The sequence below is a fragment of the Buteo buteo genome, chromosome 21 (assembly GCF_964188355.1).
Source record: "Buteo buteo chromosome 21, bButBut1.hap1.1, whole genome shotgun sequence".
Classification (NCBI taxonomy): domain Eukaryota; kingdom Metazoa; phylum Chordata; class Aves; order Accipitriformes; family Accipitridae; genus Buteo; species Buteo buteo.
The window spans coordinates 25,098,773-25,324,913 of NC_134191.1; the positions used below are offsets into that span (position 1 = coordinate 25,098,773).

The 226,141-nt window shown below is 42.9% G+C and overlaps 2 protein-coding genes and 1 long non-coding RNA gene across 10 annotated transcripts; all 3 read right to left on the reverse strand.

The window, feature by feature from the left end:
* Positions 1-28,747: 28,747 nt before the first annotated feature.
* Positions 28,748-116,186, reverse strand: PHF2 (PHD finger protein 2). 3 transcript variants are annotated; one of them, XM_075053365.1, is made up of 22 exons: positions 115,975-116,186; positions 71,783-71,868; positions 66,574-66,688; positions 63,457-63,617; positions 61,039-61,180; positions 58,275-58,461; positions 57,542-57,704; positions 55,983-56,070; positions 55,275-55,381; positions 54,012-54,103; positions 52,619-52,708; positions 50,933-51,304; positions 49,873-49,992; positions 48,487-48,605; positions 47,660-47,838; positions 47,380-47,453; positions 45,458-45,615; positions 36,982-37,259; positions 35,145-35,240; positions 34,117-34,226; positions 32,633-32,894; positions 28,748-29,959 (listed from the first exon to the last, which is right to left on the reverse strand). In XM_075053365.1, exons 1-22 carry the CDS (start codon positions 116,070-116,072, stop codon positions 29,871-29,873), a joined length of 3,186 nt encoding a protein of 1,061 aa, XP_074909466.1. In that variant the 5' UTR covers positions 116,073-116,186; the 3' UTR covers positions 28,748-29,870. The 3 variants fall into 3 exon arrangements, with proteins under 3 accessions (XP_074909466.1, XP_074909467.1, XP_074909469.1); XM_075053366.1 differs by lacking the exon at positions 115,975-116,186 and adding an exon at positions 96,810-97,937; XM_075053368.1 differs by lacking the exon at positions 32,633-32,894.
* Positions 116,187-123,201: 7,015 nt separating this feature from the next.
* On the reverse strand, positions 123,202-126,483 carry LOC142042587 (uncharacterized). The gene is made up of 3 exons (XR_012653807.1): positions 126,399-126,483; positions 125,023-125,296; positions 123,202-124,234 (listed from the first exon to the last, which is right to left on the reverse strand). It is a non-coding gene; the product is annotated as an uncharacterized LOC142042587 (long non-coding RNA).
* Positions 126,484-129,648: 3,165 nt separating this feature from the next.
* On the reverse strand, positions 129,649-185,770 carry FAM120A (family with sequence similarity 120 member A). Of its 6 annotated transcripts, none has more exons than XM_075052795.1 (18): positions 184,917-185,770; positions 178,857-179,103; positions 173,760-173,842; positions 164,729-164,857; positions 164,145-164,241; positions 162,969-163,066; positions 162,391-162,674; positions 160,879-160,966; positions 157,333-157,557; positions 153,736-153,910; positions 147,791-148,040; positions 146,346-146,460; positions 142,279-142,488; positions 140,926-141,111; positions 139,829-139,973; positions 138,169-138,310; positions 134,319-134,415; positions 129,649-131,547 (listed from the first exon to the last, which is right to left on the reverse strand). In XM_075052795.1, the coding sequence occupies exons 1-18, from the start codon at positions 185,388-185,390 to the stop codon at positions 131,236-131,238; spliced, it is 3,357 nt and encodes a 1,118-aa protein (XP_074908896.1). In that variant the 5' UTR covers positions 185,391-185,770; the 3' UTR covers positions 129,649-131,235. The 6 variants fall into 6 exon arrangements, with proteins under 6 accessions (XP_074908896.1, XP_074908895.1, XP_074908898.1 ...); XM_075052794.1 differs by having other exon boundaries at positions 162,969-163,069; positions 184,917-185,769; XM_075052797.1 differs by having other exon boundaries at positions 139,829-139,966; positions 140,928-141,111; positions 184,917-185,767.
* Positions 185,771-226,141: the final 40,371 nt, after the last annotated feature.

Here is a 226,141-nt window from a genome sequence, read left to right on the forward strand (position 1 = left end):
AATTTTGGGTGAAAGCCTGGCACAGATGAATGATGACTCAGTGCTGCTGCTGATGGGCTGAAGTGCAGCAGGCAGTGGGTTTTCGGTTCCCCTGCCTGCTTTGTAGCTGGGTTGATACCCAAAACATAGAATTTTGTCTGCTAAGAATTATGGTTCAAAGTTGCACCCACAAAGAAATTGCAGGTGTGTTTTCATTTCAAACCATTGGAAATACCCTGATCAGCTGTAACGAAAGACTGAGGTCTCTTCCCAGGACAGTGAACGCAAGTAATTCAATAGATTCATCGCCATGAGCTTGAGTGAGGACATAATATTAAAGAAATTCCTTTCATTATAAAATCTTTCTAGTCCATTAGGATTTATTCAGGCATTCAACTTTCAACACTGTCTATGGTTTCTGAAATTTCATTCTTGGATTTTGTGTCAGCTGCTCTTGAAGAACCCCTGGACAGGGGAAGGAAGGCTACGAGGAGGCATCTTTTAGCCTGTTGAAGTTTTTTTCTCCTTTTAAAGAAAGAGAGAATTGCCATTGTGTAATATGCCTGAATGAGGAAGGCTGGGGGCTCGGGACAAGCCGGTTCAGCCAGTTAACAACAGATTGCTTTCATTGCTTTGGCATGTCAGTGATTACTCTAATGCTGAGCTCTGGTGGGGGCTGGATGATGATGGTGAGTGCCTGAAAACTGGCCCCCAATTCATTATTCTCCGCAAGCGTAAAGGTCAAGCGCCCGCGCCCCGGTGATTGGGCACCTTACGCAAAGTGCACGTCCTGGGAGGAGCCCCTGACATCTTTGATTTTTCCCACACACAAACTGTTGGTACAAGATGTAATCTGGGAATGAAAGGGCTGTGGACAGGATGATTGGGGACAGCTGCTCCCCAGAGGCCTCCAACTGCAGAGTCCCCGCACTAAATACCCTCCGCTTTCCATGGCCTCGGGACAGGAGAGGTGTCAGGCTACAAAGAGGCACAGATGGAAGTGAATAGGATTAAGCAGTGCTGATTAACTATAAGTATTTTTTCAGTAATGTAATGGCACTTAAAAAAAAACTAGGAAAGGAGGTGGGATAAACGAAGGAGGATATGCCCTCACCAGCTTCTTCCATCCATCATCTGGGGATGACGAAGGTTGTGCCTGAGATGGGTCACCCGTGTCTGCGGGCTCATCCCTGCTGACACATCACTTGGCTTCAAAGAAAATGAGTCTCAAAGCAACCGTCACTGCCATGCCTCTGAGAGAAGAAGACATGGTCCTTTGTACAGATAGATCTCAAACCCACTTGAGCTAGCCGCAGTGACTCTAGTAGGTTTTGGATCAAGTCTATGCAGTGCAAGAGTTTCTCCATTTTTTTAACTAAAGCACATGGGCATTTTTTTCATTTCTTCTGCAGGTAGAGGTGATTCCAGCAGGTGTTCCTTGCTTCCCTGCTAGCTCTCCTCTGGTAGTAAAGGCCATGTATGGGTAAATCTTGCTGACCTCTAAGTGGAAAGACTCTTTGTTGACCACACAGATTTCTCCCAATTTAATTTCTTTTATCAAATCTTAGATATAATAAAGATAGATGAAGAATAAACATAGTTTTTGCTTGATTCCCTTCTGATGTAAATGGACGACATTCAATTTTTTTATAATCAGTTACTTAACACTGTAATAACAGGTCTTAAATCTGAGGAGGCAGAAAGGTGTGTTTGAAAGAACGATATGAAGAATCCATAATGTTGTGATCAGAGATCTACGGAAGAGGTTCCTGATGTGCAGAATGACTGAGCTGGTTTCTGATGTTTTGATTAATCTGTGTCACATAATGGACTTTGGCTCAGAAGACCAACCGTTAATTTTAATTAATCTAGAATGTGTGTTTTCTGTTGGCAGATCTATGTTATTTGTCTCTCCTCTCAACAGCTTTGTCTGTGCTTATGAGGTTCTGCAATGCTCTGGCTGTCAGCAAAATCTGATATTGAAGTGGTGATGCCATATGTTGTTAAATTTCTATTGTTTATATCAATTCTCCCCACCCCCTTAAAAAACCAGTTAGATCAGAATCAGCCTACAAGCCTTTTAATTTTCCTCTCAGTTTACAAAAGCACCAGTACAGGGAGGTCTTGCGCTTTCGCACCTGGAGCAACTGGGAGCAGTGAGGAGCTCCTGGATCAGGCCCCTACATTGCAGATCAGTTATACGCTACCCAGTTGCTTCTGCTGCTATCAAAACCTTCCTTGCACTTCACCATATACTTAAAGGTTGCATAAAGAAGGCTGAGCTAATCCAAAAGACGAGGAACTTCCAACTCCATTAACTTTACTGTAACTTGAGAAAACTCCTTCCAGACTGTTTGTGGGCAAATTGCTCTTGCTAATGGCCAGAGCGGAGCTGGCAATATTGCCTTTCCTACTGCTGCCAACCCCCCACCTATTCACAGGCAGCCCTTGCTTTCTAATTGTATGATAAAAAGGAGCCAAAGTAGTGTTGCTAGTGAGATATTTAAACTTCTGCAAGAAATGGGTTGGCTTTAACCAGAGCTTTCTGTTTAATTTCTCCTATGAATGGAGCGTTTCTGTGCCCCGGACAGTGAAGATCTACTTAGCAATAGGATACTTGTAGTTTGATAAAATGTGGTTTGGTGAAAAAAATAATACCAAAACACTGCAAATACACAGATACTAATACTGGTGAACTACTGTCTCGGCCATTTTTCCAACACTCCCTACTTGTGCTCATGATTTTGGGGATGAAGTATCTAGTTAATGGGAATTAGATTATGAGTACATTTATCCTTCATTCACTGCAAATAGACATCAACCAATGTCTAATGACAGCCCATCTGTTCTCCTCTGTGCAAGAGCATGGGACCCACCGAGGCGCATTCCCCAGCTACACGCTGGATGCTGGCGAGGCACAGGCGGACAGGATCCTTCTGTGGCTCTTTTCTGATCACAGCTTAGTTTGTCTGCCTCATGGTCAGAGCAGGTGGGACTTACTTATTGCTTTCCTTTTTTTTTTTTTTTAAATTATTAATTTTGTATTGACAAGGAAAGTACAATATTGTAATCAGGTAATTAACCTTTTTTTTTTTTTTTTTGGTGTAGATAGAAATAGCTAATCAAGTAAAACTATAGTATTTTAACTGAGCAAATACAAATTCATTTGTATCCTACAATTCCACTGCCAGTGACGTGGTGCTGGCTCTCTGTGAAGGATGACAGTGGTGTGAATCCCCAGCCTCTATTTCCCAAAGTAATATCCTAGCATGGGTGACATTTCATTATACTCATGACACAGTAATGTTATCGTTTTCCAATAAAATGCTTACAGAGAAAACAAGTTGCTTCCTAGGGGATGTGAATGTATGATGACAGAAACTTTCAAAAGGAGGAGTGCCGTTTTCATGAACTCAAGTGCTGCACTTGCTACTGTGTAAGAGTGGCTGGTTTGATTATGCATTTTTACATGAAGATGAAAAGGGAGCAGAGCTTTCACCCTAAAACTGTTCAGCCACCACGGGAACTTGGCTTCCTCCAAGTTCTGCTTTGTTAAGTGCTACGAAGCAACAGTCTGCTCCTGTAATGCTGAAAAACAAGCACAGAAAATCTCAGTTGGCATAATTATCATCAAAGCCCTGGGTATCTGGCTTTGCTGCATTCCAGCTGGAGGGAAATAAAAATGGGGAGTTTTGTTTAAAATACACGTCATGGATGTAGCATGGAGGGAACGTGCCTGAACAGAAACTTGGAGGAAAATCAACTCACGCACACATCTTCTGGGGAGGCTGGGTGATGGTTTCAGACTCAAAGTCAGTAACTTTGATCCCATTCCATAAATAAACATGACAAACCCAGCGAGGCATCAAGATTACAGACCAAAGACCATTGCAGATACAGGGGGACTTACTTTTAAAGTCATATAAATGTGGAGGCAGGACCACTGTCACCAAGTGCGCTGTTGCCCAAAGCAACGTAGGATTTCCAAATGGTTGTGGTATCAAAGCTGTAGGAAAAATGCAAGATCTCCATAAAAATCTGGGACTAAAGTACATTCCCCAGTGGGTAATGGAAAAAATTCCAATTTCTGGTTAAGCCAGGATGAGTTTGTATTTTATTTCTTTGTACATTCATAAATTCAGTACAGGAAGAATCCCCAAATTACTATGCTATTCCCCAGGAAGTCGCAGCCACTCCACTTGGGAAAAAAAAAAAACAAAAACATTTTGGTTGGATTCGATTTCCATCTGGAATTGGGATCACTTTGTCTTTATTATAAGAGGCCCAATGATAATTTGCCCCTTACTTGAGAGGAGAAAAAGGCCAGTAATTTCCATAGCTCTAACTCTCAAAGTATCTTTCACTTTACCCCCTTATTGGAAATGCCATTCCCCAATCCAGCAGACGATTTTAATGTAGGCTGGATTTTGAAAGGCAACAGTCCAATCACTGGATCCACACAGCATCTGGGCAAGTGGAGGACTAGAGCAGAGTAATTTAATAGGCTTAATAGCATGCTTATTTTTATATCATATTACATAATGCTTATTTATTTATAGACAATTTAAGATCATGAAGTCATGTTTAATACAAAATCTGCTACTTCAGCTCTACAAAAATACATCTTTTGTTTATGTATGGTGGACACATGGATGCTTTGCTCCAGGGAAAGGAAACCTCCCACTGTGTCTAATTTGTGATAAAGCATTCAACAGTTCATTAACATGTTTAATTCTGCAGTTTAGAAAACAAAATGTCCCTAATCAGACAGGTCAGGGACTGTTTGGAGTACAATATTGTAACAATCAAAGTTATTTCTCTTGTGGATACTGTAAGACCAGTGGTTAAAGACACTTGGAAAACATTGCTTAGCAGTGAATTTCAGTGAAGTATCAGTTTATCTGCCTACAAGGACTCTCCAAATTTTGGCTTCCCTTTGCTGAAAGACAAATCAATGTATCATGGACATTGTAGACAGATCATGGAAGTATAACTGCCAAGTTTTGGACAAGTCCAAGGTGTGAGTAAGCCTTCAGAAATTTGAGGACTTTTTTTACACCATCTTCAAGCCTGTTAAAGCTGAAAGGTTTTCTTGAACAAGTATTTTTATAACATATTAGCAATTATGTAGATAAAAATCATCATGAAGAAGTATTTAATAAATCAGCATTTAATTTGGCTGCATCCTTGCTTTTGGTGGAATTTTTAGATAAAGCTGGATTTAAAATAGTCTTCATCATCTTTTTTGATAGTTACACCTGCAGAAAAAAATCTGTTTGAATCTCAAAATCTGCCATGGCTGTGAATATTTGCTAATTCTTTAGACTTTTATAGACTATAGTGGACAAGTGTTGCCTGCCCAACATTAAGTCCTGACCTAGCTTCTGCATGCTGTGCTGTGACTTTGCACACCCTGTGTACAAGATGTGTAAAGGAATTCAGAAGTGGTACAATATGGAGTATTTCCATATCTTGTCCTCTTGGATTATGTCAGTGAGGAACAGGGAGGTTTGATTTAGTTCCTTCAGTAGCTTTAACTTCTACCTGCAAATGAACAGAAAGACTTGCTTGGAAGTAAGTGTTTATTAAGAGGAGCCTGAGTAACATCTATACACCCACAGTACCTTCAGCTTGGATAACTGCAGTAAAATCTGGTCCCCAAATCGCCATGCTGAAAACAAGAAGTTGGATAGCATCGCCATGTGCCTGTTCTGTCCTCGAGCTGCGAGCAGAGCCTGCTTGGGGGGCTGGTTTGGGCTGTGCTAACAGGACTGCTGTTGCCTAAGTATATAGCAGGGAAAGATGTTAAAAATAGCAAAGCTTTATCCACTGTCAAATATTAATATAGGAAAGCTTACTCTCTTTTGACAGAAAAAATGTCTTTCTCCTGCCAGTAGTTGCCTCTGCTCTGCATAAATTCATCCCAGCATCACTGAAATGCCACTGGCAGTCAACGTAGACACACAAATTGCATGTAGGTCAGGCCATAAGCTAGGCTAAAAGTAAAAGACAAAACTTTTTTATACTATATAATTCAGCACATTACATGTAGAAAATGGAGGGGGAAAAAAAAAAAAGGATTATCTCTGAAGTCATCAGGACCCAGAAAGACCCCTATGGTGTCCCACCTTTGCACAATGCAACAATGAAATACAAGTTGACAAAGTCTCCTAAAGGTGAATCCTAATGCATCAGCCATGAGGAATCTGGCATTATGTCTCAAAAAGGGCTTTTACTTTGCAGGTGGGTCCCGCGCATTTCTCCGTAGGTCATGGTGGAGATTACGTTTCAGGTCAGCAGCGTAACGAGGAGTCAGCCTGCCAGGTGAAGGAATGCCAGATGGCCTTTTTTCCCTACTTAACACATTATGAAAGCTAAAAGAAACAGCATTTGGAGCTGTCTTGGATTGTTGAGAGTTCGTGGGGTAAACTGGAATAAACGTGCGATGCAGTTTGTGAACAAATGCTAGCAAAATTAATTTTGTACCAGGCAATATTGCTTTTCTGGTCTTTTAACAGGTTCTGACAGTTATTGTTTAGCATAGCTTGGCAGCATATAAAAAGATTTGTTCTCTAAACAAGACCCCACTTAATTGTTTACCAGCATCTCCTTTTCTGTTTAATATAAGTAGAGGCAGCTTCCACATTTGTCCTGCCAAAGGAAGAAGGCATTGAAATAAGTCTAATGGGTAGGTTGACCTCCCAGATACTTCCAGGGAAATCAGTCACTCACATATTGGATGTTCTTTGCCCTGTAAATATATTGTGATCAAAGGGCTACAAATCTGGTGCACAGGTGCTGCACATTGTGGCTGCAGGAAGAACTACCTAAAGTTTGAAAGTGAGGAGCAAACCGTCTGGGGAGAATCAGGGATGTATTTCTGAGACTGCCTTGAGTTCAGCTGGCAAATACCTGACAAAAATAATAACATCCAAAAGACTTAAAAATTTAGACATTATTATCTAAAAAAAAATTTGCCAAAGCTTTTTTGGGGCTCATTCTGTCTGTCTGAGAGCCTGCCTGTTTGTTTCCCTCACTTTGTCTTTTTGAGTGGGGGGTTGAGAAGTTGGCGAGGGGATAGACTCCAGATGTCAAGGAAAAAAAAAGAAGGAAGAAAAAAAAAAAACCAACCCAGAACTGATCCCAACAGAGAAAGTTCTGAATCAATGGCCTCCATAGTCTAACAGTCCATGGACCTCAGCTCCATTTAACAAAGGCATTATCTGTGCCAGGAGCGATGCTGCCTCCTGACTGTATTTGTACTACAAGCTTATTCATATTCAGAGGAAGTGCCCTGGGTCGGTGAGTGTTCAGCTAGGTAACCCCAAGGTCAGGTTTAATTGCTCTAAAAGGTGGCACATGGCAATGAATGAGCTCTAATGATTTAGATAGTATCTATTTCACATCAAGAAGTTTCCACTCCGAGCAGACCTAATCGAAAGTAATCTGAAAATTAGGGAAAATAAAAACCATGTCCACAATGACCTAAATACCTATTTCCTTGAATTTTATGCCCTAAACAACCTCATTCCTGGGAAGTTTAATTTTTCCCTTCTGCTAAATATACAATTGCCTGGGAGAAATGATTGGTCATAATCAAGCTTTTTAAAGCTGCAACTGTTAAAATATTATTGTTCCACTAAGAATTTTGGAGGGGAAAGCAGCCAGCATGGAGGGAGGGAGTGAATATCCCCAGGCTGTCAGAGCGAATGTCCATGGGCACTCTACTCATGCAGTACTGCTTTCACATTTTTATATATGTGTATGTTTATATATTTGTATATTTTTATATATATGTATATGTGTCTATATACACACGTGGTGTGTATATACAGGTATGCAGAGCGTGTGTGTGTATGTGTATACATGTATTTAGGTATGAGACATTTATTTCATTTCCTCAGTTTCACCTCCTGCTTTCACAAATAAATAACGGTTTACCTTTTCAGAGATAAGTGTGATTCCTTCTCAGCCTCGCTTAAAGAGGAAGAGTGAAAAAGCGAAGGAGAAGCCAACATACACGTGCTGCTGGGCTGCAGTGTGACCAGGGCTGGCCCAATGTCCCCGGCAGGAGCGACGTGCTCATATCCACCCAGCTCCACGCCAGCATCGTCCTGCCATACATGTCTCATGCTTGTGCTTTATACTCCCTCCCCGGCCTCTGCATCCTTGCATCTTTCGGCAAAACACAGACTGCATGAACTATGTGGTCAGGAGAAGGCTGTCGTATGTCCGCAGCCAGGTGGGAAATGTTTGCTGAGGAGGTGCTGAAGACTTCACGGACGTGTTCAGGGAACCCTGGCAGGTTAGTCATCTCTGACCCAGACATGTGCCAGCAGGGTCAGGACAGCCGCGGGGTTTGCCCAGTGCTTTGTCGCACGTCAGTTGCAAACCCGTAGAAAGCAGAGGTTTTGCTGTGTCTCTGCCCTGTGCAGTTGTCCTACTCTGTACATTTGGTCAGGTATTTCCAGGTAAACGTGTGATGCGCCGACGTTCGACCAAGCCATGTAGTCTGATACTTTTGGACTTACTGTGCCCTGAGGAATTGTGTGGTGCCTACATTTGTGCTGGGAAATCCCAGGCAGAAGCATGTTAACCCTCTAGTCAGGCATACAAATCTATACACATAACCAAAGAGGTTGTGGGATTTGGTTTGCTAGCAATTAACATATTGAAGTATTTGTTTTGAAAAGCTAGTGATTTCTTTATGACCTTGAGCCATCAAAGACTAAGTATGCAATTAGTTTTAGCTGCAGTGAGGCATTTAAAGTCAAGCATGTGTTTTAGTGCTTTGATAAATCAGGGCATAGCAGAAACAAATTTGAAAATAAAAAATATACAGAAGTTAAGGGAAAAACCATTTCAGCTTGCAATCATGCCATTTTTACAGGACACTCACGTTACACAGCTCTTTTGCTTGATGACAATATTGTGCACTCCGGTGATGTGATTGCCTGTGTGTGGATAAAGCTAAATATGCTCTGCTGTACTGCAACACTGGCAGAGTCCAAGTTGCACTAACCCTTGTTGTGCTCAGCCCAGAGCTATGTAATTCAGTGTAGGGGAAGCTGAAGGGCTTTGAAGAAGCAGAAACCTGATCTTGTATTGCCTTCAGGTACAGAGGGAACTCTACCTAGTTTAAATTTTAATATCAGTTTCAGCAGAGGAAAATTATAACCGTGAAGATGGCTATAACCATATAACCATTATAATCATAAAGATGGTTATAACCATCTAACCATTATAACCATAAATGGCCTTAGGGGTACTAATAGTACCTTAGAACTTTCCTAAGAGAATTTCATGGCTATTCATCTACAAATTAATGGGATTTAGACTTTCAACAATTTGCCTGGAAGGCCCAGCTGTGGGGAAGAAGGTGGTAAATGCTTCTGTGCTAAACTAAAAAGACCTTGCAAGTCTCCATGGGGACACTAAAGATCAAGAAATGGAAAACGCATACAGTGTTTTGGCTGGCTTCTGGGGGGAAGCAAAAGGGAAGGACACAGTAATTGACCCTGTGCACAGAAATGTGCGACGTGCACAATGGGAAACCAAGACAATCCACTTATTTCAGTGGTAATTAATAATTTTCTCACCGTCTTTTGTCAGGTTGAATTTTATGCTACTTGCTACTTCTTCTCACCTGTGTACTGTCTTGATGCTGTTGTTTATTTCTTTATGGTGTTCCTAATATAAAGTCTCCCAGTTCCTAATACAAAGTCTCTCCTTCCTTCCACTCATTCTGGGGCGGTGATGGAGGTGCAGCCAGGGAGCGGGTCAGGATCCAGCATGGCATGGCTGTGGGCTGTGGGCGGCAGCAGCCACTGAATTCAAACCTGTTACAGCCTCCCACTGCTTTAGGGAAAGAAAAATGCAAGAAAAATCAACAGAAAGCCAACAGGTGGAAGACATTGTCTTTTCTTTACAAAACGAAAGAGAGATTTAGGGGAAAGTTTAGGGGATAGAGAGGCAAATGCCCTTGTCTGTCTGAAATGACACTCCTGTGCCTGGATGTCTCCCCTGCAGCCTGCGGACCAGGGGTCCTGCGGTGTGGCGGATGTTGCTGGTGTGCTGCTGGATGTTGGTGGTTCTTTCTTCCTCTGTTCCCATCTAGGCATCTTCTTGCAAAACATAGACATTTTAAACTATAATTTGCCTTTGCTGAGCTATTGATCCTGATTGTGCCTGAGATTTGGGAGTTTCCCAAATACAATAAGTGTGTTTACATGCAGTAGTCGGAGAGGAAATTACATGTGAAAGCACTCAATAAGGAGATGGTATTCTGTTGCAATTACACATAAGCCTTGTGTTTACATGGGGTTTTTAAGGCGAATTCAAAGCATATCTCCTTTTTGTGATGCATCAACAAGCATATCAAATGATTGTTCAAAAAGCTTGTGCTTTTTGCAAAAATAGAAACCAAATGGCTGAGTAATTTCCAACAGAAAAAAAACTGCTATAGCAATTCCATGGTCTATTTAAAACTCCTTTATAAAACCTTTTAAATAATAAAACTCTACACTCCCAATTAAAAAAACCTACCAGCTCTGTTGGTTTCATGTTTCTAAACATTAGACATCGTAGGGCCATTATATGAACTGCATATTTTTCCCCCTCCAAAGTTCGCATGTTCCACTTCTCCACGTCTGCAGCCGCTCCTGTGGCCTGACCCCTTCCCCGAGGGGGTTACAGTCCCCTGGGGCACCCCGCGTCCTGCGCCCTTGGCGCTGCTTCGGAAGCGACCGAGTGTCTTTGAAGCAGTTTTCTTTCCCTGCACGTGGGCTGTGCAGTGTCGAGGACACACGGTCTGCCGCCGGCCAAATCTCCTGCCCTCAGTTGAGCTGGTGCCTCTCGTAGATGGGAGCGCTCCTTCTGAACCCAAAACGCAATTGCTGGAAACTCTGACCAGCTTCGACTGTCTGCTGCAGGAGATGTCACTGAACCTGATGGGACCCTTCACAGAAATGACCACCCAACACACAGGTGGTGAAAAAGGGGAAGGGAAGGGAAGGGAAGGGAAGGGAAGGGAAGGGAAGGGAAGGGAAGGGAAGGGAAGGGAAGGGAAGGGAAGGGAAGGGAAGGGAAGGGAAGGGAAGGGAAGGGAAGGGAAGGGAAGGGAAGGGAAGGGAAGGGAAGGGAAGGGAAGGGAAGGGAAGGGAAGGGAAGGGAAGGGAAGGGAAGGGAAGGGAAGGGAAGGGAAGGGAAGGGAAGGGAAGGGAAGGGAAGGGAAGGGAAGGGAAGGGAAGGGAAGGGAAGGGAAGGGAAGGGAAGGGAAGGGAAGGAAAGGAAAGGAAAGGAAAGGAAAGGAAAGGAAAGGAAAGGAAAGGAAAGGAAAGGAAAGGAAAGGAAAGGAAAGGAAAGGAAAGGAAAGGAAAGGAAAGGAAAGGAAAGGAAAGGAAAGGAAAGGAAAGGAAAGGAAAGGAAAGGAAAGGAAAGGAAAGGAAAGGAAAGGAAAGGAAAGGGAAGGGAAGGGAAGGAAAGGAAAGACATGAAGGTTGTAAACCTTCAGCTAAGCAGGAAAGGTCTCCGTAGCGAAGGGGTGATTGCAAAATGGAGGCTGATGCCAAAGCCATTCAGAGGATTTTTTTTTTTTTTGCTTTATATTTCTTTCATGGAGAAATACAAGCTTCCGCAGCCATGGGGTCCCGCAGCACTGCTGCCGTTTCCCTGACTGTATCCCTTGGCGGTGCTGCCTGGGCAGCCTGAAACTGAAGCTTGTCTGTACAGCCCAAGCCAGGAGCGCCAAGTGCGGCGCTGTTCCTGCCGTACAAGAGCAGAGACCGTGGTGCACGGAGCACGTGTTTGTCTGTGAGCGATGTAATGAATTAATATCTTTTAATTAAAATCTCCTTTATCATATTAACTGCCTTTTTGGTGGCCACTACAAATTCTCTTTCAAGCATCACACTCGAATCTCAGCTAGTCACAGGCTGTGTTCAAAGGACACGTCTAACCTTTGGGTTCATGTTACAGAGGCCCCTGAAAAACAGTTCCCTTTTTTCCTAACAGAAAGGTCTGGTAATTTAGCCTCAAAACAAACAAGTTAAACACATTACAAACTAAACCCATGATCTTTGCACTCCCATTACAGCAGCAGGCCAGCTAACATCGTGCATAAACAGGCAGATTGGCTAATTCTCTTGAACTGTAAACAGGATACGTTGCGTTGTGCAGCGGCATGGCACCTCTGCTTTTGAATCAGCCCAGCTCAGCAGGCCAGGACGGGGGGGGGGGGGGGGGGTGGCATCGGCTCACTGAGTGTAAACAGACAGGATTAGACGCAGTTTAATCACTTACGTGGGGTTAAGTGGATTGCCAGGTTTGTAGCCATGCATGCACAAGCCGGGCTTTGACTGCGGCTGCCTGTGCAGCGGTGGGTTTGCCCGCGCTCCCTCCTGCGTCCACGCGTGGCTGCCGAGCTCGGGAAGGACACACGTGCCCGGCACCTCTCCATGCCCAGCTGGCTGCTTCGCACATCGCTCCGTCTCCTTGGCCTGAAACGTTGCTCACCTCCTCACCTCCTCCTAGGAACTGACACAGGGCGGCAAGCTGCTCAGTCTCGGGGTCTGTTCCTGCTGGAGGCTTGGACGTGGCCCATGGGTAGTAGATCATGTTGAATTGGAGCTGTCTGGGGGCAGAAAAGGTGATGAAAGCTTCTGTGGGCAACCAGCCAGCAGGACAGCCTGGGCTTGAGCTCCTGCCCCCCCCTTGCAGCTGCCAGGCTTTTGCCAGGCTCAGGGGATGGGAGCACCTTTGGGAATGAAAGTGCCCGTACGACACCCATCTGACCATGACAGGCAGCCCAGGACGCTCTTCTGGCCCCCTGAGCTTCGCAAGCATTTTTCTTCCCTTCCAAGTGCTTTTCTAAAACCAGCCTGAGTCCAGACATATGTACAAACAATCAGCATCAGGCTGAGAGAAAATCCAAGGTGTGCTTACCTGTGTAGGTGCACATTTATTACAAAAAAATAGTTTATATCTTCAGCATGAAGACATAAATCAGTTTATATCTTCACCAGATCTTGCATTGACAGCTGCTTCAAGCAAACAAGGTCAAACAAGGTCTCACTCTTACAGGTCTTGTGGTTTTCCCCCGTGATGTCTCCTAGTGACTTGGCACTAATTAATTTCTACTTGAACAGTGAAGATCCACAATACTCAGTCGTCAGTCTTCAAATTTCCAGCCCACCTCTCTTTTTTAACCTCACCTCTTTGCTTGGAGGTACCAGTGTTGCACGCGATCAAGCCAAGCAAGGTACCATTCTGTATAGCCAGTGCTCGTAGTAATCAGAGGAAACTTTTGTGATTTAAGTCTGACATATGTTTCTATGTTTAATGCTGTTTAATGAAAGCTGCTTTTCTTATGTGCATGTGTACACACACATTTTTAACCATGTTTTTCCAATTACTTTCACACAGCAGATCTCATTCAAATGGGACTCTCAGTCTGGACTGATGGTAGCTGAAAGCACACGGACTTTTTGCACGCACTTGCAATATGCTAAAATCTTTTCATTATTAACAAAGCCACTTTGTTGATAATTTTCTTTTGCAAGGGAATATTTAGAGGCCATTCTAAACATTTTCTAAACATTTTAGATGTTTAGAAAGAGGAACTCCCATGTAGTCCCAGACTCAAAACCATAATATTTCCTTTGCTGTGTATCAGGTAATTTCTCCTGGATGGTGCAGTGGTCTGCCTCAGTATTAATGAACGCTAATACCTCTACCTCTACTTGACTGAGACACAGCTGATAGTGCAAGCCAAGACCTGGAGTGCACTTTCCAGACAAGACAGAGGAGGCACAGTGCCATCTACCATCTCATTTGAAACTCATAGGAAAGTGCAAGTCACCCGGGTAGTCTTGGAGTGCCAGGCATTTGCTAGGGTGGAGCAGTGCTCTTGTTTCTGGAGTCACTTTAGGAACCCTGAGCTTCTGAGAAAGTACCTGATGGAGATGTCTATCCATATCCAAGTGCCTGCACAAGATGGCAAAGCAGTGATTCAGGATGCCTGGTGGAAGTAGCAGCTATCTGTGGGTGAAGATAACATGTTCTTTTCCAGAGCCATTATTTTTCCTTTCCTCCCTTCCCTCTTTCCTTTTTCTCAGCAGATCCCCAAGTTGTGGAGTCTTGTCTCCAGCTCAGTATGTTACCCACTATGTATTTGATTCTGCTTTTCCTAGCCATCTCTAGACTCCCTTTCATTCACTCAATGTAGAGGTACAGTGTATAGGAGACATACTGGGATGGGGCTGACAAGCATGACCTCATCCATTCTACCCCAACCTGTCAGCCAAGCAGCGTTCGAATGCTGAGTGCCTGCATGTCTTTGACCCTGAGATGAACAGAAATGCGTTTGTATTCAAAAGAGCTGGGCATCTCAAAGGGAGAAACATTTTTCTGATTAGTTTCAGGTTTATAACTTTCAAATTCAATCAAAGAAAGCATTTCTGCTTCTTAAAACCAGACTTTTCTGATCATCCTCTTCCTCCAGTCATGGTCATTTCCAACCCACCAGAAGCATGCTGACGAGTGCTGCTGCGGAGGAGGAGAAAGGGGCTTAGAAAGTACTTGGCAATGTGGTCTCTAGAAGAACCTCATGCCAATAGCTTCCACTTTTAATTTTTGTTACCTTAAAGCATCCTTTCCCTGGCAGTCCTTAGAAATATGTCAGCTTGCCCAGGGACAGATGCTACCCAATGCTGGTGGGCCGGGCCAGGGAAGGTGGCTGCACACTGGAAAGGCACTAAAAGCTCTCTCCTCTGACAAAAGCCTGGCCGAGCTGCGGTCTGGTGTCCAGGTTCTGGGTTTTGGCTCAAGGACCATGCGGGGCACACCCCCACCACTCTCCTCCTGTACCTCATGGAGAAAATGACTGAAGTGTGGTTTCTTGTACAGCAGACAGAAGGACTGGTCTTTTCTGCTGGGGTTTTCATGCTCTGGTTGCAGCTGAGACACTCTCATACCCTGGATAGCTGCAAAGTGCTCTTCTGAGCAGGCTGGAGCAGCTGGGGAGCCAGCACTAGGGCTCTGAAATAACACTGCCCACAGCAGCACTCGCAGCCCGCGGGTCTGCCAGTGGCACTTAGCTTCATAAATTCTTCTTTCCCAACCTCCAGCCTCCAAAAAAGCACAGGCACGATGTGGCCCAGCCTTCCACATTCCCCAGCCTCCCCAAAACGGAGCGCCATGTGCCAGGCTTGGGCTAATACCCCGATTTTCCATGCTGTTAAAGCTCTGGGAGCGTCGTTCTGACGGTCAAAGCAAGCTGCTCAGCCCATGCCATGTTTGTCTGCAAGGAAATGAGATGTTTATGTTTATTCAAATTGATACTGATGGATTACACTTTTGTTCCATTTAGCAGCTGTTTGGACCGTTTTATACCACAAAAGGAGATTAAGATCCAAAGTACTGTAGGGCTGTGTTATGAATAACAGCCGTTTAATAGCAATAACAATGAATAACAATTTGAAGTACGGCTTTTAGCTATTATTATGTCTAAGGTTAGTTTGTTTTTCATGTATATAAATACATATATATATATATATAAAATATATATATATATAAAAGTAATATACCTAAGGGCAAAATGATGTCTTTCCAGATAAAAACCCCCAGCTATTCTAGATTTCTCATCTTACTCATTCGTTATGGAAAATAATGTTTAAGAAGCAGTGTAATATGGCTTGTGAATCTGTAGGTAGGTCTGAGGTCAGGACTCCCATCGTGGAGCTGTGCAGAAGGGCTGCAGCCAAATCACACGTGGGTCCATCAGGCACAAGCCCATTGGCTCATAGCAAAACTAAGCACATTTTTCCAAGAGGAATGCCTCTTAAATACTGTGTCCTGCCAGTCTGCCTTTGGCACACGGAATTAGCTGCTTGTTCATGGGACACTGGCAATAACAAAGCTCTAAGAAACAACAAACCTTTAACTAGCAGCAGCAATGACGCTTCTCTCCATTGGAATCACCGCATAGACAACAAATTATTTCTGTCTCTGCTCACCTCTTAGGGCTGCACCCAGGGACATGTAGGCTGTGGGAGATGCTGCTGGGGTTTCTGTGCTTCTTGCTCCAATCTGGTGCCTAAACCAGGGTCTGCCTTGGGATAGGGACCTGAGCCAAGATTTATCTCACCCAGCACAATGTGTAAATAGGGAAAGACACATGTATGTGAGGACTGAAGACACAGAGTGGTCTATTTATTTATGCCTATGCAAATCTATACTGTGCATATGATTAATGTGACTTCCCAGGACAGATGTGTATGCATGAAGTGTCTTGCCTGGCCAAGCAGTTATTGACCATTTAGGGCAAGAGTGGAGACACTTTTCAGAAAGAAATGTCCCTTGACCGCTGCATAAAAATAAATTGCTGCTGACAAGAAATAACTATAATAGAGTCTGGTTCCTTGTCATTATTGACTATGCAATGAAGAAGATAATAGTTGAAACTACAGCTTTAAATGTGCGGCACCCATTTATTTTGTACAAATACTCTAAAATTAGACCATATAGAGAACACTAAAACATATGACTATTACACTTTCAATGAGTGGTTAAATCCAAGGAAAAAAATCCTGGGTTCTTATCCTGTCTGACAGGTGGCTTACTTCTGATCCCACCTCTTAATCTTCGAAGTCATGTTTTCTTTCAAACTCAGTTATTCTGTTTTTTAAGGAGATTGCATTATGTAGGACAATGTATTATGAAGCACAGAGCACACTGCTGGCAAATAAAATATTTAAAAAAAAAAGAAATCCAGGATCAATTTGTTGACCTGGTGACACTGCAAGACATACCCATTTCAGAGGTTTGCGAGGTTGTGGTTGGATAGTTTTCGTTTATTTGCGGTATTTAACATGCATGGAATTGTGCACAAGTAATGAGGTACAAGAGGATCTGTTGATAACATCCCAAATATCTCTCTTACCGCTTTCTCTGCGGTGGCGTGCCCAGTAGCATGTGTCACACCCTGCAGGGACATTGCGCTCCGGGTGAATGTGACTGCGAATGCTGCTGGAGTGGGCTGGCCTGCAGCATGGTAACGAATGAAGATGATGGCTGGGTGGGAAGTTCCCGGAAAGCATCGTGCCAATCGTACAGAGTGAGGTCCTGAAGGTCGGGCTGAAGCTCTGCTCCCTACACAGCCCTTTACCTGACCATTTAGTATTGTATTTATCGTGTTCCTCCTTGCACGCACAGAGCAGCATGACCATCTGAGAGGGCATTGTTGTGTGACCTTCCCTTGTGCCGGTGGGTACCCGCCATTTCATGGCAACGTAGGAATATGTGGCCTCCATTTAACAGGGTTAAATAGCAAACAACAAGAAATTATTCTGAGATAGCTTTTGTGGGCTTCTTCCTTCTTGATGTGCAGTTATACTGAACCCCCTCCCAGTCCCTTCTCCCCTCAACTGCTGGAAAATGCTGTTGCAAAAGAGCACTTGCTATCGAGGTACCCTTTCAGGGGAGGCACAGCGGTAGGAAAGTGGTGGTGGTGGTGTGATGTGGCCAGAAGTCCACCTCCAGCAGCGGCTCTGACAGTAGCAATAGCAGTGCCACGCTCTGTCCTTACCAGGACAAAAAGCTCTGCCAAGAAGAACTGGAAGCAGATGCTCTTAGGCTCATAGTCAGTCCTCCGAAACCCAAGGATATCCATTTGCAGACAGAAAGAGGCATGCTATCAGTTCACCAGCCTTTTTGTCTAGTGCAAGGTAAGCACGAATCAAAAAACCACTTGCTGCCCAAATTTTACAGATTTATTTCTCCCCTTGCTCCTCATTTAGCAAACCAAGATTGCCAAAACTCAGGAAAATATTTTATGGGGCTCTTGTTGGGTACTGATTGAGTTGGTGTTGCTTTTGAATAAAAATTATAGACGAGGGAGGTCAGAAATGGCCTAGGAAGGGTACAGCTGTTTTGCCATCTAGTTTTGTGAGTTACAGGTTATCCAACCTTGCCAAAGCAGAGGGGATGGTGGAGATTAACTGTGGTCTTTGTCAACAGTCATCTGGTTATTGATGTTCCTTAATGTATTGCTGAGAGACTAGTGGAAGGTTTTGCAGTGAGCACTGTACAGAACTACAGTATCAACAGCACTACACAAACAGTGAGTTTCTTTTGACACTAAAAGCAAAATCTGTAGAAACAAAAGAATCTGCTCTTTTTAACTCTGGGCACCAAAATAATGAGGACTTTTGGTTTACTTGCTCATTTACTTTTATTGTAGGTGACTTGATATTCTGCATAAGGAACATGCTCAGAGGAACAAGCCATATTTTCAGATATGGAAGAATTATTTGGATAAAGGTCATGCTTCTTCCTGTCTCTCTGGTATCCTCCAGGTTCATAGCTCAATAACTCTGGCCTGCCAGAAGAACTGACGAAGGCACCCAACTCTTTGTCAGACTTTGCAGTGTGCCAACACCCTCCATTCCCAGTAATTTCACTATATGTAGCAGGATAATTTACCTTTGACGACCTGAAAACCTATGCGCTTCCTCACATACCCAGTCTTACCCCATAACTAACCCAGCCTCTCACCTTGTGGTCCCATTCTGCAAAAGACAACTGTGAATATCCTTTTCTTTGCTTTTCCCAGGTAATCATCTTTGCTTTTTTTTCTTCTTCTTTTTTTTTCTTTCTTGCAAGCTCCTCTCTGTACATGGAGTAACATTGCTGTGACAGTCACAGGGGTGGCTATGCCCCTCCCTCTGAAAGGTCTGTTTTGACGTTCTCAGCATATCGGGCTTTTCATGATAGAAACGGTAGGAAAGACTTTTGTGGGCTTTTTGTAAATGATGCATTAAAACAGGCAGCACACCATATATTACATGTGAGATTTGTCAGTACAAGATTTTTAGGTGCTTGCTTTGTATCTCTCCCCTCTCCTTATATATATGGTAGAAGGTTAGCCACCTGCGGTAATGGCACTGGACCCTTACAATGCATGCAGGCAGTCTCCAGAGAGGTCTGGGTGTTGTGGGAAGGCCTGTAACTAATAATAATAAGTTTTCTGTTGCAAGGATGAATTAGGTCAGTGTGGGTCGCTATAGGTGGCATTAGCACTGTGGTACCAGCTGGATAACTCCTGAGATTCTCCCTGTTCTGTGGGGAGATGCATGGTGAACCTCTGGAGAGCAAGAAGCCACTGGCTGGCAGCTTCCTTGCTCCAAAGCCCATTGAGGTTGATGGAAAGCCTCAGCACTGTCACTCTGGCAACGTGGTGTCAATAGTTCACAACACTGAGAGTTTGGAGAGTACTTTGGGGGGAAAGCCCGCTTGGCTTGAATGTGAAGGGTGACTCTGACAGTGGAGCTTCTCCTGTCGTTTCTATGGATTTAGACAGTTGGTGAGAGGGCAGCCCATACCACCAACAGACACACGAGCAATCATCAGAACTGTATACCACAACAGCATCTCCAGGAGACATATTTTATTACTTGTGTTCATATCACGTCCTATGAAGAGTCAGTTTGGGGGTCTGACACTCTGCAGGTACAGTAATTGTACCTCCTCTCCTTTTCATCTAAAGAGCAATGAGTCAGGTCACTTTTATCAAGAGGAGAGCACTAAATGCAGAGCCAGGACAGCTCTAGAACCTGAAGGGTGCTTGGGCTGCACCAAGTGAACACTTTCACGGCTTTTTCACATGGGAAGTACACTTGGAAAGTGCACAGAAACTGGTCGGAAGGAGAACTCATCACGCTGTGTGTGCTACTGCTGATGTGAAGGGTGAGTGTTCATCCAGCGTGGCACAATCAGGACATCTGCTCTGGCCAGTAACAACACATGCAACACAGGATCCTACTGCCTGGCCTCCAGGTCTGTGTGTGCTATCTAAACAGTTGAGATCTGTAGGAATCCAGCTAACCACATTGTTAGTCCTACCTGAAAAATGCTCAGCAGGGCTCTGGAAGGAATAAAAGTGCAAAGTGATAATCGGGAGCTCAATGGAAATACAACTGCAATGGGGGAAGTAAGCCACAGTGTTTTGAGAAACATTGGACATGAGGACTGAGTCATTTTCATGAGATAAACCACCATATAAACAGGTCCCATCTGATGTTGTTTCCTCTTCATATGCTACTGTACCCAGCTAAAACATGCTGAAAACAAATAGCAGAGTTTCTTAATTGAAGTTAATCACTTTGGCTGGATGTATTTAATTTCCTGTCCACTTTTAAACATTGGACAAACAAACTCTAGTATTAATAGTTTCCTTTTTTTTAATAGCAAATGCTCCTTTCTGTTCCTCAAATCATATTTGTGACATTGTGCAGAAAATGTAGAATCACAACGTTCTTGGTGATTTACAGGGGTTTTTCCCATTGCACATAGTTCAGAAGATTATGAAAAGCTGTGACTCTTAAGGACACACATTACAAAGCAGAGTTACTATCTCTTTGGACATTTGTGGCTAGTGCAGGCTTTCACCAGTGCTGGAAGCTGGTGGCCTAAGTACCAACCAGAACCTTCCTGAAACAGCCCTGGATCAGGCAGAAGATTGTAGCTAGAGATTAAAAAAAGCATTAATGAGCATCATGGATTAAATTTCCCTGGATGTTAAAGGGGCAAAAAGTCAATTTACAGTGGTTTTCAAATGGCGCTCTGATAGACAAGCTATGATGAAAGTGTCTGGCAGTGAAACAGTGTCCTGGAGAAACTGAGGTGTGTAGCTAGAGAAAAAGAAAAGTTTCCTTTGTCTCAAGAGCAGAAAAGTCACCTAATGTGATGAAGGTTTAATCCCTGCAGATAGTCTGAAGCCACAGCATCTTTATTCTCTTCTCACTAGCATCTGTCGAAAAGTTGTCATCGCTGCTTATGCCAAATGCCGGACAGGGAACAATTTGTGTAAAACCTGCTCAAGATAACAAGCTTGTTAATAGCTTATATTCTCTGTAAGGGCCAAGGTACACTTAGCTATGACAGTTTTCTTTCAGTGGGCTGGGGAGCTGTTATCAGCTGTGACAGGGCAGAACGGGTGGAATGTGGGGAACAAAAGCCCCACACAAAGGGAGCACTTTAGGTCTGGAGCGTGTCTGGCTTCCTCTGGCTTCCTAGAGGCCACACAGTGATGGGGCATATGGTGAGATTCTTTACTCTAATTAATATTTCATTCTCAGAGCAAGTTTCAAGTTATCCCCTGAGAGAAGTTAAAGGTTTGCACATTTTGAGGCAAAGTAACGAGGCTGGTGAGCTTGAATTAAGAAAGTATGTTGAAAGGAGCTGTTACAGTCTTTAACCTTGGGCAAGGGACATGTAAACCATATGGTATTAGTGCACTTTTTTATTGTATAACTTGTTCTATGTCCTATTTTATGGTCTGCTCCAATAAATTTATACATAAATGCTGCTAGGAAACATTCACCCCTTCTTCCCTTTCTACCTCCTCTGGACTGGGGCATCTGATATTCCATATTCTGTGGAGGTGTTTGTTTTCCAAACCAACCCACCAAATATGTTTTATGACAGCAATAAAATAAAGTGGCTATGTGGCTGGAACTGCTGAGTTCAGCAAAGAAAGTGAAAAAAATGGGCAGTGGAGGAGAGTTTCTGGTGCCAGCAAGTGCACGGGGTCTAGATAAAGCAGGCTGGTGGTCATCCAGCCTTCCTGGCGAAGAGCTGTGTGACACATGGGTGTAGGGCTGTACAGACGCCCAGAACCACACCAGTCATTACCAGCAAGATTATAACCACCTAAGCAGCTAAAGGATGCAACTGTGTCACTCATCATGGGCCTCATCTTTAGGGTTCTCTATCTGAGGAAATGGGAAGAAGAAAGGCTACTTACTGGCAGAACAGGCAGAAGTGATTTCTCTGAGCTTCCACAGCAAGTCACTGGCCGACCTGGGAATATCATCCAGCTTTCAGCCTGCCAGCCTGGGTCGAGCCCACGCCGCCCAAGCCAGGCAGCCCAGCAGCACGCTCCCACCCTTGGCCTTGCGTCGGGCTCACCGGAGCCCGCTTGAGGCTGGCCAAGGGGACGAGCACCGGCTGGGGGGAGATTCTCCCAGAGCTGGGCAAGAGAGGGTGCCCCTGCAAGCCTGGGTTGGTTGGAGCCATCGGATGGCTACAGCGCTGTGTCAAAGCTGGGCAGCTTCGTCCAGCGTTTCCTCATTCTCTTCGCCACAGGTTATTGTTAGGCAGCGGTCTCCTGATCCAGCTGTAATTCCTCAGGATACAGCTTGCCCGAGAGAGCAAAGTAATTACAGATCTCAGACTTGTAAACTGGAGGTACAGTAAGAAAAATGATGCCACTATGTGTTGAGTGGTTTACCTATGAGCTTATCAGGTGCAATTTGAAGAAAGCCCTCTCTGGCTGTGCACAGAAAGAGAGAGAGGCACTTAATCCATCTAATGGCTCCCATGACATTGATATAGCAGCTCTTTCATTGCTGTGTTAAGGACCTCTCCAGCATTCTGCTCATGAATCACTGGATGACGTTATCCCGACCTGTTATGGCCACTGGCACACCTACCTTACAAAGGATGTGGTGATGTCCCAGGGGAAACCAGTTAAATTATTATTGTCCATTCATGAAGGCGAAGCCTGGACCCTGTAGAAACTCCCTTGTGTGAGGAGCCATGCTCACGTTATTTGCCCAGTGGTGCACCTCACTTGTACGAAGTGTCTCAGCTTCACATGCTGTGTAGCGCTGCACCTTCTGCTTTGAGAAGTTCTGTGTAGAAACATCTCCAAGATGTTCCTACACAGCAGCATCTTCTTTGTTTAGCCTGCCAGCAAATGAGGGGGGGGTATCGGTCTGCCTGGAGCTGGAGGTACATTGTGGTGCTAAAAAAGAAAGAGAAAGGGCAGAGAGGAAAGGAAGGAAAGGAATTTTGGGGGCTGGGGACTTCTCAGTAGGTCTGTGAGTAGCACCACATTAAAAGAGGGATCCAGCTCTGGGAAAGGGCCATTTGTTTCACACCACAAATGCAGGGAAAATAAATCCTCTCTGAGATAGGTGGTCTCTGTAGTGTAAAAAGGACCAAGAATGAAGGTGTGTGGGAGGGACTACACAAATGGCCTTGTGCTAAAAGTCCTCCGCTTGCATTGAAGAAAGCAGCACACAGATTTAGTGCTACCTTCCTGACTGAACCATTGCCTTTAACAGGCCCTGCACACCCACGTGGTCCTCACAGACCTCTGCGGCACAAGTGCAGGGTCTCTGTGAAGTGACGGCAGGTTTTGTGTAACCATCAAGCAATATCTGCAAAAGAGCTGTGGTCACAGCAGGGGTCTGGCCCATGATGCCCACTGCCCTCTCCCAGTGGTGAGAAATGACTGATGAACACCGTTATGGTATGGGCACGAGCCTCGTGTGCAGGCTGGCGTGAAGAGCTGAACCACAGATGCGCTGGTGACCTCAGGAAGAAAGGGTGCATCGTGTTTTCCTTGGGCTGCCAAAGAAAGCTTTTTAAACAGTAAATGAAGGAGTAGTGTAAACACAAAGCCTTTTAAGATGTCTTTCCTTGTCACTTAAGTGACTGCTAATTATTAATTTGATGGAGTTGAAGGTGAGAGGAAGACTCATGGTCTGCACATGGTCTGCAAACGCCTACCCGTGTGCAATGGGGCGAGCTGAGCCCTGCCTGGCAGCTATGGGCTGTTATGTGCCTTTCTCCAAGAAGCAGGCCATGGAGCTAAATGTTTAGTAAATACAGTTAGCTGGGGGAAAGAAGTATGTAAAGTTTGACAGAAGAGTGACCTAAAAATGGGCCTCAAAGTGTGTCTTCCCAGCAGACTGGAAACAGAAGGAAACCTAATTAATTATAATTATTACACTTTTAAAAGAAGAGGAGAAGCAGACTTTCTCTCATGATATACAGAGAACAACTTCAAAACTGTTTACACAAATGCTGTGAATTCTATGGAGTGGGTACTACAAATCCATGTCAGATGTTAATGGAAAGAACAGTGTTTGTAGTGCAGGATGGCAGCGTGCCACTGTTTTAAGTAACAAACATGGTCTCTGCAGTGTAGTCAGAGTCTGCCCTGATCAGAGATGAAAGATGAACATAGGGTCTGTGAGATTAACGTGGGGCTGTGGCAATGTCCATTTTTGAATGATTCTTGTCAGTTTAAAGACAGAAACAGTAGAAACCCAAATGTTATTAGTTATCATTTACCAGGAGCAGCCAACAGCCTCTCTGCATACACATGTACAGAAAATACCTCCCTGGCAATTTGTATATTGAGCAGAAGATTTATGAATTTCCAGTTGCCAGTCACTGGAAAAGCAAAATGTAAGGTGCACTTATTGTCCCTCCTGCAGGTAGGTCCACACTGGCAAAAAAAAAACCCAAGTAAGAAGTATTTCACCTGAGTCTGCAAAAGCGCCCAATACAGCACCCATTAAGCATAGAGAGACTACCCGAGGGTGTTGGATGTCCTCGGCCAACTTAGCAGGAGGAAATGTGGAACACTCTATGGCCTCTTCAAATGCCTGTGGGGAACACAAAGCGTACCCTTGCTGAGTGTGGAGCTGGGCAGGCGGAAGGCAGCAGGATCTCCGCCAGCTGATCTCGGGGAGGAAGTTCAGGGCAGCATTCACCAAGCACAGCGGTAAGGCAGAGGGGCTAGGACAGTCCAGGGGCTGCTAGAGGTATCGCACGTCACTGCGATTGTACGGGCCGTGTTTTCAGTGCGAGATATTGCAAGGAAAAAAAAAAGTTACTTTTCTGTCTCACTGGCACCCAAACAGCTTTCACTCGTGCTTGCTCGGAGGCCTGCTGGAGAGCCCTGCTGAGGAGCTGGAGAGAGACTGGACCTGTGCCAGGCATCCTTTGTCTCTGTTGTCAGCATGAGGCTGCTGTGCTGATGGGATGCCCCCCCCCCCGCCATTTTCCTGCCTATGCTCTAGTTTTTATATTACATTTCTGTAGGATAAGAACTTGTCAAATGCAGAGCCCTCTGGAGTTTGTCCAAGAAGGGGTGGAGGAGTTGCCTGGAAATGGTGTTAATTGCACAGGGTCAGCAGCCCGTCTGTAGAGACAAAGACACTATTACACTTCTACCAACCATGTGTAGTGAATGTCAGGATTGAGCTACACAGCCCGTCAGTTGGTGTATAAGCATATGACTGAAAGACACGGGCTGTTTGGGGGCACAGAGGAAGGGCAAAAACTGTGCAGGCAAAGGAAGCAATAACAATTCAGGAAATAGGCAAGAGATTTGAAATGACTGGACAGAATCACAGACTGAGGAATGACTTGTAACAAGCCCCTACATGTTCTTCCTAGGGAGAAGACTGAAAAAGCCAAGATAAACCAGGAGTAAAATGGCAAGAAGCCCCTAGCAACCCAAGAGGCCAGCAAGGCAGTCCTTTCTGAAATGCCATCATGGAAATACCCAAGAAGCAGCGTGTGAAGGATGTTTGCGGCACTTGCCTCTAACCTTGCTACTGGCTATGTATAAGGAAGGGTAAGAAATCCTTTGGAAAGTGTAATGACACTATTCAAACTTCTGATGGCCATGCTGCATGTATCGGAAACCACATTGTCCACCAATTAAAGTTGCCCATCTTGCTGCCATTTGGAAGTGTGTCTGGCACCCCAGGCCAGGAGGGGGGACAGGCTGCCCAGCGTCCTTCAGCAGGAAGCACAGGGGCTGTGTTGCCTGTGGACAGCCCTGGGCTGGAAATGCCTCTGTGTGTGTAAATGAGACCAGCCTGAGTTGTTGGTTAAGACGAAGCATTTGGGTTCTCCTGCCCGTGCTTTCTAAAGGTGTCCAAGGGGAACTTCGCAAAAGCTAGGATGCTCCCGGCTGAACCCAGGGACGTGGGCAGTCAGGAACCACACTGCATCATCCCATGTCAGCCCTGGGCTACTGCAAAGGGGAGCTGGAGCAGCAACTGTTACCTCTTGTCACTGGATGAGAGCTGCAGCTCTGTACCGGTTTGCCAGTGCACCGTCTTCCTTGGACTGTAGTGGCTATGCCCTGTCACTGCTTATTTCTGAGGGTCTTTTCTGCACGGACTGAACCAGAGCCTTGCAGTGGCCTCCTCGGGCTGCTGGTAGGCGTACACTGCAATGAGTCACAGGGCATCCTCAACTGCACTGCAAGAAACCTGGTAAACAAAGGCTGTACGTGTCACCAAGCCTTAAGAGGTGCTAGGCATTTTATTACAACAGGTCCTCTTTTATAGGCTGTGGTTGTTTCTGAACTGTGAACTCCCCCAGCTGGTGAATGTCTGCTATTACCACCAGCCACCTTTACCCCCCGTCCAAAAATGTCTCTGTGAGGACATACTGCAAGACCAACCCAAAACTCACCAGCAGCCGGGGATGTCCAGTCAGTCGGAAGCCGCAGGGGAAATCTGAGCGATGCATATCTGCAGGACAACGCTGATGTAGCCTACCAAAAGCGATCGGTGCAGTAGCACGACTGTTGCATCTGCCCTTTGTGAAGGGGAACAAGGTCAGCGTGTGTTTACAGATGTCATATGCTTGGCGGGGTTTGTCTCTACACTCACGAAGTCTGAGCACTGTGAGGTGCTGGACGGCAATGTGGGAAGAGCCAAACCCCCAGGAGCTGCGGGCACAGCAGTGTCTCTATCAATGCTCTATCAATATCCATGAGGGAACATCCCACTGGGACAGCTTTGAAGTGTGACTTCAAGAGAACACAGCCACAAAACCTGGCCCATGCCACAGCTTTCAGGTTGCTTGCACATTCTTTTGGGCTCTGTATGTAAGAGCATACAGAACGGATCACTGATCATCCCTGATGGAGCTTAAAGCCTTATCCCTAACACATAAAAGCATCAGGAACACTGCTGCATGGCATAAAGGGGAAGGCAGCATGTTTCAAAGAAACTGCTGTTTGGCTGCTTAGCAGCACACACCCTCACATGGCCTTAAAGATGCTGGTCATGCTGCTGCAGTTCTGCCAGTGCCCAAGCCAAGGTAGGAGTTTGCAGCCAGCAAACGTCGTACTCCTGATCCACTCCATGTTCATGTGGGCACTCACCTGCTCTAGCACTTGTTGGAGGCGGAGGTTGCCAGGAGCCAAAACACCTTTCCAACAGGAAAATGAAACACTTTCTTTTTTGGCTCTGGGTGAGCTTCTCATGAGGTCAGTGAGCCAATGCAAGATGCTTGGTGGGAAAACACAGGCAGGAGTGGGAAGGTGTGGGGATGCAGGCAGGGCACATCCCTGCTGGCAGTCGTTTCCCAGCTCTTGCAGGGAGTTCCCACCTGAGTAAAGGTGGGAACTAGATGTGATTGGGAGCTCATGTAGTGGGAAGCTCTGTCTATCCAAGCACTACTGTTTTGGCCTGTGACTTTGCAAGGAGCTATCGGCCAACATTTGATAAGTTCTTTGCTGGAAGGCAACGAGAGAGGATCAAACTGCTGCCTCTTTTGGTACATCCACCCCAATGCCCTGTTCCCCACAGGAACATTCCCTTGGCCCCTGTGTACACTTGTAATGCTGTCCTTGGCCAAAAGCTTACCCTTGGCTGAAAGTAACTTCCCAGCCTTCCTTCAGACTCCTCAGTCCAAATGGGTTGTCAGAGCCTTCCCCTGGGGAACACTGTCTTCATCCGCTGACCACGTGTCACCACTGGCTGCCTGCTTTGAAAGCTGACAACATCTAGCTGGGATGAGTTTTGCAATGCCTCGTACTGCACATAGTATCAGGCAACCTCCTGCACACACATGGCCTGCTGTGCATCATCAGAGACCCAGGACAGACACACGGTGTTGTAGGCATCTCAGAGGCAAAGCCTCCCAGAAAGGAAACAATCCCTCAACAGCACACCTGGCCTTCTGTCTTTCTTAAAGAATTACTTACAATGACACTTCATCAAAAGGCAACCTGTTTGAAGAGATGTGGCCAGTGAAAAGCTCCATATTATCCCATCCCATTGTCATCTAGTAAGCAAATACGACATGATTGGGGTTTGAGGCCTCATCATGCTTACCTCTAGGTAGAGGACTCTGCAACGCTAACCTTGAGCCTGCTGGGGCCGTCAGAAGGGCTAACGGGTAACTCTGTGCAGGCTGTGGTTGGCTCGTGTCACTGCCAGCATAATGTGGCCAAGTGCTAGGCAGCAGCCTAGGTGTGGGACATGTGAACAGCCTTGAGTTAGGAAAGAGAACTGCAGGAGCAGCAGCGGTTGCGCATGTCTACGGGTATCATGTTCAGTCCCGCTTGTGATAACCAAGGAGTATCTGGAAAACGGCCCCAGGGACAGGAGGGTCAATCTGGAGAAACGGCTCAAAGTAAATCGTGAGATACCTGACGTTTCAGCGGGTGAAAAGAATGGGAGAGCCTGTAGCACCTGGTGACCTCCAAGATGGAGGGGGGAAACAGAGGGAAACCAGTGTGTGTGCTTGTCCAAGGGAGGTGGATGATGAGAGCAGAGCTGGGCGGTGGGTGGACATGTCTAGGCGGACCATGGGGTATCTTACCAGGACACTCAAGGCCATGCCAAATTAGCCGGGGCTTCTCGTCGTGCTACAGTAAGCAGAGGTCTTGGTAGGGGTTTCGGGTAGCAGATGGGGCACAGGCTTAGCACCCAGTGGTGTGCCTGCAAAGGGGCAGCGGAGCCCCCCATCTGCCTGCTCCTGCTGCGGGAGCGGGCTGAGGAGGGCAGAGCGCCATGCCAGGCTGTCTGCCCTCCTCCACCTGCGGCGGGTCCCTGCCCGCTCCTCCCACCCACCCGCAGGGACCCCGGCGGCTGCCTCTGCTCCCCCACCGAGCCCACGCACTGCCCCTCGCCGACCCCACAAAAAGGCCAGGCCCAGGCGGTTGTGTACAAAACCTGAAATAGTTTACTTTGCTTTCTTTTTTTTTTTCCTTTTTTTTTCTTTTTTTAAACTTTGCTCTAGGTTTACTTAGATTTCGTGAACTCGATACAAGAGCATTTGATATGAATCGGTAAATAAAACACCGTCATAGATAGATAGCCACGATAAACTTTGTTAGAAATGTACATGTCGCGAAAAAATAATAATACTACTAATAATAATCATAATAAAAAAAGCCAGCGCGACGCCCAGGCCGGCGCGGCCCTCGCGGCCCTCGCCCACGGCCGCGGGTGGCTCTGGTTCCCCGCGGGCGCCGCGCCCCGGTAATGTGTGTATATAAACAAAGCCCATAAGAAATGTACAAATATAAAAAGCTACAAACATTAATAAATTACATCGTCACAAAACACGGAAACACTCCACAAGGTGCTAGTAAAATAACTGTCTCCCTCCTCGTACAAGAAGTTACGCAAAGAGCTGGTACCGGCGGGCGGCGCCCCGGAGAGACTTTCCCCTTATAAAAAACCGGCGGTGGTTATTCCAAAAGCTATGTACAAGCTACATTCTAGGAAAAGGATGCCTCGGGAAACGCAGCTACACAGGGCGACGGGGGGTTGCCTGAGAAACGCGCCCAACGCCTCACGGCCCAACAACGCCTCACGGCCCAACGGCCGCCGCCGCCGCCCCGCGGCCCCCGCCTCGCCCCAACGGCCCCGGCCCCGGCCCCCGCGGCCCCCGCCGGCCCCCGCCGGCCCCGGCCCGCTCCGAGCGCCCGGCAGCGCCGCCCGACACGGGCCGCTGCCGCCCCCTCGCCGGGCGGGGAGAGGCGCGGCCCGGCCCGGCGCCTTCCCGCCTCGCCGCTGCTGCGCCGGCGGCTGCGCTCGAGGGCCGGGGCCGGGGCCGGGGCAGCGGCACGCTCCTCCGCGGCCGGGGTTAGTATTAACTTTTTGCGGCTAGTCACTCTCAGCACTCTGAGAAAGGACATCTATATTAAAAAATATTTATAGCAGGATTCTGTACACTCCGACCGCTGAAAGTTAAAGGGATTACTGTCGTGGTGGCCGAGAGTCGAGCGGCAGCGTCCCCGGGGCGCGGCGCCTCCGGGCTGCCCGCCGGCCCCGCCGCTAGAGCAGCAGCTTCCCGTTCCGGTGGATCTTCAGGATCTTGCCGAGCCGCTGCTTGGCCGTGGCCATCCCCTTCTTCGTGCGCTTTCCTGGAAGGAGAGCGGGGGGGACCGGGGTGAGGGCCCGCTCCCGCCCCGCAGCCGTGACCCCTCGGGCCCCGCACCGCCTGCCTCCTTCCCCCGGCGCCCCTCCGGGCTGCCCCGCCGCCAGCCCTGCCTTCCCCTCCCACCCCCGCCCAGCACCTCCAAGGCCACGACCACCCCTCAAGCGTGGGGGCTCCCCCCCCCAGCCAGCCATCAGACAGGGCTCGGCGGGGGGGCACGGCCTCCGGAGAACCCGCACCGCCGCGGCCGGGGCCGCATCCCTCTGAGCACACCCCGCTCGGGGGGGGGAAGGCTCGTCTCATCCCTTCTCTGCTGGGGCTCCTCGGGCCTCCACAGTGCCAGCCCTGCCACCCTGTGCCCTCACCCGGCCTGGCTAACTGCTCACGGGTGACCTCTTTGCCCGCAGGGTGACAGTCCGAACGCAGCCACGCCAGCGCCGTCCCGCTCCGCGATGCCTCACGGGAGAGGCTGCGCACACACGCAGGCACCCCACACTCCCCAGGGATCTCTGGGCACCTCTCTGCCATCCTCTAAGGGAAACCTGTGGCACAGGGATGCTGAGCTCGCGTGCCACCTTCAGTCCTGGGCCAAGCACTGCCCCCGGGATGCCTGGTCCCTTGCCCACCGCACTGAGACCGACACGTGTACCACAGCTGCTCCGCATTTCTTCTTGCCCTCTCTTCCCCTAGCACTAGAAAGACCACCTGCACCCAGCCTCGCCAGGACACTGAAAATTTGCACGCGCACACACACACACACGCACACACCCCTCCTTCCTACAGATTCAAGCTAGCAGCAAGGCACTACAACACACCCGAAGTGGACAATGTTCCCTGTCCCCATACCGATGAGAGGACACCACCACGAGCCCAGGCCCTTGCTCGTGAGCTGTGTGGTTCAGTGAGGTCTGCGCTCCCCGCATACTGGTCCTGGGACTGGTGCACCTACCACAGCTGCTCGCTGCCCCACCGCTCGCCCAGCTACCACTTTATGGCCAGAAACTCCCCCGGTCACCAAGGCACCTGGGACTGCTGGGCACAACACAAACCCACGCAGCCTTTTCTCTTCCCATCATGCCGCCATTGGTGCACTCGTGTGTGATACCTGCAGAGACTCAGCTCCTCTCCACTTTTCCCATCTGCCCCAGCCTTATAGACCACGACAGTGTGGGTGACACTTTCCATAGGAAGTTTCCTCATTTCTCATCCTTTCGCCTCACTCTTTTAAGACTGAGAGACCTTCCCTGAGGAAGTCCTGGAGCTCCCTAGTTCTGCTTCATCCCACCATCTCCTTCCACAGTTCCTTCATTCCCAGTGATGCCCAGTCTGGTAGTCCCCAGGCTCAGGACTCTCCTGTGCTCCATGCAGCAAGACACCCTGAAGTCCCCTTGGTGCCCCCAGCTGTCCCAAAACCCTGCACAGGAGGTCCTGAAAGTGCTCCGCTCCCTGAAAGGTCAGCCACTCGCTTTCTTGGCACATAGCTCCTTCCCTCCTTTGAGGACTGAGCTACACCACGGACAAGGTGTGATCCACGTGCCTGGTCAGGCTCCCTTCACGATGCCCTGACTGGGCCGCCCACCTCACTGGCCAGACTGGGGTTCAGCTCCATTCAGCACTCCTCTTCCCATTACATCTTCCACTGGCTCGGACCTGTTTCACTAATGCAACCATTTCACCACAGACACAATTCCAGGCAAAAACGTTCATTCCACTCTGGTTCTGCAGACAGCCACAGGTATTACCAGCTCCTGGCAGGACCCTAGCACCTACCATGGGCTATGCACGCCCTCCTGTATGGCCCATTCAAGCTGCCTTGATGTTCTACCGTTTGCCACGACACTGCACTACCTCTAATTTGCCCCACTACAAACATAGGGGAATGCGGGAAACATCTGCCACGTTGCCTCACTTTTTATCTCGGGGCCACTCCCAGTGGGGCCGCTCACTTAATCTTCACACTGCGCTGTGCCTGTCCCATACACCTGCCTCTGTCACACTTCCTGAGCAAAGTTCAAGCAGAGATGAGGAGGTCCTAGCCCAGACTCCAGGACAGCCTCAGCTTTGTAATGCTTTCCCTACAGCAGAAAACAAGCGACCTCTTCCTCCCTCTTGGCTTTGGTTATGTAGCTGTGTTACTCCCAAGGTTTGATATTCCTCTGCTCCCTTGTGGCAACTCTCAAGACAGGTTTGCAGATTTGCACTGCTCTACACCCGCTGGGTAGGATGTCCTCACGTACATGTCAGCACTGGTATTGCTGTGCAAACACCACCCAGACACAGCAGTGCCTGACCTAGCCCTGGGCAGAACAGCCTTCACGGATGCATCTTCCCCCGGACAAGGCTTCACCAGACAGGCTGGACTGTGATGTGACCACTGCAGGTGTTCCTCAGGAGCCTTGGGGCATGCTCAGGAGTACTTCCTAGCATGGGATGCTTCACACCCTGCAGCAATCAGCCCAGCAGCAAAACGCATATTTGGGCCCCCAGTGCCAGGACAGCCAAGGCCATGGTCCCTATCTCCGACCAGATCTGACCTGCCGAAGCACTTCTACATTCCCACAGCAGACACAACATGTGAGGGCCCTGCAAAAGGCACGGATTACATGACCAATTCACCCTTCCCCATTCCTACACCATAACCCCAGGCGTTTCCTGGTACCTTTGGCGGAGGCATTGTTCTGCGAGGATGATGAGGGTCTCCTCTGTGTGAGGAAAACACCGGGTGCCATCGGCTGCGATCCCCTGTTAGGCTGGGTGACCCCAAAGGTGCTGGCCCCTGCGGTGTACTCGTGATCTGTGAGGCTGCTGGCATGTGACTCCAGCTTCGGCTCTGGCGAGCTGCCTTCCTGAGCCGGTTTGTTCGCGTTGTTGGTTGACAGCTTCTTTTTGGTATTTTTTTTCTTCTTGCCTTTTTGTTCCTCCTTTAAAATGACAAACATGAAGCTCAGATTAATCCCCGGAAGACCTTTAGCTACGGCAAGGGCCAGCGGCGTTGCTTAGGGTCCTGATACAACGAAAACCCACGAAGTTTGCCATGTACAAACTGCTCAGGGTCTGTTCGGATACCATCTCGCTCACAGCTCTCTCTGCTGCACACACATGTCTGCCTTTCTTGCATCTACGTATGCGCTTTGTGCAGAGCTTCCTTGTTTGTTAACTCTGCATACACTGCGGCGAGCAGGAGCCAGCCAGGACCAAAATGACCCTGCCTTGGGAGACCAGCGTGGTTTTGCATGAACAAATCTTTCGATGTTCCACAAAAACTGGCACCTCCTATCTTCAGGTATCTTCATACACTTTCACAATAGCATGGAGGATATTAAACATCCCACTGCTTCACAGACTCTGCTTCCTGCTAGGACACACACATTATCTCTCAACCTGTAACCGCACTTATACATACATACCGTGAGAACAGTGGTCTGTCACCATCCTGTTTCCCTTGCCTACCTTCAGTCCGCTTCTTGATGAAACCCTGCTACCATTCTTAGAGCTCTTCTACTCAACAGTACACATCACAGAAGCCCAATGCCACCAAAACCTGCATCTCCAGCAACTTGCCAAGGTGTCTCACCAACCTTGCTCCAGCAGACCTTGTCACCTTCACACCTCACGATGTCACATTTGTGGGGCCTATGTGCATGAGGTGCTTAGCATCTATCTGACCTCTTCAGTGACACAACACTTATCAACACCCGAAGTGCCTCAGTATCTTTGCTAAACTGACCCATAGCTACCCATGGTTCACCAAATCTTTGGAAGTAAATCCTTATGCTTCTCAGCAGCCGATTTCCACAGACAAGTCAGTCACACCAGTCAGACTCTCAAATACACATCGATATGCGGTTCATGCACGCTCCTTTCGGGCAGCCTCCTTCTGTCTTAGCCTGGTAGCTACGCTCGCTCACTCATACTTCTCTACACTTCCAATACATCGCCTGCTCTGTGCTGCGGTGTTGTCCCATACTTTGTGACACCATTGGACTTTCATTCCATTTATCTCCCCTGAGACTGCTGAGCCTTGTGTCACTGGCACGAATAAACACTGAGGAGGATGGGCACTGCACTGCTATTTGGGCATGACTGCTGCTGGGGGAGAGGGCTTTCATTTCCTGACAGCTACTACTTCTCAAGCAACCTCACCTGCTGTGACAACTTCGCGGCAGCAGCGGCAAGTCCAGTTTCAATGGAGGCAACTCTTGTGCCCTCTCGCACCGGTCTGTCTTGTCGAGGCACTGAGGGGCCAACTCGTGCTACAAGGAAAGCAGATGCAAGTGAGATGTGCAGAAGGTGCCCGTGTGAGCAGCATAACCACACACTGGGCAGCGAGGCTCTGCCCTCCTGAGCAGAGAGGGCCAGGGATGCCACAGCCTCTGCCCTTTCTTCCCCACGATGCGCGCGAAGGCAGGAGGTGCCAACAGCCTCCAGGCACAGTGGCTTGGGGAGAAGCTGCCAATAAAGACGTAACACAGCTGAGCAACTTCACTGGCAGCTGCAGCTACCTGAAGCCAAAGCCACGGGAGGTTTCTGCCTACACTGCAGATATGAGAGACTACAGCATCATTTCCAAATGGACAGTGTTCACTGCCCCATCAGCTGGGGGTGCACATGCAGTGCTGATGAGACACGGGCTGCTTGTCACACACACAGCAAGCTGTGGAGACTCCCGTTAGTGGGCCACATCAAAGGGGTCTAAGGACACCCTGGCCTGTCACTGCCTCTCATGAGTCGCAACAAAACCAACCTTCCAGACCACCAGCTTTGGCTGAACCTGGAGGAGACTATTCCCACACTCTCTCTCATTACTCTTTGCACAGTCAACACCTAAAAGCCATGGCTACTCAGCTGTCTGGGGTTTCACCGTTATACCACTGCTAAGGTGGCCACCAATTGTTCTATCACCTGGAACGTGAAGAAAAATAAACCAAAAACCCACGGAGGAATTACTTTTGCCTGCCAACTGATTGACAGAGGAAGGCTTAACACTGCTCAGCATGAGTCCCAGCGCATGATACCACCTTCCACTGTGCTGGAAAGGATTAATCCTTCATGTGGTAAAGAAATTGCTACTTTTGGTCTTAAAATTTCCACACTCCTTGTAAAATGGCTAGTTTCTTAGGGACCTGCAGGACTTGGCCTGAGTCTGGGCAGCAGAGACCATATGGACTTACCCGTTGGACTGTAAGGGGCATCATCTGAACTTTTCCTTTTCTTTGATCGGGATTTGAATACTGGATTATCTTCATCTGATTCAAGAGAAGGGTAAACTACAGTAGGAAACAAAGGCAATAGTTTCAGTGTAGGAAACAGCTCTACCCTGCATAGAGGCACACTTGTTCTGTACAGGTGTGGTGACTATAGGCATCACAGCTGGAATAGCAAGGTCCCCCAGAAGTACCAGTGAGTTGTGACACAGCTGCAACACTCAGGGGACTTTCTCCTGCTCTCATTCACACGCTACACTTGGAAGCTGCTGTCATTAAACTGTGACAGGTACTTTTAGGACACACAGATGAACTTCTCAGACAGGAAAAATCAGTCTTCCTCTTGTCTGTGGAGTGGCAGCACAGCTAGAAGAGACATGAACAGGTTTTCTTATCTCAAGCTAGACTGCTACTGAAGACACGTCAGTCAACCACTTCATTCAGCACCACACCTTCCTGGCCCATATGACTCCTGCACAGTTAGGCAGAGACAAATGAGACAGAATGGGAGTATCCAAAAGACAAACGTGAACCATTCTACCAGAGGACCCTTCACAGGCCTCTGGGATAAACACCAACTTACCTGTCTCAACTTTGTCCCAGCCTGTATTATGAAGTTTCTGTATTTTTTTTTCACATGCATTTGATTTTCTTGCCAGTTGCCATTTGTTACATCACGAGTGATTTTGGCATTACTGTGGCATTTGGCCATTGACACTAGAAGTCTGCTGATCAGATGTGGCACAGAGCCTCTGGAAACCAAGCCTGCTCACAACAAAGACTCTCCATTCACTGGCAGCACAGACCCATAATGAGAAAATCCACTCCTCAGTAGAGCAGAGCCTTGTTCATGCGTGGCATCTGTCTGTAAACCACACCCCTGTCCAACAGCTTCATGGAGCTGCCCTTTCCCACAGCACCTTCCAGCACTACCACTGCATCTCAGCACATGCAGTGTACTCTAAATGGCCAGGCAGCCTTCTGCAACACATCACAGCATCTCCATTTTGCCTCGGCATCTCTGTTAATTATGTGAAAAGGCACACTCCACTTTTCCAATCGTAACAAATGATTTCTGATGGCCATGCTTGCCTGGGAGACTTAAACACACACACAGACTCTCCCGTTACACAGCATACACCTCTACCAACTTCTTGCCGTCTTTGGGACTTCAGGCATTCCAGTCCCCGTCAGTCTTCACATTATTACTTCTCGTCATTTCCTCACTTCTTATACTCAAAAATGCTCCTGCAGATTATTATGGCAGAACCGATATAACTGGTGCAAACTGGCTTTGTGCCCATTTCTGCTTCAGGTGCTTGCATTCCCTGCCAACACTGAAAATAGCATTGGATCCTTTTTCCAAGTACAAATTCAACTTCTCGCTCACCTTAGCTCGATATTTTATTGTCATTGTGCAGACAAGGACGTTTCTGTCATAAGTACCAGTACCTGACACACATGGATGGGACAGTTTCCTGTTTCTTGGCTGACTGCTGCGGTTTCAGTGGGCTTCCACGCTTCTTAAGATCTTCTGATTGTGACGTGCCTCAAATACAGTCTACCTGGATGCCTGTATCACCACCGGCTGTGTAGTCAGTATACCTATCATACAGTGTTTGCTTAATTTTGCTGTGCAGACCTCTTGTTGTTTGCACTCCTCCTTACCAAAATACCCAGTCGATTTCAATGTGACAGAAAGTGAGCAAATGTATCATGAGAAACATGGGGGGTATTTGCAAACGTGCACAAATACGTACATGCATACCCAGGCGCATACTCAGACTGCTTTGTTTGTACTTACCGTAATCTGAATCTTTAAAACAGGCATCTAAGTGGTCCTGGTCTTCATCATAATCTTCAATGTCAATACTGTTCTTTGTGCTTTTCTTTAGTAACCGCTTGCCGGCATTTTTGTTGCTGCCACCACCTGTTTTTTTAGAGTTTTGTGTGGAGATGGAATTATTTTTCGCCTGATTGGTACCCCATGACGTCTGGAGGCAGGACTCTGACGACTGGAGGTTTGCCATCGATAGCATGCCCTGGATTGCTTCTTGCGTGCTGGGTGAGGCAGGTGGCTGACTGCGGGAAAACATTGAGAAATACAAGAGCTATTAGTGATCGCAGAAAAACACGAACCCCTCACAAACAGTTGACTCCTTTCACTGCACGGTGTTGCTAGAAGAGATTTCCTGATTACTGCCCTTTGAGCAGCTGGGCACGCCACAAGTGACACCAGCTATTTTTATGCTAACAGCAATATCACAGACAGCACGTTAGATTTGGAGTTGCTGCCCCGGAAGCCAGGAAGCAGTGTGCTGCACAGCTGGGCATGTGATGGGCAGCTCCCTGGGGGCTGCTGTCGCTGGTGGGGGAGGACAGGGGTCAGGTAACTTGTGAAAGCCCGTAACAGCATTCCCAACAACACAGTGTCTCTCTACTACCAACTCTGAGGGCTTATGGGTCAGCACTGGAGGGGGATGTCATGGTGGGCTTCTGCTACATACTGCCAAGCAAGTAGAGGAAGAATTTGAACAACTGGAAGGAAGCTCATGATCACGGGCCACAGTTCACACTGGGGGCTGTCACCACTCCAGGATCTGCTGGAAGAGCAACATGGTAGGGCACAAGCAACTCAAGAGATTTCTGCAATGCATTGGGAGGGTTTTCTGATGTGGATGTGGGACGGATTGATTACAGGAGATGCTGGAGAGATACGGACTGGATGGGTGGACTACAGGGTGGGTGGAAACTTGAACTTGCTTTTTGGTATTTTATTGTCAGTTGTCAACAGGCATGGCACATCTACTACAGAAAGAACTACATTCTTACAGAGTAGGCTGAGGTCAAATGATGTGTAATTCTGACTGGCATGTACACTTAGCAAGGTGGGAAAGCACCCTCCCCACAATATAGAAGAATGTAGAAGAATGATAATCCCGTCAGAGAACACCAGACATTAATTTTGCATCAGGCAGAACACATCATCAAATATTTCCAGAACTCTAGAGTTTTGGCAAATCGTGGAATGCAAAAAAACTTGCTGTGGTAATGATATTTTTTACAGTTATGCAATAGAAGCCACTAACATACAGCATTTCCCAAGTAAATTAGCAGTACCACATCACTTTCTCTTACTTGATCTTAATTTAATCCACTTTAAACCATTACAGGGCTCCAGATAGAGTAACATACAAGACATAATGGGAGTTTCTGGGCACTAATTGCATTTATAAATAATCCTCAAAATGAACTAAGACTGGTGCTAGCAGCTAGCAACTCAACGAACAGAAGAACAACGAAAAACTTATTTAGGAAAGAGACATTTTAATCCCTTCATTATCGTGCCAGATGCCTTAGCCTTCTTTCTCCCTGTCAAAGGCACATTTTGCACCATCTATAAGAAATGAACATATTTTCTTTCAATTTTTTCCCCCAACTGTTTCTTGCAAACACCGGACTCTCAAAACACTGCAAACAGACCATCAAGCACTGACCACTAAACGGGCAAATTAGAGAGGAACTGCCTTAAGCAACACAAGCTTCAACAAATAAATTGTAGAATATGATCAAAAACAGTGGTTCTGGGAGTCAAACCACAACCTGAATGTGTGGGTGAAATGTCTCATAAAGACAGAGCTGCACACAGGACAAAGTGTTTCTCATTAGGGCATGTGCTTGTGTGTACTTTCATTAGAAGCATTTCAGCTTTCTAAGCCAAAAAAAATTCAAGAAGAATCAGGAAGCAATTTTTAAGCTCTGGAAGGCCATATCCCCTTTCTGTAGCTTCACCAATGATTTAAAAAAAAACATTTATGAAAGTAAACTATCTGTGAGTCACAACCATGACTTAAAACACATTTAAATGAGTGTGGGAGCAGGAGCAAAGCAGCCAGAGTGCTTCTGCCCCCATGCTCCCTTCCTAGCAGCCGGCTGGCAAGGGCCCTTCAGACACACAGTGAGGTGGCACTTGGCGATAGCACAGACCCTGCCACTGCTCTGCAAATCCTAGCAGCCTTGCTTTCCTTTCCTCTCGCTAAAAAATGATGTTCTGGATGAACGGAGAAAAAGACACTTTAACAAACTGACTGGTAGCAGTTTGTGCCTTTTGCAGGGGGCTCCACTTCAGCATTTTGCACAGCCTCCCTTTTCAGGATTTTATTGTCTCCTTTTACTCTTCTAAAGACAAGGACACATGATTGAGAGATTAGTTTACTGCAATAACCGTTTGCTGCCTAGCAAGCATCTGGTGATTTTCAGCTGCGTATAGTGCAGGAACTGAAAGAGGTCCACACTGGGAACTGCCAGTTCCCCTGCAACACCCAGCACTGCGCAGTAAACCCCAATGCAGCTGCTGCACGGTCCACAGGCAAAAGCACCACTCAGATGGCCAAAAAGGCACGGCTAAAGCAGCACGGTGGCTGCCTGGATGACCCACAGGGCTGGGCTGTGGAGGACGAGTCCGAGGTATGCCAGGCCCAGCTCCCACCCACAGCCCACGCTGAGCTGGTACAGAGCCGGACAGGCCAAGCTTGCACCCACACGGAGCAGCCTGAGCTCAGAAGCCTGCTAATGAGCCACGTGCATCGTCATCATCAGCAACTGCCTTTCTGCTGCTGCTCCCAAGAGTTGAAACTGGCAGCACGTTTTCACGTTATTAACACAGAGAAGCACCGTAACAGAAGGGAAAATCTGCTGTTAAAACTCATCCCCAATAAAATCTCCCCAAGGCTGACCAGCCTGAAGTGCTGGTTAGGGCAGTGTGATGAGGAGCAGGGAAGGGCAACTCATCTCGGTGGGAACCTGAGGAAGAAGACATTGGTCTGTATGGCACAGATGGCTTTGCGCCCTACACACAGTGTTCTCTGCAACTATTTGTTGTGTTGTATTTAAGCCTCAGGGCCTCAGTGTCCCAGAACAGCTTGCCGTTGCTAGCGGTTATCTTCATCAAGGAGGAGAGCATAAAGCATCCCTTCAGGCTACGTTTTGGGGCTTTTACTTTACCGCCTAGACTTGGCAAGAGCATCCTTTCCCTGACAGCATGTTCCAGAGCAGGTGGCAATAGGCAAACAGCTGTGATTGTGACAAGAATACACACAATTCAGCACAGACAGACTAAGGTTTTACCTCCCTAGTTGAGGCTGGCCCCTGTGCTGTCTGGGCACAGGAACGATCCCAACACCCTGAAGCTAGGAGAGGATATCATGCAGGCAGCCGGTGCCTCACTTTTCACAACCAATTCTACTACTGCCATCTCTGTCTGAGGGTTCAACATCTCTAGGCAGATCATCTCCTTCCTTTCATAAGCAATTACTGAGGCTTTCACCTATATCCCCATATTTAGAAATTGAATTTATTAATTTCAGCAGAATATTACTCATTGAAGGGTGGCTTCTTCCCCATTCTCCATGTTGCCTACACAGATGGCTGGAGGCACTGAAGGGCAAGGCAGAGATGAGAGACAATAAGCTCACTAATGTCTTACCTTGTCTCTGAATAACTATTGCCCAGTCTCATCTTATCATTAGGGGAAAAAATAGATAAGGGCGAAGGAAAGTCACAGGAACCAATGAACATTTTCTAAATGGAAATAAGAACTAACCTGAAACAAGAACTATCTCATGGGGTTACAGAGAAGACCGAGCCAGACCCTTCTCGGTGGTGCACAGCAACAGGATGAAAGGCGGTGGTCGCAAGCTGCAGCAGGGGAAATCCCAACCCAACACAGGAAGAAAAAGTCCTTGCTGAGGGTGGCCAAGCAGCTCACACAGAGAGTCTACAGAATGCCTATCCCTGAATATATTTAAAACCTATCAGGGCAATGCCCTGAACGACCAGGCCAAACCTTGCAGCTGGCTGTGCTGTGAGCAGGCAGCTGCACTAGGTGACTTCCCGAGGACCCTTCCAACTGCCATTACTCTGGAATGCTTCGAATAAGAACCACTGAAAAACAGTTGTGCATGTAAGGGGAAGGCAATAAATCACCATCCTCTCTCTGTGATAGTATTTCCCTGTCATTTCTGCATTTCCCCTCACCCTGGGGCCAAAAGCAAATGAACTACAATGAAGAAGTGGAGCCAAGACAGTAATGACTTATCAGTATTTTGGAGAAGTCACAGTTGTATAAAACTATGGAACTCAAATGATTTCAAGTACAAAACCAGTATTTCCTTCCATACTTGAATCACACCTGGAAACAACAAATAATTTTGAACAGTTCAAGATCACATGACTACCAGTCCCTCCAACCTTTTTTCCATATTCCATTTCAGTTCTTTCAGACTGTCTCTACATTTATAGCAGACCTTCTGCAGGACCTCTGTCATCATGTCTCCCCATCTTGCTACCACTGACACAAGTACAGGAGATGCAGCTCTCTAGAGCAATCTAGGTAATGCCATCAGGGCATTTGGTTTGGTCAGCTGCAAATGACAGTCCAATATCTTACAGAATAAAGTTTCACACAATTCAGATAAGGTCATTACCACAAAAAAGCCCTGACCTGCTCCCTAAGTTACTGCTGGGGTTCAGCAGTGCCAGGACTGGTCTGACAGGGCTCCATGTTTCCCACTTGAGAGCTGGCTCCCATCTGCACAGACCACTGTGTGAGCAAAGGAGATTCCACATAGGCCTACCTGCACTACTGCTACGTGAAGTATCCAGAACATACATTCATATATATATGTACATATATAAATGCATACATATGCCTACCCTTTACCTGCCTTACAAGTAGAGAAAGATGGAAATTGTTCCTGAGAGTCAGACATGACCACATTGGCATTATGTTGCGACACAGTATGTTTGCATATCATGTTTCTTCCATTTTTTTAAAAAAATCATGTTACGGCCATTTAAAAAGCCTAGCATAATTATGAAATGAAACATAGTAATTTCATTTATCGGGAGCTTTTTTCAATCAAGCTCCAACGCACACTGCCAAAGCCTAATTGTTTATACAAGAGCCAAAATTGATATGACACATTCCCACTGAACTACCACACACAGTGTAGTAATTCATGCAGAGTTTAGTTACGTGACTGCATTTGCAACTTTGATTTCAGAAACCACAAAGTCTACAAATACACTGTGTACAGAGCCCAGGCTGAAAGGAGGAAAAATGAAAGGCCAGAGTCCTACTCCATTACTGAGCAGCAGTTTTAACCCATTGCAGATGGCAAAAGACACCTCCCAAGCAAGGAAGAGAATCTTTGAGGACCATTTCTTTAACCTGGTTTTTCCGCTTACCCCTGAATTTGTGCACATTGTAAGCAGGCAGCGAACCATGTTATACATGGAATGGCTAGTAGTGTACACATGGCCAAGGCAGATTTCTTTTAATTCTTACAATGGTTGATAAATTTTCTTATTTTATACCAAACTTCAAGCATGGGAGTCATATTACACTGGCAACTTTATTCCCAGAGTTAGATAACACCTAACTACCTGCCGACATGTCTAATTACCTGCCAAATGTGAGTGTAAATTCAACACAAACACTAGTTCCATTATGCACCATAACACAGAAAGGAAAAGGAATTCACAGGAACAGTCAAACAGACAACAAATGCCAATGTGATTATTTCTTTTGAAGAGCACATGCAGAGTTGGGGCCAAATCTCAAAACATGAGGAAAATCTAGAACCACTGACCCACTTGAACTCAGACCACAAAAAATATTCTATTTCCTGGGAGCTGCAGACACATGGGTACCTCTCCCCATACCCTCTGCTATCACAGGAGGTGGTTGGCTGTTTTGATCAACCACTCCTTGTTAGGGGGAAGGCAGTAATGGAGGAAAAACAGGACTAAACTGAGATTGTATCTCTTCCCTAGAAATAGCAGCCTTGTCAAGATAAGCCTTCTAAGGTTATGTAGTGACTATGTTACTTGACTTTAAAATCATTGGCTTTTTTCACCCCCATTAGGAATGAAAAGAGAACTCTTACAGTAGACTCTGCATGCACACCTCAGTTCAACACAGAGATGAGGATCCCTGTCACTGTGCTGCAACAAGTAATAAATTCTAAATGTTGATGCACAAAGGCAGGACTGTCTCTCACAGAGCTGCTTGGTACTTCCCAACAGTCAATATAATATGCTTTAATCTCTTGCAACCATCTAAGCTGTGAAAGAGACAATTGGCTAATAAATTGAGAAGGTTGAACCAGAAAATGTTTCTGGTTCAGCAAGACTCCCTCCTTTAGATTTCTCTGTAGCTCTGTCACCACACTGCAACCTTAAAAAATTCCATCTTCTGTCTTAACATCAAAAAATCTATCTTTTTTTTTTAAACTGCTTTTAAAATTTGCTTGTATGTTTTCCCTTGGTAACTTATTCCATATGTTCCCCTTTGACCATGAGGCATATCTTTTTGAATTCTCAGTTATGGCTTTTAACTTCCAATCTTTCCCAGGTTTAGATAATATCTTCCTCTCTGAGGGGACCTTCTCATTCCATTTTAACAGATTCCTTCAAATTTGCAAGCTGCACTTTTCCTGGGTCACGCACACCCAACACCCAGCAAGGGCACAGCACGGGTGAGAAGGACAGCACCAGTCTCTCTTTGTCCAGTCTGTTCTCAACTCTCAGACCACTCCTACAGCTGCTTCTCTCTCCTCCACAGGTTCTGTGGCTTTGTATAACCAAAGCAGACCTAGAGAAAGCAGGGAGGAAAAAAGATGCTGTTGGGGCACCCCAGCAACCACTGAATGTTGTATTTGGCTTTACTACTCAAAGCAGATGATTGGTTTTGCTGCTTTGCACATATAAAATGGTGCAACACACCTCTTGCTTCCATGCAACATCTGCTATATGAATCATGAGTAGGATAAATGCTGCTTCAAGCAGCCAGCCTGAAGAACCAACATGTCCTGCCTGCCTGGTGAAGGTGGTTTTCAAATGAAGGTAGAGTGGAGATGGTAACTGGCTTACTAAAATGCCAAACAAGAATAGCCCTACTGCATGTTGCAGATCATTTCCCACATCAACACCTAGCCTGTCATTCTCACCTTTCAGAGGATAATTCCTTCGTTTGCACAACGGGCATATTTAGAGGCTAGAAACTTGTGCCAGCCATTTACCAAGAGCCCACAGCTTCCAAAAGTACCAAGGCTGTACTTCCCGTGGTGCAGTTGAAAGTGCTTAGGTGAATACCTCTGGTTTTCTACAGACGGGGGACAAATCATTCAGCTAAGACTGCAGCAGCAAAGATCTACTTAATCAGCAGACTACTAGGGAGCACAGGGCATAAGACATAGCAGTTCATGTCTACAGTGCCATTCTGTGCATGGAAGCCATAAAGTCAGTTGATGCTCCCCAAACCCCTTCCCAGGGATTTCTTCCTAAAGTTTGAGTTAAGCAAGATATTTCCATATGTGAAAAGTCCTGCTAGCTTCTTTCAAAATGACATACGTGCTTCTATTACCTAATTCTCTATCAGTAGTTCAAGATCAGACTTGGCCTGTGAAGAGTGGAGGTAGTGAACCCATACAATTGTTTTGAGATGGGCCCAAAAAAACCCCCTTGTTCCAGACAGTCCTGAACTGCAGGATTTGAGTCTATAAACCATATTTTTCAATTTTGCTTTTCTTTTCACTGCTCACTGTTTGGATTACTAGAAGATCTAGTGCTGTGCCTTAATAACCATATTCCAGAACATCCAGTGTCAACTTCAACATCCACCTACAGTGGTCCCATTTGAAACACAACCAAGCCCAGGCAAGCACTTCCATTTCAGGTATACAAGTACCCACAAAAGAGTGTATTTTTCCAAGCCATGTACTTTGGTGGGGAGAAGAATGATGACCGGGGTGTGAGGGAGGGTACACGGTTTCCTATTTTCTTCTTTCAAACATTCGACATTCGGGGAACTGCATGGCACCTCACAATGCCTTATGGAAGGAATGCTGGTCATTTAGATCACTTTATTACATTATTACTACATTAAAAAAACATTATTCATGCCCTCAAGCTGCATTCACTGAGCTGTCTCTTCCTTCTGAATGATTCATCTATTATAGTATTATTGCTAAAATGGATGTTCAGCATTTACAAATGTGAAATGCCTCTATTTGTTTAAATTATACCACCAAAATCTTTCCCACACACTTTCCCACCTCTCCCTCCAGATCACAGGATAAAGGAAGAATTTGCTTACTGGAGAAAAAGCAGTTACTGAGCTGCAAAATTCATTCTCTCTCTCTCACACACATGCACAAAATCACAAGAGAGCAATTTTTGTTTATGGGTAAGAGGAAAAAACATCCCTTGGTGCATACCTGTTGGTGTTATACTCTAAACCCCCAACTTCCTTGCTTGCCTGCAAAAGATCAAGAATTCCTGCTGAACTTCCACTCTCTTTCTTTACTTTGGAATTGCGCCCTGGCTTTGCCTCTGTGTCAATGTGAAGCAAATCTTCATCTGACGAGTCATCGCTCTGCAAAAACAAGGAAAAGGCTCAAAAAAGCGGAAACTCACTGAATTAGTCAACAAGAACAGCACAATAACTTCTGCAGCCTGCTGGTCCTCCAAAGACACAGGGCTAGCATTCGTAATTTGCTTTCATTAAAGAAAAACAAACAAACAAACAAACAAAACCAGGTACACAGTAAAAATCAGTCTCCTTGCAGCCTGTAGGCATGGTAGGTTTTTCTTTGCCCTTCCAACCCTGGAGAACCAGCTCTGAGATCTGATACCGTGCATGGGATCAAACCACTGTAACTGTGGTGTTTCCAGGTGCTGTGTTCCCTTCTCAGCCCGTGTTCCTGCTCTTGAGACCATGACCCATGTAGCAAAAGAAGTGAATGTGTGGCCGTATCTCCGTCAGCCCAGATATGCATCAGGGCATGGGTCTGTATCTTGCAAGACTATTAACACAGCCAATTCAGACACAGGGACAGACCCACTTCTGCCATCCCTACTGCAAGAGAACAGGAAGATGTGACAGAGAAATGGGATAGACACATATAAACAGTGGCATCTGAGGCCACTGAAGGAAGCTACCTGCATCTAACTCTTTCTGGGGCTGATATCTCTATGCACTGTAGTCGAGAGTGTAATAGAACAACTTTTCTCCCTCATTCCTGCCCTGCTTTCAGGCCCCTAAAGTCCCAGCCCTTATTGCTTAAGACTGCCAATCACTGTTCTCTGCAGGAACTGGCCTCACTCCTTATGCTTCCGCACAGTGAGATACCAGCATGTTTTCCCCTGTTCTCTGTGCACCGGCCTCCAGATGTCAACTACTGACTCAGGCAAGGAGGTCTGCACTTGCTCTTGAATATCTCTGAGCCAAACCAGGATGAAAAGGATTCCTTAGCTCTTAGGGCCAAACATTTCAGTCAACTACAGATCTGTGTTAACAAGCTATTTTGCTTCTTCTGACTTATTCAGATATTATAATATGAATTTGTATTAACCACAGTTGGGCAAAACATTTAATTTTAATGTCATTTAATTTCCAGGATTGAGCTTCAATGCTAACACAGAGCAAACTTAACACCTGTGCTGTTCAGCTTCCTGAAAGTAAGCTACCAACAGGCACATTGACACTGCCTCAAGTTAGGGACATGCTAAAGTATCATGCTGAGTCAAGCGCATTCTAGATGTAAGCCGGTAAGGGCAGAGGCAGACTCTGCTAAGTGATAGCAAACAAAACCTTTAATTGTTTCATAATAGGTGTTAAGGGCTTCACATAACGTGAAACGCCAAATGACATCAGTTCAATTGTAGTAGCATTACTCTGAGTTTCATCTGTCAAACATGAACATGGGAATTTAATGACCAGTGTTCAACGCACATGGAGACAGGAGGGCAGACACAGGTTGGGAGCTGGACAGACCCCTGTGCCTGTCAGCAATGTAAACATCAAGCCAGGTATGACAGAAAACTCCTTCTGACCCTTCCCATTCCTTCTTATGGCTTGCTCCTGTTCTTGTGTTGTGATACAACTGTCACGGTCCCCACACGCTTCCCATCAGGCCTGATCATGTACAAGCAGTTGAAGCCACAGTACCAAATTGTGCTTAGTGCTGGCAATGTCTGAATGCTACCTATTCTGGGCAGACTGTAACTGCAGAATGAAGGAGAGGATGTGACAACAGCCTGTGAGAAGGCTTTGCTGCTGCCATTACAGTACTGCCCCACATACTGTTAGAGACATACAATGGGTGCTTGCTTGTGACAGGTACAATAATAACCATACCTTGTATGATACTGACTCCACCTTTGGCTTCTTAACAGGAGTGTGCTGCAGAGTGTCTTTTTTATCGGATAAAACTAAATTAAAAAAAAAAAGAAAAGAAAAACAAAGTCATGGTTCTTTTCCCTTCAAAAAACAGCACTCGTAATCCACTTATATTTGACTGACAGTTAAGATATGGCTTTCTTTATTATAAATCACATAAATTTTAAAGACTAGTTTTGGACAATCAACAGCTAAGACTTTGTTGTGCAGTTACAGACAAAATAAGAAATATTCTTACAAGGCAGTTCTCTTTTTGTAGTGTTTTTCTTCCTTCTGATTGGAAACTCATCAATTTTTAGTTCACCATCATCTGACACATATTCATATTCATCTCGTACAGGTTTTGCTTTGTCTTCTTTAAAATTCTGCAGTGATCCAAACACACTAGTATTCAGCTGGGTTTTGACTCCCTTTGAACTGAAAAAAAAATTACAAATCAGTAACAACACTTGGAATGGAAAGCATTTTGTGAATTGACAGAGAGGAAGACAATGAGTATCTTTATGCAGAAATCTCAGTCAACTTGAATACTTTCAGAGGTGCCACAGCAATTCAAATAATTTTACAAACACATTTCTGAACCTACAATTTGTATCTCAAAATATGATGCTGACTAGAGTAGCCTTGGTTGGCTTCAAATGAGCATTGTATTATTTAAAGCTGTCTCAAAGTGTATCATGATATGCATAATGCACACACAGCATGGAATTTTGGTATGCAGAGTTCATTTAACAGTTTGTTAAAAATGTACCCTGAATAGCATCTGCCCAAAATCCACCTAAAATAACTTAATTATTAAGAAAGTGCCAAAACATGAGGCACTGCCTGAATACTGAAGACACTACTCTCAAGCAAACTACCAGCCTCAAAGATAGGTCTTTGTTGTTATGGCAAATTAAGCTGGGTTCTAGGTAAAATCAAGTTCTAGAGCAAAGAACTTTTTCCATAAGTGTATATTCTACATTGACCAGAAAGGCAGATTTTCACCTTCTTGTATAAAAAGCCATAAATAATGACTTTAATCTGTTTTTTTAGTTGATATGTATTGTCATATTTTTTGCTTACCCAAGTAACTTCTTATTAGAGAAAGAGAATGTAAATTTGTTGTCCTTATTTCCTGATAAAGGTGTCTTTTCTGATTTGTGTTCCTCTTCCATTTTTAGAAGTGAATCAGGTTTACTGTTCTGAAAGGCCAAAGACCCAAAACAATGAAATCAGTTAAATGAGTTGTTGATATTTCAGATTCCTAGGTAACCTCAGAGAATCCATCGATCCATATGCAGAGAAAAATATGTTCCCTCAAATGTGGTAAGTAATAGAGGATTATACTCTTCCATAGACTAATATGGGTTTTAGTCAGGGACTTGCCCCATTCAAGAAGCACTTCAGCACCAGTTTAAGCAGTGCCTGCCACAAATACGATGGCAAATTTAAATATTGCTCTCTTAAATTAGTATGGACTGAGGTAAAATACTAAACACACATTTTGTGAATCAGAGCACAGGCTAAGCACACTGCTCATCAGCATCATGACTGTGTGGCTAAGGACAGAATCTTGCACAGTGCCTGTAACCTCGCAAACACAACTGCATTTTATTCCCAGGCTCCACTTGCTTCCTTCACACCTTCAGAAGAGCTTGAATTATGAATTTAATAATTTAATATCAAAGTCATCCAGTGCAATGGAAGCCTTTGATTATGTTTTAAGCATCACCTTAATACTTTCCTAAGCTGTACTGTCTGTGGAATTAATCGGTACATATTGATCTAATCACATTAACCATGACTTTCTGTAACACAAAAAATTTAGATGTCTCTAATGTTAATGATTCATAATTCTTAGTAGTTTCCCTGCAGCAAAAAACAGGTACTTTGGTTTTGTTTTGGGGAATTTGTTCACCTTTGTCATTAGATGTTCACAACGCAGGCAAAATGCAGACAGCTATTTCTGTGAGAAAGCCTAGTGTCACCTTGTTTTAAATGGGACCTGGAGAAAAAATGTATTATTCTATGAATGAATTTTACTCACCCTACATTAGCCCTCCAGGAAGGCGAGCTTTTAATTCATGTGGCATAATTCAGATTTCATTAACTCTACTTTTATGCCATCATTAGTTATTGATTTCTCTGGAACTACTCCAGACTTATAGTACAACTATGTTAAAGTAAGAATTACAAAAGAGATTAGCACTGAAAAATCTCGCTATTAACAGGGTTCCCACTTGCTTCACTAAGGATGAAGATGGACTATTCAGCATATACTTTTGAAGAACCTGGCCCCCCCCTCCTTTATCAGTGATTACTTGATCATTTTCTGCACAAAATTTTTTCTCTGGGAACTGAAAATTGGTGCCTCGTACTCTCTGCTTAGGTAGACCTATGAACATTTCTCCACCCTTGATTTATCACTATGTGGCAGAATCATCAGCAGAATTTAACAGGAGACATTACCTTATATTTCCATTTGGCTTCTGTTTTGCTTTTATTTTGCTCTCGAACTTCAAACTTCTCCACCTCATTCTGCTTACTAGCAGTTTCCTTATTGGGAACACTTAAAACATTCTTTGCAGCCTGGGGAAAAAGTCAGCATGTACTCTTAATGAGGACGGAGTTCTGGCATGTTACAGAAACTCATTTTTTGTCTGGAATATAACATGATACATTTTTGAAAACTTCTCTTCTGATTCATTCTTTTTGAATCCAAATGTGAGATTCAATCAAATATTGCTGCTTCAGAGAATGCAGAAGACTAGCTGCATTTCTCCTTGATATACCAACATACAAGAGTAGTCTAAAAACATACTAATCTCCCTGCCTATTGCTCCACAGACAGGTTTCACAAACTGCATACAAACTACTAGGAAATTCAGAAGCATTTTAGAAAAGACTTAAGGATACTTCTAACAAACAGCGTACAATACATTACTCTGTCAGTGCCTCAATGAAATCCTGGCCCCTACTGAAGTCAGCAGCAAAATTCACATCAAATTAAAGGACATCAAAATGAAACTTGTCCTACATGGGCAAAAATGGAAGCAAACTATTGTTTTATCTTCAATCACTCATTCTAGAGCAAAATCTCATGTAAATAAGATGCTTTAGAAACTAGTTCCTTCATCTTTGATAACTGATAACGGAAATGCACACGAGTGCTAATAACACTTGAAATAAGAATATAATAGTTCTAGGGGCAAAAAAAAAGCCATTAAAAAATGTCTTTTAATTTTCATCTCACCTCTGTTTGGGCAGGCAACTGGCAGCAGTTTGCCAGACTCAGCCTGAATCAATAGGTTTCTTGGAGGCTTCATATCAAATGAATAACCAAGCAGTCAAATCAAATCGAACACTCAGGTAAAAAAGGGCGATAAGCTAGCAGTTAAAAAAATTTCACTTATTTCAGTGGAGATAGGGTTTCATACTGTGTTGCTTACATTATTTTTTTCATGAGACCTAAGGGTCATTTTATGCCTATTATGCTGAGAGAACAGGAAGAGGTTAAAATATGACCCACCTTCCCCTTCTTTGGCGTCTCAATCTTTGTCAAAGCCTCCTTTGTGTGTGCCTCCAGCAAGTCGAGATTCGGGATGGCTGGTGGTGGACTTTCTTTTGCCTTCTTTCCTTTCTTTTTTCCTTCTCCCTTAACTTTTGGTGTTTTGGGAGGCTTAGGGGGTTTGGGTGGCTTGGGAGGTTTGGGGGGTTTGGATGGCTTGAGTTGTTTGGGGGTCTTCACAGTTTTGGGAATCTTTTTTTTAGGGAGCTTTTCTACAGGTGGGGGTGGAGGCGTCACTTGGACGGGTGATGGTGCCTCCTCCTTCTCCACAGGACAGATCTCCTCGGCATTTGTGTTGGCACTCGTGTCTGCTTTGCTGGCTTTCGAAGCATTCTGTAGTTTAGCACAAAATGAGAAGGCATTCAAACCCACCTGTCTCACATTAGATATTCACCTGCACCCTCCCTTCCTTGGGGAAACAAACCGCAAAGATCCTCCCTTCAGTAAAGAGGTGACTGCATTCACTGATCAGGCTGGCCAGGACATGAAGACCACACCACATGCCACCGTAACGCTCTGCTCACCACTAATTCCCGCCCCCACATTGCTCCAGCACAAGTTTGGCCTGGAGAAACTCCAGTGGCTTCGTAAGGAATGTAACTCTCACCAGGTTTTATCATCAGGTAAGACTGTTAAATGGACTGCCCATACAAACAAGTGTATAAAATTAATGGTCTTTTGTTTAAAATGCTAATCAGCTTGAGCACAAACCATTTCCATTTAATTCAGATGTGATAAATGTAGCAGAATCATGTTTCATGCCCTCAGGAAAAATAAGCAGTAAATAGCTGCCCAATTAAAATTAACACTGTCTGACTAATTAAAAAGAAATTATTTTCTGCTTAACTTGTCATTTTGACAATCAGAAAACTTATATACTACATCAAAGAGGATAAAAGGACAAGATAGATTTCAATTTTGAGGCCTTTGGATATAGTTAGAAAGGGGGTGGAATGTAACACAGTATCTTCTTAAAACAACTGAACTAGCTATTGTCACCTTGCATTGTCACACATCCCCACTAAGTGGAATATGATACCAGACTAAATGGATGATACGTCCATGCAACCTCCTTTCTTGTTTTTTTGGGGGGTTGGGGTTTTTTTTTGGGGGGGGGGGGTGTTATAATTATTATCGCATCTGCTGTAGTAACTCTGCCTAGAAGCTGGCCAAAAACAAGGCCTCCTATCAGGACAATGCACAGAATAATAGTCCCAAGCTCAGACAAAGTCATAGACAAGACCAATGAACATAAGGAAGAGGGGATACTACATAGGGAGCAAGACCATGGGGATGGCAACAGTGTTCTTTGAGTTCTACCATATTTTTGGGTAGGGAGTAGGTAAAGTGAAAGAGAAAAAAAAGGATGGGGGAGTGTGGCCAGTCTAGATAAGAGAAGGTAGAGGGGGAAGGATTTAGGGAAGGCAGACACAGCGTAAAGCTGAGGAGAAAGCAAACAGGAGCCCAGAACATGTGGCAAGTCAGCCACAGACAAGAGTCCTGAGCAGACCCCCTATTGCGAAACCTCACATGAATTCTTTTAATGAAGAGAGGGGGAAATAAAGATTCATTTATTTCAATTCATCCATTTTATAGCCTAGACTATTAAAAGACCCATATAGTTAATATTACGAAGAGAGCACAAACCTCACTTAATCTTATTTCTTTGGCAAGGTCCTTGATAAGTTGTGCTGGTTTGAAGTTTTCTGGTAGTTCATCTTCATGCTCTGCTAAAGCCTAAAACACAACAAAGCCAGACTGCTGTTTCTGTGCATGTTTTTTGCAAAAATATAAAAAAACCTCATTAAGTGACACATCCATATTTTTCCTATGTACTGAATTCAATACTGACTGCATCAGTAGTCCAAATAAGGTAAAAATATATTTTTCCCCCTTCTAGATGTTATTGTAAACAGTTGTCCTGAGAGAACAACAGTGTCAATAGCCTTTTTCAGATATTACTGCATTTTCACAACTGTAACATCACTTTGCTCACCCCCTTATATAAGATTCTGTGAGAAATTCCTTTTCTACATCTACAAGGAGAGATTGTCTTAGGCTGGTGTCTTCAGTGAGTATAATAGGCATATACCTTGTCAGCAGAGTGGTCTAGGAGCTCCCTGACAGGACTAACAATATTTGCATTCACATGTCATGTTACGATATTCAAAGTTCAACTTTACGCAAATGCCAAAACAGTCTGACTTCCTTTGACTCACTACTTCTCATCTGCATGCAAGTGGAAAAAATAAGCAGAGTGACATGGAGAAGAGAGCTTCCACACCAGTCAGTCCTTCTACAGGAAACCAGGGAGCAATTCTGAATTCAGGCTCAAGCACTGTCTTTTTGCAGTAAGGAGCAGCCAAGTCCCTGACTACATTTAAATCTGGGACAGCCACCTAACTGACCTAACTGAGTATGTTGTGTACTCAGCTGCTCATCTCTTCTTAAAATGTCTGAAAATGCTAAAGCTGCTAGCTCCCCTGTTCACGTTTTATGATTGAATGGCCTCTCTCCTGCAGCTAATTCCCCAAAACTTTAGGAGCAACACATGCAAGAATAACACTTCTGAAATGACTGCAGCAGGAAATTCAGGCTGCAAATCCCTTTAAGCCTTCTCTCCAACCAATATGTATTTCCTGGCTCAATTAATGTGTTGATTTGCAGGAACTGGGCACCTTGTGCACACAAAAATGGACGCATTGTTCTAGGCCTCACTTGCATACACAACCTCTGCTTAATTGATTTGGCACATTGAAATGCTCTGTCAGGGAGAACATTCATTCAGCATCCTTTTGGCTGTGTGCAGAACTGACTTTTTTAAAACTCTGGTGGTACCTTTTTTTCTGCTGACTCCTCATGTGGCACTATGAAATCCCAGCTATCGCCCTCCTTCCATGTTCTCCCAGTCCCTTCTCTTTAAGATTTTAGAATTAGCTGTTTTGCTATGGCGATATTATTTGTTCTAGCATTCGCTCTGTGTTCCAGTGACTGACAAACCTGACAAACACACAGTATTAAAACACGCTTCTTCTCCTACCTGTTTTTTAGTCCATGACCTGAAAGCACCATTGAGAATTTTTGCTCCTTGGAGTAAATGAGCAGGAGGTTGTTGCCCAGCTTTATGCAAACCTAAGTAGAGGAAAAAACCAATGCCATTCAAACACTGATAGCTAAAGTTGTTTTACATAAAGTCTTTACTTTGAAAAAGTTAAACTGTACAAGTTAACCCTTTGAAAGTTGGTCACCACAAACAAATCCCTATTATAACTTGATGATAATAAGGAGTATATTTACTGTGTCACAAATCCAACTCAGCCTTCCTATACTGTGGTCCTGCAAGTTATATCTACACTGGCAATCCTTCTGGTTCCTTTCTTGGTCCCATACTCAAGCTAGCTTCCATTTTCATACATCCTAGGCTGTGGGAATAAAAAGGCACCATCAGCGGTTCTTTTATTCTGATTGAAAAAGCAAGTACCAATAATGGAAACAAAGGTTATATTGGGCAAAGCATTTCACTTCTGCATGAGTACAAGCTTTCCTAAACTTTTCCCCTCATTACAGTTTTTGTTGAGTTGGTCACAAGGCATTCCCTTCCAGGCGACACTCAGAGGGACCCCTCACCTTGCTTATTAATTAGACACATTTTTCTTGTTATAAAAGGATCTGGTGGATATCTGTAGACGTGTTCTGTAGCAAGAGAAAAAGAGGCGAAGAGCTAAGCGAGCCCAAATCTGTATAGAACACACGCACATGGATGTTTGGATCAACTCTGAAGGAATCTGATTTGGAAGATTTTGAATTTCACAGAAACCTTTGCTTTAATTCTCAGTGCTCCTGCTGGCCACATGTCTGATGTTCCTGTGGCCCTGTATATATGTGACCTGTCCATGTACTTCAACCGGGATCAGCAGAATGGTGGGAGAAGGAAGTGCTACTCTGTGTCTCAGGCTGACAGAGCATGTAGTCCATTAGGTTAAAACAAGAAATGAAGCCAGACTTGACAGGCAACTAAAAACTAAAAAATTGTTACAACATTCTTTGCCTCTGAGGCAACTTAAATACATTTTATAAAGTAGATGAAACTTTCCCTTAGGCATAGGTAAGAGGGACAGTTAAGGTCCTTCCTACAGCAACATGGCAGGATATTAAGGGGAGAGCTGGACCAGACCAGCATGTTCTGCTGGTAAGTAGTTTTCAAATACTAACAAGACTGATTTTGGCCATCTGTCCATCTTCTATGTGGCACATCAGCCCCCAAGGCTAAGCAATTAAGGCAGGCAAAGAAATGCAGTTTTACCTTTGAAAGTCTCTAGTAGATGCTTTCCCATATACCAACATGCAGTTTCGAAGTTTGGAAACTGGGTCAGACTGACAATTTTCAATCGTCTTTCTACTTCATATGCCCTGTAATACAAAGCCACATGAACTTAAAGCATAGCAGGTCACAAGTGTGTCGCAGAGTGACAAGCACTGCTCATAGATGCCCGAGGTTCATTCTGCAGTGTTTCATTTCTTTGTGCTGCTACCACGTATTCTGGCATCAGACCAAAACCAAAACAAAAATAGCACTAGTAAGAAACTGTGCGATACAGATGTAAGTTTTATTGCATTATTTGTCCAGCATCAGTAAATAACTACTTGTATTGTCTTACACTGGGCAAAGAGCCCAGCTGAACAGGTGGGGGCTTATCCAGAAGGCGAACGGCATGTTCTAGGGTAAAACTCCTGACAGTTTTTAAGACTTCTTCCTTCAGGATTTGGCCACATCAATCCAAGCACCTTACATATCCTTTCCATGTGCTACGCAATAGGTATAAAGACAGCTTAGAATAACTCAGCATGGGAGAACACAGTCGAAGGAGACAAACATGGGTACACTTTCCAAAATCGCCCAATAGAGTTACATCAACATTACTGCAAACGTAGGCTAATTAATAGGAGAGAGGATGGCCAATTTATTAAAAACTGAGCCTCTATCTAACTTTAGATTTTAAAGACAGATTACCTCATCTGCATTTCAACACTTAGACTATGTAGAAAATGTCCTGCAAAGGCCAGGCAGTCTACAGGTGTTAGAGTTGCATATATCCAACCTAAAAGAGAAAAAGAGTCCTGAGGATAAAAACTGGAATGACAGTAGCAAAGACTTTATTCACGATATGATATTTATACTTCACTTAGCAACTTGCTTCCTAGGTACCAATGCAGCTCTTCAGTCCAAGTCAGCACTAGAACCACATACTTTTGAACAAAGTTGCATCTGGCCCCTTATTTGTTTTGCACGATAAAGGTCCAGCCCAGGAAGGTGTTACACACCTTTGGCTCCCAGTCCCAGGACTGCCTTCAACAGTGGCAGACAGTGAAAGGAGACATACTGCTCACACTGACATTACTTTCTTGTTACTGTGAAAAGCAGCAACAGCTACATAACAGTAGTTGCTTTCACATCACCATAAAAATCTCTGACAGCTCCTGACACTGACTTTATTGTAGTGTCAGGAACAGGTGTTTTCCAAACATGTATTTTCATACAAAAATGTACTCAAATTAGTGAATCTCTATAAATTGCTCAGTGTTTATTCCACCATCTGCTTCACATATGGTCATGAGAGAAATACCTACTTTCCACTTTTTACAGTCAAAGTAAAATTCAAGCGTGTAAACATTCTGTGCAAGAATATACTCACACTCAGAAAAACGGTGCACTGGATGCTGCCTCCAAAACACAAGTACCTGTGCTGTTACTTACTCACAGCACCTGGAAGCCTCAACTCAGACTATAGATTGAGTGGGCAGCGCATCGTTTAAAGGTACATAGAGGGAGAGAAAACCCCTGCCCCAAATCAATTACAGTTTCAACAGGTAACAGGGAGTGCTGGAAACAGCAATGCAAATGAGGAAATAATTGTTCATGGTGAGAGAAAGGTGAGGGACAGGGGCAGGAGTAGAACTGAGTTCACTTAAAACTCTGGACTATCTTCTGATCAACTCCCTATCCTTATGAAGATCCTCCCAGGAACTGAGAAATGCAAAATCTGCCATCCCTAACCTGCAATAAAAGCCCAAGTTTATCAAGTAGCCCATAAAAATCTGTGACACCCAGGTCTTCAGCCTCATGTGAAACCATAAATGCACACCCGCACTCGTGAAGGCACCTACAGTTCCTTAGTGTCACGGGGAATCAATGACCTTGAAAAGGATTTTGTGGGGAGTCAGGGTCAGAAAGCAATTCAATGCAAATTCTCTGTTAGATGACAAAAAGCACGAATGTCATGGTTGGATATATGGAGAGAACTCATGAGTTACTGCAACCCAGACAGACCAAGAGTGGAACACTCTACCTACTAGTTGTATTTTTAAAAGGCTGCTAAAATATTGATAGGAAGCAATAAAAGTTCTGATTTTTTTTTTGGCAAGCATATGAAATTATACTTCTACTGAGAATTAGACTTCATACTTTGTCAGAGAAAATTGTCAAATCACACCCCTCTAGCATTTTGGACATGCTATTTCAGCAGCAGCTCTAAAATGAGCAGGAAACCTCACCTGCAACAGCCTGCTCACCTGATGGAATGAAGAGTGTCTGTCCTTGTTTAACTGTGCATTTGTAACATTTATCTACTTGGTCTGCAAAAAACATCTCACTGTGGTTTGCTGCCGATTGCCAGCGTTCATAAAGAGAAATATTTGCAGAAGCTGGTTTGATGAGATAAAATATCTTTTCTCCCTGAATTAGAAAATATAAAATTAGGAACAAGCAGCCAAACCAAACAACATTGCACTGGCACAGATACACACACACAGACAAATATTTATCTAAATATATACATAACATCATGTATTTTAACACTATTTAAATAAGATTTACTAGTCAGCTTTGTATAGAACAGCTAAAATAATTAAATCACTAGTTAACCACATGTGCTCAGATTTGTGGGACTGATGGTGCAAAAAGTTTACAGCGTCAGGTTCCATTAACCTGCAAAAGCAGGACGTAGTATCTTTCAGGCCTTAGGTGACATATGTGCAGAAGGCACTAAACAAATATTAAAATCCTAATACACTGAAAACACACAGACAACTTCCACACTCCAACTGGCTTCCTCACTCAGTAGACCCTGGCACTGCTGAGAGCATACCTATTTACAGCAGTTAGGGCTCTGTGTATTACTTATGGATCCAACAGGACCATGTAGAAAAAAACCCGAGACCTGAATCTTTGAGAGAATTTTAGGATTGTCTTCGCATATAAAATTTAGTTCATTACTAGATACACTGCAAAAACATGACCCCTCACCTTCAGCACATGGTACCATGCAGAAGCTCCTCCCGAGTCTATGTGGAAATCTGTGTAGCTGTCCTTCACACAGATCAGGCAGTACTTGGTAACTTTTGGTTTAGCCAGAAGAGCATCATCAGGCCAATAGTTTTCCACCCAGGACAACTTCTTAACTATATCTGGAGGCTCTACAAAACTGGACATCCTTTACAGAGAGAATTGAAAACAAACATGCATCTTTTTAAAAAAGAGTACAAGGACCCTGACACAACAAAAAGCGGAGTGTGACTCTAATACTTGCATGGCAATCTGAAGCAGCTCCTTATGTGTCAGTGGAACTGCTCTTCATACAGAAAATTTGTGAAAACTGTTTACAGACAGAGTTTTAAGACTTTTTTAGTATGATGACTTAGAAATGATCTTTTGACTTCTTTCAGTAGCAGTATTTATGATCAAGTATACGGTGTTTGTATTTTTCCAGTCCCTGCCTCTTGCTATGCAGGCTCAGTTATCAATAGCGCTGTTATCACAGTCACTTTTCCAGCCCGCTTCAGAAGAGAAAGTGAAATGTGTACACTCTTACATAAATGGCCTGGTAAATCTTAAAAATTTGCAAGTTAAGCTCAATATTAAAAATGCTAACAACAATAACATTGATACTTAAGTACTAAATAAGCCTTGATCTGATGCTGAAAATCACAGTAATCTTTTTATTTAAACTAAGTTACATTAAAAGCTCAGAAGAAGGAAAAAGTCTAATTTGGGTTCATAATGTGAATATATTTAAATTATTACATATAATATTTATTTATTTATTTTCTACAAATTAATATATATTGAACATATATTTATATTGTATATATTTATTTATATAATTCATATATTATGTTTATATTAAATATATAATATATACTATAAATCACAGCTAAGATGACATAGTGGCATGATAAACAGGTCTTAGAAGTGTTTCATCCCAGAATGTGCTAAATTTTATATTTAAGTAGTCCAAAATTTGGACTAATATTTGTAGGGGGTGGAGGTTCACTGTTGGACACTCTAAAATATCACGTCAGTAAGAGTATCTGCACTTCAAACTAAAATTAAATGCTCCCACGTGTCATTTATGCTCACTGTCAAACACTGATAACAATAGCTCCATTTAAAATGGCAGGGAAAGATGGAGCAGTGCATTCAATTAAAGTGTCACCATCTATGTTAAGAAATAAAATATTTGCTAGTTAATGTCTAAATTAGCAGCATATGAGTGACAGCTCCAGCAGTCCTTCAGAACAAAAGACCTCCTGTTATTCTGGGATAATGACAGAAAGCTAAAAAAATCTCAAGTGAAGATACTGGTAATCTTTGAAGCCTGTAATTACTAGAGATGCTTTCTGCAGAAATGGGTGTGCACTACTAAACACTAACTACAGGGCTAAAGGTAATGGCTTTAAAAAAATGAGCTTGTAATTATTCATCAGCCTTCTTTTTTAAGGCTACTTTAAGTCTTCTTGCTAAAAGGGAATGCTCCCCAAAACAACCATTCTTTATTTTTATGTTGACACTCATCATCTTCTGTGTAGCATTTGTATATAAAGGAATCTTTTCGTTCTCTGATGCTTCCGTTCTAGGAGTACTAGCTACCCAGAAGGACTACAAGAACTGTAAAAATGATCTGCACAGTTGCATGAAGTTCAATACACTATAGATGCATCTGCCTACTTCTGGAAAAAAAGCACAGCTCAGGCGATGCATACAGCTATATAAAGCACAAAGCAAGAACGTGAACTTTTAGGCATTTACATCAGCTAATTATCCTATACATAAAACATAGAATATAAAACATGAGGAGAATAGTAGGCTTCCTGTCACTGAGGACTAGTGATATTCACAGAGCCAGCACCATTACCTCTGGCTCACTGCGTCACTAAAGCACCTCAGCCTCAAGTTCAGAGTTGATCTGTACCATCACATCCCCCAACTTTCCATCGAGAAGTCAGTATCACTCTAGTTTTGAACTGCTGTCATACAGATTACAGGTTAACTAACCAAAGCACTGAAACTAAAACTGTAACACATGGTATAAGATTACAAAACAATAATAATTTCAAACTTATTCTCATTCAAGGCCATCCAGTGACATGTTACGCTATTCCTAAAGCCACACCTCTTCTATTTACTCACTCTCCACTACTTTAAATGGAAGATTTCTGTACATACAGTGTTATCATACCTCTGTGGTCATCTCTGTCCTCCTTTCTTTGGTCTTATCGGTATTTATCAAGTTGCATCTAAGTACCTAAGATCATGCTAGGAACACGCTACGTTATCATTCACTACCAGGATGAGGCAGAGAATTTGCTCCTGGAGCATCAAGTTATGTTCTAGTATATAGTTGCACTGAATTAACTATACCTACATTACTGAACTTAAAATAAAACTGAAAGGTACCCAAATGTTCTGTTCTGATATGTGAATGCTGATGGCACATGAACGCTGATGCTATGCAGGCATGAATTACCATGACAAATGCTGGCCTACTTAGTCCGCTATGTACCATTCTCCTCATACAGCAAATAGCACTTTCATTTCCATGCCTTGCCTGAACTGGCTGTATATGGACAATGCAGTGGAGAGTCAGAGCAACAAGAAGCTGCTATCCCAAGGTTAAACAGCACTTCCTAAAGAGGGAACCACCGGAGAAGGGAGAGGCTGTTCAAACTCCCCCAGCTGAACCCCACCACGTATCCCAGACCCTGCGCAGTGCAGCAGGCTGAACTCTCACCTCGTGTCCGAGAACTCCAGGTTGGTCACATTGAGGACCCTTTTCCTGTTTGTGCTGTAGTAGTAATCCACAAATTCCTTGAGCTTCATCTTGCAGTCTTTCTGCTTGGTGACATCAGTGACATCAACACTCCTTTCTGGTCCTACAAATTAATTCAATGAAAAAGAGAGACTGAAGGGCAGCCTGACTTGCCCCATTTGTATGCTTGGGGGTGAGTTAACATTTCTCGAAATGTCTCAAGCTTTTGATTTCCTGGTCTTCTTAGCCTTTGTATCCTCCCTGGTGTTTATGTATGTATACACATATACACATATGTATAAAAGATACGTATATACATAAAATGTATATGCATAAAATGGTGCTTTTTTATTCATGCTCCTGACATAATTATTTCTGTAGTTTTTATCTTTAAAGGATTAATGTTATTTTGAATCTATTAATTTCATTATGGATTTTATTTGCTTGGTGAAAATTATATGCAAATACCTGTATATCCACAGAGTAAGCCCTACCCACCAGGCTGTAAAAGTCTTGTGATTGTAGACAAGAGTGTAATACTGGACAGGATATCTTGCCAAACTGATTTTCCAAAATTGTAAGTTCTCTTATGCTCTACTTTAAATTTTTGCTTTTGAAATCTACAATCGAGAAGGAGTTTTGCAGGAAAATTCTGATTTTTTAACATGATATTTCAGGTATGCCACAAAAAAAATTACTTTTTGTTATTTACCCAAAATTACACCTATCAAAAATCCATCCCCTCTGTATTAGACTACAGAGAATAATCTCCTAGTACTTACACATTTCCTTTGACAGACCCTGTTGGATACAAATATCCAGTGTTAATACTGACAGTATTAGTCAATTAGTGGAATTTTATGCTCAGCAAACCAAAGAACACATGGAGAAAGTCAGAGCTTTATAAAGAGTGCCCATTGCTAAGCACACTCTCTTATCCCTTCTGCAAGAAAAGCATCTCTCCAGTCTTTCTTCCCTTCAGTTTTAATTGGCCGTATTTTTCCTCTCTCAGCGTTTCATTCATAGCTTTTTTCACATTAGGAGGGGGAAAAAAATCAATTTGTTTTTTCATGAAATGCCAGAACAGTAATGATGTATTTGGCAGTCTTGTTTGTGGTGGTTTGTCCTCTGCTACTTATTTTAGGTTGTTTCTAAAAGACATTCTAGGCCCAATGTAATAAACTACAAAACAGCGAGATAAATCCCTGCCTGGGAAATCCCGTTCAAGTGAACTAACCCCATGGAGGTTAGACCAGCACATATTTGTGCTGTTCACTTTCAAATCTGGTGCCAGCTTCAAATTAAACAACCCATGTTCTTCCCTCCAGCTTTTCACTAACAGTTCTGTTGGTAGGGTGGATTATTTCAGCTAGAGGCTGAGAGAAAGCCTGCAGATGCATAAGGAGCACCCAGGTCATACAAGAAAATCTGCAAAGTGCAGCAGATGGGCAAGGAAAATATGTTTCCTCCAGAAGCAATGGGATAGAGATAACAATAAAATCAGGGGTCTTGAATTCTCCTTTATTCATCTATTGCAAAAGGAATAGATAAAGTCAAGAACAGCAATGGCTGGTGATAGCACCCTCCAGTTTGGGGAACAGGCCAATGGCCTGGTAAGGAGAGCGCAGGACGAGGGGTTAGTTAGCAGACTGTGTAAGGAGATAAAGAGACCATGAAACGCAGACAGATACATTGGAGCTGGAGTCGTGGCTCCAAAAGGATCACGCCTTGCCAGAAGACTGGAAGGAGAGAGAATCAGACAGAAAGTAACACAGAGGAAGGACAGAGCGAGAGGGGAAAAGAGACAAGATCACACATGCTAAAGGAAGAAGGATGCGGAGACAAGACAAGCGACTTCAGAGCACTTCCATGGCTCCTGGCCAAGGTATGTCTTCCAAGGTGGGATGACTTGATGACTTGTGAGAAGATGCAGTACAATACCCAGGTTAGAGACAGAAGGATGCCGAATGAATCCAAATGACCAGCAGCAATCAAAATAACTCTCACTGATACCAGCGTTAAAAAATGGACTGCCTTTGTAGAGTGGGAGTCTCAGTCTAGTAATTCCTTTAATACAAAGCGAGATGGCAGTAATCAATTAAGACCTGGCCTGAAGAAATTATTTCTTGGTACTACTATGACTGTTTCTTTTAACACAGTGCTATGGAGTACAGCACGGTCTGGCTCAGACTCACTGTCAAGTTGGTACAGGAAATAAGAGAGAATTAATTGCTAATCGCAAGCTACCACTATAAACAAATATTGAAGTCAGCATAGCTCAAGACATAGACAATATTTTAAAATATATTTTACAGTTTTTTATACAAACAATGTATATATTTTTAGAAAAAGCAGCTGAGCTCCAAACAGTACAATGCCACCTGCTTGCCAGACACCCACCAACATAGTTTTCAACATCGCTGACGTAGAAGGTGGGTGCAGGTACAGACAATCCCAGGCCATCCTTCTTTGGGACAAGGATGGGCTCTGCAAAGCCATTTTCTTCCAAATACTCTGTTGTTAGTTGGCTGCCTGGCACTTTCACGACTATATCTTCAGCACTGAAAAAGTAAACACAGATTCAATGGTGAAGTGCTTCCACGCAGAGTTTGGTATATTCTGCATTTCACTACTGAAAGGAAAAAGTTATGAATTAGCAATTATATGCAAATTAAGTGCATAAAACAAAAGCCAAAAAGCCATTTATTGCAAAGAACACAGGGCACACTAAAATCATCCGGAACCGATTCGCTTGAGCCTCATGCACCAACTACTGGAAACTCCTAAAATAACAGCTTACAGTGTAAGACCATTTTCCTCAACTGTAGGGATCTGTTGAATTACCGTTGATCAATGTTAAAGAAATTAGTGTGAAATGTTCCACTCTAAAGAAGGCAAGACTAAAAACGTTACACAATCTCAAATAAATTGCCCAGGAAATACTTTGCAAATCATTTTTAAGTAGTCAAATAAATTGCTCGGGAAACATTCTGCAAATCATTTTCAAGTCGCTGGGAGGTCTTCAAAGGGACTAAGGAAAGGGCAGCTTCATCATAGCACCAGCTATGTGCACCGACAACTCTCAAGGGAAACTCAAGTCTGATTTCTACATCTTTTGAAGAGTAAAACACTGAATTCGGTGTGCAAAGTGACAGTATAGGAAGGACCATCTGTCCCAAAAGCGCCCTGCCACCGTGTGTTGTTTGTCACCTGGGCTCCAAAAACCATCCGGCAGGCCCAGGCCACAGCTGCTGGCGGGGAGGGGGGGACAGCAAAACTTTGAGTGTTCACCCCAAAAAGCCCAACCTCCCCGAGCAGGTAAGGCTAATACATGACTGCCCTCTCCCGCATCAGTTCTGAACTACAGCTCACATCTTCCTACGGCACCAAACGCTGGCGGGAAAGGCGACGAGGCGGCGAGCCCCACCATGGCAGCCAGCGTGCTCCAGCCTTGCCGCCTTCGCCGTCCCGTGAAGCCCAGCCTGTGGCAGAGCCCCCGACACCCTTTAGCTGTGGGCTCTCGCCCCGACATCCCTTAGCTGTGGGGTCTCCCCCCGACACCCTTTAGCTTTGGGGGCTCCCCCTGACACCCCACCACGCAGGGGGAACCCCTCAGCCTGGGCCTGCTCAGGCCGCCCTGGTGGGGTTTGAACCCCGGAGAACAAGATGGCCGGACGCAAACAGGGATAAGCTGTAGAAAGCCAGCTGATTTCGGGATCACCCCAGCCTCAGTGAATCAGCAATGGCTGATCAGGAGGCAAAATCCATTAATAATTAATTAAAAGGAGCATTCCTCATTTATGTCAGCACTGGTACCATACGCCAGCAACGTGCAAAGAACAAAGCTGGAGATTTTAAGGAGCAAGAAGCAAACCACGATTTACCACTAAACCTCTGCACTTACTTTACAGGGCCCACATTCATCTTGCGTACCTGTTCAAGTCTGATTTGCTTCTAAATGTGACACTGAAACTTACACATAGTCATAAAGAGAGATCAGTACCAGAGCATCTAGTAATGATCGTGCCAAAATGAAGAGTCTGGCACCTACACTGAAGAACATGAACCATCAATTTAATTGTTATTACTACTACTATTACTGCTCTAATGCTATTTTGGTATTAAACATTCAAGAGCGGAACGACATGAATTATATTTTTTGCCTTTTTGCTCTCTTCACTGTTCCTTTTGATCCGAGCCTCACCAAGGGACTAACCGTGGGTTATAATTTACTGTCGTGTGCTGTGATTCAGCAGTGATGTTTCTGTCTCTGAACGCAGACCCCCTTTTTCTGTTCATCACATTCTGACTGATGAGTGTTGGGGTTTGTTCTGTGAACATCTGCAGATTTCATTCATTTTCTTCAGAAGAGAAAATTTCTCAACAAGACTTTGCTTTACTAATGGTGCAAGTGTAGATGTCAGAGGCCTGAATCTTGCAGGCACTCCATTGGGCTACAGACCCTTCTTTCCCAGAAACTTTAACTTGGCAGCAGGATTTTCTTATGTGCACATTTATGTGACAAACAAACAAAAAAAATGGCGGTCCATTTTTCTTTACAATTTGGGAGTGACTTAGAGATACTGCATATGTGAGTGCAGTCTCTGAGGTTACTGAAATCATTCTGCCTAGGCCTTAAACCTCTTTTAAGAAATTAGCTTTGCAACCTGTGAAATTGCTCTGTATACAAAAAAGAACCCCCAAAACCTAAGACAAAACTCTAGCAGGTCCAAATAAAAATAGCCAAGCAACTAAAAATACTGGATCACGAGTTCAGTGAAACACATCTGCAGGCACTGCAAACACTTGGCAGAGGTATTTTCAGCGTTTTCCTTAATCAGCCTAAGACCAGTATCTGAAATTAAACGTGAAATTAAATTCTCCATAAAAAGGAAGAAGTTTTGTGTTTACTAAGTACACTGTACCAGTGTCCAAGGATTCTTCTAAAAGAATTAGTCATTAATAATTAAGGATTTATTTGGCTAAGGCCTACATTAAAGAACCAGAAGAAAATCATCACTCTTACAAATGGCTGTGAAGCAGCCTAATAAAGTGTAGAACATGTCACCTAACAATTAGCACTATTCATTACCCCAAACAAGAGAGCCTTTGTCACTGTAGCAACTGAGGATGTCATTGTTCTTCTTTTCAAGATGGAGACAGACTTCAGCAAAACCATTAGTATTTTTGAGAACTGGATAATTCTATGCAATAAATTGGTTTGTTTCTTATGCAAGCGAATGTAGCAGGGGCCAAACACGTTCTTGTTCTTGTCTTTACAAATACTAGCTTCTATGGAAATCCACAGGAACTGGGGTCAATCAAGAGTAGATTTGGATATGGCTGCACAAATATAAAAAAGGGAAGAGCCTGGGACAAATGCAATAAAACAGTGCTCATTTAAACTTCATCGTTCTGTACTATGTAATGCCAAGGACCATCATCAGCTTCATACGAAACTGGTTATACATGCTTTACCTCAATAGCCCTGTCCACGCATGCAGCTGAACAACCTACCTTGGAAAAGTACGACTTCGAAGTTCTTTTATAAAGACTTGGCTCCCGTTCTGTACAGGTTTGACCTCTGTTGTCTGTCCGGTATCGTGTTTATGCCAATTTCTTTTCTTTTTCACTGAAAAAGAATGAATTGCATAGTACCATATGTTAAGCAGAAGATAATTATTAAGACATTTGAAGGAAGGACAAGTCTTCATTTCATTTCTTACATGAGCAGAAAAGAGGGAACCCCCACTATGCTGCACTGCAAATTTTAATATTGCTCTCAGTTCACCATTAGACAACTACACTGTAGCCTGAAGATCTATTACATACTGAACAGTGTTCGTTTTGTAACATAAGGGCAACCAGACGGATAATTACTGAGCTGCACAGCTACCACAGGCTTTATGCAAACACAGGCTCTGGACATTTTGTACTTGCCAGACTACACACTTACTCCTTATCATAAAGCTCTTGAAAAGCCACTTTTCTGCCTTCTCAATATGCAGTATAGATCTTTATGAACATATTTGTCATGAATTACCTTAGTCTAAAGGTCTGTCCAGCAGTGGCAGATTTTACATCAATTTTGATGGGCTTTGAATTACGCCCTGCACACAGCGTGCACATAAAAGGAAAAACAAAAGAAAAAAAGAAGATGCAAGGGCACCACAAATGCAATTTTTAGAACTCCTCTTATTCCTAGGTTTTGAAAGGCAAGCCAGGCTTAGGCCTTAAGGTGATGACAGCAGACTGAAGGCCCCTCAACTGTATTCCCAGTGCGTGACAGACATACAGGCAAGTTCATCATGGAAAAAGGGTCAGCTGGAATAAGCACAAATAAGTAAGTAAGTCAAATGTCGATGTAGTTCTGCCTTGCCTCTTTGACAGCCAGATAACGCAGAGCAAGAAAAACTGGTCCAGCTTTTTCTCTTAGTCAGCACTCTCTCAGCTGTTCCTATTTCCACAGTCTGTCTGGATATGCTCATTTTGGTAGTAAATTGTTTTTTGTCCCAAGTGTGTATTTGTATCATTTCAAGCCTCTGTTAGTAGAATTTTCATATGTCACAACTTTTATTTTTCACCCTTGTTTTACATCATGAAACTCAGTATTTTACCACAAAATCAAGGTCTCTTATGCTTTTCTTGCTGTTCAAAACAGCTAGGGAAGGAACCAGACTCCTCAGTAACCATGCAGGGATGGCACTCTTTCCTCACTCTTTACACATGCACATACACACACACACACACACACACAGATCCACACACTTTTTCATTAAGAAAGGAATTTGGAGGCTGCAGCTACAAGATGTGAGGTTCAGGAAAAGCTAACTTTGTTTTCCTGACCACAGCCCTGGAATAACTCAAGTAAAGACGTCTCCCAGTGAATCCATCCCAGGTTTTGCACAAAGCATGTTGGTTTTATTGGTTCCATGCAGCTCTCCAGCCTAGCTGGATATATTCATTAAAGCTGCTAGTTCTTTATCTTAATGACTCTCAGGCTTAGTGTATTAATTCAGTGCTCCTCGTAACAAAGGAAACAAGCTCTACATGAATGCCAACCCTTCCTCCTCGCCTTCTCTTTCTAATGACTGCCTCCTCCCCCTTTCAGCATATCTGAACCAATACTAGGACTCTTAGCACAAGTCCCAGTGAAACAGGTGTCACTTGCCACAGTGAAAACTAAAGAGCTTATCATATTAGCGTGTTCTTTTATTACACTTCAGATAGCATGGAGCGTTGAGAAATAAAAGCAGCAAATCAGTGCTGAATTAAGAAATTCATGGCAATTCTTCAAAAAGCACTGGGGAGCTATTTCCCTCGGCACTGAGTGCCGGCAGGCATCCACCTCTCACATCCACCTCTCATGCAGAGGCAACAAAGATGCCTCTGCCACCCGAATGCTCCCCAGGAGGTGCTATCACCTGGACAGCAGCAAGCCGGCTGCTGTAGTCCATTATATTACATCAAACAATCGACATTTGGCCCATTTTCAGCCATTCTCTTTATGTTTCATCTTTACCATGAACACCACAGTAAGGATTAAAGACCCACCAACATGTGCAACAAATACTAGCTTTAGCCAGAAAGGCCACTTTTTCTTAAATGATTACAGATTTCTTTTTCTGCAGAACTTTCTGATCCAAATTTGACCTTTGGAAAGTATAACCCTGCTCCTTCTACAGAAAACCCTCCAGAGGAAAAAGGGAATATATTTTTATGAAAACTGTATCTCAAAATTAATAATTCTAGACTTCAAAAGTATACTTACATTATTTCAAGTGTATTTATGAAGAAGGGATACCTAGAAGCACCCTGTTAGTTCTCTACTGATTTATATTAAAAGTTGTAACTAAAAACCAGTTTCAGCCTGACTTTGGTTTGCTTGCATCTATGTAACTTCACTGATTCCAAAGAATTTCTCCTGATTTTCACTGCTGCAAATGAGACAGCAATCAAACCGAACATTTTAGATTGTGTTATGAAAATGAGTCAAGTCTGCCTAAACAAAGCACTTACATTTTATTTAAATGATGTCAGAAAATTTTGTATGAATGTGTATAATTTTTCCCAAAGAGGAGTCCCTACAAATCTCATTAAACCACAATGGCTTCAAATGTCATATGACAGGAAGCAATCTTCTGAAAGAGTAGCCACGAAGCCACATTGGTAAAGTGGAAAAATGTAAGAAGAGGAAAATGATTTTAAAATGTGACATCTGGAAAACATATATTGCGGAATGCATGCTCCAGAAATACACATATATTTTTAAATCCAGACGAGTTGCATAACAGACAATTGGTGTCTGTGTTTCCCTTTGCTAATCTTGCAATAATTAAATGCTACCAGTGAACTACTGGCTCTGGAACAACTCTTACTCGTTTATTACAAAACTGATAGTGGTAGATAACTAGTTGAAACATATATTGTAACAGTTAATAAACAAATGAAAGTGATCATCTCCCAGAAGTCCCAGCAGAGCCCAAGTGCCGTGTAGCAGGACGCCCTGCATACAAATGCCTGACAGAATGAATGCATTAAGCCAAGCTGTTCCTGCCTTCATTTAATCAGTCTTTCCTGGCCTACTGCACTCCGCAAGGAGGGGCTACAGGATAACAGCCTCATTTTTCAACAAGATCCATGATTCTACAAGTTCATGGTGAAAATGGCTATGCAGCTTGAGAACCTGTGATCTTGCACTTCACCAAAACTCAAGATGAGGTTATCAATAACTAATGTTCAAATGCTCCTGAAATTTTTACACTCAACTACTTTGATGATTGGTCTTGTACGTCATTGAACTTTCTGCAATGCATCTGAAGAGAGAAAACAAAGTCATATTGCTGTACTGCAGAATGATATAATGTTCTGTATTCCTACCACACTGATAACCTCATACATTGATAAGACTATGACTAGTGACAGCGCTCCAGCAGCACTTTCTGCTGTGCTGCACAATGCAGACTAAAGGACGTACTGCCAAGTCAGATTTTTATTTGGATAAAAAGAATTGGATAGCCAAAAACCTTCTTAAAGCATCAAAAGATTGTTGTCATTTCACCTCTCCTCATCTTAACGAGTATATTAAACTTGTTATCTTTTAATCGAAACTGCCTTTTCTTGAATTCTAAGATTATGCACCACAGTTTTTATAGTATTGATACTTAATTCCTGATTATAGCCTTCTGCTGCTTCTGATTTTTTTTCCCCTCGCACTGAAAAGTAGGTGCCTTTCATCATTCACAATTCAACGCAAAATGAAAGAAACCAAAGCATCAGACACATCTCAGTGTTATACAAAACTCACAGAGGCTAGAAATCCTGTGCTGCTGCTGCTGCTTCTATACCGGGTCAGCAACAGCCTGGGAGTATCTGCAGTCATGCCCCCCTTTTCAACACAACACATTCTAATACCAAATTGTTCACTTGAAGATGATTTGTGGTTATTCGTTTGACCAATTTCCAGTATGTTTGTCAGAAATCTTCCAAGAAAACCTTAGAAAGCCTGACTCTTTTAAATAAAAACATTCTGTGGGGACATATTGATTTTGTTAAGTCTTTCAGAACAAGCCTCCCAAGGGGTTTTTTTGCCAGCTTGCCCAAATTGTGGGTGCTCTGCTTGCGCCAAAGTTGTTAGCAGACCATCTGGGAGACAGGAACAGCTGCAGGTCATTCAGGTTTCCAGTTCACACTTGATTTTGAAAAAGTCAAAGTGGAAAAATGATTCCCATTTTTGCCCCCAAAACCAACATTTCAGACTCCTCCCCTTTCGCCCTAGAAATCTTTTAAACTTTAACTTTTAAGGCAGTGCAGAAATAATTGCTTGGGTTTAAAATTACTGAATTCTAACACAACAGAAGTCAGTTTCCAGCCATCCCTTATTTCGCACTAAAAAAGGAACATTATGATTCGTTCGGCTCCTGGCAGATGAGCACTGTGCTCTTCCTCTGTGCGTTGCTGTTAAGGTTGCAAAGCAGTGAGAACCTCCGCATCACTGTTGCTTATTTACAATAAATGGCTTTCAAGTAAAGCATTTCGTCTTTTCAGGGATTGGTTTCTTTTCTTTTTTTTTCCCCCATTGTATAATAGAAAGAATTTGTGAATTAATCTGACCAAGGCAAACACATCCTACAGTTCTTTCCCAGACAAAACTCCCACTGAGATCAACTGTCACTTTTACTCAGGAGAACTTTTTCCTGTGAAAGAACTGCAAGAATTGGCACCCTCAGTACATCCTACAATTTTGACTGCCACTGAAATTGCTACAGTTTTATATCCAGGCCAAGCATAACATACTGTTTCTTACTCTTCTCATCCAAACACAAAAAACACCATGCAGTTTCCAAAATTCACTGTATTAGAACTAGCTGTCTCTGTAGGATTTTTCTAGCCCACAGTACTAACTACCTTCATAACTCTTAATTCCGTGCAAGGAAGGAAGCATCATTTCATTGCCAGGACTGGGGACTGGAGCTCCAGGTAAGGTGCCTTGCATTAGCTCATACACACTGCCTGAGGTCAGGCAGGGAGCTGCACTCAAAGCTCCATAATCCAACCCATGGTTTTCTCCCCACAACATCTTTTTTCACCTCATGGTTTGAATTCTAATATTTATGACACATGATATTTAGGTGTGTCTTTTTGTAATGAAAAAAAAAAAGCTTCTTTTGTTTAAACATACAGAATCTGCTGTGTATCTGAGGACCAGCTGTGCAAGTATACTTACAAGTAGACTTTCCGTGGGTTTTCTCACAATTTGGACAATGATAGATGTCTATATCTGGTGCCTCTTCTTCTTCAACACCCACGCAGCTGCAATATATGAAGGCAAATATTACATTAGCTTGATTCCATCTCCAAACATGCAAGCATGCAATTAATAATGAAAAAAACCAAACCCCAATAAGCTGTGCATTTACTATGCTGACTGCTTTTGCAGCCTACATTCCTGATGTGGTGCTAAAAAGGTGTCAGTCAGAAGCCCACTACCAGCTCACCAGGGACCTCCTAATGGCAGAGAGTCCTAAAGGATTTTTTTTCCCAGGGAGACCATTTTGTATCTACATGGAGTTCTCCAAGCACCATCCCACGTAAATCTAATTAACAAAACACATCTTCTTTACCAAGCATGTATGGACAGCTGCTAGGTACCAGAGTAGTCTTGGCAAGGTATACCATATGCAAAATTTATATAGGTTACATCTCTGTTACAATATACGAAGATGAGGAGGAAAAGAAGACACATAGCTCACAGCACTTCTGGCTGCCAAGAAGATGGGTTGTATCATGGCAGCTGTTTAGAACACCCACCGAGATTATTTTGGATGGCACAACATATGCAACAATACAGCGCAGCCTGTGGGCACGCCGCGTGAATGCAATCCAATGGCAGAACACAGCGCTGCGGCAAAACAAAACTAAACTGCAAAGGAATGAAGTACCCAAGATAAGAAGATGTTGTGCAGTCAAAGCCGAGCAGCCAGCCAAATAATCAAACTCTAGAATGGCACTGTTCCTTCCGACGGAGGAAAAGCAAACAGGATCCTGCTCCTGCTTGCTTGGTCTGAAGTAGCCCAGGCTGCAAGGCACATTTGCAGCACAGAAAAAAGAGTTTCAGTTGGGTGCTGTGAGATATGGCCCTCACGTCACGGCTCCATGAGAGCTCAGCTAGGCAAGAGGAACCACAAGAGGCAACAAAGGTAGCTTCACCTTAACCACCAGCACAAACAAGGCTAGATCACACCGCGATAAAAGCACTCCTGGAGTTTCTCTGCTTCACCGCCTGAAATGCCTTTTCAGTGCTCTTCAGTGAGCAGAAGACACTCATTCATCTCTTCTGCCAGAGAAAGGGTTTGGGCACGGGTCATGGCAACGCCATCCCCATGCATATGGTAGCGTTCAGGCTCCTTGCATCCTGCTGGCAGTTCAAAGTGGTGATCAGTGCAGGAAGATGAATTCAGAGTTTTTAGCTGCTGGTTCTGACCCACAGCAAGCAGAGGAGAGGATGTTTGCTCCTCTCCCACAGGCAAGGCAACAGGGTGGGTCAGTTGTCCAGCGATGTACAGGATACCATTCTCACTGTGTTCAAGCTCTTTAAGACAACACCAAAGTGTCCAAAATTACAAACAAGTTAAATAACTACAGAAATTAATGTAGGTTGGATACACCAGCAATTACTAAATATGATGGTCTAGATGTAGGAAGGCCCTAAACTCCTGGTTACTGGCAGACAGGAAGGTGCACAGATAAAGGAAGGATAATGCGTGATCATGCATGCCCACCTCTTCTATGCTTTTTTAAGCCTTGCAAGTCTCTGCTGTTGTGAACCAGCTACCTGGCTCGACGGAGCTCAGAGCTCTTTTGATGCCTTTGGTGGGGGGTGTGCACATGTGTGCATGCACATGGTGTACGCGAGCACACACACAAACACGTGCATGCTCGGGACAGGAGGATTAAGTGTTAAAATGCACTATGACCCTCTCTGCTTACAAAGGTGGGTTTGAAACCATTTTTGAATCCAAGGCACACAGTGATGTGCAACTGTACGTATCATGATTACAAACACAGATCTACTTGCTTTTAGAAAAAAGAATCAACAAAACCAATATTCAGTCTGCAACCAAGCTGGAAAAAGCCAAACTAGCTAGATATGGAAACAAATCTTTCTGTAACCATTGTAAATGTTTTGTCAAAATAAGATTCTGCCAGAAACCTCTGTGGATATTTTCATCCTGTTGCAGCTGCCAGTGTGCGTATGGGACCCAGCTCCCTCCAAACCAAAGAGTACAGGGTGAGAGAAACTCTCATTTTTGTGAGTTCAGCCTGTGAACAGCCTGGTAAACAGGACATTATTTCAGAATTGTCTAAAAGCAACTTCAGATTTGGCTGATTTTTTTTTTTTAATTAAACAGTTACTTGAAAAAATACAAAATTATTGGGTCTCCGTGGGCAGACAGCATGGAAAACTGAAGAGTAAGTTTGCAGACAGGAAAAATCATCACAACAATCCAGTCCTCAGAGTCAAGTACATACAGGCAGTAAAATACCAGATTAAGCAGCAGAAAAATTAAACAAACCCTGGCAGATTAGAGCAAGCATAAGAGAATGCGGAGGATTCTTCTACCCATAAAGCTGCGTCAGCTGCTTATGCCACTGGATTCAGCTTGTTAAGCTTAGTAAAGGTATGGATTAGGCTCTATACAAGGGCTTGAAAAGTCTATATTTAGCTAAACTAAGGAGATGAGACCCTTGGACGCTGCATGGACTGCTATAGGAGGAGGTATGAAAAGCTACTGCATTGGGCAAAGGCTTCAGTGTGGTGGGAGCTATTGTTCTGAGAGCAAGTAAAAATATTTAACTAGAACAAAAAGGAAAAGTAAAAATAACTGACCTCAAACTCAAATGGTCCTCTAAAAGATGCAGTCAACTTTTCCAACTACAACATGGCTTTTGAATAAGGTTTGGCCATTTACAGCTACTCGTAGGCAGAAGCCACTATCCTCACTGTACATGAAGTTGCAAGTACAAACTGTCCAAGAGATCACCCTATCGAAATCCCTCAGGTGATCTTTAACCAAAATATGACCCAGTTCAGTCTGTGCCCCTTTTCTCAATGAACAGAGCTTGACTCCCCAGGTTATTTCCACCAGCAGAACTGTTTGTGGGCTTCCACATGAATATAGGCATACAAAATTGAATTGCCACAGTTAAAGACAGACTAAGAGAGACAACCGCTCAACAACACTCCTGCCAGAAGAGGAACAAGGATTTCTTGCTGGGTGTATGGGTTTTATGTGGCAAGGTTTTGGCAGTGGAGGGGCTGTCAGCTCTGCAGCAGTGACCTACCCTTGCGCTGGTCTCCAGAGCATTTGCACCTGTGAATGAGAACCACAAGGAGATTGCCAGCCTTGGCAGAAGTCAGCGCAGAGTCCTGAAGAGGTCTCCTGCCTAATTTACAAATGTATTTTTTCTCAGAGCGGTTAATCAACAATATAACAGAATCAAAGCATTTCTCCAGCTGAAGAAAACCAAGTCATCTATAGCAGCTGAACAGTGCTGTCCTTCCCCTCAGTCCCCAAATTTGAGCACAAATGGTGCTTTGTGTTTTGCATCTATTTTTTTTTCATGAGAACACTCTACTTTGGTCCCTCCAGTTTCTTTTTTCAGCCCCATTTGCCTGAGAGAAACACAAACATAAAAAAGACTCGAGCCAAGCGTTTGACCCCCTACAACGATCAAACGGGTTCAGAGTCAGACAGTGCAGGATCACAGGCGGCGTGCTTGGGAGCAGCCTCCAGCAACAGGCCCTGCTGCAGCCAGCCCCACATTAATCTGTCAATATGAGCCCTGGATGCGTTACCATCGACAGAGGAGAACTGGAAAAAGCTCTCAGCAGCACTTTTGTGTGATTATTCAGATCCGCTGATGAGATAAAAATGGACGTAAGAGGTTCAGCAAAGGTACTGCAAGGCAGTGTGCAAGGCAGAGCTTGCAAAAGGACGGGCAGGGAGCAGAGGGCCAAGCGGCAGGAGGCAGAGCTGCAAGCAGCCTTGCGAACAACAGCAGGAGCAGATTTATTTGCCTCATTTGTAGCAGCAGTCCAAGAATCCGTTTCAAAAAGCCCACAGACACCTCAAAACAGTGTGCTGACACCCCAGCAAGACCCCACTCTGCTGCAAGAACTCACAAATCAAGCGGTGCAGCATTTACGCCACGGCAGCCTGTGAAAGAGATCGCTGAACGCGTCCTCCTGTTTGCACGGCAGCGGTACCTCACGGGCACCGGCGATTTCATACTCAGAGGTGTGCGCAGGTACAAAGTGGGTGTCCTCCAACAACGTATTTAGGTGTGGATGTCTCTAACTGTCTAACTGTGAATTATCTCCAGCTGCTGCTTTTTAACTGTGTGATAATTAAGGCATTTGGCAGGACCAAACACATTCTTGGTGAAAGCATCAGCTTCCCAAAGCAGATCAGAAGGAGAAAACTTTTACTTGGTGAAGGATAAGGAAGCAAGGAAAGAAAACTGTCCCCAGACATCCTGCAAAGCCTCACGCTCGCTGTCCCATCAGCGTTAACGCGTGAGAGGTTGCAGCCGTGACGTGCCAGCTGGGAACCAGGGATGCAGCTGGTGTGGAGGGTAAGGATGCAGGACGCAGGAGCACCAGCCTCGTGGCAGCAGCCAGCACACACCGCTCAACTGTCATGCTCATCCAGAGAAACCCTGTTCCACCTTTTTGCCCAAGTGCAGGAAAGATGGAATAAGAGATTAGTTATTGTGCATCCAAAAATATCTTGTTGGAACAATTTAAAACAACTTAATGGTTGATTTTTAAATGGTATTTAAGTGATTTAACTCAGGTTGAGGCAGTGTAAAACTAATTTGATAATGAGATAAAAGTGAAACATTATTACTGATGCATTTGAATTTTACCAAAACGGTTATAAGAAAAAAATAATAATAATGAAAAGTAAAGCCTTTGATATTGCAGCTGTTTAAGCTGATATATCATACATTTTACAGTGACTTAATGAGAATTAGCACAAACAGAAGCATTTGCAGTCAGAGGCTACAAATTACATTTTTATTAGAAACTCTGCCCTTTGCCACTTTAAAATGAAATTGCTTCTGTGTTCACAATGAAGAGACGTTCAAATTTCAGTATTCTGACAAAGTTAACGACAATTTTTTCATGCAGGCAACAATAATAAAAGGTGCCTAAGTTGGAAACTGGCTTTATAGCATGAATGTTTATGAGAACATTGATTTGTCATCTTCAGTGAGATGACATTTTAAGTAATTTTAGGGGAAAAATTAACCCACATAGTATCTGTTCTACCACAACCATGTAATCTCCATTATCAACCAGAAGACAAGTATAGAAAAATATAAAAAAATAAAACAACCAAACAAAAGGCTACTTGATGGGAAAGAAAATAAAATCTAGTAATACATAAATAGAACAGAAGGAAAAAATAAGCTAACATCTTAATTCTGAAAACAAACCAAAGCCAGACATTTTATCCGCTCCTGAGAAGCACTCTTCAAACATAGCACAAACATGAAATATAAGGTGTTCAAATAGACAATTGGGTTTGTAAGAAAGGTTGCAAGCCAGCACAGATGGGAGTGACGGCGGCTCCCCAGGATGCTTGGCACCTGCATGCTCTTGGGGGGGTGATGCTGTATCCTCTGCTCTTTGCTGAACAGCCATGGACCACACTCACTTCCGATGGGAAGGGGCACCCTCACTCCCACCTCACCCCCCTAATTACAGGTCCTGATTTCTGGAAGAGAAAAATGGGGAAGAGCCCACCTCTCCCTACGTTGCACACTTTATCTACCAAGAAGGTCAGTACAATTGTACCTTTTTGCAGATGAGGAATTTGTCACAGGCGGGATTGGAAGGGTTTGCTCAGGTTACCAGCAGGTCAACAGCACAGCCCAACACAGGGCACAGGTCTTCAGCGCTCACAGCTGAGTACAGCAGTGCCTGCTACATCCATGGTCAAACATGTTGTTCAGAATTTGTAACTAGCAAATAAATCACTAGACTAGCTGTTATATTCTGTGTATTTTAACTTAAATTCTGTTTTCAACCTTTACCACTTTACCAGAAGCATGCTGAAAGCTTAGGGAATTTTAACACTGGTGAAAAATGACACTTCAACTCTTATTTCACACAACCACATATCTGCTTCTCCTTCTCTCCCTCAATCAGTCCAAATCCAAATAGCTTTTATAACCAGCCACAAACCTGGGATACCAGCATCGCATTAAGTCTTGGAAAGTGGTAACCGATTTCACACTCCTCCTTCCCTTCTCTTGCAACCTGGAGGTAGATGGTCAATGGTCTACAACCCAGGAGAGCAGAGGGTTGTGCTGATGGGCCCATCTTCCAGCATGCTCGGGGTCTGGTAGGGGTACAGGCAGCAGGGGTGCTCAGGGCCAGCTGCTGGCTCTCCAGCAGCAAGCGGCTGCTCCACCCCAGCCCATGAGGATAAAGCATCAAAGCCCCAGGTGGGGCAGCTGCCACAGTGCAGAAGAGGTACTCACGGCATTTTTATAAGTAATAAAGGTCATAATTAGTAATTAAGCTGAGCTCATCCCTACCCCTTAACAACTGGTATAGTTTCTTGATGTGTCATTTATCACGTGTTGCACAATAATGCTCTTCCTTAACGTGTCATTTGTAAGGAAGATACCCATCCAGTTTCTGAAGCCTCCACCAGCTGAAAAAAACTATAGGTACTGTGGGAAACTCAGGGCTTCCCAGCAGCAGACAGACTCACGCTTCACAGTCTGATGCTGGGCCATTGTTAAGTGACAGCAGTTTCTTGGGTCCTCATCACAGCACCCAGACATGCAACGGCCAACATTGCGGACACAAGAGATGTTAAGAAAAGACCAAAAAAAGGGAAAGAAAGAAGCCATTCCAAGAGCAGTGAAATGAGCTGTTCCTCGGATTTGCATCTTGTGTGCTGTTTTTCTGGTGGCTGTCACTGCGTGAAGTCTGACCAGGGCTCTTCCATGTATGCTCTCCGGTGTCTAAGGAGCACACACACAAGCCTTTTCCTAAGCAGAAGGATTTGTCTCATCTAATCAGCCACGTATTTTCAGAAAATGTGCAGGAATCTTTGAGACCTCAAGCCTGCTGTCAGTTGCAGTTACAGCTAAACAGCAAGTTCAAAAGTCATTTGGGAGAACAGAAAGACACATCAGTGTCACTTCAGTAGGAGACCCAAGAGCAAGCAATGGTAGGAGGAAACCCATGTGTGCTGGCTTGGGCACACGTGCAGGTGTCCAATATGTGGGACTTGTTGAATTAGGGCGTAGATAAGAGATAACCCTAGCTACACCAGATAGCTAGCATTTCACGTCACCTTACATATGCTCACCCTCGGTGCATTACAAACATAAATTTAGAGGGAAAGACCTCCTTTCCAAACCAAACTGTATCTGTGCTGTTCCCATTAGAAGCACAGCAGCTTCAGCAACATGCAAACATAAAGGCAAGGAAAATCTGCGCTATTCATCAGGTTGTTATGACTGTCTTTAATCCCAAGAAAATTACATAACTTCTTTGACTCAATTTCTCCACCTATAAAGCAGTAATATTAATACCTGCCTGATAGCCTCAAAGGCTGCTGTAGTATAATAAACAAATATTTGCTCAGTGCTTTGAAGATGACAATCTCTGTGCAAGCGCTGGGTTATGCTACCTACACATAGAGCTTTTGCTTTAGAGGTCTGTCTCTACTGCCTGTAAATTCTCCTGTGTGAATTTACAAATAAATGTTTTCCTTGTGACATTAGCCCTTCCTGGGCTTCACAACTCCACGCATTTTCACGGTTACTTTTTTAAGCTAAAATTTACATTTGGGTTTCCGCAATTCTGGGCCCAACGCTGGAGCTTGTTTAAAGCAAAATCACCGTGTATTTGAAACAGGAAGAATTAGCCTCCTCCAGCTTATAAAAATCTTGAAGGGGCTTCTTTTCTGTTCTACACAATTTTGACCATGTTCCTGCTATCTAAAGAGGTTGGAGGAAAAACCAGGAGAAGGTGCAGGCGCTATAGCCCGCACAGACTGATTCTGTGTGATTTCATACTGTCTAAGGGATGCTAGCTATGGACAAGCAACCTTAGACTGGTCCTTAGCAGGGAAATGTCCACACAACTATTGCCACCAGACTACAAACGAGTACATACAGCGAATACAAGGAATACTGTGCTAACACAGGACATGTATTCAAGTTAGTCAAACATCACCCGTGCTTCTGAGCACTTGCCATGCCCATAAAAGCCACAAAATCATTCAAGTACTTGGGGGCTGGAGGCATGACATTAAAAAAGTTTTATTCCAGCGAACAGGCACAACACTACCAGTCCTGCAGCTTCCTCCTGGCTGTGTGTTGGTAAAAGCAGGCGCACGGGGTAAGGGTGGTGCAATACACTCCAGCCCCCCAGATCAGGAGGGCATTGGGGGGCACCAGCCCTGGCCGGCCCCGGGTATCCAGGCAGGATGTGAGGTCAGTGCCAGCACCCCAGAATCAGCCTTTCCCAAGAACCATGTCCAAACTCTGATGAGGAAAAGGGCATGAACGGGACTGCTGCTGAAATTAGGATGACTGCAAGTGATGCTCTCCTTACTTTTCAATTATGCTCCTCCTTTGATATGAAAAGCCTGGTCCCACCATCCCTTCCAGCACCCAGAGGGAGGCCGTGCTGTCTCAGGGGCACAGGGTGGGATGTATCACCATTTTTACCTTATTTATTATTCGGGAGTTCTTTGGAGCATGGGGATGTTGCCCGCTCTTTTTGATGTTTGCAATTGCACAATTAGTTGCTTGCTTATAAAGTAGGTGCCCTTTCCTTTTAGAAGGAGGAACAGAGTAAATCTGTTTGTTACAGTCCGGTTGAAAAATGCCAACAGGATTGAATTACAGCAAGGAGCTGCTTTCTCTGCTTCTTCGTCCTTGCACTTCAGCCAGTTGTACATTTTGCTGTCTTGGATAAACTTTGCTCTTTAGTTGACTGAACCACATTTTGCAATTTTTTTTCAAACTTGTTTGCAGTTGTGGTATGCAGCAGAGAATTAGCCCTTTGGGAGAAAGCATGAAATACTTGACCTCTATAAAACTATTTGTAAAAGTGAGTGAAATCAGGACCTCCCTGAAAAACAAATGTTACAGCCAACTAAGCCAGCTGTAGAATATTTTTTTAATTGCAAATGGCTGAGGAACTTCAGGGATGTTACTGGCCAGTGCAGGTGCTTGGCACCTCCCTGATTAAGAGATAATCTGCCCTATCTCTGCAGTATATAGGTATTCAAGTGTACGGTCCACCAACATGTTTATCAAAGAGCTCTTTCTGCAAAGGGCTCAACATAAATCGCAAACCCCAATGATGTGAAATGTTCAGCTGCTTGGCATAGGGGCTTGCTGCTCTTCCTGAAAGTGGCAACCCACACCGAGCTCTCCAGAGAGCAAAATTCACAGGCAGAGTTTTAAAAACACGGACTCAACATTTTTCAGAAGGTGCACCCCGAATTGCAAGGAAAGCTAAAATAAAAGTAAGCCTAGAAACAAAATGCAGACATTGAGAACTTAAATTACATTCAGAGAATTACAGATTTTATGTAATCAACAATATCCAGATTGTTCAAGCCTGAGTCATAAAACAAGTTTAAAAACACCAGAAATGAATCATATTTAGCAACTGAAGCTATTATTATAGGATATATTTCCCTAAAGTATAATAGTTTTGTCTCTATTACACTGAACACTATTAATGATAATCCGTCCTCAGTTGCTATTTTTGTAAGCAGGTTAGTTGTTGTGGAAAAAGATATCCTGTTTTTTGAAGGCATTATATGTGATCCACTCGCTGAAGTCTCCAGTGATTTCTGTAATCTCAACACATTACAAAGGAAACAAAAGTTTAGATCACTCTGCAGAGAGTTACTATTTTTACATGGTTGCATTGCTGTTATTCATAGGCATAAAATGCTAAACTACTCCAGTGGCTTGGATGCATAAAACCCACTTTCAGCCCCTACCTACATTCAAAATACCATAAGGAAGATTCTTCTAAGTTGATGGTAAGATGAGTCCTTAAAATACATTGCACGCTACACCACTACTCCACCTTAGGAAGGAACGTGTTAGAAGAAAAATTGGAATTTTTCACCCCAACAGAAGCAGTAAAAAACAATATGGGGAAAAAAGGGAAAAGGGTTTTTTGTCTTGAAGCAAATAGCTGAATGAAGCTCAAGAAAGGGGTGTGATTCTTAAAAGCATCCCTGAAGCCACTTGGAAGCCCAGGTCTGATTTTAGTTAGTGGTATTCACACTCAGAAGCCTCTAAGCCATATGTTAGTTACTACATATTCTTATTAGTGAAGGAACTGTGTGAAGCATTTGATGCTTTCTAAATCGCTGGTCCCAGTTCCATGGAGGGACAGTGACCTCTGCCATCCAGCCATCCGACCATGACTCTCCATCCCTCGGTCTCACTCCCAACCCCTTCCAGGCTCTGCAGAGCCAAGTACCTCACAAAGCAGCACAAATTTGGCTGCACTTTTCTTTCATTCAATTCTGCAGTTGTAGTTCAACTATGAGCCAGATTCTGGATGCTGTTCCAGTCTTTCTGGGCTGCTCTTGGGGCACAAAGGACCAAAAAATTGCCCTAAGTGCTCAGCTGGGAATTCCTCCAGCACAGGGGAATGCCTGGGTGCCACAGAACCAGCCTGCATGACCTCATTTCATACCAGGTAAGAAAAGTGCTCAATAACATATCAAACACAAGACTAATTTTGTTTTCCTTTCTTAAAAACATAGAGTTCTCCTGCTTGGAGTAATGCAAAGAACCATGATCTTAACATAGAGAAAGAGGACTGGAGTCCCAGTGAGCTGTTACAAAAACACTCTTTATCTCTTTTAATATCATGTTTAGCTAACGTAATTACTTAAAAGTGGTTTCCCAACCTTTGCTGGTCTGTGGAGTCCTGCATGTTTTCCTGACATCCTCCATAGAGCAAATCTAAGCCTACTGACATCAGGCTTGCTTTTCTTAGATCAAAAGTCTGTTAAAAACGGACAATGATTTCAAGGGGTCCCTGGAACATGCTGAATTAGAAGGCTCTCTTTTCTGACACCTGGAGAAACTAAAAAAGATCTGAAACAGTCTAGGTTTTGGCCAGCCAATCTTACAAGAAAGCAGGAGCAACTCAAAAGCTGTTTTAATTTAAAAGAGCCATCAGTGATTCAACGATACTGGCACATTCCTTAAGGCACAAACACAGCCACACAGAGATGTTGGTGCTTGAACCCAACAGTGCCAATATGCCCTCAACTACTCAGTCTGGATACTCACAGTGGTGCTAACATGACCCCACTGTAGAATAAAATTTACCTGTCCAAATGAATACTTAGTAATCATCAACAATGTGTCCCATTTACTTGACAACAACTTGATGGTTGTCAACAACTTGATGGTATTACAATTTGACATGGTAATACCATTTTTCCCTTAACAAACTATCCAGATTTGAAGTTAGTAACTTTGCTGTATTAGTTTTATTGCAACGTGTTTTCCTGGTGCACCCAAGACTCTTTCTTTATTGCAGCAGCTGCCTGTGATTTGAACACAAGTCAACATGAAGTCCACACCTTCCTTCTGGCCTTGCTATCACTCCTTTGCATGCCAAATTCCTCCCTGTTGCAAGAGCCAGCCAACATTACCGTTGTCACCCAGCTATCAAGAAAGCCTCCAGGAAGAGCTGGAAGAGTATTTACAAACATCAACTTGCATAGGAATTCAGTTTTCCAGGTTCTGTATTTAAATCCCCCACTGTGCTTAGGAACCACAAATCTTTACATGAGGTGTTTAGTGTCAGGGAAGCTCACAGAAAAAGCAGATTCTAGATTTATGTTTGAGACTATCACCAGAACAGGCATTTTTAACTTGTAAACTAGAGGTTTTGCTCAACCTGAATCTAAGACATTTGTGTACACTTAGGAGTTATACTTGTGCAATCATAATATACACACACACATACAGACTTTGTGACCTGCAGAGTGTCGTTGTGCTGTAGTTACCAGGTGAAGTTACCTGCAGGTCTTCCTGACCTCCTCTGTGGACACTGGATTTCAAGACAAGAGCTTCAACTATTGCTTCTCCGCAGAGGCTGGAATCAAATGACTCTATTGGGTCTGTTTACAGGGTGCCACGCAGCTTGTTCAAATGCAAGAACAATACAGCTCTGCTAGCAAATGCTCTGCCCAGGCCCATATAACCTCCTCCACTGGACCCACCACACCAGGGGAGCGCTGCATCCAGGGGCAAACTCTGCCCTAACGTTCACGCTCTTGGGCAGCCAGAGCAGCCAGATGGTTGTCACTGCACCGTGAAGCAAGGGTGGAAGAAGGGGGGAAACCGCAGCCTGCTTATCTCTTAGTAAAACTGCACCTGGCACTTCTGCAGCTGCACCACGTGCGGTACCCAAGCTAGTGTGAGAGCCTGGCACCGCACGCAGCCCCGGCGCTTTGGCAGCACTGCCCTGTGAGCCATAATTAGTTCAGCTAGCCTCATGCAAGCTCAGACCTGAAACTCTGTTCCCTCCAGGAGCAATGACAAACTGTAAGCAGTGGCAAAATAACCTCCTGAAAGTAAGTACTGTTTATTTACAATAAACCTCCCTCCAAACTGACTGTATACCTATCTTTCCCCTAACTGTTCCTACCCTAGAGTAGTCTCCAAGAAACTTTCTCCCTGTGTAACTTGAAAGCCATCGCCATTCTGCTCTTAAGAAGGTGTTTCAATGGGTTTAAAGTTCTTTTGATCTCTAAGTCCTCGGCTGGCAAAACATGGCCTGAGAGAATAGAAGGATCCTTTGGGCAAACAGCTTGCCTCTTATTTTTCAAGGGTGCATTGGGGCATGCCAGGGTGTCCTGCATTACTCTTCCACAGCCTTCTCTGAAGGTAAATTAGTACAGCTGTTGAAAAATTCTGATAATCCAATAACTTCTCACTTATTCTTACAATTATTAAAAGTAATTATTAATAAATCAATGCAGGTCCACTTCTCATCTGTCACAGTTTGGTCAAACCAACCAGTATACATTTAACTTTGAATTTTGAACATGTTCAACATAACTGTTCAAAATCCACCAGTCTCTGAAGTTATTCTGGAAAGTAAGGAGCTCAAAGAATCACTAGGTATTCACTGAAAAGGTTAAGCTCAGCTTTTGCAGCTCTGACAGTAACAGAGGCTATGACTCCATTGCAAGTGGGGACCAAGTCAATCTAGGACCCTACACAGGGCTCCAGGCTGCCGTGAAGCCTGTGCTACTTGCTACTCACATTGGTACTCAAACCGACTAACCTAAAACTGCTGCTGAGCGGTGAGCTCATATAAGCTTCAGCCCGGCTGTAGTGCAGATGGACTAAAGCCACTCCTGAAGGCCCATGCTCCAAAAATCTTGTACTCTTGGAGACACAGATAAGTTTCCAGATTTCCAACGGCTAACCTATTTCCTTCCTCATAGTACCCAAGAACCCCAGTATTTCATCAGGAAAATAACATCTTTTTAAAGACGGATGTTCACTAAGTTGCAGGCAGGAATATAAACCCTGTGGATGCCCTTCCAGAGAAACAACAATCTTTATCATGAGCAGCATGAAAAGCCATCTATCGAATATAAAGCTCAACATCCTGTCACAGGTGTCTTCATGCTCATTTCAACATGCTACAGGTCACTATATTATTGCTTTAATTTTCAAAACATTCCCTTAAAAAAGGCAAGAAAGTCACCAAGGAATCGGTGGTGGTCTTTGCTTAGGTGTGCATGCCAATAAATCGTTTTGCTCCGCAGCCTGTGCTGACTCTGAAGCCCCAACTCAGTTTGGATTCAGGTAACTTTTTCAATGCCACTGGCTTTGATATTAGGAATGGGTGGCAAGGAACCAAGTCACAACCTTGGCTGTCATCCCCTGCCACTGAATACCTGAGCAGTTCCTTAGTTTTGCACTCCATGAGAAGCTAAGAGGCAGAGAGACACAATTCTGCTTTTCTGAAGCAACAGTAAATAGGTCATGCGACAAGCAGAGATGTAATCTCGCTCTCACTCTTGCTTTAAGCAAAACATGTAAATTTACAAAATGAAAACAGTACCAAAGAGACAGGAAGCCCATGTAGAAGACAAAATATTAACATAAATAAACTGTGAAACATCCTTACTGCATGTTTCCTGATCCAGTAACGTAAACAGCGATTGGTATGAAGAATTTGAGATGTGCATTCCCTATTGTGCAGTCTTCTAGAGGCTGACACCAGTGTCATGGTACCATAGAAACAACACATTTCCAATTACCAAAAATGTGTTAAGTTAAAATGCCTTGCAAAATGTAAACTCACACAAAAATTTTAATCATCTGAGCCAATTTCTGCTCTCAGAGTCCATCCTCTTCTATGTGTGTGGGAGCTGAATTTGGATCTGCTTATGTCTTATTAATAGAAAGAAACCTAAATATGAAAAATGAAATAAAAAAGGGAAAACCACCTGTATGGAGACAAGGTAAAAGCATGCCAGTAATCCTACGGCTGTTTTCAAATATACACAGATCTACCCCACGTCTTCTCATGACTGGATGTTTTATTCTGTGTCAAATACCCTTTTCCTGGGTTTCAGAGGAAGTTCTATCTTACAGTCCCTTTGTCATAGTAATATTCAAACCAACTTTTGCCTTCAGTTTAGCTTCTGATTAAGTTGTATCTTTTTTTTTCCTTGTTTGTTTGTTTTTTTTTAATTTCCTACAAGGCACTTCAGTTTCCAGAATAAAACTCTATAAACTTGGATCCTCTGACATCAATAGTGGAACTTGTCAAATTTATCACCTATCCTCTCAGAATTAAAAACAAAACAAACAAACAAACAAATCACTTCTATATCTATCTATCCACACTGGACACACAGATACATTCATACATGTATAAACCTACATAGACAGGCACAAAGAACATTTTCATGTAACCACAGTCTTGACCCTAAATAGACTCCATGAAGTCCACCAGAGAATTACTATTGATTTTATCTGGGAGATGCTCAGAGGCTACTGTATTTGAAAGGAACCTAGGAGTCTAAGATTATACATGTAGATAACAAACATTAAACTGTTTGCTGTGACCCATCTAGGGACAGGACTACTCGCATTCACCCCAACATGTACTGAGTTGTACCGCTGACAAGACTTGGAGGCAGAAGATAAAAGATCAATGTACTAGCCTCTCATTTTTAGTCAGCAAGATTTTAAGTATTAGCAACACACAGTGTGCATCCCTTAACATTAATGCTAGCTGCAGTCTAGGTGTAGAGATCGACACAGCAGAAGTGGCAGACAGAGGAGATCTAAGAATAAAGCATCAGATACGTCAGTTATTGACAAACTCAGTCCCGGAGTCAAGCAGTCCTTCAAGCACGTACTCAGCACTGATTTCAAAGAGACAGAAGTTGAAACGCAGTTCTGTAAGAAAATTTTGCACAATCTGGGCCTTTAATTACAGCGTTTTTCTACTGAGTAGCACTTGTACGAGGCGTAACTCTCCCAGTGGCAATGCTTATGTCTTTGTTTAAAGCTCAGCTGTGCTCCATCACCCCTTAAATAACTGTACAGTGGGATTTGGATAAGGATGATGAAAGTTCTCCTCACTGTGCTCAGTAAGAAGGGGCTAAATGTTGCAGATCACCATCATATTTAAGGAGAAAAATGAGTCTGCAATACAGTAATTCAACCAGGCTGGACCAGATGGAAAGCTTTGCCACTGTGGTGTCAACACACCCTATTAAAGCCCATACGGTGATTTGGCTGTGATGACTACCACACCCTAAGCCTCCTGTAAGAGGATGATCTGTGAGGATCGCAGGGTCCGTGTAGGTCTACACTATCCCTTTGTTAACATAATGTACCCTTAGGTCTCTTTGGCTCATAAATAACTGTCGTTGCCATCACTTGAATTCCTATAACTTCACTGAAACAGAGTTCAGGATGACAAAAGTTTTTAAGGAGTGAGTGGACCATCCACCTTCTGTGTGTGTTGAAATCAATGCCTGTGGAGAAAATTTGACAGCTAGTGTCTTAAAATCAGGCAGTTCTGATATCAGCATGCAATTAAATGTTAAAAGCAAGAGATGTGCATCATCGACACTTTTCCAGATCCACCAAGAAAACAATGATGTCTTCCTTCAGTCCTTAATTCTGGGCCTTGATGAACCACTGTGGTCATTTCTGGAGTTGATTAGAGGAGGTCTGGTCTTGATCCAGACAACTGAGATCAAAACAAAGCCAAGGGTCCACCTGCAAGATTGGAACCTTGGATGGAAAGTTCCTCAAAGCAAGCTATGCTTCAGCAAGGGTGATGCCCGTGGGCAGGTCCCTGCCAGCCACCTGCCAGGCAGGCATCTACTAAGGGCCCCTGATCCAGTTACAAAAATGTACGGCTGGTGATTTTGTGCTTTGCCTTGTTATAAATAATAAGGTTACGTTTTCTTCACAGATCTTTTGATTTTTTTTCCTTTGGGAGACTCGCGGGTGTTAATGGCATTAATTCCTATTTGCCAACCTTGTCCGTATAAATGAGGATGTTCATTAAATTAATGTTAAGCAATGAGCACTATAATTAGGACACACTTAAAATGCAGCACGTCTAAATCAAAGACTGTCCAAGATGTTCTCTTTTTTATTAAGATATAATTCAAAGGAGGCTTAGTGTTTAGTTTAAAATGAATGGTATTTTCCAACAACCTCTTCTCACTACGGTGATGTACAGACCAAGGAAATACACCACGGACTGGCTCTTTCCAGTTGACATTTTTTCATACACTCTGGGGTAGGAAGTCTTTAATTAGCTATTATATTAATACTGAGTTTACTGTGTAATTTTTTGCCACTGATAGCAGTAAAGAAAGAAAGGAAAACAAAGAAACACGGAATAGTAGGCTGCATACAACTAATACAGTTGTGACTTTGGGAAGCAGTGTAACATCACGATTTTGATGAGAAGTTGACCAGGTTACAGCACTTGTAGGTTTTTTTATTTCTCTAGGAACAGAGACTCATTGAGGACACATTACTCACACAAGCCACCCTTGAGGAGGTATCAGCTAAGGTAAAGGTAAGTGCACCAGAGATGTTATAACTCCAAGCCAAGGGCCATTTCATTCCTAGAGCATCCTTTGTGTTGTCCCGTGGAGATAACTCAGCCATTGATGTTTGCCATTTTAGGCCAGACTGTCCACAGTTGCAGACTAGTTGAGTTTTAGTCTTTGAATACAAGAGTCACTCAGTGGGGCTCACTGAGTCATGCAGAAAATCCGTGGCAGACTTAAGAAGCAAGTTCAGCTCTCCCAATTCCTATTGCTGAAAGACAACACTCTCATACAAACAGACCAACCACAAACAAATTTAGGCTGAAAAAACATTTCTAAATAGGGGGGGAGGTGAAAGTGCCAGATGAGACTCTTTTCCCCCTTGTTATTTTATATCAAATCAAAATTCTGTTTCATCTCACTGTCATATAATTTAAAATAATTAAAGGCTTAGAGATTGACCCCGATATTTAGTCACACAATTCCAGCTGACTGCAATGTCTGTCATCTGGGTGACATCAAAGGCAACACCTTGGAGAGGTCACCTTTACCAAAGACAACATGGGGAGAACGGCTTATGCAATTTTTTGCACAGCAACATATTCCCATCTATATCCAAAATTCATCATCTTCCCATGACAACTGGATAATCAGAGCCTGACTGTGTTCTCAGCGACACCAGGCTGCCATGTAGGACCATGCTAGTGGAAATCAAGGGACTCATACAAATACAGCTGGGATTAAAATTTAGATCTTACTATTTCACAGTTTCTTTCCCAAATCCGTGCCCTAGTTACGAAGTTTGTCCATGAGTTTCTTTGCTTGACTGTTGCCATCTTGCCTCGTCTTCTGGCAGCGCCAGCCTGGGTCGAATCCTCCACCCTCTGCCACATGCCGTACTCGCACTCGGTGCAGGACATCTGCAGAGATAACCTGTTACTGTGCCAAGGATTCACTACTGAAAACGGGGCTCTGCCAAACGCAGCCTGTTTGGCAGACAAGCTGCTCGGCCCTGTGTGATTACAGCTGTTCTGATTCTTGTTCTGCCCCTTCTCCTTACTGGATTTCCCAAAAGCAGATGGGAAATAAGCCAAGAGGAAAGGAACCAAAGAGGCGGTGGTAAAAAGCAGGAACAAAACAAAACCCAAGGAAAAAATTGCAAAGCTAGAGCAAACTAAAACCAAAAGGTCAAGAAGTACATTAAACAAATAACACACAAATAACACTCCTCTCAAAATCATCCTCTTATTCAATTTATTCCTTGTGTAACTCGGCTGAAAGAAGTGGCACCAGTCCACAAAAGAATCTGGCCACACACAGTAATAAAACTTGCTTTTTTTTCCAGGCTACATGGACATAAGGAAATTGCAGGGAGCCTAGAAGTGCTCATCACGACCTGGTAGCCGGGGAAGGTTACAAAGCCCATCGCGCTGGCTGGCAGACCGCACCATTACGCAAGCGTTCAAAAGCACTGCATTGTATCTGAGCTCTGCAACAAAAGATGTTGATGAGGGCAATGAAGCTCCCCGCTTTAAGGTGTAAACTGATAGCCTGCAGGTGTGAAAAAAGAATTGGTTTGCACACGTTTTTCCTCTGTTGCTTGCTTTCTCTCTCCTGCTCCTTTCGCCAGTTGCCTTCTGTTCTTTACATACGATTTTCCATTTCATCTTCAACTGATGTGCCAGGTGCTAGCTAATGACCGCAAAACAGACACCAGCCGAGACAGTTGTCTGACTCAGTGTGACAGCATCTAAGTTCCTCCGCTACAAAATATGAAGGAGATACACCTGAACAGACCATTTTTGGCACTCCGCAGAAGAATTTGAAAGTAAATCAGCATGAGTGGGGCTGCACACCTCCTACCTCCCTTTGCACACACACTCCAGCGATACCCAGGTGCAGTGCAGCGTCCCTTCCCCAAAACTCATCTCTCCATCCTGGTGGCACTCAGCTCTGTAACCAACACAGCATTCCCTCCACCCAGGGACCCATATAGGTCTCTTGACCCAGTAGTCAAGAGACAGATGCAATAACCTCAGATGCAATAACCTCAATAACAGCAACGTGACAAGAACCAGTAAGGAAAATCTGAACTACCTTTTAAATAAGCAAAAACGGCCTGATCCAAACTCTGTTAGATCAGTAGGAATTTTCCACTAAAGTAAATAGGTCATTATTACCTGAAGTTTAGATAACAGGCCCATAGATCAGCAACAGAATGAATGCCTAACGTGACGGCTCTTCATAAGTGTTCTCAGATGCAACTTTTCACATCTTTTAAAATTTATGTTAAGCAATACAGATGAATAGAGCATGAAAGCCCCACACATACTTGTACCTCTAACAGTGGAAAAAGGCTGAAATCTCTGCAAATGTATTTGTTCTCTCGGTGAGCTTCTGAGTGTTAAAGACAGAAATAGTAGTGAAATGTAATCTTTATTAATCAAACTTGCATTCACAATCACTAAATCAGCTTCCAAAACCATAGCATAAGGATGGGTCTTCCCCACTTAAATTTGTCCCTTCGAGTCCTGATCAAGATCTTACAGAGGAGGCCACCAAGCACTGCGAGACCTAGGATTAAAGGAGTAAGAAACTTGATTCTCATGTGTGTCTGCAGCACATTTCAGTTTGTTCAGGTAAAAAACCTTAATGCTTGCCCAGGAGCATCCCATGGGATGGAAACGTTCTCCCGGCCTGGAATCTCTGAAAGCACCAAAGTGTTTCTGTTTATTTCTGCAGGCACCAGCCATGTCTCCTGTGTCAACACAAATAAATTTTCTTCTCAATAGGCCTAGACTACTTGTTTACACACGTGCTGGCACACACTGTTTGAATCTAGGTTTTGTCAGCTCTGCATATATAAAACCAAACCATCTTTGCCTTTGTCTCCTACACACGGACCAAGCGGTTCTTGTTGGCAGTGGTGATGCACGTACTCTTCCAGCAAACATGGAAAGAGGAGAAGAACACTATGAAAGAGAAAAATGGTCTTATCGCAACAAAATGGCCAGGTACTCTGGAGACCTGCATTAATGTGTGTAAGTCATTTTCATAAAATGACATTAAAATCTTCTATTTCGGTTCTATCTTACAGATTATAAGCACTGTTGAGGAGAGACTTTCTTCTAGTCTCAAACAACATTTAGCACAAAATACCTCAACCTCAGGTGAGGACTAGATGCAAGACTGCAAAAAGCAAATACTACACATATTTGTAGGGTCTCATAAAGTTCCATTTCAGTACAGATTCCTGATTTCTGAACTACAATCAGCAGAAACCATGGACCTTTGCAATGCAAGACTTTAAACTGTATCCTGCTTGCACATTGAGTTTGAGCAGAAACAACTCAGCTCCCAAGAATGATAGAGCAGAAAGGAGCACAGGAAGTCACTCGAGAAAATATTTTTAAGAGAGTAAATATGCTTGAGGTAGAGCATTTGGCCCTGGAATCTGAAGAGCATTTCTGTTGTGTATGGAGAAGGAGAGGCTTGGCCTCTTTCAAGGACAGGCCATTTCATGCAGTGGCAGACATTGCAAATGACAGTCAACCCCCTTCTGCTTTGTCCTAAGGAAAGCAGCAGCTTCACACTCTTTAATGAACTACATAGTTTTGGTGGTTGTTACCAGTTTACTGCATGGACTAGCCTGACGTTCATCTTACAGGCATGATGCCATCATCATGTCATCCTCACAGGATACTCCAAATAAAAGGCTCTTGTCAGCAGAATAACTCCTCACACTAAGTTTTTTGATGGCTGAAATCTAAAAAACAAATGGGGTAAATATTGAAGTTTTCCCACTGAAGTCACTGAGAACTTTACATAAGTAAAGCTGAGTACTGGTCCTAGGGCTCAGTCTAGATTCAAACTCTTTGTCATTTGAGTGGCAATAAATCAAAAAGTAGACTTGAATAAAATTGTCCTTACCCTTCTTCCCTCTGGCTTGCAGCTCACTACCAGGCTACGCAGCCAACTCTCCAGATAGCTACAAATCCCCTGTCTATCTCCACAGACACTTCAAAACTTCTACATGAAATTAGGTGCTGGGTTGATCAAAACAAGTCATTATTTATCAGCTGCAAATAATCAAGTAATGAAGTGCATTCTCTAATAGATCCTGAGAGTCAAGTGAACAGTAAACAAAAAAAAATAGCAATGTACTCATTTTCACATACATGTTGGAAACCATAGGCTAAATTCTGCCCAGTGCAGAAGGGGGTAGGAAAGGGAATTGTCTTGAGGAAAAAAATACATCCTTGCTTTAGTGTATGATCAACAAAATTCCGTGATATTAGTGTCTCAGCACTTCTTCCTTACTCAGTGTGTCACCTCTGCTATTTACCACTGCTCCATAAAAAGCAGCCCATATGAAAGTTACTGTCAAAATAGTCTTGTATTACAGCCACGTTACAAAACCAGCATAAACTCTTCACAAAGAAGCACTGCGATTTAGCCTTCATTTGTTTTCATTAATAGCACACCTTCTGTGTGAGTACAGGTCAAAACTGCTTTAGAAAAGTGTCTATTATTAGCAAGTGCCTTTTGTTTCTCAGCAAAAACAAACTGGTATTGTTGTATAAATGAAATATTACTTATCTTGGAAAAAAGGAAATCAATCAAACAGAAATAAATAAGTTTCTAGATCACAGCAATCTAAAGTTACTGCACAGTCAAAATCTCTGCCAGCATCATACTGCTAAGTGGCCTACCTAGAACTCCTGCATGCCAGCAACAAATATATTTTTCAAAGCTGAAAGTCAGAACCTGAAAAATCAGCAATATCACACTGTTTGGCTTTTTGAGACCCCACAGACCAAGGTCACAGTCTCAAGGTTTAATGTAACACATCACGCATCCACAATGGACAAGGAGGATGGACACTTCCAGCTATCTAGCCACGACGTATGCAAGACCCCACAGACTTCCACAGCCAACTCCAGTGGAAGACCGATCTGAGTGAGACCTGGAAGTCACCAGCCCACCACGGCAGCAGACAGCATTGGGAACGATGCTTGATTCCACCCTCAGGTGTCCTTCTCTGTCCCAAGGATTCGAAGATGAAAAGCATCTCTACCAGGGATGCCACCTCACAAGTCACCAGGTAGGCAGGCCACCTTCCTGGGAGAGTCCCGAGGCTGCCCTCAAGGACATGAGGCAGAAGGGACACCAAAAGCTGGGCTAAAAGCAAGAACCAAGGAGTAGGAGCTGGGTTCAGCTGAGCCAGCTGAACTAATTCCCTTCCCCTGTAATGCAGCTCTGCAACATAAACCAATTTAAGTACCACCTTGTAAAACGTATTCTTTAATTCTTGACCTCTGTGACTCTAGGAATTAACTTTTAAAAATAAGTACATACACATCAGGAAATAAACCATTATGTAAAAACCTTACACATCAGCCGCAGTCTTGCTATGACCCTGTCATTTCGTTTCTCCATCCAACAGGAACGTTACCGCAAACAATACTGAAACTGTGCCCTGTTCCCACAGTAAGACCAGCCATGCAATAGCCACAACTTGCTGAAATGTCTGTAACACTGGCCTATTATAAGCTCACACCTGCAATCCAGGGGATTCCTCAGTAATTTTTCATTTTGTAACTTGTCCTCCAAAAGCCATAGTACTCAGAGCAACACCGTTCCCTCTTACTGTGGCCGTACCAGCACTAAAGCTGACCATGACACGGCTCAGCTGGATGAGAACAAGAGGGATATCGCACAGAATGTTGTTGGTGATGCCCGTTTCACTGCTCATGCGGTTAGCAGTTACTCTTCCTTTCGGCTGACACGCTGCCAGTGTCTCAGGATAGGCAGGCATTAGATCTTAGCGGGATATGGGCAATCAGGATGGCTGGAAGGTTTCCATTAGTACTCTGCGATGCATCTCAAAGTAACTTGCTAGCTTTGGTAAACAGCAGGAAAATTTCCAGTTGATCAGCTCTGCCTAGTGATTAAGAGACCAACGTGAATTTAAAGGCAAACCCCAGATAGCTGAAAACAAAATTAGAAAAATATACATTAAGACACTTGGCCAGCCGAAACACTGAACCATAGTGCAGTGCTATTTATTTATAAAAACAATGTACCTTATGCAAGCCAAGTATGGTAGAATTATTAACAAGATTATTACTGTGTGCGAAAGCTATGTTACATTCCTGTGTTTCCAGCAGCAAGCAAGAGACTTGTGCTTAAATTGCTCAGTCCCCTCCCTTTTGTGCATCTGCGCTGTCAGCCCTCTGATATGACTGCTTGAGAGCAAGTAATTTTGCAGCCTGAAGACCAAGAGAACTTAACAGAAAGTTTAGACAAGCAAATCCAACAGCTTGCAGTGAAAAACTTGTGTTCTCTCTCTTCTCTAAACACTTGTTTCCTTTGAAAGACACATGGATCACACCTTCAGCTAATGTAAACTGGCTCAGCTGCACAAAAGTCAGCTGTAGCAATCTGCATCCATTAAAAACCAAGTCCATACCTTCTTCCTTCCACTTGTTTCATTTCCTATCCCCAATCCCCACCATACGCACACAGACCTCTCCAGCATCCTTCCCCTGGCTGCAAAGGGGCCAGCCACGGCTCCTGTGCCTTGGCTTGGCAAGGAGATGCTCTCTGCAACGCCGGCCGCTGTCTCGCGCAGCCAGTCCACATGGAGAGCCACAATTGAACCTCTGGTTGCCTACAGAAAGCACCGTTACCAAATCTTAAATACAACTTACTTGTTCCAGATTGCAAGCTGTGGGTGTTCAAGAGGAGGAGGGAGGAAAGGACCTGCCCAGGTGGCTACAGGCATTTGTACGTACTTGCTCCCTGGGCACAGCTAAAAAATGTCCAACAAACCTTTAAGAAAAACTGCTGTGCTTGTGTATGATTTTCAACACCTATAGTTTCAGTAGCGGAAAGCTGTGCCTCAGGCTGATCTTTCTCACTCTCGTTTTCTTTTGGGGAATAATTTTCAGTTTCTGTGGATAGTTTAAGAGAAAACCTCCGTGCTGCTTGAATCGAGAATCACAGAAGAAACAGGGCTTTCTCCCACTCAGATAATTTTCCTGTGAACAGGTAACAAAATGGGTTGGATTTCAACCTGGATAGGCACTTACATTTACACTGGTAAAGGTAGGTTTGCAAATAATCAAGCTCTGAAGAGGGGAAATATGTTTGAATCAGATGTTTTTAAGCTTACTGAAATTAAATAATGTCTTTGCCTTTCTGTACACCAATTTGAGGGCTCATTTATACAGAGCACTGTATGAGTAATTTTACTGCTGAAGTTACACTGGTACACAATCTTGTGGATTAAACACCTACACGGGAGGTCCACCGAGTCTAAGTTTTAGTACTTCAGTTACTGAGGCTACATAAGTACTTTAAAATAAAACAACTGATGACTGTCATAGCTGCTCTGCTCTCTGAAGAAACTATTCAAAAGGCTCAGAAAACACTTCTTCCTCACTGAGACAAAAGGACTGTTTTCACAAGCATTTGTCCACAAATACAATCCCAGAAAAGGGACCACTTTACTTTGCCAACCCCATTACCAAGCCAGCCACTCTTTAAACAACCAAACAAATGCTCATTTCTCCAGCAGCCGCCGTGCACTGTAATATGCAGAGAAAACCACTATTTTAGGAAGGCAGAGTTTGCCATATTCCTTCTAACCACCCATCCACGACATCAAGGATCTGGTCATTCTGGGTATCACATACAAAGTCATACGTACTGCAAGAGCACACTGGAGATGTGCGATATACATGTAAGACTAAATTACAGATAAATGCAAATGAACACGTTACAAATAAACTGAACAGCAACAAAGCCCCAGGCAACACCATTAACTTTGTACAACAATAACCACTTGTACCAAAATATACATAAATACAATTTTGAGTACTGCATGTGTTTGATTTGCTTTAATTGCAATGTCCATTTATGTAATTTATTTTTAAATCTGAGGTAACTTGTAATTTGCATAGGCATTGTTATGCTAAGATCTCACTGAAAATACACATCAACCTTTGGTTGGTTCTCATTTTCATTCACAGTACCACATTTTCTTTTTATATATATATATATATTTATAAACAAACAGCAGTCCTAATAGTACACTGACATTACCTTTTCATGCTCTATTTTGCATGGCAAACAATCTGAGCCAACTGTAATGCTCACAGGGGAAGCTCCAACAATGAACCGATGGTATAACAAGGAGAGAAGAAAGAGAGGGAATGAATTTCAGGGATAAATACTATTTAAGAATGACAAATTATTAACAGAACCCCCCAAACCATTCTTGACTATTTCTGTTGCTGAGTTGTATAACCTGCTCTTGTATCTTCACTTCATTAGCTTTCAGCACTTCAAATACATTTTTCAAAAGATTAACACCAAATTTCAAATCATCTACTTACAGCTTTATCACGTTTTATTCCTATTTCAAGATGGTAAATTGGCTTTATATGCATACGTGTACATCTGTGCTGCGCTCTGAATGTCTTTCCCGTGCAGTTCTCTGCAACTCTGGCTGACTCACCTCAACAATAATTAACCAGTATGACAATATGTGATCCTTCTGCCCACACAATGCTCTGCATTGTCTCATTGCTGAAGATAGCCATCATGGAGATGGTACACCTTCTCCTTTGATACAGCAAATAGCATATATGTCTCAGAATGATGGATAACATACGTGACAGAGGGGAAAAAAGCAAACCTGCATGTTTAGAAAGAAAAGCACAGTAGTAATATTTACACTATCCAGAGGCAGAAACCACATAGGTTTCCTAGGATCAGGCATTCAGACTAATCATCGGGCTGGTATAAAATGAAGTAGTGTCCTTTATGTCCATGGACTCATAATGATTTCCTTCACCTGGTAATTCAATCCTGAATGTACACACTTCACGGGCTAACTGATACTACTGGTCTCCCTCCTGGTCTGCAAAAGGATCAATTTCACTTTTACAAGCTGTATGACATAATAGGTTGATGATAATGGATCAGTCAACGGGGCTTGATTCTGGGGCCCCTTTTCTCCCTCTTGACTTCAGCAGAACCTCTATTTACTGAAACAGATCCCAAGGCACCACAGCTGAGCAGATTCCTTCTGCATACTGTATTGTTTGGGGTTTATCGTTGCTCATCAGCAATTCTAGAGCACATACCTACACACCATATGAACAGACATTGCAGTAAGTTGTTCATTACAGATTTCACAACAGCATCTCATCCAAAGACATCATGCCTTGCAAAAACCAGTAGCCCATTAGGCACTGTAGCAGCACAAGCTCTCAGGGATTTCATAAGCAATTCCCAGAAAATGAATTCACTATAAATTAACATTACATTTTACAAAACTGTTCTTTTAAGCCCTATTTTGGGATGAAGTCTTAGAGCCTGACTCAGCGAACACACAGCGTTACTCTCATGACACGGTGGTGAACTGGAGTTTACTCATGTGAGAAACATGGCTTGACTGCAGATGTGACTGCAGTGATGGGGATTTCGATTTCCCAAGGAGGGAAGAGAGGTTCACACTCATTTTAACCTAGGAAGACATGTGGTGGGATTTACAAAACTGTTTAGCATGCAAAGGTCTAACCAAAAGCCAGAAGGAATTGCTGGTCTCATAGCTGTTCGTATGGAAGCAGAGTGATACTGAACACTTGTGAAAGCCACGCATATCTTGTAAAGCTGAAGTTTAAACAAACTTCCAGAGTAACACACAAATAATCTGTAAAATAAGTTTGCCTAAACTGAAATGTAAGCTAAACCAAGAAACAGTAGGAAGCAGATAGGGGTTTTCAAGGTTCTGGGCAAGACACCTGACAGACTCAGACCTCCTCTGAACACATGGAAGAAAGAATTCATAAACTCACTAAGTATCAGAAATTAATTTGACCAGGCATTTTAAATGGAACCATGTTCCCAGCTCCTTTTCTGGGAAACATGTGGCATCCTGCCCGGGATGGCAAACACGGCCCTGGGCAGCAGCAGCCCTGCCTAGCAGCCAAGACCACCACTCCCAGCACTGGCTGCTACCAGCACTTCCCTAGTTAGATCTTTAATATTTCCCTATTTTAAAAAACCAACAAACTCCACCAACTTTAATTCAGCCAAAATGCACAAACAAAATAGTATCTCAATGAAGCTCTAAGCAACTCTTAAAATAGAAACTTCCTACTCCTCATTTCCCAGTGTGCCAATTTACTCTTATGTCTTTTTTTTTTTTTTTTTTTTTTTTTTTTTAATCTCTTTGTTTGCTACCCTTTTCACATTGTTGCAAAAGCCTGTCTTGGCCACCCAGAACAGATACAATCTTGTAATACTTTCCGTAGTCTGAGTGGAAAGCAAAAGACAAGCTTTGAAAGTGGCTATTAGGTTGCATTCTTGGGCCATAAGGGTCTTATTCTGGCAGTCAAACTAGATGCATTTAAGACGACGCTTTTATTCTCTCTCCTTATCAAGTTTTTCATGTGGGTTTGTGTCTTTTCAAAGCACAAAACATTTAGAAGTTTAAAAAGTAAATCTGAAATCAAATATAAGCAGCAACATTCAAAGTAACCTGTCTAAAAGTGATTTCTTTAAGTTTCATATGATGTCATTACTGCTGAATAACAACGGTGACATTCATTTGTTTCCAACAGGAAATGCGTGTCGCAGTGTCCTGTAAATTTTAGTCTATTTTCAAATTACTCCAAATGTGTTAGGAACTGCTAACTTCACGTTTTTGCAACTAATTTGGTCCAAACTGACATGGGAACCACGAAATATTTCTTAATAACACATTATTTTTGAACTGCAGAGGAGCAGTACAGGACCTAAAATACACAGCAACATTCAGTGTCATTAGTAACAGAAAGTGCTCTCCAGATTGCACATTGTTATGGGTGTAATGTTATGCTGTCGTAAATTGCTATTTGCTTCAGCTGATTCAGACGTCTGCAAATCGACAAACACTTACTGCACACAATTTATGAAGCAGATTTCCATTTACCAAAGAACTGTAAAAAAATGTAATCACGTTACTTTTTGAGATGTGGATTAAATGTCTCCATAAACACTGTGAATGGCTTTGATTGTTCATACACCTGGAGCCTTAGCACATGGTATTGAGATTCGGCTATGCTTCTGCAAAGTCTTAGATGAAGTATTGTTTTCATTCTGATACATATTCCTAAGCACAATTAACATTATATTTATGTTTAGCATTATGCTTTAAAATTATAATTTTAAAATTATAATTTAAAAATTATGTCGCACATATCAAGACAGTACATTTACTGGAACTCATATATAAAAAGAGTAGGAAGATGCAAACTGTTACCGACGGCACTTATTTCCAAAGCTACGTAAGTTATTATATGGGAAGTAATAGATTTTCTCTTTTCCTCCAGACAGTTTTTATGCCTTTTTACAAAGATGACATAAAGTGTTAGGATTGTTTCCCTGCTTGTGTCTTATCAACACAAAATTAGAGTTCAGCCTTGTCTCCTCAAAGGGAAAACCTTACCTGTAAGAGTGAACACTTCCAGTTCACGCAGGCTGGCTTTTCCCTAAGATACTCCATTGTTCCTTAAATGACTGTGACATTTTCTGTGAAATTTCTGTCCCGTTGAAGACCTGGGACAGAGCCTGCCGTTCTCGAAGGCATTTTGCCACGGGCTTTGGTGGGAAGGCAGCAGGCCAGTCCAGCTGAACCTCCCCTGCAGCAAGCCCTGCCAGCCATGGTTTCCCTTTAAAGCAAACAGTTCTGCTTTGAGTGGAATTTCAGAGCTCCGAGAATGCAGAGAAACACAAAATTCAGAAAGAACAAAGAAAAAGCAGCAGCAGCCAGCAGGTTTAGACTGTGACCATCAGCAGTCAGATGGGCTCTGAAAACATAACACGTTCCCGCTTGCTGCTAAATTCAGTTTAAGTGCTGTTCAGAAACACCTCCTTGAAGCCTGCTTTTCTTCCTAACACCATTCACCAACTCTCCCACCATGAAAAGGAAGAAAATATTATTCTGAATAGCATTTGTAGCAAGTACTTAGTACCTGTGAAAAACTTCCTTTTACCAAAGCATAAAATGATGACTCTGCTTGTTCTACCTCCTGAAAAAAACCCACCAAGCAAACAAAAAAAACAACCAAACAAAAAAAATTGTCAGCCCCTCCCTGAGGAAAGCCTCCCAGGAAAAAGCACAGGCTTCATGAACTAAAAAGTTCCAGGTCTTGGCTTGTCATTTCTTTAACATAATGGGTAAAAGCACCTCTGATTACAACTGATATGCTGAATTGATCATTTCCTACTATCCTTTATTTTGGAAGCATAAGGGAACAACTCCAACTAGTGCTTATTCCAGCCCTTTGAGTATTTTTCAAATAGTATTGAAGCAATTTAATTTCAGCAATGACTTAATTTCGGCATTTTTAAAATGGAAAAATCTAGCAGTATTGTAAAAAGTGATATAAATTGTATTTGGGACTTAAGTAGTTGGAGAGTCAGCGAGCGGCCTGGTAGTTATCTTGCAGGTGAGTTATACACACAGTGTAACAGCTTTATTTCTCCCTCCAGGCTGCTTGTTCGCTACACTACCCCTCCTGCCCACCGTGGATCGCTGGTGCTCACCCGTGGGAAGCGGCTGCTCAGCGCAGGGCCAGTGGTGGACGCTGGCTGCGCAACGAGAGCGTCTCACCCCCGAGGACCACTCCAGGGCACCTCCAGCGAAGCGCGCACAGCTACAACGTCCCAGTGCTCGGGCCATCCTTGACTGGTGTGGGCAGCTGATGGGAGTTAAAAGCAGCCCCAGTTTGTAAGTGGGACCAGAGCACACTGCCAGTAACAAACTCAGTGCAGGGCTGAGCTTTACACCATTTCCTCATTGCTGTTCTGCACATTTTAACTCATGGTTTCTCTGGATGTCTACCATAGCCACCCTACAGACACCGATTTCTTACCTACTCCCCACATGATACAGCTTGCAAACATGAAAAGTGAATCTGTACCCAATAAGGACAATGGACTGCATTCAGCTTGAAAATCGAAAGAATAAAATCTTGTCACCTGAGAACCAGCTCACGTATTTTATCTCAGTTACAACAAGCAGTGAACATGCAGGAGAAAAACACAGCTGATCGAAACCAAAACTTTGAGTTATGTAAGAAGTAAAAATTAGGTAACTTTTGCTGAGAAAAAATGAAACCCAAAATAAAATCCAAAAAACCATTACTCTCCTTTCTGGTAGCAGCATTCCAGAAACCGCAATGTGTACACAGATTTGTTGATTCAAATAGCACATATAACCAAAGCTAAATATTCTGACACACACTCAGAAAAATCACAGTGGATTGTCACTTAATCTGCTATGCCGTATCACTGCCAAGCTTCAAAGGAGCGCAGTATGTTCAAGACACACATTCTGCCTTAAAGAAATAATCTTCTTAAGATACCAAATAACAGAGGAAGACTCCATGCAATTACAAGTTTGCTGGGCTTCTACAAAATAGAAATACTGCAAAGGCCGTTGATACATATTTGCCACACAGTGTGTCAGCGGCAGGCAGAAGGGGAGCTAAGGGGATGCCTGTAATAGCAAACTCAGATTCGGAGGCAACTCCAGCTGTCAGCCAGCCATCAGGCTGGGAAGTCCAGCAAACACAGACGACGGCACTGCTACCAGACCTTCCTGATCCTCCTCTGACTCCGTCTTCCAGAACGACTTTCACTCCCCTTCCTCTTCCAAAGATAAACTATTAATTTTCTTCATTATATTACGTATTACATTTAAAATATTAATGCATTAATTAATGCATGCACGAGAGTTAAATCAAACCCAACCACAGAGAAGTTAACTGATTTGAGAAAAACTCAGGAGGAAAGGAGCAAAGCCAGTAATGAAACCTTGTAGTCCCATCTCCCTGTCCTCTGCATTAATCTCTGTGTTTAACCAGTAAGTCTGAAAATATAAATGTCAAGTATTTAACACAGAGTTCTGACTATAACAATTTACATAGCAACTTTAAATCCAGGGTATCTTTACGCTCCACCATTCTACAAAATGCACAGAGACAGTTGCAGCAAATCAGCGTAGAGCTGCATCATACCATGCATTTCAACCAGAACACCAGGCATGCTGCAACAATTGAAAATGCTGAGGAACCCAGGAAAGCAGAAAGACATGTGTAACTTTTCTCCCAAATAAATTTTTAGGCTATTGCATTGAACAGAACTTATTATTACAAAATCCGGTTGAGTCAAATCACCACAAAGCACTCTTCTAATGACTGCTGTGGCCACACCACCAGCCTCCTGCTCACCGTGGTGGATACCTGCTCAACAGCACAGCTCCTTCTAGCATGACGCTGGGTAATTGGTTCCATACTCACTCCAAAGGCAGCATGTTATTTACTGAATCCGCATTACTGGTTTTACCAACACGGTGGGCCTCTCATCCAAGCACTGCTCAGCTTTCATTACTTCGTCCCCAAGATCTCTGAAGATGATAGCTATAGGTACCCTGGAAGGAATAGGTACATTTCGATGAATACAGTCATGTCATTAGTAATCTTGGATTGCTTGAAGATGTGGGAGTAAAACTGCAGGGGACGATGAATAATACCGCAGGGTGAAATGCAGCTGTGGATGAAAAAACGTTACTATTTCTGATACTGTTTATAAAGCGTAAACTGGAAGACAAAGTCAGTGCAGAAGGCAGGGTAGGTCAGGACACACACTCTGTGCTGAATGAAGAAAGAAGGTTCTAAAGAAGTTAAATACCTTATTTCTCTTAATTCTTTGGAAACCTAGAGAATTGCTTACACAGGACTCTTACAAATTAAGCAAGTATTTCAGAGACATTTCACCTTCACCGCTCCAGCGTGCCTTTTGCAGGGCTCAGGAAGGATTATTCTCCCACAGCACTGTTTAATGCCCTGCTGTATTTTGAAGTTTTATCATCATCAAGTTTTACCCTCTCTTAAACATAAGACCAGACTGACTAGAGAACATGAGCCCTTGTAGCAGTAAGTAATTTTCCCCAGCTACCACAGTATTTTACACCAGAAAAAGGCAGACAGCTGGTTATGGCTTTAGAGCCGCAATACCTACTCCGCCTGACTGAGAAATACCAAGTTTTCCTGCAGAACTGATGATGCGCTGTTCCCACAGCCGACGACCGCTGAGAGCTATTGGGTTGTAGCTCTGCTACAATGACACCATGGTTGTGACTAAATCCAACACGAGCCCAGACTGTCAAGTGATTTCACTTCTCTTAAATAGTCATACTTTGACTTATCAGTGCAAGTTCACCCTATTGGAGGGGGGTGGGGTGGGTTCTTTCTATGAAGTCAGAGCACAGTCTTCTGCCATTATTCATGAGCTAATTCAAAAGGTAGAAAACCAATTTCAGAACTAAGTTGCTTAAAAAATAACTAGTAAACCCATATTTGGCTTCTCTGTAAATTTAATGCAGGTATCAAACATTTGCTGGTTATGCCTGATAAGTTACCGCAAATATAGACAAAGCAAAAGGGAAACATTAATGTTGAGTGGAAGATATGGGAAAAAACATTCACTGAAATACAGTCAAAAATTATAAGGTCTCTGTATGAAACTAGAAAATTAAGCTTATTTCTTGGACTGTAGAAGAAATGCTCAACTACTTTCTCAGCAGAACTCAAATGAACAATTATATTATCTCACAATTAAAGAAAATTACTCTTAGCAAAAGGACATCAAAATGTTGATACAAAAATCTGTCTAAGAAAGAGGGCTTTTCAACCCAACTTATGAAATAATAAGATGTAACACCTAGAAACTGAAAATAAGCAACCTTCTATTGGAAATGCAGGTGATTTTTCCAACAATGAAACAATAAACCATTAGGATGACTCATTACTGGATTTCTTGACTTTTCCTCAAGAGTAGATGTGCTTCCATTTGGCTGATATGTTTGTTCTGATGCAAAAAAGTTGGTTGATAATCTGTGTAAGAGTTCAGAATAGTGTCAAGCACCCCTTTGGCATTAAAAACTGTGAATTCATAGGATCTTCTCAGAACAAGCCTGAACATTTTGAGATCTCCTCCACCATCTAAGCAAGAGTAAGCTCAGCCATTTGAGAACAGAATTCCCGTGTTTGGCTGTAAGGAAATGGCATCCTCATCTTTTTCAGACCTTCTCCAATGCTCTCTACCATCTTTATGCCTTTCAATAGTAAAGCTTAACTGAGAGGCCTGGTCTGGAGACCAGGAATTAGTCAAGTCTTTAGAATGATTAATCCCTAGTCAGCAACTAAATGTAGAGTAGAAGCTTTAGTGTTTCACACACAGGGATGAGCGAGTTGAGACTGCCGAGAGGTTGCCTATGGACTTCTTTTCTAGCTAGGTTATGCACAGTGGGAGAGCAGCCTTACGTTATTTGGTCATCCTGTGGGTCTTGCTGCTTCTGATGGTACTTCTGTGACTTGGATTTCTGAAGTGACCGTGGAAAAAAATATTTAATAGCCCTACAAGTTTTACCATTCTTTGCTCAATTAGTATTCATTCAGGTATCCAGCAGGATTCCTCACCATGATAGCACTTGTTAATTCCACAAGAAATATTTCTGGGATAGGAGGAGTTCATATGCTATACCTACAGCAGTCTGTAAGGAGCTAGATGTTCAAATGGTCCTGCTCCCAATTAATTCCAGTCAATAAACTACACATTTTAGCTAAAAAAATTAAAAGTACACTAGATACACTCTAATTTTACATTCCTTAGCAACTGCTGCAATTGTATTTAAGGGTATTTAGTGATCACGAATGGAGAGAAAGAAAATCACAAATGGATAGCACGGTGATCCAGGAGACACTCTCCTTGTTCAGGCACAGGCCAAACAGCAACAGAAGTCCAAGCCCTTTCGCTTCCCCCTCCTGCCCGATCCAGAGACTTTGGTGACACGTTCAATAGAAGGGATTAAATATTGCTTATGTTCTGGCTATGGGGATTGTATTCCTGAATAATGATCACTGCCTATTTCATGTGTTCCCATGTTATTCTGCGTTCATCTAAAAACATAATGAAAACCATTTGCAGTCTTTGTTGTACCTGGCATCAGAAGGCAGAGGGCTGCCCAGTGCTAGGCATGTACAATGAGATACTGTTCTGCACCGCAGCAGTAACAATACAGATCCCAGCTGAAAGGGTAAATCACAACCACATGGCTCACATTTAATGAGTGTATTTTTATACACACGAACAATCACAAATGCATGCTATAATCATTCGTATTCCATGTGCAAATCCCACAAAAACCAAAGATATCATCTGGTCAACCAAGATCACTCTGCTGTCCACACATAGTGTAGAGATGGTGTCATTATTTTTTTAAAGTAATGAGCATGCATTAACTACGGGGTTTTTTAAATCATTATAATTTGGCCGTATCAAATCCAGCTTTTCCAGACCAACAAATAGCACATATGACATAGGAACAGTGTTCCTGCCAATTTTCACATTTCCATCACCTTCCATTGAGATGTTAACAGCAAAAAAGGAGGTTTAACAAAAAAATCACAACTAATGACTCCTAGCAGAAACATCTCACTTCTTTTCTTCACTTGTTACACCCTTTCAGTCTGCCAGATGAAAACTTCAAGGAAAAATGCTCTCCCTGAGAGTAAATGTACTGTATTTTTTGCTAAAAGAGGAAAATGCAATGAAATCCGTAAGCGAGTCAATAAAAACAAAAAGGCAACTGCACCTCCAACTGCTCTCACATAGTTCCAAATTATCAGATTAACAATTGCAAATAGGAAATTTAAAAAATTTTTGTTTTACAATTCTGATTTATTTTGTCCTGTCAAAAACTATCGCTTAACTTTCTGCTTGTCTCAACTACTTGCTAAAGCTAATGGATGAAATACTAAAAATTGCTGAATATCCATTAGAGGCCTACACCAGTTAGCTGTGTAACTTTAAGCACATCGACACCGCAGTGAAACTCTGTGTCCTCACATCTGCTCAGGTTTGTAAGTACATTACTAAGCCACGGCCTCATCTGAAGAAGTAGCGCCCAATGTTTTTGGCATTTTTTGCCTGGGAGGAAGCACAGAGAGGCACTCCGCAGCGGACTGCTGGCCAGCTATCCTTCACACACTGTCAGCCTCTCCCCAGAGCTCTACCCAAGGGCCAGGAGAGCTCAACAAGCAGGGGTTTGCCCCCTCCAAGACCAGGAGAAAACCATCTCCCAGTGCCCCGGACGCACCCCAGGCTGGGATCCCAGCTCTGGAGAGCACCAAGCACCGGAGCAAAGCAGGAGATGTTGCAGTCTGATCACACCACGCTACCAGAGACCATGGTCATGGAGTGACCACGACACTGTCCCTTGTAGAATGTTCTTCAGAACATTGAGGTTGGGGCAACTCAACATTGGGGTTGAGCAACTCAGTCATGACAGGGAGTGGGGGACAAACCCCTCGGGAAGGAGTCCACGTGAGAGACTTTGTGAAAGTTGCTAAGAACCTTGTTATTGCCAATATTTTCTATATGGAAGGTATTTAGATGTAACAAACAGCTAGGTAACATCCTAAAATAGATGGTGTATAATGCCCTAAAATAGACTGTGCACAGGCTTATTGTTTTCAGATAAAAATCTAGAAAGGAATTACCATTCATATCACTCAGCAAGTGTAAGATTTTCTAATATACACCCACATTATGGTGTTCTCAGCCACAGATAAGATGCATAAAATGGTTACTATGAAAAATCCAGCTGATTTCAAGGAGTTAGCCCACCTGTATCACAAAAAAGCCTCTAGCGCTGCTACAGTGCACCTCTGTATGATACTTTCCATGTCACAAATCACGTTTTAATAAAATGTTTTGAGGAACTGTAAAGTATTTTAGATATACAAATTTCTGACAAATAGGAAAAGAAGTCATTACAATGAGAAAGTTACTGCCCTTTAGCTGATGGAGTTTTGCTCATCGGAACACTACGGTACTAAGAGTGTAACACTAGTAGTGGGATTTTGTATTTGCTGTGACCTAGCATTCGAATGTATTTTTGAAGTGTAATAAAATTTTGCTAATGAAGCTGTGAGCAAAAAGATCATTTGCTTTTGACAGTGAAAGGATGTTCTGTTCACACCGGACAAAAGGCTGGTGGCCTCAGCAGACCGCTCACGCACAGAGCACGACTCAGCGCAGCCTCTGCACATGCCCACACTGCAATCCAAAAGTGTGACCCAAATTCATGACAGCAGACCAAAGCTGACTTTAAACTCATGGCGGCTGCACAGCTCCAGGCACCAAGTATTTACTGAGAGTCCTTGTGCAATTGTACAAATTGTCCCTCAGCTGAAGCCCACTCTTGCATTATTACAGGCTGCCATATAGGAGATGGCTATCCAGGCCAGAAAAGCACCCTTCATTTTTGGTGTAGATATACGACACTACTACTATAAAATGTATATCTCTCAGAAAGAAGAAAATATATTAAGGTAATATTAAAGAAGATGGGGTTTAGAAAGCCTTATAGTGATTCTAGAACACTTTTTCTCTTCACCAGTTTCTCCCCATACGTAGTTATGCTGCGTTGATCATTTTTTTCAAGACATTTTTATCCATTTCCCTCATTATAGAACTATTCAGCAGCAAGGAAAAAGCACTGGGTAACCATGTCCCACTTTGCTTGCAGAAGTGATTTTTTTTGTTCTGACATTGCTTTAACTGTTCTGATTAAAAGCCAGCACCTGGTAAGGGTGCAGTCCTGCTACTACTGAACTTAACAGGTACCTGGGTGCTTGCAGGACTGCTCACAAAACACAGTCAACCTAAAGGTTTGGGTTGCTGAAGAGCACTTGTTAATTCACAGTCTTTCAAATTTTTCTTTTTTTAATTAAACATGAATTGTGCTTAATATGCATAACATTTTATCCTTTCAGAGGTAAAATCTGGGTAAAACCTTCTGAAATTAAAAGAATCTTTACATACAACACCCTTCTGTGATCTATACTTACTCTCAGGTACCAGTGTACCAGAAAATGTACTTGCAGGCCAGCTCTTCCCATGTTACTGTCCACACTTAGTGTTACTTAGACTTTGATTTTCTAAAGCATACTTTAATTGGAGAATAATGCCGTCATTTCTGAGGTGACACACCAAAACCTCGATGTTCAGGCCAGCTAAGCACTCATGATACCTAAATTCCTATTTGGATAAACTGGAGTAATTAGTTCTTTTCACAACCAGACTTGATGTCTCAGTTAAACACTTTTTCAAACTGAAACCTCAGGGTCTCCTAACGAGCAAGTCTAAATACAAGACACCCAGGCACTGTAAACCTAGAGGTGTCCAAGAGTGATGCTCAGTCCTACAGCAAAGGACTGATCAAAAGGGACACGTCCGTTCTGCTTTAAAGCCAGCTTTGAAGACCTAGATGTTGCACGGGCATTCACAGAAAACCTGGCCTAAGTAAGGCAGTGGTCCAGAAGGCTCAGAAATGGGGAAGCTGATGCACCTTTCCATGTCTAAACACGGAGCCTATCCTACTGTTTAGCAATAGAGTGCTGTGCCAAGTGCTTTTCCTGGGGATGTCAGCATTACAATACCACCATGGAAAAGTTAAGGGTGAACCCCAATTTCCATGCAAACTTCTTTTTTTGAGTAAGAATTCAACCTCTTTAATTTACACCAAATACAGGTTTTCAACCCTCTAGCATGTATTATCTGCCAGATAAAACTTCAGATAAAACTCGTATTCGGAAATCTGCTACACAAATTGAGACTTACTTTTAACAAATACTTGCAAAGTATTCTTGCAGCTGTGATTGATACTGCAACGGCCCAAGAGACTCTCTGAGGTCAACTGAAAGTTTTAATGGCATACTAAAACTATGACATATTTTCCACTCTGAATCTCAGGCTCTTTCTCAGAGCACAAATGGATGTGAAATGGTAAGACAAGAAGTTTATTTAGCCATGCCAAAGGACCAAGAACACAACACTGACTGACAACAGGCAAAACCAACTCGCTTTACCATCTGGCCAGACTCCTGATGCTCTGGAAGTTGGCGTCAATCATCGCTGTGTGACCACACATTAGTACAAGGCAACAAAATCGGCATCAGTACTGGGACAAGCGTGCCACGTGTTTCTACCTCTATGCAGCCTTGGACATTTAAAAAGAATTTTAAAAAAAGATATAAAATGGATTTGAAATGAAAAAAAGCTTAAGTTCTCTGAACAGCTTTCGGCTTACAGAATAAATAATGCTATGTTACTGAAAGGAAGATGAAAATGACGGCAATTTCAATATGAAGACAAGAAAGGTCTAAACAGTTTTATCTTAAGTTCAAATCTTCTTCTTCACATTCCATACTGACAACTCATATTTTTTTTTTTAAAAAGTAGGTGTTTTGGGTTGTTTGGGTTGTTTTCCTTCTAAGGCAAACAATACCCACCAAAGTGTCCATGTGGACACTTCATCCAGAATAATTAGCATGCTTTGTGGGCTCTGTAAAATCATTTTTAAACAACCTGGTTTTCTTTTTTTTTTTTTTTTTTTTTTTTTTCTGGAATAGAGCATAAGGGAAAGCATTCTGGTATAGGTATTAGCATGGCTTATTCACGATAGCTGCTCTGGTCAATCTCCCAGCATAATGGAGGCTGTAATGTTGACTAACTCTTCAGGAAAACTTGAAATAATCTTAAATATTTAGTTACTGGAAAAACTTACATACGTTGTTCCTATCTGAACTTCACACACCAAAGGAAATCATTCTGTGCACAGTACAATTAACCTTAGTAACTCCCTCTGCTGTGATAATACTAAGGCAAACCACACTGTATTTTGAGGATTATCCTCATCTTAAAATTTTACCCAAATTTCCAAAGTTGGCCACAGCTAGTGATAAGCTTATGTAAAAGAGAGGAACTAGGTGCTGCCATGCTAAACTAGACCTATTTTTAAAAGGGACAATGCTGAATGCTCCAGTAGGAGAATAAAATCTCCCCACATACAGGGTTTTTAGTTTTGCAATGTAACAGACAGGTGCTTTCCTTAACCCGGCTGGAGTTCATTCTGTGCATCGAGACACCTTGATTAACACCCATCATAATTTTATGCTACTATGGTAACTGTGTGAACTACTTTTAGACAACTAAATTTTTTGTAATTTTACGAAGTTATTTACTTCAGCTACAGCTGGGGCAATAAGTTTCAAAGTTTAAAAATAAATACAAAAATACTTGTTATTTTATTTAGCAAGTGATTGTATGATCCTGTCCTACAACACCAGGTGCACCTTATAAAAACTGGTAACAAAATATCCACTGCAGAGGAAATAAATAATTTACCTTCCTTCACCTACAGCTGTAATAAATAACCCAGTACAGATTTCTAGTTGAACAAATTCGTACAAAGGACTTGCCTTGCCTTGAATATTAGGTTCTGTAATGCTCCCATAATAGATGAGATACTTAGAGACCTGTCATTAAATATGACTTCTTCCAACCCTCAGCGGTTTACATTCACAGCTTGCCAGCAAACCTACCCTTGCTGCTTTCAGCTGCAGCAAAGGTGCTTAGGAACCGAGGGTGTCCCTGAAGCAGGCAGCTCCTAAACCACACACAGCTTCATCGATCATGACCAGCATCACCACCTAGAAGGAGGGAAGGCAGTGCTCTTCACGCAGCACAGGTGTAACACGCTTTGGCCAAACCGCTCCACCGAGCCGGTGAACCACCTTGCAAGCTTGCACAGTACACGGCACAGAAAACATCTCCTTCAGCCTGCAGCACCACCTGCACAAAGCCATTGGTCTGGCCAGGCCTGCAGACGAGGTACCAGGGGGACTACCTGGGCACCTGCTGATTCTCAGCTTCTCATCCATCAGCACACGATGCAACTCCCTCCTCCTCCTCTCCTGGCTTTCTCCGAGTACAAAGAGCTGTCTCCCGTACCAACAGGCTTTACAGCAGGGGGCTACGTACAAGCCCCGCTATCGCTCCTGCCTGCAGTCCTGCTGCTGGGGAACACGCGGAACAACGCCAGGAACTCCTCATCAGGAAGGGACCCGAGGTGTGAGGACATGGCACAGACGTACTACGACAGAACGATGGAGGAGCCGGGAAAGCACGGAGCACTGAGGTTCGCTTTTTACAGCAAAGGACGCGAAGCAGCTGAGGTGTGTGGGATTTCATTAGACCAAACAGCCACATCAAAGAATGTACGGTCTTCACAAAAAGAGAAGTCAAACAACCCCACTGTCTACTTTAGTGTTATTTTCCTTTTGCCTATAAGATAATCTCCATCCTCTCCAGACAGAGCTTGAAGCTGCTTGTCTTTTGCTGCTCAGGCAAATGGAAAGCGGGGAAATGACTGAAACTCAGTCTAACAAGAAGTCACAAACAGCGTTCTGTGAACATACCAGTGGCTCCATTGCCCAACATACTTCCTAAACAGTGTCCAAGGGTCTCCAATGATGGGTAGCATATGGAGTCGTAACAGAGGGGCTCAGAAAGCTTTCAGAAAGAAAGGAACAGAGCTAACGATGACAAGTTCTTTACTCTTTCTTCCTACAGACCAGCAACATCACACAGGCAAGCCTACCAAAGGCTACCAACCCACGAAATCAACGCGGATGCCTAATCTTTGTGGATCAGAAGAAACCTATCAGGCATATGTATCAGTTCAGCCATACAGTCTAAGGCAGCAACTTCACCATGTGCAGGCCTAAGACGGCAATGACAGGCGCCCAGGCAAGAGCAGCGAGTGCCCCGAGGTGCCGCCGTCCCCCCCATGCAGGGGCTCAGATCCAGCAGTGAGGGACCACCTGGATGTTTCTCAGGATTAAGTAATGATTTCTACGGAAAGATCTAACACGGCTTCACAAGAGAAATCCTCCCTGAAAAAGATAATAAAAATGACCAGCGACATCCAAAAGCCCCGGAGAACCCTGAATCCATCCCTCTGGCACTTGTATCGGGAAGTGACACTGAGCAGTGATTTCCAAACAGTAGTCAATGGCACGTCAGCAAACTGCCGAGTACTTGGCAGTGGTCTGGAGAGCGCTTGTCCGACATGTGGAGATGGCTCCATCTCCCCGTTTCCAATTTCTAAACTGCATTAAGTAAGTTTAACATACATTTGATATTTTTGTAATACAAATTTACCATGAGAACTGCTGAAGCCGCTGCAGAGATGCTACCCGACCACCGATGCGAGGGAGACTATGACTGCTATGTGAATAAAACCATGAAAAACATTTCTTTAAGTATTTGGAAACTACCATCAGAAAGGAAGCATGAAAACACCTGATCTGCTTCTACAAAAGCAAAACAAAAATGACATATTTTTTTCCCCAAAATGCACACTGTATGTCATGTTAAAAAGAGACCTAAGTATGATTAAATGACTAAAAAACTGGGCAAGCCTCCTTGATGGTATGCAGCTTTGCACACTTGCTTATTTTTGGTTGCAGTACGGTGTCTGTATAAACATTAATACTACAAGTGCTTTGAGTGTCTAGGAGAGAGAGAGGACAATTTTATACAACTAAATCCTGACTTTTATATTTCTTTGTTGAATATTTATTTGTTCATGTAATACCAAGAAAAGCAAACAGGGACATATATAAGCTGTTTTCTACTACATCACCCAATGAACTTCTCCAATACAATTATCTTCGGTTTGGACACAGTGACAAGTCTCCTCCTCTTCAGTTTTCTTTACTTTAAAATCCATCTCTGGATGCTACTGTGAGCTAAGCAAAAAGGGTGCAACGCCCCTGCAACAGAGCTACTGTTCGATTTTGTCCCTTTATACCACAAAAGGTGCACACCTTTGTGTGTGCACGAGATGTTGCCCCTGAGCTGCCTGCGAAATGATTGTTTTCTTCATCAGTTACAACTAATCACTTTTCATCAGTTTTAATCAAAATTCACCACTGCATGTAGGCAGCTTAACTCCTTTTGCTGTTTATCTTTTCACTCTATTACCGCTTTGCATGAAAATCTTAATTTTTTCGTGTTCTTAAGTTTTCCGAGTTTCAAGCACACAACACTTGCAGCTTCCCTCCAGCCTCTAGATCAGCCTCACCTTGTCATCTGTACCTAAGTCTTAATCAGCACAGTCCAGTGCGCACCCTTTAAGCCTCACATCCAGAACCACACGTGTAGAGCACGCTACCGTCAACACTGACACTAGAACTATTTATTTCAGTATTTTGCTTCGTGTTACTATACAGCTTTTTAAATAAACGGCAGAACGTCACCCCTAATGCCACGGCGAAGTTTCTGTAACAGTTTTCTGTGCGCACGGGTGGTTTTGGGGACGATCTGCAGTTGACCCCGGGCCTACTCGGGCATCTGTGAACCGCAACGGCAGCAGGCAGTTCGCCTCCTCCATCAACTATTTTGAGGCAATGATTGGAGCTGGTTAAGATGAAAGAGTTACAGTTTAACCTTACCGAATGCCCGTCACAAAAAGCGCTCACCCAGGTGGTTCACCAGGTTTTAATTTCACTTTTTACACTTCTACCACTCATGGAGAATTGCTGCAAAGCCAGGAGCGCTCCATCCTCCTCCTCCTCCTCCGTAACACCCGCCGCAAGGAAAACCTGCCGGCACCGCGGCTGCTGCCCTCCTCTGCCCCCTTCCCCTCCGCCACCGGTACCCTCCGGTACCGCCCGGCCCACAGCCCCGGCCAGCCGAGGGTCTCGCAGGGGCGGTACGCGCCTGGTCGCTTATTCTGGGAACCTCCTGGGGCCGACGGCCCCCCGGAGACCCCCGCTCCTCCACCCTCTCCCCGTTCTCGGCTCGAGGGCAGCCCCCGCCGAGCCGATCGGGACGCGGCACCTTCCCCTTCGCCCCCGCTGCGGCCGGCCGGGACCCGGCCGCCCGCCCGCGGGACGGTGCCGAAGCCGCTTCCCGGGCGCTTCGGTGAATTTGAACGTTCTCGGCTTTCCCGTCACCAACTTCCCCGTTCTTCACAGAGGAAGAAAAATAACAATACGTGCTCCTGAAGTTGCGCCCGGCCGCCCTAACTCCGGCGCGGCCGCCCGCCCATTGTCTGCCGCACCGCCGCTCCGTGAGGACGGGCTCGGGGAGAAACGAACCGAAACGAGGAGTCCTCCGCCCCGGCCCGCCCCGCTCCGGCTCCGGCTCCGGCTCCGGCTCCCCCTCCCCCGCCGCCGCCGCCGCTTCCCCCCGCCCGGCGGCTGCCGCCGCTACGGCAGGCCCCGGCCTCGGGCGCTTCGGCGGCGGCGGTCGTCGGGGCAGCCGCCCCCCCCCCCCCGCCCCGTACCGCCGCGGGGCGGGGGTGCCCCCGCACCGGGCTCAGGGGCGGGCTCTGGCAGAGCGGGGTCTTCCCCGCCCGGCCCTCCCCGCCTCAGGGCAAGGCGCGCTCCCGCCCCGCCCGGCTCCCGCCGCCGAGGGGCTTCCCCCCTCGCCCGCCGCCCCTCCGCCAGGGCCGGGCGCGGAGCCTGGGCCCCGCCGCGCTCCCCTCGGCCCTCGGCCCGCCAAGGGTTAAACCGCAGGGCTGTTGCGCGGCGACGGTAGCCCTGTCAGCCGGGAAACACCCCGGCTGCCCCCCCCCCCCCCCCCCCCGCTCCCGCCGCCCCGGGGAGCCGCGGAGGACCGGGGAGGGAGCGGGGGGGGGTGCCCGGAATTCTCCCCGGCCGGGAGGCCGGCCCGGCCCGGCGCGCCAGGCGCCGGAGCCCGCTGACAGGGGCGGCGGAGCTCCGTCTTCCGCCGCCGCGGCCCCCCGCTCCCCCTGCCCGCCCCGGGCGTGCCGCGGCCGGGTCCCGTGTCCGTCCCCGTCCCCCCCCTCGGCCGCCCCGGGCCCCGTCTCCGTGAGGGAAGCGGTGCGGAGCCGAGGGGAGGGCGGCGCGGGACGCACGACATCCCGGCCGTAAGAGCCCGCCGCCGCGCCGCCCGGCCATCGCCCAGCCGGCCGGCGGGAACGATCCCCTCCCCGAGGAAAGCACAATGGCCCCCCCCACCACCACACACCACACACACACCCCGGTGACACCGGAGCCCCGGGGATGGGGGGGGAGCTTTGTGCGGGGAACCCAGCGAAATTTACAAAACAAAACACACACACACACACAAAAATACAACGGGGAGAGAGCGAGCGAGAGACGGGGGCAGAGTGGCTCCTCCTCCTCCTCCTCTCCAAAAAGGCCTGTTGGAAAACTGCACACGGCGGCGGCTCCGGCAGCGCCTCTGCCCGCGCTGCCCGGCGGAGAAAAGGCGGCGAAAGGCGGCGGGACCGCGGCGAAAGGGGGGGAAAGGCCCGATCTCTTTGTGTTACCTGCCGTGAAACCAGTCCTTGCAGGCATCGCACTCGATCATGAAGCGGGTTACGTCGTAGGGCAGCCTACAGATGCAATAGACGGGCACCGTCGCCATGTTAGCTCCCTTCAAAACAAGGCTGGACGCCCGGAGGAGCGGAGCGAGCGGGGCTGGCGGCGGCTCCTGCCGCGGGGTCGCTTCGGCTGCTGCTCCTGCCGAAACGCCGGCGAATTTGCAATGTCGAGGAGACGGGGTGGGGGAGAAGGGAGAAAAGAAAAAAAAAAGGGGGGGGGGGAGGAGGGGAGGAAAAAAAAAAAGAAAAAAATCAGATAATGCAATTACGGCTCCTCAAGGGCGGGCGAGCAATGTCAGAAAAATAATAAAGGGCTTCCCAAAGTTTGGCTGCATGGTTCCTTCGGCTCTGCGAGCGCTGACCGGACTGGGGCTTTTTTTTGTTGTTGTTGTTGTTAAATGATTATTATTCAAAATGTTTGGCGAAATGCATTCTATTGCGTGCCCCCTGGTGACAGTACAGTACCGAGGCTTTTCATAAACACTCCGAAATGTAGCCCTTTCCTTGTAATGTCCTTACGTCAGCTTGCAACATTGCAATATTTCCTCTGCCGGGGCTGGGGCCGGGGCCGGGGCCGGGGCTCGGCGGAGCGGCCGGCGGGGAGGGTGAGCGCTGGCGGCGGCGGGCGCGGGGGGCTTTTGGGGGGCTGGGGGGGGGTTGTACCCCCTGCCTGCCAGGAGGGGGGTTTTAAGGAAAGCGGCCCGGGCGCGGCTCTGTGTCCCGTGTGTGTGTGTCCCCCAGCCTCGGGGAAGGGGGTCTGGCAGCGGCCGGGGGGGACCCCACGCCGGTGCGCGGGGGTCGCGGTGCTTGCGCTCCCCCCCCCCCCCCCTCCGCACAGATACAGCGCGGGGTGATGCTAAATGTGTGTCGGCAAGAGGGAAGCACAAAAGCCCTCTTTTCACACCGAGCCATCGCGGAGCGGGCACGCGTAAAAGTACCTGTAAGTACCGTGCCGCAGAAATAACGCCCTGATGGTCTGGTGTCGGGGTGGTGATGGCGGGGAAGGGCCCGTAGACATGCACGGGGGGTGATGTACGTTAAGAAAGAAAAAAAATGACCTTCTTTTTAGTTGGTAGAACTGTATTGCTGCTTTTGAAGTTACCCACCTCTGCCCTTTCACCGTTGCGAGTAGGGCTGCTACACCAAAGAGGTGAAAACAAATCCATCATGCCCATGAAGGACCAAATCGAAGCGGGAGGGTGCTGGGTACGTGCTGGGGAGGGCCACTTTTGACACATAACGTCTGCGTAGCCCAAGACTGCACATCCCCACAGACACCGGCTTCCTCTCAGACGGAGATGGGTCAGCGGCGGCGGCGAAGGCGAAAGAGGAACCCTCGAGCTTGAACCGAGATTGAGGACGCAGAACCTCACTCCCCCTCAGTGCCGAGACTCTGAAGGTGGTTAAAATGATCGTACTGTGGGGCATTTTGGGGGGATCTGTGTCCTGAGAGTGTTCGATAGCCGCCGGCGTGCTTCCCTGAGAAGCGCGAGAGCTTCCTATAAAGTACTCACAAAGGGAATCCCAACTGAGGTGGGATTTTTAATTCTGGATATGGTGGATTCAGCATCTTGAATCCATCTCATTTGAGAGGGGGGAAAAAAAAATCTTCTATTTGTCTTAGAGCAAAAAGAAAAAAGGGACATTTCTCTGCCTTTTTTCATCAGTCTGCAAAAATCCTCAGAAATCACCTGTGGAGGACAAGGGCAATTCAAGGCGCCAAATGACTTCAGTTCTAGGTTTTTCTACAGAGATATACATTGTTGGTATAGGCAGAGCCTGCCTAGGACAACTGAAGAGGGACTGTCAAAATTACTTGCCCGAATTTACATGCCACAGAAATGACTTTCAGCTGGTGTTCGTGCAGAGGTGCCTTTGAACTAGCCTCAGAAATGGCACGTTCTGGTCCACCATGGGTGTTTGTGAGATTGAAATTAAATTTCTGACATAGCTCAAGGTGTGGTAATGTGGGGGGGAAGATTATAGGCCTGCATTTTAAATCATGACTCAGTTGTTTTGAATGACATGTTTTGAATGTCTCGAGACGCACAAAGGGGCCTATTTTCTTCGTCGCACTGAGTGGCATAAGTATCTGCCCTCTAAAAATCAGACCTCTTTTAAGTTTAAATTGATCTATCATGATTTTAATCGCTCGGAGCTTCAACCAGAAAGTAGAAGAACAAGTCTAGGGAGTAAGGCAGCGTGAGAAGGAAAGGTTTGGGAACCATTGTGAGAGATGCACCTACCTTTACAGAGTCCGTTCGCTGCTCGGCAATGCCAAGTGCATCTACCAGCACCTCTCAGCTCAGGGTTTAAGCAGAGCATTCTGCGATTTTGATGCCCTTTGGTACTGGACAGTCGTGGGGAAATTGGGCTTCGTGCCTCTGCACACCCAAAATGCATGCTGGAGTGCCTTCTTCCTTTCGTAAAACCAGTATTTTAATTTTTAAGGAGCACAGAAGCACTTGCAAGTGTAGCAGCTCATCACACCATGTTCTGTGCTCGTCTCCCTTTCCCAGTTGTTTTATGGGCTTTGCTCATGCCAAGCCCGCACAACCTGTGAAAAATTACATCCTCGCTGCCTTTCCTTAAGTCCCGTGAGCATCTCCATGAAAACAGCCCCATTTCCAAAGCACCACCCGAAATTCTAGTGTCAGCATGTCTCCACTGCAGCCACTGGTGAGCTAAACCCTCGTAATGCCACGGGGATTTTGGTGACCACAACAAAGGGCAGCTGGGATGTACAAGGGTGCACCCAGACACTCCTCTGCAAAAGGGGCTGGAGCAGTTTAAGGCTCCTCAGCTGTCCTGCGCTGCTCCTCGGGTGATGGTTATATCCAGCAGCAGAGCTGTGCTCACAGCGTCAGTATCTTTACTCCTTTTCTCTGGAAAGTCAGCTGGATTATCTTAAGTTGTACTGGAAGATGCTTAGAGCCAACATTGCTGATGCTGCACAGAATCGAATTATGGGAGACTCGACAGCTCTGTTCTGGTAACTCGGGCATCTTACTAATTGTTTTGCCAGGGATTAGCAGATAAAGAAACTAATTGGTGAGGTTGTCTCATTGTCCTGACTTATTCATGAGTATTTCAATCTAGAAGCCATGCAGGGAAGGTGCTTGACTGCTCTGGGGCAGGGAGGAGTGAGTGGTGGAGCTATGCTGAGGTGCCTCAGCAAAACATAATTTCATCATTGAATAAACTTTTTTGAAATTTTGAAGCGAGTTTTTAATATGCACTTTTAAACCGATAGGAAAAAAAAATAATCAGCAGCATAGGGCCAAACAGATACCCAGAAAATATCTGTGTGGTGGTCGCAGACCTTGTGGGCAGTAAGCAGTTGGATGCTAGGAGTCCAGGGGCTGCATCACATGAAGAGATCTGCTGCTATCTTGGAGCTCATGGGAGAGGATGGGATTTTTCAGGAGTCTTTAAATGACCAAGGAGCAGAAATCTCACCAACGGTGACATTCTGAGGCAGGCACTTTGGATGAGCCTCCATCTGCTCCTTCAGTCTGAACAGTGATGGCTCACAATGCTGAGCCCTCTGGTCCCACATCTGGCGTGGTGCTCAGAAAGGGCTCAGGCTTGGTCATCAGCACAGAGGGAAGGATTGCTATTGTTTTTTGACCTTCCCAGTTTTTCTTACCATTTTGTAGTGTTCTTCCTATAGATGTCCTCTGTGGTGGTATATACAAGGTCCTTCCATTTTATGATGCCCTGTAGCTTTAGACACGTCGTCCCCATAGTTATTTCCATGCTACTGTAGAGAAGTAAACCAAATTACCTTTCTTCCGCTTGACCATATCTATCTACTCTTTAAGTAAATGGTTGCAAAGAAGCTATCTATGAAACCAACCTTGAAACAACAGGGATCCCTGAGCTGCTGCAGCAAGAGAGGGGTGAGCAGGTGACAGCGTACGTCCCTTCCAGTTTTCCCCTCTGACACCAGATTTCCCAATTGCAGTAGCTGATTCGATCTCACACCACACCGTACCGTCCTATTTTGGTCCTGTTTCAATTGGCATGAACGGGCAGGCAGCACCCATCAGCCCATGGCTGTCCTACAGGGAACGCTACAGTAAATACACGGAACTGGTAGTTCAAATGCTGTAACGAAATACCCAAATCAGGAGGAATAATGAGACGTGCAGTTTGAAGCAAGGCATTCAAAGATGTAAACAGCATTTTTAATTTCAAATGGTTAAAGTCATAAAAGGAGACTGGTTTAAAAGGGCCTTTCATATAGCAAATAAGTTTAAAGACCTAGTTAAAGAATTTATTTTGTATTCATAACTCTTAATGCAGTTTGCATTTATCAGGCCATATATGCACTTTCTCACTTAAACACTTCTTTCTTGCCTTATATTTTGGCATGCAAGCTAATGTCACGCACCATCTCCACATGGAGAAGTTACTTCATTGGGTGTCAGTGTCATACTGACATTAAAATTTTGTATTTATTGTTGGTCACCACAATCTGTAAAGGGTACACAGACAAAAATCTGAACTTTGGCCATCCTATCAGGTGCCAAAAAAAATGTATCGGTCTCTCTTGTAAGAGTTTAAATTTTCAGATATTATATTATATTATATTATATTATATTATATTATATTATATTATGGGTTTTTTAGGGAAAACAATTGTAGTAACTCAGAAAATTCACAGTAACCCCTCCGTACTGCTGTGCCGTAGCCTCAGGGACACATGTGGCGAGAAGGCATGGGAAGAGGCAGGAGCAGAGGGTGGGAGCCTGCCCTTGGGAAGCAGCCAGCAGCGCAGTAGAAAGCAGCGTCGGTAACTCCACCTGAGCACCAGTTCTGCCTGGTGGATATCAGGCAGGGTAACTGTTTGAGGTAAGCAAGCAGGCCAGAAGTCCTCCTCTCTGCTTGTGGACTCATTGTTTCTTTATGGTACATCTTTGTCATTATATTTCTGTATTTATTTGGGGGACAAGAGGACAAAGAACAACATGTCTGCACTTCTTCGTGTTATGGCAGTGGAAAAAACACTTCCTCACGGTGCGTGGATGAGCCCAGAGATGCTCCTCACTCCTAGTCCACTGCACCTGAGCAAGCAATTAAAGGAAGAGCGCAAATGGGTCCGAGTTGAAAACATTACTGTCACATTTAATATTGAAAACATGTGATGCATTATTTGTTCCACAGCTGTGTGGGCAATTAAACAGTCCTGTATTAAAGTCTTAGGAGGCCTCGCAGCATCTCCCAGACCGTGCCCTGCAGCCTTTTGGGTCGGCGGCAGCAGCATCGGCAGGTGCTTTGTGCAGGAAGCCCTGGCTGAGCAAAGCCAGCCTGCTTTACGGCCGAGCACTGCGGCTGGGCGTGATATTGCCAAGGCCTGGCAACCAAAGCCTCCCACAATTTAATGAACATTGGGTACGGAAATATTTTTGAAGTGTTTTTCGTCGGTAGTTTACAGCAGGGTGTAAAGCAGTGAAGCGACTGTCACATTTTACCAAGCTCAGTAACAGGAGCAAATACTTGTTTCAGCAGCAGAAATATTTCCATTAAATGTGGTCCTGAAGTTCAAAGCTCACATGGTAGGAAGTATCGTGCTGGCTATGTCTTTTCACTCACCATTCGTGTTATGCCTGCCGTTCTTCACTGAATGTAACCTTCAGGGGAATAACTTAAATAAAATATTTTTAAAAATGGACCCAAGGGGTGCCCCATGCCCTTCGTGCTGGGGAAAAAAGCCAAACCTCCGTACGCCTCCCAGCTGCACCCAAGGAGTTAAAAGGGCAGGAAGAGCAAAAATAAGGCAGGAGTAGGACAGCAGGAGGTTTGAACAATGCTGAAGCAAGCAGCAGGGAGCAGAAGCCATGGGCTGGCAGAGGGGGGGACGGGGCACGCCTGGGGGCCGGCAGCCCGGCTCAGCCCCTGGCGAGGCCACGGCCACCTGCAGCCTCGGGGTCTGCAGGGCTGCTCGCCCCGGGTGCCCCATGGCTCTGCTGGGATCGCTCCTGGTTTGCATCGTGGCCCGTGGTTAGGGAGCGCTGAGTGGTTTGATGGGACCGCTGCTATTTTTGGGGTCATCCCTGCGCGACCATCACCGCGTCAGACTGGTGTGGAGGGAGCTCTACAGAGACCCTCAGCCTCGCTGGTGGGGTCCAGCCCTTGCTCTCTTTAACCTGCGTCAGCCCGAGTCGCCTGCATTGGGTGGCATCAAAGGGGGGACCGCTCGCACCCTGAGAATCACTCGTAATCGCAGAAACCAGCACCCATGTGGCACCCACGGCTGCAGCGCTCGGAGCCTTTCGGTGCAAGGACGTTATCGAATCAGCGTGACTTCGAACAAGGTGCTCCTGAGTTTGCATATGTGCTCCAAGAGTTACGCTGTTTCCCAGCACGTATTATACGATCCTCATCGTTTGCTCAGCATCTGAGTTTCATACACACTAGAAGATCTCCGGTGCTTAGGAATTGTTTTGATAGAAGTTGTGGGGGAAAAAAAAAAAAAAAAAAGGGAAGATGTACACATGTTCCGCTCTCCTGACTTCATTGCTGCCCATCACCACCAGCTCCTCCCCATCAAGCGCAATCGGGTTAGGCTTGGCAGCCCTCTTCAGGCTTTGCGAGCAAATGTAGCACCGGTATTCACATTCATTTACATAAAAAAAATAACCCCCCCAAGACGTGATATTCCAGCACATCCCTCTCATGCCATCCCCAGTTATTGCCTCTTTCTTAAGTCCTGGTTAAACTCTTCTGTTTTTTATAGCAACAGCCAAGTTAGGCAGCACACAGCAGTGGTAAATCCGAATTAGCAGATACAATAACCCCCCGGCAAACCACAATACCCTCCGCCACCAGTGGGACCAGGCTCGCAGGCAGCGAGAGGGGCTGTAGCGTTTCCCCAGGCAGCAGGAGCTATGTGGAGGTGGCAGCAGCACCAACAAGGAGATCTCCCTCAAAACTCATCTGCTAGGGGAGAGCAGCAGCGATCCCCTCCACTCCTTCCCTGCAGAGGCCTCGCTTCATCTGCTGTGTGGTACGTCTGAGCCCCCAAACCACACCTGAGCCCCCCCAACCACGCCTGAGTCCCCCAGGAGCAACAGCCCGAACACACCAGCACTGATGCAAAGTTAAAACCAGAGCAAAGTCCCCAGGCAGTGCTGCAGAGAAAAAGAATTGAAAGGCAGAAAGAAGAGAAAAATATGTTGATATTTATTAAAATGTGGTTTAGTAATCCTTTCTCTTACGGCTGGTTCTTGGAGTGAGGCCAGCCAGACTGCTCATCACTGCCATCACAAGACCAGGAGTCACCGACTGGGTATGAGGGCTGAGATGCAGCAAGTAGAAAAACAATTAGAAGAGATTCAGCTGCAATCTCTGGAAATCAGTACCTGGTTGCCACATTTGGTGGGAAAAAGGCATGTTCTTGGGGGGGCAAATACCAGGCTCCTCTCAGGCTTGCTCCACAGCTCTGGGCACAGGAGCATCGTTGCTGGCTTGGCTGCCATGGCTCTCCCCAGCCTATGCAGTCTGCCAACCTGGGCAACAGCTTTCAAAAAATGCTATTTAAAAAAGGATTTTGGCCACAGTTACTCAAGTTATGCGGCCACTGTGGAGCCTCATGCAAAATGTTTTTTTATAAACATTTAAACCATTTATAAACAAGGTTTCATAACTTGGCAGTCAGACTCGATTTTTATTATTTTTCACCCAGAGCACACTGCCATGCTGGGAGCTTCCTTCTGTCTCCATCTCTGACACAGCATAGTCCGAGCGCAACCATAAGCATTTTCTAGTCTGAAACTTCATAAAGGAGGAAGATGCACATGAGCCCATCTCTGTCATCAGCCTAATTCACATTTATTTCGCCTCTCCCCACTGTGTTTTATTAGGGATCAGGAAGCTCATTTTCTACAAAGCCAAAGAAGCCAGAAGTTTACCAAGTAAAAGAGAGTTTCAAAGTGTTTATAACTTTTCTCTTTGGATTTGCTGAGAGCCTGTTAGAAGACAGAGTATAAATAAAGTAGAATTAAATGTTAGATGGACGTGACTGACAGACACAAAGCAAAAGGACGTTTGCATTGACGAGGTTTACTGGAAATGACACTTGGGGACACGCTGCTTGGAGCTTTGCGGGAAGGTGCTGCCCAGCCTGAAACGACTGGCAAAATCCGCTGCTGACTGCAGACCCTCTGAGACTTCACGCCGAGACGCAACCTCGATGCATCACCTGAAAAGGCAGATGACAACCGAGCACGATCTGCGTACCTCCAGGCCGGCAGCAGCAAGCGAGCTTGCCCAGCCTGACCCATGGGCCGGGGTTTCTGTCCTTGTCCTCGCCCTCATCCCCTCTGGGAGGCTCCAGGCACCCACGGGTGCTGTGCCTTTGGGCTGGCTCCCCCGGGAGCTGCCTGGCTCCAACGACAGCCGCCACTCGGCACCCTGCCAGCCGGTCCTCTGCTCCTGCCCCGTCCCGGCAGCGGCAGTCGCACAGGTCCTCGTTCCTCTCCACCCCCAGTCCCCCCCGGTTTAGCTCTTCGCCCACATCCTTCATCCTTTGTGCTCACCAGCTGCACCCAGCAGATATTTAATACATCTGATAGCAAGTCACTAAATGCTATGTTTTATTACAAATACTGTATCAGGAGCACTATGAATTAAGCTGAACGTTGTCAGTACTTCATGACGTTCCTGCTTTCTGTAGGACCTTGCCCAACTTTTACTTAATATTTTTGTTTTCATCCTTTACTTGTGTTTTAATTTTAAATTGCTGTATTAGTTCGCATAGTCATGTACGAACAGTTGCAATTTCAACCAGAAACCAGGGCACACCTTCAGTCATTTATCTCACAAAATATACTGATGAGCCCCCAGACCTAAATGCCAAATGTAGGACAGATTACAATCCCATAGTACTTTCAGAAATACACCTCTTCCTGCCCAAACCCCTGAATTCCCCATCGCATTAGCATCCTTTACTTGGGTATTAAATGAAAAAAACCCAGTATTTGCTCTTACCTGCTGCTTTGCCATCAGAAAGCAAAGCCCCCGGAGAAGGGCTCTGGAGCTTCTTGCTCTCCTCTGCCTGGTCCAAGGAGAGGTGTCTCAGGGCAAAACTCAGGACGGGGCCTCTGGGCTGATGCAGGGGCCATGGGTTTGCCCTCAGCTGGGCTGCGCTGACGCATGCTGCGTCCTCCACGCGCTGCTGCCGCCGCATCCCCTCCTGCCATGGGGCGCTGGAACAGGACATGGCAGGTTGAGCAGAGCATGGGCTCGTGGTTCAGGTCGAGGTCTAGGACGAGGCACAAGTGAGGATCAGGCAGCAGCCGAGCGCTGGGGGAGAGACTCACAGCCCCTCCAGGTTTGGAGGGCGCGATTGCAGGAGCAGCCACAGGCACCCACACTGGCCAGAGAAATGGAGGGTCTTGCCCCCATAACGCATCAGATAAGGAGGAAAAACGGGTCACAAAGAAACCCCCTGGGCTTGGGGCAGTGCCCAGAGGGGAGCAGAGCAAAACCTGCTGTAACCACAGGCAGGACGGAATTACACACTTGCTCTGCGTGGATACTGCCACTGGGTTCATTGAAGTTATCTGTAGCAGATTTAAACAACAGTCTTTCAGGTAACGATTAGTGCAAAACTACCTTTCTTTTTATTAATTTGTAGTAGTTACAGTTAGAGATGAGGGCTACTAAATCCTGCAAAACTCACCCTGAGGGTTCAGGTGGCCGTGGGGGTGCCTCCCCGCGGCTGGCGCGGCCCTGGCCCTTCACACCGCCCCCGGGAGAGCTGCTGCTCTTAAGGCACAGGTGGGTTGGATGTCTCGGGGACAGGGGACACCAGTGGGACATTGAGAACCGTCCTACTCCAACCCACGGCGCGGCCCTGCCAGCTCCCTGGGGACAGCGGTACCCGGCGGGGACTGCGCTTCCCCAGGAGAGGGGAGCGGACGCCGGAGATCTCACCTCGCCCCAGGACCGCGCACCCGCCGGCACGCTCTTACCCCGCGGCTACGCGTGACCGGACTCGGCTTTGGTTCTTTTATGGGCTTTTGGCACAATAAAAAGGATTATACAGACTTTCACTGAGGGAGCCGTAATCTGCCTCAGGTCTGGATAATTACGCTCTTAAGCACTGAGTGCATTGAAAAACGTGCCCACGGTCTCGCTTTTCATCTCTTCACAGCACAGGAGCGGTGGCTGTGCTATCCCATTCCCCGTCATCGCTGCGACCGGGCGCTGGGGCTCCATCCTGCGCGCTGGTGTGAGGGACCCTGCTCACAGAGGGCTCATCAGAACCTTTTACTGACGGGCGTAGGAACAGCCCCTGGAGCTGCCTGCTGCTGCAAGGACCCTCCTGGTCGCAGGGCTTTCCACAACTCCGAAAAACTCACCCCTTCAAGACTTTTTGACGAGGATCAGGAACATAGCGCAGCTGCTGCTGCCCTCTCAGGCAGGCTTACGCCCCCCCGGCCCATGACGCAGCCATCCAGCGACGCCACCGCTGCCTTAAATAGCACAACCGTGAGCACAGGATATAAAATGGTCGCAGCGCTTCCTCACCCGCGCTGCTCGCCATCCCCGGCGGGAGGGGGCTCTTTGGCCACTCGCCGTCTAGCAGATCGCTTAAATCTCATTTTCCTCTGTCCGTAACGCCAACGTCGCACTTAACGTGCAAGAGCCGAGAATGAAAAACGCTCTGGGGTGCCTGCGCTGGGCTCCCCCTGCACGGACAACCCCCGGCCTCTGGATCGTCTCCACTGTCAGTAACTACCCACCTGCCTGCGTTTAAGGACTCGCTGAAGACTGGATGTAAAAAATGCACTAAAAGTGATTGACTGTGGCACCCACAGATCATTATTGGTCCTTAACAACACAGCTAAACAATTAGCGAGGCTAGCCCAGGGAGGAGCGTAGATGTTTTAGTTGCTTGTTGCTTGCAAGTGAGCAGTGAGCAGGGCTCTGCCCTCAGCTGACAGCCAAGCCCATTGACCTGGGATGGATGGTGACCACACACCCCCTCCCAAACGGCCGATTCTCCCAGTTTAACTCTTGTCTTGGAGATGGATAATGAGATATTGGTCACACAGGAAGCATTTCTTTACCGAGAAGGTGGTCAAACCCTGGAACAAGCTTCCTGGAGAGGTGGTCGATGCCCCAAGCCTGTCAGTGTCTAAGACACATTTGAACAACACCCTTAATAATTTAATTTTTGGTCAGCCAAAAAGTGAAGTGGTCAGGCAGTTGGACTAAATGATCGTTGTAGGTCCCTTCCAACTGAAATAGTCTATTCTAGTGCATTCCATCCTATTCTATTCCATGCCAAGAGGTCCAAGAGCCATCATCTTTATTCATATCAGTTTCCACTTTATAAATAAAAAGGCTCACTTCTCATAGAGACCTTTGGCCTTTATATATAACAAGCCCCTCCACCCTTGGGCACCTCTTCCAGACACTTGCTTAGATGCAAAGACCTGCTGCACGGCAAGGAGCTGGCTTCAGCCTCCACCCTCGGTGCTGGAGAGCTTCTTCCGGCTCACTAACAGGAAACCTCCAGGCAACGCACAAAAAGCTGAACACCCCATTCCCCACCTACAGCAGACATGCCGCAGCCCCCGTGCTTCCCGATCCCAGCGTGGACTGGCAGCGGAGATGGACACAGCTGGAGGGGAGCACCAGGAAAGTACGAGTCAGCAGCATCAACACCTCCACGCGCCGGGCTGAGCTGCTGTCCAACAGCAGTCCGCAGTATTCTTACAGGAGAGGCAGGCAACCTGTCTACACGTAGGCATTAGATTGTTAATTATTTTAATTAGCACATTAAAAAGGTCCACGTAACAGAGTGCGTAACAGAACGTATTTCCTGATGTATAAACTCACGTGTGCAAGGTGTTCAGGAGCAAGCCCAGGCAACGCTGGTCCTTCCGCAGGATCACCCATTACAGAGTCAGCTTAAGTCTTTGGAAGAGACTAAATGAATTTGAAATGCATCTTATTTCCTGCAGGAAGCTACTCAGGACAGGAAGGAAGACAGGCGGCCCCACACTTGCCTCTGAGGGATGCAGATTCACAGAGTATCGCCCAGTTCCCCCCGGCCCACCAGTCCCTGCCCAGCCCCTGAGCACCCACCGCTGCACCTCCCGCACCCTCAGTTGCTGAACTGCACGAACCCATTGCAGGGGGCAAAAAATAAACCCAGCACTGGTTCTGGGCTTGACACTGAAGTTCCCTGACTGGGAACCAGGGAGCTCTGGTACCTGTAAGACGTTCCTGCCACTACTTCCACTAGCATCTACCAACAGCCGAAGGCTCGTCCTCCTGCCCGAGCGCAGTTTCTGCCCAAGGAGCAGCTTTCAGCCTCGCTGGGGCAACGGCAGGTGTTTAAATGGGCCACAAAGAAAATAAGTGCTCCAGGTCAAGCAGACGTAAGTCACGCAAGCCAAAGTTTTTCACCATAATTTCTGAAAAAAGTAAATGCAGCACCTTACATTTGAGCCAGTGGACTAGTTAATTTTCTGTACTTCCACATCCTAATTTTAGTCACACTTGTGCGGATAGCTTGTCGCACTATGGCTGCCCATGAAGAAACTCTGCCTGCACAGTTACATTGAGGAAAGGAATAAAGTCATTACACTTGCAGTAGGTGGCACATTGGTGAAATCTCCCATACATGTTTATTTTTGTTAATATTATTTCTGTTGATATTGTTTATTCGATGCCAGTGACCAGGTTATGCTGGGAAAGACAGCAGTTGGTGCCTTGAACCTTCACCAGAGCAAGAGGTTGGACAGTATTTCCGTAACAGGCAAGCTCTAACATGGGGCGAGCAGCACTGCATCACTGCAGGGTGGGAAGGGACACGATCCCGCCCGAGTTCAGCTGCAGGATCCTCTGACAGCTGCTGTGACACCAGCACAACCGCTCCTCTCCAGCTTGTTGGACTTCAGGAGGAGAGAGGAAGGCCGACTGCCGTTATTTGCACAAAACACAGCTGTGCAGCTATAAACTGCATCTACACCCAGAGCGCAGAGCTGTTACCACCACTCACGTAGACACAACACAAGATCAGAAACGCTCAGGGCGAGCCTGTTTTTAACAATGTGTGTCAGGCAGTTAACAGATGAACATTCAGATAGAGACAGCAGACAATAAGGGCGTGCCCAGACAAAAAAGCTCTCCTGATATCAACCAAGGTATAAATTTATAACTCCTCATGTATGTCAGTATGATCCATGATGTAGAGAACTCCCGCATAATGGAATAATTTATTCTCAGCTACGAGGAGCTGAGATACAGGCATTGTCGATCACCTTGCATTTCAAGCCCTGCGAGCACCCAGGGTTGGTCTTTTTCTTCTTTAAACAACTGCCCCTGTTATTTCTGTCCTATTTGCATCTTATTAACCATCTCACATTTAAATGTGGACATCTGAAGTAGCTGCATAAAATAAAAAGGACAAAGCATTACTTCGATCGAGTGCGATATCACCCAACAGCAGCAGCGTGTAAAGGCTGTGTTTTCCTTCTCCGTCTTTTGGGAGGACATCATGTAGTCTGCTAACTCAATCACTTTATTTGGGCATAGGAAAACTTTTATTTACAACATGTTAATTAAAAAAATATTTGACAAAAAAGGCATACAGTATTTTATACTAAAAGAATAAAGATTTTTATTAAGCACTGTAAGTTGCATTCAATAGCCTTCAAATACACCACACCACAATCCATCTACAACCAATCAAACCCAACAGTAGTTCATTCTTGCACAATCCATGAGTTGGGGCAGAACTCCCTTCAACTTACATTAAGATACCTACTTAGCTCTTGCGGGCAGGGAATGGGGAATTACACCTCATTTCTGATCACTAATGTGTGATGAAGAGCATCAGGAGAATTATATGAAAACGAATATAAAGAAATGATTCTGATTTTGAAGTACATTAAGTTTGGAAACACTAACAAAAACATCAAAATGATACAGGTATATTTGCTTATACTAAATTCTTGATGGGAAAGTTCTCAAGAACAAGCCATTTGTTTCCTGCTACAGAAGGGGGGTACTTTTTTTTTTTGAAGATCAAAGCTTTTTTTTTTGTTTTTCACAGAATTTCATATTTGCTAATATGAAGGCATAAAACAGCAACAGAGAACAATAATGCATACAGCAATGAGTACACCAGGGTAACGTTGATATTCAAAACGGCTAGATAATTTTTTTTTTTTAAGTTTTAGAATAAATGCAACAGAGGTCAATAATCACAAAATTTTAAGGTTAGAGCAAGATCAGTCAATGACTAAACATAGTTAACATCTTTTATAGGACTATTACTGATTATTAGCTTTTTGTTTTGCAAATGGGCACAGTACTTGTAAGAATGGAAGAAAGAGGACAATAACATGCATAATATTAACTACACACTTTAAAAATTATGAACCATGCAGAAGTTTAGCTCAAATAGTAGTACTAATGGTCTACGTCTGATTCAAAACCACATAGTTCATTGATCACGGATGCATGGTATTAGTCACAAAAAGTTTCAGAACACATTGTGTTTATTTTGAAAGGTCATTTGCATCTTCTATGATTTCAAGTTTATCTCCATTTAACTTGCTTGTAAAGTATGTATGATGTATATTTAAAAATCAGCAGAACTGCAATATTACTCTATAATTTTTAGTTTCGATAGTTTGCACATTTTAACACAAAAGAACCACATCAACGGTGATGAAATTTAAGAAAGAAAAAACTGTGGTTGTGCCTTTTTCCCCCCATAATCATGAAATCAAAGCCTTAAAGAAAGCTTTATTGTGACACAGTAATGCAAAATCAAATATAATGGCATACATATGGTGCCAAGTACTAAAAATTATATTTTAAGCTATATATACTTAAAGACTGCCAAAATTTGTTTTCTTTATATTTCAAAAAACAAAACTACAAGCTTTTGTCATAACCAGTTTAAACTTTATGTATACTTCATTTTAAGTGCGGGAGTCAAATGCTCTTCATTCTCTTTCTTTTTTGTTTTATTGTAGCATTTTGACTACAACTGGTTAAAACTAAAAATGTGTTGTTTAAATCTCTGACATCAAAGAGGGATCCGAATTTCCAAAGTCCTCATTTTTCTCTTACGGAAAGGAAAAAATGTACGTAACTGTAGGCTCTCTTTCTTTCCAGATATTCCTAATCCTGACCCTTCCCAACATCCTTCACCCTCTATAAAAAATAAGTTTACTCTTCTTTTTTTAAGACAGTGGCCTCAAGAGTATCATCTTTATGGCAAACACTGTCTGCATTTAGTGCATTTAAGTGAGGATTTGTATTGCACATTTTAGAGTCATTACTCAAGGCACTTTCAGACTGATTGGAAGCCCTGATGTCTCCTGTATTCCCATTCATCTGGGAAGCTGGTTTTTCCTCATTCACAACTCCATTTTCAGCCAGGGATCCATCTGAAGACACAATTGAGGATTTAGATTCCTCTGATTTTGACTTAAGTTCTTTGGCTACTTCTTCTGCTGAAGCAGCATAAGGAGGTTTGCCCTATTTTTTAAAAAAAGAAGAAAATTACTGAAGAACCACTGCTATATATTTACAATCTGTTACAATAACACTGTTAATAGGCAGCATGCAGTGTGCAGAAGTATCACAAGCGAATACTGAGTATTATGTACTGCTGAAATAAGAAGTGGCATACAAAATAAACAGCACAGCACAGATGAGAAAGAATTTTCAGTATTTCTGAGTGCCTTCTAGCCATGCCTTCTGATGTTCTTGTGGTAAAATGCCCTTTCTAACTTTGATGCTTCAGTTATTTCACAATGTAAGAGCTACATAAATATCTGGAAACACCAAAACTGAGAATCAATATACAGCTTAACTCTGCTTCTTGGTTCATATACATTATAATTTAATGATATGATTACACGTTATTCAAATACAAACCAAAACTTTTTTCAGACAATTTTTAAAGAAGTGCAAAAGTACCATGCAGTATTATCTACACTAGTCTATATGCTTCTGAGATTAGGCAAGTGACTTCATACAAAAAGCATATAGTAGAATCTTACAAGACTGAGTATAGCAATAAAAACCAGATTTGTGCAGCATTAGAATGTATATTCAGTTTTTAAGTATCTGCAACAATGAATCTTAGTGTTCCAGAAACATAATAGGCTTTAAAGAACAAAACAAAGTAAGTAGGTTGGGTTGCTAAGAAGCAATGTACTTTTCTATCATGCTGTTAACAAAGTCAAGTACTGAGAAATGACTTAAGATACGGACATCTTATACACTTCAAACAACAGCAAACAGTTTCATATTGTAATAATCTGAATTTTTACATACTAGAAACTGTGGTTAGTACTTTTCTGAATTGCTGAAAGATCTTGCAGTTGAGTAAGAACTCTTGTTCTCTAGCATCAGTATCACAAAACTTATTCAGAAAACCATAAAAAAATCTGCAGTAACATTGCATAGGTACATGACTGGCATATGAGGACAATGAATATTTAGCACATGTGTGTAAATGTACTTCTTTACAGGCTTTACTAAGTGTTAAGTTTTAAATTAAACACATGCTTTTGTTTCTTTCCAGATCAAGAGTGAAAGGTCTCATCTTGTGAAAAAATAGGCACGTCTTTTATGTTTAATAAATACAAATTGTTTATTTCAGTCAGATTCTCCAACCTTTCTTCATATCATCTCATAATGACTATCAATAAAGCCACTGCAGGGAAGATCTTACTTGATGTAAATACCCATATCTGAATCTGGCCCTGAATGGGCACTCTTTCCTTAACTGCCCAGGTTTGTAAGACAGGGAAGTACACTGTTGCCAGTTAGTCTTAACTGGGTATCAAAATCTGCTTGTTATGCATTAAGTTTTCCAAGTTCTCCCTGTCACATGCATTTTAATTCACCTTTTTTCTTTTCCTGTAAAAGGAACATATACTAGGGTATAGTGACTTCATGACCGTAAAATCCAATGAACTCAGGACCAGTGAATAGAAAATGCCATTTATCTTTCTTCTCCCTATCATAGGCACAATTTTAGACCCAAATCCTTGTGATCACAAGTATTTACCATCCAAATTACATACAACCAATAAAAATGTGAATACCCAAACTTGCTGACTGTCTATCAAGACTATCTACCATCCCCCTACAGGTGCTATCTGAACTACATTTACAGATGTAAACCTGTAGTAAACCCGGAATATTTGGGAGCTCCTTTTCAGGGCTTCCTTTATTTCATAGGTTAAGGTACTTGGAAATTAGATACTACATAATTAATTAACATAGTGGTTTCTCTTCTATTTAAAGTAAAAGATGTAAAGCTTCAAATACATAGGTAGATTTGTAGACATATATCATCTGTGGACACAGAAATTTAAGGAGAAAGAGAAGTATTTGGATTTTTACACCTAGAAAACAGCAAGCTTTACTGGAAATTAATAGTTGCTTCATTATCCACTGGAGAACATTCCTTCTCTTACTGTCTGATACCTGCAAACACCCCCCTACTCTTACATACTAATGTCTCCATGACAAATTGCACATCCATATGATGTATTTATTGTGAAAGCTTTCCACCTATTTACTACCCACTCATCCATTACCACTGGGACTTGCATCAACATTCAAAACTGCATAGCAGCAAGAACAATGGAAAAGGGAGGAAAACATAACTCCAAAGCAATTGGCATTTAATATGAAACAGCAGTTTGCTTCAGCTATATTTAAAGGATCCATGGAAAAGACAAAAGCCATGATCCACAGACGCTTCATATGTTGTCACCAAAAATGAAACTGTGTGCTCGTGGGGGTGAAGACTGGTCTGTTACTTCCTAAAAGTTTAGAGTAAGTTCTTACATTTGGAGCCATGCAGCAGCAAAGATCCTTATACTGCTAATTTTTCTTCATGAGGTCAGACTGTGGTCCCAGAAAAGAAACTGGGAAGAGTGGGGGCAGGAACAGAACAGCTAATTTGTTTCAGCTTTGTATTTCTCCCATTTTCCTAATTTTTCTTCTGCTCCCACGGCTGGTTAGAGCTGTGTAGGCACAGCCTTCACATTAAAATACATTTTTCCACGTCTGTCTTTATAACCAAAGTTTGCTTACAATTGCGATGCAACACTAGCCTGTCATCCACCAGTGGTTGTGCAGCTTACAGCTTCAACACATAGGAAAGATCATTGTAAGAAGCACTCATCTTTTAAAGTTGTGCGTGTCAGTGTTAGCTGGTCTGGAAGTCCATACCATACTAGTCTGTAAACTAAAGTGTTTTGAAGTCAGGCACATGGCTTTATTACCTGAATTGCTCCCTGGCTTTTATAACCTCTCCCATAGTACCTTCCGCCTCTTCCAAAAGTTCTTATCACTGGAGTGGAAATAACTCCTCTAGGACGCCTGTAAGTTTTAAGGAAAAGGAAGAAAGAAAAATACTTATCAGCTTTGTTTAAAACTGCTTTAAATTTTGTTTTGCTGGAAGATTTTTTTTCCTACCTTTACTGTCTAGTGACTAAAATTTACGTTTCTTTAAAGAAGCAATATGACTAACTAATTCAGAATTACAGGGTTCTACTGCTTGCAAGTGTATGAAACCTAACAAACCATTTGTTTTCGTAGCAATAAAATGACTATATCTGTATTTCACTTCTAGAGAAACAATAAATGAGTACTTTCAAGCTTTGCAGAAACATTTTCAAAGTGTCAAATTATCCTTACAGTGCTTTAAAAACAGAGCTCAAAATACTTTCACCTTAAAAAATTATGCAAGCAATTTGAACCATTTATAAGGCCATTTCTTCCATTTAATAACACTTCCCATGTATAAACATTCTAGACAGACAAAATCAGATAAAGGAAAGGAAGGCAAAATACAAAATTACTTCAGTTTTGATGGGAGAATACAAAATTATCTAAGAACCTGAGGGAAAAAAGGAGGCTTCACTCATATCTGATGTGTAGCAATTTATCAAATTTGGATGCTTTCAAATGGAGGCTTCCAACTAGGACACATCAGGTGGTGTTTTTTTTATTTGATTCAATAAAGATTAGATCAGATCAAAACAAACTTTCACTCAGCTAAAACTATTTTAATGCCACCAACTGCAGAAACTCAAATTCCTAATCATTATGTCAAGGACTACTTCTCACCTAAGAATTCTTTTTGTTTTCTCTACTAGAAATACGTGACTGCTCTACCTTTCCTCCAAATCCACTGCCCCAATACCAGGAGGTCCCAGCATGAAGACTGACCCCTCTACAGCTGGCACAGAGCAGCCAAGTGCTGCTTAGGTCCAGGCCTGCATCCAGCCCAGTTTCTAAGCTGCATGGACTGCAATTGCCCAGTTTGCCATTCTGGCAACAAATGACAGCTGCCATTTAACTGAATCTCATATTCCATATACCTGACAATTCCCACATGCCAGCAAGGTCTCCGTGAGGTGTACAAAAAACCACCTGAAGAGGAGGTAAGCTTTTCTGTAGTGCTCCTGCTTCCTCTGCTGTAAAAACTGAGTTATGCTGAACTGACTCAGTGGAGAAACACTGATCTGTGCCATGCAAGGTCCTTTCACACACACTGCAAATTCCCACATTGAGCAATAAGAAATTAAATACTGGGATTTAAAAGCAACAGCAAAGAGTTGTGTTTTATATTTGAGTAACTATCACTGCATTCTTTCCAAAGATTTCAACAGGCCTTACCTATCCCATTTGCTCTTTTTTTTACAAGGTCAAAGTGTACCCAAGTAAGATTTTTCCTACCCAGAAAAATCACACTAGATATATTGAGGGATTGAAGCCAATAAAAAGCAGGTAGTATAATTTTACAAAATAAGAACAACATCCAAGTTCGGCGTTGCACAAAGACACGAGACAATGGTGTAAACAAGCCTGACATGATCCCCTCTGCTGTAACAGATAAAAAAAATGAAATAGAAGTGTGCAGGACTAGGTGATAAATTGCAGACAATGTACTGTGCAGTTTCCTAGGAGTCGTCTTTAGTAAGAAACAGCATTTGCCAACAAGGACCCCAATCTTTAAAATGCCTGTCTTTAGACAGAACACTAGTATTACTGTGTTTTCCTACTAGGTTTTATTTTTAGTACCAACTGACACGCTGCCTGCAGTAGTTTTGCCCTCTTTGACCAATTCTATTAACTCTACAGGTAAAGAATTTAACATCATTTGTGATCTGATGGAGAGAGGAAGATCTGGCATTGACAGTTTTCCTGTTGTTTTGAGGTGACAACTTGCACCCAAACCTAACTGCCCAAAGATAGTACCTCCCACAAAGAAAATGTACAGCTATTTTATCCCCTAATGCAAAAGCTATTACTGGAGATTAGCATTTCTCTGTTGTAAAGGTACTTACAGGACCAATAACACCCTTTCAGTGATTTGACCGCTTCCCAGTTAAGGAGGACTCTCAATTTAGGACTTGCCAGTGTTAGTTCCTGGCTACTGATGCTTTGCATAAATTCATGTATTTGCTTCTTCAGAAAATGGAGGAACTCCTATCCTGTCAAGGCAGCCAATGGTATGTGTAAATGTAAGCCAGATCTGAGCCTGAAGGTGTCTCCAGATCATCACTCCAGGTGCCTCAGACAGCAGTCTTTGTGTATGACAATATAAATTACCTGGACGCTTTCTGCAAACAGTACTGCAGTCAGTGCATTTAACTGAAGAAAAGTAACAAGGTCTGTAGTAAGCCAGATTCTTCTGTTCATGGATCCTCATGAAAAACAGAACTTAAGACCACACACTAACCTCAATTAAATGGTGAAAAATGTTATTTCATCCACTGAAACTGAGGAGTAAGATTAAAATACCCAAAGGAGCCTAGTGCCTCATCGCACACCTTAGCTTACGCCCCTGGTCTCCAGCTGCTATTCTGGAAGAGCACAGGTGTCCCACAGACCCCGCTAGCCTGCACAATTAGCTGACAGTTGTCTGAAGCATCTAAAACAACACTAGATGCTTATGTGTTGGCAACTGAATCTCATTCTAGAGAATAAAATGTTCCTACCTAAATTTGGTCCCCTCAAAGTGTCAGCTCTGCTCTTCCACCAATGCTGTTTTCTTCTGCTGAACTTTTTAATCTTTGTTTCTGCTGTTCTTACCTCTCCCTGTCCCCACACCGGCAGCCTCTTTGCTTCTCCCCCTGCTCCCATTCTCCCAGGGCTTCAGATCCAACTGTTTCCTCACTCAGTCCAACAAGACAGGCATTCCAACAGCTCTTGCTGACTTTAGCACTATGCTTTATAGTGCACATTTGATTAAATTAATGGATAGAGAGGAATTCATGCAGTTCAGACTTATGCTTTCAGATGGCTGCTTCCTAGCTCGGGATGGCATAAACACACCTACTTTACTTCATACCTTTAATATAGTTAAAGACAGACATAATATATATATCACATTACCTTGGGATTGTCTCCTATAATAGATACAATCTTAATTAAAGATAAGACAGTTCTGTAAGGGACAGAACAATTAAGCCTATGGAAAAAATATAATCTTAAAAGTACTAGGTATTTTTGTAACAAAGTATCTCTTTTTCAGAAATGTTGTGGACCTGTAATTTCAGCTGTAGTGAAATGAAGTGGAAGAGCTGAAGAAATTAATATTCTTTTAAGCACATCTCCCATCATGACTGTAGCAGAGAACTATTAAACCTAGAAACATCCTTCAGGTGTTTTCTGCTTCACAGAAGAATTACATAATGGAGTTGTTAAAAATTTTACCATACTTTTAAATAAATGTTCTATTATGACAAAGAAAGTAATTAAGTGCTGTGATAGTTTTGATCGGGTATAATGTATTTATTGATTTCATGTAACAGAAAGCCCCCAAGTCATTTCTTCATGCAAAACAATCCAGTGTGTGTGTGTGTGTGTGTGTGTGTGTGTGTATCTCTATCAGATTGAGAGTATGAATTTTAGCTGCACATAAAAATGCTTATGCTCATCTGAACAACTGATTAAAAACATCTTAAAATGAATGTAAATGCTTTTCTTGAATAATCAGTGGGTATAATTTACCTAATGTGTCCTAAAATCTGTTGTATGCAATTTCTAACTTTTCCCTGTTTTGCTTTTTTCCCCAATCATTAAAATACATATGAAAAGTATGTTCCACAAGATTGCACTCACCCTCTTGCTGGTCCTCCCACAGAAACAACCTGCAGAGGAAATGGCCCTCTACCCCCTCGTCCACGTCTGCTTCCAGCCCAATGGCCGACTACAGTGCCGGCAATTTCAAGTTTCCCTCCCTGAGAAGGAATAGGTTGGACTCCTGCACATAAAAGCAAAACCAAACCTTGATCTTCACAATCATAACATTAAAGTTACGAATGAATGGAAAACTGGTTTGCCCAGATTTTATCACATATAGAGTTTCCTGTTTTGATACTGGGAGATTATTTCTCATTTTGCGGTCTTTCAGAAGTGCTATAAATCCAAGAGTCTTTCTTTCCCCCCCTTTTTTAAAAATAGATATGAATTCTGAAAAGAAAAATGATCTTACATGAGTACTTCAGTTTCAGTAATTAAAAATATACTTTAGATAAGCATTAAGAAACTGAAGTGAAATTTTACAAGCTATCTGAAGATTACTGTTTTTCCTGCATTCCTAATAAAGAAGTAATTTTTGCAGGTTTAAAATCACTTTTTAGTGAACACCAAATACCAGCATAAGAAACACAAATTATAATTGCTATAAACAACTCACTAGGCAGAATTATCTGTTGAATGTTATACAGAATTATCTGCATAACGACACTAAGTTGTTATAAAAGTACAGTATTTAAACTGATCTGGGTGTAAAAGGTAGGTTTATCCTTTCCCTACCAAGAAAGCAGCTAAAATTGCAATTGTCTAAAATACAAATATATCTTCTATTCAAGTTGCTCGTATCTTTACACCTGTGTTTTGCCCTCAAATCAACTCTAGGGCACAACACATTTCAAGAAATCTAGGTAAGTGCAACTGAGCCAGATGTTACTGGTAAGACCATCAGCACTGAAAGGGTTACAAAACACAGCATTTATGCAGCCGCAATTAGTCTTCAAACGTTAATACACTAGGAACTAAACTACTGATTAAATTCAAAAAGGTTCATACTTTCCTGTACAAGTCTTTCAGCTTCAAATGCACATTGTTTACAGGGGCAAAGTTATTCACACAACGAAGCATTAGAGGAATGTTTGCTCTTAGGATAAAAGCTCAGAGGCCAGAAAGAACAGCTAAATATATGGAAAAATTTTACCCTGAACAGGGGATTGGAATTAACAGGTTTCTACTGTCCCACCTCATACAGGAGACAAGCAATGGCACACAGGTAGGTAAGTAAATCTCACACCTGTGTCCACACCGACACTGATGACAGCAGAGAACGGGTTAGCAGTAACACCGCAGTCAGTCATTTCTACGTTGGGTTGCTTTTGCAAAAAGCTCGACTGCCCCCATATTTAAAACAAATAACTGTTAATACAGTCAAGCAAAGTTCAGCTGGTGGCAGATTCCACCCTTGCACTTCGAAGCACAGGAGACAGACCGTCCCATTAGGTTTTACGGCTACCCTTTGTTTGGAGGGGGGGTTCTAGGCGTGAGAGGGGCTGGCGCTGAGGGGGCTTGTGGCAGGGACCTGGGGAGAGCAGAGAGGACAGCAGCCTGGGCAGGCTCTAGAGAGGGAGAGCTCAGACAGTTAGGGAGAAAGGGAGACCGGCAGTCAGTAGGAAAGCCTCAGACCAAACCGTAAAGTGAAGGAAGCTGTTGCCAGAAGCTCTAAGAAAAGGGGTTTGGGTATAATTACCGCCCTGAAACTTGCTAGTCCTGTTGCTGTCATTGCCAGAGAAGGCTCCGGAGTGTCCTGCCGCTGCCGCCACCCGGAAGGCCCGGTAAGCGCCTGTGGCTACTGTTTCCCCATAAGGGCCTCCGAAGCCATAGACTCCTGTTAGACCCAGGGTAAAGAAAGACAGGGGAAAAGCTGTGAGGGGGCCAGGCATCCGGGAAGGCCCCTCGCAGAGACGCTGCTGCCTCCTTCCACCCTTCCCGAGTCAGCAGGGAGGGCTGTGCTCCTGCAGGCTGGGCTCCTGCAGACAACGCTGCACGGGAGCAAGCCACCGCCGCTGAGAAGCCCTGGCCAAAGCTGTCCTGCTGCCTGAGCGAGCACGGGGTCTCCTATTCAAATAGCAGGCCTTGAACCTGGGTTTGGAACGGGCATCCCGACTTCTATGGCATAATGAGCACTGTAAAGGCTTGCAACATTTTTTTGGCACTGAGCTCTGACAGCTACAGTTGTGGCACCCCAAGAGCATCTTACTCCCAATGTCCGGTATCAATATACCCACGGGTCTTGGTACCGGAGAGATTTGAGAAAGGGAATAATTCTAGAAACAGCCTGGAATGGTTGTATCGGTATTTAAACTCAAAGGTGCCAATGGTTAAATAACTGTAGCACAATCCAGAGGGGTGGGAGGGAGGAAAGGTTGTCTTCAACCCTGGCAGTTAAACTGTGTCCATTAATTTAGGCATTTTTAATATTTATAAATATAAACATTTTGAAGCAATGTACAGTGCAAATAAGAGCCTTTTCATATCATCCAGTGTTGATTCATTTCTCTTTTGTCTATTTCATACAACAGCAGTAAAAATATTTTGATCTGGCACAGTTACTAAAAATCCTGATGGAAATACACAGCAATAAAACACATTCCGTATTGCTAGGCTATGGCTAATAAAAGTAACAACAAAATACAGTGATTGGCACATGGCAACACATGCCAACCACTTGCTTTTATGTATTTTTTCCTACAAAATTGAACAGACAAATCAGTTTGTAGTTTTGGGAATGTGAAAGAGAAGGTAACACTTCACACCAACATGTTTTGCACTGCTGTCCCATCACTTACCAGCAAAGCCTCTCCCCCTGCCCTGAGGTGGTGGGACTGGCCCAAAGTGTCGAGGATACATAGAAGCTGGATAGAAAGGCATGGCAGGTGGAGGTGGGAAAGGGAGAGGATGGTTCTGCCTGGAGAAATTTAATCCTTCTAGGATGCTCTGACGCATCTTTTCAACCTTGGCTGCCTGCTCAGCCTATGAATAGAGAAAAGGTCACAAAGAGATGTTAAAATTCTGATTTCAATTGTATAAAGCTAGATTTACACAACAAATTCAAAGAAGAAAGCAAAATAATAGAAGAGCAGATAACTACTGCAACCAACTTCCACAAAGCTAGCTAGAAAATTACAATAATCTGTCTTGTATACCTACTAATAGTTCAATGATACTTGAACTGTTCACAAGAAAATCTTTATGTATCGGCAGAGAGATGGGAGTCTAAATACCGAGACAGGTTAGAAGTTGATAACACAGAAAACAGTTTACAAGTTAAAAGGATTTTTCAGAAAGGAACCGAGAAAATTCTGTCTGTGGTCACCTGAACACTTAATGCAGCCCTTTAAACAGAATAATCATCATAAACCTGGACTGCAAAACAAAGTCTACGTAAACAGGCCAAAGCATGCCTGGAGGCTAACGAGCCTGAGAGGGACCACAGCCATCACCAATATTTCATCTATGATCAGTTTCCCTTGAGTGAGAAATAAGAGGAGGTAAGCTTTTTTGTTAAGATTTCATACCTCCCAAGAAGTATATTAAGAAAAAAAAAGTTTTGGTCATTCAGTAAACTGTTGATTTTTATCAGTTTCCTGTTTTTATGGTTAGATAATAACCTTGCATGATTTGGATACAACAAAAAACTAATTCATTTGTATTTTAAATGGTCGTAAGAAATGTGAAAAGATTTTGAGCTTAAGGACCATAAGAATGACTTCACAGTCTGTAAAATAAGTTAGATATCACAAAGTTTCTTTCACTGTAAAGCCATTGCAGCTTAGTCCCTTGTGAGCCTTGCTAGCTTGACCCAAAAAGATAGTACTTGAACAAATGACCAGGGAGAGTTTTCTACTCAGTTGTTCATTACATCACAACTGCATTCAAGTTTCTGTTTACAGAGAGAAAAACAATGAAATTAAAATTTACATGTTTACTGTTTCCAAATCTACCAAAATGCCATCTCAATCATCTATAACAGATAGGAGAGTAAACAGAGCTGAAAAATACCTATCAGCCATTCACCTCATATTTCTCTTTTAAAAGTAGAGATGATATGTGAAGTAAATGACTGATAAACCAACCACATTTAACACTTCTGAAAATCTGGCACACTTGATACTCTGTCACACTTCTGAAACTACACACCTGACCATCACAGAGGTCAATGAGCGGAACTTTCTCCCGGCTTGCTTTGATGAGTTTGGTCTGGAATAATTTTCCATCAAAATACATCCACGGACAGCAGTGCTCCCATGGAATTGGCTGTCCACAAGCATCATTTGCAAAAAGCGCCATATCGACACCACTCATAAATAAAGCAGACAGCTGAATTCCTCGGGGATCGAGATTCTCAATCTGTTTAAAAAAAAATTGTACATTTAGTAAGGTAATAAAGAGATGTAATTAAAAATTATTCCAATAGTTACATTATTTTCAGAACTCTTGGAAACAGAGCAATTTTAAGAGGTTGTCCAGACTTTTCACATGTAATTGCCAGTTTGACTAGAGGAAAGCACCAGAATCTATCACCTCTCTATGCAAAACTGCAATACTCAGGAAGGCTGTTGTTCCCATCCATCCACTGCAGAGGTGAGAGATAAAACAAAAAAACCTCTATTTTCTCAACCACAAAGCACAAGAAATTATTTCTAATATTTCTAAATATATTTTAATGTTTTAACTCAATTAATTATCAAGAAGTCAGTAAGTTTTAAATAAAATACTAATCTTTAATTTGTGGCATGTATTGTCTAAAACATGTAAGATGCATACTTTAGCTGCATTAAAATAATTGATAAATATGCAGTACAGAGTTTTTCAAACAATGCTAAAGCACGTTATGGCAAGGAAAAGCTTTAAAGACACTTAGAGGAAATTAGCAGTAGAAAATTTAATTTAAAAAATTATTTCAAATAATCTTGTGCTTCTGAGGTATTTTGTAGAAAGTTTCAGGAATGAGCTCAATGTTAGCACTCAATTTTTCTTCCCGTGTATCACATTTTGCTTCCAACTCCTTTATAACGGATTTTCTATTAGCTTGATTCAAGATATTGCTGTTAGAATGCATCTCTTATTAATGAAGTAAAGTTTATGCATACACCAGCTTTATTTAGGATGCAGGATAGATATACAAATGTAGAATTAAATAGTGAATAATAGCTGGTGGTGGAAGCAATAAAGGATTTGCTGGCAGTAAATACATTTTTAGCTCTGGCATAAGAAAGTATCACTAAGAGTGTTCTCTAAAATACTTCTGAAAATATCACCCCTTTCTTGGGAACATTTTCAAGACCTTAGTATTAAATTTTAAAATTAAACTACATTACCTTCCTTATGCATAAGCAACCTTTAAGATCCAAAAGACTATCCAGATCGTTTTGCAGATATGCAGCTGGGTTCAAACTCAGCTGCTCTTTCTGTCTGACTTCAACAAAAAGAGAAGCAGCTGCTTCATATGAAGACAGTAACAACATTACATGAAATATTGCATCTTTCAGTTAATCAACATGTATTATGGAAATGATCCATATTACTCTTCATGTATGATTTAAAAATAAAACTTGGAGAACAATTTCTGTTACACAAAAATATTGTATGCTGTTTACTGCTTGCCTTGTCTCTGCCTTTCGTGTTGGAAAAAGTATTTTCTCTGGGAATTCCTTTCTTAGATCCCCAAGACCAGCAATTTTCACAGTGGGGTTTCCTCCTCTTTGCATCAAATCTTAAGATAGAGGCAAGACTTTGCCAATGCATATAGATACCTTTGCCAAAATCTCTACCCCTAAATGTTATTTATTTATTGTGCTATTTTGAAAATGGACATTGAAGACTAAGTGGCTGATACACTGCTGTTCTTTGATGCATCCAGCCTTGCCTACAAAACTCATCTGAATTTCCACCGATACCCAGGAAAGCTTGGGGTAGATGTTTTGAACCATGCTCTCGTGGTTCTCATGAGACTTTAAAAGGCTCTCCGCAATGCTCGGCCAAGCCCAATGCTTGTCACCTCAGATAAGCTACGTACAGTTCTTCTGAACATATAGGATAACTCATTGTCAGTTCATTCCTTTGGCAGAGGTTGGCCTCATGCTTCCCTGAAGACAAAGTACTGTTCTTCATACAAAGCAGACAACTGTCATCTTTGGACCAGAATCTCCGGGGTTCTGAAAGACCCAGTAAGCACACAGGGCTTCCAGCATTAACTTCTAGTAAACACCTTGAAAAGGAGTTCCAGCAAACACCCAAATGATTCTCCTGACAGGATCTACATTCAGGCTGCTTTTAGGGAATTAGCCACAATGAGTACTCCTCAAAAATGCTATTCTTGGGAGTCTAATGCACTTATAATCCATGCCAGCAGCAATCCAATCCTAAGTGCTGAAGCAAACAAGCAGTCTTGCATGAACTCATCAGGTGTTCATTATAGCTGTCTTCATCCTGTGTTTCTTCAGATCTTTTCCAGCAACGAGGGAAAGGCCAAATAAACGTCTTCCTGTTGGATTTTATTTATTTATTTATTTATTTATTTATTATTTTTGCTTTTGACATTCATTCTTTGGTATATGGGAAGAGGATTTTGTTTTTCTGTTAACTCTGCCATTACGACTGCTAACATGTGAATTCTCTACTTGCTGTGTGACAAGTTCAAATAGATTCTGAAATGGATTCAGTTGTTTTCTTCCCCTTACATTTATTAGGAGTTCTAGGGTTACGTGCTGAGTTTCCACAAGCAGATTGATTTGGTTTATAGATTGAGACTGAGAAGCCCTTGCCAGGGTGCTACATGCAGGAATGCAACCCAGATTCTGCTCGTCACCCACAGAAGAGAAATAGTCACTTGCTGGCTTTGAGAATGCTCTTGCAGACTTGGTATTAGTGGCAAAATATTCCTCAGAAAAGTCTAATAGCTGTAATTACTGTTTCTTCTGAGAAAAACGGTGCTAGGATTGCTGCTTTTGTCTGTGCCCCTCTGCAGTGTGTACCTGTGAATGTGAACAAACTTGGGAACCAAGTACCTTCTCCTTCCTGATTTAACTAAGGACAGCATGTTATCCAGGCACTGCTAGGAGCAGAACTGGTCAGTAGACTTTCCTGACTTGAGCCCTACAGTACCTAAAGACTATCTATCCGAAATGACTTCTTCAACATGAAGTTGCATGATGAAGAGACGATCAGCATCTCATCTCCTTTGCTATGTTGATCATCCATGCAGACAGGAGATAAGATGGATCACCTCCAGTTGTGCATGCCCTATACATCCTAATACCTCCCATAGCTTCCAGTTATCAAATACACTATTGGGCTTAAGATACATTATGTAGAAAAAAGTATCTAAAATTATTTCCATTCAGAAAAATGTTTGCTTAAAAAAAAAAAAGAGGACTAAATTCTACCGTTTTATTCAGAGAACTTCATAGTAGGTTCTGAACAAATCTTGAAGAGCAAACAAAGTAAAAGCAAAACCCAAATCTTGTATATTTTAGCTCAAAGGCTACAAGAGGAAAGTTCACTGTGAACATATGAAGGTTGAATGGAGAAATCCCCCAGAGTAAGACAATGTTGCACAGATTGATAGCTGTTCTGTATTTACAGTAAGGATACCACACTAAACAACTCTATCAATTAGCCAGCAGTATTTACTTCATATAATACTACTGTATTAGAAAAAAATAGAAACTTTGAGATCTTAACTTTTAAAATCCTCAAAATAATTATTTCTACAATTTTGTGAGTATTATTAAACTTGTCCCTTTTTTTCTCCTGCATTTTTCCATTCAAGATTATGCAAATCTCCCTCCACTTCTACGCTTGGCTGCAAAAATATTTTGAATGCTGAATCATGAAAAAATACCGAGGTTAGTATTTAAAAACAGCTACACAAGGAGAAAGTCTTTTTTTTTTTTTTTAAGCTTTTCAATGGAAGCAGATTTGTTTCAAACTTCCAAGAGACAATTACTTAAGAAATTATGAGAAAAGGTTCTGCAGTATAGAGTATGTTTAAGATTTTAGTTACCTATCTAAGCAGTGAAAGAGAACTGATTATCAATCTTTGCAACACTTCAAAATACTAAGATTATTATTTTGGAAAGTATAGGTAATTATGCAAGGCTTTTAGTGAGACAGGCACATACACATCACCCACTACAGTTAACAATATGGTTCAGCTGGGAAAAAAAATCTCTTAAATTATGGAGGTTATAGTTAAGAATTACCTTGAGTTCCTGAAGCTGATCAGGTTCATAGAGCTTTGGAGACAATGCTTGGGCAAGAAAAGCATCAAGTTCCTGGCGACGAAGTATACGAACCCCTGGCCACTGTACCATATACCTACAGCGAAAGCCCGTAATTATTCAGAAGCTTCCTTTAATAGGTAGATCAAGAGGTATTTTATGTTATCAGCAGTCACCAGAATGGAACAACAAGAAAATCTTCTTTGTTGTCTAGACTTGAATAGTTGAAAAGGCCAAAACACTAAATAGATTTGAAGTTTAATTTTGTTTAAATTCATATGGAAGAGCTACTGGCTGGGAATCAGTTATGCAAACCCCGCTTCCAGTGAAGAATGGGAGGACATGCCACCAAAATAGAATTTGAAACATAAGTGGATTCTGATACATCTAAAAAGAAAATAATATAAAGATTAATGGTCTTTTTATAAAGACTAACAGTTAAAGGACTTTGTGAACATGTTTTCCAGATAACACATTACTCTAGCCCGTGAATTTTATGCGCATCATGCCTTAATGAACAACAATTTATATATGCCACGTGTCACAGGAGAGAAACACGCTGTCCAAATGAAATGAGGAGCTCTGCTTTAAGATTCCATACGGGTAGACTATTTTTTTGTATACTTACTATTCTATAAGGAAAAAAAGAAAGGAGTTTTAGTGTTCAAAAGGCAAGAAGAGGTTTAATAGAACTGAAAGCAAATTTACATTTATCGCTCTCAAAACTGGGTTAAAATTTTTCGTGTGCAACATGCTAACCTTGAATTCTGCCATATTTGTAAGCTACTCATATTGAAATAATCACCCCTTCCCAAAAGGGTAAGCGGATCTCAATTCCTCAGTCAGTTTTCAATCTGAAAATTAAACAGGTAAGTATTTTGGAACTTGTGACTTCCTCTTTGAAAAGCTGAAGTATGCAATTAATACTTCAACTGCTGGTTATCCATCGTCTCAACTAGATGAGCAATTCTAACACAGGGAATCTAACACATCACAGACAGAGTATCATTCATGTGGACTTTGTATCCTGATAAGCTGCTGTGCAGCTGTTCTCCGAAGAACTCTCTTGCTTTACAACTTTACCAACACAGCCCTTGAGACCCCAAATGTTATTTTTTAGTGAGTTGAAGCCTAGATTATAGTAAACTAATTCAAATGCTACAGTGGCCTCTTTGCAACACAAGACTTTTTTTGCTCCTCCCTTCAGTCCTCTAGAGACTGAAGAAAGAAACGTTGAATATACAGCATGCTTTTAAGACACACAGCAGCAATGTTTCTAAAAACAAAACAGACCCCTTCTCCTAGTGATGCTGCAAATATGAATTAACACTTTCTATACTCATGGTTTAATACAACGTTAAATACATCAGAGAGATTACGCAGTAAAACCTTTCCTTCATTCTGTTTTACCTTAAGGTTACACTGACCTTAGTACACAACAGAGCACCATAAGATGAGTGGGCACATTAGTTGGATTGAGCATTGCTGGTGTATCTGATCTCATACAGGCCAAAAACGCCCTCATTCTTCGGTTCTTGTCTTCTACTGCTTTTCCCAGCCACAGCTTCTTCAGATTAGGACAGGTCCATTCCCTGAATGCAAGTGCTTCCACCAGCTCAGGGGTTTGTGGAGATTTTCCTTTGTAAGCAGCCCATTCTTTAATTATCACTGGTGAAACTACAAAATGGCAACAGTTGAAAGAAAACATTCTGAGTTAAAAAGCAGGGTATATTTAAAACTTTGTATGCAAGAGACTTTGAATCAAAAAGCATCACTTCAAGAATGCAATAGATACCAATGTTCTGGATTACATTGCCAAATTGATAATTCAAAGTCTGTACCGACCATCTTTCAATTCTGATCACTTACAAATTAAGTGCATGCAACCAAGTGTACACTAGGAATGTTACATTAGTATTTTCAAATTAATATACAACATAAAGGAACTACATATATTTTTCTAAAACAAACAGCATAATTTGAAAATGCTATTTTCCACTTCCACTAAAATATCTGTGTCATTGATGAAAAACCTACAGTGATAAATAAAAATAGTACATAAATACAAATACATTCCATGTGTGGTTTATTAAGAACAATATGATCCTAGCGCTTTTACTCCGATCAGAGTTGAAACTTATGTTATACTTCTTTGTTGTTGTTCAACTACCACAATGGAATGACATCTCAAATATGGGTGGGTTTGGTGGGGGTTTTTTTGCCTAAAAATTTTACAAAATATTACTTTACTTAAGCCTTTCAATTTACTGCACTGCTTTCTATTCAGAGGTTAGTATTTTTGTGTCTGCTAAGCTCTCTTTCATCCACAACAAAACAAAGACTGTTCAACTCTATATTGCTGCTAAATCATATCCCTTTTTGTGTTTGAAGGCGAAGAAAACAGAACACAAGTTTTAAAAAAAAAAAAAAAGAAAAAAAAAAAAGGAAAGTCAAGACTGACAAATGATACCTTTGGCCTTGGAATGACCCCAAGTTTGACACAGCTCAAAATCTGTTTACACCCTTCTTAACTCAGAGCCCAGTTATGCAGTGTGGAAAGATTCACGAAGCTTGTTAGTGCAGCTTCAGGTTACAGCCTGGAGAGATTCACTGCAGGAGCACAGACCTACTCTTTCTGCTAGAAATCTTTCTGTTACACATCGAGAAGAGAGTACTACTGGTGCCAGGATAGCCCTTACAGCTACAAAGCCTCCTTCAGCAATCAGACATCAGCCTTACAAGTAATTTTACAATTAGGGGCAGGCAAACCATGGCAGAGGTGATGACTGGGATTAAAAAAAGAACCTCCAGAACAGCCCAAGGCACTCACATGCTTTTCTGGAATAAAACTAGTCCAGCATTATAGCTACATTTCACAGAGCTCAGGGTAAGTTTTACAAAGATAACATGCAGCAATGAAAATAAATATTCTGATATATTTAGTTGGTAGCCTCACTACAAAATCATGTTCTATTTTGGTTGCTACTGGTTTTTATATGCCCCCAAGCTATAGAAGATGGGCTCTAGCAGCCAGCAGAGCCACTCTGTTATTTGTGCATAGAAGTTTTCACTTCTTGTTTAGGCCTGGCACAGTAAACATGAACAAATAAAAGGATGTATTTTATGTAGGCCTTCAAAGACTTGTTTAGTTGCTTTAGGTCTTGGAAGCAAGAGATACGTTGGGACCAAAACTGCTTAGCTCTCTCAGCAAACAGACAGGAAACACACTGAGGCTACTATGCAGAACAGTTTAATCTGTTAGCAATAAAAAACCCCCAAACTGTTGACAATCGACATAAAATAGTTCTTTGTGTTTTGGAGTTCTTTTTTTCTTTCGTACAACCTCCTTTTGACAATAGAGGTGATACTCCTAGCCACACTCAGTTCCTCGGTTTGGATGCCCCTCCAGAGGCAAGCAGATGCAAACTCTATGTGCCCATCACATTTAAGCACCCCCAGATGACCACTTCCTCAGCTTCTACACCTCCTGTAACAGCAGACAACAGCAAGGAAACAGAGCTGTACACAACACAAATGTTTCTTCCACATATATTTCACATATAAAGACCTCAAGCTTAGAAGAAGCTTGTCCGTGTTTTCTATCTGCAATCCTATGTTTCAACATTCAAATTTGGTTCAAAGCTTTTAATCTGGGGATGACCCACGACCCTATGAGGTTAAGGCCACAGGAAGAGTACCTCAGTTTGCTCTCAAAACATTTCATCTTCAGTAAGATGCTACCTGTAGAGGTCACACTGGAGATCCACCCTGGCTTCAAAATTTTGCAAAGTAATGGTTATTATGGGAAAGGTAACCATGCTTCTTGCAGAATGGTTTAACATGAAGGTCACTCTAGCAGACTGGCAAACAGTATCCTCTCTGAATGATGGGGATGAGGAATTACAGCTGTATCATTTGACAAGTAACTGTAGCACTGTTCACCCAAATTTAGCATTTAACATAACAGACGAATTGAGGATGTGTCCACATCCACTTATTTCTCCAGGGCATTTCTTACACCTTTGACAATTCTGTACTGGGACTGCTGCCAAAACCAGTCTTCCTCAGCTGCTGAGGATCTCTGTCCTCAGAGGAACATTCTGTGTTTTCCTTCCAGGACTTCCACTTGGAGATAAGCAATGTCACCCTTGAAGACTACATTAGCTACAACGAACACTCAGGACCAGTGTGTTCAGCCACAACATCACAGTGCTAATTATACTGTTTTTCATACTAAACTTCCTCCTGCTGCTGATCAGCAGATCTGAATACTCAAAGTAGCCTAAGCAACTGCACAATATATTGACATCTGCTTTGAACATTACCCTCACGACACTTTAAGGTCAATCCAAGTAAAAAAGGTCAGCATCAATCTGCATTAGGGTAACCTGCTTGATAAACATGTGAATGCTGTTACAGGCTCTGAAGTCATTAGCAATGGCATCCTGCACACTCAAGCTGTCTGTTAGAGCCCTTGTTGCTCACTACAGCTCAGGTGGTTTTAGTATACTCTTTGCATTTTTTTCATGAACTGAATGTGAGGTGGGAGGTACCCAATATGACTAGAAGATGAGCTAGCTAATGCAGATTAATCAGGCCTCATTTTTAACCTTATAATCTTTACTGACAGCACAGCTTGAGCTAAGCATGCTTGATTTTGCAAAAGGGCTACTGCCCAAGATATGGCTTTCCTTTTGGCAGAAACAGCACCAGCTGAATACATCCTTGATGGAGAACAGTACATCACAAGGTGGCTAGGCTTAAAATAACAAACCTTTGGATCCAACCAGGAGTTATAACAGCTTGCACAAGTGTGCATTTTTCCACAAAGTGGAAAGGGCAGATGGTTTAATCTACACATAAGTATTTATCAGAACACGGGGAATAACCTCTTTCAGAGCTTGAAGAGTCAGTCAGACACTTGGTTTCCATCTCCTCAGAAGAAAGGGCAGCTCAGCCAATGCTGTGCCCTTGGCAGCAAAAGCACAATCAAGAACTTTGTGATTCAGCTTTTCATATCCTCTGGGAGCAGACATGAGGACATGTACAGCAAAGGCATTACTTAGCAGACAATTATCACTGAAGAACCTGACTGACTACCTCTTCCAACAGATCTGTTGTTTTTCATTGGCTTTTCAACTACATAAAAATAATAATAAAAGACAGGAAGTCATCCATTTTATGAAAGACCCATTATCCTGCTGTCTATATATTTAGTAGTAATACTGACGTGTCAGTTTATTATGTATTTCTCATAGCCTCCTATAACCCTTGCATGCAACATACTTGCAAATTATTCATGTACAATTATTATGTTGCCAGCATTGTGGTTTGTACAACAAAGATGACAGGATTTTACATATTAATATATTCATTACCTCTCTACATAAGTCTTAAGGACAATATACATTTCTTTAGAAATTAATTTCTTAATTCTCTTAACGTCTCTTAATTCTTAAATTTCCTCTTAATGGTCTTAATTACTGTGTTTCATAGCTTACTCATTTTTGAGAGCAGCAAAAAATTAAGACACTGAAGGAGAATCAGCATCACTAATTCATTACAGCCTGGGTCCTCAGAAAAGTTAGCAAGGGCTAATGTGTGTGACTAATCGATCTGAGAAATCTGCTCTTGTCTCTTAAGACACTATTCTCTCCTTCCGTCTTGCATAGCCTGTCGAATTCTTGCTACTTTGTAAGAGAGGTGACCAAAATAAATGTGTTCCTGCAACATAGCCCTTTCAAACCACATGCTTGCATCTTAGCTCGAATCCATCTTTACTAGCATGTTTAGCTTTGAGAAGCAACTAACTTTTGGGCAGACGTTCAAAAATTTTTTTTTATTTTTTTAAGAGCGTGGTCAGTCCTAAGATAGAAGTAGGTCAGTAGCTGAATGTGTCCTGCAGCAAGATTTGCCAGAGCTCCTGTAACTAAATCAAGTCAGCAGTAGCATTCTTAGCCTCCATTGAAAATAAACCTCTGAAAAGCAGTATAAATGAAGAGAAAATAGAGATTATATAGGTTTCCCCACTAGCTGACAGAGAACATTCTAGGTTTACAAGATAAAAACATTTGGAAAACTGAAGCAGACCTTCAGCACTCAGCTACTTCACCCCTACAAACATTGTAGTACACTTTTAAGGACAGAAGTCTAATGAGGATAAAAGAATACTGCAAATAACATCACTATTTTAATTCTGAAATAACCTTGTAACCTGAAATACTATGTTGTGTGAGTTTAAAGAATTAAGAAGTTTGTGACAATACGTATGCTGAGATATTACTCAAGCAGGGTAAATACTAATTCCCACAAAATAACTGCCTAAGATAAAACAGTTTTCCAAACATCATTGGAAGATTATCACCTTCACTACAAATGTACATAAACATTTCATAATTAAAAATGGAAAGAGAAAAGGGAATGAACAGAAAGTTTATAACTGATTATTATTTTTATCCTTTTACACCTGAAGACTGTGAATGACGCTTTCATACATTCTAAATATCTGATTCTTAAATTTAGTCTACTGACAGCAGACTCCTATATATAAATACTTCTGCTGCTGCTGCTGCCACCATTCACTTAATGCTTTAGCATTCCTTTAACCTTTATAAGATGCTACTGTAAAGTTCACTCATTTCCTTGTATGCATTTCATTACAAGAAAAACACTCTAGAATGAGGAGGTTGAATTTTCTGGAATGACAGTAATTCCTTGAAGCAGAAGACTTAAAAAGACAACTTCCAGATTAATATGAAGATTAACATTCATCCCTCTGAACTAGCAAAAGGAACTTTTGACAAGTCTGTTTGCAAAATTTTAGTCTGTCTTCACCCAGGTCTACCTTTACTTATATTACACCTGGCTTCTGCAGGTTTTAAACCAAGTTTTTATATGCCAATACCTGAAAGATACTAGAGACCTGCAAATTTCACTGAAGTACATTTAATTATACATTTGGGAAGACAGGGTAAGTTAACATATGCACACCTCATTTTTGAAAAAATATGCACATTTGTATGCATATGCACAGAATAGAATTTTCCTATAATCGTATACTTTGAAAATTACATCACAAACTGCCATTACTTGCTGCAAGCCTGATAGCCGCTTGAGCATAGTTTTTAAAAAAGAAACCCCAGAGCTTGCTTAGAAATGGTTAACATTCATAGTTCTTAAACTACTATAGGAAATAAAATTTCAAATTAACATCTTTTTCTATTATCCATGGGATCAAATAAGCCATAAATTCCTCCTGTGTTAGCTACACCGATTAAATCTTAGGAACTACCCTCATTCAAATCACAGTACAAATGGATATGAAAACATAGCAAAAGGAAGAGAAATAAAGAATGGCTTCTACAGTACATACATTCTGGTGGAAGTCTGTTCTTTCTAAAAGCAAGTCTTTCAGTTTTCTTTCTGCTTTCTGCCAAACTAAACAGGACTCCGTAAACATACTGACGAACTGGCCTATAAAGGAGAGCAGCAGGAGGCAGGTCTTTGTTGGCTTCATCTTCTATAGAAACAGCAATTTTGATTTCACCCTTCGGCATGAAAGAAAGCAGAAAAATACGACATGTTATAGTGAACAGAAAGCATTTAGGTATGCATGGTAACTCAATCCAGCGCTAACATACATCTCATCTAGTCAAGAAAAATGTTATTCACCAGTAATGTGGATCTTAGGTATGTGAAGGTAACACCAGAGGAGGATTACCCTACAGTCTACTTGCTTTCTTCCAATATCTCTCCAGGCTCTGATTATCCCTGTTGCTTTCCTCTCTCTCTTCTCCATCACATACTTTTTTTTTTTTTGTCTGGACTATCTGCAGGTGAGGATTACCTAAATATTGATCTTCAAATATGGATACTTTGAAGAGTGATATAGTAGACATAGAAATACAGTAATGCACTTTTAGAAAGTCAAAGCACATTTGAAGCTGATCTAGATTTCAGATGGTTATTTTAAAAAAATATTCATGCTGTCTGAAAACACCAGTCTGACTTTTTGGTGCAAGGATTTGAAACAGTGTTGGGAACTAACTATAAAAAACAACATTATGAGAAGACCTGGTCAAAAAATCATAACTGGGTATTACATAAGCAAGGTTGGTTTTGAATGTATAGAAATAAAGCTTTAGCATTTTGTACTTTTTCAGAAAAAAGCATGAAAGAACCTTCCAACATTCTCTCTCAAAAAAGCAGCAACATGCTATATTTTCTGAGTCTGCACATCCAACCACGTTAAGATTTTCTTGGAAAACAACTGACTTCACTGCATTGCTCCCAAACATCAGCCTTTATTTTCAACACTGAAAAGCAAGTGCTCTGTTTTGCTTATACTTTAAAAAAAAAAACTTTAAACTGTCCCAGCAATGAATACTGTAAGTGACATCTTGGAGTGATTACATTAGGACATTGTCAGGTTTAACTCGGACAATGCTACTTTAGGTATAAGGTATGTCTAAAAGTCTCTCTCTCTACACAACAGCAACATAACCTAGAACACCTCTATGTGCCAACTTCTAAAGAATCCCATAATTATACAACAAGATCTGTCAGTGTATCCATGATATACTTCAGCTTCCCTGTCCATGCTTGTTCAAAAGCATTTCAGATAGTGGGGAAAGAAAAAGTCTTAAGTACTACTGATTTATTTTTTATGCAGCCATCTCTAGACTGACCTTTTTTTTCTGTTGGGAGAGGATTTCTCAAATGCAGGCATTTAATTCGTTTCCTCCCATCGTGAGATACAATACACCAAGTTGGGCAGGAGTGTTGATCTGCTTGAGGGTAGGAAGGCTCTACAGAGGGATCTGGACAGGCTGGATTGATGGGCCGAGGCCAATTGTATGAGGTTCAACAAGGCTCAGTGCTGGGTCTTGCACTTGGGTCACAACAACCCCATGCAGCACTACAGACTTGGGGAAGAGCAGCTGGAAAGCTGCACAGTGGAAAAGGACCTGGGGGTGTTGGTCAACAGCCGGCCAAATATGAGCCACCAGTGTGCCCAGGTGGGCAAGAAGGCCAACGGCATCCTGGCCTGTATCAGAAATCGTGTGGCCAGCAGGACTAGGGCAGTGATTGTCCCCCTGTACTTGGCGCTGGTGAGGTCGCACTTCGAGTCCTGTGTTCAGTTTTGGGCCCCTCACTACAAGAAAGACACTGAGGTGCTGGAGCACATCCAGAGAAGGGCAAGGAAGCTCGTGAAGGGTCTAAAGAACAAGTCCTGTGAGGAGCGGCTGAGGGAACTGGCGTTGTTCAGCCTGGAGAAAAGGAGGCTGAGGGGAGACCTTATCGCTCTCTACAACTACCTGAAGGAGGCTGTAGTGAGGGGAGGGTCAGTCTCCTCTCCCAAGTAACAAGTGATAGGACAAGAAGAAATGGCTTCAAGTTGTGCCAGGGGAGGTTTAGGTTGGGTATTAGGAAAAATTTCTTCACTGAAAGGGTTATCAAGCAACTGGAACAGGCTGCCCAGGAAAGTGGTTGAATCACCATCCCTGGAGGTATTTAAAAGATGTGTAGATGTGGTGCTTAGGGACATGGTTTAGTGGTGGACTTGGCAGTGTTAGGTTTACAGTTGGACTTGATGATCTTAAGGGTCTTTTCCAACCTAAATGATTCTATGATTAAACATCAAGTAGTATTTAAATGTACTAAGAATATTTGGCTATGCAAAATGTGAAACAGAACTGACATCAGTGGTCTTCATACACCTTTTGATTCTCCTCCACTTTTCTTTGATAAGGAAGAGAAGTGTAAGAACACAGCAGCCAGTACAAGTTATGGTGCAAAATAAACACATGGGAAATAGGAAATCCAAACCCCAACCCTGATTCAGAAACTTTTCTTTTTATGCATTTCAGATCCTGCCTATGGACCTTATTGTCCTGAAGCAGATTTTCAAGATGAATATAAGTTAACAGGAATGTGGACCGTGCCATTTTGCTAGATGCTGTACCAATATGTACACTGAATGGGCTTGATGTACAAGAACCAGTACTAACCATTTTTAACTCTAAAGGGGAATATTAAAGTCATCTTGTTCTGGGACTCATCTGTTTGCATTTAGAAGGAACAACAAACTTAGGTCTTTTGAAACTAGATTAAGTCAAATACAGAGTTGTGCAGCAACACCACTAGTCTGGCTCCGGTTCAACACAAAGCAGACTTCAGCAGCTTCCCAACACACTGAAACAGGTTATCGCTGCTTAGTTCTGTAAGAAGCTCTCCCCTGCTTTTCAAGGTGTCCTTGTGTGGACATTTAGATAGATTTTTTTTTACCAGACACATTGAGCAGACAAAGAGTCCTAGGCTGTGTGAAAACACTTACAGCTTACCTGGCATCTGAAGGCTAGCACATAAAATAGCCAAGCCAAAAAAAACCCCAAGCCATCAGAAATGTTCTGCCAAACTAAAATGAACAAAAGTTCAGAACATCACGGAGTTAATCTATAATTACATTTTAGGATTATACAAAGGGGATTTCTTATAGCTGCTATGTTTCTATCAGGGCTAGCTACCAGGGATGGGAGGGATCGGACTGTGGGGGAAAACAATCTAAGTATTTTTGAACACTGAAAATGGAATAGACTTGGCACAGACACCAAAGCACATATGCAGTTTTTAAATGGAAATGGACTCTACACAAAAACACACACATATATATAGACACACAGATACACACACATGCAGAGATATAAAAATATCTACATATATTCAAGAAAAATGATTAATTTTGTAAGCAAACACTTCTAATTACAGTCTTCTCCTGTCTATTGGAACAATATACCAGACCAGATGAGTGGTTAGAAAATAGGGGAAAAAAATTGTTAGAAGCACTAAAAATGGACTAAACCTCAAAGCATTAAAAAGGATGTAAATTTATGATTTTTAGTCAGAAATGCAAGTGCAATTATCTTTACAGAATTGTTATTTCAGAGTACATAATTTTTAACTATCATACCTTGGTTAGGACATGAAAGATGTAGGGATACATTAACCCCTTCTTGTGCCTGTGTTCTGCCACTCTTAATACTTCAGGTGCTACAGGAGGTAATGGAGGGGTAGTAATATCCATGTGGTTTCTGGTGGGCATTGACAACAGGCATGGGATTTGTGGATTACTGGTTTGATTCCCTTTGACATCAGCTGCCTGACTTCCTGAAGAAGCACTAGAGGAACCTTCTGCCTATAACAGAACATACAAAATAAAGTGCTTTTGAATGTGTATGGAAACATACCAGGAGATCAGCCAAGAGAAACAGCAAATTTCCTTCTTCACCCACAATGAAAATAGTAAATCTTCACATCATGTTGTATCAGTATGTAGAATACATTATCCAAAGCTAGCTAAAAGACTTTCAGAAAATGTAAACTTTCAGCCATTGTTTGCTAGCAGAAGCAAAATTACTGAAAAAAATAAATATTATGGTAAAGCTTTAACTTATTAACAGCAACAGTAATCATTATTTTAATTTTTAATTGCACATACAGAAGGGGGACCGATGACCTCTTAATGAAATGTGAATGACCTCTTAACTAAGTATTTCCAATATGCTACCAGCGAAATGGGTTAACTGACAGTCACAAAGTCTGTAATTTATCCAGACTTCCATTAACACATCCCTTCTCAGTTTTCATTTCTAAATGAAGCAGGTAAAACTACATAGTTCAATTGAAAGACATTTAAAATATATAGTGTCTGAACTCAAAAGCCCTGTAAATGTTTTGTTGTTTTGGTTTTTTTTAAAATAAAATTCTTTCGTAAAGAAGCAGCAGCAGCAGCTTGTAAGAGAAAAATGGCAACGTTTTCTGACTGCAAGATAAAAGTGGCATTTTATTCTATTTCTGGAAATGTAGTTCACAAATTTATAGGAAAAATATGACACACAAAAATATACTGTAAACCTCCCAGTGAATAAGCCTTTTGTAAGCATTTATGTTATATCTCTCACAGATACTACCAAAAAAAGTAGAGTTCATTCCCCAAAATCCTTGACTTCAAAACAAAGCTTTTTTTAGCTTAGGAGTTCATACTAGTTTTGTGCCTATAAACCATTATAGTAACATTAAAAAGTTTTGAGACTGAAATTTAATTTATTCACTTGATGATACATCACACATGAGTATTTTTACAATTTGTGTAGAAAACTTCACATTCTTCATAAGACTTTAAAAGGAAAGCTGAAACAGAAATGGCAAAAGCCATGAAATCCCACAGAACGAGTAACATAAAAAACAGGCCCAAACAAGCTCAGCTTGTTCACTACAGGCTCTTATGAAAAATACAAACTTGCATGTAAAAAACAAAAAAAACCCACATAACCTCCAAAACCTTTCTATAGAAAGGTGTATATTAGCAAAAACATGCTCTAGCAAAATTTCAAAGGGGCAATATTATTTTCAGATTACATTTTAAGCACACAATCAAAGAGGATGTTACTGAAAGATTATATTTCAGAGTTGGTAATCTAGACTTCATTTTATTTATAAAAATGAAAATATACAGAAGAAATGGTTAAAACCTGTAATCCAGAACACTTCTAACAAAATATACAAATCAGAATGTTTTTATAAACACGAGCTATCACAGCTCTATTAATTCTGTATTATATTATCAAATATTTCTTTATCTGTTTAAGGATTTTTGTCCCCATCTTCTACTACCCCAGCAACTAAAAGTCAGTGATACTGGACCACAAAGAGAAGTTTATAGAACTGCTGATTATTGAGGGCACGGAGGGCAGAAGACAAAAACTCCCAAATGATAGCAATGCTTTCCCTGTTTGCACTACCCAGGTTCCTCCTGGATTCACTCCAGCAATATTCAAACACCTAAGCTGAGAAACTACCACAGTTAAAAGTATTTTCTTTTCTTTACTGATATACAACCACCCAAATGAGATGAGTATACCTTTGTCATGTATAATCATGCAGTGAGACAACTACGAGCAAGGAATTTTGACATTTAAGTCAAGTGAAAGGAGCGTCAACATTGCTGCTTCCTGCCTGATCTATGCTACTTTTTCAGCACTTTAAATCACCTCAGAAATTCACATAGCTCATTCAGTTGAAATCTTCAGGAAATATTTCTTTTTTTTTAAATCATTGATATATAACTCTCTAGGAAATGAGTTCATCTACAAAACGTACTCATAATCCTCCATGCCATGCTCAAAAGATGCAACTGTCTTCTGCTACTGAAGGCTGAAGAAGTGGTTTGATATAAAAAAAAAAAAAAAGCAAGTAAAACTCACAAGCATTTATACATTAAATTGGATGCACTTAAGTTGGACTCCATGCATATATCTATTGGAAAGTTTAATCACTGCTTATACAGCTCTAATTCTGTATGTATGAAGACAGGCAGCCAGACATGCCGTGCAGCATGTCCCACCCATCCATTGCCCAGCTCCAGGGCAGGCACCACTGCTGCTGCTGCTGCTCCCCGCCTCTGCAGGACATCCTGCTGTGCAGCACACATGCGGGGCTGCAGCTGGGACGCACCGGGCCAATACAGAGGAGAAAGGAATGTAATAGGTCAAATTAGCATTTGCATATGGTGACTAATCCACAGGCAGATACAGTTATCGTACGGGGCGTAGTCTGCAAAAATAATAACCACTGATGGATGAAATCATCAGCTTGATATTTTAAGCACAAAGCCCAAGTTTACTGGAATTTCTATGCCAAAGATACAGGGAAAATGTTCTGTTTGTCTACAGCATAAGTAACTCATGATTGGGTCTTTTTGACACAAAGTTAACAGCTGGTGTACAGTTCCATCATGAAGACGCAGAGGTATTAAGTGCAAATGCTTTGAATGTTCTTTCCAAACATGGTTCAAACTTGGAATAGACCATCATACTCTTAATTCGACAATGGTTTTAAATCTTGAAGAAATTTAATAGGATAATATTAAGTCTTTATCAAGGGTTTAGTCATCCCATCCATTCTTAGTTAAGTAGCAATACAGTCTAACTGGTCCCACAGAGCTACTTTAATATGTATTATGTGAAATTCATACCAGGTGGTTATGAAGGACTTTTACTCCTCAGCTGAGCTTTAACACACATATAATGGTCTGTGGCTAACATTGAAATATGTTAGAGCTGTTCTCACTACACTGTTGGTTATATGACATGGACTCTGAACCCACAGACACTTAGATCACTATACTCCTTAGTAAAAATCAAAATAAGGCACTACTGTAAACATGGGATAGCAATATCTAAGGATAAGATTGTTAGCTAAGGAGTAAACAAGTTTATTGATTTCTTTCTATTTTGTATTTTCTAACACATCCTTTTTAATTTTCATTTTTATGTATATGCTACAATATTCCTTGGAAAACTTACTGTACTTTAAAGCTATTGTTTTGTAATTCACAAAAAATGTGTAAAGGCTTACACTAAATCCTACAGATCAATATTGAAAATTCTACTCAGAGTTTGTTGTAAAGCTTTAATACAAAATAATAAAATGTGATGTTTGGAACTTAAGGAATTACCTTTGTTTGGTCTCCCAGCTCTCCACGAGTTTGACTTTCTGACTGGGTTCCTGTTTTTTCCCAGCCTATTTTGTTCCCACTGACATGGCTGAAGGACAACATAAAGAAAAACATCATATTAAAGTGCTGTTTAAGATACAATGGGATAAATCCTTTGTGACTGTTACTGGAACTATGGGCCGGAGACTGTGATTTTAAGGGATGCTTTGTATTAGAAACGTCAATTTGTAGCAGTCTTGAAGAGACTTTAATACCGCCATTTGTTCATTTACACTATGTCAACATTTGGATTGTACTGAAAAGCTGTATGTTACAATGACTAAATAATGTTCATGCAGGAAAAATTCTTGATTGAACTTTAAATATTTGTCACTATGCCAAGTAATGTCCCTCAATTAGAGGGCTATTTTTCCAAACTGCAATATAAATGACACTGTCTAGATTTCAGTTTCTAAATTTATTCAACATTTATTGCATAAAATGCATAAGGCAACACTATCAAAAATGCTGAAAAACATCTTGTATTGTTTTTTTCTAAAGCAGGTACATTTCCAGTTCTGTGCTGCATGGAAGCCATGCAAACTTACTCGATTTACTAAGCAAAACACATGATAATATTTAAAGTTGATAGACTGCATCAAAATAGTGAAGTCCAAGCCATCATGCATAATTGTAGACACATTCAGAATTTAATACCCAGTAGTAACATACTATTATATACAACCCCAGATTTTTAGAGGCAATCACAGACCTGGTACAGCCCCAGGCTTTGATTCTCACACAGTAAGCCACTACACCTAACAAGACAAAGGTAAACACGAACTGCCTCTGTTTAAATTTCCTTTTTGTAGGTCAGGAAGCAGTAATTAAATGAAAGTCTGCACAACTTTATATTGCCAAGGACAGACATACGATCTAGTGGAAGTCAGAAACACTTCTGCAGTAAACAAGGCACATTAGTAGAACAGAGCAAAAACAATTTCACTGCTGCTTTGTTCCACACATAGCCTGTCAACGAGGGCTCTTAAGTCACTGTCCTAAATTATGAATTCCTGACATTCACACCAGGTTTCTTTGCAAAGTCACATTATCCCAAAATTTAAGAAGAGTAAACGCTACTAATTCAGTGAAGTTTCATAGTTTTTAGCTACTGAAATTTTAATGAATTATACTGTGAAGTAGGAATATTTCTTTTATACAAAGTAAAGAACTCGAAGGCTTTATGACATTTACCAAAATTTCACTCTCTCTTTCTTTCAATAAAACATAAGGGCAGAAGTGGAAAAACACCCAACATTATTCGGTTTTGGATTTCTGCTTGTTAAGGAACAAGGCGACTAGAGCAAACCATGGATGTGTTTGCAGTCATAGTGACCTAAAACTATTTTTTTAAGGTCTTACCATATCACTAATTCACAGATTTCTTACTTTCAGGATACTGGTGAATGATTTTTAAAGTAGATTTATTTTAACAGAAACAAGAGTAAGAAAACATCCTCATTAAAAACTTACTTCACTGCACCTCCATTGCCTTCATCATTGTCAGAGGACGAAGATGTAGAAGAGGCAGGAAAATAGGTTGAATCCACGTGATTAGGGCTCCCACTCTGAGCTGGATTTATTGGAGAAGATCGTTCATACAATGGTGTATGTTTTCCTTCATGAGGAATGTTACTGTAGTTGTTCTGCTCAGAAAGACTTTTTCCACCTGTTTCCAAGGTGATGGCTGGCTCAGAGAGACTATATGGGTATGGACCCTGACCTTGGGCCCCACCCTGATTGGACATCTGCTGGGCCTAAAATAAAGTGATCTTTCTTAAGTAGAAGGTAACAAAAAGGCTTTTCTTTTAAAATAAAATACATTTTTTAATCAAGTGGCATTTTTGAAATGCACACATCAAATCTCAGCCATCTTGGACATCCTCAAAAATTCTTCTACCAGAGTCTGTAGCATCACCATAGTTCCAGACTTAAAATTCAATCAGTGAACACCCATGCTAAACAAGTTAGATATACCTTTCCCACCTAGATTTTAATTTGATGAGCACAGCAGGTTTCTCCCAAGGAGAAGGGCAGAGGGCTATACTTACCACAGGTTTTGCTTGTAGTGAGGTCTGTGGAATGTTAAGCATCTGAGAAGGAACATATGGTGGCACTATCCCAGGCATACCAAACTGATTTGGTCTGGCTGCTGTAATGCAAACAGGGAGGAAGGGAAAAAAAGAAGAGAAAAAAAACAAGGAAAAAACCCAAACATTCATGAAAATGCTCACTATTTGACACAAATGTTACCCGTTTTATCCTTTTGCTTCTATGGTTTAGAATTTATTTATTCTTGTTCTGTTAGCATTACTATTTTCTATGTGTATGCCTTTAAGTAGTTTCATTCATTTTTGCCTTTTAATAAAAATACTCAGTAGCTTGTGAAGTCTATTTTACTTGTCTCACCTTCTCTTACTGCACATTTCTATTCTACCCGGGAATCAAAGGAAGCTTAAAAAAAAAAAAAAGGCCCAAGAGATGTCATAATGAAGAAGCTAGCAAAAAGAATGTCACACAGACACATAATGCTGGCACTTCCTATCATTTGAAAATTTGACCTAGAGTAGCCTTAATGCCCTTTAATGCAGGTCTGTGAATGTAAATAAGAGACACCCCCAAAAAAAGAGAAGAAAAAAATCTGGATTAATATACCAGTATGGTAACTGGAAATCTTTAGAAAATTTCAGCTCAAATTATGTTTTAGTGTTAAGAAGGAGGTATGTGTGGTAAATCCTGTGATCATACAGTTCATTTGTAAGCCTTGAGAATGATCTGCAATGCCAGAACAATTCATGGTCGCAATTTAAGCAGGTATGTTATGACATCAAAAAATCACAGACTCTAAAGGGATTTCTAAAGCATGTCAGGTAAGTCCAGTGAGAAACACGAAATATGTTTTATGGAATATAAATAGAAACTGTCTTCGTGATTGGAACTGGTCACCAGATTTCAGTTGTTTACAGCACCAAACTCTCAAGTGTCCTAAAGCTAGAACCGATGCAGCAATAGCTAAGAAGAAAATCATTCCAGGTTGTTCTCCTCTTTTTGGGGAAAGAACACAATCTCTACCCATATCCTATGAATACCTTCTTTTGAAACCTCATATTCAAGGGTCAATGAAAATTGCCAGAGAATATGAACATTTTTACAATGTTACTATTTCTGATTTAGAGTTATCCCAGGTTTTAGTAAAAATGAAAAGCCTTTTTTCTTTAATTACTTACCTAGGTAATGTGGTGGATGAAATGGCATAGGTTTATTAGTTGCTGAGTAATAAGCAACTGCTCTCTTAAATCGAGTAACTTTGTCATCTGTTCTAGACTAAAACAAACAAACAAAAAGATCTGTCAGGAGCAAATCTGGGCATGTCATCTATAGGTCAGCACTGTACTGTAGAGTAGTTAACGTATACCATATCCCATACAGTATTAAGACCTATGGACCCTTGAGGACTATAGCACGACTCCAGCACAAGAAATATTATGCCAATCCATGTAAGGATAAAGCTTGAAAATACTGTCTTCATGTACCACTGATTTTCAATGACAGTGCACAAAGCCAGACTACAAAACCCCTTTGGTTATCAAGAATTTAACTTTAAAGCACTGAGGGTAAATGCAGTATTTCTACCTTCGGAAGCATGGAAAGCGCAGTTAGAGTATCTAAGACACTGCATATACTTATAGGTTCCTATTACCAACTGATGCAATACAGTATTTTTATAGAATACAATTCTTCAACACAAACATATAGTACAATTGGTTAAAAAAAAAAACAACCCAAACCAGTATTTTGCTTTGTACTTTACCTGTGAATGTTGAAAAACATCTTTTGCTATGGCATCCAAATCAGTGGTGTCCTGAATATTACGGACGTAGTCAGCTACAGCTTTGATCACTACGTCACAAGGTGGTAAAACTAACTGGTGAGCACGTACCTATGCAAACAAACATACAAGCCAGTATGAAATAACAGGGTAGCCCAAGATACTTCAGTTACACACCAGAGAATTAAACTATTTATTTACTGAAAATACATTCAACAAATTCCATGTTGCCAGATTTAGTATCTAAGTATTTTGGGGCCTTCAACCTTGTTTTTAAGACTTCATCTTAAACAATGACTCATGCTTTTCATCTATGGTATAGTTATATATATATGGGAAACCTCACCTCTACGTAAATATTTGCTGGTTAAATATCAGCTCCAACAACAAACAAGGTCAACAATGCTTTCTAGCTAGACATTTCCTCCAGTGCAAAATGCTTTATCTAGTGAATACATCCATTTTATATACACATACATATATGCCAGAATATACTGTATTTTGACACAATTTATATTCTGAATGTAAGGTGGTATCAGAATTGATGAGAGATCCACTGGGAACAAGAAGATCTCTATGTAGACAGAAAAGGGAGGATTTGAAAAACAAATGGAAAAAAAGGAGTCTCTCAAGGAAACTTATTTTCAAGATTCTACAAAAATTGGCCTAAAAATAATTATTTGAAGATTACATGGTTTAATAATCAGTGCTTTCAAATTTTGGATATTTCATTATCTGTAGTAGAATATACTCATACAGCTTCACATTATATATAACATCTCAGGCAAGAAATTTTTTTTTTTTTTTATATTATACATCAACAAAGAATGACATGGATGTCTCTTGTTGCTATGATGTGAGCATAGTTACTTTCTCTTTCAAGCATTTCAACATCAACATGGTTATAGGGCTGCTTACTCTTTTTGCAGACACAGAGGAAATTCTTAAGATAATTCCATTGATAAAATAGTTTCAATATTCTGGCATTAAAATAATTGATGTTTTACCACCCAATGACAGATGTGTCTGACCTCCCATATTCACCAACTATTTTAAATGGATTAGAAACACATGCTTAAATGCATGCTAAAAATTTCCCTCAAGTTTGACCTGAGCCCATACCGACCATAGATTTGTCTACAAATCAGAGTCCACAGTACAGTCTACTCAAGATGTTAGGAAAATGATCAATTCCCATTGATTCACTGGTCACTAACTCAGGCCATGGGTTTGAAAACATAAGAATCACTTTGGACTTTGTAGCAAAAGACCTCTCTTTGTAGTGAGAAGAAAGAGCTGGAAGAACTTTGTGGGACGACGTCCAAAGCCCCTACAGACGAAGCTCCCGCAGCTCAGCGACTGGCAGCTGCAGATGGATGTGCTGTACCAGGAAGTTTTAGACTCAGTTCTTTGGCCTGATCCCTTCTCGTGTCCACATGGAGAAAGGAGGGGAACTGGATAGTCCTGGAAGCCCTGGACTTCCATCTCAACACTCTCAATAGGCTCCTCCTGAAAATAAACTGAGGATTATTCAGCATATGATTATGGGAATTACTGCTCTTACATGCACTGCATGATCCTGTATGGGGTATAGAAACTTCACAGGTCAAGCAACCATCATGGAACACTGTGAAATTAAAAGCAGTGAGCGGTGCTGCTAGCTGGGTCTGAAGAGCTACTCAACCATAGGCAGTTTCTGTTACTTTCCCTCTGTGCTGCACAGTGTGCATGCTCAGAGGAGCAGGAAAGATGTCTCCAACTACATGTCCTAAATTTTAGAGGATGCCTGAGGAATTTCTAAAAAATTCTGTGCAGAACCTCTGTACAATTCTGGAGCACTCCGTCTATGCTTATAGGGGCAGCTAGGTTTTTGCTTTTAACACATCTTAACCTGCTTATTTGCAAAATGCAGTAATTCAAGACTTGAGAGATCATTATTATTATTAAACAGTTCTATTTTTTAAGAGATGAGAAAGTGTGAAAAATCTTTATGCTTGCATTCTACACAGAGGTATCATACTTTACTAGAAAATACTGCAATTCAGCCTTGTCAGAAATGTTTATGCAAAATTCTGATTAATAGATCATTAGTTTTATCTTTGCAACTTTAAGGTCTGTACCACAACCCCTTTTTATTTTATATGGAGTCTACCATACGTAATTATTTTTTTTCCTACCCTTATTCGATCCACTTATTATGCAATTTCTTAGACTGGCTTATTCATATTAGGGCCATGGAATTTTTGCCCAGATTCCCATTTTTATTAATTCCTTTCTCCTAATGTCTACTTTCTACAAATGTCAGGATATTCATTCTATACCTGGTCATTCTTTACCAGAGAAGCTCCACATTTTATGAGCCTAAATTAACAGCTTTTCTCCGTGTAGTCAGTGGCACGGTAATTATTTCTACTTCAGATAGTAAAATCTAAATTTTCACTACTGTGCATTCTGAATATATACACCAATACTAAATATAGATCACATTTGCATGTAAGCTTACAGTCCTAAGTATTGATAATAAAACTTTGCACCCAATCTGCAAGCAGAAGTAATAGATTTTCTTCTCACTGGTAATCTAAGTCGTTTTATGAACACCTACCATTTTATTTGTAGTTCTAACAATTATACATCTCTAAAGCAGCTGAATCATAACATGGCTGTGTCATGCTAGATGTGCTCTCTGCAGAATCCCTTGGAAAAGCCCTGCATTACTACCTAAGTGTTTCTGCTATCTCTGCTTGAAAATTCAGTGGATGAAAGGAGTAAGCAATCTATCAGTAGTTTTATGTGATCTCCAAGATAGTAATAAACTATAAGCAGTTAACATCAAGAGAAGACTTCACATCACTTTAGCACTAATATTCAGCTCAGGCCCTAGAAGTATGAAGCTCAAGTGAGACATGTTAAGGGCTTACCATGCGTATCGCCCCCAGTTTAGCTGCTTTCAAACAAACAGCCTAAGGACCTCACTGGAGCATGGCCTTATTTCCTGAAGTGAAACCTTCTGAAAGTATGTATTACAGATTTAGAGTATTTCAGATATTTGCATTTTATTCTCTTTTATTCTGTTTCAAAGACATCCAGTCCAGAAGTGAGAACACCCTCAAAACTAAAAATGTTGTGACCTACACAGGAGCCAGAAAAGTGGAGAAATAAGATGTACTTTCCTCATATTAAAGAAGAAAAGATTTCTATTCATTTTAGAAGTTTCCAGAAATCCAAATTGCTGATTTTGTACTGAATCATGAATAATGTTTCTAATACTGTGTGCATTTAAATGCAGTCTAAGTCTTACTAAGGGTGAGGTATGGGAAAAATTAAGACTTAACAGCAAAAGTTACAGAAAACATGTTCATGGTTCAAACTTACTTTTAGCTGCACACAAAGCATTTGAGAACAAAATCAGCATCATATTTAACAAGTTTCTCATTATAAGATTTCTTCTTAGAAGATATTTTTTTCCTTATCCACTACAGAAGAGTTTCAGACAAGCAACAACATGGAAAATCAATTTTGGAAAGGCAAACATGGAGGTGGATCACACACTTGGAGGATATCAGGTTAGAAAGCATGACATCTGAAAACAGCACAGTTTCTTTGCTAGTTGTCAAAGGACTACTTCAATCTCAGGACAGACCTCTGATAAAAATCACAAGTGACCTATTAATGCACTCTGAAAATATTAAGTGGGGAAAGGAAATTAATTCTACATAGGTATTTGTCAAAATGAGAGGCCAAGCTGCTACAAGATAAAAATGTCTTGGTTTTGACAAAATAAACTTGCAAAAATGCTTTATTGAAAGAGAATAGACTCACATATGCATAACTCCACGGGACTATCAGGACCATATAAAGTACCTAAGCTACACTTGGGAAAAGCTCCCCAGTTCTGGGACAACCCCAGTTGCCCACTGTCTCCAGGAAGTGAAGCCTTTAAAAGCTAATCGACACAAGTACCAGCATTTACTGTTGTGCCTGCTGGAAACAGATAACCCGTTTAGTTTTATTTTCAAACCACTAAAAAAGAGACCTCGAACAATCAGTTACTGTGAGATGACACATAGTGAACTTTTTTTTTTCCCCACTGGTGAGAGAAAAGGCTGAATATTTAAAGAATACTACAACAAATTGCCTGGGTTTTGTTATTTTTGTCTAGTAATTTCTATTAGAGATCGCATCCAAACTGTTTGGATCTTGTATCAGCCTTCGAATGTTAAAAACATTTAATCTTACAAGCTTGCAGTGCATCTGATCTAATGACATGCTTTCTGAAGAGGCAAGAAGTTCCCTGGATGACTTAAAATCCTCTCAAACCAGCAAAGCTCAGCTTTTCCCTGAAGACCAGGTTAGTCTATCAGCAATTCTCTCTCCTCCTCCCTCCATCCTGGTTGGGAAACTGACCTCTTTCTACTTCTGCATGTCTTGATGATAACAAGAATACATACAACATGGAGATCATTTGCCAACAATTTATACACACAGGACTCTGAGAAAACCAAATCTAAACGGAGGAACAAAAATGTCAGAAAGAAAAGAGAGAGCAGAAACACAAACCAAAGATGTGATTCGGACAGACTTGATATGAGACAACCCGCATGACAACCCTGCACACTACCACGAGTCAAGGGCTGGGCTGCCATCCAGAAAGACCTAGACAAGCTAGAGGAACAAGACAACAGGAACCTTAAGAAACTCCACAACTACAAAAGCAAAGTCTTGCACCAGGGCAGGAATAACGCCTGGCTACTCTGCAGGCTGGAGTTGTGCCAAAAAGGACCTGGGGCTCTTGGAAGACAGCAAACTGAACATGAGCCAGCAGGGTGCCCTGGCAGCAGAGAAGGCCAGCTGCACCCTGGGCTGTGTAGTAGGAGCATGGCCAGCAGATTGAGGGTTCTTGCTCCTCAGTGCTCGTTAGACCACCTCTAGAGCACTGCATTCAGTTTTGGGCTCAAGCTAGATGTCAAAAAAAGCTGAGCTAGTTCTGCAGAAGGCCATCAAGATGGTTAAGGAGTTGGAGCACTTACTCTGTGAGAAGAGGCTGAGGGAACGGGGCTTATTCAGCCTGGCAAAGACAAGGCTTTGGAGATACCTAACAGCAGCCTTCCAATACCTACAAAAAGGCTGTCAAGCACATGGAGCCGGGCTCTTCACAGTGGTGCACTGTGGAAGAATGAGAGACAAGAGACATAGCCTGAAACAAGATGGGTTCAGACTGTATGCAAGGCAAAACATTTTTACCATTGGGACTGTCAAACCATGGAGCAGGCTGCCCAGACAGGTTGTGCAGTCTCCAACCTTGGAGATTTTCAAGACTAGTCTAGGCAAAGCCCTGAGCAACCTGTTCTGACCTCAAGCTGACCATGCTTTTAGCAGGAGATTGGACTAGATGACTTCCTGAGGTCCTTTCTGACCTGAATCATCCTATGATGACCCTTAGCATTAAAAAAAACCCAAACAATGAAAACCAGACAGACACTTTAAGCATCTCTTCAGACTACTACCTTTGTTATCTGAGCAGCAGCAAGTTACCTAAGCACCTACTTAGCATATTAGTCTCCCTCTGGCAGACACCCTCTGAAGTCAACAGAGAAAGACAAGAATTTCCTAGAGCAATTCAGAGAAGGAGCCTAACCTGCATATTCTGGATTGCTGTCTGGAAGCATCTCTCTGCCTCTCTACTGAGATGAAACAGCTAAGGAGATTAGGTTTCCCCACATACTCTTCTTTTTCAAAAAGGGAGACTGCATTAAGACTTGTTTCTAAGGTTACCTTGTGAATAAAGAGTCAGCACTTCTTCAGTGGTATGTGCTCCCAAATAGGTACTAATTCATTCCAGAGATAAGAAACTGCCCTCCTAGTATCATTCTGATGGTATTATGCATTGATCTTGAAGCTCCATACCATAAAAGCTTTCCCAGAATAAGAACGGAATTCTATTTGTCTTAAAGATAAATCCCAAAGCACACAAATAAAAAGTAGTGTAAGGCTAGCTTCCAAACAAGGTTTAGTGGTCAAATGATTTCTCAAAAAGTCTACCAACTCCTTTCTTGTTTCAGCTTCTGATTCAGGTGGTCATTTCAGTGAACTCTGCTCTCAGCCAGGTAACAGGACACAAGCACAGGTCTACACATTTATTAGATGCATTATCTGTTTACACAGGGATACTTAGACAGACAAGATCCTGACTCACAACAGCTTGCAGTGTCAGTTTTTGATTATTTTTCACTTTTGCAACAATAGCAATTGAAATCTCTTCATTTAAATTTGTCCATGGAACTTTTAACAGTTTTGCTGAGCTGATAGTCATTGCTGGTGTCTTCTGAAAGGCATGACTTTTTATCCAACATGTGAAGATGTTGTCCTGTTAGGTTCATTTCCTTCTGACGTGAAATATGGATTCTTTGCTCAGGCTTCTATTTCCCTTCCTTTCTCCCATTTCTACTCAGCTGTTTCTAGATGAATGCACTACCCTCATGTCCCTCTTTTAAAGAGGTACTGGTTCCCCACTTTTGCTTTTTTTCCACCTCACTGTATTGACAGCAGAGCAGACACACCAATTTTCTATCAGTGAAGACTGGTAGTTTCTTTTCTAAGTTACACTTTTAAATTGGTGAACTAGAAAAGCTTCTCTTGTAGGAAAAGTAACCATTTTGCTACATCATAATAAAAGATAGATAAAGAATGCAGAATAAATTGTACATTATTAACTGTCATAGTTCTCACTGAAAAACAATAAATCAGGCCATAGGGAACTAAATCTGTTATGCTCAAGACCATACTGTCTTAGATATAAAAGATTAAAATCTTTACACAATGAGAAAAAGTTTTTTAAATCCTGAGTTGTTAGGGCCCTTAGTTCCCCATGTACGGAGAATACTCAATGGTAACTCTAAATAGACACAACAAAGCAAAGTTTGTAAGTATAGACCAGGGATGACATCCTGGGCAACCGCAACAACCTCCCCCCGCCCCCAGTTCCAGTTTTCATGACAGCTTGCACTTTTTGTAACTGTTCTGAAACTACTTCTTGCTATCAAGCTTGTGGCTAATACAAACGTGTCTTTTAGGGTTTTTTTAAGCATTCATAAACTTTACAAGAAATATTGTTTTCTGCACATCTACAATTAACAGAAGAGGTCTCCACAGAGAGCTATAATGACATCATTGACATACTAGTATGTCAAATGAAATTAAATTGAATTAATGAGCTACTGAAACAAGTTATAATTTCAAGTCACGAGCACTGTTGAAAATGAAACTAAAAAAAAAAAGAAAAATAAAAAAGCAAGTTGTTCCATGACCAGTAACTAATGAAGACTGGTTTCCTATAGACTTGTGTCTTTGTTGCTCTAGCCCTTCTTCCTTCTCTCCCTTCGACATCATTATTAGCCAGGAGACAGAAATGCTGTGGTTAGTTTAGGGCTATGTACTTAACAACTAGCCAGCAAGCTGCTGTGAAATTAAACAAATCATGTTTTGTGCTAGCCTTTTCCCTCAGTAAGGGCACTAATTTGGATCTTTTTCATTGGTAACAGTGTATCAGTTTTCACAGAGCCTGTAACAGCAGAATAGGAACCTCTTTCAAATCTGATTATCATTGGCAAACAGATTAAATAAATACAGGGAGGACTGCCGAAGACAGACCAGTGACGCTCTAAGGAAACAAGTTGCATTTCCTTAGGATGCCAGCTACAAAGCCCAACTGGTGTTTCTGCTGAAAATGTAAATCTAGAAGCAAAGATGACAAATATCTGATCTTCATTCTAGTCAAGTAAATCAGTATATATTTAGAAGGCTTTTCAGAAGGTCTAGGTGTCTGAAGTCATATACTGAACTGGCTGTAAACAAGTCTGCTCAGCCTAACACACAGAAGAGTATTCTGAACATAAAGTTTATTAACCACTTTGACAGAATTCCTACATTTCAACCTTTTTAGTAAAAAAATGAAAATATAGGCACACTTTTTCAGTCTTTAATTTTTTCATCTCAAGTTTTATAAGGAACTTTATAAGCAAACATGCATGCATATTTTGTTTTGCCACTACAATGCGCTGACACTTACCTTTCTAAACACAGGAGCGGCAGCAAAATAGGGGATGAGCGTAACATCAAATTGTCACAGCTGTTCACTAAACAATGCACGTACAAGCCTTAAAAACTCTGCTGAAAATCTTGAAGCTGTTTTTAAATTCTATCTTCAGCAAAATAAGTTACAATTTTTCAATACTTAATAAACTTTTGGAACAGAAGGGGGGAAAAAATCTGCCTATTTTTGTTGTAGATACAACAAAACAGTTACAGAATTTACAAAAAGCAAATTGATCAGCTGCACGGTAACACCTTAGGAGAAAGGGGAAAAGATAAGTCTATTGTGGCAGAGAGAAAGAAAGGTCACTACTATCCCATTCTTTGATGTGTCCAGTTTCCCTTTTATAGCTGTCTACTTGGCAGATGCACAAAGCAAGTGTGATGAAGCAGCAGAACAGACATGCTGTAAACTAAGAGCATCAGATCCAAGTTACTTGTCTCAAAAAAAAAAATAAAATCCACTGAAGGCCACGTTAGCTTTCTTGTGCAACCCATTCTCTAGCATATTTAAGAAATATAGAAAACTATTACACACAAACTCAGATCACTAGAAAATAAAACAATATGGTAGGAAGATATCCAGCTAATTATTTTTGACAGTTGAAGAACATGACTAAACAAAAAATCCTCCTCTTAAAACCAGAAAAGAGTAAGAAGCTACATTCTCAAAGCCAAACGACACTGAAGCTATATGGCTTATGTAGCTGAAATGCACTGAGGGGGATCACAAAGACTAAGTTTAGCCTTGTAAGGCTAATGGCCCCAGGTATCCTCTGCAGTCAACAGAGAGGGACTGAGACACCAGGGGGTGACCAAAAACAAGAGCCTTGCATAGCTGCTGTGAATTAACCTATTACACTGCTCTGATTAACTATTATGATTGATTTTAGCTTAATTGCTCATAGTTGTATTAAGTTTGTACCTTAAGTGAAGCTAGTGGATGTTCTGGACCAAGTAAACTCCAATGAAAGGAAGCCAAATCTTCATCAGGTAGAATATGATTACCTAGAACATAATGCAGAACTTAAGTACACCACAAAATGTTACATACTGTTTCTACATACAGCAAAACAAATTTGCAATCAGTCCTCAATTCCTGATCAACAGGATTAACAAAGAGAGATTAAACTTGCAGATACCTTTTTGTTAGTCTAGAAAAACCTAATTAGCATGCTGCCGCTGCAGCAAGATATACTTCCCTCTGTTCGAGGAGCACTCTTCCATGAAACCCAGCTCACTTACAGAAGCAACAGAGCCAGTCACAACACACAATGTCAGCCTCAACCTGGCATGTCCTATTAGGGGATCCTCAATTGGATTTAGTAATGCAGGCGCAACAGTGTAAGAACACACTCTATTGCTCTCCAACACAAGCTGGTAAGCCTTTCCTGCATCCCAGCACGTGCCATTCCTGACCTGCATCAGAGCTGCCTCTGGAACCTGCACTCTGTTCCATCATGCAGCGTGGGTCAAGCAGCAAGCCACCAGGTAGATTTATTTAACCTTCAGGAACATGGGCAGCTCTGATGACACTTAGCAGGTTCCCAATTCCTAAAGTTTCTTTTGCTGACCTGACCAGGTCAGACAGGAGCCTGGGCTGGCAGCATCAAAGTAATTGGGAACTCATGTAGTAGTTTCAATGAATAGAGATAGTGGCTGTATTTACCAAGCTGTTCATACCAAATGGAAGATCAGTTAAATTATTTTGTTTTGGTTTTTTTTCCCCAAAGCACATCACGCTCAGAAAAAACCCTAAAAAATTCTTACTAGGAAGTATTTAAAACATTTGAATTAATCAAAGACTAACTAATCAACCACTGACAGAGTTCAGTGTCTGTGTAGCCAAACTTGACAAAGAGCTAAACAGAATGTATTACTACACTTATGGTAGAAAACTTAAGGATATTTTCAATATCTGGTTTTATAGAGCAGCAGCTTAGCAGTGAATGCATAGTTCTCATTACTGTTAATATATTTAGAGCCTTTTTTTTTTTAAATTTCACAGTTTGGACAGCATCTTGAACTCTCACCTACTCATAAAGAATATGACAAGATTCTTTGAATATGACAGCAATTGTTTACTTTCTTAGTATTTTGCTTGTAAAATAATCTAGTTTGCTTTTAATGCTCTTTAACATGTGAAAACCAAGAAAGCTGTCTATTGCCTGGCGACTAGGAGATGCCCCCTTAGAGAGGGAAGTCTTCGTGTCCCATCAATACTTCTCCTACTGCTGAGATCTCCAGCAAGGAGACATTATGATCTATATTCATTAGGAGCTAAACTTTAAACTCAAATCAGAAAGATTCAACAAGTTTGTGTATAACAGCCACAATCTTACTAATCTAATCAAGGTAGGATTAGACAGCCTTTATAATGCAGGTCTGAAAAAATCAATTACAGCCAGACCACTAGACGGTTTTGTGATAACTAACAATAACTCCTGCAGATGCTAAGATTACCTTTTAAAATAGTCAGAGCTTCTCTCCCTTCCACCAAAACCTCAAGCTTGTTTGGTCTCCATCTGTCATTTCAGTTAATTCCATCCCCTTGAACACACACATAAGACAGTCTGACCATTTGATCAATTCTCACCACATACTGAATTGTAGAATTTAGGATGTTGAAGAGCAGCAGTGTCTTCTGTAGTCCAAATAAGAAGTGATGCCTGTACTTACCTTACATAGTTCTAAAATTTTACTGAGGAACAGAATGAGACTAAATAACTAAACATGTTACAAAGTACTACCACAGTGGGAAAGAGATCAACATTACATAAGCAACCTCTATTTCTTGACCTGGCTGAACAACCTCAACATATATTGATTTTTCCCGTTTTAATGGCTTATTATAGTCCATGCCTTAGGTTTTTTTAAAGCAATTAGATACTAATTGAAGCCACTGCCCTTTCTAAAGAGTTCACTGAATTACAGCTCTATACCTCACACTGTGTTTGTTTTTCTACTGCTGAAGCTTGGGTTTGGTTTGTGGTTGTTGTTTTTTTTTTTTTAAATCATTCTGAAGTATTTGAGTCAAAATTTGCAAAAGGACTCAAATCAACTCCCTGTTTACATCAAAAGCAATTAGGACAGAACTTTTTAAGAGCACAGTCTGGGAGGATACAGTACCTTGGCCACATTTTAACTACCCATGACCAGGATACTCCTAGTATTATAAAGCTAGAACTACAAAACCCTTCAGCATGAAAAGCTGTAAGAAGGAAAAAGCAATAAAACAAATGAACCAACCACGGAATATATATAACCTTCTCAGAAAGTAATCTTTAAAAATTTGCCTGGTTGATACAGTCAGAAAACTATTTTGCTGGAATACTTCAATAGAGACTTCATCCCTGAACATATCTCAATCCCAAATAATCTGCTGTTGAGAATATTTTTTTAATTGACCAGTTACATGTCGTTCCTCAGGCTCCTCCAACTGCTGAACGTTTGGCTGAATCATTCAAGATTTTTTTCCTCTTTTCAGCATCCCCAAATTGACCCTTGAAGCTAATGACAAGAAAGTACCTGAAGACAAAGAAGTTTGAGCTTTCTGTATACAGGGAAATAGATCTGTAGACTTACAGCTGAATACTGATACAGCTGTTGTGATAGTTTTGGCCTTCTGTAATTGTAAACATTAAACCAGCATCTTAACTGCAATTATTTCAGAATACATTAATTTATTCCTAAACAAAGTACTAGCATGGGGAGTTACACTGGTGTACCCAGAACAGAAGAGCAATGTAAAAGATTCATATGCCTTCCCATGCCTCTCACTTATTCTTTCCCATTGTGATTTTTCTTTATTCTACTTATCAGGTTCAAAAAAGACCCAAAGAGGCCACAGGAGCAAGGGCAGAATAACCTGTGAAGCCAGACAAGCCCTCAGATATTACATAAAAATATAAAAATTTATATCTGAATGAGCTACCCTGCTTTAAACAGATGCCACACTACACAAAATTAAGTGCCTATATGCATTCAGTATTTCATTAAAAAAACTGAGGTTACTATATTCCTAAGGTTGCAAAAGTTAAAAAATGTTGCCAGTGCTTTAAGTCAAACAGTATCTGTTTGCTGTAAGCTTATATAAGCATTGTTTAGATCACCAAATATCTAAGTTTCCTAATATTCACTAGTATAAAAAAAAGAAACAAACACCTCATCACAGGAAGACCTCCGAAGTATCTTCTGTTCTAACTTTGACTTCCATAAACTTTACTCTATTCTGCTTACTCATACTGAATACACACACAAAAGAAATGCAAAAGAACACATGAAACTAAACTTGTAGCTGAACTGTTTTTGTTGTTGGTTTTTTTTTAACCTTTGTACCAATTTGGGAAAAAAAAAGCTACAAAATATCTCTCTAGTAATCATGTGAAACAACCTCAAGTTTCCTTCTCCTAAGAGCAAGCTGAAGAGTATTTTGTAGTGTAAGATATAAAGAGAGAAAAATATTCAAGAGTTTCTTGCATAAAACTACAAAGCCTTCAGAAAATTTACCAGAATATTTTTCACCTACCATTTAATATAATCAAGCAACGCCTCAACTGGCCATGCAGCTGTAATTCTGTGACAAGTTACAACGATGTCACTCACATGTATTTCACATTAATTCCATAAAGCATATCTGCAACTGTGAAACTGCTTTTCAAGCAGTAATTCTTACTCACTGAATTGGCATGCAACAACTTATTTATAGACTCCAAAACAAAGCCTAGCAATAGTAGTCTGTCATGCAATTTACAGAGAGTTTTTGTTTTAAATTGCAGCTTAGCCAATCATTTGCCATTCTTCCATATAGCCATGTAGGCAGGTAACCATTCTGGATATGAAAAAACATATACTAACAAAGAGCAACTTCAACTAGTCAAATACTTGTGGCTTTGTAAAGTAAGATGCATTGGTTCTTTCCTTCTTAACATGGAAGGTACCTGCCTGGACTAGAAACAATTTAATGTTAAAGACTACTAAAATATTAGTATGCTAAAGCAATAATACATAGCCTCTCTCATTCACAGCTTTCAAATGATAAGTTTTACTCTTCTATCATGTATCCATACAAAGTCAGTGAGAAAATAAAAAGAAAATCCAGTTTTCTTAACTTGTTTGCTCAGTACGACAAGATCAAGAACATGGCTACTCCATGCTTATTTACCCAAAAAGAAGTTAGAATGGTGTTCTAAATAGATCTTACTCACTGGAGTCAACTTTATTAGTAATTAATTCACTCTTCCATCTGAGAGAGTATGACAGCTATTCTCTACCACTGCTGTGGTAATAACGTGTGTTAAAATTGTCCCATTTAAGCAGAGATGTGAAACTGAAGTCCTTGCTATCTATGCTCCTTAAAGATACTACACCATTTAGCATTAGAGGCAGGAGTGCTAAGAAACTATCCAAACAAAACTAATGGAATAGTAGGATGCTGGTCACCTGTGCTTTCAGAAATGTGGAGTTTCACATTTCTGTATAATTTAGTATATAAATATATAAAAATAGTATAATTTACTTCTGGTGCAACTGACATGCTGTCGTATTTGTCCAATATTCATTTCTGAGGGGAAAAAAAGCCCCTGCAATCCTAACATCTTCACTCCATATATGTTATTTTTAGGTAGAATACAAAACAGTCTGGAAGGCATATTATTAAAAGTAGACCTCATATACTATACAAGACCAAAACTAGTAGAACCACAATTGTCCCAATCCCCAATCCCTGCCCCCCCCCCCCGAGAACATTTTGGCTAGGCAGAGCTTTGCAGAATTTTTACTTTCTACTCTTGTTTCCAGACAGCCACAATTTGCATCGCTCACAGGTCTCTACAAATTCGGCATGTCTGGCCTCATAAAAACGCATCCAGCCCACCTCAAGTATAGTAGGAATGTCTGAAACAAAGGGATGTCTTTCCCTAGGTGCTTTGTCAAATTATACACGCATATTTTAAGACAGGTAATAAAAACTAAAATCATAAGTCTGACTAGCAGCATCGAGTTCTTTTATTACTTCACTTACCTAAAAGAGCAGCAAAAATAGGAAAGCGATTTGGATTCAGGTCCAGTTGCTTGGCAACTTCATGCATTAGGTATTGGCTTGTTGTGAGACTTTTCCCATTACGGCTCAGTTTTAGGGCATGGGCACTGAAATAGTAAGGGATGTTGCACAATGCATAATCGGAGTCATATGCAACCAAACCATGGAAACCTTTTTCTCTGCAGAAAGCAATTACTTCTTGATGATGATCCTCAATGCTCTGTGCAACCTATAGTGGAAGACAGAGTAATTAGCTACAGTGTTAAATTGCAGTACTGATTTATCACATGTATTATGATATAGCGAGTCTTTCTGAAACTATATACGTGCATTTGAAACACTTGCAGTATATTTAAAGTAATTAGAAAAAAAAAATCCAGTGACACAGCATATATGGACAGGATGTAAGAAGCACTCAGAAACACAATACACAGTTCTGGAAGCCTACACACTGAAGTGGCATTCCGTATTACTGAAATCATCTGAAGTAACTGTTTATTAAGAGAAAAGCTCAAACTCTAAACATATTACTATACCAATGTCTGTATTAACTCACGGGAAAAATCTTAAGGCTGTGGATACTTAAGCAGTTCAGCAAGCCAAGATGCCCCCTTAAAAAGCAATCACATGATCACTTTCAAAGTTTTGCAGCCTTGTTTTAAAAGAAACAAACATAACCCTAGATGAACAGATGTAACTTTCTTGACCTTTCAAATGTCTACCTTGCTGTGTTAAGCCAAATTTTTTCCTCTTTCCACTTCCAACCTAGTCATTCATGCACAGCTGTCTCTGATGGTGCAAATTGCTTCAAGTTTATAGCCCAAACTTCACCTCTCAACTCACGTTGCCTAGCAAAGCACATATTTTAGGCTATGGCAATCAGATGACTAGAACAGACATGTTGTGCAGGGGAGACATGGGCCAATTCCTAATGTTGGCAATATAAAAGCAACCCTATCTTATCAAGAAGATTATACTAAAACAAAAAACGCCATGATGACAGGTTAGTACCTACAGTCCTGCATTTTTACATGCCGTCAGGAATGATTACAACTACAGTTTGCATACAAGCACACAAAAATAAAGCCAGCTGAGTGCTTTTGATGCCTAATGCTTTTATCATCTACATACATAATAAACATACAGCGATTCAGAAAACCCCACAGAAGCTGGGTGTTGGTATAACCTACTCTCACCAAGTATTCGATTTTAACAAAAACGTAGATAGTAAGCTATCTTCAGCCTCCACAGTACGCATGAATAACTACAGTGTTAGTGGCAGTGATGCTATTTATTTCCTCCACATCTGAAGCTCTGCAGAACATGAGCGAGGGTCCTACACCTCCACAGCCCACTCCAACGCTCCCACAGTCATCTACCTCTCAGCAGAGTTTTTGTTTAACAGCAAGTTTACAGTGACCCTCTTTTCATGCCTTACACTTTCTGAACCTGACATTGAATTACAGTCTTCCAGAGAGGTATGTAAAATTTTGCTTTTCCCATGTAGCTTCACAAGATGTTCCCTTTCAAGCAAAATCTTGAGCAGCTGAACAGCCAGCACCTCACTCTCCAAGATATTCCTACGATCAATAACCAGTTCGCTAAGCTCTCTCTACTCCTAATGCTACCACCTTACAGTCTTAAGAAAATTGTGACTTCTTCAGAAACACGCTTGATGGACTGTATCAGAGTGTTTTTGAAATTTACTTTTGTTTGTGAGAAAAACAAGCGTGTTCATTTTTCTAATAATACTGTCACCTAGCATAATGTGTGGCTGTTGTACACAGAATTGGAAGAGACTGTGAACATCTTTGGAAAAACTTGAAGTTATCAGATTTATACAGTTACTAACTCAAGGAAGGCAATTTTAGCTTCGCCATTCCCCCCAGCCTTTACATGTTTTAAAGTAGGAAAATTCCCCAAATGCTTTTTTTCTTGAGTAGATAGATTTAAATTATGTACATGTATCTAAAATCAACATCTTTCCATGCACAACAAGCACAGATCATCTATAAAAAACAAAGCAAGAACTCTTTTTGCAGCAGTAGGTGTAACATGGGTGTGCAGATACTACAAGAGAAAACTCAGTGTGTGGCCCGCTCTGATCTCCTATAAACTATTTCTTCTACCTCCACAGCCTCCAGTTCCCTCCCTCCCAATTTTATAGAGCTATCTGACATAGCAAGCTATGAGCATGAACCTGCAGTATGTTTAGGTAATAGTAGAATCCACATTCAAATAACTGAACTGTCACGGGGAAAAGAGCTGTATTTACCAAGGTACAGTTAACCTGCAACATAAAACTCTAATAGGATGAGAGTCAGAGGAACACCTTACAGCTCTCACAAAAGTAGAGTCTGAAGATGCAACTATACCCAGGGAACATGCACGCTTCAAAATCAACCCAGGGAGGGGGGATGTGGGGGAAATCACAGCCAGGAGTTTGGAATCATTTTCAAGTCTAAATCTTGTGTAAACAGTAATGGTGCTGGATCAGAAGGAGAGAAAGAGAATCCTGCCCAAGTAAACAGGCACATGCATGTTTAGATACTAAGAACAAAACAAAGTCTCACCAAAGTATTAAAGATGTTAAGATCTCCACTGCTTAAGTATTTAAATTTTAGCAAACCTGCTTTGCATACAAGTTTCTTTTAAGACTTATTCCCCCCTCCCCCAAACAGAAAAATACCAGGTCACAATTAAGCTAAGAACCAATAGGGTATTTGTTATAAGTTGGAGGAACCTGTTATTTTTACATCCTGCTGAAACCATCTGCAAGTGATTTATAATTGTTCTGGATGGAAGACATTACTCTTTTTCTCCCCTCTAATTACCAAAATAGATCGATTTTGTAGCCAGTTCCTAGCTTGGCACAGAAGTCTTCTACTGAAGACTCACATGTTTCCTGCAAATATGAAAATCAGTTTCATATTTAAAGTTAATCAGTATTCTCAAATCCAACTTCTCAAAACAAAGTGAGAAAACACTAGAATTTCTCAACTGTCTTATGCATATGTAAATAAAAAAAAATCACCCATACACACAAACAAAAATCACTCCTTGAAGATGCATTTGCTCTTTGCCCACCAGCAGTGTTGCTGAAAAGTGAGCATGAGGGAGAACATGAATAAAACTGGGGTAAGGTTTAAAGAAAGATAGTTACAGGTAACAAAGCAGATTTAGAAAGATAATACATTGTCTAAGAGAAGAAGAAAACCAGAAAAAGAATGTGACTTAGGTTCAGCAGTATCTTTGACATGTATTATGCATGTTACCACTATAACCATGAAATATACTTCCTAACCTGAAAATGAATCAATTAAAGACGGAGCTATCCACAGTTTCTCAACAGCTGTATAAATGAAGCATCAAATGGGAATTGCTGATACCCTCCCCATCCCCAAGACAGCTGACCAATTCAGAGGACCAGTGCAGTTTGGACATGCACAGCGATGGCTCACTGATATGAACATTCCTAACAGCAACAAACTCTCCCCCAGACACACATTAGTATTTGGTAATGAGCGCTTGCCAACTCCCAGTGCTAACCTAAAGCAGACAAATATCCACCCCTCAAATCTTCCCCACCAAAATTGTGGGGATTTGTGTTTGGTTTTGGCTGTTTTTAAAATGGTAGAAAAGGGACTCAGTATGATATGTCCTCTCACTCTTAAAACTGTTTCCAGAGATTAAGAATAAGGCCCTATTACTGAGAAACTATAAAGGAGCTAATGCTGCAGCTAAGCTTGAACATAAACAAGTGCTACAGGTGACACTGTTGTCAAATGTGGCAACTTTATTCAGATGCAATGTACTTCAACAGAAACGAACCAAGTCTGAGACAGAATGCATTTAAAAGACTAACAGCTAGTTCAACATGCCACAAATACCAAATTTCTATCAATATCAAAACAGTTGGCTTCCTGTTGTGTACTATGCATTTCAATATTGCATTAAAGTTGAATACATTAAGAATTTTTTTTGCTTTTAATATACTCCATTCATTGCTTTTACTAAAGATCTCTAAGTCTTAATAACAAATTAATGAAGATTTATAATGGACCCTCAACCAGATCAAGGTAAATACTTTCACTGCTTAGTCCCTAAAACTTTTTGCTTAAAGAAAAGTATTTCCTAGTTACAAGGGCGGGGGGGGGCGGGGGGGGGAGTTCAAATGAGAAGATGTTTTTTCTATCATTCAAATTCCCATCATCATTCATATCCAAAACACGCACACGATTTCACTTCTACGCTGACCAGGAAAACACATTACTACAGCAGACACAGCCATAACCTCTTCACTTTAACCAAGCGCCAAGCCCAAGACAGCATGTTCGGTGGAGCTCGACGCGCCCTGCAAGAACAAGCTTTGCCTCCAATTCCAGTTTGTTCCACGCACACTTCGCCCGGTGTGGTGGCCCCGGCCGCGCTCGGCCCCGGCGGGCCAATCCCCCGCTATGGCGGGGATTGGCCCGCCAGGGCCACTGCAGGGTGGGACTTCCACTGCCGACCGGGCTGAACGCCCGCTGCCTGCCTGGGGTGGTTTTACACCAGTTTGACGAGCTGGGAGCTGAGGGGAACACTTTCCTGCAAGGATGGGTCTGGCCAAGCGAGCAGGGTGCTAAGAGGGAGCAACAGCAACTCTTGCCCCATTGGCGGAACTAGCAGAAACTTCACCCAAAGTCACCTCTTGGGTGAGCTCCTTCCAGAGAATCATCTTTACCCCAGGACTGCAACCTGGCCAGAATTTTTCTAATCCGCCAAAAGGGCAGTACAAAAGCCAGATAACGTTAAGCTGCTGCTAAGTGATCAAGCGTGCAACTCTAAAGGTTGCATAATATTTCTCTACACACAAGTAATTTACGATAATAAAGTCTACGAGTATGCACTCCACTCCCACTGCTCTTCCCTTCCTAGCGGGAAGGCAAGCAAGCAACTCTTAAAATTGCAGCTTCATCCCAGGGCTTGTTTTTCTAGCGTCTTGTGTTTCAATATACACAACCGCTCGGCTTAACAGAAACCATCGTAAATCACAGACACTGTACAGAGAGATGCGACACGTTAATGTTCTGCAACCTTTGAAATCGTGGCCTTCGTGTCAGGGCAAGATCACCGCAGACCCCAGCTCCCGCCTCGAGTGTTGTTTCTGTTATCAGAAAACAGAAGCTGCCCCTTAAAATAAGAACTTTAAATGAAGAACTGTCAGATCGGTGCTCCTGCCCCCACAAACTGGAAGTGTTTGCCGTTACGGAGTAAGGAATGAATTAATTATTCCACACTCGGTCAAAAGCCCGTTAACACATCTAGGCAATGCTGAGCAAAACCCTCACCTTCATAAACGCGAAACTGGAGCCTCTCTGTATTTTGTAGCGAGCGATTTCACCTCCAGCGCAAGTTTAGACACCTCGCCTCAGTAGGGAACTTGTTGCAGATCCGCCGTGCGCGACAACTAAACTGCATTTTTTTTTTCCCCTTTTCCCCCCCCTTCACCTTAACAATTAATGAGATTACGGTGCTTTCGGCCAGCCGCTCTCACCTGCCGTACCAAAGTCCCAGCCTCGCCACCCCCCCGAGCGGAGGGGGCCCTGGGCAAGAAGGGACATTTTGAGTCAACGGAGCGGCGGCCCCGAAAGAACATGGAGGCAAAAAACCTCCCTGCTGCTGGGCCTGGCTTCACAGCCAGGGGAATCCGGGAGGCCCTGGGCGCTGCCGGTCGCCCCGCCGCCCCGCGCAGGCCTCCGGCAGGCCGCGGGGCGGCGGGGCGACCGGCAGCGCCGTAAAAATAGCCAAATCCCCCGGGGATTGAGGCCGCCGAAACGCGGGCCGCCCCCGCGGGCCTCGACGACATTTTGAGGCGCTGAGGGGAGAGGCAGGGTGCCCCCCCCTCCGCGCCGCCCGGGCACCGGCAAGGCCCGGGGCAGCCCCCGGTGCCATCTTAGAGCGGCGGCGCCGTTAGAGGGGAGCGGCGGGGAGGGGGCGCTGGCGGCCCCCCGGGGGGGCTGGGGCGGCGCGGGACGGGCGGGAGGCCCGTCTCCTCCTCACCTTGATGTGGAAGCGGATGAGGGCCAGGCGGATGCAGTGCGCCATGCAGACGGGCGGTAGGAACCAGACCTTGGGCGGCGGGGTGCCCTTGTTCTGGACGTGGCTGACGATCTGCTGCGCCGTCTGGCGCTCGTTGCCCTGGCGCTTCACCCACTCGTGGAGCCGGGCCTTCTCCAGGGCGCCGTTGAAGAAGACGAAGAGCTCGATGTTGCCGTTGAAGCAGGCCTTGGCCAGGGCCGCCAGGTAGCCCAGCATGTGGTTCCACTGCCCGCCGCTCACCCAGTCCGTGTAGAAGCCGCCGTAGAGCCGGTGCAGGCAGTTGTCGGCGTCGATGAGGAGGCGCAGCGGGGTCTGGGGGGGCCGCTGGCGGCCCCCACCCACGAGGCTGCCCCGCGCCAGCTTCTGCAGCTCGACGGGCACCACGGCGCTGGGGCAGTGCTTCTCGATGTAGTCCTGGAAACCCTGCACTCCCATGGTGAGGACCGGGCGGCGGCGGCAGCGGCGGCGGCGGGCGGGCGAGCGGGGGCCCGGCGGCGGCGGCAGCGGCGGCGGCGGCGGCGGGGTCTGGGCTCGGGCCGGGCGGCGCGGCGGCGGCTGTAGTTGCGGGTGGGCGGTGGGAGCGGTGGAGCCGGGTGGGAGCGCTGGCTGCCGTCGGTGGCCGTTCAGGGGGGAGTTGTATGGATTAGTGGGGGGCTCATGGCTGCTGCGGCCGCCATGTGCTGCTCTCACAGAGCCATGGCTCGGGGATCCGGGCTGCTGCCGCTGCGGCTCCGACTGCCGGGGGGAGGGGGAGCGGCACAGCGCGCAGGAAGCCAACCCGCCGCCGCCGCCGCCTGCGGCAGGGAGAGCGGAACAGGCGGGACTTGGCGGCGGCCGCCGCTGCCACTCACAGGCAGCGCGGGGCGCGCACACGGGGCGCCGGCGGGGGTGGGGGGGGGGCGGAGAGCGCGCCCCGAGCGCCGCCGCCGCCGGCCCGGGCCCCGGTGCCCGCCGCCCTCACGGCCCCCCGCGCTGCCCTGCCCTGCCCTGCGGCACTGGGGCGGCGGGGCCCGCGCAGCCCGCCCGCCGCGGCGGTTGCATAACCCAAGCATGCGCGGGAGCGCGGGCGGAAGCGGGTGGCGGGGAAGGGGAGGGGGCTCGGGGGGCGGCGGGGGAGTGGCGGAGGGAGGCGAGCGGCCGCGCGGGGGGCGGCGGGAGCCCGCTCGGGCCCGGCCGCCCCGAGCTCGGCTCGCCCGCCGCCCCTCGCCGTCTTGGCCACCGCCTTCGCGGCGCCGCCGGCCCCGGGGGCCGCCGTGGCAGGCCGAGCCGGGCCGGGCCGCGAGTTGTCGGGCAGCGGCGTTCGTCTTCGGCCCCGCTGCCGCCGGCGGCCGGGGCGGGGCGGGGCAGCGCAGCGCGGCCGCCGCCATGGCGAGGCCGAGCCGGGGAAGCGGCGCCCCGGGGCGCCTGTCGTTGCCCCGCGGCTCCGAGGGCCCCGGCGAGCGGCGGCCGCTGACGGCAGAAGTGCCCGCGGGGCCGTTCGGCCGGGCGCGGGGTGCCGCAGAGCCCCGGGCCCGCCGGCCCCGCCGGCCTCGGCCTCGGGCTCTCGGAGCGGCTCTGAGCGTTCCCTCCCCCCTTGACCGAAAGGGCAGTCACGGCCGTTATTTGCAAATAATAATTACAGGCTCTCCTGGCCTCGCCCGCAACCCGGTATTTACTGCTGCCGGTGGAACTTGCAGCGGATCTGGATGGCCCTTGTGCCCTGAATAGATTTAAAAGCGGCTGCTTGCGCCTGGAGGCCTGCCATCCGCGGGCTAGCTGAGCTCTTGTCGTGACTGGTAAATGAGCATAAACCTGAACTGCTGGGGAAAAAACACCCCGTTCTTTTCTGCACAGGCAGTGAGGGATTACCTTTCTTGAGGTTCAGCCGGATGACATTAGCAGGCCGAGATTAGGGTTGTGTCCAAGCTTCAGAAGTTGCATGCAGTTTGTCACTGAAATAATAACGTAGCGTCTGAGTAGTTCTCTGCTGTGCAGGTGTCAAGAAAATGTCAAGCTGCACATGCTGTATATTTACATTAATACTTTATTAGTCAGGAAAAGATGTATTGCTAATGAGACTTCAGTCAGGCTGGATTGGCACTCACAGTAAATATTCCCACTGGGGAATAGCTATTTCTTAAGGAGTGGGTTGGTTCGCTTGCAGGCAGTGCAGCACTAACGCAAGGCTGCTCGGTGGATGTTTATTCGAGACCACCTGGTACAGAATAAGGATGGTGAAATAAAGATGACTGCAAAAGCTATGGACGTAGTTAATGAGAAATACATGTTTCTTCCTAGAAATCTGTGTTGGTAATAATCTGAGAATGTGGTTTCCTAAATAAATAGCCTGATCTCTTTGCAAACTACTTTTCTCTTAGACTTCCTAGAGTAGGCACATGTTACGATAACATCAAAATAATAAAACGCTTTGAAAGACACACAAAACGTGGTGGTAGACTAAGGGTGCTGATAGAAGGAAAGAGGATCAAGGAGAAGGAACTTCAGAATTCCAAATAGCCTGAAACACACCAAAATTTGGTCAAAAGAACAAGTTCTGCCATACCTGAAGTGCATAAAAAGCAGGTGATCAGATATGCCTACGTGTATTCAATGCTCTAACCAAATAGTACAAAGTTTGATCAAAACCAGGACAGGCCATTCTCTAATTAGTCTTAAGAAGTGAGCAATAGTTGATGCAAGAAGAATTCAACACTTGAGTCATTAATTGTCTCACAGGATATTTAGGTTCAACAGTCTTAGGAATGGCAAGTCATGTATAAATAAAATACCTCCTAATTTTACTTGTTTTGTTTTGTTTTGTTGTTGTTTAAGAAGGAAAACTGGTCAAAAGCATCTGCCACCAGAAGTCTGGCTGTTAACATCCTGACACTTCCCCTGGAGTTAGGTAGACACAGCAGAACTGAATGCTGCTGGGCTTGTGTGCCCATCCACAAGCATGACCCTCCCTCCGCAAAAGAAAACAGAAGAGAGAGGAAAAACAGAAGGGGGAACAAGGTGCTTAAAGAAGTTATTTATTTGACACAAATAGCTGTTTTCCTGCAACTAAACCTTTGGCCAGACAAGAAGGCAACAGAAAAAAGTGTAATTTAGGGACAGCAAAATTACACTGGAAAACAGGTAGACTAAGATAGACTTAAAGAGCGACTAGCCAAAGGCATGAAGACAAGGTGTTTCTTCATCAACCAGGGGCAGAAAGCCTGCACGATTCATCGGGTTATCTGCAGATAAGAAAATGGCGCAATGGAGGAAAACGCATTGAAGAGCTTGCTTTCTCAGCACTGAGACACAACACATTTCACTGTTACTAGATGTTGGTTGTGTAAGGGAAGGGTTAATAAAGATTAACATTAAAGCCAGTGACTCATTATCCTACCTGAATAGAAGAGAATTAGGAGTGGCTCCCTAGAAGGAAGGAACTGAACAGTCATTAGGAAGAACTCCTAATGAATAACCATGTCAGGGCAAGAACATAGAGATGAATGTTATCATTTTAGTCTTGAGTCCTCTGTTAACGAAACTTAGTCCCACTGTGAGATGAATATGGACGTAGGCTGTGGAATAGGCTATCCACGGTAACCTTGATAGGTATGTTTGCCTGGGAATAATTGATACGCCTATTATCCTTGGGAAACACTTGCGTCACATAATTTCCCTTAATATTTCTCCTCCTTTCTCACCCTGGTGTGTCTCACCATGGAGCTGCTGCCCCAGAACTTCCCAGTTCTTGCTGCTGCAGGAGAAAAACTCCCAGTCCTCCTCCTTACTGCTGGGTCTGTGAGCAGCCACGGGTTCATCCTGTGGGAAAGATACTTTTCTGCGTTGTTACTTCAGTGCTCAAAGTGAAATATGTCTTATTATTTTGGTACTAAATTTAAATGCAGACATTTGCAAATAAACTTCGAATGAATGTTAACATTCTGCTGTTAGCTATGACTATTATTAGCTGCCCTGTTTCCCTTCCCTGTCATCTGGAGCATTTGACTGTAGTAGGGGTAAATAGCATGCAGCAATGAAACTGGCCCTTGTTTCTCCTATGGTGTATTGCTTGCATATCTACTTATTAACAACTTTGCTTACAGAAGCTTGTAGAACCTTCATGTGATTTATGTAAAACCAGGGAAATTGTACTGGGACACTTCTGCAGGTTGATTTACCTTCATCCTCAGTACGTATGTTGTCTCAAGTGATTTCCTTTGTTTGCTTGTTTAAGCTATAGGCATGCCTGCCACTTAGTCTAAAATAGTTGCGAAAATAGTAGAAATTGAAGAAGAATTACTTAGTTTTTTAAAAATTTTGGGGGACAAAATTTGTCACTCATTGTAGTCTTGGTCTAATTTTGTATAATAGTACTTGCTACCAGGCGAGACATCCCTTTCTTGTATCTTAGGTTGGTGGAGTTAAACCATATACAAACACAGAAAATTTATACAACTAAAGAATTTCAATGTTCAGGTATCTCATTATCATGTTCAGGTATCTCTTTATAGCCCTCCAAAATATCTACAAATACCATCTCAATTTAGCATACAATAACTTTTTTCAAATATCTGTGATACCTATGATGGAATATTTTCCTCTTAGGACAAAAAAACGTGTATATGGGAGACACCTAACTGAGTCATTTAAATGCTTATCAGTCTCTCCATCAGCATTAGCTCTTAGAGGAGTTTCAGTCTATTTCTGGAACTTCTTCCTTTCTCAGCTTTCTGCAAGACGTAAGATTGCAGAAACCCATAGGTGATTTGTCAGCTTAAATAGATTTATTGCTAACACTTAATTTTTTTCTTAGTCAACAAGAAGGAATATTATTCTTCCAGCAGCAATTGGGTGATATCAATTCCCACAGTTTCTTTTGTAAAACTTTATCTTTGCAAATAAGACTTTGCTGAAGTTTTTAGTTTCAGCTGATCTGCTCTCCCCCATCAAGCATTAATTTAAAATTCAACTTCCACCATAACTTCAAATTGTGAGAAACTAGTTGTACTGATATCTGGTGAATATGACTTGCATCTTTTTGCTGGTATCAAGCCTTTTCTGTTGGCTGTGTACATGTATATATCCGCTCTGTTTTGCCACAGCAAGGAACTTTTTGCAGGAGACTAGTGCTAGAGAGTAGAATATTATTCTGCGCTTTCTCACTGGCCGCTATGAATTTTGGTGAGGGATCACTTTGCAGCATCTTAATTTGCTTTTCAGTGCTGTTCTTGCATCGGCCATGTAGAATTTGTGCCTTTCTCAAGCTCTCCGTCTCTTTTAGCTTAAGCCACTGGTTGAGCACTGTTAGCAAAGGCTGTAGGGGATGCACAGGAAACTGCAGTGCACTGATTTTTTGTTTTTTTTTCATTCTCCCTTACGAGCTGGCCTAATAGACCTTTAATGGTTTGTGAGAGTTGACAGTAAATTCTACTTCTTCTTTGCCCATCTAAGATAAGGGTGCTATTCTGGTTCTCAGGAAGTCTGCTCTCCTTGCGCTTGCCCAGTGGTGACCATACAGGAAGAAGTCTTTTCTTTTTTGTCCCCTCCTGCTGTCATCTACTTTTTTATTTACCTTAACAGAATGCAGATTTTTCCAGAGCGTGTTCTTCCTCATTCCATTTTTCACACTTAGGCAAAAGCCATTTTGTCGTAAGGTGTTTTATTTCATGCGTCCGCCTTTGCTATCAAGACAAACTGCTGTTGGTTCTTGATTAATTCTTCAGAGATTTTCTCACATTTCTGGCCCTTTGTTAATTGCAGTAAGTTATTTAAGAACTGTCAGTCTTTCCCAACATTGCTAAATCCTCCTCTGTTCTTGCACATTGAGAGTGTTTCCTGTACGCTGTCCCTGATCGCTTCCCATGAAGAGGAGGCTAATCCAAATGGCTGACACCAGGGCAGAAGCCCAGCAAAGACACCAGTGGTGGAACAAAGACTCTTTTTTCAGTGTCTTCGTATTATTTGGGAATTTCACTTGGCATCTTAATTTTGCTCTGAGCTCCTTGTAATACTTTCTCCATTACGGTTGTTGGCCTGTGTTTTGGTCTGTTGTCCGTCATCCAGCAGACAGACTTTTTTTTAGTATCACTAACAATTACCAATGCAAAACACTAGCAAACGGCTCCCCTGGAGAACCTATTCTAAGAGTCGTGGCTATGACAAACCCCGCATCACATTTTCAAGTACCTGGCCTCTTGTTCCTCCTGAACCAATACGTATTTTGTGTGTTTGAAAAAAGCAGGTTTAGGAAGTGTACTGTATTTGAATGAACTGGGCAACAATTTACGTTTCTTGTATAGAATGGTGAATGCAGAGAGAGGGAGTGAAGGCATAATGCCACAAAAACAGCATCACGAGGGGCTGCGTTATCTTCCTGGGCGGATATTACAAGACCGCTTGTTGGCAACCACTTCTGAATTGCACTTTTTTCTATTTTCTTGGGCTAGTTGACCCATTAATATCCTCTTCGAGTCTATTTTTTTCCTCTCCCTCTTTTCCAAAGGCATCTGCTGCTTTCCAAATAATTTCTTTAGACCATTCAAATACTAGTAAAACACGCCAGGCCAACACTGAAATCTTTTGTAGACGGGGCATATCTGAAAGCACGCCGCTTGCTACGTGAATGGCAGAGGAAGAGAAAAGAACTTCTACGAAAGCCTGCTGTGAAGCCCACGTTAAGATGAAGCACTATGTAGTCCAAGGACCAATCCAAAGAAAAGATGCTTAAAAAGCCATCGTACTTTAGCGGAGCCACTGCTACACTCACATGCGAAATTTTTGATTGTACATAGAGGCCAACCCGTTAGGAGCTAGGCCCTGTACAAACATGGGGTAAATGACAATATTGCTCCAGCAAACTTCTAGAGCAAGAAAATGACTGGCAGCGAGTCCTCCAAGTGTATGGGAAAAGCAGCCTCGCAGAGGAGGGGGCAAGTGACGCCGTCTGAAAGAATTCCTCCTTTCAGAGAACAAGCAGCGCTTTCACAGCAGTGGATACTTAGCCGTGGCACACAGTATACAGATTACATCAGGTCCATTCGCTGCCTTTAATTATTTTTAAAAAACAAAAGCGTGAAAATTTTCAGTTCTAAATTTGGATTTTCAAGAGTAAAAGCATAACTAATAAAGGCATTATGAAGCAGGCAACAGGAGCTGGTGGAGAGCAATAGCACTGCTTCTTCAAAAACCTGGAACAGTAGCACGCTGTTCCCTTGGTATTAATGAATAGTTGTGTGAGACGTACAAAAAGCCAGTATTTAAAGTATATTCTACAGCGCTTTTTATAGGAGCATCAATAGTATTACAAACAGATACTAATACATTACTATAGCTAGATGCTACAACAAATACTATGCATTTGCAAGTGGTATCATCAGAAGAGCACATAGGAGCTAAAAATATATACTGTGGCCATTTCAGAAGAGCAGCTATTTACACATCTAACACTTTAAAAACATGTCATTTTTATTGGCATGTATGCAATTAACACAAGTATCTAAAGCATGTAAGTGACAGATTTAGCTACCTAAATGTGGGATATGGATGCCAGGTTTGGGAACGCCATCCAAGCCAGCCCTTCACTTTCAGTCTGCTACAGTAACTAAATTCTTCATCTTACCCAGACACATGCCAGCATGGTCTACCAGTGCATCATCCGTAGATGTAGATAGCTCAGTTATTTGTCTTACCATGTACTGCCCTTATTTCATCCCTATGACTCTTGCCGCACAAAGCTGTGCTCTAAAAGTCAAGTAAAAAAAAAAAAATTAAATTGATTTGAATTGCAAAGTATAAATTTGTGGGGCCATGCCGGCTTGAATCTGCACACAGGCTGAAATGAGCTCTACAAAATCCAGGCTTTTCAATGCAGTGGGCTGGACACAAGGGATACTTTGTGCCGTTGCCTTTCCAGTCACATAATGGCTCTCCATGTCTGTCCTGCGGGCACAGCCGCCACTCCTGGGACGAGGTACTCCTTGAGCTGGTGCAGTTGGAGAAGAGGAAAAGCAGACACAATCCTCCTGTTGTCCAGATCTGGCCCACGAGCCACCAATTAGACTGTTCTGAACTACAGCGCTCAGTTCAAAGGGCTGCTAATTGTATTTTAATGACAATTTAAATGATACTGCTGATCATTTCAGAAGCTTCCAGATGACTAATTACTAGTAGTCTATGTGGTGCTTTAAGCAGGGAAAGCACTGTAGAAACATGAAGTAACATTAATGTTCTCAGTGGCCTTCAATGCCCTCCCACGTATCAAAAACATCGTCTCTTGTTCATGGGCCCAAACCTCTGCCCTGGCTGCTCACATCTGTCATTCAGCTGCCCAGCTGCAGCAGATGTTTTTTGCAGCATCCTGGAAATAAGTAAAAGGAGCAGCGATTCAAAATTACCTACATTCATTAACCAGAATTCTACCAATATTAATAAAATATACTAGCAATAGATATTTGATATCATAGATAACAATAAACTAAAATTGTTACAACATCCCCGCTTCAGAACATTTTACCTTAAATACTGGCTCGATCAAACTGAACCTCTGAACAAAGCGTGGTCCAGGTGTTTAAATAAGCTCGCCAGAAACGCAAGTGCCTGTTCATGGTGGGCGTTATTTCTTTCCTCCGTGTTGCAGCCACGCAGGAGGAGCGGTGGGGAACCCGGCTGGTCTGCGGAGCGCACAGTGCCAGAGCTGTGCTTGTGCCGCGGGTCCCAGGGATTTCGGCTTCCAAGGCTGGCAAGTCAGTACCCGCCAGAAACATTAAATTCCTTTCCAAATGTTTACTTGTATTTTGTACAAGATGCCCATAGTCTGTTGAGGAATCCATTCTCCAGAAAAAATATTTAGAGTGCAAGTCACAGTTTTCCCCTTCAGAAATTCAGCCAAAACACACCGAATCTGCTAACCACTGACAACATAGTGGTGGTCAAGATGTTTATACATAAAACACTGTATCAGTGAGAGTAAAGCACACATCTTGCCCGTGCAATAGATATCCAGTAATGAAATGGAAAAGCTGGCTAAGACCTTTTCTAAAATACGTGCTTTTATGAGAATATAAGTTAACTGTAGTACAGTGGATTTTAAATGCCAAATCTAAGCAATTAGAATTTTGAAGAGACTTTTACTGGTGCAGGAAAAAAAGGAGGCTTCTTTTCTCATTGGAAAATAAAATGCTTGTAAATAAATACTAATGCTGATTTTTTTGGTGAAGATTTATGTGAGATTAATCCCTTTACAGTCCTAGAGTGTATTAGGTTTCACTAATCTACCCTCAATTTTATGTGCAATTGCAGGCATAGGATGAGAGCAAGGAGCTAGCCGCTCTGTGACCAGGCACGCAGCAAAGAGAGTGAGATCATCTATGTACACTTTACACCTGAAGCCAGTGATTTTGTGCCTGTAGTTGCATGAGCACCTGTTTGTGTGAGCAAGCCCCTGAAACTGCTTTAAGAGAGACATTTGTTTATGCAGATAAGGTGGCTGGTTACAAAACAATGAGATTTGCACATGGGAAGAATTTTGCATGCAATTTTCAAGATGCCTTTTTTGCAGCCATTTGATCCAGGAGTTTTGCTTTCCACGTAAATGATCTGTCTCTCTTGCTTGGGTAATGCTTTGAGCATGTTATTTGTATTCCTCTCCTTTTTCTTAAGGCTGTGCAGCGATGGTGTCTTTGGAAATGAAATTCTTGAAAAATTCTTGCACTTTGTTATGAAGTGCTGGTTTTTTCCTCTTACAACATTGATGGTGTTTGAAACTAAGTAGATCCGAGGGCAAGTAATTCCTCCCTTTTCTGTTTCAGGAAACGTTTGCCTTAACTGCCAGTATGTGCTTACAAATCTCACAGCTTGTACAGAATAGCAGACCTGAGCTGATGCCAGAAAAGTGCTGGTCTGGTAAGAGGTAACGTTTAAATTTATGTTTTTCCAGATTTTTTAATTAAAGATTGTTCACATTTGGTTTTCATTCTTTTCGGAAAGGTCTGAGATATTGGTGGTTTAGGTTTTTTGCTTGATTTATACAGATTACTTTCTCATCCTCATTTATTCTTTTAAAGATATATCACTTGAAATTTACCCAGTGATTTTCTTGCCTTTAATGTAAGTCAGGAAAGCATTTAAAATTTAGAGAATGAAATACTTTTGAGTAACAGCAACTCTTTTGCAAGAGATGAAAAGAGTTAAAAAACCAGCAAGCTTGTCACTTTATGACAGAAAACCTTACTTTTGCAAGTCATACAAACATGCAGCCTGGCCTGCGTTCAATGTCTTGACTGCCATAAACCCAGAAACATTAATTAGCATAAATTCATCGTCTAGTTCTGAAAAGGAAAAAAAAAAAAGTAAATATTACATAGTTCTCAGTAATGAGATTTTTATTTTCCAGAAGACGTCAGTTTAATTCTCCAGATACTCTCAGTATATAGAGCAACTTTTGATCTCCCCCTACATAATACAGTGCGGGAGAGTGTCTCTTTAAATTCATTTATAAAATAATTCAGGACTGTGGGTGTCTTTGATCTGTTCCTCTCTGCTAAAGTACAGAAGAGAAGAACATGTCGCTTAGCAACCCCGCGCTGGAATCGGGGAGGGGGGGGGAGGCGGGGAGGGATGGATGGTCCAGAGTCACAAAAGGGAAAGATTAATCCCCATCAGAAAACTAAACTTCTGACAACACTTCTCTAAAATGAAGCAAGCAAACAAACACGGGTGTTTGCAGAATGAGGTAATTTAACTTTTTTCTTTTTTTCTTTTTACCCCTCTTCTGGTCTATTAATAGTAATCTTACAACCAAATCAGAAAATCAGGCACGGGATAGGCAACGCAGTCTTAAATAGCTTCAGGACTGGGTTGCAGTCAAAGAGAAGCTGAAGTTTTATTTTTAAACCGGTTAAGCATATTTTAAATTGAATTACTGTTGTCAAGACTAATCATAATTAATTTCATACTGCAGTTTTTGTCTGAACACTTCAAATAAATTTCGTGTGGAGTCTCATCCTATTTTACAGTTGGACAGCTTAAGTGTCACCAGACTGATTATTTAGGGTCACTTACCCTGTTGTAAATAAAAACCTAGATTTCTCTAAATGGTTACCAGCCTGTGATTAGCTGGTAACTAGGTAACATCTTAGTAACTCTGAAAAAAATATCAGTTAGGAAAGTAACTTTGCACTGAAGTAGATGAGCAGCACTCGGACAACCTCTACCATTTCTGCAGCTGCAAGATGATAATGTCCCGCAGAGCAGTGGCAGGAGTGGGTACCATCTCGAACCACTCCTGCTCTTTCCATTTCTGACCAGTGTTGTCCTAGACCAGCCCTAATTTACCTTTTTCTTTTGCACGAGAGCTGAAATATCAAACCCCACAGCCCTGCATGGCTGCATTATGGAAGAGAAAACTGCTGCAAAAAACTGCAAGAGGAAGAATGACAGAACTATTTTAAATGTAGCCCACTTCAGCATGTTTCACACAGATGAAAAATATCTCATAATTAAATAAAGGTAAATTGTTATGCCTCATCTTATATTAAAGATCATAAAGCTTATTTAAAATCTTCTTAATTTTTATTCCACTTCCAAATCACCTATAACTTATTACTGAACATATCGCTGTACAGTTAAGAGAACCCCTAAATGCTAATGGTTCACGTTTCTCCCAGAGCTCAGTACAGGCAATTCCGCACTCAAATTCTGTAGTAAAATTGCAGATTATTAGAGCAAATGCCTACCTCGATCCACAGGCTAGGAGCTTATCTAAACTGGCATCTGTTGCATATTCCAGCAATTACAAACATACTTGAAACTAGACATTATTGAACTCTGAAGTGACGCTTATTTTTATCTAGTAAGGGAAGTGGTAAACGATAGCATGGACCTCGTTAAGATCTAAGTTTCTTAGAATAGTGTACCTAGGAATTTAATACATAAGTAGCAAGAGAATTTTTTATTACCCATATGTAGCAAAGACCTATAGAGTAGAATCCCATCTCCAATGAGATCAATGGGAATTTTACTAGTTACTGCAGGGGTGCCTGGATTTTACCGAGGATCTCCGAGAGTGTGCTTTTTGTATGGGCAAATGCTTCTGTAATGTGATTCTTTGGAGAAATTTAATTAAAGAGAAATGTGTAAAGCACTTGGCATTAAGTGGTCTAAGTTTGTTAATGTACAGTATTTAGAATGAAGCCCAAATTAGAAGCAAATAATGCTAACTCAACTGTGAGCATTTCAATAAAAATTACTTTATGAAGAAGCTTGTGTACTCTCTGCTTTTTTACTTTTAACAAATATTTTCTATATGCTTTCATTTTTATGATCCAAACAAATTTAGAGGCTTTATCTGAAATGTCACAGTCTGAAGCAAACACTATTGACTTGACTTTATCTTTGCTCTGAATTACACCAGGGTCAACAATTCTTTACTGTAACTTAATACTGAATAAGTATTTTTGCTGACTGCCGAAATCGAGTGGGCAGAGGAGTCCAGCAACAGTAGAACTCTTTCACTTGCACTTATGTTTACAGTACCAGTTCATATACTTAGTGGTTTTTATTTTTAGGGAACAAATATGTAATATCCATGAGGCTAAGATTATCTTCGCTGGAGATTCTTGTTGTTACAACAAAATTATGTGATTCCTCCAACAGAAACGGAACAGCTCTGGCTTTTCAAACACGCAAGCAGACTTTGTGAGACTGATAGTTTTGAGGAATAGATTTTGGACTACGCTGACTTAAAAACATGTACAATTAACATAGCTTTCTGGTTATGGCATTCAAGTTACCAGATCAGGATGATACATGAAAAAAATATGCAGATAAGGCATGGTTTGCCCGAACATGTCATCAGAAACTGACTTCCTAAAGGTATGTCTCAAGCTGGAGAATGAAAACACAGATGTGTGATATTTTTCCATTTCAGAGCAATCATTATAATATCACTATGATGCAGACTACCTTCACGACTTCATAATCACGGTACTGACAGAGGGAGAGTAATCTAAATTCCCAGAAGCATCATGTTGGAGCACTCTCAGTTTAGTGCAAAAATTCTTGATAATATACTTGGTGGAGAACTGGGCCCAGCTGACAGTATTGGGGAAAAGAAGATTTTCTTTGGTGTGGGACATTACACTGTGACAGCCTCTGTTCTTAGGGAAGAATCTCTAATCTAAAATATATCAGACTCTTTCTCTTGTAATGTCCTCCTAAATGAAAATAGAATTATTCAGCTTTTTTCATGATGCATAGAAAAGTTTGAAGTTAAAAATAAATCTCAGATCCTTCTCAGTAGAGGGACAATGGCTGTCTTTTCTCTTTATCTTTAAGAAAAAAGCACACTGGTCCCATTGCCCTCTGCAAAACAGTAGGTCATCACAGAAAGGTTTTTTGGTATTTGAAGCTCAGTTTCCCCAGTGATCAGTACTTACAGCAATGAGAACTGCAGCAGTTTCAGAGAAGCTGGACATCTTTACTGCTTGCAGTACTACCACAACATGTCTGACTCCAGCACCAGAAAGCTGGCGTATAAATGGACTGGAAAATTCACTAACATGCTTTGATGTTGCATATATGCAGAATTTGAAAGGAATAGGAGAGTTTATTTTTAAAAGGAAATTAATAAAAGATATTATAAGGCTATGCAAAATAATGGGTGGTATAAAGGAAGGTCAGGAAATTTTTGTTGTTTTTCTCACCATGTACGGAACGTGGGCATTCACAAAGCAAGATACATTACGCAAAAAAAAAAAAAAAAAAAGAAGAACCCACTCCCTGTTTGATTTCACGATGTGCCCTTGCTGCCAAGTCTGTCCCCTGACACAGCTCAGCCCAGTGGGGATCGTTGAACAGCCTGCCCCAAAACAGCCCTGCTTGCTGCTGTCTCTCATCAGAGTTACCACAAGTAGTATCCGTGAGGTGTTGCAGCGCTGAAAATTTGTGAGTGGAAACAAAGGGGTTTGCAGGAGAGAAAAAAAATGGTGCGGGGAGGTCCTCCTCCTTTGAAAGCCTGCTGAACGATACCTTTTTCCTTGGAAGAAGTCATATTTACGTGGGGAATTTACATGTACCAGTGACTGTGGCAGAATATTTCTGAGGAAGCCCCTTGTTAATATTTTGGCAGCATGAGAGTGTTTTTTCCCAATTGCAAATGTCACTCCATCTGCCACAAAGCCATTGGTTCCAACAGTCTCTCCTTCCCTGTTAAAGGGGCATCACAGAAACATTATGTTTGCTGTTGGGATATCAGGAGAGAAAAGCGATATGAATGTGTCGCGCGCTGCAGTGTGCCCTGTCAGTGAAGCGTTTGCTGTGAGAAAACAAGTCAGCTGAGGAGGTGTATCTTCCTTCCTATAGACTAGTGAGTGAACTTTTAGTTTAGCTGTGTTTAACATCATTTAGTCAAGATTTTGATAATGCCACTGGCTTGAATCTGAGTTATATCACAGAAATATTGGTGTGAAGGGACCCCTAGATTAACTCCCACCTTCCACTCCAAGCAGGACTGTCGCCAGCACTGGATCAGGTCTGCTGTGATTTTACCTCACCAAATCTTGGGTGTCCCCCTCTGAGTAACCTCTTCCAGTACTGCAGTATCCTCCCAGTGAAGCAGTTCTTCCTAATGTCCAGTCTGAACCTCCCAGGCTACAATGTGTGGCCACTGCCCTTTGCTATACCATCTGTCTACCGAAAAGTGCGTTGGCCCCGTCTTCTTTCCAACTCCAGTTCAGCAGTTGCAGCCTGCTATTAGATCAACCCTTAGCCTCCTCTGCACCAGACTGAAAAGCCACAGGCTCCTCCGTCACCTGAAGCATGTGCTCTATGTCCCTGACCATCCCGGCAGCCCTCTCCTACCTTCCCTTCCCGTTTCTGAACCTCCTCTTGACCTGGGGGGCCCAAAGCCAGACACAGTGTTCCAGGCGTGACGTTAGTGGTGCTGAGACAAGAATAATGAGTTTCCTCAATCTGCTGGCCACCCTTCTTCGAAAGTAGGCCAATGTGCAGTTTGCCCCATTTGCAGTGAGCATACCATTGGCTCATATTTGACCTGACGTCCACCGTAATCTCCAGGTCCTCTCCAGGAGGGCTGCTGCTCAGCCAGACAGTTCCCAGCCTTATTCTGCCCAAGATGTGGGACTTTGTACATCTTGTTAAACTTGATGGGATTTCTGCTGGCTGGATCCCAAGTTCCTGAAGATTCCTCCACAAAAGTTAGTATTTGGCATGTCAACGACTCAACCCTAATTTAGTGTCATCTTCAGGTTTGTCGTTTTTGCATTCTATACCATCATCCAGGTCGTCAGTGAAGAAAGAGGCTAAACAGTATCAGCCCTGGTGTTGACCTCGGAGTACTCTGCTTCTCTCCAGCCACCAAACAGATGTTGAGACATTGATGGCTATCCTTCAGTCTGGAATCTCTCTGAGTGAGCTTTCTGACTGTGACACATGAACTGAAGGAAGAGCTGGTTTTCTGTTTGGTACCTTAACTGGTAACATATTCTTAAAGTGTTTCAGCAGATGGTAGCGGGCTACATAGTGTGCAATAGTAGCAAAGCCAAAACATTTTTTAAATTTAGTAGAATTCTGTAAATAGGCTTCTAAAAATCACATTAAACAAGAAATGGTTCTTACCATGTAGACTTTCTACATTTTTCAATACCTAATCTAGCATTTTAGAGTATACAAAAGTTCTTTTGCAGTTAAAAAAAATTAACATTTGGCTTTTGTTCTGCATTGGAATCAAACTAACCTCTCACCATTCCCAGGAGCAGGAGGGAGAGTCCTCCACACCAGGACAGGGGACCTCTGCGGCACACTGGTCATCCATGATGTCCCATCCCTGCTTCAGCTCAGGGCCCGATCTCCTAAACCTCAGGTGCATCTCCCAACTGCTGTGTTATTGGCTTTCCTGGGACAGGTGGATGGCACTGTCTCTCTGCAGTCCCCAACATTTTCAAAGTTTAACATTGTTAACAGATCTCTGTCTCTGCAAAACATCACATGACCACAAAGATATCTTCCTGATTTGTTTTTTGAAATCTGCATTATAACAAGGAAAAAAGGTATGTGATTCCTTAAACCCAAAAGAGACATCCAACAGAAAAAAACAAACTCAATTCTAAAATGACTATTTCAGTGATGACTTGTAATCTGTGCGGTTTCATCTACTTGATAATACCCAGCTTAGTGTTAGATCTAAAAAAAGAATGAAATGAGAAAATCATTCCTTTGATATGCATTAAATTATTCAGTTAGTAAATTAGTGAATCTTATTCTGAATGTTATTAGCTATTAGCATGTTACACTTCTTGATGTTGCTCATGAAGAATGCATATGAAAATGAGGAAAAGATTTCCCTTTTGAAGTTGGCTGCCACTTGAGTTGTTGACATTTCTTTTAATTGGTGGCTGTCCTCTTGAATGCAGTATTCTGCTGTCTGTTTTTATGAGAGATTCTTCATTTTTAATTTGTTCTCTCATTGATTAGACTTTTTTTTGAATGGGTAACTCTCAAAATAATTAGCCTTTCAGGGGAACCATGTTCTCCTAAATAGTTATTAATGAGTATCTCCCCCATTCAGTTTTCTTAGGCCTTTTCATTAGGAGAATTTCAAGCTTACATCTGGCCTGGTTGCACTGTGCCTGGTACCACTGAAGACAGCAGGAATCTCACTGCAGATTTCAGGAAGAACAAGATCAGACCCTAGGAGTGAAGAAAGATCATTTGCATTCTTAGGAAGATGTCTGTTTTCTAGGAGAACCTACAAATGTTTCTTCAGGCTCCAGGGTAGGATTCAGGAGAGAGTGAAATGAGTGAAGGAAAACAAGGTAATTCCATCTGAACAAGGATACTGTCTTCAAAGACGGTATCAGCTTCAGCAGCTGGGCTAATGAGCCTCAATTATACTGCCAGTTTTACAGTACTGGAAATGTACAGCTCCCTTTTATTTAAAGTCAATGTACGTTACATAAAAATAAACCTATCAAAACCAACAGTCATTCTGCATCTGAAGTTATTTTCCCACTGAAGAGCCAAGGATCTTCAATAAGAACATACTTTGTTTTAGAAATTATTGCCAGTGTTACACTTGCAATTAAAGAGCATAGTGGATAATAAAATACTCCCAACACGTCATGCATTGCTGCAATGATCTAATCCCATTCTGGTTCCTGTTTGGCTTCTCTAAGCCAGTTCTCATCCCTTCCCTTATTCGTGTCTTTAACCTTAAAATCTGCCTTGAGCATTGCCAGCTATTCTCCTGCTGAAATGCAATCATACTTTTGTATGTTAGACTCTCCTTTCTATTTGCTCTTTCAAAGCAGACTGGAACATCATCCTCACCCTTCCTCTACCTCCCTGTAAGCTCTCCTGCTCTCTCCCCTGCTTCCTCCACACTTGGTCATTAAGGAGCCTCTACCACAAGCGTGAATTCGCCTATCATTCCTGGACAGAATTCTCTTCTGTCCAGACCAGAACCTCAGCCCATGTCTCTGGCATTTGTTCATGAAGGTGTAGTTACTTTTTCAAGGTCAGTATCTTAAAATGGGATTTTAGAGTCTCTTCCAAGTTTGTTCCATCAATTTATTTCTCAGTTTCTATGAACAGTGTGATCACATTGATTTTTTTGTCATTCCCATCCACTGTCTCGTCTTCAGCAGAGGTTACACTATGGGTACAGACTGTACCTAAACTCAGCAGTTATTTCTTCATGACAGAAATGGCATTTAAGATATGTCCTTTTCTATCCCAGCTGAAAACTAAAGCTTTGAACCAGGCTCTGACGATCTTACGGCTCACATCCATAACATTCCTGCTTTCCAATGCCATTAGAATGATAAAGTAAAATAATTTTCTCTAATTTATGGTCTCTTCAGCCTCCTTTTGTTTTCTGCTTCTCTTGTCATTTCAAAGAAGTTACTGCTCTTTGCTTTCCCAATACCTTCCTTGACCCACCTCCCCTAGCCAGCTCTTTCACCAGGAAATTACTGACTCATCCCTCCAACAGGTAATTCCAAAATTTCCTCTGTGGCTGAGAAGTCAGTTCATGCACAAAGCTATCTCCTGATCTTCCTCAAAACGCTGTCAAAGGAGCCTTGTTTTCCTGTCTCGTGCACGGATGGGGTGGCAGGGGCCAAGGGTGTTACCCATCAGCAGGACCAGCACCACCATCTCCTTGCTTCCATCTTCTCTCGCTTGTCTGTGTTTGTCTGGTTCATCCCCAGCATGTCATCTCCCCGCCCCAGGGTTCCCGTTTTCATCTGCATTTATGCACGGCCAATTTCAGCGGGTTTTTAGTCTGTACTTAAGATTTTTATAAGCAACAGATAATAATAGCTGGCTATTTTGTTTCTGCTAGTATTGATTCTGCAATACCGAAAGACTAACATTTGCACTTGCTTGCAATAAATGCTAGTCATTTTTTTAGAAGAAATAGCTCAACAACTACAATAAAGAAAAAAGGGTCAGAAACATCAACATCACCTTTCAGATTGAAATCAGTATGAAAATAATGAAATTGAAAAAAAAAATTGAAATAAAACCCAAGGTGATCCAACATGGGTTGTAAAAGTTGGTATAAATGGCTGACCAAACAACCATTACAGAGTCATAACTTAAAAGGGAAGCTTCACTTTGGAGAAGAGCAATGTTTATAGAGAGGCTGATTTTATTTTATTGAATACTATTAAAATATCTATTAAAAGTTATAAGTTGTAGTCTAAAATACAGCAGTGCGGCTTATAGAAGAGCTAGCACGGACTATGAAATGGCCTTACATAGTGATATATTTCTGGCATAATATAATACAAGCTATTTCAAGAATCCATTTACAAGTAAGCTGTCTGGGTAGAGCCCTGTCCTCGCTGAAATCAATAGGAGTTTTGCTAGCAACATCAGTGAAATGAGGTTTTCCTCTCAGTTTTAGCCTGTGCAAGATTAAATATTGGGTCAGGAATACAGTATTAGTTCTACTGCATACAAGTACCAGTGATTTTAAATGCAGTGTCTGCTTAGGAGGATTACTAAATGAAGTTTGAAAAGTGATTTATTAATGGAAATATTTTTTTTTGTTAATTAGTCCAGATCTCCTTATTGGTAGAAGTGTCATGTTATTTTGTACGGTAGCATACCTCTGCTGTACCAGTAAGAAATATGCACTTAAGCTAGAGGCCTTTGGGTGTGAGAGGTGGGTTGTTTCCCTTCCCCACTCCTGTGGAAAATCAACAAAAGCAAGCATTTAATAGTACGCATTCCATTATTACACAGCTTAGGAGCTTTGCAAGCACCCAAATGCTGCAAGTGCTATGATAATTTATCTTTGAACTTTTTAGTAACAATGTATAATTAACAAGTAAGCTGTAGGAACATGCAATTGCTATGTATTTACATGGTATTTGCCATGCAGTTGTGGTATAATTACAACGATTATACCTGCTCTGTAGAATAAGAGTACATGGTGTACTTTATTTTGCATTATTTGACAGCACTTGGTCCAGTGAAGCAGAGCAGAGCGCGATGGAGTTTAACAAAGTATTTCATTCTGTTGTAGGTGGAAGTGAGCCACAGGTATGAAACTGCACATGAATCTGCACAGGGTGCTGTTACTTAAATGATCGCTGTGGCTTCTGGCTATTCAGGGTGGCAACCCTGCTTTTTGAGCTCAAGTTACTTACATGTTGGACTGCCACCCTTTCAGTGATGTAAATGGTCTTGAAAATGCAGATTCAAAATAAGACAGACTAGGGTTTGGGTTCTTTTAGCATAGCAACTTTGTCCTCTCATGTATAATGTTGTAGGTCTCTATAATAATTACAGGTAAAAGAATGGATGGAAAGAATCTATCTTCTTCTAGAATTCTAAAAACTGTATGCCAGCACATCACCATTTCTTTGCCCTAAAACTCCATTAGTATCAGAATACTAAATGTGAAGTCACATAACATAGGCACTGGGAAAAAATACCAGCTAATGGTGAAAAGTGCAAAGAAATATGCTGTGTCTCTGAGTTCATCACATTTTACGTGATTCAGCATAAACTGTAAGAAAAACTAAATTAAAAGATTCTATTATGTTGGGGATCCACATCTAGCAGGAAGAAGAATACCATACACATCACTTGATGCAGAAACTGCTGTGCCACTTCTCTAAAATGGTGGTATTCGCCTTTAAACTAATGCATGTAGTATTACCTGCTCAGAGGAGAAAATACAGACCTTTCTAGAGAGTGGATACGACACTACGCTGGTTAAGTAACGTAACAGAAACATGGATTTATTTGCTGTTGCTGAAGATGTAAAATTTAACTTTGGCATACAAGAAAACAATCTAAGAGCTCCCTATTCTACTCCAGGTGGAAGAAAAAGTAGGAGCTCATCTAAATATAAGTTATTATTGTTCAGCTTCATAATAATTTTCTTGTCTTGAGGGACTTGATTTATGAGTATAGCATTAAAAAAACATTCTTGCTCAGAAAGGCCAGCAGTGTGACACGACAGGGCACGAATCGTGATGTATTAATTTCCAGTTACTATGTTGGCTGCGTACAACTACATCACAAAAATGAGATGCAAATTAACACAATATAATTATCTTGTTTGAATGTCTCATGGTGATTTTACTCTCTGTGTTACAGCCAGCGCACTCAACGGCTCATATCAGCCACCTTGGGTCCGCTGATGTTAGGAAGGTGGCCGCGGGTCCCTGCGGGAGCTCCCATGGAGCGTGTGGCTCTCCTGTCCTCGCGGGTGGGCTGGAGTCGGCATCCAGGTTGGTAGACAAGCCTAAACTGCTTGTCTGAAAGTGGGTTCAGGGAACTTTGATGCTTAGCATCAACAACTTATTTCTGTAGCAGACTAAATGAAGCAGACTAAATTATCCCAAGAGTTATTTATGAGCACCAAGAGTTAAAATTTTAGTCCATCTCAGATGATACAGCTTAAGAACATTAAGACAATGCATTGGGTCTTTTCTGCACTAACAAATTTAAAAATAATTTCAGAAGAAGTTTGTCTGGGAGCAAAATGTAACTTCCTTTTGCAAAATTCATATTTGAAAAAATGTTAATTGGTTTATGGCTTCCATTCTTCAGTATTTCTATGCAGTTTGGGGTTTTTTTAAACCGTTTTTCAAGGTTTTCCCATTTTCATAGAGTGGACCCTTTCTAAGGGACAATGGAAGAGATGCCAATACATGTCCCAGTTACAATCACAGACATCATCATCCATGAATTTCATGACTTTTTCATTTCCTTTTTTCCTACCTAACATCCTAAAGCGCCTGGGTGACAGTTGCAGCAACTGTTTACATTATCTATAATACCAGCAAAGCATTTCCACTGCATACCAACAAGAGTCAAGACCTGTATTTTACAAACGCCTTCAAGGCAAACATTTAAGGCCAATGGCAAGACTTGAATTTGAAATTCTAACTCTGGTGTATGATGGCACTTGCTGTTCCAGTTGACTTTTACCTCCCTTTCAATATTGCAGAGTCATTATTTCATTTTTCTTTTGAAGAGGACACATGGTAAAGTACCCAGATGCCTCTGAACAGTGCAGTCATTCTTTTAAACTTTTATCTGAAAACAGGGTATTTTACAATCTGAGAAGGGCAGTTTCCTCCATCTATAAAATTGAGAAAGGGAGGCTTTCCACTGACTCCAGCAGGGTCAGGATCAGGCTCTTCCACTAGGGTTTTGATAGTCTTATTTTTCATTAAGATGCAACAATAACCAGGAGAATCCGGTAATTACTTCTGGGAATTAAGTAATTTTTAAATGGTGAAATTGTGCATCATTTCAGTCGTAATTTGGAACCCAACCACTTTATATGCCGTTGAAAGCCTCATCTCTCACAAGGGATGTTTTGTGAGACTGAAATTGTAATGAACTGGGTTGAGACGAAAGCTCTGGCGAGGAGCAGATCTGAATTGTGAAGTGGGTAAAAAAAGCATTCTCTTTAGGGTTGGAAAAGCTATCTTCAAGTTAGCATGAAAATTACAGATGCATGTAAACTGCAAGCATCTCAGTGAACATGCATCCCTAAGTCTTAAATAATTTTCAATAAAATGTGCTTTCTGTGTGAGTTTTCTAGGTTCAGAAGTGGGATTGTTGTCAGGGAGAATACTCAAAAACAGCTCTTTTGATGTTGTGTTCACAGAAACAGACACCACGTGATGCAAGTTCATATAGAATGAATGGAATTAGGACAAATGTTTGAAGACTTCTCACAACGAATTGCTCACAAATGATTTACGGCCAGAATTACTTGCAGACTGATTACAGCACATGTTTTGGAAAAAAAAAAAAAAAAGTCAAGGAAGTCAATCTGCTTGTGGACAAATAATGAAAAGACAAAGAGGAAAAAATCCTCTAACAAATATGAAACTGCAAATTATTCACTCAGCTCAGTTGGCAACAACCAATTTTATAGTAGTGGGAGCTTGTGGAGTAGGAGGCAACTGTATGAAGAATGATTGATTCAGTGTCTTATATTGCAATTCTGGAAGGGGTTCAACATCTAATTTAAAAGCCATTTTCCTCCTTTTACCCAGTAAAGAAAACAAAATGATAGTCAATGTCTGTGAGCTGTTTTGGGCAGATAGAATCTACTTTGTGTCTGTGCAGTCCTGTGGTCACTGACAAAGGCTAGCTCGTACGAAAGAGCAGTTATTTATTAGGAAAGATCTCTCTCACCAGCAAAAAACCCAAAACCTGTCTGAGGAAGGATATTGCCATCATAATCCTCTTTGCATCTTCCCATTAGAGAGTAAAGGATTTGCCCTTCCAGAAGAGACACATAACCGGTCTTAAACCCAGTGTATCTTTTCAGCCTTTGAGCTTTGGAGTCTTGCGTAAACTGCATCTCCACCAGCCCATCTTTCAGTCTATAGTAATAAAATGGTTGGTGATTTACTCTCCTCTTGGAAGAATACAAAGCACACTTTGGACATGTCTCTCCTAGGACCGCCTTTTGTGTCTCCTTCCCCACTCCCTGGGAGGAAGCCAGCCACCTTCTGGGCAAGAGGCTCTGGGATGCCGCACTGGAATGCTGGCAGGGTTATCTTCTGCTCAGGAGAGAGGGTGACTACAGCATGTTCTGTTTATGCCTGTGGCATGGTGGATGTGAGTTCAGCATTCAGATCCCCTTAACTCCTTACACGTGTATTCTTGAGTCAATTTTTAATTCCTAATTTAATTCCTGAGCAGGCACATGCTGTCTTTCAAAGGCATAGCAGATGCGAGGGAGTCCACTTGATCCCTGCTGCTTTACTTCACAAAAAACTTAAAATGCTAATGCTGTAAATAAGCATTACAGCACAATCTTTGGGTGAATGATATCCAACATTACTCCAGATTTTAGTCATAGTGAAAGATTTTACAAGCTACTTTGAGCTAATAGAAGAATAGTTTTCATTTAAAACAGTGATGTGTTTGTTCCCATAAATGCTGATTGCCATAATTCTATTGTATGTTCTTGGCTTGGTTATACTGAGCTGAGTTAGCTTGTTATAAATTAACACTAACCCTTGATTATAAATTAATTTTACTATTTCTATGTTTCTAGAGAGAAATCTACCAGGACTGATCCCTTCAGTGGACATGGAAATGTAACAATGAAAAAAAGGTTTATTTCTGCAAGAATGTTCTAGACAACTTTTTCAACAAAGGATGTGCTGCAGGAGATCTTGTTCAGGAGCTATTTTATCAGCCCATTAGGATACAGGGTGAGGATATCTGCATCCAGTTGAGCTGTGCTGAAACCACTTTTAATTCCTGCCCTGTATACCTTTCCTCCCATGCCTGAAATGTCTTTGGATGGTCATGGCAGTCCACTGCTGGTGAACGTTCTGCCCACCATTCTGTGCTTTAGGAGCCCTTTCTGCATCACCTGCCTGCCCTTGGGACTGGAGCTCGGGGCACACAGTAGCTCATCGCCTGCAAAGTACTTGTGAGAGGACAGCAAACAGCTAATATGTTGGTGGACCAACTTCAATAATTCCACTACAAAAGAGCTTTAATTCTGACTATAATCTGAATATAGACAGATTTCTCAGCCTGCTTCAGTCTACTAACTGCAGATACATGTGTAAGTTGTTTGATCCAGGTTAAAAAAAAACACCATTGGCCTTTGCCTTTACCCTCCCCATATGCAATTTTGGAAAGTTTGCCTAGAAAGGGTAACAAAATGTTCAGTTGCTGCAGGTCCTCCCAAGCCTACCAGCTTTTTTGCTTTTGTTTAATTTGCTACGTGATTAACTCCACTGCATTTCTGCCTGGCAGAATCTGTGACTAAAAATGCCCTATGAGTATACGTAGTATGCTGCAACACTGGTGGAAAGTAAATAAGACCATAGTCTTCATAATCACTGTTTTTCCAAAGAACTACTGCTCCCAGCAGACAGGTTATTTTAGGCTGTAAATGGAAATCAGAAAATTAGATTTTCTTTCCCTGCTAGTTCTTCTCCTGGGAATTTTAGTGCTTCCCTCTGTGTACCTACTTTGGGTGTTAGTGGCAGCATATTGATGATACCAGTCTCTTGGAGGATTGATCACTGGAGCCTATTCTGAAATACACCAGTGAACATTGGAAATAATTTCCACTAGTACCAACATATTATTTGTTGATACAAAATTGAGCATTAGATCAAAACCATATCTGGATAGCCTGATTTACTCCATGATTGAGGTGACAGTTCACTCAAAATTCAGGCTTGCAAAATAAGTAAAGATATTTCCTAGCTACCTGCACTTTCTGTTCTAATATTGGTAATATATTTGCATCTCTCAATTTTGCAGACTGTCTTTTACCTCCTGTTTGATGATCTAAGTCCAGTCACGAATGTAAACACTCTTGATTTGTAGTCCTGTCGATACCAGTGATGTCTGGCCTTGCCTCCAGTTTATAGCACAGACACTATCATCTAAATCATATGTATCATACGGATCTAATGCAAGATCTTTGCACGGTCTTTAAATCTGAGAAGTTCTAATTATCATTCTTAATACTTCATGTATTATGCATTTTTGTCTGGAAAAAGCTTTGTGTTACTAGGAATTCAAAAGATTAGGTTTTGCTACAGCAACATGCAAATCTGAGAACTTGAGAACAAATCATAATCTTTAGCATTAGCTGCCCCAAATGGCATTAAGAAGGATTTTCTGTGCTAGGAAATACCCTAATTATTTTGTGGCATGATTACTGCTCTGATATTATGCCTGTATCCCCACCATTTGATTAAATACTACTCACAAGCATCCTTTGACCTGCTGAGTAGCCAGTAATTTATTTTAGTCAACTGTAGTATTACTGAGAAGCCTATAAAAATAAAAAAACTTTTAACCTTGCAAAAACATTAATCATCCTATTTTCATCACTGAGGGAGAAGGAGTGGGCTTTTTTGGGAGCAAACCTATTGAGTGGAAGATATCTTAGTCAACAAGGGTCAGCTCTGGCACTGAGAGCAGACGAAAGATTTTCACAGAACGTGTGAGAAAAACAGCAGCTTTAAAAAATGTTTTCCGTTGTACCCAGACATCACACGTGATAATCCAGACAACACAAACTGTTGTCATAATCATGATCTGTCATTCTCATAGTCTTCCATTTCGCTTTGTCATTTACAGCATTCATGTGCTTGACTTTAAGCAGCCTGATGCTGTTTACCGGTTGCTTGGTTTGACCTTAAAAATATCATTAAAATTGCGAAAACATTTAGAAAGTTGGAAAACTATTATCCAGGAAAAATTCTCAGAGCACAATGAAAGATGTGAAGTGACTGAACTCTTCGATTTACTCTGAAAAGGTCCTGTCCCCCTCTGCCTCTCCTTACACACCACCAGCTGCAAGTGCCCTTGCTAACGCTGCTTTCTCTGTACTTTTTCTTGACAGGCTCTCTTCCCTTTACATGATTTATTCAGGCATCTTCATCCTCATCCTCGTCTAGCCCTCTTTCTGAAACAGCATGAGACCCAGCTACTACCTATTGCCCACCTTCTTCCTCTGTTACCAAATCCAGACTTTCTTTTTTACCATTAATCATAGTTACTTACCTGGACATGTTTTACCTCTGTCCTTCATGCCTTTAATCCCATGGTCTTCAATGTAAAGCCCCTCATCCCAGAACTCCCTTCTTGAACCACTATGGCTCCTCGAAATTAGAGGAGCAGTAGCGAGCAGATGAGACAGCTAGTTAGAAACACAGCACACACCATAATGTGGTTAGCCATAACCAGATCTATTGTTAATTTTGTAGCCTTTTCTCCAGAGACCCCTTTGTCTTTTCATGTACTGAGCAGCTGGAAGCAGGGAGTGTTTTTCTTCCCCTTACTCAGCATCCTACACCGTAGAGGACATTATGGTTGTGGTCCCAGGGATGTCTAAGGCCACGTACTTTCATTTTCCAAGTCCTTATCTCCTATGCTGCAGACTTACCGTCTTTGCCTTCCTTGTTCGTAGCCCTTCAGCCTCCAGTTCCTCAGCTTTCCCTGTGCCATTCCCCAGCCGGAGCCTGGTCAAGATAGATGGGACTACTCCAATGTTTACTACTCGATTACTGTTGCTCAGCCACATCCCACAGTGCAGTTATCTCGCTGATGAGATACTAAGCAAATAGGCATACCCGCTGGTGCCTCAGAGTGCTTTAACGTAATACTCAGAAGGTTAGTTATCCTGGAAATTTAACACACACAATATCACATAATGTACATAGGTGGGTTTTTCCCCCATAAAAGGGGTCATTTAAGTCCTGAAAAGAAGAGCTGAAAACCAAAGTACAGGACTCCGTAAGTAGATCAAATTACTTCTAAAGTAACACTATCTTTTTTCTCCGACTCTAAAAAATCCGTCAGAGGAAAGAGGAGGAGTAAGGCATAACATCCCTGCTCTTGTCAATTCTGTTATAATTCCTACTGAAATAAAGGGATAGTAGAAGAGAGAGTCACAAAAGAAAATAGGAAAGAATCCTTTGTCTAGAAAAAATGAGCAGTTTAATTGATCCAAAAGGCTTATTCTTACTGGTGAAAATTATATAAGAAAAAGAAAAAGCAGAATTTGAGAAGTACAGGTCTATGGGAAGCTACCAAATTCAAGAATGAGGAGTTTAATTTTCATATAAATGCCCAAAATAAAAGAGCTTCTCTGGTGGTAAAGTGCAATCAACAGGTTGGGGCTTTGCAAAATCAAGCAGTGGCCTTTTGTGGCATCTGTTACCGTCAATACTATAAGAATAAAAGATACAGTATTTCATAAAGGGATTTCCAAGAGGTTTTTAAGTGGAAGTGGTGCAGTTTTTTACAGATTCACAGAACACATTTGCTTTCAAGTTTACTGTATTTTCAGCCCATATAAGAACACTCTTAAGCAGAGATGTTTTTTCCCAAACTAAGCAGACAATTGTTTGCAATGGGAAGAGGAAATTAAATAGCTTGATAGGTTGCCATTCCTCCCTCTATCTGGTCAGTAGATTTAATCTTTACTTACATTATATAGGTGTGAGCAAAGAATTCGTATTCCATGAAATAAGGGTATACCTTACATGAAAGTGAAGCTCAGCTGAGCACATCTTAAAGGAGCACGACTTGTAGGAGAACACAGGCTCAAAAAATCTTAAAAACTGACACATCAGGTTGAGCACCCTAAAACTGTGTCATCCAAACCCCACTAATTGGTTGGGAACAGTTAGGCTGATGTTTAGTGCTTTTGTTGCACGTTCTTGTGGTGCTACTGACTGCAACGTGATCACAAGCACGTGAGCTTTGACTACCACGCAGCTATTAGCCAGTGGCATCCCGACATACAATAAAGCCTGCTATTCCAATAACCACTGAAATTTCTCAAAATTATACCTAAAGAGAGGCACTTGCATGCCCATACCTGTATTTACAACATGCTTCAGGTGTTTTATTTCATTGAAGATCCTATGGGCTATTAAGGAGAATGTGTATCAGAAAAACATTTTTTCTCAGAATAGAAATCAAGATCAGTAGGCAGAAGCAGCTCACTACTTAAATAGGGCTCAAATACAAATGACAAGTGTGGGCTAATCCCATCTGTCATGTCTTCTACTATAGTTGTTCTAGCTGAACAATGAATACTATATTTTTGCTACTTATGCTTACTACATATTGCCCCATACAAGGGGGTCCCATTGTGCCAGGCACTGTGCAGGCACAAAGGAATAGGTAATCCTTGTCCTGAACATCTTCAACTCTAAATAATGTGTCTTCATCTCCTGCTTGCTTAGCCTTCAACTAGAGGTTATTTTTCACCATTAACCTATCGAGTAATAAAAAGGCTCTGAAGAAAGCTGTATCTTTGGTTTAAATAATTAGCTACATTGACTTGGATATTCTGAGAGCCCTCACTAATCCCAGCAGTTTATAAAATAAAATAAAATAAAATAAAATATGTATCAGCCTAACTCACTGTCAGTTTTATGACTGAGCTCCTCTGCCGCATTCACTGCTCACCACTTTAGACCTGACCTGCTGCTGCTCTGTCCTGGTAGGTTTGCGCTCAAGGCAATGGCAAGATAGCAGTTTATTTCAGCTGAGAATTTGACGCCAGGCTATTTTGGGACCGAGTGAAACTTGTCCTCCATAATTACTTTATAATCAGTGAGGAGTGCTTTCTAGAGCAGTTTGGTACAACACAAAAATCATGCTTTAAATATTCTGGGCTTATACTGTGTAACAGCAAGAAAGGATGATGACCTGGAGAGTGTAGGATGTTCACTTGAGAGTCCAGAAAAATACTACGGCTGTGATATAACAGACAGATATAGTTTAACCAGGCCCAAAGTTGCTAGCAGGGGACCAAGGAAATCAATAAAGCAAATGGGAAAGCTGGACAGTTTGTGATGTCTCAGCTCCTCTATGATGCCACATGGACTTTCATTTATTAGGAAAATAGATGTACTTTAATGAATGAAATATCAAGCTGTGATTATGTCTTCTATGTTGCAGAAAGAAGGTGAATATGTTATTTATTGAGATCTTCCAGGTATTTTTCATTTGTCAACGTGCTGTGTCCGGTGTGATTCATCAGAAATACAGGATGCAGTCCCCTGACAGACGTGAAGCTATGCGCGCCAAGCCAGCGAGCGGGACAGCAGACTGCATGCCCGTGGTGCCTCCGAGCACTGAGGCATGTCTCCCAACAACTTCCTCACCCACAGTTTAGAAAATCACTGTTTTACACACCTGTTTGCATCCTGATGCAAATTTGTTTAGTGAAAATTGCCGGGGGGCTTTAGGAAGTGAGTGACGTCCCCTGCTGCACAGGAGAACAAGGATACCAGCTCTCGGTAGTCTCTGCTGCCTCGACCGAGGGAGGAGTTTCCATCCGAACCTGAACTTGTGAGTGATCTAACTGTGAGAACACCAGCCAGGACCACCAGCCAGACCCCCATGATATTAATGCTACTTAGCAAATCTCACTTATATCCTGTTTCTGGCTGTGACTAATCTTCAGTGGTTGAGAGGATGGGAAAAAAATAACAATCCAAACCCCCACAAGTTAGATGATATACCAACAGGAATTTTTTCTTATCCCCACAGATAACCAGCAGAAACCCTTGGACTCGTACACGATAAATCTAGTGGGGGGCAGGGGCGCAAAACCAGCGATCCCTTCTCTTGTCAACTACAGTGGCACACCAAATCCCTGAGGACTCACAACAAAAAGCCATTTTCTGTCTTCAGGAATTTCTACTTAGTTGCACAATCTGTCCATGAGCTTCTCAGACCACCTCTGTAACCACAGGGCACTCCAGAATTTTGCTCCTCACATTACTGTTAACTGTCTTCTAATTTCCAGTCTGCATTTATTCATGACTAAGTTATACCCATTTGATCCCATGCTAACATTAACCTTTAACTCATGCAGTCCTTCCTGCTTGATATTTACCCCTAAGGGTATTTATAAATAGTTGTCTTCTGTCATGCTTAGTTTGGTGGGGCTAAAAAAGATAAACTGATGTTTATCAGTCACGGAAGTCCTTTCTGCATGAGAATTAAAGTGTCCCTTCATCTGGTAGATCAGCCCCAAATAGGTCCTCAGTTTGCAAAAATACAGTTGTCTCAGTTACATGTAAAAGTTGCTTATTTTCTGTTTGTAGTTCAAGTTATTGGGTATTAGGGTGCAAATCCCAGTCATTTATTGAATCAAGATCACACTCTTTACTGCAGTGTCCAGCTATGGTCTTGCTCTGCCACGCTGCTCTCATTCCCGACAGCTCCGCTGATGGTGCCCAAGCCAGAGAAGTCCGTGCAGGGACCTTCAGGTGCCTTTACTGAGCAGCACAGGCAAAGCAGCCTCATCACCCGCTGCAACGCTCCTCCTTGCCAGGCTCTCCTGGCCTGCTGAGCACCAGGACCACGGTGACGATGTGTACCAGGAGGGGAAGATGCTGCATTCAAGAGTGTTGATATTTGACAGGCCTGTTAATGCTTGGAGTCCGAGTCATTTTCCTCCACTAAAATCCCTTGGGCTGGTCAGAGATCAGCCAGCAGCCTTGGAAATATGTAAAATGGATTTGAAACCATCAGGGATTTCCAGCACAGGAGCAAAGTGTTGCTGAGAGCAGCACATTTTCAGAAAGCACCTTGTTCATAAGGTGGGCTCAGCCTTACCCGAACGTTAGGTGCTTGTTGTGTAAGTGTTCCCTCAGTGGCAAAGAATTGTTAATTGTCCTAATTGTCATCTCCCTCTGCAAAACTGCCTCTGCCTCTTTGCTGCAAGATCATTACTTTAAAAAAAAAGCTTATCCTGGCAGAATTCGACTAACAAAAGCAGAGCCTTTGGGAGAACTTCCTTCAGTTCTGGTTAAATTCTCTGTGGCGTTTGCTGACTGCTGTTTGCGCTCTCCCTTTCCTGCACAGGCTGTTACTTTCACTCCATGCCCTGCTGTCCTCCTCCCACCTTCTTGCTATTCCTTCCTTCAGGGACACCCGGCCGTCTCTCATGGAGCTCTTGCTACAGATTGCTTTGTATTCCTACATGATTTGAGCTCTGCTTGAGCAGGACACAGCCTCTCCCCCATCCCCGGTAGTTCCCTCCTTCCACCCTTCCCTCTGCCCCCAGTCCCAAATCTCAGACACGTGCCGTACCAGGACGATGATGGTAGTGGACCTGGGACATCTGGAAAGGCAGGAGCTCCAGCTGATGCATTAAGCACCGTAACGGTCCCCCAGGCAGGGGCTGGAGCTGAAGATCATCATCTACCACCCATATATTTGTTATATTTGTGCCCTCCATTGTGTTTACTCCCCACGAGTATTCTGGCAAAAACAGTTTAGCAGTAAAAATATTTGCTAAGAGAGCAACCAAAGCAGCTATTCCTGCGTGTTTGTGGAGCGGCTGAGTCTCTCCCTCTGCGGGCACAAAGGCACAGCCCTCCGACAGGCAGCAATGGCCCTTCTGTTTGCCATGTCCCCGCGATGCCCACCTAGGAGCGCTGCCAGAGCGCCCAACAGTGCTGGGAACATGCTCAGCAAATAATTTTAAATAATACTAGAAAGGCTGCCCCTAAATGCATTTACTTTTGACATGCAGAACTTCGTCTGTAGGAAATACTTCTACAAAACGCCGACCTGCCCAGATCTGTAACACCCACAGCAGAGTGATGCTTTGCTTTTGTGTCTACCCTTTTTGCATTCTGCAGTACAATTTAATAGGCTGGACTCTGAGAAGCACCCAGACCTGGTGTTTTGCACCGGCAATGAATTATGGGGTTAAAAAGGTTCCTGAAAAGCTGAAGGTAGGATTTTTGAAGTTAATGCCTACCGAGATACTTTTCTTCTGAACATGCAAAGTTACAAAATTCAATGTAAATAGACCCCTTCAAAAGAAATAAGTACTCCAACTTAAGGAAAACCAAATATTGAACTCTTTTAAGGAATGGCAACAGAAATATTCAGAAGTTCTTGACATATCTTCAAAGGAAATTCCCTTTCTGTATTACAGAATTGCTTTTTAGAGCACCGTGCTGAAACTAGTAGTATTGGAAAATGTTTCTAGCCATCCCTTAAAGAAAGGAAAAGGAATCTCTTTACTCTCTATAAGATAGGGATTTAGTAAATTTAAAATGCTCAGTATTAAACTTTGCAAAACTGACTTGAGGTTGCTGAAGTTACACCGGATCATGCTGCCTTAATTAAATTAATTTTCAAAGCAAAATGCAGCATTGAAAATTTCACTCCTTAGAGATAAAATATTTTCTGTTTTCCTTACTACCAACAACCAGGAGTCAGCTCAGTGGTTGGAGGTTACGAACTGCCTTTTAGCAGAGCATCTCCCAGCAAAGAGCATCTGGATGTATGAGGAAGCAATGCCACGTACGTGGCTGATTTACTGTTACGCCTGCGGCCTGGCTCCTGGTGCAAGCGAGGAAATCGATCTCTCTGCAATAAAAAGGGGAAAGGCAGTGTTTGCAGAATGAGACGGCACTTTCCGGGTAAAAGGGGAGCTGCAGGCTCTGAAACATGGCTTTGCTAAATAAAAAAAAAGTGGAAAACATGGTTATATTTCTTAATGTTTGCCTAATTAAGCCTCTTTTGAACTGCAGTTCAAGAGCTGTCAAATTAAAAGCTGTCAAATGCGGTGCTTGAGCTGGCCGGTGGTGGCTAATGGCTACCTGCTGGCACAGGCAAGGCTGCAGCAAATACGACCTGCTCCGGACTGAGCAGCACCGGCTTAGAGCTGACGATAGACGCGCGGTTACCGCGGTTGAGTCCTGGCAAATCCAGTCGTACCGCTCTGGCTGCTGGCCTCGGCCTTCAGGAAAGCTGCCCCGGTGCCACAACGTGGAGACCCCCAGCCACGCCGCACGGCGCTTCCCCAGCCGTCCCGGTGGTCCAGAAGCCGACGTCGGCCCAACCGGCCCTCGGTGGCTCCCAGCATTTGCCACGGCCACGCCTCAGCCCTCCCAGCAGCACTGCGCCTCGTGTCCCGCGGCCGCGGGACGGACCCCCCCGTCACTCTCGGCAGCCGCCCGCGGCCGGGGCTGGTGCGCCGACGTTGCCGACATTGCCGACCACGCCACGTTTCCAGCTTCGGGAGCTGCACGCTCCCTGTGGGTCGGGGCCACGTGCACCCACCTCAGCCGGGGGGGGCAAAGGCAAGGGGCAGAAAGCGGGGGATGCCGTCATCCAGCTGGACGTGCTGGAGGCGGCAGAGGGGCCGTGGCCGTCGGGGGGGCCCTCTGTCAGCCCCCAGCGATGTCCCTGCCGCTGTGCAAAAGAAATCTCTGCCTCCGAAAAGCGATGAGCGCGAAGTGCAAAGCTATTTTCCCGCCCCGGGTCAGCAGACGGCACCGCTTCCTGGGCTAACAGGGAAGGACCCCTCCGTTGTCACTGCAAATTATTTCCCTTTAAGCGCCGCCAAGATTCCTTATTTATTTGGCAGGCAATCAAATAACACCCTCTCCGCAGCGCGCTGCTAACGCAAGCAGCTCTTGGCCTCGGCCCCCGCAGGCGGACGGGCCCCCTCTCCCCTTTCACCTCCCTGGGGGGTTGCAGGGATGGCTTGCGGGGCAGTTAGCTGGAGCTTTAGTGAAAAAAAGTTGATTCTGAAGAATGACAAGTATCACTGCAGATCCACTACTTGTGGGCTCATTCTCCTTAGAGGGACCCCCTTTTTTTTTTATTTTCCATATGTGAAGAATAATTTAAAAAAAAAAAAACCAAAACAAACACAAAACCCACCACCCTACCAGAGTAATAGGTAGCAATGCAAAATACTGAAAGCCTTAAGTAAGTAGGAGCCATGGCACAGTAAGCTTACCTCTGAATCCCTCAGCCCTGGGCTTTCCAGCTGGGGTCCTGCTGCCCTCACGCCCCAGAGAAGGTAGAGGAGAGGGATGGACCACTGGTAGCAGAGAAACTTCTCTGCGGGTCCAGTTTGTAGGCAAACTGGGAAGTTTTTACCTTGTGTGAAAAAGGGAAGAAGTTAAATGGTCCCCAGGAGGCTCCTTGATGCCCTCGTCTCAACGAGGGGTAGCTCCCCAGGAGCCCCATGTCCACCCCCCTGGAGCATCAGAGCCCCTTCAGCTGCCGGACTCCGTCCCCGCCATGCTAACGAGGGGAAGCGGGTAGGCACCCCACGCTGCCGGACCGGTAGGGACCCTGAACTCCCTCTCACCACCCTCCTCGGCAGCGGTGGGACGGAGGGAGGACCACCACTGGGCAGGGGGACGCTGCGGCGCTGGTGGCCGACAGCCGTGCGTGGGACAAGGGGGGAAATTCAAGCTCCCCTTGTACCTTGAGATGAGCTGATCGGCAGCCGTGTCCTCGGCCCAGCTTAACCGAGAGGCAGGGAGCATCTCCCGCATCGTCGCTCCCCTCTGCAGGAGGAAGGCGAAGGGTTGACCCCGCACGCCACTGTGCTCCCCACAACTGGATGCCAGAGCAAGCGCATCCTCCTGGGAGACACCGAGGGAACACTAAGGCGCAGCTAACTTTAAGAGGAAATAGGTTTTTACTTTGCTTCAATTTCTCCTTAAATTCCCCCTTGTCCATGGCAGAGCAGGACGACTGCCAAGGGCAGAGCAGCAGCTGATCAGTAAACAGGACACCAAATGGGGACACTAAATCACAACCCTTCCCCGACAAAAGGCAAATGCCAGCACGACCGCTCCCATCTCACGCAAAAATGACTGGGTTCCTCTCGGCACTCTCGGGGCTCGCAAATAGATCCTGTGCTTATATTAAGTTTTTAATAAAAAATGAGCTTGCATGTCATTGTGCAACTGACCTTCTCATGGCCGAGGAGAACATTTTGTCCGCCAGCTGCAGCTGGTACCGTATGGTGTTTATTGCTCTCCATCCCTCCTGCGCTCCCAGGCTGCTGCGGCGGGGGGGAGGAGTGAGGAGCTTTGCAGAAATCCCCCCCCATCGTTTTGCCACCTTTTTTTTTTTTTTTTTTTACACAGCAAAGCATGAACTCAGAAACTAAACATTTTGATTGGGTTTCTGCCACGACTAAAGCAGCGATAAGGAATGCAGCTCCACTGAAACACACTGGCTCCCAGCTTTATTTTAGCAGCTCAAAAGAGATTTTCCAGAGACCTTTTCACTTTTGCGAGGACATTTCTGGGCAATTACATGATTAGTGAACTTTGCCCAGTCTTAAGATACAAAACTCATCCAAGGAGATGAAACAGAGTCAGGTTTGATATTTAGGAGGACTGCCGAAATCGAGTCTGATCCCGAGTATTATAAAAACAAGGCCCAGGGAATAGACTGCTGCTTTCAGTTTACTTAATTAGTTTATACACTGAAACTATGAATAAAGGACTGTGCAGTTGCTTTGGCTTTAGTAGTAACCCTGCAACCATGACAACGGCAAAGCATTACTGAATCACCATGACAAAGAATGGGAGACGAGGGCTGCTGCCACAGAAGGGCTAACTTTGGCCCATCAGAAATTCGGCGTACATGGAAAAATACATCCGGCCATTGTTGCTTTACTTTAATTCTCGGGTTTTAGCGCTCTGAAAAGCAGTGTTTTGGAATAGGATTCAGGCAGCTCACACACATCCACATCGTTTCATCGACTGTAATAGCTATATCTTGCAACACCAGGATGTGATACAGTTATTTCTTAAAAAACAGAGATCCGAATATTTACAGGCCAGTGCTGCCCCTACCTCCCTGCCTGCCCCCGGCAGGGCGCTCGGGGACGCTGCCCATGGCCAGCTCTCCTGCGTGCGTGCTGAGGGTTTTGTCCTAGATCTGATTAAAAAGGACAACAAAAAAGTGAGGCGTTTGCTCCCAGCCCTTCCCCCCGCTTCACACCCTCCCAAGAAACAGACTCTGAAATGAGTTTGCGACCGCAGGGATTAAACTCTCGTGTGGCGTGCAGGCGTGCACCCCCTTGTCCCACATCGCCCTCTTTTCCTCCCTCTTGCCCCCTTCGAGCAGCCCCGCGGCTCTCAGAGATGCAGGGTGGGCTCGGCCCCTCGAGATGCTCCTTCTCTGCAGAAGATGGAGCAGAGGGGAGGAGAAGGGGTGCTTTGCTTTTTCACCTGGAAAAGATCACCTGCGGCTGCTCCTGCCGCTGCGGTCCAGTGGGGACTGCCTGCTCCAGCCGAACCCCTGTGCAGGAATAGCACTGCACACCTGTGAGTGCGGACGAGGCGCTCGGGTCAAAGGAGGTGACTAAAAAGCATCTCAGAGCTTATTAAAAAAGCAATGGAGAGCAAAGCCTACCTCTGAGACAGTCCTGCCTCTCGTGGGGCAGGGCGCAGGACAGCCTAATGCTGAGTCGTTCCTAATTTAGCCAGAGTTGGACAAGGGAAATCTGGCAATAGCATCACTTCAAACTGAAAGAGAGTATTTGGGTTTTGCTTTTCCAGCAACTACATTTTCCCATTGAGGAACCATCCAGGCAGGTAAGTTTTTGAATCGTGACTTGATTTTTTGAATTTTGACTTGTCTGCTTTTATAATAGTAGATGTTAGAAAACAGCAAAGAATAATGGAAGGAAAGAGGACAAATAAAATTCTCCAAGTGCTTCACGCTCACTTATCTTCACTGGTTAGTAAAAAGAAATATTTTTCCTTCCGCATTGCCAATTGCCATCTTTCATATCATCTTTCAGCAATGAATATGAGTCAGAAAAAAATATACAGAAATACGTTCCTGGAATCCTACTGCAAGAGCAAATGCAACGCTGCCAGTAATTTTAGGTTTTGCATTACTACCCACCGGCGAGAGCAAAACCACAGGGATTGTCTTAACAAGGCAGATGTGTCAGAAGTGTCTTCTTCCCAGCCGCCTGCCACCTTCTCCTGTCCCCGCTCCCCCCAGCGTTACGAGACTGTATTGGACACGAAAATGAAGGTTCATTCTGCCACCAATAGGCAGGCGCGGCAATGCTGAGCTTCACTGACTCTGATTTATGGTCTTTTTTTTAAAAACAATACACACGTTGATTTAAAAAGGACAACAAAACCAGGTTACCTTCTAAAGCGACACCCCAAATGTAACGTTTAAGGCTGCGAAGTCCTACGAAGTCTCCACGCACACATCTCTTCAAAAGCACTTGCCGCATCAACTGCTGCCAGCAGCCCACTGGCATAGCCAACAGTTTTGGCCAGCCGCGTGCTCGCATGCAATTAGCAAATATTTGAGAATTATTTTGCTATGTTTGACATTTTTAACTGACTCCCAATTTCAATGACTATGTTAACAGCCCCTGGAATCCTTGTTAAACATCTAACAGCCTCAAATATCTTCATATACCCCCAGCATCAAATCAGCATCTCACCAAATTTATTCCTCCTTTTCCTTCCAGAAATTCTCCTGCTCAGAGCACTAAAGCACCAAGAAACTGAAGACAGAAAAATAAACCATTTAAATATGCTCTTAAATCTCACAGAAACTGTACAAATCCAGAGGGGATTTGAAACCTTTAATTCCGCCCCCCCCCCGCATCAGTAAGTACTAAAATACTTCACTGCTTCAGAAGCCCCTTGTTACAGGAAACTAAGCTGCATTTTTAACATTTGCAGTTATTTCCTTTTATTGCCACAAAAATATTTTTCTGTCAAATTAAAATGTCTGTGTTTCCAAACGCACAGCTGTTCTAATATACCAAGCATTTTTACTTACGGCTTCAATAATAACAAGAACTCCCCTGTTCCAGGGAAAAAAAAGCAGAATTCTTCCACAAACTTTAATGCTGTTTGTAGTAGTCCTTGCCCAACACAGCCCATGGCACCCCCATTTTTCTCAGTAATTTCCCCAATTCTTCCTTTCGCCAGCTGCCAAAGACCCCCAGCATCCACAGCTCTGCTTCTGCAGCAGCCAGGCTGGGGTGCGATGCCAGGATGAAGAGCCACAGCCAAGAGAGAGCACACCCTCCTGCAAAGCAGCAAGGAGTTCAGCCCTGGCAGGGGCTGCTTCATGCTTTCACACGCTAAGAGCTGCCCAAGTTGTTCCTCCAGCTCTTAAAGACCCAATTTTCCTAAGAACATGCCCAAGCTTCCCCCGCCTTGGCACGTGGCTTTGGGTTGTGCTAGCAGACCAGACATGTAGGGCTTTGATGGACAGAAGTAGCCCAAGAGCATAGAAATAAGTTGAAGAAACTTAAGCCTGTTCCCTAAACTCTAGTTATCGTTCTAGAGAAGCACACAAAATGTGAAGGGTAACTTTACTATTCTGGCTGACTGTACACTTCTGCTCAGGTGTGCACCACTGCCCACACCTGGATCCAGGCAGCCCTGGATCCACAGCCTCACCTGCTTTTAGGATAACACATTGCAGAGCAATTTAGGATCTATCGAGTGGATCAGAATTTAGGTGACACACAGACTTAAAGCCTCACCTTGCTTTGCCCAGTGCTGCGCTGGCACCAGTGTTACACTCACCATGTCAAAGTGGAGATAAGCTAGAGCCCGAGTCACTCTATCCCCTAAACACTGCAATCGAGGAACATTTGGGTACTTACTCTGCATTCTATGAGCAGATCTCAGAAGGACCCAATCACATCAACCTCATCATTTTTCTGGATTCCTTCGTCAGAGCATAGCAGTTGTTATCCAAACATACCTGCTTGGTTAGTTTTGGGGAAGCCTCGGTTCTCCAGCCATCCCGTCCCAAAGCTGGGCTACCAGGGGGTTGGGAGCCATCAATTTGTCTCATCTAAAAGCTAGGAAAGCATCGCATCCAGTATATTTATAAGTAAGCTCGTACAGCAGTGGGGCCGCCTGTTAGTACGCTCACAAAGGCTTTACTAACTAGCTATTCCTCTAGCTGTTGTAGAAGCCTAAGGGGTAGCTGATAACTCAAACTGTTTTTCCTGGAGGATTGCACACTGATTAATAGATCACAGAAAATGTTGAAGCCGAAGCCCCACTCTGAGGACATCCCCAAGGATCGTTTGAATATATAGATACCCTGTACCAATAACCCAGAAAATCTTTACTGAAAATTATCCCACATCCACATCTTGGGGATGGAAGAAATTGGGAGAACAGCCTCTAGGAGTTGGTCTACAATTTAGCCAAAGACAAGTTGTTTTCTATCTTAGTCTTGTACAACTCTCTCTAAACCTTGTTACTGTGCTGTCAATAGCTAGATTACAACAAACTGTTTATTTTTTCATTAAATACTTGTTTTCTATTGAAACTAATTTCAGAATACCAACCAACACCAGGGAATCCCATTCCTATGGGCATGCTCATAGTCAAACCAAATGTGCTGGATTGCTTTCATAGCACCTAGCACCCAAACTGGAAGGGCTTTTTTTAAAGAGTTCTTTGTTTTTGTTTTTTTCAGGAGGTGGCACAGGCCCTTATGAACTGCAGTGACTCACAGGTAGCATGAGAGAGTATTTTTCAGGAATGGGCGTTAGTCAAGAGCCTTCCTGAGGGGCAGTGGCATTGGCAGAGGACCCTCCTGGGCTTTCCATGAACTTGAGCCAAGCAGCAAAGGCAACAGCAGCACTACAAAGGGCGAGCTCCAATGTGACATTTTAAGTGATGCTATCCAGGAACACTGCAATAGTAATAACTCTGCAGCCCAGAGTTAATCATTTTAGGATGGCAAATATATACGAGATGTTTGGAGGAGACGGTGAGACTGCTGGTGGCTCCGAGTGGACAAATGGAGCTGGAGACTTTACCAGTGCCTTGAGATATTCATGGGTGCAATGAAGAGAGCTGCTTTAGGGGCCCCTTGCTCAGCACTGCTGTTCCAGTCAGCCAGCAGGTACAAGACACACACAGCTAACCCATCTCATCACCTCCATGAAGAAATTAATGTGCATGTCAAAAAAAGGAGGCTGAAACCAATTCAGTCCCAACAGACCAAGGCGCAAACCCAAAGGGCTCCATTGCAGAAAGGCCAGGGGCTGCTTCGTGCCGGCAGATGGACAGGGCTGTCTGCCCACGGGTCCTGTCCCTGGTCCCCATCATGCACTGCCCCAGTGGCTGCTGAGCTTAACGCAGGTATGAACTGGAACAAGCACGTCCAGCCTCTGTGGGAGAAAACGTGACAGCACCTTGATGGAAGCAGGGACTAAGCATTGCATTTAAGAGCAAAGTTAAAGCTCAAGTCTTTGAATTCCTTCCTTTTACTCTTATGTGCCACGTTAAACCTCGTGATGGTCATACTCACCTGCTTGGGCTTTTGATTATAACCAACAGAAAATATTTCTGATTAAACTCTAAACCTAAGTGTTTGCTTGGCATCAGGTCAAGAGGAGAACATTTGTTATTGCTCTGCAAGGAAGAGAGAAACTGGAGGCAGCAGGTACAGAGGTAAAGCACCAAAGCCCAGCTCTTCCTCCACAGAGGATGCCATTCAGCAGTTCATACCGGAGAAGCTTGAGGACCCTTAGCACCTCTTAAGGCTTTTATTTCAAACTGCAATGCAAGCACTAAATACGTGGGCTACACCCCAAAAAGGAGCAGCCTTTTGCGGAAGAGATTATCTAAAGCTAGGCAGGCTTGGCAGAGGTGGGGAGCAACCACCATCCAGGGTTTGCCACTATTTCCACTCCTGTTCTTTAATCCTGATACTAATCCTTATATTTAATCTGAATATTAATAGATTATTTTCAAAATACTTATCTGGAGATGGAGGCCCATTGGCTTCCTGCGGCTATAGCCGGGGCCATGGAGCAGCCCAAGGGTCTGCAGGAGGAGCAAAGAGCGTCAGACATCAGAAAAACTGATGAAGGCTGCCCATGTTGAAGGACACCCGGACCCCAGGAGACCCAGCAAGGGATTTCCCTGGAGAAAGCAGCCTTTTAAACTTTTAGGGAATAAAAATCTCAGGTGAGGGCACAATGTTTTGTTGCCATGATCGCTGGAATAGCGGCTCATCCCTGGCAAAGCACGTCAGGGACGTGACACCTTTGTCCTCCATACCCAGTGTGCTGGCAGCGCTGGCAGCGGCGTGCGGGACCGGTGGGCGAGGGAGGTGTTTTCACAGCCAAGGGAAAGATGACAGCAACCAAAAAAGAAAATGAAAGGTGTAGCGCTTGGTTGGACCCCACATCTCCCACCCGTTAGGAAAGGGAAACACATCTGCTCCCTCCTACAAGCAGAAAAGCCCAGGGCAAGCAACAATTTAGCGACAGCCTTTACCACTTCTCTAGCCCCTGCTCTCATGCAGGAGATTGGTCCCATTTCCTTAGACAGGGATAGGATAGGAGGCACCCCAGAGAAGCCCAAAGTTAACACAAATACATGTATTTTGGCCCT

Coding starts and splice junctions, on each gene's coding strand:
- PHF2 (XM_075053365.1), bottom strand. CDS start 116,072: ATGGCGACGGTGCCCGTCTATTGCATCTGTAGGCTGCCCTACGACGTA. Junction 55,382..55,982: donor AGTGTTGAAATGCAGATGAG/GTAATCTGTCTT, acceptor TTTGTATTACAG/GGCATATGAAGTAGAAAGAC. Junction 34,227..35,144: donor TGCCCCTTACAGTCCAACGG/GTAAGTCCATAT, acceptor CTTTCCTTGTAG/CACGAGTTGGCCCCTCAGTG.
- FAM120A (XM_075052794.1), bottom strand. CDS start 185,390: ATGGGAGTGCAGGGTTTCCAGGACTACATCGAGAAGCACTGCCCCAGC. Junction 179,104..184,916: donor TCATCCGCTTCCACATCAAG/GTGAGGAGGAGA, acceptor CTTCCACTATAG/GTTGCACAGAGCATTGAGGA. Junction 160,967..162,390: donor GGCAATGGAGGTGCAGTGAA/GTAAGTTTTTAA, acceptor GTTGTCCTTCAG/CCATGTCAGTGGGAACAAAA.